We start from the raw sequence: 250,660 nt of genomic DNA, 5'->3' as shown, positions 1-250,660 counted from the left end.
AATGTATATTTCAACTTTTGAGTATATCATACATTGATATCAGCTCCTATAATAACCTATGGAGTGATACTTTGGGAAATCTAGTCAACATGAATTGATCATATCTTATACAAAGATCTCTCTGAAAGGTTTTTTTCATGGTATCAAAAACTGCAGTCTACCCAAACACTAGTCCTCTTTAGGAAGATTTATTTCAAATTCACCCCCAGTATTAATCCAGTATTTTTTTAAAAATCAGAGCATATTGTGTTTAATTTAACAAGATTGGAAGGGGTGCACTTTCTTGCTGGCTGGGGAATTATGAGCGTTGAAGTCCACACATTTTAATGTTGCCAAGTTTGAAAAACACTGACTTAAGACTATGTTTTGCCAAGTCTCATTGCAGTGACCAGGTGTCCAGGCAATTGGTTATATTGCATCCAGAGACATTTAGCACACCAGTGAATAAAGAAATTTTACCATTTGTTTTTAACTCAAGCAAAAATAAAACACATACACACGGTACCTAGCAAGATGACTCCCAAATCTCTGGCAAACTGTCAGGATTTCCTTAATAATAAACAACAGAGATACCTCAAGGTCTGCTAATTGCTAGGTTTCTACAGAAGTTCCCAACAAACAACAAGCATCCCACAATTTGTATCAGAACCTGGCACCATGACTTCATAGCCCTGCTTCTGTGATCCTGAGATTGCAAGACTTGGCCTTGATCCTGACCAGGTGGCCCATCACTCTGGGATGAGAACCGAAAGTTTGAGACTTTCCCAGATAAGAAATGCTTTGCAGTTATGTGAAGATTCCCCATCCACCACCCACCACCCCAGCCGCCCATCTCTTGTATTCAGCAAGCAAAAGTTAGCTCAGAATGAGCTCTAAATCTTTAGACTGTTCTTCATTATGAAGGAGAAGTCAAAATATATCACTAAACTTTTCAGAATACAGTGGTCTGATGCATTAATATCTAACTGGCTCTTTAGGAGGGTCAAATGTTACAGCCCTCTTTTTCATTATAGAAAAATAAAAGAACTTATAGTCGTAGCCCCCTGACAGGTGGCATGAAGTTTCTGGATTGGCTAGGTAAAGGTAAAGGTTCTCCTCGCAGATATGTGCTATTTGTGCCCAACTCTGGGAGGTGGTGCTTATCTCCATTTCAAAGCCAAAGAGGCAGCGCTGTCTGAAGATGTCTCCATAGTCATGTGGCCGGCATGACTAAATGCCAAAGGCATACGGAACGCTGTTACCTTCCCACCAAAGGTGGTCCCTATTTTTCTACTTGCATTTTTACATGCTTTCGGTCTGCTAGGTTTCTAGAAGCTGGAGAAGTAACGGGAGCTCACTCTGTTACACGGCGCAAGGGATTCGAACCGCCAAACTGCCGACCTTTCTGATCCACAAGCTCAGTGTCTTAGCCACCGTGTCCATGACATTAACCCTTCCTTAAAGTGAACAAAAGTAGTACTTTACGTCTGCTACACCACGAGGTCCAGAAACGTTGACTGCAGGAGCCAGTTATATGTCATATATTCTAGCTCTGGATATATCCACAATAGCCCCATATTAGTCTTAATGATCCCAAAACCATTTCTTCATATTACAGGTAGTCCTCAACTTACAATGGTCATTTAGTGACCATTCCAAGTTACAGCAATGAAAAGAGTGACTTATGACCATTTTTCACACTTACGATCTTTGTAGCAGCCCCACAATCATGTGATCAAAATTCAGATGCTTGGCAATTGGTTCAATTCTTATAACTGTTCCTGTGCCACAAGGTCATGCAATTTATTACCTTTTGCAACCTTTTGACAAGCAAAATAAATGGGGAATACAGATTCACTTAACAACCAGGTTACTAAATTATCAACTGCGGTGGTTCATTTAACAACTGTGGCAAGAAAGGGCATAACAAATGTCTCACTTAACAGCAGAAATTTTAGGCTCAATTGTGGGCCAAAGTCGAGGACTACCTGTATAACAACACATTGTGGTTTTTGCAGAAGCTCAGAACATTTTTTTAACAACAGTGGCCTGAAGTTAAAATAGTCCATACATTACATTAAGCTATACTGACTGGGTTCATGTATCTTGTTAAGCTAAATAAACAAATGTATCATGGCTTAGTTTTGGCCTTAAATCAGGCCATTTAAATAAGCAGGGCTACCCCATACAATACCATATCTACTTCACATTTTTCCCATACTGATCAAGAATTTCTATGCATTAAAATTGCCCGTAATCTTTCTTGCGGCTAGTATTAGAAGTCTGGAAAATATTGAAAAACATATTTTGCTCTGAAGATATTTGGTCCTTCCATTTTGTTTTCCAGTCACATATTTTGTGTTTCAAAAATACTTAAGTCAACTTTTAAAATTCAATAACTGACTGATAAAGAAATTACTGTTCCGGTGTATAGCAAATGATAATGGTCTAGAACACTGTTAAATTTAAGTCCTGAAAATGAACTTTAATAAAATGTGCTTCAATAATGGACAGTGACAGCTTTTAGAGAAATCAGCTTCAATTCTTTGATTCTCCCAGGAATGCAGTGAGATATACTCAAGCAGCCTTGAGCCACAGAATAAGCAAGCAGACAGCTTTATGATAAATGGTCCTAGAAACCTAAATTACAACTGCACCAAATGAACAATATGTCCAAATTATTTTGGTGGCTTTTTGTTGTTGTTGTAAAGACAGCTGGCAGGAATGATGTGTTGCTATTTTTCTCTATAAAGCGACAGTGACACCTAGTGGGCATAGCACCCCAAAGAAGGAATTAGATTTTAGCTTCAAGGTTGCTGCAGGCGAAATGTCTCTCACCTAAACAACAGAATGGATACATCAAAGAACAATAAAATATCATGAGGTTTCCTCTAAGAAATAGAACAGCAGGATTAAATCCATATATGAAGAGTAATGGTAATACTAAAGAGTCAACAGAAAGCAAAGGTCGATCCCTCCCTTCCTTATTCAATTCAAATTCTCCTGGAGCTAGAAAAATGCTATTATTACTATTATCATTTAAATTATGAGCATCATAAATTCACACAATGTTTTAAATGGTGGGCAACCTATTGCCCATAGACTAAAGTCCGTGCTGCCTTTGGTACAATGCTCAATTTAAGCATCAACTAAATAAACCAGAGTTTAGACCTCACAAAATTTGGCTTTTATAATGTTATGTGGGTTTTTTTATATGTACTGTAATCTATGACAGAGATTATAATCTGTTAAAAGAAACCAAGGCAGTCAAATGTTAAATAAGTAATCAGTAAATACATTACTTTGAAAATAATTTGTATCTTTCACTTTAAATGCCTTGCTATTAAATAATGAAAAAATGTTTTCAATTTTTTGTGGCCATCCAAGGCCCTGTTTTGATAAACACCTTAGTCCATCGTTTTTTTCAGACTTGGGGACTTTAAAATATGTGAACTTCAACTTCAAGAATGCTGGATGGAGAATGATCAAGGGAGGCCAACTAGAGTGACTGTCTCTAACCACTTTTGTCTCCATCTGCCAAGACCCCAGCAGATTATTCATCAAGAATTGTGGCCCTCAAAACTAAAACAAAAAGAGTAGTAGTTATTATTTATTACAGATACTACCCCAGCCTACAAGACTCTGGGCAGATGACAGTATTCTACAAAGGAATGTAAAAAGCAATTAAAAATTTGTCAAGGGGTGACCCAAACAAAAACAACCATACCAATTAAAAACAATAAAGGACCCAGTTCCAATAATAATAATAATAATAATAATAATAATAATAATAATAATAATAATAATAATAATAATAATAATAATAATAAAATTTATTTGTTAGCCGCACCCTCTCCCGAAGGACTCGGGGCGGCGTACAATAAAAAACATATAAAATACAAATATGGACAATACATACACAAAATAGACATATACATGGAGGAGGTAGACAGATGGATGGAAACAATTAAAATCACAGTTTAAAATCCCCTAAATAAAATCACAAAATTAAAAAACCCGTCAGGAGCGATATCATCAAACTATGGTTGAGCCAGGCCAGCTACTTGGAATAGGTGGGTCTTGAGCTTTACACGGAAGGCGCGGAGGTCAGAGGTAATCCTAATATCCGGGGGCAGGTCATTCCACAGGGCTGGGCCCGCCACAGAGAAGGCTCTGCTCCTAGGCGCCGCCCCCCGGCACTGTCTGGTGGACGGCACCTGGAGAAGTCCCTCTCTGTGTGAGCGAATTGGTCGCAGGGATGTATGGGGCAGAATACGATCCCGCAGGTATCTAGGTCCTGAGCCATGGAGCGCTTTAAAGATCGTTATCAAGACCTGGAAACGCAGAAGACTCCAGCCCCACAATAGACTCCTTAGGCCAGGGGTGTCCAAACTTGGGAACTTTAAGACTTGTGGACTTCAACTCCCAGAATTCCCCAGCCAGCCAGCTGGGGAATTCTGGGAGTTGAAGTCCACAAGTCTTAAAGTTCCCAAGTTTGGACACCACTGCCTTAGGCACACTAAGCCCAGGCCCGGGGAACAGAGCCTTCTGGAACTCCAGAGAGTGAGTACCGTACATATCTCTGGGAGGGTGCTGTTCCATTTTCTATCCCCCTGCTTACTCCATTTGTGCCCTCTTGAGAAGCCCCCTCCCCCTACAATTCAGGAAAAGAGGCCGCTTCTCTGCAGTCAATTTATTTCCTTGTTTGCACCTGATCTCAATCTTATTAAAAGGGATGGGGGGAGACATCCATGTTGACCAACTCTTTCCAGTGTAAAAATGCATCTTGTACATTTTGAATAGCCTTACAATAAATTGCAGCAATTGAATAACCGTGAAAATTATCAAAGACTCTGGCTTGGTGGACAGTAGATGTTTCCCATGAAGTGCTAGCTGTATGCTAGGAACATTTTACCCAGTTTTAGAGCTCTTTCCTATGCAGCCTGCAAAGGAATTGGTGTTTGTTTAATTTGTCTAAACCAGTGTTTTTCAAATTTGGCACCTTTAAGACGTGTGGATTTTTGGCTGATGAATTCTGGGAGTTGATATCTTTAAGTTGATGATACAACAAATTTTGAACAATTAGTAATTTCATCACCGTTTGTGGTGCTTCCTTGTGGTCAGTATGGAACAGAATGCAAGCTAAATCCCCCTGCTATAGGAAAGTGGTTTGAGGAAAACAATGGAAATATAGAAAATAATAAGAAACAGTCAACTGGTGTAGTAAAAAATTATTGATGTCAGCTTTTCATCCTACTGAAAATGATACTAGGAAGAGCAAAAAGAGGCAAACAAACAGACAGTGCAATTACTTTAAACTTATTTCTTAGAATTCATAGTAAATATAATTTGGATTCAGTTTCATAGACTACAAATAAGATGGAAAATGTCACATGGTCATAAAAACACCCATGATTTTTGGTAGAGGTAGGGATAAATATATTAATACAAGGTCTACGCCTTTGAGATGACTTTTGAAATGGACTTGTCAAGGGCCATGGATAATGGAAGTTGTAATTAAACAATATCTGGATTGCCAGGGCTTTGCAATCCTAAATATTCATCACTTTTTCTATGTCTTGGTACCTTTGATATAAGAAAAGAGACACCTGTGACATCACCAGCAGTTGCATGCACATAAATCCCACAAAGAAAAATAAGGACAATATACTTTACACTTCATATACTCAATTGTTTAAAATATGGAATGCAGCCCACAGCCAAATCTGAAACAGTATTGTTAAAAGCACCAATCATTTATCCAGAGTGTGTGTGTGTATACGTACGTAGATAGATAGATAGATAGATAGATAGATAGATAGATAGATAGATAGATAGATAGATAGATAGATAGATAGATTTTTTTTGTAGCTTTTCATGGGTGTAGGTATGCTGGTCTTGTTGTATTCGGGTCTTTTCCCGTGTAAGATTGAAATTGTCTTGGCAACGTTTCAGCGAGGTCTCACTCGCCATCCACCAACCTAAGGCAAATGCAACACAAATGTAACAAGGCAACATAAAAAATGGCTTTCTGCCTGGATGGCTCCTAGGATGGAGAAAAGACAGAAAAGGGAAGCAGTATGCTCCCTCCCATATTTGGGCATACCAGGGGTTGTGACATAATACATATCTATTTCCCTGGCTTAGTTAATAAAGGAGGAAAGTCTGTGGCTTAGTAGCTAATACAACTGCCTAATAATAATAATAATAATAATAATAAGTTTGAATTTATTAGCCGCTCCCTTTCCAAGTAGGACTCGGGGCGGCGTACAATGGGGCATGTAAAACACAGAAAATATATAAAACACATAGGCGTACATACAGAACATACATACAGATACACAAACTCGGACTCGGAGGAGGTAATAATAAGTTACACAGCCCAGGTTCAATTCCCAGTAAGGGTATGGCTAGCTGATGAGAGCTAAATATCTTGAAATAGATCTATACTAGTCTCCCTTTATTTATTTATCAGCATAAATGCAACATGTGTGTGTGTTGGTCTTGTTGTATTCGGGTCTTTTCCCGTGTAAGATTGAGACTGTCTTGGCAACGTCTCAGCGAGGTCCCACTTGCCATCTTCAGACTGGGTTTTGGGCTTAAAATGTGATGGGAGCTCCGATATATTGTGTCACAACCTCTGGTATGCCCAAATATTTATCAGCACAAATGCAACGTGTGTATGTGTGTGTGTGTGTTTTACTTATCAGCACAAATGCAACACACACACACACACACACACATATACACACACACATACACACACATATATAACTTTCTCAAACTTGATATATCCCAGATGATGAATAGATCCAGTACATCTAAAGAGCAGGAGTTGTAAAAACTGAAGTACAGTTGTGATCTGTAGCTTATCAGCAGATATAAACTCAAATCACGGTAGCATTTCAGATTCATTATCATCCCAGGATTGAAATTCAACTAATAAAATCAAGGTTTCCTTGCTTATCTACTGACCCTCAACTGATTATGGTGATGCTTGTGATCTTTAGTAAGCAAAACTTTTAATAGTCAAAATGCAGTTCTTCATACCTGGCATGCAATACACACACAGTTATCTGCTGCAGTAAAACATGACATTATTTTTAAGCAACCGATTTTTTTCTGATTCAGACACTGATAACATCTAGCACTGATGATGTTGCCTAGTTTAAATAACGAAACGTCTTCAAGGAAACCAGCAAGCTCAGAGAGCACCAAAGACCCCTTGAAACTAAGCAGCTGGAGCACAAGCTCCTCTCGCGCAGCCGCATTGCCAGAGTAACAGAGCAACCAATCCTTTCATCGTACGTCGTCACTAACGCCAGCGCTGACTACGCCAATGCTCCTGATTGGAGCGCACTGGGGGTTTGGCCAAGGACGGAGGCGGAACCCGGAAGTGAGTGCGCGGTCCCTCTCTAGATGGCTGCCGAGCGGTGCATTGGGAAGCCCCGGTAGCGAACGCTTCGTAGATGCTGCGCTCACTCCACTCGCTGGGCTGGTTCTTGTTGTGGGTGCTGCACTCGCCTGGGCAACCCTCCCTTGCCGCCGGGAAAGAGGTCGACGTCAACTACTACAGGTGAGCCGGACGGGGGTCCTGGGTTCAAGAGCTCTGCTTCCCCATCCGTCTCGGAGAAGGCGCAGCGGGCCTCCCTGAGTTACCCTTTCGGCTTTAAGGCAGGCGGGATTTGACCTCTAAAGCTCCTTGGCGCCTCTGTTGAAGGGCAAAGATGGACCTGCAGAACTTTCACGTGTGCAAATTCCCCGGCTGTTTCTCTGAAGTTGCAAAGAAAGGTGTGTGAGCGCCCTTACAGAGGGAATGAAATCAATATTGCAAAGAGGGGAGCGGGCCGTTGATTAATTCTGATAGAAAGGTGACGACGCAAAAGCCTTTTTTTAAAAAACTGGGGAAAAGCTCTTTTCAGAGAGTCAACCAGGTGGAGAGGACCAGAAAAAAAAATCCCAGGAGGCTTACAAGTGTAAATGAAAGCAAGCCTGTCATACTGCTGCAATTCAGTGAAAACCTTTTTTTTTTTTGGCCTAAAATCTAATTTTGTCTTCTGAAACTTTAATGTCTAGAATACATTGTCTTCTGGCAGGATACTGACGGAGACTTTAAGGTTTACAAATTTAAAATCCAAGTAAAAATTAAGAAAGGAAGAAAAAAAAAGAGGAGAAAAGATATAATACAGGTAGTCCTCGGCTTACAACAGTTCATTTGGTGACCATTCAAAGTTACAAGGACCCTGAAAAAAGTGACTTATGACCGTTTTTTCACACATGTCCATTGCAATATCCCCATGGTCGTGATCAAAATTCAGACGCTTGGCAACTGGTTCGTGTTTATGACAGTTGCAGTATCCTGGGGTCATGTGATCACCTTTTGCGACCTTCTGACAAGCAAAGTCAATGAGGAATCCAGATTCACTTCATTAACTTACCAAATGCAATGATTCACTTAACAACCGTGGCAAGAAAAGTTGTAAAATGGGGTAAAACTCACTCAACAAATATTCACTTAGCAACATTTTGGGCTCAATTTTGGTTGTAACTCGAGGACTACCTGTAATGCTAAGATTCTATTCTATCATAAAGTGTTTTCCTATCTGATGGGCAAAGCTTATTTTTCCTTGCTGGTTAAAAGCATGTTTTGCTTTAAAATGGGCAAGGAAATTACCCCACCAACATGAGTAATTCATAACAGGATTACTAGAGAGGAACTTCAAAAATTCATACAACTAACATATGGCAACAAAGAGATAACAGTAACTTTTGCTTCCATCCAGCAGACCATATCTGATATTTCATGATACAGGAAGACCAGATCTCTGTGATGAGGGAATCTTAACTGTGGGACTCAGTCCCAAGAGAAGCGTAGCTATTCCCCTTGTGGAATTTTAAATGACAAAAACATGTTTGTTCATGCAGGCCTTTGAGATATAATTTGCCACAGTATTTTTTTTTCCTGTTTAAAAATGTCCTTAGTATTTTTTCCAATTTAGTGATTTGATATTGAAATTATGTTATTAAGTTAAATGTTTCCTTTAATAAAATTGGTATTGGGGGGAGAAAAACTGGTATATAAAGTAATTATGTTTACTATGTAAACCTATATAACTATCCCATCTACCAATAGGCAGCAATATAAATTCAATAAATAAATAAATTAGGAACTCTTATAATATTAAGCTACTGTTTAGTTCAATGACAAATGCATTCCTTTTTGTTACCCCTATAATCCCAGCTTTTTCTACTGAACCAGAGTTGTTTTTGGTTAGGAAATAGATGTTGGTAACTTGCTTGATTTCTGGCTCATGAATGGAGTTAAGTTATTTTCATTTTTGCTATGAATGGAGTTGCCACATCCAAGTGACAACTGTTTTACATCTTGCAGCAAACACTATTTTAAGAGTTGAATTCATTCTAGGAGAAGCTTAATAGGGGGTACTTACTACATCAATGTTGTTTTATATCAAATAATTCCTACTGAGTCTCTGTTATAATTTGTTGAATAAACAATTAAGGTGCATTAAATGTAACAATGCTAAAAAGTTAATGAAATTGTGAATTTAAAAGACATGTCATATAGCAGAAATAATTCATCCTGTCCAATCCCTTGTATACATTCCAATACATGTATCAATTTGCATGGTGATTGTATTTTTATTGTAATATATCAAATGAAGGGATAACTTGCATAAATCTATAAAGAAGGCTTGTAACTCATCTTTAGGTGTCTTTCTCTTCCACTTTGAGTAGCTATCCTCTCAACAACCTCATTTGTGTGTCAATTGTGTCTGAATCTCTGATTTAAATGTAGTCCTGAAAAATACTTCATTACCCTTAGTTTTGTGATATGACATGAGATGATGAGGAATAGCAATGTTTGAAACACTGTTCACTACATACAATATTTATGTTATGCATTTAAGGTGGTAGACTTTTATATTTGAATTGGTCTTTAAGTATGAAGTCCTTAGAAACACTGAAAGTATGCTAGCATTTTGAGGGAAAACAATGTTTCATATTAGTCATGTTCAGTAAAGTTACAATTATATCTTTCTTTTCTTCCTTAGAGACCGAGTCAAGTCTATGTTTTATCATGCTTATGATAACTATCTGGTAAATGCCTTTCCCTACGATGAGCTGCGTCCTTTGACATGTGATGGGCAAGACACTTGGGGAAGGTACTGGGAAATCAATATCATTGATCACTTATGAAATTTTGAAGTAGCAGCTTGCTACAGAACATCTCAACTTACTAAGACAGGGGTCCATAATTTTGTCAAGCCAAAAGGCATATTTACTTTTAAATTGCATGCATGTTAAATTAAGTAATCTCATTGGTCTGTCTAATCATTTTCCTTTGTGGGGGCCATAGGTGGTTCTCAGGCTATATTCCTATACAAAAGAAATTGGAGCTTGTGGCAGAGAAAACAACATATTCACATCTTCTCAGAGAAAATTGACTAACCTGTCTCAATCTGGACACATTTATAGATTTCAGTTCCAAAGGTTTTTAGCAACAACTATGTTGCCTGCAGAATCCTGAAAGTCAAAGTTCCCACACTTAGAAAACATCTAGGTTAGGGGAAGCTGATATTTAGCCACAAACTGCCTAGAACTGCAATGAAAACAAGACAACATCTCATTAATAGTAGTTGTATAGCTTCAGCTATGAAAAGCTACTCCTGTGGAATGGATTAGAAACACCCAGGTTTTAAATCCACCCTCACGCATGGAAGCTTACTATTTGACCTTGCCATTCACTCTCTCAGGCTAACCTCCCTCACAGGATATTTGGGGGAAAATTGGAGACGCTATTACATATGCCCTTTCTATAGGATTATACAGGGTTCTGAAAGAAAGATGGGTATATAAATCCAATGAAGCAGAAGCAGCCTGGGTGGCTGAGATAATCTGTGAATATGACACAGAACAACATTCATTATGTAAAGGCCTTTTAATCCTGTCATGGACACCTAAGTGTCCAAGCCAGTTATTCCAGTTTTATGTGCAGTGAATCTATAGTATTTGTTTATAATATGAGTCCACCTGTATTAACAACAACTTCAAGTATGTACTTTGATACATGAACGTTATTTGTAAAAATATACTTGTATTGTGATGTAATCTCAGAGAAATGGCTCTATGATTTCTTATTTGGAAAGTTTTTTTTTGAAAAAAAAAGTTTTATTGGTTTTTTTAAAACATTTATAGGGAAAAGGGTAAATGGAATGGTTACAGATTTTGGCAGTAGCAAGTGTGACAGAGGCCCCCTCCCTCCAATCTCATAGGTTACATCCATATATCAAGCATTAATCCATAGTCATAAAAGATCAGCATATTAATTCTAGAAAAAAAAATTTTTTCAGTCAGCTTATATTGTTATAATATATAATCTAGATATAATTTCATTATTACTTTCGGTTTGTTTATAACATTGTGGCTTTCTTATTCATTTTTGTGATCTGAGCTTTCTTGGTATTGCCCCTTCTCCCCCTGCTGGCAGAGCTCCGGCCCCTCCCGTGTCCTGTGTGACCATTGTGGTATCTTCTGTTTTTTCTAGGTTCGCTTTGTTTTTTTCCATAAAGGCCTGTGCCTCTATGGGTGTGTTAATTCTAATTCTTTTCTCCTCCCAGAATATCAGCATACCTTCAGGCATCAACCATCTAAACCACACCCCCTTCTGGTATAATTTATTCGCCAATTGCGAATAATTTTTCCTTTTCTCCCTAATTTTTTTGGGAATCTGTTTTAGAATGGTTATCTCCCTATCATGGTATGTGAGTGTTTGCCCCCTTTGCACACCCAGAATTTCATCTCTTGTGCTTTTCCTAAGGAATCTAATATGAACCTCCCTGGGCACATTGTGTGTTCTGGCATATACTGAGTTCACTCTATAAGCCAGATCTATCTCCCATTCCATCTGTTGTTTATCTTTGTGTATGTATTCAGCTAAAATATTGGTCATTATGTCCCTTATATTTTCCCCATCTGTTTCTATTACATTTTGGAATCTAAGATAGAAGGACATTCTCTCAAAATCTGTTTTCATTTGTTGGGTATCAAGTTCTTTGTTTCCCCTCTGCAAGGCCTCAACCCCCCCTCTCGCCTCCGCCACCCCACCCTCCACAACGTCCAGTCTCTGTGAGTTCTTATAGATTTGCACTTGATTTTCTTTGATTTCATCTTTCATTTCCCTTAGCTGTTTCTTAATTTCCTCTTGGCCCTGTAAAATTTGTTGGAGCATTTGTTGAAAGTCTATCTCTGTAGTCTTGGGTTGCATCAATTCTGTTATCTTTGACTGTGTGGCTGGGCTAGATGTTGCAGATGTTGGAGCAGAAGTAGCAAAACCAGGTTTTCCAGGAGGTGGTCTTTTTGGAGACATGGTTTGGAAAGCAAAGGAATCAATCACTGTAGAGACTGGGCAGCTGGAGAAGAAGAGCAGGCAGACGAGTCCAGGAGACAGAGAATCCAGACAGATGGGAATTTCTTTAGTAACTCTAGCAATAGGTGAAAGTTTTTTTTCTCCAAAGGGTTCAAGGAATCACAATCCACAAGAGATTCCTCTGGGTGGCTCGGAGACAAAGACCGGAAGCCTGAATTTTGAAGGTGGAGTCAAATTTCACAGTTCACAAAGACAACGGAAGTGTGCCATCTTGCCCTGCCAGTTTTGGGCTCAGAGGCATAGCAAACTTTTAAAAGTTCAGAAAATTCTCAGTTCACCCATAAGTTCTGGATCTAAGTCCAAGGAAAGTCACTTTTATAGGGGTGAGGCATCATTAGTTGGCTCTCCCCCTCCCTCCTTCCCCTGGGGGCGAGAGCAAAATCTTTTCAAGCCGCTTGTCCAAGGGGGGGGGGAAATCCCCCTCCCTCTAGCCGCACCTCCAGCAAAAGTCCGAAAGAAACTTTGTTTAAAAAAAGGCTGAAAAGTCCATTAATTCAAAAGAGAGGGAATGGAGAAGGGAAGCCTCTCACCACACCGCCGCTGCTTCATTCAGAAGTGTATTCTCCGATCGGCATGGGGCGAGACGCGCGCACACGGGCGCCCTCCGATACTGCTCCCCGGTGCCTAGAACGAAGCGGAGAAGCCCCCGCCAGCCGCTGCCGACGCCAGGACCCTCCGCAAGCCGTTCCCTCGGCAGGACGCCTCTCCGGGGCGTCCTGTGCCCCCCCAGAAGCGGGGGAAGCCCACCGGGAGAGCGGGAGCAGGCAAAGGCTTGCCTGTCGCCGTAGCCGCCAGAACCGGAAGTCTCTTCTTATTTGGAAAGTTGAGCATATCAAAACGGTTTAAAATTTATTAATGCAACAACGTGGATTTTTTTCTGACATAGTTAAGATTAAAATGTGTGTGTAACATGTTACTTGGTTGACATGTCCCCTTCCCTCATACCATTGTTTTTTTTCCCCCTCATGGTTTCTTTTTCAGTTTTTCTCTCACATTGATTGATGCCCTGGATACACTGCTAGTAAGTATTGATAATAACTTCATTTTTCATTCATTCATTTTCTACACATATCCTTGGGTAGATAGCAAAGAACAGCTTTTGTTCTCCATGCTTGTTGTTTCTGTTTCTCCATTTGGGAGATTAAGAATGATGCATTTTCCATACATCTTGATGGTTTGTGTCTTGAAAGCATGAAAGAGTTAGATGTCACATTCAATCCCTGAGTATGAAAATGTGGATTATGGCTGTGCGTGTTTGTATCTTGTAATGTTTTCTTCTCATCCTTTAATAAGATTTATGTCTTACAAATCTTTTTTTTTCCAGATTTTGGGGAATGTCTCTGAATTCCAGAGAGTTGTTGGTGTGTTGCAGGAGGGCATAAATTTTGATATTGATGTAAATGCTTCGGTCTTTGAAACCAATATCAGAGGTGAGTTGGCAAAGAATCTTGCAAAATAATATGGATTATCTCTGATTTGCAATATAGATTCTAAAAGAAGATTCTAAAACTTCCCTAACTAACAAGAGCACAGTTTCATTGCCTACCATAAACATCCAGCAGCCTTCTCAAACTTGGTGGCTATCAGATATTTTAGATTCAATTTCCATAATCGTTAGCCAGCACAGCTATTGATTATGGGAGTAAAATTCCAGCACATATGGAAGATACCAAATTAGGGAAGGGGGCTTGATAGAAATGTTATAAAGTAGTAAATTGCTTTTAACTTTGTCTGATTTTTCAAAATGCTTGTTCTTCATTTATGGCTTTTGAATAAACATAATGAAATCTCAATTTTTTTCATTAAAAAAAATCCTCTGCAGTGATCAAATGAAAAATTGTTGCTGAGTTAAAAGTTATAGCATCACCTCAGAGAAGTAGAATTGAATGCCTTGCTCTTCTATCTTTATTGAAAAGCAAGGGACATTTGCAGGCCTCACTATTTCTTTGGTTCATTCGAATATGCCCTGACAAAACTAAAGGGCAGCTGTATGTATATCCTTTGTCCTTGGCACAATCCACTGCTTGTAAATAACCTTGATCTGTATTTTGCAGTGGTTGGTGGTCTCTTATCTGCTCATTTGCTGTCAAAGAAGGCAGGTGTTAAAGTAGAAGCAGGATGGCCGTGCTCTGGCCCCCTCTTAAGGATGGCAGAGGATGCTGCTCGAAAACTTTTGCCAGGTGAGCATTCTTGCTGAAGCTTATCGTTTCTTGTGCCCCCTATTATGTGCGGGGGGGGGGGGGGCATAGTAGGCTACATGCATAGAATATAGAGTTGTAAGTAACATACCAGAAACTCCTAAAGCTTCCCAGTGGTTCACTGTGTCAGGGGAAAAATTTCACCCTGAACTAGTGAGGCTTAGACCGCGGCTTTTCCAAACAGGCATATCTTCTATAAGCGAAAAATAAAATAAAATCCCGGAAACATATTCTAATTAAAAACAAGCTTTAATACAAAAATAATAAAATAAGAAAATAAAACAAATCTATCTAATTGTTACATTTTGGCAAAAGCAGTTTCCTGGCAGATGGACAAAGATCAAAAAGGGAAGAAGTCTCTGGAATGTGTGATGTATATAAACATGTTAAGCATGTGCAATAAATCATTGTCAGATAAGGCTTATGACCTGCGCAGTAACTCTTTCAGTAACTATTCAGTTCAGTTCGACTAGCAAACATTTAACGCAGTGACACACACTGGATGCCAAATGGAAAGAGATGGCCATCTCATTATTTGAAAATCAAGAATTGTGGCCCTCAATATACTGGAAAAAGTTACTAAAAGTTGGCACGTCTGTGAAAACATAGAGTGCATATTGCCTTGATTAATAGCAGCCTGTATATTTTGGGCCAATGTGTTGGCTTTATAAAACATACCATGGTGCATTTAATTATGTCATAGGGTAGAAAGTTGGTCTTGATAATACCTTTTCAAGCCCTGTAAATATTTAATAATATTCAAAACTTTGTTTTGAAGCCTTTCAGACTCCAACTGGAATGCCATATGGAACAGTGAATTTACTACATGGAGTAAATCCAGGAGAGACACCAGTTACTTGTACTGCTGGGATTGGTACATTTATAGTGGAATTTGCTACCTTAAGTTATCTTACAGGGGACACAGTATTTGAAGAAGTTGCCAGAAGGGCTCTTAAAACCCTCTGGAAAAATCGTTCTGATATTGGCTTGGTGAGTATCCCAAACTGAAGATTCTAAACCAAGATTTAATTCTTAAGAATTACAATGGCGCAATGAAAATGCTGTTTAAAGGGCTACAAGTGAATTATTTGTATTGCATATTAGATACTATTTTTTAAGCTTCCATTGATTAGCAAAATACAACTTTTGCTGAATGGAAAGGAAATGCAAGACCATGTTAATCTTACCCAAACCTTTAATAACTGAGTTTTTCCTTCAGGTAGGTAATCACATTGATGTTATTACTGCCAAATGGGTAGCCCAAGATGCTGGGATTGGAGCAGGAGTAGATTCCTACTTTGAATACCTTGTTAAAGGGGCCATTCTGCTGCAGGATGAGGAGCTGATGTCCATGTTTCTAGGTGAGTTCCTATGGTTATGCAATGTGTACTTCAAGTTATTTTTAGTGCAATATACTTAGTATGGAATAAGAAACCAAAGACAAAAATTCTAGGAAAAGAATACCTCCTTTATATGTTTCTCATTATTCCTTACCCAGTCATTATGTCTTCTCCTTCAGTCACTCAAAATCAGATGGCATTTTCTTCTTCTCCTATCTTCAATTATTGGCCATCTAAGCCTTTTAAATATTCAGTGTTTACATTGTGCCTTAGCCTCTTGCAAGATACCTTCGCTAAGATTTATGTACATAAACCTCAGTGAGATAAATAATTACATTCACTATGTAACTGTACTTAACCCAATCTTGCTTACATATATCAGCTTTAAAGATAGTTTATGTTTTGTCCTCTCCTTCCTGGAATAGCATCTGTCCTGAAAATGTCTGGTTAGTGAGCAGATTTTATACTAATTTTGGACCCTCTTTATGCTACTGTTCTTTTGTTTAAGCATAAGAGGAAGATTGCACATCAAATATTTAATGTAGATTCCATTTTATCATAAGATACATTGAAAAGATGTATAATAAAATATTTATTTATTAAATGTTCCTAGAAATTCAAATAGAAATTAGAAACTTAATTTCTTACTCAATACTTGTCATTGGTTTTTACCTTTCCTTTCACTCTAGATTATAATAAAGCTATAAAAAACTACACAAAATTTGATGATTGGTATCTGTGGGTCCAAATGTATAAAGGAACTGTCTCGATGCCAGTTTTTCAATCTTTGGAGGCTTTCTGGCCTGGCTTACAGGTAACAATTGCTCTAAACTTCATTAGCATAGCTAAAATATATATGTATAATTTTTATTAGAGTAAGTGTCTAATGCTGTAGATTGTGTTCTAAATATAAGTTGAGTAATCTCATTTTAAGAATAAATACTAAGTATAATTTTAATTTTACAATTATAATGCAGATGTCTGTTGTCTTTCTACCAAAGTGTGCCCTGCTTTTCTCATGAAGAATCCAGTGGAAGTATTGTTGGATAGAAGTAAATTATTTTTAAAAAGCTGTTAAACCCAAATGTCTAAGTATGTCTTTCGACAGTTTTTAAAAATCATAACTTGCTTTCCAATGCCATCATTCATCATCTAAGGAGATCGTAATGTGTAGCTTTATTTGCTAAAGGAAAAAATACATATTACATAATTGTTTTTTTCCAGAGCCTTATTGGAGACATAGATAGTGCAATGCGAACATTTCTCAATTATTACACTGTTTGGAAGCAGTTTGGTGGGCTGCCTGAGTTCTACAATATCCCTCAGGGCTACACAGTGGAAAAGCGTGAGGGATACCCCCTTCGACCTGGTAAATATGAACATATTAGAAATATATTCTCTTACAGTAAAAAGACAAGTCTTCCTCAAAACAGCCTCAACTTCTTGCTGACAATGTGGACATTTTTGGCAGCAATGTGGAAATCCTTTGTTACTACCTTCTTCCAGAATGTTTATTTTATTTTATCAATCTAGTCAATAGCTCTGGAATTCCTGGGGAAATCCCCATAGAGTATTAACCTGATTTGGCTTAGCCCATAGTATTGATGCTATACTTTGCTTTTAAGTGGCCCAAAGAATTTTTCTATCAAAGAAAAGGAAGAGAGCAGGAGAGGAGAAGCGAGGAAAGGAGAAGGAAGGAGAGAAGGGCTAGAAAGAGAAGGAGAGAGGGGAGGAAGAGGAAGAGAGGAGTAGGAGAGAGGCAAGGGAAGAATGAAAGAGAGAGGAGGAAGGAAGGAAGTAGAGAAGAGAGAGAGGGTGAAAAGAAAAAAAATAGGGTGGTGATAATACAAAATAGATGTATGGGATGGTAAGCAAAGCAACTCAAAATGTATATTTTAACCTTTTAGCTGGAAAAACAAATATGTAAAAGTGATAAAGATAAATAAGAACAATAACTATGTGAATGTATATTTGTAACTATATATAAGAGAATAAAAATAAAAAATCTTTTTTTTTAAAAAAAAAAATTTTCCTATCAAATGTATAGAATGCCAAGTGAGCAAAGCCCAAATGGCTCAAACAGATTTATTCTCATCTGGCTCAAGGTAGCTAAACAACAGCTTTTCACTTATACTGAATAACCGGTGAAATGGGCATAAATGAAAATGTGCTCCTTTGTATCAAGCTTTAGCTAGTAAGAAAGCACTATATTGAAGAATTTTGTTTGTTTGTTTGCTTATTTGGATTTATATGCCGCCCTTTTCCAAAAGGACTCAGGGCGGCGTACAACATTAAAAAAACACACATCTCAAAAGTTAAAAAAAAATTAAATACATATCCAAAAAAACAAACCGAATTTAAAGGTCAATACATTTAAAATAAGTTAAAATTAACAGGCCAGGCCGGCTTGCTGGAAAAGCCAACTTTTAGGGCGCGTCAGAAGGACCGGAGGTCGGGGATTATGTGAAGCTCCGGGGGCAGCTCATTCCAGAGGGAATGTGCTCCCACAGAGAAGGCTCTCCCCCTGGGGGTCACCAGCCGACACTGTCTGGCCGACGGCACCCTGAGGAGGCCAACTCTGTGGGATCGTACTGGACGGTGGGAGGCTACTGGTGGCGGTAGGTGGTCTCGCAGGTACCCTGGGCCTAAGCCATGGAGCACTTTAAAGGTCATAATTAATACCTTGAATCGCACCCGGAAAACAACCGGCAACCAGTGCAGGCCGCCTAAAGGGGTGTAACATGGGAGCACTTAGGTACCCCCATGACAACCCACGCGGCCGCATTCTGGACCAGCCGAAGCCTCCGGGTGCTCTTCAATTTTGTGTTGAACTGTGTTTATAAGACTGAGCAATTAGCATTTTGGACATTATATACTGTTGTTATTTAGAGTTTTTTTTTAATCCCGCTTTTACTACTTTACAAGTAACTCAAAGCAGCAAATGTGCATGGTACTGGTCCTCATCCTGTTTTCCCCACAAAAATAATTCTATGAGGTGAGTTGGGCTGAGAAAGACTAACTACCTCAAAGTCGCCATCCAACCAGCTTTCATGCCTCTAAGGCAGTACTAGAACTCACAATCTCCTGGTTTCTAGGCCAGCTCTTTAACCACTATACCAAACTGGCTATCATATTCATTATATTCAGTACATAGTCAGGAAAGTAACTTTCATTTCTTTTGTCTGTGGCTTTGCAGAACTAATAGAGAGTGCAATGTATCTGTATCGAGCTACACAAGATCCAACACTTTTGGAGCTGGGCAGAGATGTGGTGGAGTCAATAGAAAAAATCAGCAAAGTTGAATGTGGCTTTGCAACAGTTAAGTGTTTCTTCCAAACTTTTTTTGTTTGTGGGAATATTGGGGGTACAATACAATACAATAGTAGAGTTGGAAGGGACCTTGGAGGTCTTCTAGTCCAACCCCCTGCCTAGGCAGGAAACCCTATACCGTTTCAGACAGATGGCTATCCAACATCTTCTTAAAGACTTCCAGTGTTGGGGCATTCACAACTTCTGGAGGCAAGCTGTTCCACTGATTAATTGTTCTAACTGTCAGGAAATTTCTCCTCAGTTCTAAGTTGCTTCTCTCCTTGATTAGTTTCCACCCATTGCTTCTTGTTCTACCCTCAGGTGCCTTGGAGAATAGTTTGACTCCCTCTTCTTTGTGGCAACCCCTGAGATATTGGAACACTGCTATCATGTCTCCCCTAGTCCTTCTTTCTCTTAAGATAAACATACCCAGTTCCTGCAACCGTTCTTCATATGTTTTAGTCTCCAGTCCCCTAATCATCTTTGTTGCTGTTGGGTCAGTTTATTCCTTGCAAGTCTTCCTTGTTGCCAGCAAAAGCATCTTCTTGTTTCTTCTATAGTACATAAGCAATTGGAATTCTGATTCTACTGTAGAAATACCAGAATTGTCCCAGAAGTTTGCCATTAATCCAGCTTCAGTCAATTGGTAAGATGTTAGTGCCATATGGCACGTTTTCACATCTCAGCATAACCACTTCTTTGCTTTTATTTTTTTAAGATCAAAGACTTAAGAGATCACAGATTAGATAACCGTATGGAGTCCTTCTTCTTGGCTGAAACAGTGAAATATCTGTATCTACTGTTTGACCGTGACAACTTCATTCATAACAATGGATCATCCTTTGATGTCTTACCAACACCGTATGGAGAATGTATTCTTGATGCTGGGGGATATATTTTCAACACAGAAGCCCATCCTATAGATCCTGCTGCGCTGCACTGTTGCCGGAATCAAAAAGAAGAACAATGGGAGGTTGAAAATTTAATGAGGGAATTCTATTCTTTGAACAAGAGTAAGAAGTTTGCTTTTACAAGGACTTCAGGTAAAATGGGAAAAGGACAAAAAGATTATACTGATACTTCCTCTGAAGATTACGAGAGACAAGGAGGCTCAGGGCAGAAAGAAAAAAGGATGGTCCCATTACTGAGTTGCCCCAGTCAGTCATTCAACTCAAAACTAGCTGTTATGGGACAGGTTTTCTTTGACAATGCATGATTTCTTTGCTGAAATTCAGATGTCTTGAAATCAGTAAACTTGAATTTTATTTGCATTTTGGTCGCAGTTTCTCTGGGAATACACAGCATCATGCCGCATGAATCTGTAGTTTCTCAAAGCAGGATACATTTGGTTGACGTGGATCCACTTTGGAAAGCAAAAGTATTTGAAAATGAAAAATTAGTGACAGTGTTTTCTGATGTTACTAGGCCCTGATTCCTCCTGCATTCCTTGTTTTCCAATATTTTTCAAAACCAAGGGAAATAAAAGGCAAAGATGTCTGGGTGATTGGGAGTACTGCAAGATGTGACATTTATCCTGGGCTACTTCAATAACATTTGAGGAATATGATAGCAAGGATGTTCTTTCAGTGATGCGCAGACAATTATGGATCTGTAGAGATTCTCAGTCGTCCAGGTCATGGTTGTCCCAAAGGTGTTTTTTCAGAAGGCAACTGGACTTTGTTTTTTTTTTTTCTTTTGAAGACATTTCGCTTCTCATCCAAGAAGCTTCTTCAGCTCTGACAGGATAGTGGGGAATGGAAGGATTTATATTCCTTGCAGACAGCTGGTCATTTGCATCCTTTTAGAGCAGTGTTTCTCAACCTTGGCAACTTGAAGATGTCCGGACTTCAACTGGCTGGGGAATTCTGGGAGTTGAAGTCCGGACATCTTCAAGTTGCCAAGGTTGAGAAACACTGTTCTAGACGGTTGTTGAAACACTTGGAAGTTTATCTGTGTCTTCGGGGTCACCTGAGTAGTCGAAATGATTCCTGTGGTCTACACTTTTTTCCTCTGGAAATAGGAATGGATTTCCAGAGGAAAAACTGCAGATTACAGGAACCGGGAGCACTATTCAGGTTTTCTGAGGATACACATAAACCTCCCAAGTGCTTCAATGATCCTCTAAAAGGATGCTGATGACCAGCTGCCTGCAAGGAATATAAATCCTTCCATTCCCCACTATCCTGTCAGAGCTGAAGGAATTTCTTGGATGAGAAGCGAAACGTCTTCAAAAGAAAAAAAACAAAACAAAGTCCAGTGGCCTCCTGAAAAAGCACCTTTGGGTCAGTTATAGATCTAAATTGAACAGAAAGATTTCCTTTGCACAGAATGAACAGATGGCTTCAATGCAGTACAGGTATCCCACTGAAGGAAGGATAAGTAGACAAGCTTCATTAGGTTTTTTTTTTTCCCCTCTGCAAATCACCTCTTAAGCAAACAGGCAGCTGCCAGAGGTGAAAAAATTAAAGAGGCTGCAAGAAATTGCTAGGCTGTTACTTCATGCATATGCAGGAAGATATTTAAAAATCTTTTTTTTTCTTTTTTGCATTTTTACTTTTCTACTACTGACAATTAAAAATTTTAGACACGAGTGTGCTTATTCTGTATGAGGTAACACTGTCTTTTTAAATTCTCACATTTGTTACGTCACAATATTGGTAAGTTATTTTTATATTTTCGGCCAATGTCTCCTGCTTAAATTATAAATGAATGCTGAAAGTGCTACAAACACTGAAATATTCGAAATGTGATGTTTTATATTGGCAGTTCACCTAAGATGGTTTTTCTTTGGGAAAAAAATCATAAGAGCTCCTATGTTATGGGTGTTCTAATTACATAGAATTAACTTGTGTTTTCCTTTTCATTGTACTATTATTTTATATTTATATTAATATAAAGGACCAATTAAGACTAGTATAACTAAGAATCTACCTCTTGAAATTTTTGAACGAATATTTTGGCACAAATTGAGAGATTATCTGTGAGATTTAGGATCTCTTCCTTCATGAAATGCCATTAAAGGACTGTCAACAATGGGCCTCATCCATTTGTATAAATTTTAAGATGATCCCAAACTATGCTCAGTAGGGTTGAAAAGAGTTCCAGATCTGGAAGACAAAACAAGATGTTAAGTGTGCATGAATAAGCACATACTGTCAGTTGTTAAATGCTGTCAGTGAAATGTGCCCTTTCTGAAATCATGTAGTTGCAAAGACTACTGTGTGAGCTCAGGAAAAGATGCAGGTATTCTGACAATTTGCCCATCAAACTAGAAGAAATCTGCAGATACAGAGATGCTAAATTCCATTTTCCAAATTAAATGTTTATATACCATAATTAGTTTCTTAAGCAATGATTTCATTGTTAATTCATTCTTAAGTATAGTAAAACCATTAATATAATCTTGGTGAGTTTAAGAAGTTTATAAGTAATTTACAAGATCATTGAGCAAACAAACTCTAAGACTGGAGCAAAAAAGATGTAAGTGAAATGGGAGGTAGTTCAGAAGTAACTGATTTAAAAGCTGAGGGGGGGGGATATTGGTTTCATTTTGTGTTATATATAAAATGTTGGAGAGTATCCAAGAAAGAGGTTATTATTTCTACACTAAAAGATACCATCAAATGTTTCAGCAAAATTACTGTATGTGATTCATGTTTCTTCTTTAGTACTAGGAGTAACTCTGATTACCGTATTTTTGGAGTATAAGATGCACCTTTTTTCCTCAAAAAAAAGCATCAAATACAGCATTTTTTGCCTCCCGAAACCCCACCTCCTTCACCAAAATGGCTGTGCATACCCTTATGGAGGCTTTTAGAGAGCTCCTGGGGGCTGGGGAGGGCAGAAATGAGCAAAAACCAGGTTGTCCCCCCCCCCAGCCCCCAGTAGGCCTTCATAAGGCTATGCATGCAATTATTTTGACAAAAAAGAGCCCTTTTTTGCGAAAAACGGACCGTTTTTTGCTCGTTTTTGCCTCCCCTTCAGGAGCACTCTACAAGCCCCCACAAGGCTATTCATGCCTTTTAAAACAAAACGGGCTCATTTTTGTGAAAAACGGGCCGTTTTGGGGAGGTTTGCAGAGTGCAAAAACTTTTTTCCCCCTTTTTGGAAAGCTCTTTAACTGATTGGTGAGAATTACATTGATCAAGTGCTGTGCCAGCAGAAACAAAGTCTTAGGTGCTGCAGATTGTCAGCGATGTCCTTCTCCAGCACATGGATAAATACACCTGGAAACATCTACCTATCTACTTACTCTTTCTCCCTACCTACCTACTGTATTTCTCTCTCCCCCTCCCTCTCCCTACTTACCTACTTTCTCTCTCTCTCTCTCCCTACCTATCTACTGTATTTCTCTCTCCCTCTACTTACCAACCTACCTACTCTCTCTCCCTACCTACTGTATTTCTCTCTCTTTCTCTAACACTCTATCCCTCTATTTACCTACCTCCTTTTTAAAAAAATTTGCCTCTTCAAAATCTTGGTGCCTCTTATACTCCAGTGCATCTTATACTCCAAAAAATACAGTAATCATTACAAATGCTGTATAATGGAAGACATGAGCTTTACAGTACTGGAAATGGTATTGTAATGTGAAGGTGTGCAGTAGAAACACCATTTTCCAAATTATCACATTTAAACCCTGTTCATCTCACCCAAGGAGTGCTGTATAAAATGAGCATTAAGTAAAACCGTAGGAAAAGCACAAAAAAACAGGTTGGAGGAAGAAAAGCAACCTGCACAGGAAAGATTTAATTCAAGAACTCATCTTGAGAGTGCCCATTTATCTCTAAGTCTTGCTTTTAAGAGAAAGCTGAGTGTGATCAATTCCTTTTTCAATATCTCAAATTATGATTGCTAATCATATATATGTAGTCTTTGTGTTACAACCACGCATTCAACAACCGTTCAGTTAATGGCATGCCAAACAAGGACTCATGTCAGATCCTCAAAAGTTTCAGCCATTGAGATGCTTCTATGGTATTTGTCGGTTTAGAGCAAAGGTTTGGAAATGATGGCCTAAAGAATCTTTTAATACTATACATAGTTCTATATCTTGCCCGAAGTTGGCAAGCATCTGCTGAAAATCGGCACCCAGAATCTCCTGACCCAACAGCTCCTTGCTTTCACTGACTTAATTGCTTGGTCTCTGCTTGACTTTACTCAGCATATTTGGGGGATTTACTAGGGACTTTTCTTAAATCCTGCTATATTGTCCCATTGGGGTGAAAGTGAAATATTCCTGGGAAGGATGAGCAAAAGACAGCAAGACTCTATACCAAAAGAATATACTCGTAGCTAAGTTGCCCGAAGCCTGAAAGTCATCCCAGCAAGCAAGCAGCAGCAGTGATTACAGGAAGATGCTGGATGCAGACAATCAGTAATGATAAAAGCAAAGACTTCATTTCATACTGCACTACAGAAGGCAATAATAAACCGATTCTGTATTTTTTTATTTTAAAAAACCACATAGAAAATAAAATGATATCGTGTGTAATGATGAGCCTCTAAGGCAGGATGGCACTCAACATGCTACTGAGGAAGAGCTCAGGGTCATAAATTTTAAAACCCCATTCCAAATAGCCATGAATAGACTTAGACTTAGTAACTTTACTGTCATGAATGTACACTAATCATACATTAAAATGGAATTTCATTGCATACAGCTCTCAGGGTTATCGTCTCCAATATACACTACAGAAACATAGTTCATAATTCATTAAAAAAATAAATCAGCAATAATAAAAAGAGAAGAGCTTAAATAACAATAGTCTTGCAGAACTGGTCTTGGTTCCTCGTATATGAAGCTTCTTTGGGGGAACAGGACCGACACTCTCTAATGCAGGAGTCTTCAAACTTGGCAACTTTAAGACTTGTGGACTTCCACAAGGCCACAAGTCTTAAAGTTGCCAAGTTTGAAGATCTCTGCTCGAATGGATTTTAGATCTTTCAATCGGGGTGATAAAAATCAGGACGACCACTAATCAGCAACAGACAGGACAAAACCCAAGAAAGAATAGAGAATATCAAGTTTGATCTCCCCACCCCAGGCAGCTTGGATGACACGAAATCTGAAGTGCTGTCTTTCATTCCGGAAGAGGATATAACAGCCGCGTTTTTCTCTTTGCTGACGTTGCTCAGAGCGATTCCCTTCTCTTAGCATACGGCACAGCACAGTACAGTACAGTACAGTACAGTACTTAACCTAGTTATGGCCAAAGACCTCATTTCCCATCATCCCTTAGGAAAAAAAGAACACTTCCTGTCGCCGTCCCACCTCGACCGGAAGGCGTCCCCGAACAAAGCTCCGAGAGGAGAGAAGCTTCCTGTTTGCGTCTGGCCGGGGCAAGAGCGACTATGGCATCCACCATAGGGGGTGCGGGAGCTGCAGTGCCGGCGCTATCACCAGCAGCGGAACCCGTTTCCTGCACGCTCGGCCGGCGTGAAGCAAAGCGAGGGCCCATCAATATCTTGGCCCAGCTTCGGCATGCACAGCTCAGCGGCCGGGGCCTGACGCGCGGGTCACAGGTATTCCAGGCTCGGCTGGACTCCGCGGGGTGGCTGGCCCAAGCCGGGGAGGGAGCTTCGGGACGACCGGTGCCCTGGGAGGATTTGCGCTGTCCCTGGCTACGCCCTCCCTATTCCCTCCGTTTTCAGAGGATGGGTAGGGCGATAGTTTTTGTGCGGAGGTGGGAACCTGGTCGATTTAGAATAGACTAGAATAGAATTCTTTATTGGCCAAGTGTGATTGGACACACAAGGAATTTGTCTTTGGTGCATATGCTCTCACTGTACATAAAAAGACATGAAAAGATACATTTGTCAAGAATCATAAGGTACAACACTTAATGATAGTCATAGGGTACAAATAAGCAATCAGAAAACAATATCAACATAAGACGTAAGGATACAAGCAACAAAGGTACAGTCCTGCAGTCATAAGTGGGAGGAGATGGGTGATAGGAACGATGAGAAGACTAATAGTAATAGTAATGCAGCCTTAGTGAATGGTTTGACAGTGGTGAGGGAATTATTTGTTTAGCAAAGTGATGGCATTTTGGGGGGGGGGGACTGTTCTTGTGTCTAGTTTAGCTTATTTTAAAAAAAAATTAAATAAGGATACGGTAGATGGAGTTGGGGTTCTGAGAATTGCTAGCATCCTACTCTGTATGCAAGGTACACAATAGGTGCCTGTATGCTAATTCCCTCCCCTGTTGTTGTTGTTGTTGATGATGATGATGATGATATTTTTATCCCAATTTTCATATACCTAAAAAAAACTCAAGCAAGTGAACATACCTAATACAGGGATATTAAAATAGGACATGCCTCCTATTTTCCCCACAACAATAATCCTGTGAAGTGGGTTGGGCTGTGACTAGCCCAGAGTCACCCATCCAGCTTTCTGAGCTCCCGGGAATTGTTGCTGTGACTTGCTCCTGATTTGTGTTTGACGTTTATGCACCAGAGCAGAAGGTTGGCAGTGATTGATGTTCAGCATCTTATTACAGGTGTTCAGGTCAACTGAAATTGGTAGGTGACGTCTCTTGCTTAGTCTTGCTCTGATACATTCAGGTTATATATAATCCAAAACTGAGAATGATCCATGGATCAGTGAACAGTTCATATGAAAAGGTATATAATTCTGTCACTGAAATAATACATTCAAAATTCATTTTAAAAAAAAAATCCAAAATAATGGTGATATTCAATTAATTAAACAGAATTTGCTTTCATTGTGTGTTACATTGCAATGGCAATGAACAGTAAGTTCTTTAATATTATTTTCACATGTAAATTCTTATTGTTTGTTCATTTTATCTTCCTGGTTTTTGATTAACCCAAAAGGAAATTCTGAAATTTAGCAAATGATAGTAATAATAAAAGGTTTGTTTCCTTTCACTTTTAAATGATATGCAATCACTTCTGAGACATGATTTAAGTTACAACTGCCAAAAGTTCTCATGTTAAAACTGTATGGAAAAGCTGACATACTTCATATTAGTTCCTCCTAAGGTATTAGATTTTTTTTTTGAATAGTTTTTATACCTAAGGGTTATGATTCCTCACAGGTGTTCAGATTGTATTGTAGTTTACCTTTTGTTAAAGATATTGACAGGGTTTTTTGTATTTACTTTGCGGCCATAATCTTTTATAGTGCATATTTAAATTATTCTTTGCAAATGGTGATAGAGCAATAAACTCTACCACTTAGTTTTTTAGATTATATAAGTGACTGTAAATTACATTACTCTTATTTTAGATTTCCACTGCTATAATACCTGTATGCAGTTGCTCTTGATAGCTTTGTTTAAAAGATTGGAAAATTAAAGTGGGAAATGGGAGAAAATGAAGATTTAATTTTATTCCACCAGAACATAACTTTTAGTTTAAAGATATTTTCATATAGAAATTAGAAAAGTTAATATTAAAGATTGCGCTATAGTAAATCTGAAATCGCTGATATAGCTGAAATCCATATGTATTAGGTATTGTGTATCAATCAATCGTACAACTATTTTCTATTTTTATTCCTCGGTGAATACAGTACTGTAATTTTTAGAAAAAAGACATAAAACCCCCTTAAATCTTAAATATGTCTTCAGATTACAAGTTGAATTTTTTTAGCTGACTAAGTCATTTTAACCTTACTACACTGATATATCTGTTGCACATGTTTAGTTTCCATGCTTTTAGCTAGATTATTACAAGTGAGATTGTCTTAAATTTCTGTAAGAACGATATACTGGTATAACCAAATATTCTCATAATTTTTAGCCCTGGGTCTGCTTCTTTCAGAGTTCATCCTACATTAGAATTTTAGCAAATATTTTACCAACATCTGAGTGACATTAAAAGTGCCACATTTCAAAGTTAATTGTCAGTGTTTAATTCTCCAATAATTTTTTCTTAATTTTTTTCAGAGAAAGGGGGGAATTCTCAATTCATTGATAAATTATATATTAAATACTCAGTACATAAAATGCAGGCAATTAAAGCCCCTATGAATCCACTGAGAGAGGAGCTATAGATGTACAGTATCTCAAGCCTTATTGATGTGAAATGGTGGAAAGGGTCAACTTTGCAAGACTTTTTATTCTGTCCTCCAAAAATTATTTCCACTTCTTTGATTTCCTTTGGGAATATTATTACTGGTACTGTCTGCCCACCTGAGCAAAGTGTTTTTCTAGCTTAGGCTGACAAATGATTAGCAAAAAATAACTTTAACTCCCTATAGCCATCAACATTCTGTTGGGTGTGTTAGATTATTTTGTAAATAAATAAAAATTAAGAATTTTATTTTTGGCTCCTTTCCATTTCTTTCCATTTCCATCTTGCTTTATGATAGGTTACTTTAATGTTAATAACATTAGTAATATATCTTCCCTTTGATTGAGCCATTATTTTAGGTGTTTAGGAGTTTTTATTTGTTGTGTTAGATATCTTTTAAATTTGTTGTGTTAATATTTCTCATTGTCTAGAAATCATATTTTATGTCTTTATATTTCCAACAATTCTTATCTCTAAAATACTAGGATGCAAGGTCTTTCTGTCTCTTCTAAAATGGAAATAATTTATAAAATATTAAATCAGAAAACAAGTAAAAATTGATGACTTAATTGTGACTTAATTTTTAGTGTTGTATTGTTGTATATTTACAAAAATACATGAAGGAAAAGTGAGTAGTGGAAAGAAAGAAAAGTTATAGTTGGATGGGATTGAAACATTGGTTTTCTAGTTTAAGTATATGCTGCTTTAGATCAGGGGTGTCAAACTTGCATCGTCACGGCATTGTCACGTGACATATCGGGACTCCCCCCCCCCTTTGCTAAACTGGGTGGGGGCAGGGCCAACACGTGGGACATCCAGCCTGCAGGCCGGGAGTTTGATACCCCTGCTTTAGATGGGTGTATTGTTTTGAAAAACATAGGATTCTGTTTCTGTATATGTAAGGGACAGAAAAGGCAATACTCATATCACTGCTTAAAACTGATTTCTGTACCTGAAATCATGTTTAAACTGTATCTCACACTCTTCCACTGCAGTTGCTTTTTATGCAATGAGATCTATTTGTATTTAATTATGATATTTGTTGGGGTTTAGCATAGATGAAACATCACAATGTCTTAAGATCTGTCTGCTATCATTTATATCAACACATAACACGTAAATCATTTGTCACATTACATGTATATAGTTGCTGGCATTAAACATCAGTTTTTGCAAATAATAATAATAATAAGGGCAATGGTATTTATTTATTTTACAAATTTCTTGAATCATGCTGTCAACAAAACCCTGGGCAATGTACAACTTAGAAAAAAACTATCTTTCCAACACCCTTCCCCACATCAAAGCATAATAAGCAATGGTTGCTCATCATTGGATTCAAATAGCAAATGGCTTATTTTAAAAAGAGTTCAGTGCCTTCCTGGATGCTAAGAACAAAAGGGACCAAATGCATCTTTAAGGCAGTTTATTTCATGACATCAGGGCAGCCATCAAGAAAGCCTATCAATTGAGCTATATCTCTCTCAATTCGCCTTGGGATGGCATCACCAGCAGAGATTCCCTAGAGCAGGGGTCCTTGCTGGCTGGGGAATTCTGGGAGTCAAAGTCCTCCAGGCTTAAAGTTGCCAGGGTTGGAGACTCCTGCCCTAGAGGCTATCATAGAATGAGCAGAAATATTTTGGAGGAAGAACCCCAGGATGGCTGAAACCGCATAAAATAAAGAGCAAAGTAATCTAATATCAACAGTGACCTTACAGTGTACCTTAAATCTGTTTAATTCATTACTGATAACTAGATTACTAGATTTATAATTTTCAGCATTTCAGTAAAGGTATTTGTCATTTTAACCTTCCCTGAATAAATATCAATGGCTCTCTTCTGTAAATGATTCCCATCTGCTTGGTACTGAAGGCAGTTGTAATTAAGGTCACACGGTTTAGTCTATCTCAGTATACAGAACCTCTTTGTATTTGAAATAGCACTTGAATAACAACTGTATTTTCAAATCTTGCGTGTTATAGAAAACTTTACATTTATGTGGAAGCATAAGAGCGTAAGTATGCATAGTGATATTACATTGGAATAAACTTGAAATGTTACCCAGAATACTTTTTATTCCAATAGTGAATGCAGAATATTTGGCAGTAGGATTGCTTGCTGCATCTGTGTGCCACAGATTCTCTGATGGCTCTCACTTTGCAAATTATGGTATTAAGAAGATGCACAATTGCATACAGTATGTCTACATTTAGTCAATCTATAGATGGTGTTTTGTGGAAAGTGTTATTTGGGTCCTATTTTGATTGCTTAAGCAATTGAGTTCAAATTGGATAAAGTTAAAGTAAGGATCTCCATTTTTTCAAGCCACATTGAGTAAATATCCTGAACACCGACAAAACTTAACAACTACGTAGGATCTGGCTGTTCGCAGAATGTTTAAAGCACTTCTCTTTCCTGTGTATTTATTCATTCATTCAGTTGTTATAACTGCCCATATCACATACATGACTGTAGGCTTGTGTATTAAATCTGTTTATGTATTGCATTTAAAAAAACACCTGATTTAGCTCTGATATGATGCAATCTGAATATAGGACATCCACTTCTTTCTTTTCAGGGTCAGATCACTCTCTAATTGGCCTTGAGTTGATCAATGCTACTAACTCTGCAGGGAGGAGGACCATCTTTTAATACCGGCAATTATTTTCTTGAGCCACCTACAAGAGCTGGTAATTGCTGTTGTTCTCCTCCTCCATAATGGGGCAGTTCCTTTTGATAAAAAAGGGGGAAAAATGAATCTTAAGCCCCTTGTGTATGAGTTGTTATAGACAGTCAGCATTTTCTCCAGTCTTCTTTAGTTTCTATATGAAAGCACCAGGGGAGGTTATCCATTATCACAGATTTAGTGTCAACCATATACTGATGATACCCATCTTTGCACCTAGACTTCTGGACTAACAGGTGTATGTATCGTAATTGAAATTCTGTCCTGGTGCCAGCAGTCACTTAGAGTCTGATACCTCAAGACTACCTTCTCCCAATCATTTGTATCTATCTGATAAAATCAAATAAAAGGGACTCTCACTAGGAGATTGTAATAATTTGAAGGCCCTAAAGGTAGTCTTTTCAATCCCTACATTCCTTATTTGGAACAACATGCTCTTTGAATTTATATGGAGCCGGTTGGGTTTTAGAAAGGCCAATAAAACTTGGCTTTTTCTGCAGGCCCTTGGGGGGCAGAAATAATGTGAAATATACCCACTGATCACCTGGGGGCTGATCGAAGTTGAGCTATTTTATTTGTTAATTTATTTTTAGTAGTTTGTTTTGTTGATCTCTGGTGTTAAATTTTGATCTGATTTATAGTTAGTCCTTGACTTACGATTGGTCACTTCCAATTGTTTGAAAGTACGACAGATCATCCCAGGGGCTACTTTCAACCTGGATTTCCAATAGCTGGTTCCACTCCCAAAGTCATGTGATCACATATTGGCCACTTGGTAACTGGCTTGCATTTATGGATATTTGCAGCATCGCGTAGTTACGTAATTGCAGTTTATGGCCTTTTTTTGGCCAGAATTGGGTTTTACTTCCAGAAAATGCCCATTGAAGACTACTTGTTTATTAAATTTATATGCTGCCTACCTTATCATCCAAATTGACTCTAGGGATTTGTTTAACGGCTGCAGCATTTGCTTAACAACCATGATGATTTCCTTTGCAACTGCCACCAAAAAGGAGGTAAAATTGGGCTTGGACAAATGGTGATCCACTTAATGACTGGCATAACTTGCATCCATAATTCTGGGCTCAATTATGGTCGTAAGTCAAAGGTAACCTATATTGCATTAGAGTTGTATAATTATTATTGTATATTTTTAACCTTATTTACAAAAAAAATAGATACTTAAGGCATTCAAAGTTGGTATTAATTGCAGCAGAATATAAGCGCAATAAACAAATAAATAAATACCTTCCCCTACCCAAATATACCCCCTGCCAATCTCATATTACCTTTTTCATATATGCTCTTGGCATTTCCTTCCTGTTTACCAGATGGATGAAGTGCCTTTAAAAAAACAACAACTTGTGTGCACTGAATATTGTGGAATTTTCTTTGCCCCAAGAAAGTCAAGTACAGTTTGCAAAAGCCAGTGGGCTTTATGATGCCAGCCCAGGGATAAAGCTCCATTGTTGGGGAGTCACAATAGTTTTTAAAGTGAAGGATTGCATAGTGTTACAAAGTATTGCATAGATACATTTTGTATCAGCAAGGACCATGGTTTTGAGATACTGTAATCAAAAGTTCTTGCTGCTTTTCTGGGGAGGGGAGGAAGGTTCGTAAAGAAACATGTATTTACTATATTTTTTAAATTGTGTTTTGTCTATAAGTATTGTGTCCAAGATGTTTTGCAAATACAAGAAAGAGATTCTACCATTAGTGCAGCAAATTACAAAGAAAGAACATGCAAAGAAAGGGAGTTCAAAGGCAGACGAAAATATGAGTTCTTCCAGAATATGCCTCAAAAAAGTTGATAATGTTAAATGGGCATTTATTTTCTGTTTATGCGAGACTGAATTCTCCATTTATTCATTTTTATAAAACTGTAATAATAAAACTTCAGAAAATGAATCCTTGCATTAAATAGCAAATGGCTCCTGCCCTTTAGAAGGGGAAGAAAATGTTATTCTTGTTTCACTGCCACAGATGAATGGGGCTGTGTTCTTTGTGAAGAAAAATCTCTGCAATTATTCCTTCTCTGGGTAAATAGAAAAGTATACTGTACTTGTGATCAGAAACTTCTGAGACACATTGATATCAACAATATCATTTAGAATAGCAAATATAAGCTTACAAATATGAGACTGATATGATTGAAACAATCCTGAAGTTCAAAAAGGCTTCTGAAATAATGGTTGACTTTAAAGTCTAAATATTAACCCTATCCTAAGGGGGGAAGTGGTACATGCATATTTATACTATAAGTAGCAGGTGGATGGAAGAGTTCTGTTTGAAGTGTAGTCTGTGAGAATGTTAAATGCACTATACATCTTGCAAATAAGAAATTTGCTGTTTTATTATAGTAAACTACAAAAATACTTTCCAGTACTTTCTCTTGCCTTGTCTGTTATATTTATCTAGTCTTAGTTAGTTTACTTTGTTTTTCTTTACTTAGTTTTTTTTCTTCACTTAGTTTTTCTTTACTTGGTTTTTTTAACAAATAAAGAATAGATTTTATAGGGACTTAGTAACTAATGCAATAAACCAACATTTCAAAAATGGCTGAAATGATCACATCACGATAGGACAAGAAATGATAACTTCGTAATTTAACTCAGCAAAAATTAAGGGAAGGATTTCTTTCTCTTACTTTCTTTGCCAGCTCCCTACTCTTCCCTAAACACCAAATTGTAATATTGTCTTCTATAATTAATGAAAAAATTGTGGCGGGAGGGAAATTACTGATGATACATAAATAGAACCCAATAAATAGTATAAGAATCCTCTGCTATTGACATATTGATTTTGCTGTTTAAAATGTTTTCAGTAGTTGTCTACATTTCTTGATTTTAAAATGTGAAAAAGCAAAATAATTCTTCAAATTATCATTAATGAAAATTCTAATTCTATAGCTCAAAGGTGTTAAACTCGATCACATCATGTGATGTCACATAACATCGTGATGTGTTTTGCCTTTGCAGAGCTGGGGTGGGCGTGGCCTGTGCGTGAGGCATCCAGCTTGTAGGCCACCAGTTTGACACCCCTGCTATAGCTAATATTTCCATTGTCTGTTCAATGTAGAGTGGTTATAAGAGAAAATGTTTCTTATAATCATACATTTGAATTTATTTCCAAGAAAAAGAAAAAAAATCAATGATATTTTGAATTGTGATAAAATGATGATATGTGAAACAAAAGATCCAAATGCCAAAGAACTGAAAGAACGCTGTATGTGGCAATCATCTTCAGTGCAATAGTTTGTCTTTCAAATTTAGAACTCATTTGTAAACTCCCATGTTTCTGATAACACAAATAGAAACTTAAATATATGTGTGGCACCCCAAATTCTAATGAGGTGAGAAATTGGCATTAATTTCTGGTGCAGTGGAAAACTGGAAAAGTGATCAATTTATCCATAGTCTGGAAACATTATACTAAGTATTATTTAATGATAAAATAGTTGTAAACTGAAACTCTGTCTTGCAGATCACAGGAGCTTTGTTAAAAGAAAGAGACAAGCAAGCAAAATGGAATGGAATTCCTTTGCTCTTACAAAAGCTCTATGAGACTAGCCATGCTAATAGCGATTTTTCTCAATGCCAGAGCATCTTAAAGGTAAGTTTATTGCTCATTTTCAATCAAACATCACTGTGTTAAAACTATTCTTAATCACAAGCCAATCATCAACAGTATTAGTAACTTATTGTGTAAGTCATTCTACTACAAAGTCACAATTTTGAATAATATCTATATATTTAGAATACGTGGATTAAACATCAAAAGTTACTGTGTAATTTGTAATTTGTAGCATATTCTGTATGCATGATGTCAGCATAATGTCCCAACTCATACTGCTCTGTTCATACTACATGTTATTTTATTTAGTTGTTTTTCATGAACTAAGCATTCCCCATTGCTATTTAGCCTTTCTTCATGGTGAAAATGTTTCAAACTATTGCTGTAATAGAGATGATGCTGATTAGACGAGGCTATCACTGCTATAGAAACAATTTAAAATTTCTGTTCATTAGCATATCGAGAATGATTTTGTTATCATGCCTCTTTATATGTATATAGGGTATATCTATATATGGAATTTAATTTAATAAATCTCATTCTACATTATTAAAACTAAATCATGTCCATTTTCTTCAAAACATAATTATGTACAGTTGTAGCATTTCAATTCCAGCAATTTCCAAGCACCAGTCTTTTTTTAACAAGATACTAGAACATTTTGTCTGTCACTTTCTATGCCATTTTCAGCTCTGTTATAGACTTTTAATTTTTTTTTCTAACAATCTTGAAAAAAAATCAGTATTGGACTGTTTATCATAACTCCAAGGTCTATTTCTTGGTCACTCATTACTAGCTTAGATACTGGAGGGGAGGGATCTTTGCTTAATGTGAAACCATTACATTTGCTTTTATTGAACTGCACTTTTCATATGAATACTCATTATTTTGTGACATGCCATCCAAATTTTGTAGAGCAGTTAAAAACATTCAGTGTAAAGTATTGGCTTTTTGAAATTTAATATAGTAATATGCCATAACTACAAGACAATTTTTTTTGTTTCTGCCAGGAAATATCTCCCCTCCTTTCTATGGAAGCCATGGCATTTGTCACAGAAGAAAGAAAATCTGCACAAGAATCTACTTTTCCAAATACATATACATTTGACCTATTTGGAGGTGTTGATGTAAGTGATACTCTGAGTCAGTTTTGCCTTCAATACAGAAACAGGTTCTCAAATGCTGTGACATTCTAATCCATGGTGGTGAAAGGAAATATTAATTCAAGGCATTAAGTGAAGATTCATCACCTGAGAAATAGTAATTTGGGGAACACAGTCTATCATTTTTTACCTTAGAAGAGGGAAGATTAAAAAGAGACATAGTTGCATAAAGGTAAAGATAGTCATTCCTGACTCTAGGGGGTGGTGCTCATCTCCATTTCAAAGCCGAAGAGCCAGCCCTGTCCGAAGACGTCTCCATGGTCATGTGGCCAGCATGACTAAATGCCAAAGGCACATGGGAACACTGTTATCTTCCCACCAAAGTGGTCCCTATTTTTCTACTTGCATTTTTATGTGCTTTCGAACTGGTAGGTTGGCAGAAGCTGGGACAAGTAATGGGAGCTCACTCTGTTATGTGGCACTAGGGATTCGAACCACCGAACTGCTGACCTTTCTGATCAACAAGCTCAGTGTCTTAGCCACTGAGCCACTGTGTCCCTTATATAACATCAAATAAGAGTAGGAGGTCATAGGATAATAAAGATGAATGTTTTGTAATTTCACTATGCTCTGTCATCTTTTGAACTATCAGGAAGGATTTTGGCCTTCTGAAATCTCTCTTGGAAAGAAGAACATATGTTTAAAAGCCAGTGAGATTGTATAGTATAAAATCTGAGAAGAGTGAAAGCCATTAATAGAAATATACATGGATATTTAAAATTGCGCAAGATACTTGTAAGTTATGCTATCTAATGCAATGTGAAGATTATTCTCCAGGTACTTTGTCCTGTCCTAACAAATATAATTAAAAGTAGCATAGTACTTTTAGCAAAGTATCTCTGATGCAGTCATTCAAGTAACTGGAGTTCTTGAAAGTGTCTTAAAATGTCTTTTTACATCTTCTCCAAGTGGCCAATCATCTGGTGTCACCCAATCTCATTGCCTCTAATTCAAGCCAATAACGTCTGTTCAAACAGGAGTTCATTAATTTCTAATGTAGTTTGCCATCTGGGCTTGGTTGGCTTCTGGGGAAACCTTTTTCAGTGCTAGTAAAGTTAACGGGTGACCCAACTCAGAAACTGAAATTGTAGAAAAGTTGCAGAATAGACGAGTATCTGGAAGAACATGCAATTTGTCTCTAGACAATAGGATGCAACTGATTGGCTGTGAGATGTATCATTTTTATACCTATGATAATCATATGTTCAGTCTTAAATATAACTTCATCTTAATAGAAGATGACAAAATGTTTTATGATTATAATAGCCTTAGACAGACTCAATTAAAAATCATCCATAAATTTAGTACAAGGTCATGGCTAAGGAAACAGCATATTTATCTCATTAAATATAAATTTACAATGATGTTTTTAATTGGTTTGAACTAAAGAAGTAAAGCTGAATTTAAAGTTGATAGGGAAGAGGGGATAATTCTTGAAAAATACGGGAATGTGTTTTATAAAGACGGAAGTACCTATATTTCTCTCAATAGCTTTGATATAACAAGCAAAAAAATCTGCTGCTCACTAGCCCAGGCTCTTATGTAGTGTTACCCTAAAAAGTGATAATATAATAAAAGCAAATTCCATGTAATGCTTAATTTGGGGGCAATGAGATTTTTTCCTAGCTAACTAGCACATGTTTAGGATGTATATATTCAGCAATTATTTTGTATTATATGTAGTTTAAAAGTATTTAAAATAGGGCAGTACTTCTTGTTAAATGTACATGTGATCCTAATAGATCACATTAAGAAGCCACGGCTAACCAGTGTCACATGATTTAAAATTAGTTTCCCTGCACTAGCTGGTTTGGAAGCCAATAATTATAATTCCAAATTTGGATATGAAAAGAAGATTAGTAGTTTATTTACCTGTTCTGACAGAGGAAAGGGTAGAGCAGTGTAAACTATCTACATTTCTCCGATTATAATCTCAAGTGGTTGTCAAAATACTCTTTTTACCCCACACAAAATTGCAATACAGTTTACTGAAATGAATAAAGATTATTGACTAGACCTTGAAGTTGATTTGTTTTTCTAGTTTAATGAACCTTAAACTTAACTGGACCTAACCCAGGCATAATAGGAAACATTAATTACTTCACAACAGCTTCTATCATCTTCTTGTAACTTCTGTACTAGAAGAGAAAGCACAAAGCCAAAAGCTTGTGTATTAAGTATTCTGTCCCATGATTTCAATGAATATGCAGATCCAGGCTTGGCTGTCTGCCACGACTAATCACATAGATAAAGCCACCCCTTGGCTGGGAGCCTAGAAAGTTATCTTCACGAACCCAAGATAACACTTACAGAAGGCTTTCGCAAGGGCTCGAATATGGACTATTCCCCTCCCGTCGCTCCACTTATAAACTCTTTAGAAGGGGCCACACCCTTAACCAGCTGTCTTTACTTTCTTATATGATGTCTTCTTCACAGCTTTCCTTTCTCCTATCAATTCGACGTCTACGCACATCAGGCACAACCTCCCTCTGTTCCTCCTCACTGCTCCCTGACTCAGATGCCACCTAGTGGCCAACAGACTTCTCTAGTTCTTGCTCTGACTCCAAACACCCTCCAGAGTCTTCTTCATCCTCCAGAACAGTCCCATAATGGTCTGAGCTGTCAGAGTGATCGGGTTGGCGAAGAGAACAAGCCAGTCGTTCAGGAACAAGAAGAGATTGATGAAAGACCAGATGAACTTGCATCGAACGTGGCAAAGTCAGGTGATAGGCGACCAGATTGATGACTGCTTCAACAGGAAACGGCCCAAGGTAACGGTGGTCTAACTTCTTGACCGGCTGATTTGACGGAAGGTGTCTAGTGGACAGCCACACTTGGTCGCCCACAGTCAACGCTGGCATCGTGCGCCAAGACTTGTCCGCGACCTTCTTATAGTCCTTGGCTTTCTCCAGATATCGCCACACTACTTGATGGACTGCTTGTAGTTCCGACAGGAAGTCCTCAGCTGCGGGAACCAGTGAGTCGATGGGTGTGAGGGGAAAGAACCGAGGAGGATACCCCACATTGGCCAAGAAGGGCATCGTCTGCGTGGATGTGTGCTGTGAGTTGTTGAACACAAACTCCGCTATTGCCAGATAGTCCGCCCAATCATTTTGCTGCTGGTTCACAAAACAGCGCAGGTACTGCTCCAAGATACCAATCACTTTCTCCGTCCCTCCGTCGGTTTCGATGGTACACTGACAAGCAGATCTTGACATCCAAGGCCGTCATCAGCCCTTTCCAAAACTGGGCTGTGAATTGCGTTCCTCTGTCCAACACTACCCTGTCAGGTAGGCTGTGCAGCCTGAAAACATGTTGGATAAACATGCGGGTGGTGACACGGGCTGTTGGTAATCTCCAACACAGGATAAAATGCACCATCTTCGTCAGCATGTCTACCACCACTAACACCGTGGTAAATCTAGAAGACAGAAACAAGTCTGTCAGGAAGTCCATAGAAATGGCCCCCCAGGGTCTCTCCGGAGTCAGCAAAGGCTGAAGCAGCCCTGGAGGGGCTCCCATTGCTGACTTGGCCTGCCGACACCATACACAAGACGTGACGTAAGATAGTACATCATGTCGCAATCGGGGCCACCAGAAGGTGCGGGAGACCAGGTTCAAGGTCTTGAAGAGGCCAAAATGCCCCGCCGCAGGATTATCATGGCACTGGGATAGAATAAATCCCCGAAGGGGCCCCGCTGGCACATAGAGTCTATCCCGGTACCGTAAAAGTTCATCAGTGAATGTCCATGGGGAGGCAGGCCCCACCTCTGCCTTCCGTTGTTCCACCCAATCGTCATGCCGCTGTGCTTCCCGTATCTGGGGCCAGAAGTCCACAGGCTCGTGAACCGCGGAGAAGGACTCTACAGGCAAAACTGTCTGAAGTGAAATCGGGTCTTTGGTACATGAATACTTGGGTTTCCTTGATAGGGCATTCGCCCTTTGGTTGTGCGCACTGGGGATGTACATCACACGGAAGTTGAACCGTGCAAAGAAAAGAGACCACCGGATCTGGTGTTGGTTCAACTTCCGTGCGGTCTTCAGAAATTCCAAATTCCTATGGTCCGTCCGGACTTCAATCTGATGCCTGCCCCCCTCTAGATGATGCCTCAAACGCCTCCTTAATGGCTAGTAATGCCTTCTCCCAAATGGTATAATTGCGCTCGGAAGAATTGCGTTTCTGTGAGTAATAAGCGCAAGGGAAAAGGGTACCGCCGGAGGCGTGAGCCTGAAGTAACACCACTCCCACCGTGATATCGGAAGCATCCGCCTCCACTACAAATGCACGGTGGAGGTCAGGATGCTTCAAAATGGGTTCTTTCATGAAGGCCTGCTTCAAGGCATCGAACGCATAGGACTCAGGGCCCCCCCAGTGAAACGGAACTTTTTTCTGCAGGAGCCGAGTGAGGGGCGCCGTTAGGGAAGCAAAGCCGGGGATAAAGGTCCGATAGTAGTTGGCAAACCTGAGAAGTCGCTGGACATCCTTCACTCTCCGGGGAGGTTGCCAACTACGCAAAGACTCCACCTTGCCCGGCTCCATCGCAATTCCTTCTGGAGAGATACATTGTCCCAGGAACTCAATGGTGGACTGCCAAAACTGGCACTTCTCCAGAGCAGTCCCATAATGGTCTGAACTGTCAGAGTCCACCAACAGCTCAGCCGGCCACTGCTGGGCCACAACATTAAGTATGAGCCCAAACATTAGACAAATATCCTATTGAAACATGATAAATTTTATGAAGAGATTATTGTAGTTTGGGCATTGGATGTTTTGTAAAGCAAGGTAAAGTCCTGTTCAAATCAACCTGATGATTTTACAGACATATAACTAGTTTACTAGTAGTTGGCAAAAATACAGAAGTGGTTTGACATTGATTGGGGATGTTTTCAGTTCCCACACTGAACTAATTATAATCCCGGGATCTGCTCATGGCGTCCTATCCAAATATTAACCAAGTTTAGCCTTGCCTTTCTTATTAGGAGGGGATCAACCAGGTGCCTACCACGTAGTTGAATTAAAGTTTTGTGCGCGCAACAAAAAAGAGATTGCTTAAAATCATTTGAATTTGCTATTCAAATAATTGTTATATTATTTTGGTAAAGTAAATAAAGTAATTATCTAATTCACAGCTTCTGGTAGAAATTCTTATGAGGCCAACATTTATTACACAGAAGAAGAAACAAAAGAGTAAGTAAAAGTCATGTCTTTGTCATAAATTCTTTTTTATTCAATGTCAGTCACAAGTGCAGTTTTGGTAGTAGTTTGCCAATACTGTACATTTTCTGAATTTCTAAAATTTACAGCTTTTAAGCTAAAAAATCTTAAATATTTTTATTCATATATTAAAACATTAAATGAAGTCAGTATTTTAATACCAGTAATTTGGTATTTGTCATTATTTCCAAAAGATTGCAAGATAAATTATAGTTTAGTCACTGTGGAAACATTTACACAAATAATTTAAAACATGCCTTATATTTGCTATGTAAATTTAAATTAGTACCTCTAATTGTTGTCTGTCTACATTGAGCTTTCATTAAATTTGTTTTTACTTTTAGACAGGTTACTTCACCCATTAGGAATTAATAAACTAATATTTTTTTAAAAAATTACAAATATATGTGTAGAGCATCATTATGAAGGGATGAGCATGGATAACTCAATGTAGCTGTTGCTTTTTTAAAAAAAAAAGAGGATTCTGGTATCTGAAATGCATAAAAGTCGGCACCATAATAATAATAATCCTGGAATTACCATTGAAATGGGCAATTGATGGTGGCTTGTTAGCCATTTACTTATAATCCTCCCAACGCATACCATTAACCCTAAGTTTATTGGATTTTAACAACTGAAATACCTCTTTTCATTAGTATTATTGGTATTTATGGTATTATGCAGCATATATTGAAATGTAGACAGAATGAGTGATCTTAAGATACTGTATTTCAAAACAACACTAATAAGAATATTATGTTTTGCAGTAAGTGATGAGCTTATCAAGGACTGTTTAAGCATATTGTACAATTCCTGCATATGTGTAAGTCATATTCTGTGTACTAAATTTTTTTGTTTTATTATACCTAAAACATTTGCTTAATTTAAAAAAAATAAAGCATAAGATTTTACATAATACAGTAGACATAAACACATTGGCAGCTGCATTTTATCTCTGTCGTCTTTTAAAGCGGATTTGTTGGTATATGATTAACCGTAGGACTATTTAAGAGTTTAGTAATATGGAATTGGTTGGTATTTTGTATATTTTTATACCAGATTGAAAGTTATTTTCCACCAAATACGCTTAGAAAATGCATTACCATGATTATTTTGGGATTGCTTTTGATACTTTCCTACTGCGTTCCCAAGCTATGGAATCTACTCCCATCAATAGCAATAGCACTTAAGACTTATATACCGCTTCACAGTGCTTACAGCCTTCTCTAAGCAGTGTACTTTTAGGAAAGGAATCAAGATTTTCCTCTTCAATCAGATATTTGCAGTTGAAGTTAGTCTTTTAGGTATTTGTTTTATGTTTATGTTGCTGCCCTGAATGCCCCACATACAGAAATATGGGATAGTAGATAAAATAATAAGAATAACAATATCAATTAACTATTCCTAATATAAACATGATCAGCATTATCGGCAAAAATATTGGGCTATAAATAATATTGTCAATCTAATAAAATATACACACATAAAATAATATAGGCCTCAAAGATTTAGGGAATCCTCCAAAATGGATATGAGACAGATATTTAGTTTTATAACATTAATTCTTCTGAAAAGCACTTTATCAGTTTCAACCTAGTGCTGAAGAGATTAAACAATTAAATGTAGAGCATAAATCTATTAGTGATTCCCTTATTCCATTCATTCAGTCATCCAGAACAGTTTAATTAGAATTCAGAAGCATACATTCATTATTTGTTTTACTGTAGATTTATTTTCCTCCTTAATATGCTTGTAAGAATTATCAATTGAGGAATGCCATTGTGGATTCAGAGATGTTGCCAATAAATAATTGGGATAAATGCTTTCTTATTTTTGTAGACTGAAGGAGTCACTAAACGATTGGCAGAAAGAAATGATTTTGTGCTGTTCTTGTTTACCCTGATGACAAATAAAAAGACATTCCTGCAAACAGCCACCCTTATTGAAGACATTCTTGGAGTTAAAAAGGTTTGTCAATAATCCTTGGAAGCAATCAATGATTTATATAGGCTTGGGCTCATTAATTTTGGAAAGTTTTTGTACCCTTCACCCATGTACTAATTCATTAGTTAACTGAGAATACCATCCTTGGCAACCACATTCAAAATTTAAGGAGTTTTCTGATGGCCTTCCAAGGCAGCATCATATAGAATCCTTGACAATACTACAAGCAAATTATGCTAGGGATACAGGTGATCCTTGAGTTATAACCATTCATTCAGCATCTCTTTGAAGTTACAACAGCACTGAACAAAGGGACTTACGATCAACCCTCAGAGTTCCATCCAGTTAAGCACCGCACAATCACGTGAACAAAATTTGGATGCTTGGCAACCTACTTGCACTTACAACTGTTTGCAACATCCCCCAGTTACGTGATTACTTGTCTGCCAGCTTTGCTAAACAAAATCAATAAATAAACCAGCAGGGAAGATCGCAAGTCACTTGGTTAAGTGTCATCTCTCCCAGCATTAGTTCATTGCCTGCAGCGCACCCACCCATCGCTTAGTTGCACCTACCAATGCCCTCTTTTGCTGGGCCTTCCTGCTCTTGCACACAAACACACAACTGTGCCCTCTTTTCTCAGCTTCCCTGAGGTCATGCCACATTCCAGCACCACCCCACTTCTCTGGAGACCTCTTGCACTTCCCTGCAGCACCTTCATGCTCCTTACCTAGAACTCCCTCTGTTTTCTGCTTAAGAACTCACATGTCTTGGCGTTACAATGACAACCAGGACTGCCTGGATCACCATGGTTAAATGATGCGGTCATGTGACATTGCACTTTACAAACACATCGCTTGATGATGGCAGTCCCAATTGCTTTCATAACTCAAGGACCACCTGTATGAGTCCTCACACTCCAGGTGGGGTTGCGGTTAGCATGCTAGGTGGTCAAAGGACCTCCTGGCTATAGCCTTTAGTTTTCTTTCCATTAGTAGCTGTCATTTCAGGAGGGTCTCCAAATCACAGATTTGCTTCCTCAGGAGCTATGCTACCTCCTTGAGAGACACCATTGCGATGGTGGTCTGTGACAACCAAAAGTGGCTGTCTCGGGGGACAGCTACCCCATTTTCTCTCTTCCGGACTCTGTAAGACCTCTGGATACTAAGACAAGGTTTCTGTAGCACCTCCAGTTGGGCCTGGGCTGACAATTGAATCGTGATAGGAATCACATTTAGGCTTATATACCTCCCCATAGCGCTTTAGAGCACTCTCTAGGCAGTCTACAATGTAAAGCATTATTTTGCCTATTGCCCCCAACAATCTGGGTCCTTATTTTACCGACCTTGGAAGGATGGAAGGCTGAGTCAACCTTGAGCCCTGTCAGGATTGAACTCCAGGCTGTGAGCAGAGTTTGCCTGCAACCCTGCACTTTAACCACAGCACCACCAGGTAAATTTAGGATGAGGCATCCTTATCGAGGATGCCTCATCCTAAATTACTATCTGACTTCTCCCAGCAGACATTCATGCAGAAATTAAATAGGAGAGGAAACAAGACTATGAACTATGCCACATCCACACAGGATGAGAGTCTTGTCTGCAATCACCGAGTTGCCACGAGCATCTCTTTTACTTGGTAACACATAGAGACTCTACTCATGCTATGACAGATGTGGTAAAAGGGGATGGACAGTGCCAAATTTTCAAAGATTATAATAGCATGATCTGAACTATGCACACCTGATACCTTTTAAAGAATTTTTGTACTGTTTCTAATATGCTTCACCTAAAACTAAAATAGATTCCATGTGGTGAAAGCAACTTGTTTAGACGTTGTTAAATTATTCAGAATGGTTAAATAACAGAATGTAAGAAACGTTAGCAAATAACATGTGAATTTCCTCCTTTTAGGAAATGATCCAGTTAGAGGATATCCCAAATCTCGCCAATCTGGTCTCCAGTTTTGACCAACAACAGCTAGCAAACTTCTGTAGGATCCTTGCTGTTACAATTTCAGAGCTTGACACTGGCAGTGACGATAAGCATACACTACTTGCTAAAAATGCTCAACAGAAAAAAAATTTGGGTCCTTCTCGAGCAGAAATAAATCAAGGTAAAATGTTTCCTTTCATTCCAAACAAGAACACTCAGAAAAATAGAAAAGCTGAAAAAAATGTGCATTTTTTTTTCAAATTTACAAGTGTGCATATTGTACAGATAAGTAATCTGTAAGGAGTCAGCAGGAACAACTGAACCAACTGAACTTTTGGAGAATTGTAGGAGGTCATGTGTTACTCAGTTAAAGGGTGGGACTGCGTTTTATTTTTAAGAATGGGAGTGGGAGGGAGAAGCTTCTGGAAAGCAGCTGTTTCCATTTCTGTCTTAACTCTAGACTTTCATTCCCCTGGCTCAAAATATTGTAGAAATTCAGTGGCAGAATCATCAAATTTTGCTGGTGCTATTTTGGGGAGGGCCACAAATGGATGTGAAACATTTTGTCAATTAGGTGCCTCCTGCTATCACTCTTAACATTATTTCTAAATAGAAAATTAGGAGGGGGAGTACACTATTTTTCTACAAATTTCATTAGTATGATATCAGACGGCTAGGGGTCCACAAATGTGGGGGGGGGGTTGTTTATTTCAGGAACATTTGGGGGGAAGGGGGATGAAAATTATCTCTCGAGGGAAATTTAACAGCATAACTTCTCATTTAAATTCAACCTAAAGTTTTCACTTTTTTGCTTGCTTGCTAAAATAAATGTCCTGACTACTCAAATTCTGTACTGTTCTTTTATTTAAGATGGGAACATTAATATAGGTTAGCTAAAATAATTCATAGTTTTTTCAGCAATTTAATATTTAATATGGTTCTCTTCGCCCCAGCTACCCTTCTCAATATACCAGGCTTCATTGAACGACTGTGTAAACTAGCAACCCGAAAAGTATCAGAAACAACGGGAACGTCTAGTTTTCTTCAAGAGCTGGAGGAGTGGTACACCTGGCTAGACAATGCACTAGTTCTTGATGCACTAATGCGTGTGGCAGATGAAGAAACTGAGCAAAGCAGCACAGGTATTCAGCTCACACAAAAACAGCCATTTCTCAACATGCAGTTCTTTTGAAGGGTCTACCCCAAAATTAGTAGCTCTTGGCCACCACATTTAAACAGCTTAACTGGCAGTCTTCTAATCTTATAGTGAGATGGAATAGTTTTTAATAGCTTTTTCCTATTCAGACATTTCAATTAAGTCTGGACAAGATTTCTGTGTCTTCCATTGCCATTGTGTTCTCTTTCCTCCTTTACACCCAAAGCTACTCAGTAAGTACGACTAGTCCTCGACTTATGACCATAATTGAGCCCAGCATTTATATTGCTAAGTGAGAAATTTGTTGAGTGAGTTTTGCCCCATTTTACAACTTTTCTTGCCACATTTGAGATAGATACTAGGAATGAAGAGAAGTATAATATAGTCTTAGTAAATAATTTGACAGTGTTGTGGGAATTAGTTATTTAGCAGAGTATGGCATTCGGGGGGAAACTATCCTTGTGTCTAGTTGTTCTGGTGTGCAGTGCCCTATAGCATCGTTTTGAGGGTAGCAGTTGAAATAATTTATGTCCAGGATGTGAGGGATATTTTCACAGGCCTCTTTTTGACTCGTGCAGTATACAGGTCCTCAATGGAAGGCAGATTAGTAGCAATTGTTTTTTCTGCAGTTCTAATTATCCTCTGAAGTCTGTGTTTGTCTTGTTTGGTTGCAGAGCCAAACCAGACAGTTATAGAGGTGCAGATGACAGACTCAATAATTCCTCTGTAGGACTGAATCAGCAGCTTCTTTGGCAGTTTGAGCTTCCTGAGTTGGTGCAGAAAGAACAGGCTGAAAAAATAGGCTGAGAGGGACTAAGTTGCTCAAACTCACTCAGTGGGTTTCCATATCCAAGGGTGGCCTTGAACCTGGATCTCCCCAGTCCTAGCCCACCAATCATATCTAGTAAAGCACACAGCCACCCCTTAGAATAAGAGTCTGTCTCAAGCACTGCAGATGGCAGAGAGCAGAACTATCACCAGTAAGGAAGAACTTAAATCACACTCCAGAGAAAGAGACCCAAACACGTGATTGCAGTTGGAAAGTTAATGAGGATGGGATCCAGGGGACTTCATAAAAGGAAGTTCATGCAGGGTGATGCAATGTCTTATGAAGGCTTCTACATTGAACATTTTTCTGCTTTTAGAATCTTCAGATGAGAGTGGATTTGCCAACACCTCAACAAGGAATCAGCTTCCTCAGTCTATGAAAATTATGCATGAAATTATGTATAAGTTGGAGGTTTTATATGTGCTCTGTGTGCTTTTAATGGGAAGACAAAGAAATCAGGTAATGCTATTACTATTTTTTTAGATATTATCTCTAAATCTGTTCCTTGAAATCTTACAACCTTTTAAAAACTAAAGTTAGTTTAGTTCTCGGGACACTGTTGATCTTTTTTTAAGTACTTATTTTTAAACCTGCACATTTTATTCTCTGGGATAAAATAGAAATGCTCCGAGTCACTGTCAGTTCATATGTCTTACATAACCACTAGACAAAGGGCTTTTGGGTAAAGAAACAAAACATGACTTAGAATTTTCCTTCGCTATTAAGAATTTACTCATTGAGAAAAAAGTTTAGATAATGGTTTATATCTCCTAAATCAGGTACCAGTATCTTATTTTAATAGGAAAATGCCAAAAATATACCTTAGTATTACACCTTCCTTTTACTAAGATGATACCAGATGCACTTTAAGGACTTATAACTAATTTGTTTCAAATCAGTAATGTCTGAAAGGTATTTATTTATTTATTGTTCATTCATTCAATTTATATAGCCTCCCATTTTAAATCATGGTTCTGGTGACTTCTAATTCAAATACTGTATATATTACTACAAAAAAAATTTTTTTAAACAATAAAAAATATCCAAAATAAATATACATAGCAGTCGAGATACTTGACCAATAAAGCTAGGAAACAGGGCCCTTAGCACATTCAGCACCCCAGGCTTGGGATGATGAACAGATTTTTAAACCTCCACAAAAGGCTAACAAGGTTGGGAGATAAATATTATTTCCTTCCAATATTTGAATTGATAGATAAGGTGAATTAACCAAATGCTCTTCTTCTTTAGGTTCATAAAATGATTGCTGAATTTAGACTGATCCCTGGCCTTAATAATTTATTTGATAAATTAATATGGCGGAAACATTCAGCATCAGCCCTTGTTCTGCCTGGGCATAATCAAAACTGTGACTGTAGCCCGGTGAGTATTAGTTTTATCCTGGTGAGATATTTGCCATAAATAACATTAACATATGACTGTCCTAGATGTAAGGTAGGTCACAAAATATCAAGAAACCTGTAACTATAAAAATACCTTTTTATGTTGAATTCCATCATGGTGATAAATGACTACACCAGTATATTTTCTTGGTCACACTAAAATTGTTTGCTATTGCTTTCTAGAATTTTTTATTTGTTTCTTTTGTTTTATTTATCAATCTAGCTCACATTCCTAGCATTCCCTGGAGGCTTTTTTTTCTAAGTACTAAGCAGCCTCAGCCTTCTTCGATTTCCAAGTCATGGAAAACGTTAGAAGTGGAAAATAGAAGTGTTTTCATGATTTAGGTATGAGCACAGGTAATTGGTAATTTTCCTTATTACCACACCAAGACTTATCTAGCTAGCAACATTTCTTTAGGAGTGTTAACCTATTTTAAATCCACCGTAGGTAGTAATTCTAAAATTAGAATCCATTTTTATGTTTGGAAGAATCCTGACATATTTAAGATAAAAAGGCAAATTCCTTTAAAATCTTAGATGTGTAATGCCAAATGTAGCCTTGGGATACTTTTTATTAGTAAATTGTATTTTTTATTACTAATAGCAAAGTAATAATGAATGCAGTCTCTCAGCTCCTCTCCAAGTTGGTCTCTTACTAGGCAGGTATGGCATGTGTGGCCAAGATGTCCAAAGCTCAGTCTTGTGGTATGATTTGGCGACTCTTAAGGAAGTAGAGAGGGTTTTCTGAACCATACCTTCCATTACCTGTTTGTTGGACCAGGTCCAGCCTGGGTTATAAAAACAACCAGATAGATAACACCATGTTGTGGTATGGTAGGTGTCAGTCCTGCTCTACAAATTACACTGGCCACCAGTTTGTTTCCCGGTGCAACTGAAAGTGTAGGTTATTTCTTAGAGAGCCATATATAGTTTATCTGCTGGCCTGCCTTCTTCCATGATGTCTGCCCAGCTGATAGAAGCCAATAGAGTTGGCACACTCCTTTTGATTAAACCGTCTTTTAGGAAGTGCATCTTTTTGGTCCCCTGCTCTCTGGAACGAAGTTCGCCCTGAGAAACAGGTGGCTTCCCCACAATGACAGAAGGCTTTAAAGACTTGGTTGTTCTTCTTGGCCACTAGGTCAAACTCAATCGCGTCACATGTTGTATCATGACTATTTTTTGCCTTTGCGGAGCTGCGGTGGGCGTGGCCCGTGTGTGACCCATCTGGCCCCGCGGGCCGCCAGTTTGACAGGCCTGTTCTAGACTCTGGGCTAGAGCAGCTGGAACCTCTTGATGAATTCAGTTGTAGAATACACTTATGTATTTTCTGTATTTTTAGCTGGTTTCTCTTGTTCTCAGTTTTACTTGTTCTTTATTTAACTTGGTTTCCCCTACCTTATTCATATTGTATTTAATTCTGTCAGTGTTGGGCAGTGCCTAAATTGCTGGTGCTGATGATTGCAGTTCATTAATTTTATTTATAAAAGTAATTAACCTTCCTTCTGCAGGATATTACCTTGAAAATCCAGTTTTTGAGACTACTTCAGAGTTTTAGTGATCATCATGAGTGAGTATATGTTTGTCATCCTTGTTGCAAGTTCTCTGTACGTGTAGCTTAACAGTGAACATTTTAACTTCTAATGTAGTCAGAAGCTATGTAGTAATTGCCTTTGATCAATATTTATACGTGTCACATATTTAAAACTTACAAAGAATTTGGGAAAGGAGTTTGGTGGAAGAAGTCATGAAGAAAGTACTTTAGTTTTGCATAAGAACCCAGCCTAAGGGAGACAGTTGTTTTTCTGCTTAGGAAGACAAAATTATACCTACTGCATTTGCAATCTGGTGCCCTTCTCAGAAGAGACTTGAGGAGCTTCAGCATTGCAGTATTCATTGCTGAGATTCTGGGAAACTATTAAGAGTCCAGTAGGTGGTGTTATTCAAAATGTAAGATGTTTGTTCCACAACACATGAAGTATATAAGCACAAAATGGGAAGAACTAGAGATTGTAAATCTGGAAGGCAAGTGATTGAAACTTGGTGAGATAATTAGCATATAGAAAGTAGAAGATACCGTTCTAACCACTACGGTGGCGCAATGGTTAGAATGCAGTACTGCAGGCTACTGGCTGCCAGCAGTTTGGCAGATTGAATCTCACTGGCTCAAGGTTAACTCAGCCTTGCATCCTTCTGAGGTGGGTAAAATGAGGACCCAGATTGTTGGGGGCAATAGGCTGACTCTGTAAACCGCTTAGAGAGGGCTGTAAAAGCACTATGAAGCGGTATATAAGTCTAAGTGCTATTGCTATTTAAAAGAGAGGACCCTATAGGCAAGGAGGGATGCACAAAAAACCTTGCATAGAAATTCAGGAGCTGGAGCATGGAAATCCTATTGGAAGTGTTTTGGTAGCAATAAAAGAAGACGAAACCAAAAGTGATAATATGTAGAATTTATTAGAGGATACTTAGGCAGGAAGAATGTATGAGTAAAGTACATATATGGAAACACGGAATGTCAACAGGTTATGTGTGTTCTTGTCAGTTTTTTCATACATAGATACATAGAATGGGATTACTAATTCTATTCCCTGAACCTTCAATGTCCCAAATGGGCTATGAGGTTGCTTAATATATTTGCCAGTGTTTACCCCCTAATATTGCTTTTATAAACTGACCATGTTTTGGCATTATTGCAGCCAATGTCAATTTTGGAAATAGCAAATAAATAATGCATTACGTAATGGAGGTGTTCATTCATCTATTTAAATGTTCATATTAGGAACAAGTATCTACTTTTAAACAGCCAAGAACTTAATGAATTGAGCGCAATCTCTCTAAAAGCCAACATCCCTGAGGTCGAGGCTGTTGTCAACACAGACAGGTACAAAACTAGATTTTTCTGCATAATTTGTTTCCTGGAGTAACCTTTGTGTCTTTCCCGTGAATACTCAGCGGTCAGTCTTGTACTCACTGCAGCTTAAATATAAATCTGTGTCACTCTGATTGCAGAGAGAACTTGATTTTTTAAATACATCAATTTTTAAAATTCAGATAGAAAAGATGTAGATTGTATTATATTGCTGGAAATTTCTATACAGTCCAAATGCGAAAGCTATGAAATCTGCCATGGTGAAATCTGACATGGGGACCTTGACTTTCCGTATCAAAGTGGGCAATGTACTGTACAGTATTGAAGACAAGTATGCTGAATAGCAACTTTATGGCTTCACATGGCAGCCCACTGGTTTACTCACTGTCACATCTTCCGACACTTTAGAAATTTAATTTGCGATGGGAAAAGAGGCTTGCTAACCAGACTTCTTCAAGTAATGAAGAAAGAACCAGCAGAATCATCATTCAGGTGAGTTCTGCTCTTGTTGCATAAAACAACGCTTTGTCATAAGAGAATCTGATCTTTGGGGCTTGCAGAGAATGTATTTCATTATCCTCTGTTAAAAAGTTAAATTGAGAACATGGCAGTAAACTCATTGTTTTACCCTGCAATGCTTCACCCCTGCCATGACATTAAAAGTTGCTTAGTCTCCAGAGATGTTGGCTATCAAAGCCTTAGATCCAAAATAACATGTTCTTGTGAGAGAGATCCATGCATGTAGTCAGAGATACAGGAGCTATGAGATTTTTTTTTCCTAATGATTTCCCTTAGTAAGGAGATGCACAAATATCATTTTCATTCTGAGGTGTGCTTTTTTGTCTGGCAAACTTCCAGTTACATAATGAGCAAATTTATTCTCCACACAACGGCCCAAGATTGAAAAATTAAATATTTTTATTGGTCTTTTTCCTCTTCCTGTTTCCCTCCAAAGAAGAATTACACATTCTGTCTAAGCATGAATAAAAAAGTTATTTTTGTTTTGTGCTGGTTATGTGTTTAATGGAGGAAGAAGGAACATGTGCTTAATTTTCTTCTGTTTCACCAGATTTTGGCAAGCAAGAGCAGTTGAAAGTTTCTTACGAGGTGCTACTTCCTATGCAGATCAGATGTTCTTGCTAAAAAGGGGGCTTTTAGAGGTACAGTATTCAAGAAATTAATTTTTAAACTTTACCAGAAAACTGTTATGAATCTTTATGAATGTTTGTAATTTATTCTGGTTTTATATCTTTGGAAGTACAAGTGTACATTATTAATTTTAATAATTTCTCAAGTACCGTGTTTCCTCGAAAATAAGACAGGGTCTTTTTTTTTTTTTACCCACGAAATATGGCCTTGGGCTTATTATAGGGGAGGGCTTATCATTTTCTGGGGCAGGCGAGAAGCAAGGCGTGCCTTTTACCTTTCCAGCTCCATCGCGTTCCTCGCCATTGTGTCCAGGGAAGCTACTGGTAAAAAAAACAAACCCTTCTTGTGAGTTCTATCAAACTTCTTGAAGTCGCAAGAAGGGTTTCTTCTTCTTTTTTTTACCAGGGGCTTCCCTGGACACAATGATGAGGAACACGATGGCCTGGAAAGGTAAGAGGCGCGCCTCGCGGCCCAACACTGCCCATCTCGCCCCAATGGTAAAGGCAGCCTGGTTCCCTTCCCCACCGCCCCTTAACAAGGGGTGGCAGGTGTGGGGGGGGGAGAAGCGAGGCGTACCTCTTACCTGTTCAGCCCCACTGCGTTCCTCGCCCATTCATCCAGTGAAGCCCCTTGTAAAAAAAAAACTTGCAAGTTGAACTCACAAGGCTTTTTTTACAAGGACGAAAGGGCAAGGAACGCAGTGGAGCTGTCAGTCTCCTGTAACACTGGGACATGCGTCTCGCTTCTCCCCCCACTGCTGCCCCTCACTAAAGGGACGTCGGGGAAGGGAAGCAGCCAGGCTCGTCGTTATCATTGGGGGTTGGTGGGAGGTGTTCTTTTTGCGTGAGAGGGAATGGGGTGCGAGGTGCGTTGCGGGCCTGCCACCTCCCACTCCACCCCCAATGTAACAGCTGCCTGGCTTCTTCCCTTCCTCGACGTCCCTTTAGCGAGGGGGGGGGGAAGCAAGATGCGCGTCCTAGTGTGGAATGGGACTGTTCTCCTCCTGCCCTTCGCCCGCCTATTTCGCCCCCAGTGTTTCTCCCCCAGTCATCCACCTCTTATCACTTCACCTCCGCTGTGAGGCACCTGGCTGTTCGTCCTTCTCTTCAGTCCCCAGCCCTTCCTCATGGGCCTTTGGGAGAGGTACTCTTCACCCCGGCCTTTTGGGCTCAAGAGACAGTTATCCGCCAGCCAATTGGAGGAAGGGAAGGGAGAAAGAGAGAGGCATGGAGGGAGAAAGTGTTTTGTGTCGAGTTTCCAGTTGCCTCGGGTCCGAGCTACAAAATCTAATAAATCCTTTGCATTCACCCCCAAATGCTGGGGAATAGCTAATAAATCCTTTGCAATCCCTCCACCCCAAAATGCTAGGGAATAGCTAATAAATCCTAAAACAGTAGCCTTGTCTGATTCATTTCAAGAACTGATAGTCCCAGGGGCCTAATCAGAAAGAGTAACAAAATACTGAATAATTACCATCTTGTTAAAGCAATTATTAGGCACAGGAACTAGTCAGATTTCCCAAGTTCATTTCTTTTCAACAGAGATAAACCCTTTTCCCTTCCAAACAAGCTAAACTAAGAAAATTATTCCATCAATAGATATAGCATTTGAAGGGAATAATAATAAATAAAAAGTAATAATTTAATTGTTAAGCATCTGTAAAAACATATGCTAACAATCACTTGCATTCTTCCTGTGAAATCCTTTATATGCCATCCCTATCTCCTCCTGGAATCAGCACGTAATTATGCTTTATCTCAAATACCAGAGCAATCCTCACACTTTTTGTGCTGTTAATAAGGGGACCAAATGGGCAATTAAGCAAACAGAAAAGGGAAAGGATAACAAAACAAAACATAAAAACTGCCAGGAAGGATGTAAATCTAAGTTAGGATATATGCCTGACTTTTACAATGTAGTTAGATTACGACTAGAGTAATTTATAATAATTAGGATAGCAATTTGAGGGAGCCTGAATGTGTTTTCAAAATGTGAAGTATACCTATGGTTGACACGTGTTGGGGAATCTTACCACAGAACAATGGTGAATTCTTAATAATACACATTTAAGCCTGTGCAAAGATAAAAGAGAGGAAATAGGCCCTCTAACGAGAAAAAAAAATCTTCCCCAGCATTTTGGGGTGGTGGGGAATGCAAAGGATTTATTAGATTTTCTAGCTCGGACCTGAAGCAACTGGAAACTCGACACAAAACACTTTCTCCCTCCGTGCCTCTCTCTTTCTCCCTTCCCTTCCTCTAATTGGCTGGCGGCTAACTGTCTCTTGAGCCCAAAAGGCCGGGTTGAAGAGTATCTCTCCCAAAGGCCTGTGAGGAAGGCCTGGGGATGGAAGAGAAGGACGAATAGCCAGGTGTGAAGTGATAAGAGGTGGATGACTGGGGGAGAAACCCTCGCTAAAGGGACATCGAGGAAGGGAAGAAGCCAGGCAGCTGTTACATTGGGGATGGGGTGGGAGGTGGCAGGCCAGCAACGCACCTCGTACCCCATTTCCTCTCACGCAAAAAGAACACCTCCCACCAAGCCCTAATGATAACGGCGGGCCTGGCTGCTTCCCTTCCCCGACGTCCCTTTAGTGAGGGGTAGCAGTGGGGGAGAAGCGAGACGCATGTCCTAGTGCTACTGGAGACTGACAGCTCTGCTGTGTTCCTTGCCCTTTCATCCTTGTAAAAAAAAACCTTGTGAGTTCAACTTGCAAGGTTTTTTTTTTACAAGGGGCTTCACTGGACGAATAAAATTATAAATAATAAATTTATAAATTTGGATTTATTAGCCGCTCCCTTTCCGGGCAGGACTCGGGGCGGCGTACACTAAGACATATATAAACATACATATATACACAGACATACATGCACGGAGGAGGTAATAGATTAAAACATTTAGACAAATTAAAACCATTAACATGCCCCGTTTAATAAAAACCCAATATACAATAAAAATTTAAAATTTAAAAAAGACAGTCAGGAGGAATATGAAAAAATTACGGTTGAGCCAGGCCGGATAATTGAAAGAGGTGGGTCTTCAACTGTACACGGAAGGAGCGGAGATCGGAAATAATCCTGATGTCACGGGGGAGGTCATTCCACAGGGCTGGGCCCATCACAGAGAAGGCTCTGCTCCTGGATGTCGCCCCCCGACACTGTTTGGCGGACGGCACCCGGAGAAGTCCCTCTCTGTGTGAGCGAATTGGTCGTAGGGATGTGTGGGGCAGGATGCGATCCTGCATGTAACTAGGTCCTATGCCATGAAGCGCTTTAAAGATCATAATCAAAACCTTGAAACGCACTCGGTAGACCACAGGAAGCCAGTGCAGCTCGCGCAGGAGAGGTGTTACAGGGGAGTATCTAGACCTCCCCATAATCACCCGCGCGGCCGCGTTCTGGACCAACTGTAGTCTCCGAGTGCATCTCAAGGGAAGCCCCATGTAGAGAGCATTGCAGTAGTCCAGGCGAGACGTCACTAGCGCATGGGTGACTGTGCGTAGGGCATCCCGGTCCAATAAGGGGCACAATTGGCGCATCAGGCGGACCTGATGGAACGCCCCCCTTGCCACGGCTGTTACATGGTCATCCATGGACAGCCGGGCATCTAGGAGGACGCCCAAATTGCGCACCTGTTCCATGGGGGCTAGTTGCACGCCCCCAATGGCCAGAGATGGAAGCACCTGGTTGAACCGGGGGGCCGGAAGCCACAGCCACTCCGTCTTGGAAGGGTTGAGTTTTAGTCAGTTGCCATTCATCCAGACCCGTACGGCCTCCAAACACCGGGACATCATTTCGACGGCCTCATTGGGGTGGTTCGGGGTGGAAATGTATAGCTGAGTATCATCAGCATACAGATGATATCCCACCCCAAAGCCACGGATGATCTCGCCCAGTGGTTTCATGTATGTGTTGAACAGGAGAGGCGAGAGCACCAATCCCTGTGGCACTCCACATGTGAGTGACCTCCGGGTCGAACTCTGCTCCCCTGCCAACACACGTTGCGTCCGGTCAGAGAGGTAGGAGCCAAACCACCGTAAAACGGTGCCCCTGACTCCCAACCCCTCTAGCCGGTGCAACAGGATACCATGGTCGATGGTATCGAACGCCGCCGAGAGATCTAATAGGACCAGGATAGAGGAACAACCCCTATCTGTGGCCCTCCAGAGATCATCAACCAATGCGACCAAGGCCGTCTCCGTGCTGTGCCCGGGTCGGAAGCCGGACTGGCGCGGGTCTAGATAATCATTTTCCTCCAGGTGACGTGGGAACTGCTGTACCACCACATTCTCTACAACCTTCGCTAAAAAAGGAAGGTTGGAGACAGGACGATAATTGGCTAGGTCCGTTGGGTCCAGGGAAGGCTTCTTGAGCAGGGGCCTCACCACCGCCTCTTTCAAGGCAGCCGGTAGAGACCCCTCACCCAACGAGGCGTTCACTTGGCCCAGGAGCCAGTCGCGCGTAACCTCCCAGGATGCCAGTACAAGCCAGGAGGGACACGGGTCCAATAAACATGTGGTGGGTCGCAGGCGTCCACGCAACCTGTCCAAATCCTCGATGGCAACCGAGTCAAACTCCTCCCAAAGCGGTCCCTCAAGACTCGCCACGGGCGTCTCTACTGGACCACTGAAAGGGGCCCATCCCATCCGGATTTGAGCGACTTTGTCCTGTAGATATTTCCCAAACTCCTCTGCTCTGCCCTGTAAAGGGGCTTCCCGCGGTCTCTCAAACAAGAGGGAGCGAGTCACCCGAAACAGGGCGGCAGGGCGGTTATCTGCGGACGCAATAAGAGCGGCACAATATTGACGTTTGGCCGCTCTTAGTGCCACAAGGTACGTCCTCAAATAGGCTCGTGCCTGTGCTCGGTCAAATTCGGAACGGGAGGATCTCCAACGACTCTCTAGGCGTCTCTTGTGGCGTTTCATCACCCTTAGCTCCTCAGTAAACCAAGGGGCCAGGGTGGTTCGTCGCCGCAGGAGAGGCCGCAAAGGCGCCACCCGGTCTAGGGCCCCGGTAGTCGCACTATTCCATGCGTCCACCAGGTCCTCTACTCGAGGGCGGGTCAGATCCACAGGAGGTGGCCCAAGCTCCGTCTGGAACCTATCTGGTTCCATCAGGCGCTTGGGGCGGAACCATCTAATGCCTTCCGGTTCCGCCTCCTCGCGGTGGGGGGTAGCACCAGGGAAGTCAAGCCGGAGAAGTGAGTGATCCGACCATGACAGGGGAATAATGGCTAGATCCCCTATTCCCAGATCACTCGTCCACTGGCCAGAGACAAAGACAAGGTAAGGCAAGGAATGCAGCGGGGCTGAACAGTTAAGAGGCATGCCTCGCTTCTCCCCCCCCCCCCACCTGCCCCTCTAGCTAAAGGGGCGGCGTGGAAGGGAACCAGGCAGGCTGCCTTTACCATTGGGGCGAGGTGGGCGGTGTTGGGCTGTGAGGCGCGCCTCTTACCTTTCCAGGCCCGTTGTGTTCCTCGCCCTTTTATCCAGTGAATCCCCTTGTAAAAAACAACCTCATGAGTTCAACTCGCAAGTTTTTTTTTACAAGGGGCTTCAGTGGACAGAAGGGCGAGGAACGCAGCGGAGCTGTCAGTCTGGTAGCGCTAGGACGCGCACCTCGCTTCTCTCCCCACCTGCCACCCCTCGCTAAAGGGGCGGCGGGGAAGGAAACCAGGCAGGCTGCCTTTACCATTGGGGTGGGGTGGGTGGTGTTTTGTTGCGCAAGAGGGGACCAGCAGGAGGGGGTGATCGCATTGCTGGCCTGCCGCTCTTTTTGCGGCGGGCCCTCTTTTTGCCTTGGAAGCTGTACCAATAGGTGATGGCGGGGACCAGTTGTGCATGCGCTTAAATAGTTGGGGGCTGCCTTATTTTCGGGGGAGGGCTTATTATGGCGCATGCTCTGAAAAGCCCGATTGGGCTTATTTTCAGGGCGTGTCTTATTTTCGGGGGAAACACCATAATGAAACATATTTTTGTAGTATGTAACAAAAAAATCTTGTTGCCAAATTAATGTTTGATTTTAATATCATGCTACTATATTATTAATTGTATTTTAAGAGCCATGGTAGCATAGTCGTTAGAATGCGGTATTGCAAACTAATTCTGCTGACTATCAACTGCCAGCAATTCAGCAATTCAATTCTTACTGGCTCAGGATTGATTCAGCCTTCCATCCTTCTGAGGTTGGTAAAATGAGGACCTAGATTGTTGGGGGAAATATGCTGACTCTGTAAACTGCTTAGAGAGGGCTGTAAAGCACTGTGGAGCAGTATTTAAGTTTAAGTGCTGTTGCTGTTGTTATTGTAATAAAAAATATAATAGCTTGAACCTATAGTAATAGTCCGTTTAATCTTGCCAGCATATTCTGTACTGCATTGTTGATAGTGAATGCAAATCACGAGACGTGCTTCAAAGTTATTTTGATCTTCTGGGGGAACTGATGAAATTCAACATAGATGCTTTCAAGAGGTTTAATAAATACATCAATTCAGATGAAAAGGTAAAGCTAAAATCCTAGAATCCTTTTTATACCTTTTTAGTATTACATTTGTTTATTTATTTATACATAGTATTCACGATAGAGCCTAATGATTCCAATATTTTAGTTTCAGATATTTTTGAATCAAATCAACAGTTCACTGGTTGATTCCAACATGTTGGTTCGTTGTATTACTTTGTCTCTGGATCGATTTGAGAGCCAGTCAGATATTAAAGGTAAAATAATTTTTTTGAGGCCAAGGAACAACATTAAAAATCTGCGCAAATATGTCCTTTTGCAGCTTACCTGTACAACCTTTAGGCATTGCTAGAAATACCTTGAGATCATTAACACAGTTTATTCATAAATGTAGTTTAATCTGTTGAAATGCTGATGAACAACAATAGCTTCCTTGAAGCAAATACTCCAATATAGCCAACAATTTTGCTCGCCATTGTACGATCAAGATTTGTATAGGAAACAAATTCCCCTTGTCTAAATACCATCAGTTCCCATCATTGAAACCACATGGGCTAATGCCACATTTTCTTTGAAGAGACCAAAATTATCATTCTGAAAAGCACTTCTATTACAACCAATCTTTCCAGTTATGAATGGAAGTCATATTAACAGTGCTTCCCCCACCCCTTCTTTTCGGAATTACAACTCATTCAGGACTCATCATTTTAAATCTAACACACTTCCTTTTTTGTAGTTGCAGAAGTCTTGTCTGAGTGCCGCCTATTATCATACATGTCACAGATGTCCATGAGGATGTCCTTTCTTTTCCGACTCATTAATATTATTCATGTACAAACACTGACCCAGGTAATACATGGCAATTGGATTTCAGAAATCATATGTCTATATTGATTGATAAAATGATATTTTATATCTTGATTGTATTCTGTAGAATAATTAATAATATGTTCTCTCATCTTGATTCTTTTTTTCAACTTTAGGAAAATGTAAGTTGTCTGAACACAAGTCTAGTTATCTTAATGTTAGCGCGAAGAAAAGACAAGCTTCCATTCTATCTGCGTACCCTTCAAGAGATGGAATATACGAAGAAATATCCTGGATTCATACTGAACAATTTTCATAGTCTTCTTCGTTTCTGGCAGCAGCATTACCTCAATAAGGACAAGGACAGCACCTGTTTAGAAAATGTAAGCCTGCAAGCTAAGTTCCATGCAGATATTTGTGTTTCAAAATTGTGAATCAGAGGAGAGGAGAAAGCTTTTGATGGAATAAAACAGATGCTCAATCATAAGAATGTATTATAATGGTAATGCCTAGCATGGTGGGTTGTATTTCACTGACAGTGAAGTGAAAATAAATTAAGATGTCTTGTTTGAGATTTCAACAATGGAAAATACTCATTGTTTTTGTAGTGTTTCTTGCTTGTAAGCCTAAACAGGTATAGGAACATTCTGGTACTATCCAAGTGACTATTTACTGTGGACTTTTTCAAACCAGAATTGCTGCATTATATGTTTTTAATACAAATAGTTTTACTGTTTTAGCTGTAGGAAAATGCTGCCTGATTAGAAAATGTCTGTACAATCTATGTGTTTGCAAAGGGACCCTTTTCGGCCTTCAAGAACAAGGTCCTTTATGTTGTGCAGTGATCAGCATAAGCACATAGCAATCTTCCACAAAGATGGTTATTAATGACAGCCACATTTCAGAATGCATTGCAGTATGATATCAACAATTCCAAAATATTCAATAAAAAAATCCATGCATCCTAGACTAGTTAAAATGATTGTATTGAGAATTCAGGTAATTGAACTCTTGGACTAAATATTCCAATACATCCAGACAGATACATTTGTGTGTGATATTCTTACCAGGATGGACTTTTTGTGCTTCCATTTCAAACCAATACTGCATCGAGAATGTCAAACCTAAAAGCCTATTTCTTTCTGTGATAAAGGAAACTAGCTTTACAAGAATATAAAATATAGTACATGAAATGGATGACTCCAAAAAAGAATATAGAATTTCCATTGGCCAGAAAATTAAGCTTTCCTGATTATTTAATATAGCATGTATGTTCTGTAAAATGAGCAGATTTATTTAGCTTTGGATATTTAATTTATGTACTACCAAAATTACCTTTTCTTGGCCCAGAATGTTACATAAACTAACTAAAATATGACATTAGTCAAAATCTGCTAAAATAAGGGAAATAATTTCTTATTTAGTCACCTGCATACATAGGATAACCTAGCAAGCTTTCAGGGTTTCAATTCACTTTTGCTTCATTTTTCTTTTGTTGTCCTGTGTTTTCTCAACCAATTTTAGCTTATTTTGTTTATACTGGACCAAATTCTCTATAGCATCTAGTTTTCTTGGAGATCAGGTTGATGAATTGTTGATGACTTCCAGTAACACCTCAACCTAACAAGATTGAGTCTCCAACATTTGGTGGCAAATTGCTAAATTTTTGATGCAATTTTAATGGACTTTTGGAGGCCCAAGATCAGTTTGGTGGGTTATGTTTTAACAGTTCCCACATCCGTTGTACCTCAAAATAACCCTTCAACACTTCCCTTCAAAAAGGGGCTAAACATTTCTACAGAGCATTTTTCATTACTGTTGTGGGAGGGGTGGGGGCAATTGCGTACAGTATGTGTTAGACTATCAATTCAAAACATTTAGTGGTATCTTCAAATACTAGCAGTGAGATGTTGATGGCATGTTAAAGTATGTATTTATTTAGGAAATTTAGATGACTGCCCAATTCACTCATAATGACTCCAGACAGCTTACAGGAAAAAAACACCAAGTACAATATCTGAGATACCTGCACAAACCATTTGATGGGTTCCCAGGCCCGTTGGCAAATTAATGTTTTCAGGCCTTTTGTAAGAATATCAAGATGGAGGTCAGTCTTATCTCTTCAGAGATCATGTTCCACACAGAGAGAGCTATCACAGAAAAGACCCTTTTCTTGGCCCCACTAGGTAGACCTCCTTAACTGAGGGTGACCTGTAAAATATCCTGCTTCCCCACTATATTCTGATGTAAGTGGAAAAATATATCCCTTCAAATAATCTCGACCCCCCCCCCAAAGCCAAGTAGGGGTTTAAAAATGATAACCAGCCCCTTGAATGGAATCCAGAAGCAAATCCACAACCCATGCAGTTCCTGCAAGAGAGATGTCACATGTGCGAATCTAGATTGCATAAAACTAGGCGGGCTGCCATATTTTGAACTAACCGAAGCTTCCAGATCCTTTTCAAGAGCATATAGAATCCCATTTGTACTACTTGCAAGCCATATTCCAGAGACATTTGTTTTGTTGGTGCTTACTTTTCTTTCTTTTCCCTTTACAGAGTTCATGTATTAGTTTTTCCTATTGGAAAGAGACTGTGTCTGTTCTGCTTAGTACAGATCAGACATCACCTTGTGCCATAGTTAGCTACATTGATGAGCCGTACATGGAGATTGACAGAGACTTCACTGAAGAGTAACGCCACCGGTTCTCACTTCCAGTGGACAATACCTCAGAGGGAATCTTGCAGACGTTGGATTTTCAGGGATATGCTGTGTGCACAAACTTGGAACTATGGAATATTACTATCTTAATGTATTTTCTTCCCTTGCCCCACCGCCCTCTTTAAAGAGCAGGATTTCACAAACTTGAAACGCATCACATATTCAGGGAAATCTGCATACTGCTTGGAATTGTCTGCAAAAAAAAAAAAGTCCACTTTTCCATGCTCATTATGACTAGAAGCCTTTGAGCTTGGTAGGTGGAATCTTTCCAATATGCAAGGGTTAGCTGTGATTTTCCTTCTGGTAACCCAAATTAGAAGTTAAAAGGAGAGGTAATTTCCTAAGCTGGTTTTATGAGCACACCTAACGTACACCAGCCATTCTTAAGTCATCATAAAAATGTGACTCCTAATTTTTCTCATTTTTTCCCTTTGTTTTGCATTTCAAGAGGATCGTGTGTGCAATTCACTTTTAAATACGTAAAAATAATGGCGTGTCCTTTTTCTCTGCAAATGATTTTAGAAATGTTTCCTACTAAACTGTCCCATTCTCCTCTTTGGTTCACTGTATTATTGCATTCAGAAGTACCTCTCTCTGGTCTGTGGATTTGTCTTCAATGGACTTTTACAGTGCTGTCTAGAACAGGTATATATTACAGTGATGGAAGTAGTTGGCTTTTTTCCCTGGCTTTATTTGTTTGCTTGCTTGTTCATTAGGTTTACAGATACAATCAGTGGAAAAACAAGGAAGAATAAAAAGAACACAAAGGAAATTGAAAGAGTTTACTTACAAGCTTAGTAAAACTAACCAAATAAATTTCCAAATGATATTGATATAAATCTATGTATAGTTTTCAGATTATTAAAATTAGTGTTTCATAAAATAATTGACAACAGTTACCTATATGAATCAGATTGTAAATTAAAGAATACAAAAATTTCTCCCTGATCTAAAAAATGTGAATTTTACCAATCCTAAAAAGATTAAATATTAATCTAATATATAGGTTTATATCCAAATATTTTGGAAACATTTAATCAGTGCTTTCAAGTCTCCTTTTCATTTCCTTTTTCTTTTATTTTTATTGTTCCATTTCATTGTATCTGTAAATCTAATTGACAAAAAAGGGAATGAGAGCAAATAAATTAAACATTTATATAATTTTTTCTAAATTCTGCAGTCTGGCCATTTTGCTAATAAACAATGCAAATGGAGTTTTCTTCCACAGTATTGTATTGCTTTTGCTGAATATAAAATCTACTATTGAACAGAAAGGTGTACTAATTTGCATTCTGGAAACAGAGGCATCAGCTAAAATGACAGAATTAGCACCATCCGTTCTGATGTGTATGTGCCCGCACACCAGAACAATATATATAATACATATTGTTCCTAACGTGTAATAGTAACTGGAAGTTGTCTAGTCTACTACTGATACTTGTATTTCATATGGGGTGAATTATTCAGTAAATATGAAACTTGCTGTTGTAACTGCCGGTGTTTAAACAAGTTAGTTGGAAGACAGCTGGTGTTTGATTTCAGAAACCTTTTTTTTAAATAAAAGCTTCATTACAACATTGTGCTCAAGCACTTAATGGAATTTATGAAGCATTAGAACAGCCTTTTTTGTCCTTAAACATTCAACTATTCTTTCATGTGCATTTACAATTTTATAGCAATTTACAATTTTATTTTACCTTAAATAGAATAGATCCATGAAAAGCCTCTTGGTTGTATTCTGTTAAAAATTTATCCTTCAAAGGATGAAGTTTTTATTAGAATTGGCCATTAGAAATGTAATTAGAAGTGCAATAGCAAGAAATCTCCATGAAACCTACAATACTTGAAAGTAAGATATCATCTATTTCCCCATTCACATTTGCTGTGCATGCGCTATAGCACCTTATTTTTGGGCAAAAGTAATAGAAATAACAGGTCTCTTGTGGTTGATTTGCATACAAAATTATTAAGGTATTTACTGGGGACAAAGACGGTGTCCATTTGTTTTAATGATAAGAGCCGTGTCAAGAAAGCCCGACTGCTCCGTAATTGTCTAATTGTGAATCTATTACCTGAACAAAACAGCACTTTATTAAGGTTATCCCTATTGTTTTATTCTTTATGGCTTGTCAGAAATAAAATGGAAACTTTGGAGTAAATCATGTATCTTGCTTTAAAGGAATCTCTTAAGGGTATGTTTAAACTGGCTTCCCCAGTGGCCCTCTACTCCATTATACATCTGATGCCTTTGGAGAATGTCATTCAAGAATTTTAGTTTGGGACAAGTTTTGAGAGAGTCAGCTTCTACAACATCCTCACCCTCAATCCTAGGTCATTGTAGTGACTCAGTGATTGTAGTAAACTTTCAGGATTCAAATGCCTTTTGATTAGAATTGAAACATCAGCACAGTATGGCCATAGTCTACAAAAATGAATTCTAAGTACCTAATGCATACATATGTCTTGCCTTTGAATGACCATCCTTCTTTTTACTAATCAATTTGGCTTTCAGTGACACTGCTCTCACTAAAAAAAATAATAATACTTAGCTACTCTGAGGATGATTTACCTATCATGCTGTGTATTTATTTCTGGCTTTTCAGTGTAGTCGATTCCAAAGAGTTGGGTTGGATGTTTTGGCTCAGGGTGTATTATTGGCCTTTTGGTTCCTTACAGGGAAACCCGAGTGCCCATGTTCCTCTTCCACAGCTACTACTGCTGTAGATTTTCTTTGTGTATGATGAGAAAATACAGTAGCCTTGGATTACATATAAATTGCGTTGAGGAGCAATAGGTGGCAAATCACATTTAAATGTGGCTTTTTTTAAAAAAGGGAAATTGCTGAAGGAATGGAACTGTTTTGTGGCCAAAAGGCGACTTCCCTAGCCAGCAAATGTTTCTGGACATTTAATTATTTCACACAAATTAATGTTCATGCTGCCCAGATTAATACTGACTTACTAACACAACATAAATGTATTAAATGGAATAAAGAATTCTATTTTAAAACATGTCTCGAGAAATATCATTCAAAGAATTGCAGTTTGAGCTTGTTGTTAAAAGGTAGATCAATCAGGAATTCATAGCAGCAGGTCGCCAAGACTGTTGAATATTCCTCATGTTAGGCTGTGATAGCCAAATTCTGAAAGTCTGGTTACACCGGAGATTTTTTTTTTTTTAATGCAAGTCATAAAATGCTTTATTTTAGAAATACGTATTCCTTAAATAATAATGTTAATCTTGAAAGATGCTGCCAGACTCTTTCCACATTTGAGGTTTGGCCGTAAATAAGATATAAGACAAAGTTCCATTTTTTTAAAAAAAAAAGCCTCATAGGGAGACATTCTACAGTTGAATATTCTCAAAAGAAGTTACACACCTTCCATCATGAGAATTAGACTTTATTTATTCACTACGGAGACAGAAATGACTGTTGCAGCCTTTATACAGACATATTCATCGAAGAGATGTTATCCTGGAGTTTCTTATTCTTCGTGCTGTTAACAATAATTAAAAAAAAAAGTTACACTCATGTTTGATTGCTACAGATAGCTTCTCAGAGCCCACTCTCCCTCTTTCATGAAAAATGGTTTCAATTGTTTTGTGGCTTGGATCTTCCACATCAGAATACAATGATGTTTATCATTATTGTATTCGGATTACATATTACATTGTTGAAAGCTCAACTCAGCCTGTGATACATTGTTTTCATGCTTCAAGATTTTTGTCTGACTTAAGCAAGCAAAAACAGAGAACACATTAATCTTTCTCATGCCCTGTGTCTCAGCCATCCTTCCTGCTATCTATTCCCTGATTTATACATCGATTACGGCTGAGTAGCCTTTAGTGAAGCCAATGAAATCACATCACATCAAGAGTTAATGTGTGTTCCCCAACAGTTTATCCATTAAGGAATGAGACTGATGGGGAGATAATTACCATGCTTTACCTCAGGCAACATTGTTCTCACCTTCAGAGGAACTTCCCTAGTGCGAGTACGCAGCTTGTTCACTTGCGTCTCTGCAATATCTGCTCGTTCCTCAGCGTCATCAAGCTCATGTTGCACTTTGCGGTATTTGACCAGGTTGGAGTTGGCTTGTAGCTCCTATAAGAAAAAGATGGAATTTGATGTAGTGGAACCAGATATGGGAAAAATTCTTGGCTGCACTAAATGACTGAGGAATTATGGCAAACAATGTTCTAGGCACACGAAAGGTTTGGCACATTTTCGATAGTAGTAGGGACACTAATGCCTCTTTAATCCAGAGAGTTAAGATGTAGAGCCAAGGGAGTTGGTCTTCCTAAGTACTTTGGAGAAGTCTGAATTTCTAAAGTGTCATTTTGGAATTGTATTTTTAAATTAGATTTCTGGCACAGTAATACTGATACAAATAGACGATTAAGGAAACTGGAATTGACTAGAACTAGCATTTTATTGCCTTTTAAATTGCTGGAATCCCTACTTACTGCCTCCTCAAACTGACGCTTGTAGCTCTTGACTTTGCTCTGCAACTTGTCAATCAATTCCTGCATTCGTGCCAGGTTCTTCCGGTCCTCTTCAGTCTGAAATGTAATAATCAAATATCTGGTTCACCCCATATATGTTACCATATGACTGTATAAAAGTGTAAGTTTTCTGATAAAACTTGATATAGTGGACCTTGGTTTAGTGGATTTCCAAAATAATGAGCTTTTTTTTTTCATTTTAACTCCACCCCCTCTCATCCATCAAATTGAGGTTTTGTTTTATTGCAAGTGATGTCATTTTACATGAGCTATGTAATTACACAAATAAATTGATTCAAAGGATGTACATTTGGATTTAACATAACATATTTAACAGATAGTTGGATTTAATAGACAAACCCTCCCTCTAATTGGATAGCTAAACTGAGATTCTACTCATATTCCATAGAAGAAATTTCTGAAGCATTCTCACTTGTTGGAAATATGTCCTCCCTCTTCCTGATTTGTCTATAGGTTATTTATGACCCAGATTGTTGAAGGCAATATGCTGACTCTGTAAACTGCTTAGAGAGGGCTGTAAAGCACTATGAAGCGGTATATAAGTCTAAGTGCTATTGCTATTTTGAGCAAAGTATTCAAATTTGATTCCTATTACTGAGCTTTCCTTTCATTGATAGAAATGTACTAGAGAAGATGACATGGGAAAAATATAGTTTGATTTGGAAATACAATAAGAGAATTTTGTGAATGATCTCTAGCCTAAGTCTTGGTTTTTTGTACTATTTACTCAAACCTAGGTGTTTTGGTCAATAGCTTTAAAGGATAATTGATCTTGTTAGCTGTGCAAACTAATTGATAATCGTGTAGCCAAAGTGATGACATGATATGATGCCCATCAGTTTTGTCTGTGAAATAAAATCACAAATCCAAATTAGACTGAGGACAATACTTCTTGCTCTCATTCCAAATGAAACAACCTTGGAGTTTGCTGTCTCCTGAAGAACTTTGAATTATGCTAAAATGGTGGGATATCTGCAGGCAAAAGGAGAGGCTTCACTTTTGTATAATGCTCCCCCTATGTTTTTTGTTGGTTTCACCCTATGTGTTAATGAAAATGGATCTGAGGATTCAATGTGAAGATGATGACATTTGTACCTGATAAGTCAATTCTTTGACTCTTCGCTCATACTTGCGAATGCCCTTCTGAGACTCTGCATTCTTCTTCTGTTCTAAATCCAACTCACCTTCTAGTTCTCGTACCTGAATAAGATCAAACAGTACAGTTAAGTTCTTTTGCCTTCTTCCTTGGCTCAGAAAATGAAGAAATATATTGTTTGTCATGCTTCACAAAGCATTGGAAATGTCATAGGATATTAATGGACTACAACGTGACGAGGGATTATTGCCTCTTCAGCAGAGCCTTGCGAATATGATTGTATTTAACTTTAAATGATTTCAGACCTCACTGAATCCAAACTTTTAATAACCCATCTAGTTTTATTAGCCACATAATCCACAAGAAATTAGGATCTTGCCAGAAAAAGTAGGTGTTCTTTGAAATACTAACCCTGGCTTCCAGTTTTTGAATCTGCTTCTTGCCCCCTTTAAGGGCAATCTGCTCGGCTTCATCCAGCCTCATTTGTAGATCTTTGATGGTCTGTTCCATATTTTTTTTCATCCGTTCCAGATGGGCACTTGTATCTTGCTCTTTCTTCAGTTCCTCTGCCATCATGGCTGCCTGATAGGGACAACAGCCAAAACATTCATTTGGTATTAAAACTAGCTACTGTGACTGATTATGAAAATTACAGCTAACTGATCTGGAGGGCGCTAGTTTGAGATAAGCTGGCTTACAAGTTCAGTAATATCTGATCCTGCTGCCAGATATTAGATATTGCCAAACGTTGAGTTCCCCATCAATGAAAGTTGCTAGATGCTATCAGTGGTGGGTTGCCAATTTTTTTACTATCAGTTCGGGCGCATCCCCATGTGCGCCCCCATGTGCAGAAACGTCCGGACGGGTGGCTGGAGCCTCTCACCACCACTAATACTGGTTTGCCTGATCCAGGCCAAACTGGGAGCAACCCACCTCTGGATACTATTCAAATACTCCTTTTCATTGTATATTTGCTATTAAGCTCCATAGAAAAGAACTATGGGAAACACTGGGGAAGGAAACTGCCACACCAATAAAGGCCTATATGAAAAATCAGTGTAGCCCTCACCATATTCCCACCCCTGCTCTTTAAGGCCCCTTACATCAGTGATGGCTTTTTTAGCCTTCTCTTCAGCATTTCGACATTCTTGCACTGCGTCTTCCACTTCAGTGCTCAGCTGTGAAATATCTGTCTCCATCTTCTTCTTCTGATTAATCAGGCTTGTATTCTGGTTGGGAAGAAAACAGTTAACCATGAAAATGTTCCCACTTTTCCCATCTTGAACTGATTCCAATAGTGATTATCCCTGCTTGAAATGACTATTCTCCAGCTCACCTGGGTGTGTAATAGATTGACTCTTTCTGTTGCCTCTATAAGCTCCTGTTCAGCCAATTTCCTTCCACGTTCTGCCTGTTCCAAGGATGCCCGCAGCTCTTCCACTTCAGCCAGCAACAGGTTGTTACGCCTCTCCAAGGCACCTGCCTGCTCCTTCAGATCATCATTATAGCGTAGAGTGTCATCCAGTTCAATCTGCAAATCCTGGGGATCGTATCAAGGGAAGTCAGTTTTAACACAAGAAAAAATAAAAGTTGTTTTGCAAAACTCAACGAACCACTAAAGATGTAAAACAATGATTCCCAATAGTGAACATCAAGTAAGAGGGTGAGCTACCTGCAGCTTTGGGGCCACATAAAGATTTCCAGCCACCAGAGGGTCCCAAAATCGCACTACCTTGTTACATACTGACAGCCAGTATGGTAGGTTCCACCAAGGTCCTCCGATCTGGCGGGAAAACACTTAAAGCTGATTGGCCAAGCCATTTGACAGCTCCCTATAAAAGGGCTAGCTGTCAAACGGAGCGGTGCTGGCTTGTACATAGTTGTTCTAATAAAGAGCTGTTGTTTTGCCACTAAGCCTGAGTCTGTCTCATCCATTCACCCGATTCAACATACCTCATGACAAACTCCTGACTTTCTATTGCCTTTAGCTTCTTGGGACTGAAATAACATTCTTAACAGTGCATTAAGTTCCTAGCTAATAAATCCAGTCTGAGGGGAGAAACCAATTCCCCATGGGGGGAGGGGGGATGCGAACAGTTTTAGCTGTATCCCACAGTGGCTATGACTGCACAGTGCTTTGCATTCTCTGCAGCCCTTGAAGACAGAAAAATAATAGCACATGCCACTTCCAAATAAAACTGCCACCTTTTAATATAAGGTGATAATCACTGAGAAGATTGGAAAAGAGAGCCCCAGCTGGCTGATAGACTACATTTACTTGAGAAATGATTAAGACAGACCTTCAGTTGGGATTGGAGCTGCCGCACCAGTTTCTGAGACTCAGCAGCCTGACGATTGGCATGACTCAGCTGGATCTCCATCTCATTGAGATCTCCCTCCATTTTCTTTCGCAACCTGACAGCCTCATTTTTGGCTTTGGCTTCAGCATCCAATGAGGCCTGCATGGAATCCATGGTTCTCTGATGATTACGCCTGGAAGAAAAAAGAAAAGGGTTTTAGTGTGAGGCACTTAATTTGTTAGCCCGAGTGGTGTGGTGGCATAGAGGTGGAGCTCTCGCCTCACAATCTGGAGGGTGTGAGTTTGATCCTAGGTAGAGGCAGATATTTCTCTCTCTGGGCACAATGAGAATATATCTGCGGAACAAAACTCCGCACTGGCAATAGGAAAGGCATCTGGCCAGTAAATACTCAGCTCCATTCAGTTGCCCAAACTCCACCCCACAAGGGATTATGGGGTCATTAAAAGAAGATGATGACTTAATTCATTAGCCCAGTAACACTGAACCATCAATGCAGCCTTGCTTTTTTCAACGGTGCCTCTGAAGGTAGATTTCCTCATTTGTCATGAAAATCTTACAAGATAATATCACTACAATTCATCCCATAAAGTATATAACAGAATCTCCAATGTGTCATATTTCTACCTTAGATTTTCAAACTCTTCATCTTTCTCTGCGAGTTTCCTATCAACATCAGCTTTGATCTGGGACAACTCCAACTGGATGCGCAGGGTCTTGCTCTCCTCATGTTCCAAGGCTCCCTTAAGTCACAGAAATATAAATAGTGATAAATCTCAACAGAAGTTCACTTCCCTTCAATGTGCTATATTCTGATTGTGGATTACAATCAACATTTCTGATCGCTGTCTTCCTTTTTAATTTTTCCCTTTTTTTTAAGAGATCAATTTTCATAATTACATCTTTTGACAAAGCTATGGTTGTCACTGATGAAAATTAAATTAAAATTAAAGGCCAAACAACTGGACACCATTTTACTTATCTGTGGATTAGGCAAACATCTTTATAATATCTATTCATTCTCAGGCATTAGGAGATCTTTGCAGAAAATCTAGAAATACATTTTTCTGAGCTCTAGATGCCATGTCAGACCCAGATAATGGCCTCCTCCTACTGTAGTGTTATTTATTGGGTTTTAAATACTGGATCAAAGACACATGGAGAAAGTAGCAAAAGGCAACAGCCAGATTGGGACAAACAGGAAGAGGGTTTGTTATAGGTCCTGTTGGATAATTGCTCTACTTAAACCATAATCTTTTTTAATCATGATTTGCTGAACAAACTAGTTTATGTAAAAGAAAGCCACTTATTCTTCATTATATTTATACCAAGCCAATATACCCTCACAGTTCCGCCAATTCCTATTTCATTTTTACCTCATGTTACACTGTTCCCTTCACACCCAATTCTTTGCCGCCTCCATTGTATTTGGAAAGTGATTTGGATACTACTCATATTGCTTGGTATACAGGTCACATTTAAATATTTATTGACTATGGCACAACAAGATAGTTCACATACTATGTTAAACCATAAACCATGGTTTACAGATCACTGCTGTGAATGCATTCAATATGTTGAATCCAAACCAAGTAAAGCATAATACCTGCTGATATGTCAAGTTTTAATAATAGCAAGGCTTACCACAATTATTCAAGAGCTTACCTCAGCTTCCTCTAAGGCTGCTTGGATGTCATTCTTTTCAGTCTCCAAGCCTTTCTTCAGTTTCTCAAGTTCATGGATGGTTTTTCCACTCATGCTAATTTGATCGGTTAGGTCCATTATCTCCTCTGAAGAGACCAAGACAAATAGTATACACTTATTTGTAGTCTGGAAACTTGGGTAACCCCCACCTATTGTTTGCATTCTCTACTGTATTCAAAATCATATTTAATTTCTAGTCTATAAGGTTAAACTTGGTTATGCCATCAGAGCAATTTCATGTCACTAGGGGTAATAGAAGATTTTGATCACATTGTGCTCCATTCACTGGTTTATAGAATGCTACCCTTTATTCCTACCTGCGTTTATACATTTTGTATTAATAGAATCACTTAAACCATCACCAGACTAATCTATCTGTTTTTTCTTTCCTTAATAATTATTAATGTCTAGGAGAAAGCAGTCAAAACTCACATCAAAGGGAAATAAGAGTAAAATACTTATTACAATTGAATGTAAGATTTCCTTGCACACACAACTTGCTCCAAGGAGCACAAAGGATTTCTCCTTTTATTTAAAGTCCTATGAATTATACCCGTCTAGAGTTGGCAACTGTTCCAAGATGCCATGGTTATCTGGGAACAGAACATCAATCTAACATTATCCAACATGTTATGGAGCTACAATATTGATATCAGACTTACAAAAAATTAAAAATACTGGCCCATCAATTTTCTACTCATTTTTTGATTAACTGGTTGGGATAAATAGATTATTGATCTATATCTATTTAATGGACAACCCACCTGTAACCTCTCCCAATCCCATCTTTGCAGCATTCCCCTTGAAATTGTACCACAGAAATATGACTACAAACTTTCAAATTGCAAAAGGACAATTTTCCACTATTTTTCAGAAAATAAATCAGCCCCAAAATCACCTCAAAAAGAACCATCTTTTTCTTTTAAACTTTTCGCTGCCTTCTTGTATAGAAGCAAATTCATACAGTCAAGTAATAAACAACCTAAAATTGAATGTGTAACAATGAAAATTCTGAGCCATTATGAATTAGGTATGGATAAACATACTGGCTTATATTACAAAAAGTATGTTAGAAAGCTGGTTTATTTCTTCTACTGTTTCTATCTTCTTGTTCTATATTTCTGCTTCTGCCTTAAGGATTTTTTTTAAAAGTTATACTGTGCCATTTAGAAGTGATACAGCCTTGTCGATACCTTGCAGATTCTTGTTCTCACGCTTGAGAGTCTCTAGATTCTCCAGGGACTCTTCATAGGCATTCTTGAGCTTGAAGAGTTCTGTGCTCAGGCTACGGGACTCTTTCTGAGAAGATTCCAGCTCTGCTTGCGTTTCCTCATATTTCTGTTTCCACTCAGCAATGATCCTGTCAAAACCACGTTGTTTCTTGTCCAAAGCAGCAGCAGCTGAGTTAGCTCTCTCCAGGTCAATGGACAGATCCTCTATTTCAGTCTGAAGACGATGCTTGGTTTTCTCCAGAGAAGAACATTTGGCATGGGCTGCTTCCACAGCCTCCTCTGCCTCTTGTAGACGGATGGCCAGCTTCTTCCTGAAATTTGCCAATCATGCTGATTAGATAGGGAAAGTATTGGAGCACACACTGGAGATCAAACTTCAGAAACCCTACTACTTCCATTGCATGGTGTCCTTCAACAAGTCCTAATATGGAATTTCCCCCTGCTTTCATTGCAAAAATGTTAATAGGCATAGCTGTGATACCAAAGTGCTTCCCTGTATCATAGAATTTTGATTCTCAGAATATACTTAGTGTGGATGACTATTATAGGAACTCACTTGGCTTCCTCTAATTCCTCTGTTCTCTGGATGGCATCTGTTTCATATTTGGTCCTCCACTGGGCCACTTCAGCATTGGCCTTGGACAAAGAACGTTGGAGCTCCCCTTTGGCTTCCACCTCCTCTTCATACTGCTCCCGCAGAAGGTCACAGTCATGGCGGGATGCTTGCAAAGCATGAGCCAAAGCATTCTTGGACTGAAAAGTTGAAAATTGTTGGGATTAAAATAAAATCAATTCTTTATCAAGCAGTTAATATTTCCAACTCTCTCCATGTCAAATAAATTGGGATTTGATATGTTCCCATAGATGCATTTTGAGAAGCATTGAGGTCTGGCTTGCTGCTGCCTATTTATCAGATGTATATGCTGCCCACTCCAATAATGACTCTATGAAGGTAATTATTTGTTAGGATAGCCATGGTTTATGAGAAAAATATGGATGTGTATAGTACACAGATCTGGTTTCTGCTGAACACAGAAATCAAAGATTATGTATATACCTGGCTATTCACATATTTGTTTCACATTTATATAGTCACCCATCTCCCAAAACATGACTTTGGGAAGCATATAATTAAAAAAAACACTATAATTTTTTTAACTCTTGATTTTTTTTCCTTCCACATTTTCAGATCAATGAAAATTTGGCTATTCTTATCTTGGCTTTGAGATGAGAAGGCATCTACCCAATGTTTATAGAGCTATTTTGTCTCATCAAGAATTGCTGATTCTTGTTTACTCACCAACATCATTTGAATGATATCAGCAAAGGAGAAAAATAAGTGCATATCTGGTAAGCAATCAGAATCTATAGTGCAGAATCTATGCAAACGATTTCTAAAATGACAAAGGAAGATTGCAAATGTTCCTCAAGTTTTGCAATCTGTTCAGAAATCCCCACTCTTAAAAACCACGCCTGGTTTTTAACAACATCAGTCTGAATCCAGTAAAATCATCTGTTCATAACCACAGATCTAATCTCTATATGTTTAAATAATCACCTTGGTCTCTTCTTCTAGCTGCCTTTTGAGTTCCTCAATGGTTTGGGTAAATGATGTTTTGCCCCGACTCAGCTGGTTTATAAGAGATTCTTTCTCTTCAAGGAGCCGACTAAGTTCACCTTATTGTGTAAAAATATATATATACATATCACGGTCAAATTTGTTCATTATAGTACTCATAGTTTTCAATTGCTTTAGTATCAAAACTAGACACAGTAAATTTCAGGATTGGTCCTGAATTCCAATGGATATTCTGTGAGTTCAACAGAAAAATTGAAAACTGTATCTTTTCAAGAAAGTGAAACTAGTTGATAATGATTCAAAGCTGTTCTTATATTGTACATGGTTCTTAGTTACTCTGCCATGTTTGCTGTTATCATCCTGGGCTTTATGAGTATGCTGTCAAATCAGTTAATAATTCATCTTTTCTTAATGATTAAGAAATGTTAATGAAACAATTACAGCAAATGTAAGCAATGTATATGCCCTCCCAGAAGTTAATGAAATACAGTAGTTTTGATTATTAATCATGCTGGCCAAGATGGACGGCAGTTGTATTTTATACAATTTTCTCCCCTAAAAACCTTCATAAGTGAGCCATTCTATGGCTGAGAAATCACACATTATGCTCAAATCCAATACACAAAGATTTCTCTACAACTTCTGCTAATCACAGATTCAAGAGAGAACAACATTTGTATACCTCTGATAATTTCAAAAGGTAGCATTCCCATGACAGATCACAGTGGCTGAAATTCCTTCTTCTACCCACTTCTGGAATTGTACAAATTCCCTGTTTTGTTTGTCTGTTTGTTTTTTGTACCAAATCAGATTTCTTCAAAGTTCTGCAGCGGCTTTAGTTCTTCATATGCCATAAATATATATGTAAGTATTAACATCAATAATCAATGCTATATTACTAGATTGATTTAATCTTGAGGAGACCCATTACATCTGCTATTCAAAAGTAAAAACTGCTCTGATAGATTTGACAGCTTAGTCTTTTCCCAGGGTCTATAAAGTGTTTCTGTAACATACCACTTTCAGTCTGCAGTCTGCCACGCTGGGTGCTCACTTCGGCCAGCTGACGCTGGAGCTCATCCACTTTTGATTTGGCTTCACTTAGCTGATCCTCATATGTCCGGCAGAGTTTCTCAGCATTTGCCTGTAACAGGAAGAAAAAGTTTGGATACATTCTGGAATTGTCTAAGAATTAAATAATCAAGGAAAAGGTCAGGTCTAGATTAAGAATTCTACTCCATGGTTCAGACTTTGGTATGATATTCATATGGTAGGTTTCTTAGCTTCCCAATTGAACACAAAACTGGGATCTATGAGTCGTTCTAAGAAGAGACAGCTACTGTTTTTTCCATCAGTCATTCAGAGTCCTGATCAGTCAGTGAAGCTAAGTCATACAGAAAGTGGGAAGAACAGTTATTGAAACCTGATTTCTGCATTAGATACATCTGATCTGTACTTCCAAATTGAGGGAAGACTGTCATCTTTTTTATCATATCAATTCTTTATTAGGAAAAATTAAGTTTTGTAATTTCTATAATTAATGTCAATTGATGTTTTTTTTTAAAAAAACAAAGACTGATTTATTTCTAGCCTTGTAGCATTTATTCTGTTTATGTTAGCCTTAAGGTTGGCTAAAATTATGTTGAACCAAAATCTGTTTTCAGTCTGTATTCTGAGATTATTTAACTACTGTGACACTTTTTTTAACCAGGTCTGCTGGTTTTTTTCCTTTACAGTCATTGAGTCTAGAAACTTGATAAGAGGAGAAGACCATTTTTCTCAATATGTTGTCTTTTGCATCAAAGATATGCTTTTTTAACATTTCAAAAGTAACTATATATTAGAATTATATATGTCTACATGTAGACCAGTGTTTCTCAAACTTGGCGACTTTAAGTCCTGTGGACTTCAACTCCCAGAATCCCCCAGCCAGCATAGCTGGCTGGGGAATTCTGGGAGTTGAAGTCCACAGGACTTAAAGTCGCCAAGTTTGAGAAACACTGATGTAGACAGTTCCGAAGGGACTGTGTAAACCGTCATGGTTGGCTGAGGAATTTGGAGCGTTGAAATCCACACATTTTAAAGTTGCCAAGTTTGAGAAAGTCTGGTCTAAACAGAAAAGGAAACTAGCATAGATCAAAGGGTTGACACAAAGCCCAAAATAGCAACTGTGGAAGGAATAAACCCTTCATCATACTGATAGCTCTTATACGAGACATTTACCCCACAATAACGCTCCCCTGCCATCCATTAATACACAAACAATAAGTTTTAATAGAATTCCACATGACTCAACCATTCACCTTGTTCCTTGTGAGGTAGTCAATGTTGGAAGCTAGATCATCCACTTCCATCTTCAATTCACTCTTCTCCTTTTCTAGCTTTTGCTTGACACGCTGCAAGTTGTCAATCTGCTCTCCCAGTTCAGCCACTGAGTCCGCATGCTTCTTGCGCAGGGTGGCAGCAGTTGACTCATGCTGCAAGGTGGCTTCTTCCAGGTCCCTGCGTAACTTCAAGAACTCTGCTTCACGTTTCTTGTTCAGCTCTATTTGGCAGGCTGTGGCACCACCCGCCTCTTCAAGCCGCTCACTCAGCTCTTCCAGCTCATGAGCTACTTCAGCTCTTTGCTTCTCCACTTTGGCTCTGGCAGCTCGTTCTGCTTCAAGCTCCTCTTCCAGCTCCTCAATTCGAGCCTGTAAGGAGATAACAAATGACAGGAACTACCAGAAAAATCTGTCCTGTTTCTGCCAGCTTTGCTTATACCTTTTCTACCTGGACTTTCACCTACATATATGTTAATTGTGGGGCGAGTGAAGAGGCAAGACTTGCGGCTAGTGCAACAGCTCTTTATTAGATAGATTAATATATACAAGTGCCAGAGCTGTCCGGCAGTTCCCTCTTTAAAGGGAGCTGTGTGACAGCTCAGCCACTGAGATCCCTTGAATGTTCCCATCAATTGCGAGAACCAATCCCTTTAAACTACAGACTTCTCGTCTGACAGGCGGACCAGAGGGAAACCTATGCCCAAAATTTCCCTCTCCATTACCATATTCAACAATACGGATCACTTAACCCTAGATGACCAGAATATTTAGAGTATACTGCAGTGGGCTACTTAAAAATCCTCATTAGCTACATGGAATGTTTACCCATTTTGATTTTTGCGATAAATAATATGCTGGAGAGGGGGGAATACTTCAACTTTTCTTTCAATTGTATTTTTTTTGTTCCAATGAATGAATTTTGTTCCAATGAAAACCATGTTACCCTGTTACTGTTGCTACTGTAATCCTATTTTCATTGCCCCTTTCCAGTTAACGACTCTTTTTATTCATGACAATATTGCATGGGAAGGGAACCCTCCAGGTGTGCTGAACTGAAACTTTCTGAAACTCTCACCATTTGTTACAATGGCTGTGGCTCCTGCAAACTTAAACTAAACAAGATAAGAAGAGTCACTCATTCAATGAATTTTTGATGTCATTCGCACCATGAAAGGTTTCTGAAGTATTGCGCTCTAACCTGCAGTGGTTAGAGTGCAGTACTGCAGGCTACTTCTGCTGACTGCCAGCTGACTGCAATTTGGCAGTTTGAATCTCACCAGGCTCAAGGTTGACTCAGCCTTCCGTCCTTCCGAGGGGGGTAAAATGAGGACTGATTGTTGGGGGCAATATGCTGACTTTGTAAACCACTTAGAGAGGGCTGTAAAGGGCTGTAAAGTGATAGATAAGTCTAAGTGCTATTGCTATGTAGAGTCTGATTACCAACTGCATGTCCCAAATCTAGAGCAAATTTATATTTTATTTCCCTTCTTCATGACTCCAAATTCTGAAGTTCACCAGTGCTAGTAGGTACTGATAGAAAAGAATATTTTCAGTTCCAGGTTGAAAGAGAGTCAGAGAGTTCTTGGTGCTCTCTGAGCTTGTTGTTTTCTTGCAGATGTTTATTACCAAAGTAGGTGAAAGCATCAGTGCACAAGCACCCAGGACTCTTCCGTCCTAGTAAGTCTTTCACCAGGAAACGTAGCTTCAGGGTTTTGCAGCTCCTCTTATAATAATTGATCAGATTATTGGTATATAATCAGACAAATGGATTTAACATGAAATCATTAAATAGGGACAGAGGAAGGTTCTCATCATTTATTTCATTTCTCTTTTGCATGGAGTAGGGTGGAGGGATTGTTTCCCCCTTTAGGGCCAACAGCTGATTGAGGAAGATAAACAATCCTTTTCTCATTGTTTTCAGTGTTGAAACATCAGCAAAAGAAAAAAAAACCTATCTTCAGACTGCTTTTGAGGAACTAGGAATAGAAATTACGGCACTATGGACAACCCATGAAGTAACCCAACTAAGATGGTCCATCTGCGGCCTCCATTTAAACACACACACACACACACACACACACACACACACATCTCTATACCTGGAGTTCTTTAATTTTTTTCTGCAGCTGAATTCCAAGAAGCTGTTCGTCTTCAATTCTTGAATTTAACTGGTTCATTTCAAAGTCTTTCCTATGAAAAAAATAAATAAATGTAACGCATGCATCTTATACTCATGATGCTTGATTCTTTAACCAATGTGATAATTTGTGACGTTTGTATTGCTTTCTTGCAAACAACAAGCTCAGAAAGCAACAAGGACTCCACAGTTCAACCCTGAGCTATATATAGACATAAATAAATAATAAATAAATAAATAAATAAATAAATAATAAATAAATAAATAATAAATAAATAAATAAATAAATAAATAAATAAATAAATAAATAAATAAATAAATAATAAATAAATATTCACTTTACGTATGGGGTAAAGAGGAAGATTTTGCTTCTGTTTTTCTTGAAGGCAAAATAAGCATGCTAAATAGCTGTACTACAAAACTTTTCATATTATCTTTTCTCTAGCCTGTCTGAATGAAACTTTTAATGGGAAATGGGAAAATCACTAAAAGCAAGAGAGGCAAGTCTTAATTAACAATAAGCATTTATGTTTCTCTAAAATCAGAAATGCATAAAATTATCTTTTGGCTATTGTCCCAAATTGAATATTTCTCCTGCAAGCAAAAGTTTCAGTGCCTTTTGTTAACAACTGAATTATTACTTATACCAAGCTGAACACATTTCCTGAAATATCTAAGGATGGAAATGTATTCCAGTTCCTGTTAATGATCTTTCTAAAAAGTAATGATGAAGCAGGCACTTTGCAGATGTTTGTTTTCCAAATCATATGAATCGTTATGAACTGCATTCGAACAATGCCTCATATACAAGAGTTATCTTCTCAAGATGGCTTAGGCAATGCAGTAGAAGAATAATTCTTTCTAGTCTGTTAGTATTGCTTCAGAATTCTAAGGTGGAATAAGAGCGATTATGATTAAAATATTAACATTAGATAGCAGTACTTGATTCATAATATCTTCTGCCATTAGATTAAAGTAAAGAAAGCATTAAACTAAATGGTAAAGTAAAAATAAAGAGAATATGATGTAGAGAACATTATTTAGAGAGCCAGTCTGGTTTAGTGATTAAGGCACCAGGCTAGAAAGCGGGAGGCTGTGAGTTCAAGCCTTGGCTTAGCCATGAAAGCCAGCTGTTGATTTTGGGTCACTCTCTTTCAACCCAACCCCCCTCACAGAATTGTTGTGGGGAAAATACAAGGTGGAAGGTGTGTTGAATATGTTTGCCGCTATGGGATACAAATAAATCAATCAAAATAAAACAGGTAGCAGAGTATGCATAATGTGATTTGGTTCTCTAAATGTCTATTTACCATTTTGTGAAACATGCTTACTTTTTGAGTTTCTCCTCAAGTTGCTGCTTATCATTCTCCAGATCCATCACAGATTCTTGTGATAGTTTTAAATCGCCTTCTAGCTTGCGCTTTGCTCTTTCCAGGTCCATCCGTATCTTCTTTTCTTGCTCTAAAGCACTCTCCAGCTAGAAAGCACGAAAACCATAAAATAGTAGAAAAAATTGGCACATCATCGAAAAGTGGACATAGGTATGAAAAATGCTCCAGGGGTTCCTTTAAAAAAGATATGGAGTTGCATCTAGTTATAATACTACAGATTGTCCACCCATGATATACTACATAATAAGATTAGACATGAGTTCTTCCATTATGACAATCCATTCATTGTCATGTGTGTACTCACATCATCCACTTGCTGTTCCAGCTTGACTTTAGCCTTGGTTAGAGTATTGACTTTGTCCTCCTCAGCTTGAAGGTCATCCAAAGCTTGTTGGTGGGCCTCCTGTAGTGCCTTTTTCTCCTTGGTTAACTTAGCAATGACCTCATCCAAAGCAGCCATTTCTTCAATGAGGTTTTTCACCTAGGATATGATTAGATAGCTTAGGGAGATATATTCATAACATGGCAGAATGAAAATCTAAACAAAAGTGTAAAGCTAACCATATTAGTTCCATATTTTGTTCGATGGTGGTTTTTATGAATCAACAGAGAATGTGTGTAATTATGTCTCAACCTTCCCAATAATCTACACCAAAATGCATTATTTTTGCTATTTGAGATTGAAGAAAACAGAACTTTCTCCTGCTAGTAATATGCTTCTGAATCCTATGAGGAATTAAAATAGCTTAGTTCTCTTCAGGGATTTACCTGAGCTGTAAATTAATCTCTATAGTTAGATGCAGTAAAGGGTTTCAACTGCTACGGTTGAGTATACGTTTTTATGCAGTATGTGAGCAATCAAGACTGTTTATGCCTTTGTTGTTATTTTTTCCAGTTTTGCTCACCTTGTTTTCTGTGGCATGCTTCTCCTTCTCCACTTTGGCCAGGGTGATCTCCAGGTCATCAATGTCTTTCTTCAGTTCAGCACACTCATCCTCCAGTTTTCGTTTTTTAGCAGTCAGCTCAGCATTCATTTCCTCTTCATCCTCCAGACGCTCCACCAGTTCTTTGGCTTTGGCTTCTAGCTGAATTTTGGTCTTAATCAAGAGCTCACACCTGTCCTCTGAATCAGCCAAATTATCTTGCTCCTGTGAAGAACATCCAAAGCAGCACTTTACCACTCTAAGAGTGGTTAGTAAAATCTCAAAACTGTACATAGGTGTATGAAAATGAAGTTAAAAGCTACGATTATTTTATAGGTTGTTGTCATTTATGGACATTTAAAAAGTGACTCTCACTTCATTTGAGTGCCTTCACAAAAATCTGGCCCACACATTTGTGAAAGTTTAATCATAGGTACAGAGTTAGAAATGTTTGTAGACCTATACTCCTAGTTCTACCATTGAATATGAAGTGGTCTTATAGTTTTAGAACAGAGGTGTCAAACTGGTGGCCCACGGGCCGGATGTGTCACATACAGACTATGCCCACCTCAGCTCCATGAAGGGAAAAAACGTCACAATATATCATGTCACAGCAATGTGATGCCACGAGTTTGACATCCATGTTTTAGAACATCTATTAAGTATGTAAAGAAATATCTGTCTATAAATGTTTACTGCCTTATTCGATCCGGGCTTCGACATAGAACATGCATTCAAAGCCTAAACTCATTTGGAATGCTTAACTACATAAGTTACTCACTGCTTGAAGTTGTAGAGACAAGTCATTCTTTTCCTGGATTATGCTAACTTGTTTCTCTTCCAGTTCCTTCCGTTTAGTTTCTGACTTCTCCAGAGCTTCCTTCAATTTCTGCAATTCCTCTTTAAGGATAGCCAGGTCCTTCTCAGTCTGAGCTGACTTGAGGAGAGGCTTGATCTTAAAGAAGAGTTTCATCCAAGACCAGTTTTTCACAGCATTAAAAGCACGGATGTTCCACTGGATAGTGTAGAGTGCCTCTCTGTTAGGAATTAACAAAACATATTGAAAATGGAAAGCTATGGGATCAGAGGAAGTTCATATATGTCTCTGTCTAAACTTATGAAGAAACTGAAGATTCTGAGAGGAAAATAGAGAGAGAAGAAAATTGAAAATACTGTGCTGTAAATTATATACCAAATTTAAAAAAAAAGATCTTTAATGTTGCTTCTCCTACTGAAAAGCAAAATATTGTTGTTGAAATTTACAGGTACAGTAAAGAGACAGGTACCTCAGTCACGGAGTTGTCTCACTAATCAATAAAATTCATAATATCCCAAAGGATAACATGAAACAAACGTATCTGCTGAGGTAATTTTGTTGTTATACCTTCTGGTGATTATTAACTTGTATTCTATTCGCATGAGGCGCCCACGCATCCTCGCCTGCAGAAGGGTTATAATCTTAGCCAGCCGTTCATCTCGCATCTCTTCCAGTAGACCCAGCAAACCAGCTTTGAAAAATACCTGAAAGGTTTATTATATACTAAGGATGAAATTGATTTCATGTTGACTTTGAATAATATATTTCAACAATTCTGAAGAATAATTCCCTTGTGCTAATTGTTTGCAATTAATTTTTGAGTAATTAATGAATCATAGTTAGAAGATATACCAGGCTTAATTCGCCATACGCTACTTTGAGATTCTAAAATAGTCCTATTCAGAAACAAAATATCTCTAAATTTTATATTATATTTTGTTTCTTTATGAAGTGTTTTAATTTATGTTTTGCGTATATATTTTCATTTCAGCTTTCTTCTTTATAGCAGATACTGAATTTAAAGTGTATGAAGCTAACACTCAGGAAAGAAAACTGTAGTATATAAAAGGAAGAATATGAATCTTAGTTTAGACATAGATATTGTGTTCATCCTCAGCATTTTTCCGTCATAATAAAATCAACTCATTCATTCATAAATGTTACTTGCACAGCAAATACCTTGGTGTGTCCAAACTTATATTGGGTGTGGTCAATGTCCAAGGAAAACAGCAGTTTTTCTGTGGCCTTCCTGCTATCTACAAATTTGTCATCGGGTATTGCAGCTGGGTTCAAGATACGATAACTAGGAGGTAAGATTAACAGTTGAAGGAATCAACATTTAGAATCATGAGTATTTCTTCATGTAAGCTGCTTAGATTCTAAAACAGTGGTTCTCAACCTTTCCAATGCCCCGACCCTTTAATAGAGTTCCTCATGTGGTGACCCCCAACCATAAAATTGGTGTCTCGGTTCCTAAGACCATCGAAAATATGTGTTTTCCAATGGTCTTAGGAGACCCCTGTGAAAGGGTCATTCGACCCCCAAAGGGGTCCTGACCCACAGGTTGCGAACCACTGTTCTAAAACGACTTGGTAAAGAAAGATCTGGAAAACCATGATTTTATTAGAATGAAGAATTAAATAATATATTAAATCAGGGGTGGGTTTCTGCCGGTTCGCCCCGATTCTTGGCCCCCAATGTGAGATTGGTCCCAACACCTCCTATCTTTTTGTAAGGGCCTAAAGACGTGGCTCTGCCAGGCAGCTTGGGGCCCAGTGGGAGAACAGCGCAATGGAGGTGGTTGGTTGAGTCATAACAAATCCCACCTCCCCTCAACTCCGTTCCCGCCTTCCCTATGTGTCCTTGATTTTAATGTCTGATTTTAACTTTTTATATTTTAACTGAATATGTAACTGCAAGTCACCAAGAGTTGCCCCACAGTAAGATGAGCAGCCAATAAATTTTATAAATAAATAAATAGTAGGATACTTTCCAAAATCCAAGCATTCTTCCAATGGCTAGATTCCACAACTTTACCACCTACTTAATGTTCCTAGCAGGAGAGAAATGCTAGTATCTTTACAAAGGAAAGAAGATGGGCTGGTTACCGCTGCTTGAAGTCAGCATAGAGGATCCTATTTGGAAACCCTTTCCTGCAGATGCGAATGCCCTCAAGGACGCCATTACACCGCAGCTGATGCATCACCAGGAAAGGGTCCATGGCGCCTGCATAGCGGGGAAAAAAAGAGAAGGTGTCTTCAGCAATAACAACCTCTTCTCCAAACTAAAAAAGCTTAATCCTAAATAAGGTCATAAAATGGAGGGAACATACATGAAATACTGTCCAATTAAACAGTCCAAAAACAAGGAAATGGAAGATTTAAAAGGTGAGAAAAGAAATTAATACCTTTTCACCCTGACTGAAAGCACGGTTATCTAAATACCGGTGTTCAAAATGGTTAAGGTGCCAGCCTCACTCAATATTTTTTAAAAAACTTAATGCCACTTTTTGTGTTACCTACAACAAAGAAGTCAGTGCTAAAAAAAATTACAGTGTCTTATATATGGACCTTTCCCCAGGCGTTTCATCACATCTATGTTATGTAACCTTTTTGACATTCTGTACCTGGAGTCTTTGTTTCATTAGGGATAATGCAGCGGACAAAATGGGGCTGGGTAGCACGCAAATTGGTCATCAGTTTGTTCAGGTTTTCCTGTAAGGCAGACATAGAAAGTTAAATAGCTTCATTTGCTCTCATTCCATTTCTAAGTCAAATTTTAATATGCATTATTTTGGCCATGAACCAGCCGTATTTTCCTCAATGCAAAGTTGGCCCAATATTATAATCTTCACTGAGCCCTTTCTCTGTGAGTCCTCTGTTAGAAATAAGCCAGGTGTTTGGCCAGGAAAAAAGGACAAAAAAGTTTCTTCCTTCTGGAAATCACATCCAGATAGAATGGCATGTAAGTGTTGTTTGTAACCTATACATTATTTTAGAAGCTGCTTCTTCTTCTTCTTCTTCTTCTTCTTCTTCTTCTTCTTCTTCTTCTTCTTCTTCTTCTTCTTCTTCTTCTTCTTCTTCTTCTTCTTCTTCTTCTTTTCTCTTTCTCTCTCTCTCTCTCTCTTTCTCTTTCTCTGCTTCCTATTTTTGAAATTTCAGATAAACTTTGGGTTTAATTACGGTCGTAAGTTGAGGACTACCTGTACTTGTGCTAGATGTTGGGACACAAGTACGTAAAGTCAGCATTTGCATGATGACATCATCCTATCTATATTGTCATTCTAGCTTCATGACAGTTTTCTGTGGACATTGATGGACACAAAGATAATTGGTAATTATGGGAAGAATTTGGCTTCTTTTTTGTTTGTATTGTCTCCAGGATGGACATACACACAAAAAGGCACATAGATATAGCATGATTATTATGATCACGTCTGGATTATTACTTATGTTATCTACAGATGTCTTGGAAAATAACTTACTTATCCCACTCACTTTATGTATGCCAAAGTTGGCACTGAAGAGTCAATCAGATGAAAATGTTATTATGCAATGCTCCTGCCAAACTCACAGAGCTACATAAATGCTCAGAAAATTATGTCTCCCACAGCAAACTTACCCCTATTTGGATATCTAAACTAGAAACGTTTACTTTCCTGTAATTAGTTCCAGATAACATATGGTAGCTGTACTTTCTAAGCATCGCTCTTTTACAAGATGAGTAACATGACATATATACACACATACACAAACATATCATGCTATTCATTTTGTAAAAGAGAGATGTTTAGAAAGTACACACACACACACACACACACACACACACACATTAAAATGGAAGCAAACTTTATTTTAAAAATGTAACATAAACTTAAAATAAAATCAATCACCTGGAGGATAAATGATTAAAAAAACCAGAGCAAGAAATATATCTTAAGAGCTTGTCTACATGGAAAAAAAAGTGGGGGCCAAGTACAGATTCCAAGAATGAGCACCCAATAGCTGGAAGCAATGCAGGAGAAAGCCCTTTTCCACATCACAAATTAATGAGCTTTTGACAGCTAGGGCATTTGTGCAGGCTTACAATGAGATATGAGGTCTTTCACATAGTTAGGTCTTAAGATGTTTGAGACTTTAAAATTAAAACCAATTTATCAAAGTAATAAAGAACTTCTACAGATACATCAGTATAGTACAAGGCATCTTGTGATCCATGTACTTTGCACAGTATTATATTCTGCACCAACTAGTGTTTCCAGATACTTAGTCACATATATGTCATATTGGATGAGTTAACATAATAGGTACAAAAATATGGGTGACTATGGCCAAATCTGAGTGCTCAGAAAAAGTTGCTGTTAATCAGTGGTGGGTTCTGGATCCCGTTGCAACTGGTACAGTTGCAATGGGGCCCGGCGTCCACCACATGAATGTGTGCAGCACGCGTGCAGTACTCGTGCACATGCGCACATGAATCCTTACCTCTTGCGACACCTCCGCGAGCCTCCGCAACGCCCCAGTTGCTCGGCGGAGCGTCACACAGGTGCCGTGTGCTCCGTGTGCATAAGCGCCAAAGAGCTCAAATACAGGTAAGGACGGCGGGCGGGTGGGCCCTCCGGAGCACCGTACTGGAACGGTACCCAGTGCTCCAGGCAGGCACCGGTACGCCTGTAACGGGGTGTACCGCCTGCAACCCACCACTGCTGTTAATGCATTAGATGAAATTGTGCCAACTATTTTCTTTTTTATTTGGTTACCACCCACAAATCCAGGGACAGTTGAAGATGTAAAAGCCAAAACCATTCCCATAATGTGCAGCTGGGAGTCAGATTGCTGTAGTAGTGAAGGCTACAGCAGAAACAAAGAAGAGTATGAGTTCTACTCCTGCCTTAGGCACAAAGCCAGCAAGGTGACCTTGGCTTAGTTACTTTCTCTCAGTCCCAGGGAAGAGGCAAAACACTTTTGAAAAATCTTATTTAAAAAAAAACTGCAGAGACTTGTCCACGCAGTTTCTGAGAATTGGACATGATTGAATGGAATGCTCATTTCACCCCCAATCAGTTGAATCTCAGTCTCCGAGTTTCCCACTTAACTTTATCTCATTCTCTCTTATTGAATATAGACAACATTCAAGAATATCAGTTGTATCCTTGGAGTTGGATAGTAAAGAACAGTAATGTGTTATCAGCATGATTGTATTGTTTTAGTACTCATGCTTTAAACCCCATTATGTGAAGAACTTTCTCTTCTAAGTTCTGAAACCGTGGCTCTCAATCAAATGGACTTCACAGAAATGAATGCAATTTATTGGTTCAATTAGAATTAGTTCTAGCTAATTATTCTCCCTCAAGGCAGAAAAGTCGGGGTGGGGGAGTTGCTCCAAGCACTGTAAAATCCACATTTGTTTCCTTCTTCCCAAAGGTTTTCCTTCCTGCAGTCAATAGTGAGGAGAGAAATAGCACAGACTTAAAGTGATGTTTATGTAATAAATTATCTAAACATCACTGCAAGTCTTAACTGCCTCTCCCTCAGCAACGGAAAAACAGCCAGGAACCATGTAGAACAAAGACACCACCGCAGCAGAAATAAGCATTTCCCTATCATAGAGGGAATTCGTTTTCTTTCAAGTATTCTTCCAATTCAATTTGAATGTGAAATGAAGATATTCGCCAAGAATTGATAACACAGGGACAATCACTGATGTGAATTCCCTCGTATCCTTTTTGCTAAGAAAGGAGAATACTGGACCATTTGGGGAGAAGAACCAAGCTTTAAGGTGTCTGCCTGGGATTCAAATTTATAATTGGTGGCTTTTAGAATGTTACCTGGAGGAACTGTCCAACATACCTATTAACTGAATCAAGTACAATTCTGTAGAGTTTAACCAGTGATTTTTGTTCCAAAGTATCACTTACCTTGTGCATGGAAGACACAGTTTGGAATGAAGCTGCCTTCTTACGCTTTTCTTTGACACCTGCCTTGTGGGGCTCATCTATCAAATAAAATTTCAGTATATTACTTTAGTGGGATTAATTTAGTTTGGGTATTCATTTAGTTTTTAACAACTGGGAGACTAACTATAGTGCCTGAGTTTCTAAACAATTAATATTTTAAGTCTAATTAGTAATTCAGCTTAGCTGGATTCTTGATGAGAGACTGCCAAGAATAAATACTGTTTTCAAATCTGCTAGGTATATTAGAATACAAATAAAACGAAGACCTAAAGGAATGAATCAATTTACATAATTATATAATGAAATATTTAAAATGATCTATAGCAGGGGTATCAAACTCAAGGCCTGTGGGCCAAAAGTGGCATTTGATCAACATGAGTGACGTCAAGGTGGCCATGCCCACTGTGGCCACACACCCTCCCCCGAGGTGAAACACAACCCTGATGCATCCCTCAATGAAATCGAGTTTGACACCCCTAATGTATAGAATAAGCTATAACTTTAGCATGAGCACCCTTATATATAGCCTCATTCCTATATGCCTCTTGGCAATTCTGGTGAGTAAAGGAACAGCTTTCCTCAAATCTTTGCTTCTACAACTTAATCTCAAACTCTTGATTCATTTAAACCCAAAATAGAATATCCCCAAATGATATGCTCTTAGAACCTACTTAAGATGTACATTGTTTAAACTGAGATGTGCAATGCTTATTCCTCTTGCGATAATACAAAAAAAGACTGATGGGAAGATGGACTACATGTTTTAAGGCTAGACAAAAATTCAGCAGGCTTGACTGAACCGGTACTTCTGAACCATTTAAGTTGTGCACAATTCTCTTTCTGCTTATAGTCCCAATGTCTAATTATATTATTTTCAAGAGAGATTACCAACTATATCTTATTGATTTACAATTATTTAAGCTATTGCCTTTGAAATATTTTATGACAAAAATTATTGTATTATGTCTTTTGCACCCTGATCTAAGCAATGAGATGGTATATATACCTTGTCTTTCTTGATCACTTCAGTTGATCAAATTCCACAACATCAATCTGTTTGTATATTTTATTTATTAAATTCTACCTGTCATATCAATCAAAGATTTTGAATACTATATAAGGGATATCTACTTCTTATCTGTAACAGTGTTGCAGATCGGTTTGTGGTCTTTTAGGAGCCTATCAAATCAAAATTTAGATGTACTAGAGAAAATTGTGAGGGAAATATAGAGAAAAGAGATTGTTTCCTGGAAAGTCCTGACTCTTGGAAATTGAAAATTTGATCAACTAGATCTTTCATTAATGTAGCATAGCTGTTCCTATGTTCACACATAAACTATATTCAGTGCCATATAAAATGCAATGGCAAAACAACTCACCTGAAGAAGAGCTGACATAGCTTTCATATAAACTATTTAACAGCTTATTTTGGGATTTCTGGAAGACACCGACCACTGTCTCATTCAAGGGATCCTTATTCTTATCTAGCCAGCCAATTATACTATAAGGCACCTGTTGATAATTGGCCAAAAACAACAGAATCAGGACATTAATTTAACATTAATTTAAACTTTATAAGGTAGGAAGTTGGGAACTATTACATACCACTCCTGCATAATGCACCACCTCAAAGTGGGCCTCATATTTGCGCCTCTTATCTGGCCGAGGCTTCTGGAAGTTGGGTGATTTCCCAATGTGATTGTCATACAGCTTGGCCTTGAATGTCATATCAGAAGCCTTGGGAAACATACATTCTTCCTCCAGAATAGAGAGAATACCAAGTGGCTATAAGAAAAGGATATTCATCAACGTTTTAGTAGCAATCTTAATTGGCCTTATATAATCCAATAAAATGGTGGACCGCTCACAGTATAAATAATTAGTAATTCACACATTGTTAATTATTAATAATTAATTTTGCCTATTCTGAATTAGGGATTGTATGAAATTCAGAACAATGGACAGATTTGTGTATTTTGACAAGCAGAACTATTCTACACATTTGAAAACAGCTTCATGTGGCAGGATCACAATAGTTCTGATCTATATTTAAGGTGATTTGGATCACTAAAAATAACTTTCATAAGACTATTTTATCATATGGTAGGAAATTGATTTTGAAATTATTCTTTTCATCTCCAAGTATCTCTATTTGCTTTCTTTTAAAATTCTACTTTTAAAGTGTTTCAATTTTCCTGTCTGAATATGTAGTACTCTGGAGCAAAGCACCTCGGGTTTATTGGACTAATAAAATGTTCTTTATTTTCTCATTCAAAAGATATTGTAAAATTATATGCTATATTTTTCTTTGTAGATAGATCTAGAAATAAAGGAGAACCCTGAGAATTTAAAAAAATGTAAATAAGGAATTCACCAATGGGAATTAAATGCCTAAAATAGCTCTGTAGGAGCTCTGTAGGAGCATTGAAAAAGAAAATTCTTTTTCAGCAAAACGCAAAGAAGAGATCCTCAGCAGAGTGATTGGAATAAGTTAAGTTAGAATACAGTTAAGAATTTTTTAAAAAGACAGTGAGAAAGAGGGATGGCGGTAAAATTGAATTATTTTGCCCTATTTTAAAAAAGCTTAGCCAGATAAATTCTCTGTTGTTCATATAGAAAAATTTTCGAAAGTAAGAGAATAGCCATAGTCATATACTTCTTTACATAGCTGATTTATTTTATAATGCAACATTCATAAAGCTCTCGCTATTGTATCTCTCAACTTTACCTTTTCAATCAGATCAATGCAAGCCTGCAAGTCCAAGCCAAAGTCAATAAAGACCCATTCAATTCCTTCTTTCTTGTATTCTTCTTGTTCCAAAACAAACATGTGATGGTTGAAAAATTGTTGCAATTTCTCATTGGTGAAGTTGATGCATAACTGTTCAAAGCTGTTAAACTGCAGGCAAAAAATAAAACAAAAGGAACTTGAGACCCTACTGCCTACCTAAGATATAATCATTGTTAGCACCCTCAGAAAAGCATCAAAGCATTTTCTCCTTTTTGTATGTATAGTAGTAACTTTCTGATTTGTAACTATACAATTTCAGGCATGATTCTAGTCACACATATATTTATGGATGAGAAAACAGATACCAATGTGTTCAGTATTGTATGAGTAAATTAATGGAAGTGGCTATAATAGTAAGACTATTAACTACCCTCTGCTGATTTTCTTGGATGTGTTTCATCTGACTATATCAGAAAGCCATTGATAGATATAAAACAGAATGGCAAGAACTAAAAAATGTCAAAGAAATATTTAATATTTTTGTAAAAAGCACAGAGTTTTATCAATTGTACTGTCAAATTCTACGGCACAATTTTTGAAATTCGATGTTTTAAGACAATAAAACTACAGTATATGTCCTAAAATAAAGTTTTCACAAATTCAAAAACAAAAGAGAAACCAACCTATCCTACATTCTTTAAAAATGTTTTCAAGATTGCTTATACTTTACATAGCTCCTTGTATTGTTGCAGCCTTAACTTCTTTCCAATAACAACACAGTATTTCCTAGCTGTTGAAAGATTGCCCCTCTTGTTATATGCCATCTTATGAGATCTCAGTGTCTTTGCTGAGATCGCCCAAGATTTTGACATATTGAGTGAAATCTCCTGCAATCTATCAACATTTCAGTGATTCTTTAAAAATATTTTCAGGATATTAGGTTTTATCTACACCACATTCTGTTGACTCAGCCTTCCATCCTTCCAAAGTGGGTAAAATGAGGACCTAGGTTGTTGGGGATAATATGCTGACTCTGTAAAACCGCTTAGAGAGGGCTGTGAAAGCCCTATGAAGCAGTATATAAATCTAAGTGCTATTGCTATTAAAAAGATAGTCATATGAATCAGCCAATGCCAGATCCAATTCTAATATCACTTCCACATGGTTCTGATTTCTATTCCTAATTTCCCCAAAGAAATCTGAAGATCCCCTTTCATTATTTTCACTGTTATTTGGCAGAATCCACAAGACAGGATCAAAATCAGGCAAGGTGGTGAATATAGTGTAATGATCCAAGCCTTGCCCCTTTTGTAAATAGACGCGTACACAGGGACAATGCTTAGACTGTTCACCAAGTTGTCTGTTTTGAAATGCACACATGCCACTGGCATTGCTGCTGCCATGAATCTGCAATGCCACAAGTCAATTAAAAAATAAATAAACAAAATGTTTAATCAGTCATTTGTTACCTGTTAACATTTTTATTTCATGCTGCCAGCATCTGTGCATTGATTTTTGAAACACCTGCAGTAGTAGCTGTAGGAGGGCTAAAAAAAAAGACAACGTGCACTACCACATGTTGTCTTTTAATGAGCTCTAAAATTAGGCTCTTGATAAGAAGCTACATTTTCTCATCCTCCATCCCAGGAGTCAGAGTGACAGGAGAGTCTCTGCCAATAGAAAACCAGATCAGACAGAGTCTCTCTTTTGTACAACAAAGGATAAGCTGTTTAAAGTACTACAGCTCAACCTGAAATTAACAGATGCAGTTGATGAACAGAAACAACAGCACGAAATCTTACAGTGCTACACAACACAAACCATCTGCGGAAGTGCTCTAGAATTCAAGTGCAAGTGGATTTTCACCTTATACCTTGCAATTTGCCAGCCATAGGCTTCCCAGGAAAAAAAGAAAAAAGAAATCAAGTATACCATGCTGGTCTGTATGTTTCGTTGTTAACAATATTTAGTTATTGCTTTTTCCAATACAAAATTGTATAAAATTGCTTTCATATGAAAGGGTTTGCCTTGGTCAGTTTTCAAACCTACATCAAAGATCTCAAAGCCAGCAATATCCAGCACTCCAATGAAAAATTGCCTGGCTAGTTTGGTGTCCAAGGTTCTGTTGATACGCATAACTAGCCACTTGAACATTCGATCGTAAGTGGCTTTGGCCAAAGCTCCTACTGCATACACCACCTGTAATTGCAACATAGTAAAAATTCATCAGAACCACTGTTTTACCTCTAAAGTTCATATCTAATACATACGGTAGTTTTGTTTATAACAGAGCTATGAAAAATATTTCAAGAGAAACTTCACAAAGCATTTTAACATGAGTGAAGCATCTCTCCTCAAAGGGTTCAGATAGCTGTAAAATTTGGAAGACTTGGCATCAAGGATTTTTCAGGTTGCCTATAGACGTTGCCTTCACAAACAAAGCTTCTCCTGGGACTCCAAAGCATGCCCTGTGCCTTACAGAGGACGCAGTCGCCTCACACTTTGGAGAGGGCCTTTCATTCATACCGACATACTTTGCTGTTTGACTGCTTTGCAAATAAATCTCTTCTGAACAAATCTTTAAAACATATGCTTTGAGATAGCTAGCAAGATAATTATTTATTTCATTCTTACAATTGCAGAAAAGTTTTGTTTAAGAGCCACAACTAAAAGTTCATATAAGTATATGAGAGTCACATGTCCAAGTTGTACAATTCCCAAATGCTTACCTGATCTACGGTCTGACCTTTGGTGACATATTCATTTCCAACTTTCACTCTTGGATGAAGCAACCCCTTGATGAGGTCACCTGAGCTGATCCCCATGAGGTAAGAGGCTTTATCAGCACCTGCAGCACAAGAGCAAATGCCAAAATTTTAACATAATGAAATTAAAAAGAAACAAGAGTTTCCAAAATTTAAACGTTTCAAATGAGAATGATCATCTAGCTATTTAAAAGTAAGTGACAATTAGTCTTTATGGTCCAAAATTAATAGTGAAGTGCTTCCCACTGAATCCCCCATAGCATGGTGCTTGTCTGTTTATTTTGCTAACAATGTGATTTCTGTGAAACATCACAGCAAGGTGGAGGGGAGGAGAAGAAATGGCACTTTGGAAAACTGGCTGCCCCTTATTCTTCAGATGATAATCATTTTATATTTATTTATAAATTATTGAAGATCTTACAAAAACATGAAAAGTAATACAAAACTACCATTAAAAAGAAAAAAAAGCAATAAAGAAGGGGAGGAAGAAGGAGAAAAACAAAAGTGCAGAAAAAAGAATAAAAAGAAATAGAAATAGAAGCCTCCGATTTTCTTTGTAACAAATATAAGTTGAATTACAAAATTCTCTCTTAGTCTACGATTACAAAAAGAGCTCATTCTTTTTTTATTATCTAGTTTTTTCCCCCAATCATCAATATCACAAATCATAAATGCATTTTTTTCCTTTTCATGCAAAAAGTAACATGTCCAAGCATGTTAAAATAGCCCTTCATGTTGCTCACATGTCTAACAAAGATTCAAAGCTCCTTTATGCATTCAGACAAATCTGTAGTGATGAATACCAATGATACACCATGTTATAAAAATCCTCTCTAAGGCTGGGACACAAAGTAAATTTGTTCAGTTACATATTAGTCCATTTGTATATTATAATCAAATTTTTAGACCATTTTATCATACATTATTTTATTTGTTTTTCTTCTGCCTCGGATGGCAATTATTTTTATCTCCAAATGATTGAGATACAGAAGTCTTCCACTTATTTGGAATTATGGAACAACCTTGTAGGCATTCTCACAAAATGAGAACGTGGACAGATGGGATCTGTCTTTGGATAAAATGTGTGTTGTGGGGAACATACCTAGTACAAAGGACATATTTACTAGAATGCTATTTTCTATCCTTTCTAACCCCCATCCTGCTGAAAGGTGTTAAATGAAATAGATAAAATAAACATACATCAATGTTTGGCGATAAGCCTCCATAAGCCTGCACTTTAAACATCACGTATATGGTTGCTTGTAATGCAGCAGACTAACATGGTTACTGCTCCGGAATTAGCCACTAATAAGCAGCAGCACTAATGCTTACTTTCAGTGCCTTCAGCCTCTGCCTGTTCCTCCCGTTGCTTCTGCTTGAATTTCATGTTGCCAAAGTGCATGATGGAACCTACTATTTTATAGCAGCCATACTTCTCTTCGTTGCTGAACCCCAGGATGTCCATAGCATGCTATAAAAAGGAATCAGATAAGACAGACTTTTTTAAAAAAATCATTGTTAAGAAGTAAAAAATGAAGAATGAATTCACTGGGTATTAACTAGGACACCAGCAAAATATCTGAAGTGCTTAAGCCTACTTTAAGGTTACTACAATCAGTGGTGTGATTCAAAACATTTTTACTACAGGTTCTGTGGGAGTGGCTTTGTAGGCATGGCATGGCTTTGTGGGCGTGGCAGGAGAATACTGTAAAATCTCCATTCCCACCACACTCCAGGGGAAGGTTACTGAAAAATCCCCATTCCCTCCCAATCAGCTGGGAGGCAGAGAATAGATGGGGGCAGGGCCAGTCAGAGGTGGTATTTGACAGTTCAGTTCTCTGAACTACTCAAAATTTCCCCTACCGGTTCTCCAGAACTGATCAGAACCTGCTGAATACACATTATTTATAATTTAAAAGACATCCTTTTCAAATGTATTATAATTGCTATATTAGATTTTATATCAGTAATGTTGTTTGGATTACTTGGGAATTTGATGACTGATGCCAAATAGTTTTAACAAAGACTTTTCTGGAACAATCCTATTTCAATAGTATATTTCTTATTGTGTAATCAGTCTATCTCATTCAAGACACTGGCATTTGTAAATCTCTTCCATCACTCCACATTCCTCTTCCCCTATGACTGCAGAGATTGAAGGAATATAATAATAATAATAATAATAATAATAATAATAATAATAATAATAATAATAATAATAATAATAATAATAATAATACAATAGTAGAGTTGGAAGGGACCTTGGAGGTCTTCTAGTCCAACCCCCTGCCTAGGCAGGAAACCCTATACCGTTTCAGACAAATAGCTATCCAACATCTTCTTAAAGACTTCCAGTGTTGGGGCATTCACAACTTCTGGAGGCAATCTGTTCCACTGATTAATTGTTCTCACTGTCAGGAAATTTCTCCTCAGTTCTAAGTTGCTTGTCTCCTTGATTAGTTTCCACCCATTGCTTCTTGTTCTGTCCTCAGGTGCCTTGGAGAATAGCTTGATTCCCTCTTCTTTGCGACTCTTCGTCACCTGAAGTTGGGGGTTCTCTTCCAGAGGTTGGTTGGGCATTTCCCCCTCCGAGGCCTCCCCCTTAGTTGGACTCTTTGTCACCTTCAGTTGGGGATCCTCCTCCGGAGATTGTTTGCCCTTTTCCTCTTCCAAGGCCTCCCTCTTGGTAGGACACTTCGTCACTTTAAGTTGGGGATCCTCTTCCAGAGGTTGTTGGCCCAGATGACTTTTCTGTGCAGGCATCTGGGGCCCTCTCTTAACCACCGTGGCAATTGGTACACACGTTTGTTCTTCGGCAATTCCCTCCTCCGAGGCCTCCCCCTTGGTAGGACTCTTCGCCACCTGAAGTTGGGGATCCTCTTCCAGAGGTCGTTTAGGCTTTTCCCCCTCCGAGGCCTCCCCCTTAGTTGGACTCTTTGTCACCTTAAGTTGGGGATCCTCCTCCGGAGATTGTCTGCCCTTTTCCTCTTCCGAGGCCTCCCCCTTGGTAGGACACTTCCTCACCTTAAGTTGGGGATCCTCTTCCAGAGGTTGTTGGCCCAGATGACTCTTCTGTGGTGGCATCTGGGACCCTCTCTTTACCGCCGTGGTGGTTGGTGCGCACGTTTGTGGCATTGGGGCTGGAGCCAAACACTCTGACGCTCTGTGGCCAAGTTGACAACAATGGTGGCATTTAATTGGCCCCCACGAGGAATGGAACCTAGTTACATCTCTAAACTTAGGAACCGTTTCATCACACTGCCTTGCTCTCCAACTTGCAGCTGCCCCCTTGGTAAACCCTTCTTCCATGGTGGAGATTGCTTCTCTGTAGGAAGGTGGAGTAAGAACCTTTTGGGGCATTGCAGATGCACCTTGTCCCGCTTCCCATCTTGCAGGCCTGGCTTTGGTAATCCCTTCTTCCATGTTGGTGATTGCTACTCTGTAGGAAGGTGGGGTAAGAACCACTTGGGGCCTTACAGGCGCACAATTTCCCGCCATCCATCCCGCAGGCCTCCCTTTGATAATACCTTCTTCCATGGAGATTTCTTCTCTGTAGGAAGGTCTGGTAAGAACCTTTTGGGGCCTTGCAGGGGAGACTGGAACTGGTGGGGAGGTCAATCCCTCGGTTGGCCACTGCCCAGCTTTCTGCCATGGTGCCATCTGCTGAGGGAGGGCAGGTGCCCACTGGCATCCCTCCCATCCATGACCTGGGGTTAAGACCCATCCCGGGGTTGCCTGCTTCACAGGTTGCAGCTCAACCAATGATGGCTGGCTAGGGGGTTTTACGTGCCAAGGACCCTCCTGCTGGCTTGGAGGAGTTATGGGCCAAGTAGGTGCCCTTTGCTGGCTTGGATGAGTTATGGGCCAAGTAGGTGCCCTCTGCTGGCTTGGAGCATTTCCCCATGCTGATGGCAAAGGAGTTTGTAAGTAGCATCTTTTCCATCCAAGTCCTGGGAGGAAAGCCCAATTTACTGCCCAATTTGCTTCATTTACTGGTTGCAGCCCCATTTGTGGTGGCTTGCAAGTGACAGATGCTGGAAAAATTCCTTCTTCCTGCCTCCTTTGAAATTCCCATTTTGAAAGGGAATCTCTCTCCCATCTAGTTGCAGGGTGATATGCCATTTCATTTATTGCCGTCTGGAAGGAGCCCAAACCTCCGTTCTAAGGGTGTTTTTTTTTTCCAATCTTGCTTCTAAGCTGGGGGGGAAGGAGAGGGAGCATGCACTCACAATTTTGCTGAAGAAGTCCGTCTGAGATTTCCTTCGTCTTGTCGCGTCTCCTCCTGCATTCCTCCAGATGCAATTAAACTGGAAACAGCATTCCATTGCCTTTGAAGTTCCGTACTCCTCTTCTTATCACCAAAAGCTTCTCATTAATTCTTCGCTGATATTTACGCTGTCCCGGTCAGCATTGGGAATGCCGAGACCCACATCACCAGATCTTCCATCACCAGCCCTTCCCCCTTGATAGGGGGAGGGAGCTAGTGAAATATTTTTAAAGTAGAGAGTTGAAATAATGTTAGGGTTCTAAATACCATGCAGAAATAAATCATTGTCCAAGGCAAAACATCCTTTAAGGTGCAATTTATTCCGCAGGCATGTTAGTACTGCTATGGAAATTTCAACTCTGGAAGTACATGCTCTGGGTTCACCCAGTTAAAGTTCATGATCTCTCCCCACACCCACAAATCCATCACATGTTCCAATCATCATCTTCCACGCTGGCATGTACACCCATCTTCTTCCGGCCAGGTGTCGAGATGCGAAGACAAAAGATGACCTTGGCTTCTACAAAAGAATGTCAACAATCCATTCTACAATCCTACTCCTTTCTATTCCCCCCTCCCAACTACTACACTATTGAAACAGCATAGAAAATTATTAAAAAGTGTGGCAGGCCAAAGATCCTAAAAAGAATATAATTACAGGCCTGACACATGAAGTGTTAATACCACTTTATAATGCCTTGGTAAGGCCACACTTGGAATACTGCATTCAGTTCTGGTCGCCACGATGTAAAAAAGATGTGGAGACTCTAGAAGAGCAACAAAGATGATTAGGGGACTGGAGACTAAAACATATGAAGAACGGTTGCAGGAACTGGGTATGTTTAGCTTAAGAGAAAGAAGGACTAGGGGAGACATGATAGCAGTGTTCCAATATCTCAGGGGTTGCCACAAAGAAGAGGGAGTCAAACTATTCTCCAAGGCACCTGAGGGTAGAACAAGAAGCAATGGGTGGAAACTAATCAAGGAGAGAAGCAACTTAGAACTGAGGAGAAATTTCCTGACAGAACAATTAATCAGTGGAACAGCTTGCCTCCAGAAGTTGTGAATGCCCTAACACTGGAAGTCTTTAAGAAGATGTTGGATAGCCATCTTTCTGAAACGGTATAGGGTTTCCTGCCTAGGCAGGGGGTTGGACTAGAAGACCTCCAAGGTCCCTTCCAACTCTACTATTGTATTGTATTGTATTATTTTTTCCAGAGTCATTTTGTAATATAAATATATGTAATATAAATCTCTTTTGGTAGAGATTTGATTCAGATGATCTGCCTTTAGTCTTAAATTTATTCCATTAAGGATGACTAACTACCATGAAAACAGTGATATATGAAAATATGCAAGAGAATTTAGACAAAATTATTTTTTATTGATATGAAGCAACCACAATATTTACTTTTTACTAAAATAAAAGGTATTTATACTGTTTTACATAGCTAATGTAAATAGCACTGAAGCACTTTATAGAGAGACCTCCACAACCTTGCTTTATTGCTGAAAAAATACTTACATCTGTACCCATGAGCTCTTCTCCATCATCCAGGTTGTCCACAGTTGTTACTCCTTGTGAACAGAAGTGATAGTCGTAAGGGTTGGAAGACACCAAAAGCATATCTGGAATGGAATAATTTATAGATTAACATTTATAATTTGGGATGTATTATAGGAATTCATTCAATCTTACCTATAAAACTAAGGAAAAAAGAAGTAGGAACATACAGTGGATTCAACTTAAATTTAGTCTCCCTACAAAAATAAGACCAGCAACTTTTGAAACTTGTCTATTTAAAGTCTACTGTCATCATAAACATCTAATCTTCAAGTGATATTTGACAGTACTGTCTACCCTGAACTGATAAACCTGAACAGTCATCTGAAAATTGTTTAATTATTATATGATTGAGATGAATAATTGAACATATTCATTTTATTGATGAAATATTTGTTACACCAGCTTTCTATGGATTTATTATAAACAGAATTTCAGTGAATTTCTGAAATATTATAAGCATGCATCATCATTGGGAAAGTTCTGGGTTGAAAATTACTATTTAGCTACAAAGCCTATTAGAAGTCTTTGAACCAACAATGACCCAAAAGATGGATATAGATGTGAATGAACTATGTGTGCTCACAAGAAGAAAAGTGTGAAGTTATAGCTTTGTTGTAGATGCAGATTTGTTGATACTAATAGCAATTGTTGATATACAGCAGCCTATCTGACTGCTGAACATAGCTCTGAAGCTGTTCTGGTCTCTGTGTTTTCCATGCTGGCTAACAAATTCCTTTGCATACCATGCTAATGCTGATTACCTTGTAGTTCTGGCTTCTTTCCAGAAAGGATTTGGTAGTAAATGTGGTAACTCCTTTCTCCTGGCTGCTGGAAAATCACTCTTGATTTTTCCAACAAGTCTAAAAACAAAATGCAAAATATTCAATTGCAACAAGGCTACTTTACTTTATGGAACTGTAGTCAAAAGAAAGGGAACCTTGGATTTTATAGGAGCTCACTCTTGAAGAACAAAAGTAGAATTTTGTGAAAGCAAACTACATATTCAATCCAGCAGTTTGTTTCCACAGTAGAAATAGACGGTAGTTTATTCTGTAAAGCCCATAAATAGAAGTGCAACAACTGATATTCAGAGGCATCTGGAAATTGTCATTCTTTTTTACATTTATACACTATTATATACCAGTATTATAATTAAAAAATCTATTTTATTCAGTAATCTCATTTATAACTTCATCCTACATAAATTTATTCAATTTTCTTCTAGATTCACTACTCACATATGTCAATGTCAGCAGATGCCAATTTCCCTGATGGTCCAAAATGGATACGGATGAACTTGCCCTAAAATACGTAGAAAGAAAAGGGGCTCACATATTGTGCAAATAATAATAATAATAATAATAAATTTGGATTTATTAGCCGCTCCCTTTCCAAGTAGGACTCGGGGCGGCGTACAATGGAGCATAAACAACAACACCAAACGTACATACATATACAACACACATACATACACGGAGGAGGAAACAAATTACATCAATAGACAGTTAAAAATCAGCTTTAAAATACCCCAATTGTAAAAACCCAAAAAATTAATATTTACGGACAGTTTAAAAACAGTTTGGAGGAATGGGAAGATTACGATTGCGATTGAGCCAGGCCGGATAATTGAAAGAGGTGGGTCTTCAGCTGTACACGGAAGGAGCGGAGGTCGGAAGTAATCCTGATGTCGCGGGGGAGGTCATTCCACAGGGCTGGGCCCATCACAGAGAAGGCTCTGCTCCTGGGTGTCGCCCCCCGACACTGTTTGGCGGACGGCACCCGGAGAAGTCCCTCTCTGTGTGCGCGAATTGGTCGTAGGGATGTGTGGGGCAGGATGCGATCCTGCATATAACTAGGCCCTGTGCCATGGAGCGCTTTAAAGATCATAATCAAAACCTTGAAACGCACTCGGTAGACCACAGGCAGCCAGTGCAGCTCGCGCAGGAGAGGTGTTACAGGGGAGTATCTAGTCCTCCCCATAATCACCCGCGCGGCCGCGTTCTGGACCAACTGTAGTCTCCGAGTGCATCTCAAGGGAAGCCCCATGTAGAGAGCATTGCAGTAATCCAGGCGAGACGTCACTAGCGCATGGGTGACTGTGCGTAGGGCATCCCGGTCCAATAAGGGGCGCAATTGGCGCATCAGGCGGACCTGATGGAACGCCCCCCTTGCCACGGCTGTTACATGGTTGTCCATGGACAGCCGGGCATCCAGGAGGACGCCCAAATTGCGCACCTGTTCCATGGGGGCTAGTTGGACGCCCCCGATGGCCAGAGATGGAAGCACCTGGTTGAACCGGGAGGCCGGAAGCCACAGCCACTCCGTCTTGGAAGGGTTGAGTTTTAGTCGGTTGCCATCCATCCAGACCCGTACGGCCTCCAGACACCGGGACATCATTTCTAAAGGCCCTTAGTTATATCAATTAGAATTTAGGAGTAGTTATTCACCCAATTCTATTACATATTCTAAATGGCGAAAGCTCTAATCATAAATAATTACATGGTGCATGCCTGATCATCATCATGTCATCAGTGATGTCAAGGATTCTAACATGCAAAACTCATGTTATGTTATAGTTTTAAGCAAAAAGCTTATTTACTTTTTATTAATTATTTCTGAAATATTAATGTTGCTCATTTTGCAACTTTTGACTTGTTAGCTAGAGTTGATTCATGCATCTAGTTGGATCCTAAATCACTTAGAACATCAAAAAGTGGACTTGATATACAATGAATAGATATTGGGGGGGGGCAATGTATGTGGCATTCATAGGAAATTTTAAGCAATGTTAATTTTGTAAGAGATGGGAAATTGATTCTTTCAATTATTAGAAATCAAAGGCATCCCTAAAACAGCTATTTGCATTTCAGGAAGAGTTCTCATTAGAGGGTTTCCTTACATCCATTTAGCTGTTTTGTGGAGGTGATGTGTGCTGAAACTATGATAGAACTTCTAGCTATAGAAGATCTATAGACTATGATTGAACTCTCTTTTTCATAGCATTTTGTGTCCTGAGATTTACAATTATATTAAAAAATATATTAACACTTTAATCTTGTTTTCTGAAGAAACTGCTTTCTTTTCCAATGTATCACAGTAAGGCTTTAATGTCTATACTACAAAAAGTTAGCATTTTCTAAATCTTCATACTGCCATCTTTTGCAGCCTAGGTATTGTTGTTGTTTGCTGCTATTATTATTATTCCTGCCTTTCAGTTTAAAAGATATATAATCAGACTATGTTTAATAATAAAAAATAACCAGATATAGAAACAGTTTGTTACACATCATAATGGTACCATATAACAAACTAACAAAGCATACACATAACAACCATAAAGTGTTATATATTGCTGCTTTGATTTAAAATATACTTACAAACCGTGAAGAATTGTCATTTCTCAGAGTTTTGGCATTGCCAAAAGCTTCCATAGCAGGGTTAGCCTCAATGATTTGATCTTCGAGGGTACCCTGTGAAACAAATAGGGATAATATTTTTCCATACTCATAGATCAAAATTTTGCCTCATGGAAAACAAATTTATGCACACTGGCTGCTATATAGTATAACTACCTGGCCAAAGAGAGCCTTCACATATATTTAGAAGCTGTTCTAAATTTGATAATCACATTGCCTGCTCTTCAGACAAGTTTTTGATACTTATTTTTAAAATATTTTTAAAGTTTACAATCGTTCCCTATTTAAAAACTTACCCCGGTTTTAGTGGCAGGTGCTTGCTATAAAAAAGATTTCAAAAGACAGATTTAGAATTTCAAAAATACAAAATTAGAGTCACAGAAAATGCCAATCAAAAATGAAAACAATCCAATTTTGTTGATGAGAAAATTCAAAATGATTAAATTTCCATAAAAACTAACATATTTAATACATCAAAAATGTTAAATATATTAGATAAATAAAAGAATAGCACCAAGAAGCAAGAAGGTTAAAAAACAAACCCAAAGAAGGAAAACACTATCAGTGATTTTTTTTTTAAAAAAAAGTAATCAAAGTCCAAAAAAAAAAAATACTGAGAAGAAAATAAGCAGTTGCAGAGATATTTCAAAAAGGAAAAAGGAAAAGAAAAAAGAAATGCAAAATGAAGAAGAAACAGAATAAAGAAGGATACAAGATGAAAAAGAATAAAAAGGAACAAGAGAGATAATCGGGAGAGGGAACTCACAAAAAGCAAGGCTTAAAAGAAAGAGTTACAAGACTGCTTTGGGGAACTTGCCCCCCTTTTTTGAAAATAATAGTAATGGAGGGAAGGGAAACACGTTGGTCATTTTTTTAAAAAAATCCTTGAAGCAACCACTGCCTCATCCACCTTTTCATGAAAATTTCCCCAAAAGCAATTTTTTCAAGCCTTGCTCGTTTCAAAACAAATGAAAAGGCCATGTCCAACACACTGCCAAACATAAAAGAAGTCCAAAATGAAACAAAAGAAAAATGAACAAAAGAAAAGAGAAAAACATTTTTTGCAAATGAAGGCCTTACTCCTTTCTTGCCCGGAGAGTCACCCAGGGCTGCGACAATGGCAAAGTATTGAATGACTCGCTTGGTGTTTACAGTCTTACCAGCACCAGATTCTCCGCTTAGAGTAATAGAAATACACAGATGAACAGCATGAAGCAATTATCCAAAAAAAATTCCCATACTTCCACAATCAGCCAATCAACTCCCAACCACCCAGAAATATACCATAGAGTTCAAAGTGAAGAAAGACATGCTAGCATATTAGCCATCCCGCTAAATCTTAAATACTATTTATTAATGAATGGATTTTGTGGTACCCAGGACACAGGATGCATTTATGAGATATTTCAAAAAGTGCCTGGATGAACAAGAACAATGTCACACAGGGAACAGTCTATCTTTTTCTTGCTCCTGAAAATAATAGGATTGGACAGTTTGATGCCTCTGTTGCCTTGACCTTTGCCTTTTTCTGCAATAAGGATGTGCTGCTTTGAAAAATATGGTTTTAAGTCCAACGGTTGCATCTGACCTTTGTATGGCATGAGAGACACAGGGAAATCTGTTAAAATATAATTTCCTCTCTGCAGATTCCTAAGCAGCACGCTCCTCAACTGATTGGATTATTTTTTTCTATCAGTATTAATTACAATTTAGGGTATCAATATGCTAAGCATAATATCATTTGACTTTTTTTTCATACAAATTGAACATAACATTAGAAACCGAAGAAACTGCTACTGATTGCATCCAAATATTTGTTGTACAACAAAGATTTTCAACTTGAGTTGATTGGTATTTCTGAGAGATGCCATTTCAATATAGCTGGCAAGTTGGGAAAGATCCAGTTAAATGCATTTATAAGCTTTTACATGTATGTATGCATTCTAGATGCATCTGGAACATCTGAAGAGACTACAGCCTTGAAGATTACATGCTCTTAACATTCTGCACTAAGAGATTCTGGAAAAACTGCATCTTCAGAACTTCTGTAGTACGTAGTTCTAGATTAGGGGTGTCAAACTGGTGGTCTGTTGGCCGGATGTGTCACACACTGGCCACATCCACCTCCGTTTTAGTGATGGGGGGAAAGTGGCAGTATGTAACATGACGAAAACATGATGCTGTGAGTTTGACACCCCTGTTCTAGATAAACTCTGCACTGGAACCTATTTATTAGCAAGAGGAAACAAGGCGGCATCATTTATATGAGTCTTCCCTTTCTCATCCCCATCCTTTCCCAGGAACTGTTGACTAAATGGGCAAGATTTACTCAGCCTGTATTTTAGCATTCTTCCAGAAAGTAAAAGTTAGGATACAAGCTGTTTAATCATCCATTGGTGTTAAATAGAAGGAAGTGCAGATGTTCATAAGATTCCACTGCCTTTGCTGTTCTACACAAAACAGCTTCACACTTTTCACATATAGAAAATTATTTTAATTGCTTTCAGGAATGAAAAGTAAAACTGTAAGAGTTTCTTTATATTTCAAGAGGTAACTATGAAACGTTAGTTCAGCCACACGTAAAACTAAATTCTCCAAAGAAAGGAATTCAAGCTCAGCAGGATATTGAATCTTTTGTTCATTTAGGCTGGGATCGTCTTCCATGCTATCAATAAAGTTCAATGGCACTGGCCTGGCATTGATTTCATGCCTAAAGTTAGCTGCCCTTCCATTGTAATCCCAGCACACAAAGAGCTATACTGAGGTGGGGGTAGGAGTGAGGTCTCTGCAGGCCTAGAGCCAAACATCTCGTGCTTTCAGCCCCTGCTTTACCTAATTAGGCCATGGCCAAGGCTAGAAGCTTGGGGAGGGGGAGGAGCAGATTAAGCTTTTTATAGCATCATCATGGCTGCTTCAGTTAATACGTCTTCCCTTTCTTTCTTTTTACAAATAGAGCTTAGCCTAATTTCTCCCAGGATCCCCTTGTCTCATAATTTATTGTATTTCTTTATTTATTTGGTTTGTCAAACATGTACAAGATAACAGGTATAAGTATAAACATGGACATGAACACAGGAAATGGGTACGAATAAATGGGGACAATAGGACAGGGACGGTAGACATGCTGGTGTGCTTATGCACGCCCCCTTACAGACCTCTTAGGAAAGGGGGGAGGTCCACGCTAGACAGTTTAAGCTTAAAGTTATGGGGGCTTGAGGATGTAACAATAGTTGGATAGTGCAGTCCAGGCATTGACCACTCTGTTTCTGAAGTCATATTTTCTGCAATCGAGTTTGGAGCGGTTTACCTTGAGTTTGTTATCTATTATTTGCCCATGTATTATTGCGGTTGATGCTGAAGTAGTCATTGACAGATAGGATGTTGTAGCAGATAATTTTGTGTACTATGCTTAGGACAGAACACTGCCCACTTTTCTTTCTCCAGCTTTGATTACTTATTCTTTCCCTTTTATGTTACTAGTCTCATCGACTTTCTGTACCCATACTCCGATCTCTTAAAATGGCATTCTCCTATCTACAAATCATGGTCATTCATAGTCTACTTGTAGCTTATTATACAATTCTTTTTATTAATCCATTTCATAAATGTCCACTGATACTTAATCTCTTCAGCTATTTCCTCTGTAAGTTTGATCTGGTATCTAACATTAGTTTTGATTTTTAACTTCTTGTTCATGTATGAAAGGCAAATGTGCACACATCCAAGGTAAATCTAGTAGTCCATTATTGCAAGGGATTTTATCACAGTTGATGAAAGCAACAGGTGAGATATGGCCATTGAACTAGGTCTGTTTAATGGGAAAAAAAAGTTGTGTGGACTTGCTCTAGTTCAGATTCCCCAATAGTGTACTTTCTAATCGACCACCACAATGCTTCTGGCAGTGTGTCCAAATGGAATATGAAAAATGAAATAATATAAATGTAATTTTATTGGCTTAATTGGGGTTTTTCACAGAAAATGCTTCCCCAGAATATCTAAATGACCTGGTGCCCTCAAAACAAATGACGCACACAGGAAGGATGATCAACCATACAGACTGAGTTATTTGCTGTCCCACTTTTGGTTGGCTGTGTACCCCCTGAGACAATAATAGCAGCTGTTCACTGACATATAATAGCCAGAAAATCTGAGATAACAAACTGAAAGAGGATAGGGAGTTGCAGGAAGAGGTCATTATGTTCCTCAAAGATTGTGCAGTCTGCCCAAACAATTCAGCTTTCCTTTTCAACAGGATGATATGGTAAACTTGATCTACCTAGAATTGATTCATATAGAAACCACAGGACAAAAAGAACTTGACTCAAAAGCACATACAAAGGAGATATCGATTGCACAGATAACAGGCAGCACTTACGTGATAAGCATAGACTGATTCTCTCGATCTGTAAGATTAAAAAAAAAGTAAGGTTCAAGTCATTCTTTTTAGAGTTTGTATCACTAACAACAGCCCATTCATAGTCAAACTGATGTCCTTCTTTTTTAACTTTCTGATTCCAGCTATGAATCTGAGGTTAGACTCATTGTCCTGTCTAATATGCTTATTTGTATGGTCATATTTTAATAGCTATTCAGATGGAGTCATAAAAAACTGTCCTTATGCAGACATTTTGTGTTCACCATAGAAATTAAGATGAAGATTTCAACACACACACACGAGAAAAAGAAAGAGAGACAGAGATAGAAGAGAGAGAAAGAGACAGAGAGATAGACAGAGAGGCAGAGAGGCAGAGAGGCAGAGACAGAGAGATACACAGAGAGAGACACACACACAGAGAGAGATGCACTGAACATTTGTATCAGGTGCTGTACCTAACATACTGTATGACCACAATTCAGCCCAAAATTTATATTGTTAAGTGAGTCATTTGTTACATGAATTTGGCCACATTTTACGACCTTTTTTACCACACTTGTTAAGTGAATCATTGCAGTTCCTAAGTTAGTAAGACGGTTGTTAAGTGAATCTGGTTTCCCCATTAACTTTGCTTGTTCAGAAGGTCACAAAAGGTGATCACATGACCATGGGACACTGCAACCATCAAAAATATGAGTCAGTTGCCAATCATCTGAATATTGATCACATGACCATGGGGATGCTGCAATGATCGTAAGTGTGAAAAATGGCCATAAGTCATTTTTTACAGTGCCATTGTAACTTTCAATGGTCACTAAATGAACTGTTGTAAGTCGAAGACTACCTGTACTAAACGTGTCAATAGTATAGGTTGTGATACAGGGAGCCCCAAAATTCAACAGCTAGTTTCATATTGGCAAATAATGCAGATTTTCTAAAATCACAGAAGTAATTGCTGAACTCTACTGCATGCCTTTGCTTTAGATCAGGGGTGTCCAAACTTGGGAACGTTTAAGACTTGTGGACTTCAACTCCCAGAATTCCCCAGCCAGCATGGCTGGCTGGGGAATTCTGGGAGTTGCAGTCCACAAGTCTTAAACGTTCCCAAGTTTGGACACCCCTGCTTTAGATAAAATTATTATGCAAGTCTGTGCTGCCTCTAAAAGCCATTTTCTCTTCCTTCTGAATTTTTCATTTTCAGATAACTAGATCTGCTAGGTACATATGAAGAGACGAACAACTCTTTAACAGCAATGTTAAAAAGCATTCAAAGTTGAAAAACAATTGTGTAAAATTCCCAGGTCTCTCTATGTGTTGTTGGTATGCAATCCCTTTCATATTGACTCCAACTGGGAAGTGTGAAGAATAGGACTAAAATCAGGTGTTCAGTTTTATTCCCACAATTTTTTTGTAAAAATTGGATTAGACACTTACTGCGCAGCATGTCATTATAGGCATTGTCTGCAATGGCATAGATGTGGGGCGGGACCTCAGACCTCCGCTTGCCTTTATAAGCTGCTACGACAGGAGCTGAATAGACTGGAAGCCATTTATATGGATTTATGGTGACACAGAACAAACCTGAATAGGTCTGAGAAGAAAGAAACAGCATAGCTATGAGAAACGTAAACCAGGCTGACACAAATACCGTAGTACAGTTCATTAACCAAATGCAAGGCACACACTCCAGTAGAGGGCACATTGCCAACTCTTAAAGAGATTTTTATTCTCTCTGTTCCACCTCCTAGTTCAGTTCATCTGTTTCTTCAAATAAACAATAGTGAGAAAATACTATCTATTCCAGGGGTAGTCAACCTTTTTATCCCTACCGCCCACTTTTGTACCTCTGTTAGAAGTAAAGTTTTCTAACCGTCCTCCGGGTCCACAGTAATGGTGATTTATAAAGTAGGGAAGTAACTTTACTTTATAAAATTTATAAAGCAGAGTTACAGCAAACCCCTACCGCCCACCATGAAAGCTGGAACTCCCACTAGTGGGCGGTAGAGACCAGGTTGACTACCACTGATCTATTCTTTTTATTACTTCCTTTGCTTAAAGAGGGTGCAAAAAGGAGGGGGTAGCAATGACAGCAACAAGGAAAAGGTTGGTACTTTCTGGGAAAATGTCCAAAGACAGAAGGTTGCTCAAGACACCCCCACCCAAAAGAAAACCTCAGAATCAGCATTAAATCATTTTTTGGCCCTACTGATAAGGATTTACCATATTTTTCCAAGTATAAGACGCACCGGAGTATAAGACACACTAAGGTTTTGAAGAGGCAAATTTTAAAAAAGTAGGTAGGTAGATAGAGGGATAGAGAGGGAGAGAAAGAGAGAGAAATACAGTAGGTAGGTAGGGAGAGAGAGAGTAGGTAGGTAGGTAGGTAGATAAAGGGAGAGAGAGAGAGAGAGAGAGAGAGAGAGAGAGAGAGAGAGAGAGAGAGAGAGAGAGAGAGAGAGAGAAATAGATATATATAGAGAGAAATACAGTAGGTAGGTAGGGAGAGAGAACGTAGGTGGGTAGGTAGATGTTTTCAGATGTATTTATCCATGTGCTGGAGAAGGAAATTCCTGACAATCTGCAGCACCCAAGACTTTGTTTCTGCTGGCACAGCAATTGATCAATGTAATTCTCATCAATCAGTTAAAGAACTTTCCAAAAAGGAGAAAAAAAGTTTTTGCACTCTGCAAACCTCCCAAAAATGGCCCCTTTTTTTTTTTGCAAAAACGGGCCCGGTTTTTATCAAAAAAATTGCATGCATAGCCTTATGGAGGCTTATAGAGTGCTGAGGGCTGGGGGGGGGCAAAATTGAGCAAAAACCGGCCCATTTTTTGCTCATTTTTCCCCTCTCCAGCCCCCAGGAGTTCTCTGAAAGCCTCCATAAGGGTATGCACGGCCATTTTGGTGAAGGAGCAGGGCTTCAGGAGGCAAAAAATGCTTTATTCAGTGTATAAGACGCATCCAGATTTTCAGCCTCTTTTCTGAGGAAAAAAGATGCATCTTATACTCTGAAAAATACGGTAATTTAAAGAAGAAGTATTAATGGAAAATATTTCAATTCTAGTACCATATTTCAAATTCATCTAGGATTTAAATATGTAATATTTTGTTAAAAATGATTATTTCTAATGAAATTAAAGTTAGCAGTTGGGAGTTTTATAACACACAATCTTACTATTTGGTATAATGAATAAATCTAAAACTTGTTTCACACACAGAATGCAATACAGTATAATCAACAGTGTTTATCCTTCTAACTTACATAGATCATCCACTTGGTGTAACGCCTTTTCAGGTTATGCAGCACTGAAGCCTCATTGAGATGAGTTAACATAGCCATATCTTCAATCATGTCAAATTTTGGAGGATTCATAGGTTGAACATCATCTTCTTTAACCACAAGAGTCTAGAGGAATTAAACAAACTGATGAAAATACAAGAACCTATCTTGTTTATGTATGATCCATAAGCTCAAAGAAAATCCTTAAAGATCTAGCATGCAGCTGTTAAATCACATAACTTACATGACAATGAGGCTATTAATTGATGATGTAGGCTCTAATCCACAAACCTATTTATTAAAATATTATAACATTTTGACATTTATTTCTTATTATGATAAATTTCAGCATTGTCTTTATTATTTCTATTGGGGTTTTTATTGGGTCCATAGACTAACTACTTTGGAAACTTTCAACTAAAGAATAATTCATCGATGATTCTTAATCCTTACATAGTACTAACAACCTAAATTTTAATAACTAACAAAACTTATGGATCTCAGAAATTCAGCTGAACTTTGTACATGGAGCAGATTAAAGCAGACTCTACACCATAATGTAGTGGTTTAACTCTAGCCCTTATCACAATCCATCTAGAAAAAGAGGAGGACTTGTGATAATGCTTGCATCATTCTAAGTTTCCTTGGCTCCAGCTGTGGATAGCATTGGATACCAGATTCATATCTGCTGCTGCTGGGTACTGTCCAAGATTCCTAGATGTCCAGATAAAGTGAGATTGAAGTAAAATATTCATAAACTAACAAAAATGTTTCCAGGATTCATATATGTTGAAGACTGTATTACGTTAATTTATAATTACACAAAATAATGTATAAATAGGCTATGCATTTAAAAATATATACATTGTAAGATTTTTTTGATTTTAGAAAGAAATTCAGATAGACTATTATATGTGCAAAAAAACCAAAGATTCTGAAATACCCAGAAGAGCAGAATGGTTGGTGAAGATGATAGAACTAGCAAAGATGGCAAAATTAACGTTTGATTAGAGAAAAATCACTAACTACACTATCAAAAAGATCACAAGCTTAATAATCTGTTATAATAATATAATAATCTTAACATTTTTTCTGTTTCTTTTTATTACTTATTCACTATTGTTTATTTTCTTTTTTCTAATATTTGTATTGCTTTTATCTTGTTAAAACTTTCTATCAAATACATAGGCATAACTTTTCAAAATATATTTGCCCAACAGGACAGTTTTTCCACTTGCTTGGAACTTCCAACCACAGTATTTTTTTTTCTAGGCCAGACTATAGAAGTGAGGGCAATGCATTGTTTTGTTGTGAGGTGGTGGCTTAAATCTTTCCCCGGGTTAAGGCTTGCTTTGGAAATGGATATGCTTTTGATCCAATGGATTAAATATTGTCTCATTCTGCCCAGGCTACTTTGAGATCTTCTCGTTTTCTGTTTCCACTATAACACTGAATTTGGGTATCAGAGAAAGAAAAGTTCTGCATATTTCTGCAGGTTCTAACAAGGGGGATGTCAGGCTGGGTTTCTGCATCTAAAAATGGAATTCAGTCCCTATATTGTTCACTTGAAATGCTCATTGCCTGGAAGGCTCTCGGAGGGAGTAGCCTCAGGGCAGTGGTAAAATTCTTTTTTTTTTACTACCGGTTCTGTGGGCGTGGCTTGGTGGGCATGGCAGGGGAAGGATACTGCAAAATCCCCATTCCCAGAAGTGGGGAACTACTGGGGCCAGGCAGAGGTGGTATTTGCCGGTTCTCCGAACTACTCAAACTTTCCGCTACCTGTTCTCCAGAATTTGTCAGAACCTGCTGAATTTCACCCCTGCCACTATATATGTATAAAGTGCAATGCCTAAAGGGGCATTGCACTTCATTCATATATAATTTTGTTTGAAGCTTGGTTCTTAAGATTCCTTTTTCAGTGTCATGGGCTTTAATAAAGGTAGGTCCTAAATATTCCTGTGCTTCATTTAATAAATGCTTGACAAAAAGTTAACAAAAATATGTGTTAATTTAATTATTTGGTCACAAAACATCATCTTGGGAAAATTGGGGTTTCCTTCTTTAAATTTTTCAAGAAAATATTTGTTATTTATCATCATTAATCCAATGTGAATTACAATACTACTGAGAGCTGTATTTCATGAAAGAAAAGAAGCTTTATCCATTGAATCTTTTCCAAGTCAATATTTCACCCTCTTATAGGAAGCTTGCCTCCTTATAAAGTTAGTTCAAAGAATTGTTTTATATTAATTTTATATCCCTCAATGCTAGACTGGAAATATTTGAAGGCAGAGTAGTAATTGATGAGGAATCCACTAGCAACCCAATCCTATATCAGTTTACATGGGAGTAACTCCCATTGACTTTCAGGATCAGATTCTTAAAGAACTGAGTAGTCAAATCTTGCCATGGCTCCTGAATTACAATGCAGTCACTCCCATGATATAATGTGGCTGCTGCCATTGTGGGTTTGTGTGGATAAATATAACCCAAACAAAATAATATTCTGCAGAGTTTCAAACAGGAGGGTTTGGTGATATTTAGCTAAACAGCTGAAGTATATAATTCTATAAATCCAAGAACTAGAATAACTATCATATTACACATCTGTGCCTGATTAGAATGAACTGTATTTAAGAAATGTTGCTACTCTTATGAAAAGAAAACAGTTCTTGTCAGTAGTAGCTTAACGAGACAGCAATGTCTAGTAGTTAAAAACATAGTTAGGAACTCAGATGCATATAGCTAGAGAGAGAGGTTTATACATCTTATATTTATTTACTTGCTTTTAAATGAATAATCTACTGTTCTTTGATCTGGGTGACTTATTAAGATACTTGAAACTAACACATTAGAAGAACATTTTATTGTTCCTGGGCAGCTTATCAGCTTTGCATGTAGGTCTCCAGTTAAAACCCTGGCATCTCCAGAAAGGCTATGAAAACACTTTCTGAAATCCTAGAAAGCTTCCGCCACCAAACAGCTTTGTAAGTTTATCTTAAAACTAAAAGAGGATCCAACTTTTACTTTTGACATTTAAATCCCAAAGACCCCTGCTAGATGACCTTCCCTCTTATAGACCTGGGCAACCATTAAGATCAGCAAAGACACTGCTGCATGTGCCTCATATTTCAGAGTAGAAAATACCTTACGCAGGTAGTTATTTCAGAGTATCGTTTGTTCATATAAAATACATAAGGCAGATAAGAATCAAAACTAACATATCAAAAGTTCTAAAAGAGCATTCCTCCATTTAGTCTTATAATGAAGAACATTTGTATGTGGTCCACATCACCTCTCATCTAAAAGACACGTTTTACTTCATAACTCTTTTTTCTCTTATATCCATTCTGAATCTGCAAAGGTAAGTAGAACAGCAAGGGGGGGATCCACTGTGCCACGCAATTTAGATTAGTTAGAAAGTAGGAAATCTGACGATTCTAGCTAATATAAATCATGCATCACAGCTGATCGTTGCCCAGCTGATCATCAGAAATATCAGTTCACCCGAACTGGTAGCATTTTTTACTACCGGTTTGGGCAAACTGGTCCAAACAGTAGCATTTCACCCCTGAGAAATTGTCATACATTATCATTATTTCCTGACAGTTAGAACAATTAATCAGTGGAACAGCTTGCCTCCAGAAGTTGTGAATGCCCCAACACTGGAAGTCTTTAAGAAGATGTTGGATAGCCATTTGTCTGAAACTCTATAGAGTTTCCTGCCTAGGTAGGGGGTTGGACTAGAAGACCTCCAAGGTCCCTTCCAACTCTGCTATTTTATTGTATTGTATTGTTGTATTGTATTAGCTTGCTTGCTTATCCATTTGAGAAGCTCTTTTATTAGACAAAGTTAAAAATAATGAAAGTTGAATAACGTTGCTTTAAAAAGAAAAAATGGGAAAAAAATAATTAATAATATTCTTATTCTAAGTAAGAGCAGCACTTATACAGAACAAAATGTAACATAATTTTATACAAGCATTTTGATGCTAAAAATGCAAATTTAGTAAACATAATTGCTTGTTCTAATATATCATTTATCTGGAATATCTTGCCCCCACCAATGTAAGGTTTGCCCCATCCCTCCTACCTATCTGTAAGGGCCTAATGATGTGACTTTGCCAATTGTCTTGGGGCTCCAGTTGGGGAACAGTGCAATGGAGGTCGTTGAGTAAAAACAAACAGATCACAATTCTCCCCCAACTCCGCCCCCACCCTCCCCATGTATCTTTGGTTTTAATGTTTGTTTTTAACTTTTTTATGTTTTAGCTTATATGTAACTGTCAGCTGCCCAGAGTTACCTTATGGCAAGATGGGTGGTCAATAAATTTGATAAATAAATAAATTTAACATCCCAAATAAATGCAACTTAGGTGATAGCTTTTTCCATATAATTAGATAAACCTAACAGAATTGAGAAGAAAGCATGGCATATTGTTTTTCTAGCCTTTCTTGACATTAGAAAAATCAAGTTCATTGTAGCAGATGTATGAAAAATACAACATAGTATGCCTGTATAATCTTGCTATAGTTGTTAAAAAGAGGGAGTTTTGGTTTTATCCTTTTAACACCTTGCCTTATAGGACTTCTTTTCAAATGTATACATGTGTAGAGGGGATGTGATGGGGGAGGGCTTATTTTCAGGGGAGGGCTTATTTTAGTGCATGCGCTCAAAAACCCGATTGGGCTTATTATCCGGGGAGGTCTTATTTTTGGGAAAACAGGGTAGTTGGCTCCCTGGGCGAAATAGAGATCAGCATCGTGCCTTAGAGTCGGACATGACTAAACTGGGAAAGCTTTACCTTACTTTTAATATTTTGAACAATAGTGCTAAACAGGTAAAACATTCTCAAACGCCCCTTATCTATTCAATTGCAACTCTACATTCCCGATGTAATGACATCAAATAACAAAGGATACTTTTCCTGCTGAATCCTTTTTACACAAATTCATAATCAGCAAAATCATAATTTTAGACTGTATGCCATATTTAGATGCATTCTCCTTTTTTCATCTCCTCTGCACAATGTTGAGCAAATGTAACTTTCCTTTTCAGTTTCCTATTTGGCTATTATTTGGTATGTTGGATTTTTTTTTTACCTTTTTATCTTTGGTTTCCACTGTGACTTTGCCACCAGAGGATTCTTTAATTTCAATTTCAATAAAAGCCTCCTTTTCATCTGGAATCCAGGCTCTTTTCTTTCCTTTATGAACAAAGAGACAAAAAGAACATAAACAATTTTTTTTAAGTTGTACAAATAGATATTAGATGATACAGGTACCATACATAATTATTTTACGATCTAGAAATATTTTGCATAACGTTATTCTTGTTCCTTTAATTCTTCAGTTACTGAATGGAGGAAATGCTGTGATTTGAATATTTATTTATGTTTAATTTATTCCTATTAATTTTGGAATTGATATTTCTGTTATTAATATTATAATTCAAGGTCTAGAATTAAAATTAATAGATTTTAAAATTTTGCAAATTAAAATTCTCTGCAAATTTTTGAATTACAATATTTTGATTAATCATTGTCTGCTCAAAAATATAGATAATATTAGATCTTTTAAAAATAATTGCAAAAAATGAAGATTTGGCTATATAATGAAGATTGGGTAAAATATTCAATAATCTTAGGGTCTAATTTTGTAGTAACAAATGTTTAGCATTCTTTCATCTCTATCAGAAAGAAGTGTGTGGCTTTCTATATATAAAATTCTGTATAATACCAGCAAATGAAGTCAATGGTGAGCAATATTAGAATCTAGTCAAGGGGAAAATGTCTTTTAAGGCAACTAAAAGCATGTTCTTTCTGCATTTCTCATCCATCAGCAACATCTGAAAGGTCATTTTCCATATTTGACAAAAAGCAAACATGCATTTGCTTGTATAAAAAATGGATGGGCACTGATTGCAATCCTGAATATATTTAGATTGCATTAATCCTATTTACTTCAATGGGACTTAAATAGGCTGCATGTATGATTGCAGAGAATTTTGCAAAATAGAAATTTCTAAATAGCCCATTCATGCAATTTCTAATCACAGCTTCAAGAGATGCCCAAAGATTGCAAGCTTTCCTAAAATTTATCCAGGAATATTTATCCATTTCTTTTGTAAATTTGTATATGATATGTTTCCCTTTAAGAACCAGTCAAATGGAAAAGTTGGGAATGAACAATATCATGATTTTCCTCCTTTTCTTATGTATAACTCTTTCTATTTATTGTAATATAAGCCAGATCACTTCTTTAAGTGGCAATGGCAATAAGGTAACTGCTGTTTCATATGATAAGGTCAGGGTAGAAAGGCATATGTAAAGAATCTAGTATTCATCCCTACTATAAATCGTTATCTGTTGGATGTTTGACAACTTCCTTAGCAATATATTTTGCGCCTAAACAACTATCTTAAGGGATGCTTTATTTGGATTCCTGTATCATGCATACAAATTGAACTTGAAGGATCCAATTCTTTGATTATATGTTTCTCAATTTCATGAAATATTTTCAATATTTTAGGAAGCAAGAAATTCCATTTCATACTTCGTGCACTTGCTTAATATATACATTTGAGTTGTCCCGCAGTTGCTGTGATAAATGCAAATCACAGGTACCTATTTCGGAACGGTTGATTATCAATTTGAACTCATGCGTGGCAATTATAAGCCTGTTTATAAACCATCCTAAATTAATGTTTTCCTAAATATAAATCAAAAGCAAGTAAATGCTAAACCAGACACTTCACAATTCAGATAATTATAGCATAGTAACAGACAGAACATCAACATAACATAAAGATGGAGCTACAATCATTTTACTGCACTCTCCATTACAACCAAAATAACTAAAGAAAATAGCTGTTTAAGCAGAATTGTTTAACTCTTAATCTAGTTGCCTCAGTCTCTATGGCTCAACATTTTAAATGGATTTTTAAAAAGGTGCAGAATTCTTATACCCAAGAAGCAATATTAGAAATGGATCGTGGCGTTGAAGTCCTTTCGATGCTAAAAAAAAAGTGGTCTTACCATCAAATGCCATAGTCTGATATTTCATCAACTCCTCATAACTTTTCCGGAGGTACTCGGCAGCCTCCCCAAATTCTTCCCTGTCCATCCTACTCATATTGACTATTGGAAGGATAAAGCCTAGTCAGCAGCAAACAGATCAGCCAACTACCCTAGAGTATAAAAAGACAAAAAAGAAAGAAAGAAAGAAAAATATATTTTACTCAAAAAGACAGCCAAACCGTATGTATATGTCCTGTAATGGTTCACCAACCTTTTAATTGCTGGATGATATGAAAGCTGGATGATATGAAAGCATGCAAATTTATGTATTCCATAAATTAAAAAATAGTGTTCTAATATTTATACACTGCATCATATTTATTCCAAATTATAAAACTAGCCACATATATGTGCTAATTTTAATTATATAATACATTTTTTTTATTCCTATCACTCCTCCGCGTGCTTTTTAAAACTATATACAATCAGAAAGCATAGCGAGATTATATTAAATAATGAAGAATGTATGCCCATTGTATAATATCAAAAATCAGACCAAGATGCAAGTTCTTTAGGTTTATTTGAACGGCATCAGCATCCCAGGAAAAAAATTACTAGTTGGTCCATATGTATTTAATGAACACCCCAGCAATAGGCTGTAAGTTATCTTAGTTTCATGTCTTTGCTGGCTTACACCTCAAAGGAATTTGGCAGAGTTAGCATCCTGTGTGATAGGTTACCACAGTGGCAAGTAACACTACAAGATATCATGAAAGCCTATGCATCTGTTCTATCACACACACCCCAGAACTATTAAGATAAATTTATGGTAACTGCAGCAAGATTATTAACATCACTCATTTTAAAAGTCCCAACTACTGCTATTGTTACTAAGCCTTGCTATAGCAACAGATAATATCTTCACATCCACACATTCATACTGAAATGATCACAATTTTAGTTACACCTGCTGCCACCCATGACTTTCCACACATCATAAGTGTACATTCTTTTCATAGTCCCTTTAGCCATATTATGACTCCCAAGTTTGTCTTCCAGACAATAGTTCATGTTTCTCTACCTCCCTTTTTGTAAAAAAGAAGCAGGGCTTCAGGACAAGACAGGACAGGACAGACGTGCAACACAAACATGCTTTTTATTACCAACCTGGGCTATGGGGCTGAGTGACTCTGTGTGTGTGTGTGCCGTGAGGCCCCTTTTTATTGTGCCTGTCAAGGTCAGGATAGGGAGAGATATGTCAGAAATTCCCATGTGTCATATCCACACAGCTCCATTGGTGCTGCTATCCTACTGCCCATAGAGACACAAAAGGCAAACTTTTATCTCTCTGCCGATGCAGGCTGGTTATTTTTACCCCATATTGTCAGGCAATCACAAAGGCAGGGAGAGAGACGCTCTTGGGGCAGCATAAGACTTTGAGTTCCAAGCCATTCTAAAAAATAAATGGGTTAGATGAGAAGCTTCTGTTGATCCACCTTTGTCATTCTTTCAACTTCTGGCAGGCCTTCGATACCTACCGAGAAGGTAGTTTTTTGAAAAGGATGCCAGAGTGATATTTTTCTTTAGCCAATGACTCTGGCAATCTCAGGGTCCTGATACAAACCCAATCATACTGTAGTTGTGGTTCTGATCTTGCTTGGTATTATTTCAGACATTGTGATTAAAATATGTAAGAAATCTGATTTGGAGTGAAAGGAAAATCTGAGAGGAACTGGATTCTCCGCTTACAGAATTGCCAGTCTGTTTTAACCATCAGAGAGAGAAAGATGGAGAGAGAGAGAGAGATGGAGAGAGAGGGAGAGAGAGGGAGAGGGAGAGAGGGGGGGAGAGGGAGGGAGGGAGGGAGGGAGGGAGGGAGGGAGGGAGGGAGAGGGAGGGAGGGAGGGAGGGAGGGAGGGAGAGAGAGAGAGAGAGAGAGAGAGAGAGAGAGAGAGAGAGAGAGAGAGAGAGAGAGAGAGAGAGAGAGAGAGAGAGAGAGAGAGAGAGAGAGAGAGAGAGAGAGAGATTTCCCAGTCCATATACTGGTGAATTAGCACCTCAGGCTGTTTTAGTTTTGCAGCCCTTCAGTTACAAACTATAAGCCCAACTCTAAAATGTAGGTGTTCCTCAAAGCATAATGAATTTGTGATAAACTAAATATTAGGATAAAGTTGCTGATTTACAAAGCAGTGTTCATTACAATGGAAAATATTTGCTGTTCTTTCTACTCCAGCAAACATATATTATGAATTTTCAGGTTATCTAAATGCCAAAAGAAAGGCAAAGAGATAAGCAGATCTAGAGCATAGGATAAAATAATGGCAATGCCGTGATGCAGTTTAAACAGGAATTGTATTTTGCTGAAGGGTGGTTTTGCACAGTGGTTTGGGAGTTGCTAAAAACTTACTAGCTGCAGCTGAGAAAGTTCTGTATCAAAGGAAAAGGGATGTGCAGATGGAAAAAATAAAGTGCTTTTTGGCATTCACCCAATGGTACTAATTCCGCCTTCTAATTTGTAGGTAAATTAACAAATTTATACATGGGGGGTACACACTCTGGATAATTCCTTAATATGCTTGGATAGCATTAGTGAGTATGTATAAATTAATACACATGGGACTACTGAAAAAACTATTTTCCCTTGAAAGCTTTTATAGACTCTAAACTTAAACATCTTCTAGAGAACCATTATGGTGTAGTAGTGAAGACATCAGACTAGAAACCAGGAAATTGTGAGTTCTAGTCCTTCCTTGGGCATGAAGCCAGATGGGTGATCTTGGGTTAGTCATTTTGTCTTGGCCCTAGGAAGGAGGCAATGGCAAACCACTTCTGAAAAACCTTGCCAAGAAAACTATAGGGACTTGTCCAGGCTGTCTCCAAGCATCAGACACAATTGAATGAGAGGTGGAAAAACATACTCTAGCAACATTCCCAGTTGGGTGAATATAAACATGTATTATTATTTAGAGTAGATCTTTGTCTAGCAGGGATCCCAGTAAATTTGATTTCTGATAGGTGACCTGCAAACAATCTTGAGATTGCATTTTGTTCTCCCTTTTAGGGAGTTGAACAAAAGAAAATATTTCCCCAAAAGTGGATTTGACACTACTGCTGCTATATTTTAAATGACAAAATGAATTAGTGGCAGTCAACACCATTCAGATAAACACAGTGGCTTAATACTCCTCATGGCTCCTTGTTTGACATTGGACAATGTTGACAAGACTTGAAACAGTGAATGGCTTTTTGCTTCTGTTGTGTATCCAGGGTCATAAGGATTGACTGGCTCTACATTTAATAAAATAAAATATATGGCCTTTGTTGAATTGTTAAGGTATTATGGTAGCAGATAGGGTTGTTCAAAAATCAAATAAAACCATAATTAATGTTCCAGTTGGGGTGAAAGTTGAATAGGAATAGGAGAGTTATATAGACTTTTAATTTCATTAAGTTAAATAATTGTGGAGATGGGCCTTCAAACTCTCCTAAAGGTTTTATTTTTATAAACTTGTGAATAGGCCAGGAATTTTTGGTACCAAAATGTACCTAACAAATCAGGTTCAACTTATTTGCATATGGGTTTATATACTGTATGAGTATATATGTAAATTAATAATGGGTTTAAAATAATACAAGGATAGCCAAGCAAATAAATGAATGCATTTAGCATATACAGGATCCATAATTAACTTTAAATATTTCATCTCAGATAATGCCAATTTGATATCCTTTCTGAGGATAATCTGTTGGGAATAAATCTGTTGATATTTTTGCTCTATGCTATATTTTACATCGGTCTCTATAGGAGCAGTGGCATAAACATCAGCAGAGTTAATCTGAGAAATCCAGAAACCTTACATAAGTATAATTTTTATTATCATTGTACTTAAATACAATGAAATACATAAGGTAATTGGATATATAGAGAGAGAATGACACATGTATAGTACACCTATATATACTAAATGTGCAGTGCTAGTTAAGGTATTCCATTTAAAACATGGAGACTGGTTCTAGTCCCCACTTTATTATGGACCTCATAATCACTCAGTGAGTCATTATTTCCCAACATAGCTCACAAGGTTATTGTAATGAGGATCAGATTAGAGAAAAATCCATATAACTGACCTTGAGCTCTCAAGAAGAAGGCTGGACATAAATGCAATGCACATAATAAATAATACACAAATTAAATATAGCACCTTAAAACCACAGCAGTTAAATCTTCTTTAAAGAAGGCAGCATACCAGGTGGGAAACAAAGGTTTGCAAGGCTTTTATGGATGGAGAATTCCATCACAGGTTACATGGGTTTGTATAAAATCCCAAGGTAGACTGTTAGGCTATTGCTAATTACCAGACACCCCTCTGAAGAAATATTTCTCTGCTAAGAAGCTCTGATTAGATGCAGGAAGTGAGACAACTGCAAGCTGTTGGGTCATTTGCTGAAAGGTTCTGCACTCAACAGATCTTGCCTATCAGCTGCTGTGAGAAGTGACTGGAGCAAGGAGGCTAACTCAGAGATTAGATAGAGGCAATCTATGGAGAAGCTATTTCAAGCATGTTTCCATTTTGTAAGACTGGACACTTATCCAGCAGTGTTCAGAGATCTCACATCCTTTCATCCTTTCCTCACCCCTCAATCCTGGGGCCATATTAATGGTACCAAGAACAACTATGACTCCTCTAACTTTGTAGTATTTTATGCTCAGGCGGAAGATTCTGGGGGATGAGAAGGGAAAATTAACTGCAATATTTATATTTATTTATATTTTGGCATTTCTGGACCACCCATTTTCTTCAAAGAGGGACTGTGGGTGATATACAGCACAGTATCAAAATATATAAAACCGTATATGAGAATTAAAATAATTTTAAAATTATTTTTAAAGATTATACAATTATAAATTTTTTTGAAGAGGCAAGAAAATATTTGAGGAGGCAATTTTAATCCTGTTAAAAATTGGTTTATGAAAGCCAACGGAGGGCTCCATGACTAAGGTGACCAACTTTTTTACAATGAAAAGGAGGACAAAACACGTTCTATTGTCCAAAATGGCCATGACGGCATACTCCTTTAGGTTCCCCACACAAGGCTGCAGAGCCATGTTTTGACCTCTTTTCAGAAGGTCAAGAATCCTACACACCATTCCTCCTGAACCCCCTCAACAATCCTTCTCCATTGGAGGAAATGTCCCTATAGACTACATGAATTTCTTTTGCACTTCCTAAACTACTCTTTGGTTGTATGGAGGATGCTGTCCTAACACAAGCAAGATTCAACTTCCATGGATGTGGAGACATGCCAATTTGCCTGTGGCTTCAGGTAGCAAAATGACTTGGCTTGACCTGATAATTTGCTAAATGTTTTCCTGATGAAGATAATGTTGAAGAAAAATGGAAAGAAACAGAAGATTTCTTAACCATGGTTATAAGAAAAGGATAAATTGAAAAATGTTTAGTTATAAAATTATCCTAATTTGGATTGAAAGGAGAATATTTTGGAATGTATGAGGCAACTATGGTATATGGATAATTCAAATGACCTAATCTAATTCAAATGACCTAAACATTATTTAAATAGTGCCATTTATGTAGATTGTATATTCTTCATTAATCACCTTTTTAACTTGTCCATGCTTGAATTTATCCAATTGTAAAATACTCAGATACTTGTAGGCTTCGTCTTGATGGCTCCTACTGTTTTGACCATTTGGCATTTCAATTACATTGCTGTTAGTGATTTTACCTCAATTTATTTCTACCAGAGCACATTTCTCTAGTTGAAATTCCATTGCTGTATCTGTGGCAAACATTCTTATAGTATTTGTCAATGACTGGATTTTGATTTCTGATGGCAGCAGATAAGTATTACTTGGTATTATACATTGTACCAGACCCAGCTGTGCTTCCTGTTACAGCAAGGTTTCGCATATTGAAAGCTGTTTCTGGTGATAACCTTAAGTGTTTTAAAATTCCTCGGGCACAGCCCAGGAAAATAATCACACTGAGGTCTCGTTGATTTAAAATAGATACTTTAACATTCTCAAGGCAGGATAGGTGAAATTAGAATAAGAACTTGCTATATCAATTCAGAATAGATCATTCTGACTTTTGACAGATAATTAGCATATATACTGTACTTTTATGTTTTCTAGAGCTGTGCAGCTCTACATATTTGATTCCAAAATATTTTTCCGAGCATGAATGAAGCACTTGTCAGAAACTTTTCCAAGTGGCTACCCTACACTGTTATCACAAGTTCTGAGAAAAGTCACAGCTAGTTTAAAAAGTTGTCTATATATCCACCACTGTATTCCAAAGCATCTTTATGAAATTAAACACAAAACAATACCCAGCCCTAGTAATTATTTATTACTTATTATTAGAAAAAAATTAAATGAAGATGATCATGCACTCATAGATTCCATTATCTTATCTATTCTATGCCTTAATTTGGCTACATTCTACATCCATTTTGAAGAAAAGAAAAGACAAGCTTGCCCTTGTTTAAATGCATAGTCCCAAAAGAAAGGGACTAAGATGATTTAGATAAGCTAATCGTTTATTTGTTATGGCCAGCTTTTCTGTTACATATTCCAAAGGTGGGATAATTCAGATGAACTTTCTGACATCCTGTCAATATTATTGGCACAACAAAACTATTGTATGCGACAATAAAACAAATAAATTATTGTATTGAAGGCAGATGAGTGTTAGCTATAACTAGCATCTCTCCAGCATATATTTTGAGAGATGAGCTGCATTTGCTGAATGTATTATCCTTTTCCAAAGGAATGTACAGTAAACCAGAAAGAGACACAGAAGAAAGCCTTGTCTTAGCTACATTGCAGGGGATCATTGGGATTCTGTTTAGTGGGGACAAGGGGACAATTGACTTTAAGCAGGGGCTTCTCTGTGAAAGTTAGCTGCTAAAGTTCTTCATTCATTTGCAAAGAAGATGGCAGCTAAGAATATTTAAAATCCTTTCTGGACAATGTAATTAAGGTCTTTGTTGTATACTAGACACTTGTAGCTAGCACTACTGGTTGTTCTAAAGAACCGCAGTTATTCTAAGGTCTTTTTTCTTAAGTGCTATTTTGAATAGCAGCACGTGTCAAATTCCAGGCGTGCAGCTGGGTGTCACCCGTATAAAACATACAGTTGTTGTAGATTATCATGCATGCAATGCCAGAGCATGACTTATTGAGCTCTGAACAGTTTAACCTCTGGGCAAACACGAGGCACAATGAACCATGGTTCTTCTTGCTATTTGCTCTGAACTTACACCTCCCCTCCCCCGAACAATTCTCTCAGACTGGCTTTTTTCTAAGCTGACTTTACTTGTTTTTAGAAAGACATACAGTATGAAACTATTATCCCGACTGAGATATGCAAACACAATGAAAGACTCCTAAATTTCCAGATCTTTTAACAAATTGTGATTAAGTCCAATAATCAACATGGTACAATGTTAAACCAAGGAGAAACTATATTTCTACACAGATTTAACTAGGGATAGGGATTTTTTTTCTTTTGAATTTATATTGGAAGGCTATGACCTTAACCCTAACCCTATCCAACAAGATGCAGTTCAGTGGTGAGAAAAGACCTTACATGTAGGCAAGAAAAACTAAATGCATAGGTGCAGAATATGTGGGACTACTGTATTTTATAGAGTATAAGACGCACCGGAGTATAAGAAGCACCCAGGTTTTGAAGAGGCAATTTTTTTAAAAAAGTAGGTAGGTAGATAGAGGGATAGAGAGGGAGAGAAAGAGAGAGAAATACAGTAGGTAGGTAGGGAGAGAGAGAGAGTAGTTATGTAGGTAGGTAGGTAGGTAGATAAAGGGAGAGAGAAAGAGAGAAAGAGAAAGAGAGAGGAATACATTAGATAGGTAGGGGGAGAGAGAGAGAGAGTAGGTAGTAGGTATATCGGTAGATAGAGGGGGAGAGATAGAGAAATACAGTAGGTAGGGAGAGAGAGAGAGAGAGAGAGAGAGAGAGAGAGAGAGAGAGAGAGAGAGAGAGAGAGAGAGAGAGAGAATAGGTAGGTAGGTAGATGTTTCCTGGTGTATTTATCCATGTGCTGGATAAGAAAATCGTTGACAAGCTGTAGCATCTAAAACTTTGTTTTTGCTGGCACAGCACTTGACCAATGTAATTCTCATCAATCCCTCTAACTAAACAGCTTTCTGAAAGGGAAAAAAAGTTTTTGCACTCTGTAAACCTGCCCAAAATGGCTTGTTTTTTTGCAAAAACGCACCCGTTTTTTTTCCCAAAAGAGGCATGAATAGCCTTGGGGGGTTCTGCAGAGTGCTGGGGGGGGGGCAAAAACGAGCAAAAAACGGCCTGTTTTCCACTCATTTCTGCTCTCCCCAGCCCCCAGGAGCTCTCTGAAAGCTTCCATAAGGCTATGCACAGCCATTTTGGTGAAGGGGCAGGACTTTGGGAGGCAAAAATGCTGTATTCGGTGTATAACATGTGCCCATATTTTCAGCTTCTTTTAAGAGGAAAAAAAGGTGTGTCTTATACTCCGAAAAATACGGGTAACTCTTCATAAAAATCTAGGTAGACCATCACTTATGTATGAGCCAGCAATGTGCTGCAGCTACCAAAAAAGCCAGTGCAGTCTTGGGCTGCATCAACAGAGGATAACATCAAGATACTTAGGACTCAGATCTGGGTTGTCAGCTTTCCAGCCAACAAGCACAGCATCCTAACCATTGAGCCACCATGCCACCTCGAAAGTAATGTGTACCATACATGAATAATCCACCTCATTTTAACTATTCGGACGATTTGAACTATTGAATTTTTGTGCTTGATATTATTTATCTGATTTTTTCAGACTTTGTTCCTAAAGTAATTTATTTGGGATTCTCCGGGGATGTGACAATACACATGTGACAATGTGAGGACTACCTGTAGTCCTCGACTTATGACCACAATTGAGCCAAAAATCTATTAATAAGTAATATTTGTTCAATGAATTTTGCCCCGTTTTACGACCTTTCTTTCCACAGTGAAGTGAATCCCTGCATTTGTTACATTAATAACATAATTGTTAAGTGCATCTGACTTCCCCATTGACTTTGCCTGTTAGAAGATTGTAAAAGGTGATCACATGACACTAGGACACAGCAACAGTCATAAATATGAGTCAGATGCCAAGCACCTGAATTTTGGATCATGTGACCATGGGGATGCCACAACGGTCGTAAGTGTGGTTAAGAAGGTCATAAGTTACATTTTTCAGTACTGGTGTAACTTTGAATGGTCACTAAATGAACTGTTGTAGGTTGAGGAGTATCTCTATTTCAGAAGGCAGAAAGGGACTGGCTTTAAAAAAGATTAGCAGAGTTAGATCTGTTTAATATTTGCTTGATTAGAGAGACTACTAGGAAAGCCCAGAGTGGCAGGTTAGTCTAGGAAATTGAACATAGTTTCTGGAAGAAGGCAAAGGCATAACCACTTTTGTACTGTTCTCGTAAACTACTGCACATAAACGTGTGCTTGACTTCCCCACAAGACAAAAAATGTCTTGAGAGTTCTCTTAAATCTACTAGTTTATTCCTAATTTGAAATGGTTGCCTTTTTAATTTCACCTCATTCATTATATATTTGGCCATCACAACCACCACCAAATCTTTTGGAAAATAATTGATTTTAAAAAAAACCTTGATGAAGAATTCTAAGGAAGTGGAATGACTTTGGGGGAAAAAATGACATCCACTTATAAATAACTTGCTGATCCATCCCTTGGGTCCTTTGGAAGTGATTCCAATGTCACTACTCCAGTAATGTAGACAATACTTGAGCATTGTTTTATTCTCAGTTACTCAGAAACCGACAACAGCAGCTGCCTTTCTATTTTTAGCCTGCCAGAACACCCTCCAATTGTTGTTCTGTACTTTGAACAATAGATGGATGCATTAGGAGGGTTAGCTTTGCTGGCTTTAACTGCAGCATTTCTTACTGAAAATAAGCTAGAGATAATGGAGTTTATTTGTCTTTTATGTTTTCCTTGAAGCTGGTAACCACAGGGAAATTTTGAATTCAAGGGCTGCTAGGTGTTATTTTCTTCTGTGATTCAATCTAAATAATCATCTCATATTATATGGCCATTCAATGCATTTGAAACAAATCCTCACTTGTTACAGTCAACATTAATGGGTTGCAAAGCCCTAGAATGAATTTGTCTCAGCCTATAGTTAACATGTAACATATATAACTTGAACATAATTGGAAAACAATACATTATTTGAAATTTTATTCCAATTTTAGTTGGTTGGTTTTCAATTATACATCCTATAATAATAAAAAGCTACCTCATTAAAACATCAAAGGTTGTAACACTATGTGACACCTGGCACATCAGTGCAATTTCATATATTCATGACGTAGCTCACATAGCAATTCCAAATTTGGTAGCTTGCAATGCACAAATGAACACATTTGAGAACAAAGACAATGTGAAATTCTGCAGTGTTTTACCTACAAAGGCTGATTTTCCCATATACGTTTCATTTTAATTCTGCTAGTCATCAAATGCTCTACATGTTGCTCTCCCTTTCCAGGAATTGTATATTTTGTTCTAGGGACAAACAATAACAGCTCCAAAGGGTTAATCAGATTTGGAAAATAATAAGAGGGAACTAGCTAAATCAGATGCTATGATCCCAATAGTCCATTTGTGGATTACCCTATAGGTTATTTTGTTCCTTTCATTTATACTAATTTTATCAATGCCTTGTTAACTACTGTATATCAGGGGAAGTGGATGTCCATATCACTGAAGTGTCTAAAGTTAAAAAAAATGTTATTAACCTATAAAGAAGTGCCAAGGCAAGATAATCTATAACAATAATAGGCAAACCTGCAAGCCAGCTTTACTATGTAGGTTAGTTCTCTTCTGCTATTGCAGTTCCATTGTTATGGACTGGAAATAAGGAACATTTCTAAAGAAAAATGTATAGCTTTAAAATCATGTTGACACCAGAAAGCTGTATGGCTTGAAATATTTTTTCCTTGAATTTATTCTGATTCTTCCCCTAAGCAACAAAGAAAATAAGACTGGGATACTAGAATCCTACAGTAGCATAGGGGACTATACTAGTTCAGAATATGGGAGAATAACACACACAGCTTTAAAAAAGATGATCCTTCACATAAAAAAGCTGTTTGCAGTAGCTTTTAAATATGAGTGAGCATTTAAAAACAAAGTCTGAATATTAGCAATCTTATTAAAATATATTTCATTTTTTTTAAAAAGTAATGCTCTTGACAGTTTACTAAATAAAATACAAATAAATGTCCACAATAAAAACAATTACAAAAAGAGATGCTGTGTAATAAAATGCAATAAAATGAACTTGCAACCCTAATACTATCAAAAGTTTAGAATCAAACCCCCCAAAACAGCAAAATATTGAAAGTATAATTAACTATTCCATAGCGTAAGCACCTCAGTCACCTTCATTCACAATAATGGGCATGACTGCTATGAAGACCCCGCCTTGTGAACATTGCTTGGATGTATGTAATATGTAATTCTAGAAGAAGCTTGGTTTGAAGTCACATTGTTCATCAGAACTAGTACTTTAAATTGCACTCAGAAGGCTATTGGACCTGAGTTGCAGGATCTGAGAGATACATGTAATGGATTATAGCAACTAGTGCAGTCACCAAGCAGGCTTTTGTGTTTTATACCAACTATATGTGCAGTGCAGGAGTCTAACCATACAGTGATATGGACATGAGTCACTGCGGCCAAATCCTTTTACTCGAGGAGCTGCAATTGGTGGGCAAATGTTTCCTGGTCACAGAATCCACCTGCCCATCTAGCAACAGCCAGGAGTCCAAGAGAACCCCCATAGTATGGGTCTGCTCCCTCAGGGGCAGTGCTGAAGCTCATAAACTGAGCAATTTGGTCTTGCTTGGCTTCAACTTTAGCCCTTAGCCTATTTCATTCCAACTACCAGACCCAAAAGCCTCCAAGCGCTGGGACTAAGATCTGGAAGCATTTTCTGCTGAGCCCAGAGTGGCAATATGAAGCTAATGGATTCACACCTTGATTTTCTTAAGCTATATTCAGACAACATACCGAATCAGATGTTTACATATTTAAGATTGCATTCACACAATATGCTAAGTTTGCTAAAACTTAACTTTAGTTTTTTGGGTCTTAGTATGCTGCACAAACCCAGTCTATTAGTTTATGGTCCAATGTATTGTGTAAATACAAAAAATGGGTTAGTTCAATAGTCATTGGTGGTATTGTATAGCCTCCACCTAGTGCTTTAGTATGTCCTCCTTACTCTGCCATATATGAAAAACAAGAGAGTGGGGAGGCTGCTTATGAAAGTAGTTTAGTTTTGCTGAGTACTTTGTTTTTTGTAGGGCAAGTACATATGCATAGGACCAGGTTTCAATACCACCTCAGTCAGGGCCATGTCAAAGCTATTTATTCCTTCCCTTTTGTTGCTGACTGTGTATTGGGTTTCAATTGTCTGAGCTTTAGGCAGACCTTGAAAGGGGAAGCTGCATCCTAATGCCACAGAATCTTTCTTTGATGGTTCTGCAGCAGACACAGGAGAGGTTAACAAGCATAATAAGCTTTTCTTTAGACTTTCCAGGATGCTATTTTTGGCAAACAAAGATAATGTCACAGTTGGTCTTGTTCATCTCATAGCATATATGTGCCAAATGCTTACCATGACTGCCATTTTTAAAGACCATCTAACCTTCACTAAGCTGTGTGGCAAGCCTCTCAGAGTGTAATAGAGATGGGAATAGTCTTCATTGACGAACCCTTCTCACAGGATTATAATAATAAAAAGAGTTCCAGGTTAAGCAACATTACTATACAGGTGAAACTCAAAAAATTAGAATATCGTGCAAATATTTATTTCAATAATGCAACTTAAAAGGTGAAACTAATATATGAGATAAGATGCATTACATGCAAAGCAAGATAGTTCAAGCCATGATTTGTCATAATTGTGATGATTATGGCGTACAGCTCATGAAAACCCCAAATCCACCATCTCAGAAAATTAGAATATTACATGCAATCAATAAAACAAGGATTGTACATAGAACAATATCGGACCTCTGAAAAGTATAAGCCTGCATATGTACTCAGTATTTGGTTTGGGCCCCTTTTGCAGCAATTACTGCCTCATTGTGGCGTAGCATGGAAGCTATCAGCTTGTGGCACTGCTGAGGTATTATGGAAGACCAGGATGCTTCAATAGCGGCCTTCAGTTCTTCTGCATTGTCTCATGTCTCTCATCTTTCTCTTGGCAATGTCCCATAGATTCTCTATGGGGTTCAGGTCAGGCGAGTTTGCTGGCCAATCAAGCACAGTAATCCCACAGTCATTGAACCAGGTTTTGGTGCTTTTGGCAGTATGGGCAGCTGGAAAATGAAGTCAGCATCCCCATAAAGCTCGTCTGCGGAAAGAAGCATGAAATGCTCCAAAATCTCCTGGTAGACAGCTGCATTGACCCTGGTCTTAATGAAGCACAGTGGTCCAAAGTCCTGTTGCTCAGTGGTCCAAAGTCCTCTTTTCTGATGAAGCAACTTTTGCATCTCATTTGGAAACCAAGGACCCAGAGTATGGAGGAAGAATGGAGAGGCCAATCAAGCACAGTAATCCCACGGTCATTGAACCAGTTTTTGGTGCTTTTGGCAAAAGTTGCTCTCATCAGAAAAGAGGACTTTGGACCAAAGAGCAACAGGACTTTGGGCCACTGTGTGGAGTTCCACCACAGATCATCTACAATTAGCTATAGAAAGCATGCTGTGCACTTTAACCTAAAATCATTGGTTACATGGTTACTGATCTTATTATTCATATAGCATGACTGATCAAAAGTCTGTCTTATTTTCAAATTTCCTGGATTTTGAAACAGATGTAGAAATTAGAAATAAGCTACCAAATGTCAATTTGTTTTTTAAAAAAATAGGCTACCTCCATATATTTGATATCTTTTTTGTTTACTCCTAGGTAACATATCAGAGGACATCATATCAACTTGTGAAAATACAGTCAGGCTTATATATACCCTTCTATTAAAATTATACTTATTAGGAATATCTATTTCTACAAAGGAACACTACAGTTCCAGTATTAACCAAAAATAAAAATTGTATTTACAAATTAATAGGATTCATAAATTCAACATTTGAGCTGATAAACAATGAGATAATTCATTTTTTCCAGAATTACTTATAGTAAAGGTCATATTCCATCAATGAAGCTTTTTACTTGAAACTAAAATCTAATTTACATTTCTATTATTCAAATAAATTCAGTTATTAACTACACTACCTGCTATAATCAAAGTTTAAAGTTATAGATGCAGACTGTTTCCTACACACATTTTTTTATTACTCATGATTCCATTATTAATCCTGTTTACAATGGACCAGATCCAAAACATTGCATACCAAAAGCATATAAATCAATGGGCTTATTAGCAATGGCAAGTTAATTCCCATTGATTTCAACAGGATTACACTAATCAGGCATTACTACGTCTGGATCTGAGCTAATTTTTTAGGCTTCAAAACTTGGCACATGTTTAATGAACTGAAGCAACAGTGAAACAAAATAAAAGTGAATGTTATCCCCTGGAAATCCTGTTATATCACATACTTTTTTTCTAAAAGGCTTTGCTATCGGGGATTGGGTTTTCTACTAAATCAAAATGAATGCAGTTTTATCACTAGGTCCAGAAATGTTTATGAACATAGAACACTTCAATATGTTCTGTGATGTTTATAATGTTTTCAGGAATCTCAAACTCCAAAGGCTTATGTGATATAATTATAAGCACAGAATAATGATTTAAAAAGACACTTTAGTACTTTACAAAAGGAGGGGGGAAACTGTACCATTTAACAGGAATTATCGGTATAAAGTGATCTCGCTCCAAGAAAAAGGTTTCAAACGGAAATTGCTGCTGCTTCTGAAAAATTTCAACTGAATAATCATATTTAATTAGTAAAATCTGCAAAAATGTGCATTTAAAGATTTCATACTCCACAGCACATACTATCTTATATAAAACAGGAAATGCCTTTCCCATTATTTTTCTTGCCATCCATGAATTTATAATTTCAGGGTTAATTAAAAAATAATTCGTATTTTCTTTTAAACATATGGTACTAATTAGTTGGCGACATCAGTGCACAAATTTTATGATTTAGGATCTAAGCAACTGATTAAATATAGCAGATCATCAAATCTCATTTACTTATTTCTACAAATGTCAAACCCTCCCCCTTTATATAAATGCTTTTAATATAGACTGTCCTCTTGTTATGGTTGAAAAACCATCAATAGTTTTTTTAAAATTAATAAACTGCAAGTTGCAGATTGTTTCTAGATGGGCAGTTCCTTGTGCTATGAACAAAAGTGCCTATGCAGAATTCCTGTACATTAATATGCTGGAACATGCTTGTGCTTATACATTTTTCCCATTCTCAAAACTTTGGCCATGTTTCCCCAACAAGTGGAAGCGAAAAATTAAATAGATAGAATTTTTATTCTCAAATTAGTGAACTAGAATATTACATCCCAACTTCTGCCACAATTTCTGCCAACATTAAATCCCAAGTTTTGCCATAATTAACATGCTTTTTAGTTTTGATTTGAACTTCTGTACATTTGCTCTTCCAAAGATTATAAACTTATTTATTCTGTTATGACATATTAATCTTATTACTATGTCCATAAAATATGTCTCTAACAGCTTTCTTTATAAATACATCTAAATATTAAAATCTGATCAGTCAGCCTCTGCTGTATAGACAACTCTAGATTTAAGTTTTTATTTTGAGACACAGAGCCAACAGGCAATTTTCAGAGAAATGACACTTTGCTCAGTTGCTTATCAGTAAAGGTTCATCAAGTGATACATTTTAACAGCCGGATGAGAAAGAAATGTAACTATCCAGAGGTTTTAAAGTGCCAGTCACAGACTATTTTATAATTTGACAGAAAACTAATTTATAAATTGTCAAGTGTATTTAAACAAGATTATTTTGTGTATATGAATCCAAGCTTTAAAAATTCAGTCTAACATAGAAATGCATTAAGATGTAGGATATAACATTTAATGTGAATAAAGAAAATGGTCAAGGCTGACCACTGTAAAAGCGGCATCTTTCTGAAAGAAAATGTGACCTTCAAAGCATAAGAGAACAGTCACTTTTTCCCAGTCTTGTATTGTTAAACTTTCATATATATTCCAGCAAATCTGAATGGTTTCCTGAACTTCTAAGTAACAAATAATATAGTTTTCTGCAAACTACATTCTGCAGTAAAAAATGTCTTGCCATAAAATACTGCCATCGTGTGGCTGTTTAAATAGAAAACACATTTATTTCACAGAGTTTACAAAAAAAAATCACATTTAGTGATTGATGAATTAATGAAAGAATGTTAATCTTACAAACATGTTGACTCTTTTGTTGGAGACACTGAGTTTTTCACTCACTAGTCCTTTAAGGAATATATAGCCAAGCTAAAAATTTACTTTGGAATTATCTGGAGATTTTATATTGGTTTGAGATTTTAAGATAGCAGGATTCCTATAAACAGTACATCTTTATGTACTGCTCACATTTGTGAACCAGTAGGGAAGGTAAGTGAATCCCACCACTGATGTGGATATAATCCTGTCTGGAGGAACAACCAATAGGAAAATCCTATTTAATTGAGTAACTGAGTTCAAAATTTCCACTGCTAACCAAGGTAGTAGTTAAATGAGTTTTGCCCCACTTAAGACCTTTTTTTGCCAGTTATTAATTGAATTACAGAGTTGTTAAATGAATCCAGCTCCCCACCCCACCCCACACGTGCCGCCCCAATGAATTTGCTTGTTAGAAGCTGACTGGGAAGGTTACAAATGATGATCACATGATCCTGGGACAATGCAATGGTCATAAGTACATGCCAGGTGTCAAGCACTTTTGGTCATATGACCATGGAATGCTGCAAGTCATGTGTGAAAAACAGTCAGAAATCCCTTTATTTACTGCCATTCCAACTTCAGTTATTAAAGAAATGGTTGTAACCAGAGGTGGGTTGCTCCTGGTCCGACCGAACCGATAGTGACAGCGGTGGGAGGCTCCACCCACTCGCCCGGATGCGCAGCATTGCGTGTGCACATGAGCACACACGAGCGAGCACAAGTGAACCGGTAGTAAACCGGTTAGCAACCCACTACTGGTTGTAACTAGAGGATAACCTCTATTTCTTTTTCTTTATGTCTTTTATCCCCAGTAAACTGTTAACCCCGATACAAAGGCTCAACTTTCTTTACCAAATCAGCACTTTCATCGTGAAATATATTCTTTGGCATGCCCCCCTGCTTGGCTAAGTTACAGGAAAAAGTCAGAGGAAGCCTTGGTAATTCCCCTCTCCTGTAAAAATCCAAGATTTCTCCCCCCCCCCCCCCATGGAATAAAATCTTGACAGTGTATATAATAAGCTGTCTACAGGAGTATTGATAATTGTAATGGGGATCGTAGGAGAAAAGCTTGAGAAAGAGGGGAGGATGCATCACATCTCAGGTGTCTGTATGTCCAACATTACATGTTGTATATTTGGCTTTAAAAAACCCCAATTTTACTGTCTTTTTCTTCACCATGTGGGTTGAGATCTATCTCTCTTTTTCAACTAAATCTGCTGAAATAAATTCTAGCAGAAGACCAAGACATAAATAGTAGGACAGCAACAAATATTGTGGTGTAAATGGTGTACTTCATTTTTTTTTACTTTCCTATATAAAATGGCCTTTTTTGTGTGTTTGTAAGGCTAGTTCAAGTTCTTTACTAAGTACATCCACCTGCCTGGGAAAACAGGATGGATGAGCTGGTGTTCTTAGTTTTGATAACAATCAAACAAAATATAAACATATGAAATTAAGAGGATAAGTAATTATATATACTTTGAAAACGTAGCTGGGAAAGATGCTATATGCTTGCCAGAATAATCTGTAGCTGGTGAAGATAAGGGGCTCCCAACTATTGAAAATAAAGACAAAAAGTAAATTTTTGTCTTGTATTTACTGTCATCTGAATGCTACTATATCTTGTTTTATTTCCATGTCCATGGTTACTTCCTATCTATATTATGCTTTGCAGTTACGATTTTGCTATATTTTGCACTCTGCAGTTTGCAAGCTATCACTCCTTGTGCTGGCAGCACAAGACAGGGTTCTCTTTGTCTATGCTGCCATCTTCCTTGCTCCACAAGCATCACTCTGTTGCCTCCTTCCTGGCCTGGCTGTGAATACAGGAGTGTTGCAACAGTTAGAACTTTGACTACCATTCCTTCAGCATTCGGTGTGGAATCACTGGCTGAAAGAGAGGGATCATTTAGAAGGAATAAGGAGACATTCCAACTTGGGAGTTGGTGGAAGACACCTCTAAGGTCAAACCCCTTAGACTTATGTCTGCTGTTTCTCAAGGGCATCTGGTGAGATTCTTGTTCTTTATTGATGAGCAATAAACTATTTATTTAGACCCAGTCACAGAGTAGTTTTGGTTGCTTGAACCTGACAGCAGTTATAACTTGTATGAATGGTCATTAAGTGAGGACTATTTGTATATGTAATGATGATGACCAAATCTGCTTTAAAGTGAATTGCCATTGCTTGATTTACAGCACAAAATACCTGATTTTGAGATATCTAGTCTATGAAAAGGTAAGCTCTTATTAATATGCTAGTTTGGGATACTTTTTACTATTTTTGGTGTAAGAGGCCAATGTTATCTACCCCTCTGAAATTTATCATAGACATTTTGTATTTAGTATACATTATTAAGATGCATAATTTATTTAGAAATAAGTTCAATTGAGTGTAATGGGTCATATCTCTGTAGGAAGCTTTTATCTTCTCACCCTTTATACTTTGCAGAGGAATGTATATTATTCATCGGTGAAATTATATCTGTTTACGCCTCTATTTTTTATGGTACTTCAACGGGTTTTCTCTGAAGTTCATATCAAGATCTACCAATATTTCATTTGTCAGCCCTGGTGTGCATGGAGGCCCAGGGCTGCCATTCCAGCGGAGAACAGAGAAGTTGGGATTGCCTTTTATATGGGGACCCGAGAACAACATGGCCACCATGAAGCTAAACCAATCAGACCGCCGAGTCCACACCAGACCTGTGCCACCTCTGACATCAACATCTAACAGCTGTTGGGTGGCTAAGCAGTTGAAATAAAAGTGGCCGCTTGCATGTATGCTCACTGAGTGTGGCTGACAATGGAACTCTGCTGGCCTCCTGCTTAATGTCTGACTTGGCTTAGGGAAGAATGGCAGGTGGGACGTGCATGTGGATGGCTGGGCGGAGCTAAGGAACAGTTTAAAACAGTGGGACAGTTACTGGACGGTTAGTCCCAACTTTGAATTTCCTGTTGATAGATGTCAGTTCATGCCAGTGTTTGTGAGGGAAATAAAATTCACACTTCAGAACTGTTTTTGAAATTTTTCCTCATGTTTACATCAGAACCTGACATCATTTTTAAATCATCTTTTTCTTACTGCATATGACTGTATTGATTTTTTTCTTGGCAGCATTTACATTGTTCAGGTCTCTTCCAACCATGATTAAACTTTGAAGACTCCTAAGAAAAATTAAAACATGTCAATAATGAAAGACCTTAAAATACAGATTACTTGCTTCATTTTGAACTGCACAGTTACTTTATGATTTTGCAAAGTGTATCAAAAACTAGAGCTTAGTTTATTCAGTAATCTCTAAAAATACTATATTTGCTATTTTAAAATATGGTATTTAAAAATACTATACTTCATATTTTAAAAATACTGTATTTTTAGTGTGACTTTTAGACACAACATGACTACAATGCACTTTATTATACAAATATAATCTACATTATCCAGATATTTAATATAAAAGCAATGGAAATATATATTACATTATTATCAATTTAATTAAAAACTTTTCTTTTATAGCTTTTCTGGCTATACAAAAAATATAGTATATCTTCTGTATGAAAAGCTTTAAGATAACAAATAACATTTTACCATTTACATCTGGTCCAGGGGTGAAATCAACTTACCTTCACTACTGGTTCGCAAATATGAGCGCAAGTGTTTATGTATTAACTTAAAAAAGGGGGGGGGCGAATTCCTAAGTAAACCCACTGTACTGCACCATTATTATTCCAAATTAAGTCAAATTAAACGTGTGTACACACGTGTGTTTACTTGACTAATTACAAACCTGGGTAAGTTTGGGATCCTTCCTCTTTGAAATCTCAGGTCTGTTTCTTGAATATACATCAGTTTGCTCGGGCTTGAAGAGAGAGATTTCATGGGAACATCTACACTGGCTTTTAATTTGCCGATTAGGATCCACTAGAAATATACTCTCTCTGTTGAGGTAGTTCTTTGACACATGGTTTTCTGAACCAGGACAATTTGACACTTTTGATGTGCTGAGGTGTTCTCTAACAGCAGTCTGGCAGCATGAACATTCTGGTTGATAAACAATTTTTTGGGGTACTTGATGACATTCATTAGTTGGTGATGAAATGTGTGTGGTTAAAAGGTCAGTCTCTTGTAAAGCATCTGAACCTAGATGAAATTTGACTTTTCTTTCACCTATTTTCATGGTTTCACTTTTTTCTACATCCTCTTTCAAATTCCTTATGGGAAATCCATTTTCAAATAAAGATGCTACTTCAGTAACCTGGTTTCTTGGAACTTCGTGCTTGCATAGCTTGTGCGAAGAACATGTTGGAGAGACACAGTGACAACCACAGCACACTTTCTCTGTGTTGAAGTTTCCTGCAGTTGAATTCCATCTGTTTGAGGCAGTCTTATTGGCTTTCCAATTACTATCTGGGGTTGGTCTAGTTTTCCTTCTACTTGACTCTGAAATATCATTGTTAGGAAACAAACCACTTTGCGACATAGTTCCACAGGAGCACGCTGAAAACCTCTTCAGGACCAAGCCTCCATCTGCTATATGACTAGTTCCAAAATTCAGTTTTTCCATACTTCTATTATTACACATATTTATTTTATTTGGTAGCTGTTGTGTTTTATAATTTGCACAACATGGGGAACAGCAGGTGTTGCATTTACCATAAGATTCCACAGGACTCCAAGGATTCCTCTCCGTTTCCACACAGGGAGATGAATGCTTACATTCATTTGGAAAAATATGCAATGCTCTAGGACTCCTCTCTCTTTGCAAAGAAGGAATTTGTGAGTGTCTCATCTCATCTACAAAAGGCAATGTTGTAGGAAATGGAACAGAATAACTATTTGAATGTGGATGAAGTGGAACACTTGAGCTCCTTCTGTCAATTGGCATATGTGAAATAAAAGTCTCATTTGCCCGTATATTTGAAGTGGGAGAAATATCCTCTTCATATTTTTCAACTTTGTTTTGTCTGCCTGTCCAGCCTAAAAAATAATTCAGTATGTTTTGCATCTTCAAATGATTTTTTTTTCTAATTGGAGAAATATAATGAAGCCTTTCAAAACTGTTTTTAGGACTTCGTAAATAACAGGAGGAAAATCTATGAGTGACTTTGCCAAGTCGAGTTTGTTTGTGAGAACTTCTGTGAAGAGTTAGAAACTTTTCAGAATTTTTGTCTTCAGAATGCAGATCAACAGTTAAGTCAAGCAATGGGCTGCAATGGCATTTAGATGTCTGATTTAAAGACAAATATTGTTCTTTTACTCTTTTATTTTTGTCTATAGGTTCAAAGTCTAATGTTTTAAATGAATGAAATTTGGAGAAGTTAGGTGGCTTACTTTTATATTTTTGGTCTCTTTGCAATGTTTTCTGTTTGGTAAACACAACAGATTTTACAGGTTTGGACACTTTTGGTTTTCTTTGTTGAAAAGCAGATTTAACTGGATTTTGGGGTGATGACCGAAGAAAAAAGGGAGGTAACTGATTCACCTGTGAATATTTGAAGGGTGGGAAACATGAATATGAGGACCAAAGATTTGATGTAGGTAAGGCTTGATCAGAATATTCATTGGAAGAACTAGATTCTGATGGATCTGAGTGAGTTCCTAGAAGGTAATCGGCTTCATCAATTAGAATTTGAGAAAGTTCTCCCTGCTTTTTAAAATGTGTGGCTTGTTTTCGTGGCACTATTATAAAATGCAAATTCTTAAACAGTTGGTTATGTTCAGGGTCTTTAAACTGAAAAGCTAAAGCATGCCTCTGGGAATCTTTATCCTCACTCACATCTGAAAGTTCAGAATTGCTTGCTAATGAACCAACTGGATATACATGGGTTGCTTCCAATGTCAAAAAAATAGGCTCTTCTGAGCTGGAATGTGAGCAGATCTGCTCAGTAACTTGGTTGTTAAATTGATAGGAATATTCTGAGGAGTATTCTGAATGGCTACTTACTAAATGATTTTCAAAACTGTGGAAATTTTTAGATTTCTTCAGGTCTTTATTTTTCGCAGTAGATAATGGTGATTGCTTGAAACTTTTATAGCAAATATTGTCCTCTATTTTTATTTCTGACGAAGGAACTTGTACTGCTTTGTCTTGCTTTGAAGGTAGAGGGTTACCATCTGATGACTGCTTCTGATGGAGTTTATCATAAGCGCATGCTTCTTTCACTGTATAAATGATTTGTTCTTCAATGGAATTTTCAGTAAAGATCAGTTGAGGGATTGCTTCATTTAAACATAAATGGTCTCCATAAGAGCTACTGTATATGAATGGAACTATTTTGTTTGAAAAAGATTTCAGTGACTGGCCATTTGTATTGTAGTTCTTACACTTGTAAAACAATATAGATTCCAGTGATAATTCTTCTTGCAATTTACTAGTGCACTCTACTTTTTCTCCTTGCAACAAAGGATTGTCTTTGCAGAAACTTGTACTATCCACCTGGCTATTTTCCAATATAAGCACTATGCCATGGAATTTCTTTCCCCCTTTTTCTTTTTCAAACAAGCTGCATGAATCAAAACAGAAGTAATTTTCAGTGCTAGAGTCAGTCAAATCTAGGAAAAATAAAGGAAAAATACAGAAACGTTTGCTTTCCAATTGTTAACGTTTGTCAGCATTACAACAAAAATGTAAACAGCCTGGCTAAAAACAATAGATGTAGTAACTTAGAAAAAGCAGTGAAAATGCCAAAGTGTTTCCTTGTTGTCTGGCATCTTTACCTTTGTTATATGTAACACTTTGTTCCAAACAGTCAGAATAAAAATCACATTCACTTTCTGTGTCACAATCTGCCAGGTATTTGCTGGACATAGCATCTGAAACAGAAATATAGTATGATATACATTTTATGAGAAATCAAAATGAAATTTAAAATGTATTTGACAGTATTTCTATACTAAAATCATATCTCAATATTGCAAATAATTAATTTTAGTATCTGTTGTCCCATTTATATTTTTATTCATTTATTCACATAAATCAATAGATTGGATGTAATGAACTCATATAATTAATTTACTTGCCATAGGTATCACAATATATAAATTTAATTATAATGTTCCTAATATGTAAACAGAATCAGCAATTAATAATAAAAATATTTTAAGAGATAGAAATATCCTATTTATGTTAATACCGTATATAGGTTTATAATATATATGGCACTATGTTGTTTATGTTTATTTATGTTTATACCATATAGAAGGATTTTGATATATTATCTATATAAGCTAATCTCTCTAAGAAGCAATAAATTAGAATACAATCCTATATTTTCTAAAGCATTCTTTCTTGTTTAACTGATTTTCTGATGCTCCATATGTAAGTTTATCCTCTGAAAAAGAAACCACTTTGAATATCAGACTATTTTTAAATATTTCCAATTTGATCTTTGAGATTTTCATGTCTTCCACAATTATTATTTTGCATAAGGACTACTTCAGTGTCTTTAGAGTAGGTATCAACATGAGTGTCACTCCTTATGATTTAAAGTCCTATCTGTAAAACTCTTGCTTTTTCTATTCAATTGTTATCCTTATATCTTTATGCAATTATTTACATCTCCTTTTCTCGTCTTGCTGTTCTCTCAAATTCAGTGTTTAATTCAAAAAAATTTCTTCTGCCTGTTGTCTTTTGCTTTTTGTCTTTCTTTAGTCGTTTTCAGGATATCAGTGAGCATCCCTTTTCCCTCTTTTGCTTTTCACATTTTGGAAACATTGGGAACTTTAATGTCGCGAAATTCAGTCTGGTGCTTTTTAGGTATTCTATTTATCAAATCTAATCTAATCCAATCTATTTAATCTGTAATTTTCACTGCACAACTATATAAAACCTGCTGTTGTATCTTATTGCTTTCATGACTTTGTTTTCTTTAGTTAAGCCATAATTTTGCAAGATGTTTGCGATCCAAGCTGCAGTCAGTGCCAAAGCTTCTCCATCTTTAAATCTTTTTTATGTTGCTGAGATTAACTATTATATACTATAATCATTTTTATTTAGCTTTCAACTGTCTAGTTTCAGATACCTAGGCCAAACTTATTAATTATTCAAAATGCTATTCTATATTTGCATTCAGGCCATAATAAATGTGACATAGTTGGTGTTGTGTCAACACTGTATCAGAAGTCATCATAGAACATTCAGTTTCACTCTGAATCTGTGGTTGAAGTATAGACTCACATAACTGTAATATTGTAATGGATTTGAACGGAGATCAATCTATCCATTTTGGGGGATGTATCCAAGCACACACTTTGGCATTCTTTTGTTAGTAATAATGGATATACTATTTCCTTGGTCTGCAGAAAAACTGATGCATCTCTGATGTGACATGATTCATTCCATTCCATTTTAGTTGCTGATATCCAGAATGTTAATGTTCCTCTTGACATTTCTGCTTTGATCACATCAGGTTTGTCTTATTTCCTGGATTTGACATTCCACATACCAATGGTATACATATATATTAACAGTAGAGTATTTAAGTTCCCTTTTGTCTCTGGCTAGAACAGCGGCTGGATGTTCTTTCAGCTTTAATCCTGCTACATTAAAAGCACTAGTGCTTTTCATACTTGCTCTGTCTTCTCCCCCAATAGCTTTTTGGATATCTTCCAAACTGGAGGTGGGGAGTATCGAATTTCAGCATCATGTCAACTTTATCCTGGCTGAGAGTATCTTTTTGGTTTTCTTGGCAGAATACTGGAGTGGGTTGCTATTTGTTTCTTAATAATTTCTCTCTTGGAACCTGGTGTGTTTTGGAGTGTTTACTTAATAACTACAGATTGGTATTGTGAACCTAAAATTATGTTGTAAATATATATACACACACATACACACATACACACACACACACTCTTCCCTAAGACTAAAGTTAATAGAAGAAATAATGCTTACTTTTGAATAGATATGTATAGGATCACACTATTAGCTAAATTATTTAAATAATTACATATTTAAAATAAGTAGGCAAATATATATTTTATTGGACCAATTTAAATCAATAAACTAATATGCAAGATTTCATCAGCCTAAAGTGATCTAACAAAAATTGTTACTTTTTGATAGCACTTACTACATCAATTTAAACATTAAAGTCCAAAACAAACTGCATTTGAAATACTGCTATCTGCAGGTTATTCTCAATTTTCCAGGAATCTACTTCTTTACATGCCTATTGGCAAATAATAAGCAAAATGTTTTTTTTAATGATAAGATTGCACTGATCTTAACACATTCCACAAGCTTTGCTTGATAATTACATTAAATGAATGCCCTATCTTGTTAAACTGTATTTATTAATGACTCATTCTTCAACTGACAGAAACACAAACATGAAATGTTCTATTATTGATCCGTATCCTGCTTATATAGTCTGAAATTATAGTCTTCTCTTCTACAAATAAAGGATTACAAAGGTACTGTAATACACATTACTGTCTGTAGACTTTAATTTGGGTCAATTAAAAATAATTTAAGACTGCAGTGTTGATTGGCTAGTCATAAGACAAGCCACTGTTATGAGGATATAGAGGTAACAGAAGAAAAAAAGATGCTGCTGTGCCATGGTTCAATACAAATTGAGAAATACTGAGTCTCTCAATTCCGTTATTACTACCAATTGTAAGTTAGCAACTCTTTGCAGGATGCCTTTCTGCTTACAAAACGTTCTTGCCCATAGACTGTATAATTCGAATTTTACACCAAAGAAACAAGAAGTAGGCATCAATTTCAGGCTGAACTTCTCTTAGCTAGGTAGGGTCATGCCTACTCCGACCTGGATAAGACCCTGCCAGGGAAACCCAACAGGTGGGAAACTATGGAATTAAAGTATTAAAAAGAGGACAAGAAGGAGGGAGGAGAGAAGGAGAAACAAGGATCTTTTAAGTGAAGGCTATTTTCACACATAAGGTACGTTTGTGATATGGATAAATAAGAGAGTTGTAGGAATGAATGCTTCCTTGGATAGTAAAAAAGAAAGAGCGTGGGGGCATATATAATGTTCCAGAAAAGCGGCTCTCCGTCCCGATGTTTGAACTTCACCTCAACCGCTTGGAGGACCCATGAACGCCTCCTTGGAAGGTTACTCCTGTTCGCCCTCCCTCCTTTCCTCAGCGGCCATCTCCTTCCACGACGGACGCCTGTCCTCTCACCCGCAGGGCGTCCCCTTCGCAGGTCTTACGGCAGTTCGTCCCTGCAGGGTTGTTGTTGTTGTTTCATCCCAAGGGCAGCAGACGTGATGTCAAAGACGCTCCCGAGTCCGACGCGTGGTCTGCTCTGCACCCCTCTGTGACCGGACCCCTACATGGTGAGGTCACCTTTCCCGACATACAGCCGTCCTTGCAAGGAAGGCAGCAGCTCCCACAGACGGCTTCCCGGTTGTAAAAATGGCCTGCAATACCACTTTCCCATCCCGTTATCCTGACTTCAGCCCCAGATTCCAGTCCCTCCCTCCTTTGCTCCGGACTGGCCATCATATACATTCAATATTCAAATATGGCGCCCGCTCCCGCAAACGTGAAGAAAAAAAAGCAACCCTCTACTGGAGAAACATGCATCAAGTAAAAGGCAGGAGGGGAAGGCGCCGGGACCCGCCTCCGAGCTTGCAGAGGCTCCGCCTTTCTCCTCGGCATTCGCCTTTTGTGTGTGTGCGTACTTTTCCGATATGATTACACTCCTGTCAATCAGTGCAAAGGGCACTGGTGTTCGTGGATAGGCTGAAAGAGTAGCCAATCTGCGAGGGCCTGTCTGAGCGGACATAGTTGTGGATTCCGGTCAGAGTGGTCTCAGGTACCGGGTGGGCGGATGGGGCGCCTGGGCGGCGGGATAGATGTCTTCTGTGTTTCAATGGTTGCGTAGACATTTAAATCCTCGGAAAGGGCGCTGTGTGTTAGTGAGTATCAGTGCTCTGAGTCGAGGATGTAGCGGCCGGCGCCTTTCCTCACCCACTGGAAGGGAGAAATGGGAAGACCCAGTGGTGCCCATTAACCCACAGCCCTTCTCAGGTGACAGAACGAGGGGTGCGGGACTATTGAGGGCAGAAGGACGCAGAGCAGCGCTTGTCCTTTCTGACAGTGGGTGGGTGTCTGAAGAGTTAAGCCGCTGCCGAGGGGGCTTCAGGAAACAGAAGTGGACCGGGACCAAAGCTAGCCAGTATCGGGGGTGCAGAGGTCGATCATGTGAGACAAACATGGCTTTAGAGTTTTTAAAAACTACCATAACGGAACTGTCAATTCATCTTATGATGGGAAGGAAGGCACTTCACGTCCACAGGTTCCCGACTGAGAAGGGGGGAGCTCTATTCTAAAAGATGCGGAAAAGAGTGATTAAAAACACTTATTAACTAGAGACAGGCCATAGATGATTCAGCATTTGAAGAGATTTTTCCCCCTCCTTTTTTTGCTTTCATTTATTTTAATTGATGTTAAAACAATACTAGTGTGTTTCAGAAACAATTGCATTTTTTCTTCCATGGTATCAGTCGTAGATATTTGATATTATCTTAATAAATGGAATTGGTCTTGTATTTTTTTTCCACACTTCCTTTGTAACAGAATGAAAATGAATTATTGCAATGTGTGTTGTTGGAAGAAATGTCCTTCTGGGTTCGGCTCCAAGTGGGGAAAAAGACACTGGAAACATGGAGGCTGCTTAGAAAAATGGTTTAATGATGGGCAGGACCACATGGCTTGAGGTCCTGGGGAAAAAGTTGATCACATGCTTCCAGGTGTTGGGTGAAGAAGAGAGCGAGAGGAGGAGCTTGCTAGGTTTTTAATACTCTGTTCGGCCCCACCTCTCTGTTTCCTGTTCCTGTGTAAGAAATGTATTCTGATTGGTTGTCAGACTCTCATGGGGCCATGCAGGGGCAACTCTCTAGGCTGAGTCCAGTTGAGTTCTCAGATGCCATGTGGTGAGTTGGGTACAGGGCTAATACTAGCATGCCTTGATTCCATCACCCTGGAGCTGAAAGGGAGAACTCTTTATTATGTAAAGCAGTGGGTCTCAACCTTCCTAATGCCATGACTCTTCAATACAGTTCCTCATGTTATGGTGACCCCCAACGCTAAAATTATTTAATGTTTTCCATATTTTTTTGAAAATATGTGTTTTCCGATGATCTTAGGCGACCCCTATGAAAGGGTCGTTCGACCCCCAAAGGGGTCCTGACCCACAGGTTGAGAACCGCAGATGTAAAGGGACTGGCTTGGCCTTCTTAATGGCCCATTGACAAAGGGGGATGGGCAGGAAGCTGCAGGGAGCTACTTTGTCTTTAAAACATGTTTCTTCCTTTTCACATCCAGGGAAATGTAATATTCTGCCTTTTCAGTATTTCTTAGGATATTTCATTTTTCTAGGGGAGGGATGGGTTTTAACTTCCTACAGTGTAGCTATCCAGATTTCTTCCAATAAGGCATAAGGTTGCAAGTTACAATAGGTACTTTACTGAACCTGATAAGGTTGTTTATACTTGTTCAAGTAAATAATTTAAATTCTTTCTAAAGTAACTCAATATTATCGAGTTTGGTTACATTACTTAGCATAAAATTCCCTTTTAACAAACTACTTCCATTAGCCTGGGTTTCTGTATAATGTTTAAAAGATTTAATTGCTGTTTTGTCATAAGCTGTCAAGATCCATACCCATAGGGATTCATTATTGTACTTCTTGGCTCATGGAGATGCATCATAATTATTGTTAATAGATTAAATATTGTTAATAGATTACTGCTTTGCCCAGAGATATAACTGCCAGATGAACTTTGTTATTACACTAAAAATAATCAGAAATTGGGGAATTCCCTTAAAAAAGATATTCAGTTGGTGCATTACTTCTAGCATGATTGTTAATAGGATGTTTCTGTATCTCACAAATAGAGATACATGAAAAAAATGTACTGTTGGAGCTCAGACGCAGGTTACATAGACACAGACATTGTTACAAAAGGCAGCATAAATTGATGACTATGTGAAATCTATACTAACAAAGAGGAAAGTTCTGGGGATGGAGAGAATATAATGATACTTCAATAGTGTATTCCACTCATTCTGTTGTCTAGTTGTCATGAAAATCTGATTTTTATCTACAATACTATTTCATTTTGAAGTGCTTCATAACTATGTATTTAGGAAACATTTAGTATATTTCTGTAAAACAATGTTTCTCCTCTATGTGTATGTGCCTGTGTGTAATTGGAAGGAAAATTGCTATCTATGCCACCCATGAATTTTGTAATTCATTTGTTTTTACATTTACTTCAGTAAAAATAATCAGATTTAAAGATCAGTCTCTTAACTCTTTGTGAACTTATATCTTGGATCTAAGAGTTAGATATGTACTCTCATGTCTTTAGTCAAGTGTGAAGTTCACTAAAAGAGTTTAGATTCTACTGTATAAAGTGCCACTATATTTTGGGGAGATGTATTCCCAGGTAATATATTAGATAGATGGTGTGTTTTTAGGACTAAGTTACATAACTATATCTATGAATCAGATCAACTTCTTAGTTGATCTGATTCATAGATATAGGTTTAGCTCAAACCTATAGAAATTCATTCCAACACATTGTGCAAATTTTAAACCAATCTTTAAAGTTCGATCATGTTCCCATCTGCCTTTTGCTATTTGGATTGTTAAATATTGAGCTTCTGAACTTTTTAAATGTGTTATATAGTTTAATAATGCATGATTTCACCCTGGATTTTTTAATTAATTACAGTGTGTTTTTAATGGATATTGAATCTTATTTTTCTTCTGCACATCATCTTGGTGGGGGTGGGGGTGTATAAAATAATATTTTTAGAATTTTATTGTATCTTTTTCAGTCTTTGCAATGACTACGCTTTGGAAAGATATTTTGCAAAATGTGCAGCTCATTCAATATGTGGCTCCCATTGCAATAGACGTAGCATTACTTGAAGGTGTTCTAATGAGGACTAAAGATGACCCCAATGCTTCTGATGTAAGTTCAAAACTACAATTCATGTTGCAAAATCTTTGTAACACCATATACCTACTTGACAGATCTTAAAACATGTATTTATGTTATTGTATAGCAATATTGTCGTATTACTCAGCAGTTATTTAACTATATCTATACCCCCTCCAACTTTATTAATTATATGTCCTTTATTGCTGGATTGATTTTTACATGTTTGTTCTGTAGAAAACATATCTATTTTACATTTGTTATATGTACTGCTCATTTTCCGCTATTATTTTATATACTTTCAAACCTTAATGGGTAGATAAATTCAGTCATATACTGGTCAGTGAAGATAGCTGACAATTATCTACATGTAAAGCAAAGTTCTCAGTAATTTGTCTACATGTGATAATTTTTTTCATGTATGGTACCATTAACGAATCTGGCCGCATGTAGTGATCCAATGCGTGCAAGCAGGCCATAGTGACACAACATACATGGAAAGCTTTGTTTCTTTTATTTGCTTCCATTTGCCTTTCCTTTGTAGCTACATTATTTAGGGAACACTTGTTTCCATTAAAGCTCAGCTTCGGGAAAGTATTGTACATAATGCTGTCAATATAATTCTGCTATCATGATATTAAGTTTCCTCCCCTACATATTTCTAGTATGTTTTCAAGATTTGAAAGAGCTCAATTTCATTACTTGTTCAAAGTATTCGAAGGCAGCATATTCATTGCTTTTCCTTGTTTTAACAGGTTGTGAATTTTGCACCTTTTACACTGTTCCCATCTCCAGTACCAGCAAGTCTGCTTGAACAAGCCTATTCCATTCAACAAGATTTTAACCTCCTAGTGGATAAAGTTAGCCAGGATACAGAATTTCTAGAGTGTACTCTTGCCAGGTATGTCTGCCTATTGCATATTAAGAAAAAATAGTATTTCAGTTGCAATTTTCATAGTTGCTGGATAAGTAATCCTCAGTTAACAACTTCCCGGTATAGTGACCTTTCAAATTTACGAGTGTTGGAAAAGAAGCTTTACATACGGTCCTTGAGCTTACAACTGTTCCAGTGCCCCGTAGTCAGGTGATTGTGATTCGGGTGCTTTTAAACTGGCACGTGTTTACCATTTGCGAGCTTCACAGCCAACTTCTGACAAGCAAAATCAGTGGAGAGAAGCCAGCAGTTGCAAATCATGATCACATGATATTATTTTTAATGATTGCAGGTGAATTACAACTGCAGTGGAACTGATCTCATAAGTCAGCCACAGTCACGTGATGCTTCATTTAATGACTATATGTTGCTTAGCAACTCAGTGGTGGGTTCCAATTAATTATGGCCACTAAGTGAGGACAACTTATATTAAAATTGATTTAGTGGAATGTGGAAGGAATATTCATATATTCTTCCTTATTGTTCACCATCAGGCTACTCTCTCTGCCTATTTTATTCCCGTGATATTTGTCTAATTGTTTGCAAAACTAAGGAAACATGTTATGAATGTATTTCTAAGTAAATAATATCAACCAGCATGTCATTTCATTTCATCTTATGTTATGTTTAAGCATTATATGTATTATAGATTCCAAGATCACTATACTTTGTCACCTGAATGGTCTTGTAGTTCTTGTGGTTACATGACAGTTGGAAATACATAATGTGAATTCCCAGGCATTATGTTTTTGCTGAAAATTCATGTGTACATTTTGAGGGGATTTTTTTTTACACATAAATTTTCTGCACATAAGTTGCTGTAGGTCCAAATAGCATCAGAAATATGAAAAACTGGATTTTTAAGATAAATAACAGCTGTATTATGCAGTAAACTGAGGAAAAACTGAGGGAAAAAATCTTCCTAGTAATAAATCTTATTTTCCTAATATGGTATAAATTCTTTTCCTGATAAGCTATTTTATATAATGAGCAACTTTGCTCCACAAATATATTAGAAAAAGGTATGGAGGAAAAAACATCACTCTAAATTATTTGGTCTAATATTTGGATTTCTCTGTCCCTTGTATTTTTATAATTCCTTAACTTGTGAAGAATTCTAGAGAACTGAAAATTTCAATGTTACTTTGTGTCTTTTTTACACATTCTACATATGATCTCTGTTTTCTACTTCTTCCTAGTATCCTTAAAGTGGATGACTTTACAGCTCAACTGTTTAAAATTTACAAGCAGGTTTTGGATGAAGGAATTGCTCAGGTATTACATAAAAACTATTAAAGCTGCTGATTTATTTCTAATACGTCATCCTTATAGCATTAAACTTAAAAGTATCAATAATAATGATGACTCATCCCAACGCCACCCACAGTTTATTGTGAAATGAGCAGCTACATAAATAAGAGGAATAAATGAATGTTTCAGCCACTTATTAAATACAATCTTGGACCTCAAGGAAATCTTACCCTAGATTACTGCCCTACTGGCATTTTTTCCCCCTACCAAGTACCTTGACAGATAGTCCTCATGTAACATAAACCTAACATTTCCATTTCGCATAAATCAGCCTGGAGTGTGGTGGCTCGCGTGGTTAGTATTTTGGGTTGGAGGTTAGTAAACCTCCTTCCTTCATGCCAGCTCCTGCTGGGGACATGAAAGGAGCCCTCAACTGGGCACTGCACAGGCAATGGTAATATCACTGGCTAATCCTTTCCATGTGGAAGTGCCTCAGAGTTCTGACACAAGTTCAGTAAATCAACCTAAAGCTTATCCTCACATGAAAATAAAACCAAGTTGTCAAAAATCCCTAACTGTGACCTTAATTTCTCTTACCCCTGCCAATATGGAATTTTAATCTACAAATTTTACTAGTAAGCAGTTCCTAAACATAACTGTAATACTTCTACTAATGGTAAACATTCATTCAAAAAGAAACATTCACATTGAATGTAAATGTAAAGCAAAAAAGAAACCTAACCCTAATTCTAGGGGAAAGTACCCTAAACTTTATCTTGTCAGGCAATCCCTATTGTAACAGAGGACATGTAGTCCTCGCTTAACAATAGTAATTCCTGCTGCAAAGTTATGCAGTCATAAAGCATGACCTTACATGACTATGCCACGTAGTGATTGCAGTTCTGACTGTTTCCAATTAGCATTAAGTGAATCGCAGACAATTAAATGAGGACCTCATAAGATTGCAACTTCTGATTTCCTACCGATTCCCCAATGACTTTGCTTGTGAGAAGCCAGCAGGGAAGGTTCCAAAATTACAGTCAAATGACCACAGGAGTACTGCAATGGCTAGAACTTTCAAGGACCAATCATAAGTAACATTCGTTCAGCACTGTCATAAGTTTGCTCACTGATCAAGTGGTTGCTAACTGAGGATCGTCTGAACCACTAAGTTATTGAAACAAGTTATCCTATATAATTCTAAGACTACCCTAAATACAATAAAACTAGCATACATGCTGAATCAGAGACTAATTTAAAACTTCAGAAAATGATAAATGGTTGCTTATCCTGGTGATTTCAGTCTGCATTTCCTGGGAGGGGATCTGATGTGGCTCAGAAATTCCGGGCATCCATGCCACCTTGGATTATCCCAGGTGATCCAGAACCTGATACAAGATAGTGGTCACATGCCCAATCTGGTTTTCCTATCAAAGCAGTGGCAAAGTGATCTAAAATTGGAGACTCTCACAGTTGCTCATGCACTAGTCAACTCCCATACGGATTATTACAATGTGCTGTACAAAGCAATGTAACCATTTATATCAGCCAATCCCATGAACATCTAACCCTAAACCTTCATCCTAACCCCATTAGAAAAGCTCTCCTTTAAAACTTCCCTTGCCAGTCAGTCCCAATGGAAACATGAACCTAGTACCAAAACTGCTATCATGTGGATTATATTATGGTTAAGTGCTCAATGCAGTTAATAAACTTATGAATAAATTGATGTTCTCTGAATAATAATGCAGTGTAAATGTCCTTTTGGAATACTTGGAATACTTGTCACTATAGCTTCTGCTATAGTGGCAACTTTCTGTCTTACTTCTGTTTCTATCTTACTTAGTCATTGGTTTTAGGAATCAATCGCTCTGATTACATGTTTGACTATGGCGCAGATGGTTCTCCAGCTCTAAAACAAGTAGAGATAAACACCATTGCTGCAAGCTTTGGAGGCCTCACATCTCGAACCACTACAGTACACCGGTAAGGCTGCCATGCAAACTTGCGTTCTTTCACTGTATGATTTTAGCACAGCAAAGTTGACTGGAATTCTGCTTTGCTTTGCTTGCTTGTTAATATTTATTCAAGGCTATTTCTATTCTGTAATAGGGATGGCTTAAAGCTATGTAAAATGCTGAAGATTTGCCCTTCACCTTGTGTATTTCATCCAGCAAGTTTTCAATTCTTATTTTAGGGCTACTTAAAAATATCATGTATCACTAAGTTTTTGGCTGGCTCAGATAGAGCAGAAGTGCATGGGAAAAGCATAGTTGAAATGCCTTAGTCAAGGTCCATCTGAGAATGTAAGTTACCTGTATCCACCCTCTCAATCATCATGCCCCTCAAGATGAGATCCACTCCCATCTTCTTGGCTTGAAAAAGCCTCAAAATCTGGCTCTGCCATTTGGCCTGGGGCTCTGAAGAGGTTGTTAATTTTTTGTACTTGTTTTTGATATCGTGAGCTACCCAGAATCACTTGACAGAGAGATGGGTGGTATATAAATGGAATAAATAAATAAATAAAAACTTGAATTCAAAGCTGCCACCTTCTCATCTACACAATAACCTGTTTGTGAGCTCATTGCTCATCCAATATATTAAGCACCATGGCAGAGGTCCTTTCATCTTGGTATATTCCCACTGCAAGTGCAAAGGCATCAGCAAAAATTCCTAATCCTTCTAATGATCAATATCATAAGTGATTCTCTATGCTTACTTCTTTTTATTAAAAATAAAAAAACAGAGATTCTTCATCTGAATTTTGCCTTGAATTATTGTTGCTGTGCTTGTAAGGTGCAGTTATAAAAGACAGACAGTTTCAATACAATGGAGTATAAGTAGCTCAGGCTTAAACTATGGAGTCATTGGTGCTCTCTGAAGTTGGTTTTGTGCTTGGAGATGTTTCATTGTCCAACTAGATAAAATCAGTGTGAGTGAGTGAGTTTGTTTTCTGTTTATATACTGTAGCTTGCCCTGCCATTTTGGTGGGTTGTGGTTTTCTCCTTAATAAAACCTGTTGCCAAGTTCAGAATGCATTTTATAATGACATTTATTAATGGCATCCTTGAATAAATTGATGCTTTGACTATAAAATATATGGCAATGATAATCTTTCCATGCTTCCTTTAATTTTGCTAGTGAAAATGTTTTGTATATATGTGCATTACTCATGAAGGACTTTTACAGTGTGTGTTTCAAAAAGTGTTTATGTCTTTAATCTCTCTAACACCTTTGTCCTGGCAGTTGTGTATTCTCAATCTTTATGAATTCTGTATCTATGTATCCCAATCATAGGCATGTGCTGAATGTTTTGGGGAAATCAAAGGAAGCCTCAAAATTGCTTTCCAATAATCCATCAAAAGGAATTGCCATGGGCATTGCAAGAGCTTGGGAACTCTATGGCTCAGATAAGTAAGATAAACAGCTTATAAAATATCTGCATAGCTGTGCATGCTATTTTTATGAATACCATATTTTTTGGGGTATAAGGTGCACTGAGTATAAGGCGCACCAAGGTTTTGAAGAGGCACGTTTTTTAAAAAAGTTTTTGCACTGTGCAGACTTCCCAAAAACAGCCCGTTTTTCATGAAAATGGACCTGTTTTTTTTTTAAAGGGCATGAATAGCCTTTAGGAGGCTTGTAGAATGCTCTTGGGAGGGGGGCAAAAACGAGCAAAAGGCCCATTTTCCATGAAAACAGGACCAGTTTTTGTCCAAAAAAAAGGGCATGCATAGCCATAGAGAGGCTTATAGAGTGCTCCTGGGGACTCAGGGGGCAAAATTGAGCAAAAAACCTGCCCATTTTTCGCTCAATTTCTGCCCTCCCCAGGCCCCAGGAGCACTCTGAAAGCCTCCTAAAGGCTATGCACAGCCATTTTGGTGAAGGGGGCAAGGTTTCAGGAGACAAAAAATGCAGTATTCAGTGTATAACACACACCCAGATTTTCAGCCTCTTTTTTGAGAGAAAAAGGTGCATCTCATACTCCGGAAAATACAGCAAGTGATGCCCTGTGAGAGAGAAGGCATGCTTCCTTGGTTTAATTGAAGGAACATAAAGCACACCCATTCTGCCTAATCTCACCAGACGGTCAGAAACAATTGGAGGAATTGGCAACTCCTCAAATAACCTGGCCCTATGTCATGAAAGGCTTTATAACTGTACCTGGACGCCATCTAGTAACAGTGTAGTTTGCAAAGCAGTAAATGTCAACTGCTTTGGGCATATCCTAGCCTACTAATTACTGCCAACTTTGCCATATTTTGGACCAGCTGCAGCCTCCACATGACCTTCAAAGGTAGCCCCATTTCAATAATCCAGGAATAGTAGTAGTAGTGATCTCTGAAACCATGATTGAAGGCAATAAGAGGCAGCAAGTGGAATATTAGTAGAACAGTAACAGAAGACTATGCCTGGAGCTTCAAAAATCAGTGGAAATAAGCAGGAAGTGGAGCGAGGCCATGCAGTATTTATTGTATTGTATGTAAAGGATGGACAACCATATTGTAAGCAAAGAGACAAATAGGGGACCATCCCAAACACCCCAGAGGATTGCATAAAGCAGGGGTGTCCAAACTTGGCAACTTTAAGACTTGTGGACTTCAACTCCCAGAATTCCCCAGCCTTGAAGTCCACAAGTCTTAAAGTTGCCAAGTTTGGACACCCCTGGCATAAAGACTGAGATTATGAATACGTAAGTGTACAAAGGGGAGATTATTTTTGTAGATGGCTTTTTATGGGTGGCAAAAACAATTTTAAAAGATTGAGGACTAGAAGAAATACGAGACTGATAATACTGGGAGGATGAGATGCATTATTTTAAAGGAAAATTAATGTATTACACGTAGCTTAGCTTTAATGCATCTGTTTTCTTATATTTACTTTTTTTTTAAGAGCATAAAAATTGCACTGCTTCTAGGAACATAGCACTGGATTTGTAGAAGCACATTTGGCCTTTGTATTCTTGCAGATTGCCAATCCCTGTTTCTGGGTGTGGCACAACATATAATAAACACTGAAAATGTATTTCAAAATTAGAATACTTTAATTACTGCAATTACTACATAATATATTTTTATTTCAGAGCAGTGGTGATGTTTCTGGTTGAAGAGGCTCAGAGAAATATTTTTGACCAACGTTGTATAGAAAATGAACTATGGATAAGGTATCAGTCTCATATAGTTGGAATTATCATGCTATTCAGTAGTGCTGGGCAAAATATCTTAAGCTGAATGCTTCAAATTTGAAATAAGTACTTTGAGTTTGAAACAGAATTCCTTTTTCTGATCTAGAAACACTTTTTAAAATTCCCCAAACATTCCTGCTTTGTACTTGAAATAGCTGGTTTACACTTAAGGTGGAGATGCTTTTTGCAATTGAAATGGTGTTTTTCAAATCTGAATACTTTATATATCTCTGCTATTAAATTCATTCTGTGAGAGCTTACACCATTTATATTTGGTTCCTTAAAATATATTTTGGAGATAAATGTTCAAATTTTAAAATTATTAAAACAAGGCTTAGAAACTCATAGCTTCATGCAACTTCTCAACCTTTTTTTTTTTTGTAGCTCCAGGAATTATCCTATGAAATGAGGGAAATAAGCCACTAAGTAACAAACTTTAAAAAATAAAATAAAAACCGCAACAACCGATATCCATCTCTTCCAAAATCTCAGGCACATTCATTTTAATAATTTCACTGTGTTATACGTAGCAGTTCTCTGCTGTCCAAAGTAATAATAATAAAAGTATGGTCTATGACCAAAGCCATTCAGTTTCTTGTGAAAAAAACAAACATGGTTTGCTCTCATAATCTTCCTTGATTTTGGAATGTTGAGTTGATATGCAGTCCAAGAATTTTAACTGTTTTCTGTCCTGGGAGATTCTCATTTCATTGCAAAGAGCGGTTTCATTTTCCAGCTTGAATTCTGCTAGCTATTTGTTTTTTGTCTGCAAAGATTTTTAATTTTTTTTTCCTGTTTCAAAAGTACAAAAAAAAGTATGCTTTGTGATGCTAATCCATATAGATTTTATTAATAAAGAAAGGGAGATGACAATGTATGATATTTCTCAGCTACCAGGACCTCCAAAATCAAATATAGTAGCTGAACATAGCCATTGGGACATCAGTGCTGCCACATGGCCACGTAACTTCCTCCTCAGCAGCTGTGGCTCAGGGCTTAACCAGAACATTGTTTTATATTAGTCCAGTTTACATTGGATGCCTACTACAGAAAATAATAGTCATCTGAAGTTTAAAGGAAAAGCATATCAGTGTTCTACATCTTAAGATAACATTGTCAACTAATGTTATGATCAACATGTCAGAGTCAACCCTCACTGCTAGAGTTGCCTGGCCAAACTCATCCTAATCCTATGTGAAATCTTTCCAAGTAAGTAAAAAGATTGTGAACTCTGGCCAAGGAAAAGCTATTTCATTAATGCAGGCCAAATGAAACTTAACCCAATAATAGGCATATCTGTATGTTATCAAATGAAACATATTAGTAATCAATAGATTATTAGATTAGCTAATAGATTTGTGTTATGAAGAGGCACTCTGTCCCTCCTCGTAACACAAATGTCTTCTCTTTGATGTTCCCACTATGTCCCATTAATTCTAAAAGATAAATGGGGTCAGATTTACCTTTACAGAAGCTGTTCTGATTCTTCATCAGCAATCTTGTCTTTTGGTATAGGTACGTAGGTGAGGAAAACATGTTATTTTTTCCACATAAAATGGAAGCCCTTGATTTCTATTTAAAATTCCAATTCTTCTTGTCTTTCTTGCACCCTAAGGAATATCAAGGTGATCCGAAAAGGTTTTAAAGATGTGTTTGAAAAAGCATCTTTGGACAGTGAAAAGAAACTGTATATGTAAGTAGCGTCCATAGGTCTGCTGCTGAATTTTGCTAAACCCTAGTGGTAATACAATATATTAATTATCTTAGGTGGAAAATTATCTTGCCTACATCCAGCCTCTAATGTCATTTTAGAAAAGCTTTGTTGAATCAAGGCCACAACATATTAGCCTGTTTTTAACTAACATATTCCATAGCTTGAGAAGGCCAGTTTCTTTGCAGTGTCTCACCTTCCAAAGATCTTTCCTCAACATGGAAAGCAGTTTTTGCGGTTGGCACAGAGCAGTAACTATCAGCCAGATAAAATTAATAGTATCCCTCAGAGGAACAGATGGTAATTTCACAATTCTTTCTCCTAGTTAGAAATCTTGTAGAATAGAAAGTATTAAACAAAATATTTTGTTAAACAAGGATTAAACTAAAATTTTAGATTATTAGGGCATGGATAGCTCATATGTGAGCTTAATTTTCATGTATCTGTAGTGTTTGAGCGCTACAAAATATTTATGTTGCATTTGTTAAAAAAATGTCAGGTATTTGAAAATGTTCACATCACATTCACCAGAATATAAATCAAAAATTATTTTTAACTGGATGTGTGAAATAAATTTTTAAATAAGTAGCTAATGAATGGCTAAATTAGTACTGATGGAAATAGAGTTCATTCAGGGATTTAAGTGAATGATATCCTGGTTACTATTAAAGCAGTTTCAGTTACTTCATATATCTAGTTGTATCCTAATTCCCTGAAAGGTTGGAAATCAGTTATATTTATCAATAGAACTATAAAAGAATGATCTGTTTGATAGCGCTGATTTTACAATATTTCAGTAATTGAATGTAATGTTTTTGAAAATCTAATCAAAGCATTCAAAATGAATAGAAATCTACTTTGTAGTAATGGAATGTATTGCACAATTTTTGTGTGTGTGAGAGAGGGTGGGGTGGGGGAGAGGCAGCTTGAGAAATGGAGGGCTTAAAAATGGAGAAAAGTACTTACATATTTTGTTCTCTGTTTCAGAGATGGGGAGGAAGTTGCAGTGGTATATTACAGGGAAGGCTATATGCCAGAAAGTTATAATGAACAGGTTAGTACCGTAATGATCTTTGGCAGCTAGGCATAAGGTATATAATTTATTTTAAGGACCCTTTAGACAATTATCACATATTTCAGGATGAACTGCAACAATACCAATCATATAATAATTAAATAGAAGTAATGCAGAAGTTTTGTATACATTAAAATGAAATTATTCTAAACAGAGTTGGGACCATGAGCTATGAAATAAACTCACTGAAAATTATTCAGTTCTTCCTGTGATAGTTGGCTGTCTTTCTCTAAATTAATTTCAATAGTTCATTGCCATTTCAAAAAACATTGCTAGAATGCTCGTATGACTTTCTTTCTAAATTTTTTAGAAAACAATGACAAAGTGATTTCAATTGGAAGAGTGGGGGGAGGAATTACTTTTTAAGTTTAATAGCAGGGTACTTGCCTGACATGTCAAATGCAGGCTGACTATTTCAGTGGATAGATATTTTTTATGAGGATGAAGGTTCATTCTCACGAGCTTGGAGAATGAACCTCCACTCTTATCACTTATCACTTCACCCGTAGATGGGTGAAGACCCATCTACAGATATTTGTGACTATTGCAAATATATATATTATGTATATCTTTTGCTAATATTCAGGTAGCCATAGGGTTTTCTTTTCACCTGATTAAACAGTAGTAATATATACATAATTTTATCAGTTTTTATACTAAAAGATTCTGTAGAGATGTGCTAATTTTTCTTACTTAGTTTATTGCAGGAGATGCAGACGCAAGGGGGAGAAGGAACATATACGTTTCCTCAGCTGCATGATATAACAACCATTGTACTATGTCTTAAATACTATATGTTACAAAAGCATCTGCAGTGAGATACCTTGTTTGTTTTAAGAACTGGGAGGCACGGTTATTGCTGGAAAAGTCCAGAGCAGTTAAGTGTCCTGATATAGCTACACAGCTGGTTGGAACCAAAAAAGTTCAGCAGGAGCTCAGCAGACCAGGAATCCTGGAAAGATTCTTGCCAAATGAACCAGAAGCAGTGGCTCGATTGAGAGCAACATTCACAGGTCTCTACTCCTTGGAAATGGTAAGTAGCAATGTGTTGTGGGACATGGACATTTAATATATGCAATGCTATAATGCAGTACAAAATTGCAGAGCACAGTAGCAATAATACATACTATATAAAGCAGGGGTGGCGAACATGCGGCTCGCGAGCCGCATGCGGCTCGCGGCCAAAATAAATGAGGCTCTTTGCCTCTTACCATTATTTAGTATGCTGTGGCTCGGATCGTGCGCTAAACCCGGAAGTACGGTCGACGCGACGACGCTTGCCTGCTGGAGCGTCATCGCGTCGACCGTACTTCCGGGTTTAGCGTGCGATCTGAGCCACAGCATACTAAATAATGGTAAGAGGCAAAGAGCCTCATTTATTTTGGCCGCGAGCCTCGTGTTAAGTTAAGATGAAGTCTTAAGTTAAGATGAAGTGGAAGATGGGTAATAATTAGGGGAATGGAGACTTTGGGTTGTGGAGTCCACTTTTTTAAAAAAATACAAAAAAACCAGCCCTTAGAACTTGAACTTTGCTAATCAGAATAAAATGCTAAGACTAAGTAGTCAGAGGAAGGTTGTAGCAGTACTGTCAGTCACCTATTGCACCTCATCATGAATCAAGTATTCTATATTTTAAAAAATACAAACTTATATCTTAGTTACTAGAGATCAAAGTGTCCAAGGAAATAGATTAATTCAAATGCAATGAATTAATCATTATACTGAAGTTAAAAGACAAGCAATTATCAGAATGGTGGCTATGGCAGAGATCTTTCTAAATTTTTAACATTTCATTTAACTTAAAATACTGGAAGTTGGAAAAGATTGGTGATCTGCCAATCATTTGTAGATATACCAAACCCATAGAATCACAGGGTTGGAAGGGACCACAGAGGTGATTGTTCAATTTTATCTTTAAATAAGATTAAGACAATTTGCTTTGTAATCCAGTCTAAGATTAAGAAATGCTGCTCCTCTATATCTTTCTTTTGAGTCTTGTATGATTTTGAATCTTGCTCCCCCACCCCACCACCCAGCTTCCAGTTGGTGCCATTTGGAATAAAACATTTATCTTAGATAATATCTAAGTTTCAAGGAATTGTTCATTTCATTCAATAATTTGTTATAATTGTTTTCAAATGTATTATTATTATATCCTATTAAATAAGAGTTCTAGATATTTCACTATATTTTTCTCATATCCCAATCCCCCTTTTCATGTTTTTTTTTCATTGGAAATTGAATGCCTTATTATCTTACTTTTCATTTAATTTTTTTATCTCTAAAAGGTAGCCAAAAATCTTTGGATTCTGCCATTAGTATCTTATGGAGCTTTGTGTTTGCATAATCGTTACTACTATATCATTTGCATAGCATTTCATCTTGTATCTCTTTCTACCTGAATCTTTAGCTGAAATATTTGTTTAGCTTTTCAGTTCTGGCCCGCCAAGACCTCCTAACCCAGGGGTGTCCAAACTTGGGAACTTTAAGACTTGTGGACTTCAACTCCCAGAATTCCCCAGCCAAGTTTGGACACCCCTGTGCTAACCAATTATAAATAATAAAAGAGAAAATGCCCATCCTTGCCTTTGACTTTCCATATTAAAAGATTGTAGAGATTATTCCATTTACTGTGAATTTTAACTTGTCAAAAGCTTTGTGTCTAAAAATATTTCCGTTGCCTTCCGTTGCAGCTCTAATGGGTTTATAAAAATTTATAACAAAAAACACCTGACTGAGCATGTTATATTATGTGTTTAATATATTATTGTTAAAATTATATGCTTTTTGTGTGAGTGTTTGTCTGTTTTGGCAGGTCACTGCGTGGTGTGGCTCTCTGACTCTCACAGTTTAAAATTTTGGCTCTTTTTGTCGAACTTGTTCGCCACCCCTGGTATATACCATTAATAAAATATTTTGGTAAATTGGGAATCTTATTTTTTGCCTAGGGCTATTATGTATGTTTAAAATGTACTAGAATTTTGTTGTTAAAAACCAAAGTTAAGCATTTGCTATGGCTACTTTGCAACAGTCTTCTTTTTCTCAAGGATGAAGAAGGTGATAAGATGGTTGCCACTGCTATTGCTGACCCGGATCGATTTGTGTTAAAACCACAAAGAGAAGGAGGAGGTAATTGTTTGCTGGGCTTGTATAATGAAAGTTCTAATAATTTATTTTTTAATCATAATGTTTTGGTTCTAAAACCACTCAGCCACTTAAATCATCAGATATCTAAGTTAAGAGTTATACAGTAGTGGTTTAAATATGTTCAGAATCAGAATTTCCGCTCCAAAATCTAATAATTAATTTTAAAAATCTATAATATCTTCATTGCAAATAACAAAAGTCTGAAACAGAATCACTTTCAGATACATAAATTCTACAATAGCAGAACAGTAGAGCTATTTAGGCATTCAGCTTAAAAGTCACATAAACTTATAAACTTCATTTATGCCATGTTTACGATAGAAACTGTTCTGTAATCAATGTGCATATAATGCAAATATCTGCAGAGAAGAGAGCCTTCACATACACAACTACACATACACAATGCAGAAAGGTTCATTATATGCACATCTTTTTCAGCAAACCAATAGCAGGGGTATGGATGTTAGTTTTCATTGTCTGTTATCTGTTAATACAGTTTATTTGTATAGTTTGTTTTAAAGTTATAGTTTATTTGTACAATTTCAATTAATTAAACCCCTGAATAGGGCTAATATTAAGAAGAAAATCTTGAGTAATTTTATCAATTTTTAATATTTTGTAATACTTAGTCACAATTATCTGACTGGTGATTCTAAAAACTTCTAAAGAATGAGAATGTTGCTTGCTGATAGTTTAAGTAAAAGATAATTCTGCTATAATTCTGCTGGAAGAATTTAGTTATTCCATAATCACTGCTTATCTGCAGTCTTGTCTAAAATACTTAATATCATTTATTAAACTGCAAAAAATCTAGCATTAACTAAGCAATAAAAAGGCATTCCACTATGAAGTTATCTTCCACAAATACAAAAAAAATGCTCCATCAGATCACACATACACATGCTGTACTGTACAGTTTTGGGGAGAAATGCAAATCTGCCCATGTAAAATGTTGCTAATAGTTTCTCTTTATCCTTTCCACTTGTGCTTCATTATTTGATATTGCTGGATGGGACAAGAACCTAACATACAAATTAGCACCTTTGTTTTGTCTAATATTGAGTTCTATTGCATTGCCAGGGAATAATCTCTATGGGGATGAGCTCAAGCAAGTTCTGGAGAAAATTAAGGACAGTTCTGAGAGGACTTCTTATATTCTCATGGATAAGATAAAGGCTCCCCCAACACGAAATTATTTATTGAGGGCTCATTGTCCACTGAAAATATCAGAATGCGTGTCTGAATTGGGAATCTTTGGAGTCTATATCAGGTGAGAAACTGGCTGTAATTCCTAGAGATATTAAAATTTTACATTCCTATTTATCTATTTGTAAAAATTATATATATATTTTGCTAATACTTTGGATAAAATTGCACATTGAGTTCATAAGGAATAATGATTATCTGGGAAGTGTTCGTTCCTGTTGACCCTGAAGAAATGGACAGGTCCTGGGTGTTTGTGAGTTCATGCACCTGTATGTTAGATCCATGCCCCCTCCTGTTTCATGTAAGACCTTCCAGGAGGTAGCATGAGATTGGGTCCAAGCAATGGAGAATTCTTCCTTGAGAGGGGCTGGGTCTACCTGCACTTCAGAATAAGTCAGGTCTGTCACTTTCTCATAAGTCTCATTGCTGGATTCAACTCTGGCTGTCTCCTTGTTGAGAACATGGTCAGGCTACAGTTTCAAAGGGCTCTAGCTGAGGCATAATTATGTAGATCCCTTTCAGTTGGTTTTCCTATCTGAACATGATATGAAGACAACATTGATCACATTGGATGATGATTTGTGGGAAAACCAGAATGAGATTGGGGCATCCAATCTATTAATCTGGTGGTTTGATAAAATATCCTTCTGAACCACCTCAGGGATTTGGGAATGGGAGGCATGGTATTGAGATAGTATTCCTCCTTCCTCTTGAGGTCAGTTAGCATTAATGAATTCTGTTTCCGGACTGCTGGGTAAGGTCATACATCAGCACAGTTGTTGATGACAGTTGTAAGAAGTTGACAGAAGCTCCACTGTGTATCTTGTGATACTATTGTGTGAAAGCTATAAGGACTTGGGGGAAAACAGACTCTACCCTCATAACAGCTAGCGACTGTAGTACTCCCTGGATCCAGAGATTTCCTGGACAGGATCACCCCTCTTCAAGTAGAACTAGTAGTGCACAATATATGGGTCCTTCTAACTTATAGCTCCTGCTTGGAGAGCAGCTGTGACTCAGAGGCTCTACGCACAGTTCCACCTTATGTGCCAGTTGCATCTGCTTCTGGATCAAGAGGCCCTGCTATGACCACTCATGCATTGGGCATCTCAGAGAGATTACTACCATGTGCATTACATGGGGCTACCCTTGATTATCATTATCATTGCTGTGAGCTTCCAGTTGCAATTGAAGGTACTGATTCTTACCTGTAAAACCCTTCACGGCAATGGGCCAGGTTATTTTGAATGATTTCTGCTCAGCTATAAGATCCTACAGGGTTGGTGTATTTAGTTCCTATTTAGACCATATCCTCTGGGGAGGATGGAACAGCTGTCCCCTGAGGTTCATTGGCCCAGACTGCCTATCTTTGAAAGGTATTAAACATCTGTCCTTTTGCCAGTCATGGGTCAAGGAGTAGCATGATTCTATTAGTTGAATTTTTCCTGATACTTTACATCCTTCTGTTTTTGTTCTTTTTGTAAATTATTTGTTCATTATATTGTTCTTACATAGATAGTGGATTGTTTATTGATAATGTATGACACTCTGAATCATGTGCCAAGTACAGAACTATATACGTATACATTGAACTGAAATTTAATTTAGCACTTTAATAAAATATTTGGTGGTAGAGCGTACCTTGTATGCAAATAGTCATATTTCAGTTCTTGGCATCTGAAGCTGTGGCTTAAAGTATTATACTAGAGTCTCTAGAATTATTCACAATAGACAACACCAAGCTAAATAAACTAGTGATCCAAATCAACCTCCCGACTATAAAGATGAACTAGGTGCTAGAAGTCACCAGATGTTGCATTAAATTTATCATGTACATATAGGAATATCTTCCCAATCCTCAGCACAACTAGTCGATTTAATATGCCACCTTGCTGTGTTTAATGAAACCACTTAATAAGGGAATGTAAAATAAATCAATTTTAAAAGAAAGTAATCCTATCTGCTACCTCCTGACACTCTTCTTGCTACTTCCAATAGAAATGTAATAGAAAGAAAACAAGCATGTTCTGGATACTCTGTGCTTGAGTATTACTGTTAAGCTATACTGATTCTTAGATTTCTGATGGATTACAACAGTCTTATGCTCTAAAACTCCAGAACTGCCTTTCCCCACAGGTGTTGGGATAATAAAGTTGGATCCAAAAGGCTGCATAGATCAATGATGTAGAGGATGATGTGGATAACTGCTTTTTTTGATTTTTTAAAAATGATTTTGTTTTTAATCATTTGTCAGCTGTCCACAGTTGTGTGCCATAATATGGGCAGCCATATACTTTAAATAAATAAATTCTTCCACTGCTTACAACTGAAATACTTTCAGTGATATTATAAGAACACTAAAGTGTTTTGGCTTGCCATTGCAGAATTGTTGAGCAAGTATACATACACAAATGATCTGCTTAGAATCAAGCGGCTTTGCTTAATGGAACTCTAACAAGATTACAGATAAAAGGTTGAACAATGTTACATATACTTTTTTTCCCCTTGCAGACAGGGTCAAAAGTTTGTGATGAACAAGCATGTGGGTCATCTCTTGAGAACAAAGGCTATGGAACATGCAGATGGTGGAGTAGCAGCTGGTGTTGCTGTCTTGGATACTCCCTATGTGATATAAAAAAGGACACATTTTTAAAGGCATGATTGCCAAATAGCAGACTTTGTAATCAAACTTATAACAATTCTCTTTAATAATTTGCGGTCCTGCTCAAAAAATAGAGGATTCTAAATTACCTACATTGAAATTTTCTACAATATCCGGTCAAAGATACACCTCATGGACCTAATATGCTTTTAACAATCATGGTCAACTGGCTGATAAGCATCTCCTGAAAAAGCATGTGGATTTCTGATAGCAAAAAATATTCTTGATAACTTTCTACATATTCAAGATGTAATTCTATTTTTTTCAAAGTAGCACCAAGGAATGAAATACTTCCAGAATTACATTTTTTGGGTGGGAAACTTCCTGTTTCACTCTGTTTCTGCCTGAAAATGACCTGAGAACAAATAAGAATCGTGTATTCATGTTGGTTTTTATGGTGCTTTTGATGAGCTCCTTTGAAAGATGCGCAATCACTAGCATTCGGTAAAGGGACATAATAAAAAGCATAAAGTCATTTCAGTTTCAGTGATTCCCTGCACCCATCCGTGTTTTATAAAGCAACAAACCTAAGAAAAAGGTGAAAGAAGTGTTTAGTAGGAAATCATTTCAAAACCAGCTCTTAACATGCAAAACGTCTATAGCAGCCAGCTTTGCTAGAACTAATTTGAGCTAAAAATAGTAGTGAAAGACTCATCAGTTCTGACTATCTCATGTCTGAGTAACTGATAGGTTACAAAAAAAAATGTGTCAATACTTCTTGAAAAAGATAGCAAATGTGTAATAAGTTTAGAAAACAGATCATCCGATGTGAGGAACATATGTGTTAATGTGTGTTTTTTTAACAGATTCTTAAATCTCCAAATGCTGTGAAACAATGGAATTTGTCTTGTGGCAGAATGCAGAATATTCTTCTGGTAATAGCATTGATGGTATTCTATCTTTTCAGCCTTTCACACCTTATCACTCTGCTTTAGAAAGATGACATCTCTATATATGTCTCTTTTGTTCAAGAACACTATCTCACTTTGCACGTGGATATCTTGACTACAGCCTTACTCAGTGCATTTTAGAGGACAGCCCTGGAGAATTAATGGAGCTATACGAGGACAAGCATTAAGAATCAGTAGAATAATTTTCTAAATAATATACTTGATATCGATTGGAAAATATTCTGAAAAATAATTGGTGACAATTATGTGTCTGCCACCCCCGCTTTTCCTCCTAAGGTTCTAGCATAGGACCAGTTCGGGTTTTATTGGGGGTGGGTGGGGGGAGCTCATGACATTCTGACGTGTTACCAGTATTATATTTGTAAAGTTGGAAATATTTTATAGTGTGATATTTGATATGCAATGATGCTAAATCCTACATTTTAACAAACCAGCAAGTCCAGTTACTTTCATCAGCATATATGAAAGACAGCAATTTGGTAGGACTACATAGCCATGTATGGCCTTACTAAGTATAAACTAGATTTATATAGTCACAATTTGAAAAAAGATAAGCAGACCTCAAATCTGAAGCTTTGAGTAGAGAAATTCATAATCCACCAGTACAATCCTTCCATAATGCAGAAGAAATGTTACTGGTTTTTGTCTGCATTTTCCTTTAGCTTTATTATGTAATTTAGAATCAACTACGAGTTAGTAGACCATTTTCACTAGATTTGAAGCAAATGAAATCAATAGATCACATTTTATATGTACTTTTATCTGCCCTTGTTGATAAAAGTTTACTGCAACCAATTAATAATCGATACCATAACAAAGCAAAAACATGCTCTGGTGCACAGTGACATTTACACAACACAGCTTTGCAATTATTTAAAGCAGCCATCTCTTCTTGGGATTGCATGTTTGATGTCTGCAACTGCAACACACGCCTAGAAAAAGATGTACTTGGTTTAAGAAGATGCAGCCAGATGATGGTACATGCTCCAAATCACCTGTTTGCCTCTGAATCCAAAGCAATGCACAACCCTTAGAATGAGTCCCAATTTGAAAACAGGTAGTCTTCAACTTTCAACAGTTTAGTAATTGTTCAAAGTTACAACAGCACTGAAAAAAAGGCTTATAACCATTTTTCACAGTTACAACCATTCCAGCATCTCCATGGTCACATGATCAAAATTCAGCCACTTGGCATTTTAGTCATATTTCACTATCTTCTGAAAAGCAAAATCAATGGGGAAGCAAGATTTACATAACTGTTACTAAATTAACAACTGCAGGGATTCACTTAACAACTGTGGCAAGAAAGAGCATAAAATGGAGCAAAACTCACTTAACTGTCTCAGCAACAAACATTTTGGGCTCAATTGTGGTGGTACGTTGAGGACTATTTGTAAAGAGTTTAATAGAAGTCTTACTTTATGGAACCAGTTATGCTGGGGCCTCTTTAGTAGACTCTTTACAAATGCAGACAGAAGAAACAATACCAGAAATGTTAAGCAGAACAGGCGAGAATCCTAGTTTATCATTCAAAACAAGGAACATAAAACACCAACTATTATTGTATTATAGGCTTTATCTTTTTAATTTATTCCAATTAAAACATTTTTCCCATTTCCCAACCATATTTATATCATTCTGTGTCCAAAAATAAGGAATTTGTATCAACAGCTCTTTAGTAAGCCACTGGCCTACTATCGGTGCTGTAGAACATAGTTATATGCATATCAATGTTGCAGATCACACACAATACATTTAGACTACCACCGGCAGATTAAAAAATGAGAAATATATCCATGAGCAAAGATAAAGCAATGGTCACAGTAGTCAAATACACAGTATGAGGGGCATACAGTTTTAAGCTGTTCTATGGATAATGCAGACATCTTCAGGGATGCAACAACATGGTTATCACAGGCAAAAAAAACGTTTCAGATAGTAAATAGCAGTTTCTAACATAAAGACATTCCAAGGTAAATAGCACTAATTGCTGTAATGCCTTGGCAATTTTGAAACAAACCTTTCCCATCTTATACATTTATTAATCTGCAAGGATTAAAGAGTTTGTGTTTTCCTCACTTAAGTACCCATGTCGAATCTAAAACTAAATTTGATTTTGCCTTTGCTCTTTCAATGAGAACCATCCTAATTTCAAGAAGAAGCAAGATTAATGAACTATGAGTAAAGTCATCTAACTGAAGAAAATGTGTCTCTGCTGTTTGGTGGCCATTTTGTTTTGTTTCCTAAGAGCAGCAGCTTGACTTTGGTCATACACATGATCTACACAATCATCACATGGAGAAAACAGGATCAATTTGAGTAAATTTAAGTATCTCTGGAAGACTTTTCCTCAGCGTAACCAGGCACATTCCAACAGTCCAGAATCTCTGAATATATTTAATTATTCATTTCCTTTACGTGCTTGTGGAACACAAGCTGGTCACACAATGGCTTCCTTTAATATTTATAGCATCTGCTGCTCATCCGTTAATGAAAATAATAGATATATCTCCCCCAGATTCAACTGGCATTGACATTGCACCAAATATTTCTAGCAAAAAAAAAAAAAGAACACCTCCCTCTACAGAATATCCAGGCATACAAGCACAGCTTTAATGACTAGGACAGCTGAAGTTGCATCCATCATGGAACAATATACTGCAAAAATTCAAATGTGTGCATTCAAGCACACAAGCATTATTGAAAATGAGAATCTGTAGATAGTGTTATTCCTTTGGGTGGGGGAACAAAAAAGTATAATAATCCTTTCCAGTCTACATTTCAAGAGAGATAACACTGGAAAAATAATTTTACACAGCTTCATATTTGACAGTTTTCTTTAAAATGTCTCATTTCCTATGCTGTGCAGCTGGGGTACTCAGGATATTTTTTGTTAAAACAAATGCTTAATTGTTAAAATATGTATTTCAGTAATACTGCCTCAACATGAGGATTACTGCTTAAATCTATTAGTTCTCAAGCCTTTTAAAGGCTCATAACTACAGCTCAGGAGGAAAGCCTCTTCATACCAGCATCTGCATGTTCTAAGCTCCACCAATTGTAGCATGTTAAGTGTAAAAATAAAAATAATTGAACTATTGGGTGAATGAGGCTGAAATTTCATGTGTGGAGTATTGGACTATAAAATAACACACACAGAGCTAGAGGCACAAAGCTAGATTTACAACACGAAAGGACTGGATGTTGGAGCACCAGTTTGTCTTCTCTTCAAGATCTTCTATTCAGAGCAGCACACAGCAATTTCCCATCTCAAGTCATTGTCTCTCAGGGGCCATACTCTCATCAAATTCTTGCATTTCTGATATTTTAGTAGGGTAGCCCAGCTACATTATTGTCTCACATCTGTTACTGAAAAGATGGTTTATAACTGCTGGATCTGCCACTGTTGAGGTATCGCCCAGTTCCCGGTCATTTTTGGCAATCTTCCTTAATACCCGCCGCATAATTTTACCTACAAAAAAAAGTACCGTTTTTAAGTTGACTTTGATTATGAGAAAGAAATGAGGGAATTGATTAATTATTAATCCTGTAGAGATAATAATTTGTGGCCCTCTAAATCTGTCATGCAAAGAAGCTGGAGTCAAATGATTTGCAAACAGTAAGATTTATGCAGCTGTGATTCTAGACAATCAGAATACATTCACAAATCCAATCTGACACATAATGGATACACCCAGGGACCCTGGATCTTAAAATAATGAGATTCCAAACTGAGATATCAATGTTTGAATTTTTTTGGGCCTTGTTGTACAAATATGTTTTGCCAAAAGAATAATCACTGTTGTAAAAGGATATACTCTGGCCAAAGCAACTTCGGCCTCCTCCTGTAATGGATATACACACCTACACATAGCTTGTAGCACATGTGCCTTTAGTTCAGTAAGTGTGTATATGTGCAAATAAAATTTATAAGCCTAATTTACAAGCTGTAAATTTACAGATTAGTTGCCCGTGAATTTCTAAAGATTTAAATTCTTACACTGATTCCTGAAGCACAACAACAAATATAGCATTTAGTAGCTAGCAAGAGCCTGCAATATACAGTAACAGGTATCAAAATCAAACATACCTGAGCGGGTTTTGGGCAGGCCAGGAGCATTCTGGATATAATCTGGAGTTGCAATAGGACCAATCTTTTCTCTTACTGCAAATAAGAAAATGACTGTTTTAGTTCCTATGAACAAAAAAAACCGGAGTATTTTTTTTAAAATCATCTTTAGAAAAGTAATTTGACCTCTTCTTTGAGATGGTTGATAATGGGGGTCTTGTCTCTATTTAGATATGTTCAGTCTCAGAATTGCAATCTGCCACTAGAGGATGATACATATTCTTCTATACAACACACAGGGATTCCATAACATACGTTATTGTAGTTGTCATGGGAGCAAATATGTGTACCTCAGAGGTGGCACGTTGCCTGGCTTCTTGTGGCAGTCCCTTAAATATTAGAATTACATGTCTATAACCCAAAAACCAAGTTCAAAAAACTCAAGCAAGGCAACGTGCCATCTGAGTTACACATATTTGCTCCCATTACAACTGTAATAATGTATGTTATAGAATCCCTATCGGTGGTGGGTTTCAATTTATTTTACTACCGGTTCACTCGTGCGCTCACTCGCACACTCACGTGATGCTTCCGTGCATGCACGGAAGTTTTTGCGCATGCGCAGAAGCATCCGAGTGGGTGGGCGGAGCCTCCTGCCACCGCCAGTACCAGTTCGCCTGATCCGGGGCGCACTGGCAGAAACCCATCTCTGATCCCTATGTGTTGTATAAAATTTGGGAGGCGGAATCTTAGAAATCCAAATGCATTTCCTAGGAAAATCTTCCCCATTAAAATGCTTTCAAATGGCACAAGGATTTTTCAGAAATTATTTTTAACTGGAAAGGGACTACTCGGTAGTTACTTATCCCCAAAAGACTATTGCAGGAAAAAGAAATGCTAGCAATTCTTTCTCTCTGCATATTAAGAAATAGCCGAATTATGTAAAAGGCCTGGGCCAGATAAACACCCAAGTATGCCAATGCATTCTTTACTTGTTGACAGTTGGAGAGTCACTACGTACACATTTTTGCAGAATTCCCACCGTGCTCATGGGTGTACAGTGTGCTCTTAAGTACTGAAAGTGGATGCCAGCTGGCAGCAAGGGCATATCTTGAAAGGCAAGGACTAAATTTAGTTTTGACAGAACCAAAAGGTGTCCTTTTGATTTGAAAAGTACTCTTTCAACCAGACTGAGGAACAAGGCATTCTGATAGGCATGGGTTTTCCCCACAAAAGCCACAACAAAGCTCATGTGTAATCATGGGATAGAGACCACTACATCCATTACAGGACTTCCCTTTTTGCTATACAGGTTGATGCTATAACAGCTCCACTAATGGGGGAGATATTTGATTCCATAAAATATCAGACTGAGATTGCATCATTTACATATCAAAGGTCCCATGTGATATTTAATTGATTCTTTTAATAGATTGATACAGGTTTTTTTTCCAAGGCTGGGATCCAGAATTCTGGCAAAAGCCCAAATTTGGCCATGCTGGCTAGGAAGCTGCAGCCTTGAAAAATCTGGATTTGTTATGTTTAACCAGGAGAAACTCTAGTAATCTAACTAGATTACGCTCAGACTTGAATTCAGAGATGGCATACCATAGCCTTCCCTTAAAATAGAAATCCCAACCTTCCCCATTACTGGGGCTGCTGCAAATTAATTTCTGCAAAATCTAGAGGACCACAAATTGCTCATTCCTGCTTCCTACATTCTATATTCAGGATCCTTCTGTCCTATTTCCCACAATCTAATAGTTTTTTTATAAGTCTATCTGGGTCGATGTACAACTTTCAGCGTGCTTCTCTCATGTCAGCCAATACAATTACCTTGTTTCTTCAGCTCATCAATCAGTTTCTTTGTGAAATCATGTCCATCCTTCAGAGTCACAAAACAGTAGAGGCATTCTCCCTTTACAGGGTGTGGGTGGCTAACTACGGCCGCCTCCGAGATAGAGACATGCTCTACAAGTGCCGATTCAACCTCCGCTGTGCTCAGTAAATGCCCTGCAAAAAAAACCAAGAAACAGGTTTCTTCTAAAATTGGTCTTGCCCCACCATTTTTTTCTTTTTGTATAAAACCAGTATATTATTGAATCAAGCTATAGATCAGAATGTAAAGCATAAAGCTTGTCACATTTCTTAAGTAATTCCTTTGTTTTCATTTCTTTATTCTTAGGAAATTATCATACTGTAAAAGTTGGAAAATAAAATTTGAGATTATAAAATGTTGACACTAAAGAAAAGCCGATTTTATAGAGAATGAGAATTTATAGTTGTACATATTTAATATTTAGTTAGCAATATTAGTAGGCACTTCCATTTCTCCCAACAGTGTTTAATACTCTGCCATTAAGATAATCCAAAACTTCTTGATGCATGGCACGGCTTGCTAGGATTTTATTTTTAAATAGGTAATATTAATTGTATAATTATAATTTTAATATATAACAGCTTTCTTCATATTTGTATTTGTGAGGTACAAATAAAGGATAACCTTTAAGCTTCTTGGAGGAAATTAAAAATATCTCAAATAATATTAGGATATATAAATATAAATATATAAATTATGTACAAATAATGCTACACACAATGTATAGTTGTGTGCTCTAGACATGTAGGTAAAAAAACCTCTTTATTGGTTCACTTTTCCTTTGATAAAAGCACAGAAACAATTTTAAGGACATAAGCATTTATTTCTTGCCATTTTTATTTTGTAAAGACTGGCTGATGTCCCAGTAAAACTAGCAACATCAAATTACTTAAACTTGTTCATGTCCTGATTTAGTTTTTCTGGTAGGACAAAGGGTGAATACTGGATATTTTTCTCCCTTATCATGGGTTGTATTCTCCAGCAATGACCAAGCACAGTTCCAAACACATTTCTTCTTTCTTATTTGAAAAAAAAAAATCAACTTTGGGGTGAAGACCAAGACCAAGGTCTAAAGATGTTAAAAATCTTATAATGTCAACAAGATAATTGTGCAAGCAACTTTTATCCTTCCACAAGAATTTGGCTCTTACCAGAAACATTCAGCATGTCATCAATTCGACCTGTGATCCAGTAATAACCATCTTTATCTCTCTTGCAGCCTGCAAGAGAGACAAAATTAAAGGCCTGTAGACTTCCTCTCAATCTTTGCCCCTCAATTTTTCAGCCCTTGTATCTGAGTCTGTAATGAATGTGAAGAAATCCCAGCCCAAGAGGTTCAGACCCAGAAGAATTTATAATCAAACCTAAATCATTCATACTATTTAATCCAACAGTTTGGGAAAATCAAATTCTAAAAAAAAATTCTGAGATTTAAACTCCTTTGGTTATTTCATGGGGTGAGCTGAATTGTGTCTTTGAAACAAAAGTTCTAATTGGCACTAGTGTGTGTGTGTGTGTGTGTGTTTGTGTGTGTGTGTAAAATATTGATTGTAGGTGTACCTCTACTCAAAATAGTAGCCACTGCATGATTCATGATATTTTTCTTTTTCCTTTTCCTCATTTACTATTCAATTAATTTATTAACTTTTATGTACACCATGTATTATCTTCTGGAATTAGTATTCACATTCAGTATTTCTTGGCTGATCTAATAAGCTTGAGAAAGGATAAGGAAGTTGAAACCAGAGATTTACACACTTCCTTCTGAGTAAAAATGGACAAAGAATTGACTTTATCAAGGAGTGGCTTATGGAAGCCTACCCAAGAGGATTTCACCAGGAGTGTAAGAGGTGAGACAGTAAAGATTATGAGGGGAAAGGCTGGGAACTCTGCTTGAAGAAACTTGAAAAGCTAGTCAAGTGATTGCATGTATGAGAAAATGTGCTTCATTTCAGGTCTGTGAATAGCATCTTTAAAAAGCTGAGCTCTATAAAAGTTCTGCTTTAGAAGAATTCAGTTGTAGCTGCTGAGGAGGTCATAGTAGAAAAGTACATTTATGGGAACTTCTAACATGCTTAAATATTTCTAAATTAAACAGGAAGTAAGTTTCATAAGGTAATATTTTTGAGTCAAAGTTCCTTTGTGAAGACTTACCATCTCCAGTCACATAATAACCAGGAAACTTTTGGAAGTAGGTTGTCTCAAACCGCTGCTGGTTTTTGTACACTGTGCGCATTATTCCAGGCCAGGGTTGCTTAAACACCTAAAAATGAGAAAGGTGAGGACAGTAGAAAACTTCACTGGCTAAGTTCAAGCAAAATACAAAGTATAATGTGATTTATATGATTCAGATGTAGTACTATGTATGAACCCAAACAATTGGGTTGTAAATCATGGTTAATGTTTTAGCACTGTCTGATCCACACAACTGTAGTTTGTTCCACATACCATATTTTTGGTATGATAAAAAGAATAGCCCAAGTTCCCAACTACGTGTCACCATATTAAGAAAGCACATGGACAGAGGTCTGCTTGATGTCAAAGCACAGAATTAAAACGAACAAAACAATACAGTATACTGACAAATATTTCACTGTTCAGGAATGCAGCAGTGATAGGAATATGAATGTTTCATATTGTCCCCACCTGATTTTTAGAAACGTATTATTTTATCATTTTAGGTGATAGCATAATGAATAAATATTAACACAAACAATAAGAACTAGTCTGCTCTGAAGTCAAACTAATAATTAAGTTCAGAAACAAGAATGTTATCATATCAGATAAACAGAAATGTGGTAATCAGACCCAGAGGCTGGATAGCTCCCAAGCAACTTTGTCCTCCAACCTCACCCTGTTATTTTTCAGCTACTAGGCACCAGTCTATTCTGCAGGCATATCCATGATCTCCTACTCCTGATTAAAAGTGTGGGTAAAAAGCCATGCAAATTAACCCAAGATAAGTAGACAAAGTGTACTGTGCCCACTTTTAAAAAAGCAACCTGAACTTCCTAAGCCCTCCCTCAAAACTATACGTAGTGCTGAACAGAGCCAAAATATCCGTGGTATAGAATCCCATAACTGGATGTATTATTATTGATTGGTATGTTTAAATAAATACTGTGCTCAAACACTGGAGAAGAAAGAGGTGATGTCTTCTATACTTATTTCCTCCCCGAAATCTTCCTGTAGTTTATCCTACAATTAAACAGTTACTAATCCTGATAAATGGGAAAATGCAGAAGTTTATGAGGGACAATTTGAAGCAAAACAGTCTTCATTGCACGACTACTTGTAACGTGTATTTAAAAAAAAAAAAAACAGAACCAAACGTAGAGTTCTCTCATCAGCATCCATTCGGGATCTCAAAATGCAGTAAGGAAACTGAGTTAAGCACAAACAGTCCAGGCAAAACTTGCAATGAACTTGGAATTTGAGCCATGAAACTCCATATAGTGAATACATCGTGCTATCCATTATCATCATCATCATGTTCTCTTACCAGATAACCTTCAGCTTCTCCTTCTAACTCTTCCCCGGATTCATCCAACACTGCAGGGACCACTCCAAAGAAAGGAAAAGTCTGTCCAGAAATATTTTTTAGAAAGATTTTAAAGATCAAATCTAAGTATACAGACAGATGGCAGCTAGACTTGAAAGGAACTTCAACCCAGAACTGAAGACATCCCCTTTATATCTCTCTATACAATAGGAATGGCAACCTTGTTCAATCTGGAGGCTGCAAAGGAGATTCCTGGAATGTGTAGCCGAAAAAGGTGAATTAAAGATATTCAATTTTTTTTAAAAATGTGGCTGAAGGGAATTTAAAGAGAAAACTTGGTGCCTGAGTCTTGACACAGAGGCTTGACAGAGAAAAGAGAGCTGGAAACACCAAGTAAGCTATAGGTGGCTTACAGCCTACCTGTGCAGTTATATCAACAGATTTCCAAGGATTTCTTTTTTAAAAACTTCTGTAGCTTTAGCGTTCAGTTCAGATTTTAGGGTGGATTTCAGGAATTAAGCCTTTTTTTCTTTAAAGACTACTCATTCACTTAATTCAGGGGTGTCCAAACTTGGCAACTTTAAGACTTGTGGACTTCAACTCCCAGCAGAGCTGGGGAATTCTGAGAGTTGAAGTCCACAAGTCTTAAAGTTGCCAAGTTTGGACACCCCTGACTTAATTGATTTATATGACTGCCCATTTTGCAAATGTGGCCACAGGTGGCCAACAAAATTTAAAAACCATACAACCAAAGGACCAGGAAACAAATAAAACATGAGACAAACATGCTATGGCAAATGAAAAAACCAGCAACCAATCCACTTGTGGTCAAGTAACTGACCACATGGGTAAAGACAACTGGAAAAAGATGGTCCCTAAAATAACCCATATGTTGTGTTCCTCGACGTACGACCGGGGAATCCCTGTCTGACAGCTAGCAACAGCCAAGCCGCGTCTGATTGGCCAAGACGCGGCTTGGCTGAAGAGCGGGCTGTTTCTCTTCCCCTATTGGTTCTCCTGCTTGACAGCTATTTATACGGAGCTGTCAAGCAGGAGAACCAATAAGGGAAGAGAAACAGCCCGCTCGACAACACCATGAAATACTTTATAGGTAGCCCTCAACTCATGATTGCAATTAGGACTGGAATTTCCAACACTAAGCAATATGTTATGACTGTTAAAGCACAGTTGCGTTGTCTAAGAATGCATCCCAATTGCATGATTAACTGAATCCCATGTTGTGAGGCAGCTTTCTGGCTGCTTCCCACAGCCAAGTCAATGGAGAAGCCAGCAGGAAATTGCAAGTCCCTGGCGGCTCACAAGCAGGCTGGCAAATAGAGGTGTCTGCTTTCAAGTTGGAAGAGCACAAGGGGGTGTGCAAGGGGAGCAGAACAAGGCTCAGTGGGAGTGTGCAGGGGGTGATGAAGGTTTGGCGAGGGTCAGGGAGGGTGCAAGAGAAGTAGGCACATGGGGGCACAGGAGTGCATGGTGAGGTCTGGAACCGCATCTGAGGGTACATGGAGGTGTGTGAGGCTGCAATGGAGATGTAGTAAAATTCAGATAGGCGACACAAGGGTGCAGAGAGATAACGTTAAGGAGGGTGCACGGCCGTTTGCATTGTGGGGAGTATCGTGACTTATCGGGATGTTTTTTGCCTTTGCTGAGCTGGGGTGGGCGTGGCCTGCACGGGCCATATCCAGCCCGTGATCCGCTAGTTTCACAGGCCTGGACTAGGGCAAAACAAGCGCAGAGTGCTTGGGGAGGGTCCATAGGTGGGGGAGACTTGTCCCAGCAGCTTGCAACTTTCCTTGCCAGCTACTCTATTGACTTATATAGATGAATGACTGTGTATATCATCCCTCCTGGTCCAGATAGGGGCACAATTAGTACACAAGATAAAGCTGTGCAATAACCTTCCTGCATACAAAGCGAATATGCCAGAGCTATACTTACAGCTGAGCCTGGCTTCATAGGTGTAGCATAAGGGAGAGGAGTCAACACGTGACCACCCTGCAGGAAGAAACCAAAACAGCAATGAAACAGTTAAACCAGTGAAAAAATACCTCACACGATGTTTTCAGAGCCTGAACTGAATGATCACAGAGGTTTATTCCAGACATTACCGCCATCATCATCATCATTTCAATTTTTTTTAATTTTTAAAACATGCATGTCTCTTTTATTGTATTTAAACCGAGAAAGCACAAAAAGCGCCATGAAGGCTCTACGAGGAATAGTTCTTGCCCAGCACAGCAGAGGGAGAGCTTGGGTAGTGAAAGAAAAAGAAAAAAACAAATTCTAATAGGATCTGGGATCTTGAGGGATTCGAATAGGATTTTGGAAACCTTGATGGGAAGGAGAAGTTGTCATTGCTTCGGGAAGAGGCTACATGACACAAATAAGCAGCAAAGGAACAGCGTCTACATCAGGGGTATCCAAACTTGGGAACTTTAAGACTTGTGGACTTCAACTCCCAGAATTCCCCAGCCAGCATGGCTGGCTGGGGAATTCTGGGAGTTGAAGTCCACAAGTCTTAAAGTTCCCAAGTTTGGACACCCCTGGTCTACATTATGACATGCTGCAATGAGCTGGTAGGCAAGTTTGAAATCCAGGCCTTGGAGAACAAGGAATCATAAGGATAATAAGAAAGCTGAATAGAAAGAACTCACAGTTTCTGTTTGCCAGAAGGTATCCACTATAGGGCATCGTTCTTCACCAACTACCCTATAAAACCACAACCAAGCTTCTGGATTTATGGGTTCTCCAACTGTTCCCAGCACTTTCAGGGATTTCCTGCTGTATCTGAAGAAACGGTGAATAGATTTTAAAAAGAAAACTGTTCCAGAAGGAACACTTGTTTTACAATTTGATTTCAAAGCTAGCCATTTACCATTACTGAATAAACAAGAACATTTTCAGAAATCCACAATGCCTTTACCTAGTCAAAAGTGGATTTAAGTAAAGCAGAAACACATTAATTATCCTTTACATAAGCAATTACCATATTCTTTGGAGTATAAGACACACCGGAGTATAAGACGCACCCAGGTTTTGAAGAGGCAATTTTTTTTAAAAAAGTAGGCAGGTAGATAGAGGGATAGAGGGAGAGAAAGAGAGAGAAATACAGTAGGTATGTAGGGAGAGAGAGGGAGAGAGTAGGTATGTAGATAGATAGGTAGATAGATAGATAGATGATAGATAGATAGATAGATAGATAGATGATAGATAGATAGAGAAATAGAGAGAGAACTACAGTAGGTAGGTAGGGGGAGAGTGTGTGTGTGTGTAGATAGGTAGGTAGGTAGGTAGGTAGGTAGGTAGGTAGGTAGGTAGGTAGGTAGGTAGGTAGAGGGATAGAGAGAGAGAAATAGAGAGAGAGAGAGAGAGAGAGAGAAATACAGGAGAGAGAGAGAGAGAGAGAGAGTAAGTAGGTTGGTAGGTAGAGGGATAGAGAGAGAAAAATAGAGAGAAATACAGTAGATAGGTAGGTTGGAGAGAGAGTAGGTAGGTAGGTAGGTAGATAGAGGGGGAGCGAGAGAGAGAGAGAAATGCAGTAGGTAGGGAGAGAGTGAGAGAGCGTAGGTAGGTAGGTAGGTAGGTAGATGTTTCCAGGTGTATTTATCCATGTGCTGGAGAAGGAAATAGCTGACAACCTGTAGCACCTAAAACTTTGTTTCTGCTAGCACAGCACTTGACCAATATAATTCTCATCAATCCCTCTAACTAAACAGCTTTCTGAAAGGAGGAAAAAAAAGTTTTTGCACTCTGCAAGCCTGCCCAAAATGGCCCGTTTTTCGTGAAAACGGGCCCGTGTTTTTTTTTAAGGCATGAATAATAATAATAACTTTTATTTTTTTGAATAGCCTTGGGGGGGCTTGCAGAGTGCTCCTGAGTGGTTGGGGGGGGGGGGCAAAAACAAGCAAAAAACCCAGCCCGTTTTTTGTGAAAACAGGCCCTTTTTTGTCAAACAAATTGCATGCATAGCCTTATGGAGGCTTATAGAGTGCTCCTGGGGGTTGGGGGGACAAAACTGAGCAAAAAATGGCCTGTTTTTCACTCACTTCTGCCCTCCCCAGCCCCCAGGAACTCTCTAAAAGCTTCCATAAGGCTATGCACGGCCATTTTGGTGAAGGGGCGGGGCTTCGGGAGGCAAAAAATGCTGTATTCGGTGTATAAGACCCACCCAAAATTTCAGCCTCTTTTTAGAGGAAAAATTGTGCGTCTTATATTATGAAAAATACGGTAATTCCAATATCTTGTAATTTCCTATAATCCTGTGCTAATGGCATGCTGCCTGAGATTGAGAAAAACTGAAATCCCAAACATTTAGACAGTTTCAATGATCTGATCAGTATCTATCTTGAATATTATATCAGATGATTGAACAATAAAAGCTGGCAGAGTTCACAAATTGCACTAATACATGATGTAAAACCTGCTTAGTTTTGGTTTAATGCAGTGTTTCTCAAACTTGGCGACTTTAAGTCCTGTGGACTTCAACTCCCAGAATCCCCCAGCCAGGATAGCTGGCTGGGGGATTCTGGGAGTTGAAGTCCACAGGACTTAAAGTCGCCAAGTTTGAGAAACACTGGTTTAATGTGTTACATGGACCCAGCCATTGTGGTTTTTTAAAATCATGAATTAGTTTATGTACGAAGCAGCTACCACAACATTCAACAAAGCTTATTAAAAATGAAGATGCTTAAGCACATTTAATCTAGTCCTGATGCAGTATGTACAATTTGAGGTCTCAGATTACATTTAGTCCCTACAGTCTTACAAGCAATCCCCAGGTTCTCTTAAAACTGAACCATAATTTTATTGCAACAATAGTGAAATACATTATTTAAATTTAGCTTTTTTGTTGATCATACCTAGTCCTTTGTCCTGCCATGAAATATCCCTTGGAGTTCAGCCCTGATATGAATGTAGGCATCGCAACTGGCCTGAAAAAATATCATGTGGCTCTAATCTGGATATTTTCTAGTCCTATTTCCAGAGAGGCTGGGATCTAACCTGCAGTGCCATGTGCCTATTTTCTTCCATGTTTCCAAGATATTTCAATTTACCTTTTTTTTTTAATTTGAAGGAGGTTCAGGCAGGCATTCTCTAGCAGTCACCAGATCTCCAACTAAAAGCAAGCCTACCCACATGTATTCCCCTTTCCCCTGGCTTTAACATTCAGGACAAAAGTTAAGTATAAACATGTACACAAAACACAGATGCCTAGGGATTTGACTGGAGCAGTCTACTTTGCTCTAGTGCTCTAAATCAGTGCTACATATGTATTTCCAAAGGACATTCCTGGAAATCCCAGGCAATCAGCCTTACTGTTTTCCTTAAAGTCATACTTACTTCTTGACAGGTTCATCTCCATATTTCATAAGGAGGCGAATGGCAGTGGGTGCTGTGTAGAACTTGGTCACTTTGTACTTGTCAATGATGTTCCACATACGGCTAACATCTGGGTAAATAGGGAGCCCTTCAAACTGAAAAGAGATAGCAATTAACACTACACCATGTTGACTGCTAATTTCAGCACTTGGACCTACATTTTACAGCCTATTATGCTCCCAAAGTTCAGGATATATTGCTTAGCAGAGGAGAACCTCCACAACACTAAAGCACAGAGTGTCAACTTACAAAGCATCCCTGGCCTGCTCTCGAGTTGCCATAAGCAAGAGGGAAGGGAAACTGCTGCAGCAGCATGGCAGCCAAACACAGAAGTACATTCCATCCTTATCTCCTTCAAGGCTGTCTCCCAGGGCTACCCACAGCAGTGGGAGGGGAGTGATCTCTACAACCAGCAAAACTTCTCTGTTGGCTAATGTGATTTATGACACACCGTGGGGGGAGGCAGGAAACAAGGCCATGATTGGGGTGTAAATTACATAGGGTCAGAGTTGGCTTCACTTGGGTAGTGCTGACATGGAGCTCCTAATAAACAATTGGATTTCTTTTGAAGCTTGGCTCGAAACTCATGATTTAATTAGGGCATCTGTCAGAACCCTGACACAGAGTGAAGAAGAAATTCCATGAAACTTTCTTTTAAGCCTGTCGAAACAAGGAAAAACTCTTTCTTTTTTAAAAATCAGCATCAGATCAGAATATAGGTCAAACTATGATTTAGGGAGCTATATTTTTCAATTAGCTTAATCGCATCCTCTGCTCACTGCTGTTAAGAAAGTTGTAAGATAGATTGATGCCATTCACTCTACAAAGGAATTAAGACTAGATATTTCCATACAGTCAGACTTTATCATAGAACTTACTAAGACACTGGTTGCCCCATTTGCCAAGGGTCCATACGTGAGATAGGAATGGCCAGTTATCCACCCAATGTCAGCTGTGCACCAATAAATATCCTCAGGATGGTGATCAAACACATATTTAAAAGTAGCAGTCGTGAAAAGCATATATCCAGCAATTGTGTGTACAACACCCTGAAATATAGAACACAGAATATCCATGCAAAGGAACATTTTAAATATAAATTAGTTCTCATTGGCCTGGAATTGCAGCATTGCCAAAAGCCAGCAGGAAATTAGTTTTAATTTGCTGAATTTATCATATTCCAGTGCACGTCTACAAGGTATGATATTTTTCAGAAAAATATGAAGCCATGAAAACTTGGTATTTCTTTCAGATGTTCGAGCTGTATTGTTAGCAATACTGCATACACATTCATTTGGAATACTGAGTTTTATATTAGACACCTTGTCTTTTGTACTTATTTATTTTTAACTGCATATGTGTATTTTATTTCAGTTTAGTATTGTTTTTGCCCAGGGTTATTTGCTTATGATAAGGTAGTCTATAAAGTTTCCAAATAAATAAATAATTCTTCTGAAATGTTCCCTTTAGTTTTGTCAATCACTCCACAATTAATTCTTGGTGAAAAAGTGGATGTGTCTATAACTTGTGGTCCACACAAAGCCTCTTATTTGTACTCTGCCACCTTCCACAGAATTCCACAGTAGACAAATCACTCTACTGATTTTCCTCCCCAATTCAGTACATTTAGAATTATAGCATCCTATGCAGGTTTTATAATTTAAAAAAAAACCAAGAGAAAACCAGCCCCAATATTCAATATACCATTCTTGAGCAATGTAGAAGGTGGAGTCCTTGTGCTCTCTCAGCTTGGTGGTTTTCTTGCAGATATTTCATTACCAAACTTGGTAACAACATCAGTGCTATAAGAGAGTGAAGTCTGCGAAATCCCCACTCCCTTTTAAGGATTAAGCACTAAAGATCCCACAGTTCAACCTAGAGCAGTGATGGCGAACCTTTTTTGGCTCGCGTGCCACAAGTGGGGGGAGCGCAGGAGGGGCGTGTGCGGGCGTGCCGCACCCATAATGCAACGTGCGACCCCTGCCCCAGTGCGCATGCGCGCACAACGTGCAACCTCCCCATTTTTACATGCTTTTTTCGCCCTCCCCAGGCTCCAGAGGCTTTATAGGAGCCTGGGGAGGGCGAAAAGAGCCTCCCCCGCCCCCCGGAGGCCCTCTGGAGGCTTCAGGGACCGTCCAGAGGCTTCCCTGAAACCTTCGGAACGCTTAAAACCACCCTCCGAGCAAACCGGAAGTGACTTCCAGATTGCTCAGAGGGTCGTTTTAAGCGTTCCGAAGGCATCAGGGAAGCCTCCGGACGGTCCCTGAAGCCTTCGGAACGCTTAAAACGACCCTCCGAGCAACCCGGAAGTCACTTTCGGTTTGCTCGGAGGGTGGTTTTAAGCGTTCTGAAGGCTTCAGGGAAGCCTCTGGACGGTCCCTGAAGCCTCCGGGGGGGGGGGAGGCTCTTTTCACCCTCTCCAGGCTCCTATAAAGCCTCTGGAGCCTGGGGAAGGCGAAAAATAGCTTTTAAAAAGGTGAATTCAGCTGGCCAGCGCACGCATGCGCGCTGGCCAACTAACAGGGCAGCGCCTCGCGAGCCCTGACAAATGGCTCCGTGTGCCGCTTGTGGCACGCGTGCCATTGGTTCGCCATCACTGACCTAGAGATAGATTCTCTTCTATTGTGTTAGAAGGTGTCAGCTCCAGAGTTTTTGGAGCTCTGCAAATTAACTGAACAGAACGGGCAGAAAACATGGCATTCTTTGATTTCGTTATTATAATTATCCTTTATTTGGTGCTCTATCTCTAATAGAACAATGAACTATCTATCTCAAGTAGAACTATAAACAAATGAAGTTTAAAAACAAAGTGTAGACATAGCACTTTTTTTTACAAGAGCAGTAAAAGAGTACAATTTGACAAAAGCAGTAGTACTATAACTTTCTACTTAACACCAGTCCAGGAAAATGTTAACATACCTTCGGTTTCCCTGTTGATCCACTGGTGTAGAGAATAAACAATTCATCTTCTGCATCACACCAGACAGGCTCACACTCCTTGCTGGCATTTTTCATGGTGTCATGCCACCAAAGATCAACTTCTGGATTCCAAGGAGTCTGAAGGAAACCACACACCATAATACTTAAATGCAGTCTAAGCAGGAAAAAAATGCACTCTTGCGTTTTCGAATGCAAAAATTATTCCACAGTAGCTGAGAAGTCCTGTTTTACTATTTCTAACCCTTGTTATTTGCTACAAACCTTCATAACACAATAACACTTGCTTAAACCTGTGGACAATTTTATTTCCTACTTGAATTCAACGTATTTCCTATAGCTACTGAGAGACTCTTCAATACATTTGTTTTTCTCGAAAATAATGAGGTTTTTTCCCAAAATGTAAGGGAAGCTACTAGCTTTATTATTAAAATTAATGTATTACTGGAATCAGAACGTAAGATATTGATAAAAGAGAAAGACATATACTACTCTATAGCCACTATTTCTAAAAACATGCTTTGCAAGCTCTGTACCCATCACATTAATCCAGTAAGGTGAGGCAGTATTTTTTAAATGTGGGTGTATAAATGTAGAATGGGGCTGATTTACAAATCTCTTTAAGATTAAAGAGTTAGCATTGGAAGTGAAAATTTAAGATTATATTAATGATATTCCTCATTGGACTTGTCATTTGTCTTTAGTGAACATAATGGAATTAAGATATACTAGAAAAATCAGATAGCCAGGGATTACCATACTGTACCAAAAATCCAGACATCCACTAGGTGGCATCTTTCTTGTCATCTTGTGGGCATCCAAACATTTTGATGCACACTACTCACAAGTGGCTTCACTACAATCATTCTAACATTATAACAATCATGCTTTTGTTCTTTCTTTTCGGCCACTTGAATCATGTTTAAGTTTGTATCCAATTCCATATTAAATGTAGAATTGGTTTTTAGTTTTTTTTTAAGGGCAGAATTAATTTTAATTTTAATATTGGTCCTTTGAATGATTCTTCAGATCTTGATCAAATCCTTTCCATCACTTTACAGTAGTACTCTTTTTCTACTTTATTCATATAAGCCTCCAATTGTGCATGTGTGTCTTTGTATATATGTATGTTTATGTGTTTGTACACATGTTTTATGTTCTATATGCTCCATTGTACGCCGCCCCGAGTCCTGCCTGGAAAGGGAGCGGCTAATAAATTCAAATTATTATTATTATTATTATTATGCCAGTCAAGAAAAGCTTAAAAAACCTCTTTGAAAACATGCAAATCTGACACAACATGCATTTTAACTCCTTTTTCTAGCAATGTGCACGTTTAAGTAGAAAAATCTTCACCTGCGAAACACAGCAGGTATCAGAAGACAACGCAATTTTAAAAAGAGTCGGAAGAACTCTGCATGCAGAATATTTTTGTCAGTGTTACACATAATGAAAGATTGTCTATTAGTTCTGCTTTGTTTCAAGGAGCCACCTGTGGCATAAAAGTGATATAAATATTTGAAACAAACAGAACAACCCAAGCAGCATGTCACAGTGTCCCATCTTTCTACTGAGAGAAGAGCATGCTGAGCAGTGGCGGGATTCACATTTTTTTTACTACCGGTTCTGTGGGTGTGGCTTGGTGGGCGTGGCCTGGCTTGGTGGGCGTGGCAGGGGGAGGTTACTGCAAAATCCCTATTTCTTCCCGATCAGCTGGGACTCAGGAGGCAGAGAATAGATAGGGGCGGGGCCAGTCAGAGGTGGTATTTACCAGTTCTCTGAACTACACAAAACTTCCACTACCAGTTCTCCAGAACTGGCCAGAACCTGCTGAATACCCACCTCTGATGCTGAGGCTAAAAGACAGCATTTTGCATGGATATGAGCAGCCCTTTGGAAGTCAGCTCCCTCCAAATATGTTGAAATACAACTTTCAGAATGCCCACACACCCTGAGAAAAGTCTGCAATCCAACATTTCTGATAAAACCAGGGGCTAGGGATTTGCAACATAATCCTGGTCCAACATTCAAGGGACAGCCATTCCAAGAACAGCCAACAAAAGTTGAGCCGCAAAAAATTGACAATCCATGCAGTAGGTTCATTAGTAGTTCTAGCAAATTACACTAATCAACAAATGCTTTGGGTTTTTTCTATGCAATTCAGACATGAAAATTAAATCTCTCTATTACCGTATATTTCCACTGTAATTCCCCAGAGTCAGATAAGTTATTTAACTCTGATACATCGATTCCCCCTTATGACAATGGCTGGCAGCATCTCAAAAGGTAACGTCTTTGAAGAAAGCATTTACTTTATCAACAAAACTCCTCCATGTTGTTAGTTTTTTTAAATGTATATATAATAAGAAAAAAAAAACCCACCATCCTTAATTACACAAGAAATGCCCAAGATAGTTCTGTGTGAAGTTCTTGTATTAAAAAGTGTAAAACTGTTTTTTAATAACATTAGCTTTTTTGATCCTAAACATAGTGTTTTGAATGAAGAACCATTGAATGAAGTGTTTTGAATGAAGAACCACTGAAGAACCATAATATCAATTAGCATAAGTTTTGGATGGAGATGCTCAGGCAAGAAGGCCGTATAGAGCTAAGCAAATTGTCACTGCTTGGCAACGATTCATGATCAAGACATTCATTATCATTTCACACAAGAATCAAACCAGTATTTTCCAGAGCTAAAAAATTTCAAAAATGGAAGCACTGTCTTTCAACTGATTCAAAATGGAAATTTGAAGGTATAAAAGAAAAAAAAAAACTTCCAAAAGAATTGTTCTGTTTTTGCATGGCTGTCAGATATGGCTTTGCCCTTCACCAGAATGAGTTACGTCTAGGCAGTGACCTCTGCAGAGATTCAACGTGCAGCCCAAACTGGATAACATTGAATAATCCAATCCTCAAACCCCCCTGCAAAAAATTAGCAGAAACAAACATTCGTAGTAGAAGCTGATAGAGCAGTAAGTCAAATGAGACTCAGCTGGATATTCAAAGTTTTAGGATGCATAGGCTTGTCTGAAATACTTTACTGTAATAATTGTACTACATAACGGATTATATATTAGTCCAACAGATAATAAGGCAACCAATACAGCCAGACAAACAAACTGAACATATGAGGATGTATTTAAGTTGAAAGTATTCTAATTACATCTGAATTAATTAAAAATTCTAAAGATTTTTTAAGTGAAAACAAACTTGATCTGTTTGGCTTATTCTTGCCAGCTTTATTTTTGAAGCTGGGTTTTATTTAAAGCAGCCATGTTCATTTAAAAGATTAAAGTAAATTGTAGTCTTGTCAAAAGGAAACAAATGCAGGATTATATAACCAATTCCAACTGAACTTCAAAATTGGTCTTTGAACATTGTAATTCAGGTAGCTGAAAAAAATTTAAAAAATACAAAATTGGCTATTCACAAAGGCTGGTATGGAAAACTTATATAAGCAACAATACCAGAAACTGAATATCCTTATGCAATATTATTTCACCTTCTTTACACAGCCTAAGATTAACTGAAAGAAGGTATAAATAAAACTACTATAATAGAAAGGAAGCAATTTCATAGATATAATGTAGCTTTTTCACTCTATGTACAATTTCTTTATGAATTATCCATTCCACCACATAATCCTAATATCCAATATCAGGTTTAATAAAAAACAGTTTGCACAAGCACCTTCAAATTGGGATCAGAAAGCTATTTCAGAGATACTGAATTCCTGAAAAAATAGTTTGCCAATACCAAAGCAAATCCTTGTATAACAATATCATGATGCTAATTAATACCAAAGAATGAGAAAACTTTGTATTTTCCCTTCCTCATATATATTCCCACCCTCTCCTATAAATTTGCAACCCCTAACTGGCAATGCTTTTTCTTACTTGAGAATATAATCATAGCCTGAGTCTACCCATTTCATCAATCCATTTTATTTTCTAACCATGGCTTGTTATGCAAGCCACAATGACACATCACATTGCTAAAATCACCCTTTGCAAACTGTAATGGTTGATTTCCCCAAATATGCTCTGCCGAAACCATGTCAGTCTAACCATGGCTTAGTGGAACACGAGAATCTAATCACCATTGGAAAATACTTCAGAAATAATCTCACTCATCTAAACTCCTAATGCAGGAAATCTATTAGTAGAATAACCCATCAGGTAAACAATCAATCTTTTTAAAAATTGTTTGATATGTTTGCATTATTAGAAAGCTTCCCTATGTTTTCCAAATGATAGATTCCCTCTCTTCCCCACCTCCCCACTATCTATATGGCAACTCTTCAAATCAATGAAGATGACTTTCATGTTGCCTCTTACTCATCTCTTCTGAATACCATAATCAACTTCTGCAAAAATGCTGAATTTCTTCAAAGCTTTCATCTCTCGTTTTTATCACCCTCTCAGTCTCATTGCACTTTATAACTACCCTGATGATTTGTTGAAAATAATTGCATAGAATATGAAAATCTTCTAAAAATATTTTAGAGGCCACATACCTAAAAATAGAAGATTTCAAGGAATTTGGTTAAAGGCTGTTTCGGATCAATTATCTTCAGATGTATAATCAATGCAAATTGACTGTAATCTATAAACCCTAGGCTGTAATACAGTAGTAAATTATGCCTCTTATTGGTTTGTAATCAACAAGTTGCTTCACTTACTAGCACTGATATCACAGAGCTCTGTAATTATAAATTCCACTAGCAATATTATTTCCATTATTCAGACCCAGAGCTAGTTTTCCAGAATTGTTCTTTAGAAAACAATACTTTTTCACAGCTGATGTGAGTTTGTGTTTGATCAGAAATGTGAAATGATCTTTCACACAATTAAGTTTTGCTAGTCAGTGACAAAAAATAATGCAATCAAAAATTTCAGGGTCAATTTTCAACCACTTTCAAACAGGAATGTACAGTTTGTATGTTGTTTGTGAAAGCGAAACTGAGTGATGGAGGTAATCTGAATGTAATCATTCTGCACAATCTCAGTATAATTGAATCTAGGAAATGAGTTGGCAGTTGCAACTGAACTTATTTCCAAGGAAGCATTCAACCTTTAAGGATACAGATTCCCTCATGGTCTCAATACAAAAATAAATCCCATCTACAATAGCAATAGATGTACAATAACAATAGGACTACAAAGTGGTTATTTTCCCTACCCCCCCTAATCCTAGGTTGTTGAAATGTGGTTCCAAGTTCCCTTCAACCTGTTGTGACAGTGACACCCCCAATAACCATGCAGGTGCTGGAATGAGGTTAAAAGGCCACACATTGCAGTGAGAGAGCAAAAGAGCAGACAAGAGAAGAGGTGCGCCGGAACGTGGTAAGCAGAGCAGAAGGATGCTGTGGAAAAAAAACTTCTGCTACACATAGTAAATACCTTTGGCTGGACTTTCTTTGAGCTCTCAGTCCTTTTTTCCTGCCAAAAATTCACAAAGAAGATATAATGTTTGAGAACCAGTCAAACTGAACTTGGGCACTTATCATCTGTAAATGCCATGATAGCAAAGATGGGTTGTATAATTAGAAAGCTGAATACCATGATATAAAGTGCTTTAAAAAAAAGGAACATAAAGGAAAAATTGCACACAAGGGATCTGATAACCTATCAATATCTGCTTAGCCAATTCCATTTCAAAAAGCATTTTTCCCACCAGTCTCTTGTATGTGACTGGTTGGCCCTCTAATCCAGAGTCTGTGTTTTGTGTAAAGCCCATCCATTCCTAAATGGCAATTCCTACACTAGAGCAAAACTGCTAGTTGGCAAGGAATGTAAAGATCCATGAAGCGTTATTCCTATTTATTTAAGGTGTATATTACAGGCTCCATCAATTAAGCTGTTAAACTTCCCACTATTCCTTTCTCCAAAAAAAGCCCAACAGCCAACTAATGTGTTGTCATGCCAAGGCAATCACTTTGCCATACGTAGTTTGGTGGCTCTTGATTAAATCCAAGCCACATAAATTATCTTATTGTAGAGAAGGATCAAGTTATGAGATTGATAGATTCCTGAGGATCCTGAAATGGATCTGCAAGGATTTCTGATTTTCCAATTGTTTGACAGCAACAATAAAGCTTTTTGTCCCCTTCCCCTCTTTTTTTTTAGTTGTATATGAAATAAAATAAAAAAGTTAGAAAATTGAAATGTATGATTTTGACATGCATACTTCCTGGCTAGCAGTGGTGGGGTGTGTGTGTCTTGTTTCCCCCCTGTATTCTTGGTTTTGTTAACAACTTCTTGAAGAATGTTGGAGGAGTTGATGTTTTTTGCCATTTTGGCTGATACTACTAATCTTGAAAGACTTGACAAGAATGTAAGCTGGTTAGCACTTGGATAGAAAACCACCAAGAAATTTCAGAGCTGTGGGCCTGGACAAGAAAGTAAAATAAATCCTGGAATAAGATTAATGGCAAACCACTACTACATTTTTTTTGCTAAGAAAACTACATAGTTAGTCAGCATGAGTTAAACTTGAAGGAAACTTTTCTTCTTTAAAATAAAAACATTATCCAGTGGTTGGTGTTATTTTTTTCATAGACTAGTGCAGCAGGGATTACTTTTTATGAATCGCCATGTATAAAGGATAGTGAGATTAGTCTGAGAAGTGAAAACAAATGTCTCTGCTAGGCAAACACATACCCATTTTTCACTATTTTTTTCCTAATCAATTTGATGAACCTCAATGTTCTAATAAATACAATAAGGAAGGTTTGCCATTCTAAGGGAAAGATTGGTGCTAATAACAGAGTAACAGAATTGGAAGGGACCTTGGAGGTCTTCAAGTCCAACCCCCTCCTCAAGCAGAAGATCGTATACCATTTCAGACAAGTGATTGTCCAATCTCTTCTTAAAAACCACCAATGATGGAGCACCCACAACTTCTGAATACACGCCATTCCACTGAGTAATTGTTCTAACTATCAGGAAATTTCTCCTTATATTTGTCATCTCCTTGATAAGTTTCCATCAATTGTTTCTTGTCTTGCTTCAGATGCTTTGGCAAATAGGTTGACCCCCTCTTTTTGTGGTAGTCCCTTAGATATTGAAACACTGCTATCCTATCACCCCTAGTCCTTCTTTTCACTAGGCTAGGCATAACAAATTTCTGCAACCGTTCTTCGTATGTTTTACCCTCCAGTCCCTAATCATCTTTGTTGCTCTTCTCTGCACTCTTTCTAGAGTCTCACCATCTTTTTTATCATGGTGACCCAAACTGGTAGCAGTATTCCAAATGTGGTCTTACCATAAAGTGATACTAACCAGTATCTAGATTTAGTATCAGATTTAGATTGTAAAATCCTTTCTAGTACACAAAACTAGAAAGTGATTCTGCAATTATAATTTAGCTACCTTCTTACCAGAACCACCTGAAGAAATAGGTAGCAAACATCTGAATCTTGTTTATATTTCTTCATTTGCTTTATCATTGGAACTGATGCAACAATCTATTCTACAAGAGTTAAAATGGCTATAGAATGGCAAAAGCTTTATCTATTGGATATACACCCCTTACCAGCCGTCTCCTGTATTCTCCTGATGCACCGGACAATGTTTCTTATAACTTTTGAAAAATTATGGGAAATTTATCTAATTAATCTGGAAGACATCCAATTAGGCTATATACCAATTCAATAGCTACAACCAAAGTTAAGCATCACCATATTGGAATATGCATGTAATTTCACAGTCTGGAATAAAGTGTACCTACAATGAATCTATAAAATTAAAAAGAGGGGCACTAAGGGTTTCATTAAAGACTGTGTGATGTGTTGATGGCTCAATTTTAAAAATCAAGCATTATGTGAAAAATGGATATTTTAGGAATTCTTAGGGACAGCAGATGGTCAGTCACTTAATTTTCCTGTTAACAACAGATACATTAATATAAGAAATATGCAATCTTTAAAGAGTTCAGGGAAACATCTTATTTATTTGTCACAGATAGATATACTCTCTCTGCCCAATAAAGAAGAGGATATTGGCAAAGGGTTGTGACCAACAGCTTATCTGAAGAACCTAATATAGCAGACGTACATTTCTATCAACGGTGTCTGTCAGAATGTACAGTCAAAGCTTAGGAATGCTTCTTAGGTTTCTACTGTTCTGACCTTTAAAAATTGGTACTACTTTGGCATGGTCAATAAATGCATACTTCCCACCTGGCTGCCAATCCTGATCTCTTCTGGTTACAAGTCCATGGTAAAAAGACATGGAAGTTTGTGGTGATAAAGCCAATGACAAGCACTTGCTATAGCGTTGCTATTAATGGATACGAGACTTGTAATGTGCTAAAAATAGGATCTATATTTGATGAGCAGCAAAAACTCAGTGAGATGGTACATCCATATCTACCCAATACACTTCAGTCTGAAAGTTGGGCCTCGCATAATAGAAGGCATCTTCCATTCCTGCATTTATGAAACCAATGCATTAAGGAGAAAATTACACAGTCCTCTTTACTACTTCAACATTTAGGTTTGAGGAATATTCAGTTATGTGATCTCCTCCACCACTAATGAATTGTGAAACACTACGACCCAAATACTTATTAGCTTAGTGAGAACTAAATAAAAGTCAACAACAAAACTTCTCATTAAACTGTGACTGAAATATAAAGGTACATAATTGCATGTTTAAAATAAGACACTGATTGCAAGACTAAGGTTGTTTGGCTTGCATGAATATTGTAAAAGATTGTGGTTATTTAATTGGTTAAGAAATGTCTGCAACAGAGAAAGTAGCTTTTAACTCATAGAAACTTTCCAGGAAAGAGAAAACTCTTTTACTACTTTGGAGATGTAACGGGAGCAACTAGTTACTATTTATTAATAAAGCAGCACAAGATCAGGAACGGTAGTAAACAGATAAATTGATTAGTCTATAGGAAGACATAGAATATATTTCTATGATATATGTTTGAGAGCAAGCAGAAAGATATGAAAAAGGCAAGTAAAGAATTACTGTGTCAATGGTTATACTAATATATTTGACAGATATGGTGGAATTTTAACCCCAGGGTTCCCAGCCAGCATGGCAATTTTGGGAGTTGTAGGACTAGATTGGGGGAATGCTTGGTTTAATGGATTTTTTGATGCTGATTTTGATGCTGATGCCATCTGCAAGCGTAAGTGTGTTGATGAAAATAGCTCATCTCCCAGTCTAGATCTTGGAGAAAATTCAGACTTAATTTTATTGTACAAATTAGTTAGGTGAATTCTTGCTGTTTTCAAAAAACAGGAAATAAATGTAACATATTTTTTAGATCTTTAGTAAACATGGTTTTCTATATATGCTATGATGATAAATGAATTTTAAAGAGTTTCAGAATTTTAAAGAATTCCAGAACTTGACAGAGAAAAGAGGAGAGGAGAGAGAGGAAAAACAAAATGTAACTTTAATTTATGTTAACCATTTTTGTTGTATGTTACAGACCATGTACTTACCTTGAAAAGATTATATAAAAATGAAAAGACAAATATCGTCTTCTGTGATCAATAACACAAAAGTATCCTACTGACAACAGAAAGATTATCTCCCCAACCCAGCTACCCGCAATACTGAATTACTCCTTAATTGCCCAGTATAATGAAGCACAACCCTGATGGCAAAAATCTAAACTCCCTCCAGCATGATAGTTAGGATATGCAATCACTTTTTTTCCTTTTTTCTTTACAACAAAAATGCCTGCTCAATCCCCACAGATCCACCACGTTTACACAATAACTCACTTGCACACTCTGACAGATCCTTTTCAGGGGTGGAGACTTGCTGCTCGACCCATCTTGAACTAGTTCTTCTCTTCCTAGATGCTTAACCACGATACATCTTTCCAGAGGGTTACCCCTAAAACAGAAGAAAGATGAATCCATGAACATGAATCACTTGAAGAAAATCTTGAATATCCCTGATATTTTAGTTCAGTAAACAAGCTAAATTAAACAGGTTGGATAGTTTATATGGATAACAACAATAAATAGTAATATTTAAAGGAACACCAAATACTTGAATCATGGTTAAAATTGTATCCAGTCTCATATTAACGGGCAGAATAAATGAATTTTAATAAAAAGTCTTAGTCCCCTTGAGTGACCTTTCACAGATTCCAAATCGTCTTTGAGGTGACTACCTGATGAAGCAGGGATGAAATGCTACCGGTTTGAGCCGCTTCACCTGAACCGGTAGTAAAAAATGCTTTAAAAAGGTTAAAAAAAGTTTCAACGATCAGCTGTGGGACAATCAGCTGTGCCACGCAATTTATATTCACTAGAAAGCAAGAAATCCTGCTTTCTAACAAATCTAAATCATGCGGCACAATTATTCTCTCCCCTCGCTGTTCTACTTAGCTTTGCAGACTCTGCAGAAAAGGCTTCTTAGCGCCTGCAGTGCGCATGCACGTGAAGCCAACCGGTAGCAGACTTCAGAGCATTTCACCCCTGCTATGAAGTCAACCCATAACATGACAAGAACATGACTGACTTTTATTGTCATTTGAAACTATTACTTTGGGAATATATTTTTACATACACACATACACTAAATTGCCAAAAGTATTCTCTCACCTGCCTTTACTCGCATATGAACGTACTGTAAGTGACATCCCATTCCTAATCCATAGGGTTCAATATGACGTTGGTCCTCCCTTTGCAGCTATAACAGCTTCAACTTTTCTGGGAAGGCTGTCCACAAGGTTTAGGAGTGTGTTTATGGGAATTTTTGGGCATTCTTCCAGAAGCGCATTTGTGAGGTCACACACTGATGTTGGACGAGTTTACGTGGCCTACCGCTTCGTGGCTGAGTTGCTGTCATTCCCAAACACTTCCACGTTCTTATAATACAGCTGACAGTTGACTGTGGAATATTTAGGAGCGAGGAAATTTCACGACTGGATTTGTTGCACAGGTGGCATCCTATCACAATTCCACGCTGGAATTCACTGAGCTCCTGAGAGCGACCCATTCTTTCACAAATGTTTGTAAAAACAGTCTGCATGCCTAGTACTTGATTTTATACACATGTGGCCATGGAAGTGATTGGAACACCTGATTCTGATTATTTGGATGGGTGAGCGAATACTTTTGGCAATATAGGGTATATCTATATATTTCCTCATACATGATGTAAGAAATTATGGAGAGGCTGAGAAGGTAATTGAAAGGAAAGTAGGGCAGCTTCTTATAAATGCCATTTCAACTCAGATTCCAAGAAACCTGGAAGAAGCATTCAAATCATTCCACAAGACTCTCCCTTAATGAACTCACAATAAATGAGGTTGGAAATTCTTTTACAAGTTTTCAAGATTCTGCATCTACCCAAGGCTAACATTAAAACTGTCCTGCTGAAATCTGTGCAGTTCTTGCTTCCTTCATCTTCTGTCTGGAATGCTAGGGTATTTTTAAAGCTACAGTACATGCTTTTCTTATTCCTAAGGAAACAAATATATCACAAATTCCTCTCATTGAAAAGAATCATTGAACTTACTTACTTAGCTTTACACTTCTGTAAGGCTTCATCAGCTATCTGCTTCAAGTTAATCAGCTTATCACCTCTATAAAAGGCATCTAAAACAACAAGTAAATCATTAAAGTGGCTTATCAGAATAGGCCAGGCCCTTGAAGGTTATCCATCATAAAGGAGGGACAGAATAATTAAAAGAAAGAGAGAACAATGGATTTAAGGGAAAAGCCAATGCAGTAACAGCAGCAGTTTCTTCAAAATTCAGGGAATTTGAAAGGATATAGGTTAGGGTTAGATTAGGGAACAATCAGAAGAAACTAGATGGCCTTTGTCATATCTTACTTCTGGTATTGGCATCCTCGTTATTTCATGACAGAATTAACAGAATTTAGCAGAATAACAAAGTTGGAAGTCTTCCAGTCCAATTCCCTGCTCCAGCAGGAGAACCTGTCTATACCATTCCAGATAATTGGCTGTCCAAACTCGTCTTATAAGCTTGAACGACTTGAACAACTTGAATAGTTGAATTTTTTTTGCTGTTGTTGCACATTAAAACACAATGTTGCAGGATCCATTTTGAGTTGGACATTGGGACCAGAGGTTTAGTCTTCTAAGCTTTCAGACTTGTGCTGGAGCTCATCCTCAGGGAAGGTTTCTCTCTCCAAAATGCGTGCACTGGGGTGTCCTATAGGTAGTATTTATGTGGTGTCTGGTTATGTGTGGTTTTTCAATTGTTAATTGGGATGTTATGCTGTAGCACAAAGAAACAACCAATGACTTAATAGCTGGCCACCAACCCCTCAAATAGCAACTAAAAGCCACACACAACCGGGCAACACATAAATAGTACAAATACTACGCACAGAACAGCCCAGTGCACACAAGTTTCCTCAGGATGGGCTCCAGCACAAGTCCAAAGCTTGAAAGACTAAATCTCTGATCCCGATGACCAACTCAGATTGGATCCTGCAACATTATCCTGGGAGATGTATATTTACCTTCATTTGTAAAACATAATGAGTCTAACAGTTAAATGAATGTAGGTCTTACAAATCTGAAATCAATGTATTTTATTAGAGAAGGATCATCTAATAAAAAGCATTAATTGAGCAAGCCATGGCTTTTCAAATGTAAGGCCTGCTTTTTTTTTACTAGAGCATGTTTCTGCTTTATGACAGCTAAGAAAATTAAATTATTTTTTAAAAAATACTTTGGACATTAGATCATAGCAATGAAAAGTTATGAATTAAAATGTTTATAATTCCATATTACCAGAACACTGTTATATTGACAATAGATTGATCAAACATATTCCTGCATGTTTTAACCTGGAAATAGCTCCTTCCTTTATCAATGGCAATAGCACTTAGACTTATATACCGCTTCATAGTGCTTTTACAGCACTGTCTAAGCGGTTTATAGAGTCAGCATATTTCCCTCAACAATCTGGATCCTCATTTTACCGACCTTGGAAGGATGGAAGGCTGAGTCAACCATGAGCCTTGTGAGATTTGAACTGCTGAACTGCAGCTAGTCTTTATTTCAAAGATGAAGAGTATAAAGTTATCATTAATTATAAACCCAGTTAGATTATGCTAATTATATACTAAAGAACCTACAGGTTATCAAAAAGATATTTACCTGCAGTTATGAGAAGCGAGCAGTTGGAATCTAGAATCCTCTCACAAAGAGATTCTGCTGAAAAGCCTGCAAACTGAAATCATAATCACAAATATAACTACCGAACAGCAGTAGCCACAACAATGCCAACGGGAACTATTTTGAATAGGATTCCTGACTGTGAGTAGGAATAATGCAGATATAAATGTTTTTAGCTAATTAGTTAAAAGGCAGTTGAAAACTCTGTTTCACAATACAGCAGAACTCCTTAGAAGAAAAGCTTTGTTACAATCAGTGAGAAATACATTACAGATAATTATAATCACTAATTATAGACATGTTTCATTGAAACCTAGCTTGATCAAAATTGCTGCCTTTTTCCTAATGTATAAACATACTGTTGAGTTAAGAAGGTTTAAGGATATGTGCTTCCAAAGTCCCTCTTGAATTAAGGAAAGTAGGTCCCTGTCTGGCTACTGAATGAGTCAGGAAAAAGGCATGGCTCCTTTCAGAAGAAGCCAACAAATACAGCAACAGCAGCCATTCTGGATTAGAAGTCCTTTGCCTAATTCAGGTTCAAATACTGCAAACCTTTAACGCAAAGCATCACAGCAAATAAACATGCTTTGCATAAGTCCACATCTGTCATATTCTGTTGAAGTATTTAATGCAATGTTTTGGGTTAAACGCCTTAAAAATGTAGGGAGATTTTTTTTTAAAAAAATAAATTATTTAAGCCTGAGGTCATCTTTGTAAAACAAAGTGATAAAGCAGCATCTGCTTAGTCAAAAAGGGCATAGTGGCATACTCACCTACTCGAAAGTGACTCAAAATCACAGGGGCAAAAAAGCTAGCTTAGTTTAAATTGCTACCTATGTCATGGTTCATTTCAATTAGGTTTTATTGTACAGTACCTGATCTGCAAAATACAGACAACCATTAGTTGGCAGCAATAACTTGTATCATTTGTTGTACATTTGGATTTGCAGACCACACACAATAGCCCTAATTTCAGTTAGTAACTCATAACCTTCAAGGCTACAATCCAATAAATGTTTTTGTTGAATAAATATTCCTACCACAATAGAATGAAGGGCTCCAATTCTGGCACAAGCTAGCATAGCAACCACCAGCTCAATTATCATTGGCATGTAGATGGAAACTCTGTCTCCTTTCTTCACGCCTGTGAAGAAAAAATATATATCTCAGATCAGCCAACTAAAACAATTTTTTCAGTCAACCGCACAAAACATCATAATAATACCTGAAAAATCAAATGAACTTATTGAGCATGTAGACATTGGTTAAATTAAGGATCCCAGAGCTAGAGAAGGCATCTTCACTGATTTGATCTAAGCCAGCATCAAGATGAAATAAAGAAATGTTCAAAACACACACACACACACACATACACACTTGAAAAAGAAATTAAAATACATAACTGATTTCACGGTTTTATTTATTTCTTGCTTTTATTGTTTTCATAAATAACTCAAGGTTATTTCCCCACAACAAATTTGTGAGGTGAATTGGAGTGAGAGGGGGTGACTGATTCAAAATTATCCAGTTGGTTTTCATGGCTAACACGGGACTAAAACTGACAGTCTCCCAGTTTCTAGACTGGTATCTTCACCACTAGCCCAAATTGGCTCTATAAATAACTGGTATCAAAGAAAAGGAAGTGGAAGAAGCATATACACTGCAGGAAGCTAAAATATAAGTCTTGAATGAATTTGAAGGTAGATTAATTTTCCAAGAGAATGACTGGAAAGTAGAAGTAAATAAAGAGGGTAATTAAAGCAGCTTTCAACAGAATCAAAAGAATTATATGTATGAGGAATTTTATCAATAAAATAATGAAAAAAGAGACTTGGTGAAGTGAAAGCAGCTGCAGATGAGGGGAAACCGCACATAAGACAATGGGTGTAGCAAAAATGACAAGAAAGACAAAAATTGCATATAGTGAATGTAGGCTGAGCGAACATAAAACAGTTGCAAGAGTATAGGATTATGATTATGATTGAAAGTTTGAAAACTGGAAACAGATGAAAAGGGCCAAAGAAAGAGACACCGAGACATGTTAAAATATGAGTGTGTTTTGCTTATGGAGTGGCTCTGTGACTTCTTTAACATGTGTGAAGACTAAATCTATACCTGAAAATTGAAAGAATTCTGTTATTACTGCTTTATAAAAAGAGAAATGTAGCAACAATTAATGTAAATGCACAGGAGGATTTGTTTGTTAAACATGCCTGAGAATGTTGGCAGAATTCTGCCTGAAAGGTGATAATGAGTGAAACTCAGGAAGAGATTGTGGCTTTATACTAAGCATGGAATTTGTAGATTAGCTTTTCAACTTTGCTTTTCAACTTGTCATTGAGAAATAAATGAGGCAGTTTATTGTACATATATTGATTTAAAGGAAGTGCATGATAAAGAAAATAAATTTGATTTATGGAATGTCTTGTACAGGTATGGTAGGACAAGGATCAGATTTATGGATAAATGTGTAAGACGTGTTTATGGTAATATGAGAGATGTGTTGCTTGGAGAAATGAATGTATTTGTATTTTTGTTTGCAATGAATGTTAGGTTGTATGATGCAGTAAGAAGTATGGCTCTAAAATGAATGTGTCCAAACCAAGTTAATTGTGTTTGAAAAGGAAAATGGAGTTTATGGTAATATGAGAGATGTGTTGCTTGGAGAAATGAATGTATTTGTATTTTTGTTTCCAATGAATGTTAGGTTGTATGATGCAGTAAGAAGTATGGCTCTAAAATGAATGTGTCCAAACCAAGTTAATTGTGTTTGAAAAGGAAAATGGAGTAAACCATTGTAGGAAACGACTAGCTCATATGTGCAAGGAGAACCTTTACCTTTGCCTTTATTGTATATTTTACATAAATGAAAAAAAACAGAGCACGTAGATGAAAGTGTCTGCCTTCACAACCAATTTATTGAAGATATGCAAATGCTGGCAGTAATGGATAGTAAAAGGATCTTCTGTGAGGAATTAATGCTGAAAAAAGTAAAACTGTAATGAGTGTGTTTCTGCCTACTATGTTATATGAAAATGAGGGCTGAGTAACTCAAGGAGAAACCAGAAGTTTATGGGATAAAACAAAAATAGGCAGCATCAAGAATCAATGAATGTTGAAAGAATGTGGACTGAATATAACAATGAGTGACCAACATGAAAGAGGAATTATCAGTCTGATCATACTGAGAGAATAAATGAGGATCAAATCTTAAATTTTTAAATTTTATGCTACATAATTTTATTTTATAATGGCTACATGCATCAGTACAGCTACTAATACTCCTATAATCACTTGCAGTTTGAAAAATAATTGTTTGGGCTACAAACATTTTCATATATTTGCTAGCTCTGTGCCAGATATCAAGCAGACAACAGGTGACAGTAATAATTTCAAACGCAGTTACTGCCTTCATGCATACTGCCTTACTCATCAGTATATTTCTATTCTATTACTAAGGAGAACTTCGGTATAACTGGTTAGGAACATACTGCTTGAGAAATTTTAGGCTTCATTTAAGGGGGAAAGTTATCAATGTGTATAATGTTTTCATAGTAAGCTGTGATATTTAGCATTCTTCGGAAGGGGGAGACACTCTGGTTTATAAAATGTGTACAAAATATACAAGTGTACAAAATCAGAAGAGATGGGTGACAAGACGCTCTATTCGGGTATTTCCTCTTCAAACACTGCTGTCAAAATTATACTCCTGGTTCTTAAATGTTTCAAGCTAAATACCAGGAATGGAACGTCTCAGCAAATACAGAAAATAGTTCATGGCATAAATTTATTAAGAGCATGCAGCTGATCTCAGGAGTGGAACTTCTATAAAGATCCACAGGCATGCTATTATATATATATCACCAAATAGTTCCCATTGATTGACCCAGTTGCCATGTCTATACATTGGCTGACCTTGTTACCATGTCTCTGCCAGTTCATGAATAATCTGACATGTATAGAATATGATGAGTTCTTCAAATGAGCTAGAAAAATGTACTAGAGAATCCATAACCATTGATCCAATCAAAACTCCCCTATGAAAAGAAGCTAAACTGGCCACTGACATGATTATACTTAAGTCTCCTAATCACCATTGTGAAATCAGGTTTCTTCATGGCTTTATGGAGAGTTCTGGATGATGAAACTAGTCAAGGGATTAAATGAGTGCAAATGGTGTAAGGTTCAGCACATGCTGATACAATACACATTAGTTCACAAATTGCTGACTCTGCAAAAGTTAGGAGGTGAGCTGCTATTTTTTAATGCCCATTGTATCTTCAAGTAGCATAGTTTTTAAGAACTACTACCATTTGCTCTGGAAACTTTTACTTTAAAGCGCTTGGAGGCATGCTGTGACAAATTTATCGGGCATTTTGAGGACACAATTCAAGGGGTAATTCTCAGTTTTCCAGGTCTGAAACTATGGACAAGAACATGGGTTCAAGTTACCTAAGAGACTGTCTTCACTTCTTCGTTCACTAAGTTTACCACGAAAGGATTTGTGCCAAAGCTGACAGTGTGTCATCATTCATGTTTTTCACAGGCAACCATTTTCTCTGATAGTACCGGTACTCTGAAATCTTCCTAACCCACCAAAACCAGAGAAGTGTCTATACCAGTGATGGTGAACCTATAGCACGCGTGCCACATGTGGCACGCGGAGCCATTTGTCAGGGCACGCGAGACGCTGCCCTGTCAGCTGGCCAGCGCGCATGTGCGTGCTGGCCAGCTGAATTCACCCTTTTTAAAGCCATTTTTTGCCCTCCCCAGGCTCCTGAGTCTTTATAGGAGTCTGGGGAGGGCAAAAAAGAGCCTCCCCTGCCCCCCCGGAGGCCCTCCGGAGGCTTCATGAGCTTCCGTGAAGCCTCCGGAGCGTAAAAAACCGGCCCTACGGGCAAACCGGAAGTTCAGAAACGGACTTCCGGTTTGCTCGGAGGGTCGCTTTGACTGCTCCGAAGGCTTCAGGGAAGCCTCCTGAAGGTCCCTGAAGCCTCCGGAGGGCATCCAGAGGGGCGGGGGAGGCTGTTTTCACCCTCCCCAGGCTCCTATAAAGACTCTGGAGACTGGGGAGGGCAAAAAAGCATGTAAAAATGGGGGGAGCGCCTGTAGTGTGTGCATGCGCACTGGGGAGGTTGCGCATTGGATTATGGGTGCGGCACACCCGCACACGACCCCCCTGTGCTCCCCCCACTTATGGCACGCGAGCCAAAAAAGGTTCACCATCGCTGGTCTATACCTTTGGTTGCACTGAGGATTTATCACTTCTCTCAAGTCATCTCTATAAGAATGTTGGATTCATAGACTTGGTTTATTTTCCATCGCCCTGGTGCTTTTCTTTAATGATATTGCTTTAATTTATGGTTACATTTTAACAATTTTCTGATTTATGGGGAACATATAAATATAAACAAAAAATCATGATAGCTATTTAAAGCTTGGGAGGAAAACCATCAATTCATAGTTGGGGACAAGTGACTATCACTCTGGTCAAGATCCGGAGCAACTTTCAACAAAAAGCATGTGAATTCCTACAACATCAGATACCTTGATCCTGAAGAACATTGGCAAATTGGCAGACTTTGCTCAGCAATTCACTGTATGTAATTTTCATGGAATCTCCTGGTTCATTTCCTTCCCTATAAGAAAAGAAAACAAGATATATAAATGCAAAAAAAAAATGCATTTCAAATGTAAACTTCCCATCAGAGGTGGTATTCTACCGGTTCGGATAGGTTCGCCCAAACCGGTAGCGGAAATCATGGGTGGCCCCACCCACCCACCCCAGTTCTATGGCATCCCATTTAGGCACTTTTTTTTAGCCAAAGTGCATTCGCGGAAGGCTGAGTACATGCACAGATGTGGCACATGTGAGCGAAGCAAGCATGCACATGCACACTCACATTTGCAAACCGGTAGGAAAGATAAGTGAATACCACCTCTGCTTCACATGTTTTACTATAACCAAAAACTAATAAAATAGCTTAAAGCAGCTTGGTGTTCTTTACATGAAAAGACCTCAAAACAATAGACAATTAGGGAACCATATGTTCCAATTTCCAAAGTATGCATTTGCACTGACGTAGTAAGATTTGCTACTGCTTTCTGACTGGTTGCAATTTATCAAAATGTTAATTCACCGATTTCAAATGGCAAATTCCTAAATATGAGAAGTCAAATGTTTAGGAAAAATGTCTTTGTCTTTTTTTCCCTTTCTTTTCATGTTAAAAGTTTGTGCAAAGAATGTGTTGGTACTGATGAAATATATGCCTGGATAAAGGACTAGGAATATTTTAACATTACGCCAATTTGAATGTGAAATAACGTTGGTCCTTACCTGAACGTTTCTTTTCGGTAGATGAGAGGGAGGGGCGACTCATGGGATATTCTCACAGCCTGATTGGTCCAAAGACTGAGGGAAATCCTTTTAACATCCTCCTTTCCCTGTTGGCTCCCACTTCCTCAAAGTTGCATGGCCAAAAACGCTGCCGAAACACAAACAGACACAGCAAGGGCAAAACCACCCCCCGCACCTCACCCCAACTGACTAACTTTCACCTATAAGGGGGTGGGATGTCGCCCCTCCCTCTCGTCTACCGAAAAGAAACGTTCAGATAAGGACCAACGTTCCTTTTCCGGTAGACTCGAGGGAGGGGCAACTCCTGGGACGTACCCAAGCTCCAGTCCCTGGGAAGGAAACCCACTAGCATTCAGGGGGAGGTGCAGTCGCTACCTGTTGTAGAACCCTACGCCCAAAGGAGGCCTCAGCCGATGCAAAGGCATCCAGCCGGTAGTGGTAGATAAACAGTGTCGGGGAAGTCCAAGCAGCCGCCCGACAAATGTCTTCCAATGGGACCCTCGTGGCCCATGCTGCAGTAGTGGCCGCACTTCTAGGTGGAGTGGGCTGTGATCTCCGAAGGAGGGGGATGGCCCGAGGCTTCGTAGGCCGAAGATATAGCCTGTCGTAACCACCTGCCAATGGTGGCAGAGGAAACCCTGGCCCCGAGGAAGCCTGGTTGAAAAGAAACAAACAGGGCCTCAGACCTAGGGCAGACGTGCGTCTTAGATAGATGCGTAAGGCGCAACGCACGTCCAGTCGGTGCCATAGGCGCTCCCTCTCATGGGATGGAGCCGGACAAAAATTGGGAAGGATAACCTCCTATGCCCAGTGGAAGGGCGAATTGACCTTAGGGAGAAAGGTGGAGTCCAATCGTAGAACCACCCTATCATGGTGGAACTGACAGAGGTCATCCTTGGAGGACAGAGCACCCAGCTTGGAAATGCACCTGGCCGAAGTTATGGCAACAAGGAACACCACTTTAAGAGGCAAGAACCTAAGGTGGACGGTGCATAAAGGTTCAAAGGGGGCTCCCGTCAAAGCCCTAAGAACTAGGGGAAGGTCCCACGTTGGAAACCTATGGACTGGAGGGGGCTGTAAATTAGCAGCTCCCCTCAAAAACCACTTGATCAGGGGATGGTGGGTGAGGGGCGAATGACCCTCCCCTGGGAGAACCAAAGCTAGGGCGGCCACGTGGCACCACGGGGTGTTATGGTGTTATGGGAGAGACCCCTGTCCAAACCTTTCTGAAAGAATTCCAGAACGTGGGCCACCGAAGCCTCGGTGGGGAAAATCCGAAGTGGGCTGCACTATTTGACAAACGCCGCCACATGGAATTATATATTCGCATGGTGGAGGAGCGTGTGGAAGCCTCAATGGTTGCTATGACTCTGGCGGACAGGTTGGCACTCCTCAGGAGGCTCCGCTCAAGCGCCAGGTGGTCAGGTGGAGCCAGTGGGACTCCGGATGGACTAAGACCCCCTGGCGCAGGGAGAGCTCCTCCCCGGGAATCCTCCATGGGGGGTAGATGGAGAGCTGGACGAGGTCCACAAACCAAGGCCTCCTGGGCCAATGGGGCGCTATCAGAATGATGTCTGCCCTTTCTATTACAACCTTCCTCAGGGTCCCCGGAATCAGAGGGAGCGGAGGAAAGGGGTACAAGAGACCGGGAGGTCATCTGCTCCAGAGGGCGTCTGTCCCTTCTGCGGCCCGGGACGGGAATCAAAAGAAGAATCTTGGGAGCTGAGCATTCATCGGGGTCGCGAACAGGTCCACCAATGGGTTGCTGAACCTCAGACAGATCTTCTGGAAGAGTTCGGGGAGAATCTGCCACTCCCCGTGGTCCACAGTCACGCAGCTCAACCAATTGGCCTGATGATTGGCCGCGCCCGAGATGTGCTCTGACACCACTGATGCCAGGTGTCTCTCCCCCCAGGAACCAAACTTCAGCGCCTCCAGCCACAGGGCTCTGGAATGAATCCCCCCCTTGGAGGTTTATGTGAGCCTTTGCAGCCACATTGTCCGTCATCAGCAGGACGTGTCAACCCTCTATCAAACCCTTGAACAGCTGCAATGCCAGTCAGGAGGCCTTCAGCTCCAGCCAGTTTATATTGTGGCGAAGGTCCGACCGGTCCAGTGACCCTGAGCTATCCTGGAGTCCATGAGCGCTCCCCAACTGAATAGGCTCATGTTGGTAGTGATGGTCACCCGCTCCGGCTCCCAAATCTCCGAGCCGCGTTGCAGAGCTGGGGATAGCCACCATTGCAGGGAAAGACACACATCTGCTGGCAGATGGATGAGTCGCGGAGAGTTGCTCATGCGCTGTCGCTGAAATGGGATGAGAGCCCACTGTAGAGTTCGGGTATGAAGTCGTGCCCAAGGGACAATTCCTATGCATGACTCCATCTTGCCCAGTAGGCGGGACAAGGCCAGGGCCCGCAGATTGACTAGCTGCTCTGAGGATAGTCGGACCCTGCCCTCTAAGGAGTCTATCATCATCCTCAGGTGGAGTATCTTTGTAGAGGGCGAGAGATGACTCTTGGGGAAGTTGACCAAAACCCCCAGGGTCTGTAGGGTCCGAATGGTGAGTTCAAGGTCATGAACAGCTTGGGACCATGATTGTGCTAGCACAAGCACATTGTCTAGGTAGCATTGAAGTTTCACCGGGACCGAGCGGAGGTGAGCTGCCAGTGCCACCAGGACCTTCGTGAATGTGTGTGGGGCCGAAGCTAATCCAAAGGGAAGAGCCCTGTACTGGAAGTGGAGCCCGTTGTGGGAAAAATGGAGGAACCTGCGATGGGCGGGAAGGATGGGGATGTGGAGGTAGGCTTCTGTCAGATCCACAAACGCTAGATAGTCCCCCCCGCCTGATGCCCTGCACAATGGACTTGAGGGATGACATTTTGAATCACCTGTACACCAGGTACCGATTGAGGCATTTGAGGTCCAGTATGGCTCTCCAGTCCCCCGAGTTCTTCAGAACGACAAACAGGTTGGAGTAGGGACCAATCCGTGTTCCATCTCCGGGACCGGTTCTACCGCCTTGATGTCTAGCAAATGTTGTATGGCTAGAGTCATCAGCCGACAACACTCTGGGTCCCGAGATGGTGGAAAGGTTCTGAAGAAGGTCATGGGTCTGGAGAGGAACTCCAGCCGGAGTCCATTCCTGACCGTGGCCCTCAGCCAGGCATCTGACGTGACGCGGTCCCACTGATTCGCAAAGAGTTCCAGGCGGCCGCCTATGGGAAACTCCGGATTGGAGTCATTTCCACGAAAAGGCCGCCTGGATTGGCTCTGATACCTTCCCTTGTCCTGATAGTAGGGCTTCTGGAACTGCCTATCAGACCGATAGGGGGCGTATTTCTGCTGATTATAATGCTGCTCCGGGGATTTGAAGGACTGTCTATGGTAAGAGGGTGGACGGTTGTCCGTCTTCTTGGAGTTGGTGAGCAGAATCTTCTTATCCTTATTCTCTACGAGAATCGGGTCTAAACAGTCACCGAATAGGTTGGGCCCAGTAAATGGGGCAGCCGCCAGGCTTCATGTGGATTTATTGTCCATTTGCCAGTTACGTAACCAGAGCAACCACCTGGAAGTCACCAAGGTAGCCAGAGCCCAGGACGAGTATTTGACTGCATCCAAGACTGCATCTGCTGAAAACTGGGTGGCAGCAATTATTTTATTGATGTCCTGATGGATGTCCTGAACAGGGATGCGATCCTGCAACTGACGGAGGCACATGACTGCTGATCTGTTGAAATAAGAAGCAACTGCAGCATACTTAACTGCCCACGCGGAGGCGTTGAAGTTCTTACGCAGCGTAAGCTCCGCCCGCTTGTCCTCCGGTTTCAACTTATCAGCCGCGTCCCCTGATACAACTGAAGAGGCAATGGCTATTGGAGGGTGGCTATTGGAGTGTCTATAATAGGCAATTGAAGAGCCTGAGAAAAGGCCTGCTCCATGTTGTAAAAATGGCAGTCGTTACTGCCCGGGTTGGGAAAGGTGGAAGGGCGAGTCCACTGAACTTTGACCACCTCCAAAAAAGGGGGAGGAGTTGGGACTTCCTCCTTGTTGGTCGCCGTATTAGAAAACATAACCAAATTAGGGTCTCTAGGTGGAGGAATGGCAGGTTTTCCTGTCCCGACCTTAGTGGTCTTTCTCGCCTTGTGTAACAGTGGTTTAAACATTGGAGGTGCAAAGAGATTGGGAAAGGCCGGAGGGTCCGGGAGGACAGTCTCTTCGTCCTCTGAAAACTCCATGTCCTGACGGGGGTCGTCCCCTAACACTGAACCCTCACTTACAACAGAGGGAGAGGTAGGCCTAGAATGGAGTCCCTGAGCTGAGGGATCCCTGGCCTGATGGGAAACCTGGGACCTATATGTTCCAGGTGATGGACGCTCCCTCAAGGACACTGCAGAAACCACACCTTTTGAAATGGCTGAGGAGATCAGTCTCTTAATGCTCTCAGGGAGCAATTTGAAAGCCTCAAATTCATCCTCCGACTGGGCTGGAGCAGAACCCTGTGGAGCTAAAGAAGAGTGGGGAAGGAAATCCCGGGATGAACCCTCTAAAGGATCCCTGACCACCTCCCTGGGCCCTTGAGGCGAGATAGGAGGGGAAGGAGAAATTTCTAGGCCAATTTGTCTGCATACCCCGGTGAGGGAGATAGAGGGGGAGGAAGGGCTAAACCCCCTGGGGGGAAAGTCCAGTTGATGAGATTCAGGCCTTAGGGGCAATCTGGATCTGCCAGGAGAAGAGGGCTTATTGGTCTGGGCTTGCTGTTCCTCCCTAGCAATCCTCTTCTCCAGGGCCCTCTGACACCGACTTTCATCTTTCTGGGTTGCCCTGGAAGGGTGTTGGGCTGCTGAGGGCCTCGCAGCTGCTGCCCTCGTTCTAGGCCCAACTATCTCTCCTTCCTCGGCCACCAGCTGACTCTCCCCTGTGGAGTGGTCTGCCTGCTTTCCACCATCAGTGCCACTGACGTGTCTCAGAAGTTTATCGCCCAGGTTCACCAGCAGGTGTAAGGGCCTTGCGGGAATACTAGCGGGCTGCCCGGGTCGGACCTTGCCGGCCCAAATCTGGCCATGATGCAAGTCCAGGAAACAGACCCAGAAAATGGCTGCCTCCAAGTGTACGGTCTTAAATGGCAGCCCCCATTCACACACTTCCAAAATGGCCACCGGAGGCTTCCGCATGCTCAAACAGACCTTTTTTTATTCAGCCGCGGCTTGAAATCGCTTGCTGCGGCTGGTTTGCTCAGGCACGGCTTCTGAAGTTAATTAAATCGTCCACTGCCCGATCGGCGTCTCCCGCTGACAGCCCTTCCTGCGGAGCTGCAGAAACAGAGCCCGACACCCCTGCTGTACCAGGGATCGGTCCGAGCTCCTAACTACATGGGGAAAAAGGGGGAAAGCCAATTAGCCTGTCCCCGGCTTGCTGCAAGACGGACGACCCCTATCCCTGCAAGTAGCAGCTCAGAAAGGTTGGAATTTAGAATAGCCAATGGTCAGATCAATCTCAATTTAAATATTTTACTCACTCTCTCTGGGAACCAAAAACACAATGCTTGCACCAAAAGACTGAAAGAAACTGGGGGCCAACAGGGAAAGGAGGATGTTAAAAGGATTCCTCTCAGTCTTTGGACCAATCAGGCTGTGAGAATATCCCATGAGTTGCCCCTCCCTCGAGTCTACCGGAAAATAAATGCAATCCTATACATATTTACCTGGAATCCTGTATAAACCAAAGAGGGAACTTCCAAATAGCCATGCACAGAATTGCAAGCACATTTCTTAAGGAAACAAACAGTCCTATAGGAACGTGTGAAAAGATGATTTTGCTATTTTGTGTAAAGGTATCTGCCCTTAATTTGGGAGTAGGAAGCAGGCACCTTAAAACATATGGGAAAGGAATAATTCTTCCCTATATAGTAGCAGATGTTATCTTAGCCTTCCAAGCAATTTCTGCTATTGTTCTGTGGAAAAATAGCACTGCTTTCTAAATGAATGGCAGAAAATATTTTATCAGCCCAGCACAATTCCTTTGTTCAGGTTGTCCACATGCAGTATGAACCTTTGTGATTTTTATAAATTTATATGAAAGATGACATTTCGCTTTCTACCCATGCTCAGTCTAAATAGCAAGTGCTCCTAAAATAACAAATATAGCCATAGTTACTTGGGCAAAGAATGCAGACTCTTATGAAGTGCTGAAGAGAGGAATCAGCAATCAATCAGTAATTAAAACTGGCATATATCTCTGCTTTGCAGATACAGCTAAGATCATGCCAATTGGCAAAACGTAGGAATGTAGCCAGATTGTTAATGCATAAATTTAAGGCTTTTAGACTATTCCATTAATATTACTAGTAATCATAGGTATCACTCATTAACTCTTGACCAAGTCATCAACTGCTAATGTCCTGTCTGCATTAGGTCTTTATGTTCCTATAATTCTTAACAGAAATAAGAAACAGCTGGAGGAGGCAGACCAGTCATAGAGCTTTGGTCAGACAAATGTATTTTTCAATATCATACAGTAAAATTTCCTTTCACAGGTTACCCATCTCCAAATTTATTACTAAATATATATATGTGCGTGTAGAGAATGACACTATCATCCTAATTGCAACTGATAAAAAAAATTTACATAATAGCAACATATGTCCATGGTTTCAATGCTTAAATGTCTCTCCACAATTACTTAAAATCGACACAAATTCCATCCTAACTGAGAACTTGCTCAAAATGATCGTCCACAGCATTTTTTTTTCTCAAGAGATTTATAACTGCATAACTTCTAAATAGTTTACCTTCATTTGAAAGCACTAAAATCATTTGCCATAATATGGGCAGTGTAGAATATAATTGAAAAAGGTATTCATTCTTTCTTGCCTACGGATAAAGACTTGGCACATGATATAAATTATTAAGGATACTGAAGGGTATGTAAAAATTACAATGATACAAACTGTTCTCTTGAGCTGAGCACAAATTAAAGTTATAGTCTTTCAAATACGGAATTCACAAAATAAATCTGAACAAGAAAAAACAAAACTCTGAATAAAGCCCAAATCTAAATGATTCATTTTATTCACTTAAACAGAATCATTGATTTAGTTTTATAAGGTGACCAAAACTAGTCACCTTGTAAAATGTAAAATTAGCTTAACTATCATTTATTAGAAGCCAACAACCTTTCATCTGTTGTGAAAGATGATGGCACAATAATTAGAACATGATGTCACAAATCTGACTCTTTACTACATAGTAATTGGAGGTTACTACATTCTCTGTTGGCAAGATGGACAAAGGATAACGACTGCAATATCATATTAGCAAGTTCATGTTCATTTATTTACTTAAAACTAAGGTGACAGATAGTAAAATACAAGACAAGCTCATAAATGAAGACAGACCATGAAAAATTGATCCCATCATTTTTCAACAAATAGCAAAAGTAATCCGAAGACCAAAAAAAAAAAAAATTCAAATAAAAGCAGTTCTGGAACTAGCAGCCACTGCAAGCTCAATTAAGGAAGAAGCAATTATGCCTTTCACAAATATAGTCACTATAAATGTTCTTTCCCACAAAACTATTTAACAGGATATAGATAGCACATTATATTATCAATATATATGGAGTATGAATATATAGAGAGGAGGGGGAGGAGGTTGCTTATAAATATAATAGGATGGGTTTACAAAAACATATACTATTTCTGATGTTTGGATCTATAAATAGAAAAACACATTAATCAACCATTCAGAGTCCACTGCTCTACAGCTGGGTGGCTAATAAATCTAAATAATAATTTGAAATTCTAGACATGATTAAATGTGAATGGCAGCATCTTTGCTTTTAAAAAGTTACAACAATAATGCTAGAGATGTTGAAAGGGCATTTGACTCAAAAATCTTTTGCAAGAAGTTTTCAACATATCCCATGAACAAGACTGGTTACTTTCTGTACTAAAGTAATCTTTAGAACTGCAATCAGGTATTCTCAGAACTGGAACTTGTACACCTGTTCTTATTTATTCACAATAGTTACAAACTAAAGGATGAATTGGAAAAACCAAGGTTCAAGGCAGCATATTATGTGTGCATTACATAATAATCACAAGGACTATGTAGAATTCAAAAATGAGTTGACTCATTAAACTTAATGTGGTTGTTAAAGCAGCTGAGTATTTTTCTCAGTCTTGTGCCAAACTCGGGGGGGGGGGGGGAGTCTGGCTTCTTTAATAAACAACAAAGAGGTGCTACATTTATCTATCGCCCAAAGCACTTCTTCCAGATTATTTTGAAGCATACACATGCCTTTAGTAAATAGTCCTGGAAAGAAAAGTTTCAAAAAATTCTGCAATGATCTCCATGTCCCTCACCTTAAAAACTTCATATTTTCTTCAATGCGAAGCCAACATTATTTTTTAATTAAGTAGGGGTCGTATTGTAGATTTTTATTAAAAAGAAATACAAAACCTGCAGGCTTATATAGGCTCCACCTTTTGAATGAAAAAATGTAATGGAGTTTAGAAACAATGGAAAGAGGAGGCAAAGAAGGAAGTAGAAAAACAAGGACCCAAGAAAAACCAGTTTTAATTGAACAAGGAAATAAAGAAGAAATTGTTTGGATTTAGGTTTTAGTGTCAGTTGCTTTCATTTTTTTTTCAATTGCTTTCATTTTTTTTTTCATCTGCAAGCTAAAATTAAATATTGAAGGCAAATTAATGCAGGTTCTTGATACAGTAGTTATTTGAACAAGTTAATTAGAGGAAAGATAACCTGAAACCTATCCCAGGGCTACAAGCAATCACAAATCTTTTTATGGGACCTTAAGGACCCATTTATTCTAATAGTTGAAAACAATATTTTAAGAAAAACACAAAGAAATGGGAGATTGATCAAAGGAGATTGATCATAATATCCCTCTAAAAATTCCTCCTCAAACTAATTTTTACAAATTGTAGAGCTGCCAACAAATATATTCAGCAGCACCTAATTTGCATCACTGCAATATCCATTCTGACCTTCAGCCTCCCACATCGAAGTAAGTGCAACACAACTCCTGGTATAAACCACAACAAACAAATGAGAAACAGGAAACATCTCTAGTCAATTTTAAGCTCAAATCTATAAACCATGTTAAAGTATGAAACTTCAATGAAAACTGATGATACTTTTCAACTGAAAGCTGAACCTACCCTGGGAAAAAGGGCATCACACTGCCAAATGAGAATTAGAACTGAGATTATAATCTTAGGATACTGTTATATGATACATTAAATTAAATCTGTAGCACTTCCACATGAGGTCTTTGTGTCAACCTCTTCCAATCTCACAACAGCTCACTTGCAAGCACTGGCTGGTATTCAACCAGCTCTACAATAAGTCATTGAAGGTTTACTTGTTGCTCTGAGGGCCCAGTGATGGAACAACATCTAGCCAACTTTGGCTGCACCTTAGAAACTAGACGGGATCAAATGTGGTCAATACTGTAATCATAAACCTGGTCAGAGGCTGTAATAAGACAGCAGAGACTAAATACAAATAACAGCACAACAAGTAGCAAACAATGGTGCATTGGAAGATCTGCAAGAAATACCATTTGTTTGCAAACAAGAACTGGTGGGACCATAAAATAGAAAAAGTCATAAAAAATGAAGAAATCAAACTACTCTGGAACTTTAGAATTCAGACAGACAAGAATTGCCACATAACACCCCCAGACTTTGTTAATATCACTTTACAATGCCTTGGTAAGGCCACACTTGGAATACTGCATTCAGTTTTGGTTGCCACAATGTAACTCTAGACTCTAGAAAGAGTGTAGAGAAGTAGAGAAGTAGAGTGTAGAGAAGAGCAACAAAGAGCAACAAAGATGATTAGGGGACTGGAGACTAAAACATATGAAGAACGGTTGCAGGAACTGGGTATGTCTAGTTTAATGAAAAGAATGACTAGGGGAGACATGATAGCAGTGTTCCAATATCTCAAGGGTTGCTACAAAGAAGAAGGAGTCAAACTATTCTCCAAATCACATGAAGGCAGAAACAAGAAACAATGGGTGGAAACTAATCAAGGAGAGAAGCAACTTAGAACTAAGGAGAAATTTCCTGATAGTTAGAACAATTAATCAGTGGAACAGCTTGCCACCAGAAGTTGTGAATACCCAAACACTGGAAGTCTTTAAGAAGATGTTGGATAGCCATTTGTCTGAAATGGTATAGGGTTTCCTGCCTAGGCAGGGGGTTGGATTAGAAGACCTCCAAGGTCCCTTCCAACTCTGCTATTATATTGTATTACTTAAATGTCACTAAGAAAGACAAAAAGTATGGATTGTGGAGGTAGCAATCCCTAGAAACAGCAGAACATAAGAAAAAGAACTGGAGGATATCACAAAGTACACCTGGAGCATCAATCAAACATCAGCAGCATTGAAAAATTCACATTAGTCAATTGCAAAAGGCAGCTTTACTCTGCCTATCCCAGGTCCATGGGTAGGACTCGATAGGTGGATAAAAATACAAAATCCAGTCTGAACATCTAGCTGACTTGCAATCAATCATAATAATGTTTACAAAAAAATATTTTAAAAAGGAAAAAGACAAAAACCCAAAAATAACATAAATAAAAGAACACAAAGGGTGGAAAAAACAGATTCAGATAGAAACACAGAAAAAGAAGAAAACAGGCTTCAATCACTCTTGCCAAAGGTCCGAGTTTACTATAGCCACATCTTCAGGGTACCTTTCTCTATACAGGTATAGAGAATCTCAGGTAGAATCTCATTCCAGGGAGCAGGTGCTACTACAGCGAAGACATATTTCCAGTGTCCTGATAGATGGCATTGTTTAATGGATGGATCTGCCTGCAGCACTTGGATAGAATTAGTATTTAGATAGGAGACCATCAAGAAATCCTAAATTCTCATGTAGGCTGGAAAGCTGATTAAATATCCCAAAAGAAGGGAATAATGTGTGTATATTCCATGGAGTCATCAAAAAAATCAAACTTCAAGCAGGTTTGACTTTTACCGAGGGAACATATTTTCTCATTGACAGAAATTCCCATCTTCCCCAAGAGTTAAGAACATACTGTAAATGCCTACAAGCTGCTGCCCATTTGTTTCCTCTAGTATAGAGATCCACTAAAAATATTAAGTATGAAATTCTTCTTGGATGCACCCATTTTCTGATGGTATGCAGAAAACTATTTTGCTCAATGTTAAACTAAGGTTCAGAATCCAGTTCAATTTCCATAATGAAAAAAAAAATGTAATATTAAGTTTCAGTTTCCAGAGTTACATGCTTTCATAGAATGAACCCAATAATATTTAGTAGAAATTTAACTCAGTTTAAAAGGCAACACCATGCCATAGATAATCATTTTTCATTAGACAAAAGAGAATTTTGCAATGTGTCTTTAGAATAAGGTTCTTCCCAGTTGTAGAAGAAAGACCTGTTTTTGATCTCCAGGTAGCTATAAACTTTATGGCTGTTAAATCTGCAGGTCATTAGAAGGCTATTTCAGTATATCCAGCTGGTATATGGACTCTCATGTAGACGTATTAAGCAAATATATCAACATACCTATTTACCTAACCTAAATAATGTTCATGTATTTACTTTTTAAAGTCATCTAGTGTTGTAAACACATGACTATTGAATCTAGAATTGTTTAATTTCAACAGACTGGAAACATGTTGAAAAGTCCATTTCTTTACAATTCCTCATTGATCAGAAAGCATCACACAAGATTGCACACAATTTTTCATACAGCCTTTATTGGTATTCTCAATGACGTTGCCATTTCTCAACAACACTTTACCATGTTCTACAACACTGGTTCCCAAAGTGGGCGGTAACGCCCTCTAGGGGGCGGTGGAATGGCTTAGGGGGGCGGTAAGAGGCAAGGGGGGCGGCAGGGGAGCAGTAAGAGGCAAGGGGGGTGGCAGAGGAGTGCTGGAGGTGGCCTCCTCTAGTGAGCCATTCAGAACCAGTTCGCTCACTCACCCCCGCCCATCCAGAACCTGCTCGATCGCTTGCTCCCCCCGCCCATCCGCACTATGCTAGCCCTGCCCACCACTCACTGATTGGCTGGCTCACCAATCGCCCCGCCCGCCTCTAAGAGCCCTATCTAAACCCAGTTACCTTTTTTTCTGCTTGGCTTTCTATAGATAGGGCTCTTAGAGGCGGGCGGGATGATTGGTGAGCCAGCCAATCAGTGAGTGGTGGGCAGGGCTAGCATAGTGTGGATGGGCAGGGGGAGCGAGTGATCAAAGGGAGACCACTTCGCCTCCCTTCGTTCACACTTTGTCTTGATGAGGTTGCTGCAGCTGCCGGGCGTGGACGGACGGAGGTAGACAGAGCGGCGGGGAAAGCCGGGCGGGTGGGCGAGCAAGTGAGAGAGCTGCCTGATCCTCCATCGCTCGCCCGCCCAGGCCGCTCTGGCTACCTCCGTCCGTCCACGCCTGGCAGCTGCAGCAACCTCATCAAGACAAAGTGGGAGGCGAAGGGGCCTCGGTGCCCTGCCTGATCCTCCTTCGCTCGCTCGCTATTTTGCCTGCACGGGGTGCCTCTGCGGAAGCCCTTTGCTGGCGGCCAGACCTCCCCTCCCCGGGGTGACGGCCCGTCCATGCTCACCGACCCAGTAGCGCTGCAGCCGCCCGGACTACGAAGAGAGGGAGTGAGTGAGAGTGAAGGGTGGGGGAGAGCAGCAGAAGGGGTGGGGGCTCCGTATTCCCCCCCACCGGAGCCTTCCCAGAGGAGGTGGGGCTTGGGAATGTGGGGCGGGGGGGCGCTGTCTGGGGTGGGACTAGATGACTTCTGGGGGTCCCAACCGGCCCCTCTGACTCTGGAGACCAGAAGCAAGCAAACGCATGTGCGCACGCACACACACACACACACATACACACACACACACAGAGAGAGAGAGAGAGAAAAGTGTCTGATTTTGAATATAATCCTCCCTAGTGCTTGGGGAAAAAATAAGAGGAACATTTGGATATACATTTTGAATTAACTTGGGAAGAAAATTGCTAAAATCACTTTTAGCTGTGCTCTGCATTAAGGATTCATGCAGTAGCATTTCTTGTTGAATTAGCAGAGTAATATTTACAACAGCCAGCTAAGATAGTTTTATCTGTCTTATAATGTTCGTGGGTAGGGGACTTAGGCATAAGTGCAATGTTTGCCTGTGTATTATATAATAAATTCACAGCTTATACATTTGAATTGTCACCGCCCCGAGTCCCTTTGGGGAGAGGGGGCGGTATAAAAATCGAAATAAAAGGTAAAAGGTAAAGGAATTAGATATTTTTCAATTTATGTTTAATCTATACTTGATATACTTGTATTCAATACATAAGGTGTTAATTACGTCAATGGAAGAGATGGGAAACTGCATTAGTGATATATATGTCAATGCGTTGATTTATACTAAAAAAGTTATAAGGAATCACAAATATGAGTGTGGAAAATGTAATGTAGTTGTGGATGACCCTTTGCATGAGTTGTATTGGGAAAAATAATAATAATAATAATAATAATAATAATAATAATAATAATAATAATAATAATAATAATAATAATAATAATAATAATAATAATAATAATTTAAAAAAATAATGATTTCCCAAAGAAGTAAAAGGCTACATTTGCTAGAGTTATTCTTTGCTTCCAAACTGTTGAGGAAGGGGATTGGACTCCATTGTCTATATTTCCCTTTCCATCCTCATGGTTCTTTAGTGAAAATTATAACCCAAGAACATATAGATCTGTTAAAATGTTCCCATTCTCACTTTCCATATTGGGAATCCCTAGGTACATGCAATAATCTCATCAAATAATTCAAACAAATGTTGGTGACATTGAGCTGAAGCCAAAGTTCAAGAAATCGTACCAAGAGTTTTGGTTACAGAAAGAAATTTCTGATCGCTATCCTGCACTATGGACAGTGGTTAAGAAGCTCCTTGTTGCATTTCCAACATCATATTTGGTGGAACATGGCTTCAGTGTGGTCATCCAACTTCTCTCCAAGCAAAGAAAATGACTCCAGATTACTGAATGTGGTGATTTAAGACTCCTGCTAAGTGACTTAAAACCAGACATTGGGAAACTGGTATCACTTTATCAAGCCCATCCGTCACATTAAGAATTTACTGAACAGTGAAGTAGTTACTAAATTTTACTAAGTTTACTAAGTTACCAGTTACTAAGGTTCTTGATAAATGACTATCAGACTTTGAAAACCTGGTATCACTGGATCATGTTCAACAATTTTGCTGAATTAACTAACTACAAAGGTTTTTAAATTGGATTTTGAATAAATGTGCAATTATTTGTTACAGTTTTGAATTTTACTGTTACTATCTTTATTCCATCATGCAAACCGCCCAGTGACATGACTCCCCCAGCCATGCCCATCAAGCCACGCCCACAGAACCGGTCGTAAAATTTTTGAATCCCACCACTGGTTGGGGGGCACTGAGGATCAGTTTGTAGCACCAAGGGGGTGGTGGACTGAAAAAGTTTGGGAACCACTGTTCTACAATATCATCAAAATGGAATTTAAAGTAGCCACTGCTTCTCTATGTGCATGAATATCCATTTTGTGCATCAAGATTTAGGACATCACCATTAGTCCCGCACAGTTAGCTTAATTAAAAACAATTCTGGATTAATGTAACAGTTTACAGGCAGGAAAGCTTTTAAGCAAATTACAGTGTGTCCCCCCCCCTTTCATTAATTTGCAATTCACGTATTATCTGCAACATAAATTTGATTTTATCACTGAAAGAGAACTAAAAGCTTTTGCTATAGTTTCTCTTCAAAAATGCACACAAGGTCATAAAGAGAGTTGGGAATACTAACAGGCCCCATTTGTGCATTATAAAATCTCATTAACTGCAGCATGGCACAGGTATAAATTTATATATCACCATAATGCTGCCTTAAACATCAGTAACCATGTTCATGTGATATTTTCTGAAATTAAACTAGGATACAAGCATAGGCATGAGCTCCTTCCACCAAATCCTATTATTCAATTTCCCCATGTAACCTACACGTTGATTTTGAAATATCGTTTATCGTATGGAATTCTGAATGCACTTTTCAGGGTTGACAAACAATTCACAAAAAAAGCGTGCTCTAATCTAAGTGTCTAAATCTGAGGTGGAAAAACTATGATTATTCAGCTACTGTCAGGGTTACAGTTCAGCAACTATGATTAATAGCAAAGAATGTGGGAGTTGCAATCCACCAGCATTTGAAAAGCCCCACTCCACAATCGTAACCATACAGTGAAAAGTAATATTTTATCTTTAATTTTTTATAATAATTGACATATTATTGATTTTTACTGTATAGTTCTGGAAGAATTCCTCTATTTTATCTGCAATTAATGGTTCTGTCTTTGTTAATAATACCTACCTAGTAACTATCATACTAAGAATCTTTCCTATGCAGATTTAGAAATGAGTAATGTTAGTTATCTAAGGGTTAAATTCATTCTTATGCAATTCCAAATTTTATTTCAAAATAGCTTAAACAAGCAATATACACTGTCAATTAAGTTCCCTGAAAATAAGATTTTCCTGATGATGTCTCTTGTTAACTACAGCAGATATGACACCATACCGGTAGAATTGCTAATAGTCAATACATGGACAAGGAAATTCTTCCTAGGAGTTCCTTCCTCTACCATGCGATAAAACCATTTCTGATACTCCAGATAAGTAGAGAGTAAAGAAGATGATCTTAGCACAAATCAGCAGAATTTCTTATCAAAACAACAAAGTGAAAAACATGGCCTAAGCCAGTGATGGCGAACCTATGGCACGCGGAGCCATTTGTCAGGGCACGCGAGGTACTGCCCTGTCAGCTGGCCAGCGCGCATGCGCGCGCTGGCCACCTGAGTTCACCTTTTTTAAAGCCATTTTTCGCCCTCCCCAGGCTCCAGAGGCTTTACAGGAGCCTGGGGAGGGCGAAAAGAGCTTCCCCCGCCCTCCCAGAGGGCCTCTGGAGGCTTCAGGGACCGTCCGGAGGCTTCCCTGAAGCCTTCGGAACGCTTAAAACAACCTTCCGAGCAAACCGGAAGTGACTTCCGGTTTGCTCGGAGGATCATTTTAAGCGTTCTGAAGGCTTCAGGGACCGTCCGGAGGCTTCCCTGACGCCTTCGAAACGCTTAAAACGACCCTCCGAGCAAACCGGAAGTCACTTCCAGTTTGCTCGGAGGCTGGTTTTAAGCGTTCCGAAGGCTTCAGGGTCCATCCGGAGGCTTCCCTGATGCCTTCGGAGCGGTTAAAACGACCCTCCGAGTAACCCGGAAGTCACTTCCGGTTTGCTCAGAGGATCCTTTTGAGCGCTCCGAAGTCTTCAGGGAAGCCTCCGGACGGACCCTGAAGCCTCCGGAGGGCCTCCGGGGGGAGGGGGAGGCTCTTTTCGCCCTCCCCAGGCTCCTATAAAGCCTCTGGAGCCTGGAGAGGGCGAAAAAAGCATGTAAAAATGGGGGGCGCATTGTGCACGCATGCGCACTGGGGGGTCGCGCATTGCATTATGGGTGCGGCACGCCCGCACACGACCCCCCCTGCGCTCCCCCCACTTGTGGCACGCGAGCCAAAAAAGGTTCGCCATCGCTGGCCTAAGCTCAAGCCATGCAGAAGGTATGTAAAAATCTCTCAAAAAGCCACCTCCCTAATTCTCAGGAGGGTAGGAAGGTGTGGAGATAAATCAGTCAGATTGAAAAGATTCTATATTATAGCCAATTTTAATTTTAAAAAAATAGTTTAAGTCTTCTGGTGGAATTGATTTCTTGGCCTGGTATATATTCTGGGGTTGATATGATCTTTCTGAGTAGCAATGTTCACAATTGAGTTCATTTATTGGCAATTGTGAACAGCGCCCATCACTTTCTCACATCCAATATAGAACAACTCAAACTTAAATCCTAGAGGTTATGTGTTTTGACTTTTAAGAAATAGCAATAGCACTTAAGAGTTACATACCGCTTCACAGCCCTCTCTAAGAGGTTTACAGAGTCAACATACTGTATTGCCCACAACAATCTGGGTCCTCATTTTACCCATCTCGGAAAGCTGAGTCAACCTTGAGCCTGGTGAGATTCGATCTGCCAAACTGCTGGCAGCCGGTGTAGCAGAAGTAGCCTGCAGTACTGCCCTCTAACCACTGCGCCACCACATATGAACTGCTGAATGTACTGATTAATGCAAAAACAACTGTGACAAAAAGCAGCAGTGACAGTGATAGTTTTATAGCCCTCTACCTCCTCTCAAAAGTGTTTCTTTAAAGTAGACTTATGAGTCTGCTTCTAAATTCTAAAATTTAAAAATAAGGTGGGATTTGCATAATCTTTGAAAAACCTACTATGTGTTCCTACTTTTAATACTTTTAGTTTAGGTAAGATTCAGATTCTTTAATCATAGCTTGAAGAGACAATCCCAAGAACATGCAAAAAATAGATTAACATTGTTAAGCACTACCACTTTCAGTTTTGAATATACACCATACAAATCAGAATGCATGCAGTAATTGTGCCATCTTTTTTGCATCTCCTTGAAAGTTTTGTTTAGAGTTTAAAGCAGTTTTGCTTTAAGGAGTTCCAAGAATCAGATGCTAAAGCATCTTTTCTGACTTTGAATCTGAAGCAAACTACAGCCCGAGCAGGCAGCAGATACCGTTTTAATAGAATTAACAGAATTATCAAAAAATCCGGTCACTGTTATTTTAAATGATTGTCATGTATATTTAAGGGAAATTATTCAATAGCATGTCTTTATACAAACAGCAGTACTTATTTCTAGTCATTAAGCAAGCTCTTGTGTAATTATAGAGTATGAGCAATCATCTTTCAGAGATTATATTATCTGTCCATCCGTTTTTCTTACTCAACTACCATTCTGGCAACATACCAGCATTGGTGAAATGCAATTTCTGAAATGAAGTCTTGCAAAACTACAACCACAGCCAAGTAGAAAGAGAAAATTCTCAATGGCACATATATTAGAAATGTTATTTTAAGGCAGAAATCTTGTAATTTGTACCTGTGTGCGCACACATACGCTTATTTCTTAATAGAGAAAAAAAATGGTTCATTAAAAATTCTTATATGAAAAGCAGTTGAAGAATGTTAGCGAAACCTTTTGAGACTTTTGGCAGAGTGATGTTTTCCAATGAACTTCTGCAATGTCCCCATGGCAAGAAAAGGAGCACAACTACTATTTACCCCGTAGACCTGGTGACTGAGGCCTCAGCGTAGCCCTTAACATTTGAACATGACACAATCTGCAATTCATCATTCTTTGTGATCTTTGGTAGTAGCCCACTATCAACACTATTTCATCTCTTTAAAAAGCATAAGAAGAATCTGCTTTACCTATCACGTTAAATTGCTATATAGTATTAGACAAAAATTACTATAAAGCCCCAATTGGTGAGGTTCATAAATTATGCCAAGCCACAAACTATGGTATACAAATCACAAAGCTAAATTTATCCCCTACACTAAATCCAAACCATCAAATCACTGAGCTATAGGTAAAGCTATCTGCAAAGCAGAAAAGCAGTCTAAATGAATATACAGGTGGTCCTCAACTTACGATCACAATTGAGCCCAAAATGTCTGTTGCCAAGCGAGACAATTGTTAGGTGATTTTTGCCCCATTTTATAACCCTTTAAGACCTTTCCTGTTACAGCTGTTGCGTGAATTACTGCAGTTGTTAAGTTAGTAACATGGCTTCCCCATTGACTTTGTTTTTCAGAAGGTTACAAAAGGTGATCACCTAACTCTGGGTCACTGAAACTGTCATAAATATGAGTCAGTTGCCAAGAATTTAATTTTGATCATGTGACTATGGAGATGCTGCTACGGTTGTGTAAAAAAAATGGTCATAAGTCATTTTTTTCAGTACCATTGTAACTTCAGTTACTAATTGAACAGTTGTAAATTGATGTCCTACCTTAGACATGAAAGTAATTGGGTGACCTTTAGCCATTCACTCTCTCTCTCTCAAGCCCAACTCACCTCACAGGGTTGTTGTTGTGGGGAAAATAGCACACACACACACACACACACACACACACAGGTTCAAATCCCAGTAAGGGTATGGCTAGCTGATGAGAGCTAAATAGCTTGAAATAGATCTATACTAGTCTCCCTTTATTTATTTATCAGCACAAATACAACACACACACACACACACACATATATATATGAGAATATTTGTAGCTCAGGGTTGAAAGGATGCACTGATAACGCACTGATGATGTTACCTAGTTAGGGTACTGAAACATATGCAAGAAAACAAGGAAGCTCAGAGAGCACCTAGGTATATGTATGTGTATATGTATATGATAGACAGATAGTTTTCACAAAGTGATAATCTGATGCCTGGATTTTACCTCTGATCAATCCCAGCTATCTAGCCAATGGTAAAAGATTATTGGAGATGCAATCCAAAGCAGCTGGAACATATCCATATTGCCAATTTCTGGTTTAACAGCTTGGATCAACACTGTATTGTCCGTTTTGTACCTCACAAAAATGCAACATTCATTCATTCATTCATTCATTTATTAACAAACATGTAGATCAAAATGCAATAGTCCTATGTGTATGTCAGTGGTGGGATTCAAATTTTTTTACTACCGGTTCTGTGGGCATGGCTTGGTGGGTGTGGCATGGCTTGGTGGGCGTGGCAGGGGAAGGATACTGCAAAATCTCCATTCCCTCCCCACTCCAGGGGAAGGTTATTGCAAAATTCCCATTTCCTCCCGATCAGCTGGGACTCGGGAGACAGAGAATAGATGGGGGCGGGGCCAGTCAGAAGTGATATTTACTGGTTCTTTGAACTACTCAAAATTTCCGCTACCGGTTCTCCAGAACTGGTCAGAACCTGCTGAATACCACCTCTGGTGTATGTGTAGCCTATGGAGGAACACCAACAAACTTAAGAAAAAAACCCTACGTAAAAGAATCCTACACACCCATCATTTTACATAGAATCCATATGTATTTTAGAGAATAGAGTTTCAAATATGCATACTTCAACAAAGAACAGAAAGATTACAGGAGGAAGGAGGAGAATTATAAAAAGACTGACTACATCAGACATGCTCAATAAAATAGTCTTTCTCTTTCCTCTACCCTTTATTAAATTACCACTAATGCTAGCTCCAAAAGCATACTAAAAGATCCATGGGGACAGGAGTCCAGACAAAAGAGCGGGTTCTACTTTTCCCAGAGGAAAAACATAAGAAAAAAATACCATAGATTACTTCCTTCTCACTCTTTATCAAATGGCCTGTCTCAATTTGCTTTTCTTTAACCAGAAAGACTGCTTCATGGACACCGTATCTTTTCTCCCATCTGCAGGGAAGCAATTTAGGGAGGATAGCTCTGAATTTCTAAGGTACAGAAAGGGAGAGGTTGGGCCATACCACAACAGCACATACTCTTTTCTAACTTTGGCATAAGGAAACTCTACTTTAAAGGTATGCAATATCTTTTCATGTTTGCAGAGCAAACATCAAGCCCTAAAACCACATCAGAGAAAATAGATAAAGTCACTTTACTGAGCTAGAATACCCAATGACTTTCTAAATCACTAGCTGTGAGCAGAGTAACTTTCCATTTCATAGATTCATTTTACTGAATTTTTATGCCATCCATCGCCCCTATGACTCTGGATGGCTTTGTTCATTAGATGAACCAAAAATTTTTTTTACATTCCAATAGCATCCCTTTTCAGGGACAATTTCCCTCAAGCTAAAATAAAATGCACCATAATCTTCAGAGTATAAAAGCTTCTACCTATACAATCATGATGGCAGATTCTAATCCTTTGCTGCACATAATTTCTATATCTCTATAAGCAATAAACATAGTAAAATCAAGATTTCCAATTCACATATTTGCAGCACTAGCAGAAAAAAGCATCATAAAAAACTAATTTGAATACTTCTAAATAGCAAATTCATTCCATGCCTGCTTAGTTACCAATAGCTGAAAGTATTTGATGACATTTATTGTTTATCATTGCCCTAATGACATTTATTGTTTTTTACTAACTCTGGTGCCTCTTGCAATGGTAGGCAAAAATGTAAGACAAAAATGATTCCAAAAATAAATTATTAGAATAGGAAGCAAGAAAAAAGATGGTTTAGTAAGAAACAAAAGAATACGGAAGGAGGAGCTGATGTCACAACAACACGACGCAACAACAGTCGATACTTTTGCCACTGAACGGTCCTTTTGGACCTAAACTGTCCCGAAGAGACGGTGATAGGGAAGAGTACGTCCTACTGATCTCAGGGACACCGCAAAGTCCCTGATTGATCCAGGAGAATCTTTTTGCTGGTGACAGAAGCACAGCCATTGAAGCTGCTAAAGTTGGGACAGCTCCGGAACAGGAGGAAAACGGAAAGAGAAAGTGTGTCCATCTGGTGAGGAAATATTATTATTATGAAAAAGACTACCCCCTCCCAAAAAAAAAAGCTAAATTAAATTTGAAAACAGAAGAGAACAAGGAGCGAAATTAAGCTACATTAGACAGTGTGTTATCCTTTTTTTTAAATTTTCGTTTACGGCTGGAAGTTTTGCAAATATTTCCTAGTCTTTAAATTGAACGGATTAGTTATTCTTCTACTAATTTTTATATTCTTTTTTTTATACCTATGGATTAAAATCATTTTCCTTATTTTTATAATGCTGGATTGGATGGGGTTTTTTTGCTCCATTTAAGAATTTTGTTTTCTTTAAGCCTGGAATATAAAGAAGATATAAAAGGAATACAAAGAGAGCTGTAATAACAGAGGGAAATGAAGTAACACTGCCACTTGGAGGCTGGAAGCTTGGAAGGCTTGGAAATATTGTCTTTTCTTTTTTCTCTTTGATCATTTGACTTTGCATTTCAAGGTTCCCCAGCTTGTTTACAGAGAGTGATAGTGAGAAGAGCATGGGTTGTTTATACAGGTGCTCTTTGGGAGCTTTATTGGCAGCTGGAGTGGAGTGATAACAAAGCCTTGTCTTGAAAGATTATAAATGAACTTGCTTTAAATTTAATAAAAAGTTTTGAATGCCAGAGTGGCAGTGTTTACATGTTGGAAGAATGGCGCAACATGAAAAAGAAACCTTAACATTGCAAAAGATTATGTTTGAAATTCAAAAATTATTAGAAATAACAGAGAAAATTGAGAAGAGATTGGAGAACATAGATAGCAGAACAGTAAAATTTGATGGAAAAATTGAGGATGTTCATCAAATGAAGAAAGTGGAGATCAGAGTTCTAAAAACTGAAGGAAAAAATAAACAAAGAGACAAGAAAATTGTTGATACTGACAGTGAACTGAGCGTGGTTGGAAATGGAAAGAGTGGAATATGGAAAGGGGAGATAGATGGACTGGAGCGCTACCCCAGATTTCAAAGTATAGAAGAAGAAAAGAGAGAAGAATTGATGGAACTAAGGAGAGAAATTTTGTCAGAAGCACTAGTGATAACCAAAGATAAGCTGATTGAAGAAGCAGATGGAGGTTTTCGAGCGTATATAAGATATGCAATAAGCAATAAGTTGCGAAGAGAAGTCCATACAAAACTTACTAAGGAAATAACTAGAATGCTAATGCCACAAATGGCAAGAGACATAAGATTGCACTATTACTGGAAAGACACAGGTTGATATAATGAAAGCTTATAATAAAAAATTAAGTCAAGTTTAGTTAAATTTAGATCATTATGTATAAAATGAAGTGATAATGGATACAGTTAAATAATTGATTGATAAATGATAATAATGCATATATATGTATTGGTTTGATAAGAGGAAATTTGATATAAATTGCAAATGGTGACTACGAAAGGAGGTTTAGAAACTCTATTAAAAATATAACCAATTTTTATTTAGAACATGTTATAAAGTTGTAATGTTACTGGATGATATTGGGAAGAGCTAATGGAATGCCATTATGTGGTTTTGCTTTAAATCTGGAATATTTTATATAAAAGGATGTAAAAACAATTATAGTCAAATGAAGGTTGAGGTATGATGATAGTAATATATATAAATATATTTGATTTAAAATATATGATTTGATATGAATTGTAGGTGGTGACTGTGGAAGGGATACACGGAAGTTTTTGTAACCAATCGACACACTTTCTACAATTTGTAATGGAAGATGATTTTGTGGTTTTTTGTGTGTTTTGTCTGTTTGTGTTTATTCAAAAATTTAAAAAAAATCTTTATAAAAAAAGAAACAAAATAATACAAAGTTAAGAAAATAAAAAGCAGGGAAACGTTCACATCCTCACTAGGTTCCCTGAAAGTTCCTTAAAACAATGGATGATACTTGATGATACGTCCAATTCCTAGATGGAAATTTTATACAAACCTTTGGATATCTCTCTGACCTTATATTTATATATTTATACGCAAACCCAATTCTAAGGAATATCCAGGATAGTGGATACTTTACATGGGACATGGACAACTTTTTGTTCTCCAAATGTTGCTGGGCCTTTTTTGTTCTCCAGGTTCTGCTTTTTCAAATTTTCATCACTATTCTTGGAGACAATCATTCTTTCTCATGATTACCCTTATGCTATGAATTTTTTTTCATTACATTATGTCATTTTTTCTCTTAAATCTCATTACATCATTTTTTCTCTTTAAAAGTCCCTAATGTTTTAGTCTGGAAGAAGATAATCCTCCAGATGTTTATCAAACACCAATTCCTAGCAACCTTGGCAAGAATAGCCACTGATGAGAGATCAATGCAGCTGATGTTTAGCAGTACCAGTTATGACACATTTTTTATATCTAGCTAAAACCCTGGGACTTGTTATAAAAATTATAAGATTTACACATAGAACAGAGCAAGCGAGGAAAGTTTGCACAAAGAAGCAACCTCATAATAAGACCAACAATAATTCAAATATATTTACCAACAGATTTTACACAAGCAAAAGTACTTAATCACACAAACCTAATTCAATGTATTATTATTTAACCATCTGATTATTTTTATGCTTTTATGATGATGCAGTTTTAATTTCTATTTGCATGTCTATAAAGTAAATCATTAAGTCATTTGGAAGTTCAGTGGTATACAATTCATATAACAAATAAACAAATTAAATGTACTGTCATTGCTACAGTGATTGCCACTAACTTAGACAGGTTGTGGATCTTACCATTAAGCATTAACTATAATAATTAAATTTACCATATAAAGACAAAGGATATCTGTGCATGAGTTGCAAAAGAGCAAACTTGAAGGGAGAGATGTCTCCTTTGTGAGGAGATGTCTCCTTCTAAATGCCACTTAAAAAGATTACAATATACCATTATATTGTATCATGCATAGATATTGAGGCAAACTAGAATGTTCTAGCATGTTCCAGAAAAACTAAAGGAAATGTATCGCCTCAAAATGATGCATAGGCATATCACTTCCAGCTTACATTAAGTGAACCTGTTTTTTCACACCCTTGTAGTTTTGCCCGAAAAATCTGTTTCCTTCAGTATATCCAATATAAATTGAAACAGGAGGCATTCAAGGCAAAAAGGATTATATCGAAATTTTTCCCATAGTTTGCTTTCATATCTAGCACCAAAGGATTCAATTGTACCTCACAAAGAAATGACTGGCTACCAGACCATCTTTAATCAATATTGGAACAGCTGTAGAATTCAGATTCTGAAATGTGAGCTATTGCTTTAATATTTAAAAAAAATGCAACTTATTTATATCTCCTGTACTTTTTCCTCAGATAGGCTGATAAATCTGACTTAGAAAATATTTTGAACTCTGAAGTCTGCTTAGAAAATATTTCAATATGCATAGTATGGATTTGCCTCTGATGGAGTAATAATTACAACTACGGGTAGTACAAAATGCTGCAATTAGGGTACTGAAAGGGACCACCTCTTAGGATAAAGTTAAATCATCTGAAAAAAATGTGATAGCTGCCATCATGCTAAAAAGTTAAGGCTAAGTACTTGTGCTGACATACAAAGCATTATATGGTTTAGGATTTGGATAGCTGGGCAGTTTTCTCTAGCAAAGGATCAAGAAGGGATACCTTCTCGATTATCATATTTTCTACATTTTCTCTATATGGCCACCCAAAAGAAAGAGCTTCCAGGTGGAAGAATTGTGGAATTCTTTTTACAATCCTTTATGGTTGTCATAGCTTACGTTTATTATCACCTGAAGGCCCTGTTATTTTTATAACCTTTAAGTTACTTTGCATTGGTGTGCCAATTACTATATTGTAACAACAGCATTGCCATAATTTATTTGCTGTTGTTTTATGGTTTTAATTTTTGCAGCTTTATATGGTTTTGTTGATTTGCATTGCTGTAAGAATTATTTTTAACTATAACAATTGGCTAAATAAATGTTAATAATAAGATTTATAAACACCAATACTATCATAGCTGCATAAAATGGAAACATTCAGGAGTATAACCTGAGTGAAATCAGTTGGACTTACGTCCTACTAAATGTTGACAGGATTGGTGTCACATTTCCTGATTCTTCGTTTGCTCAGTAAAGCAAAAGGGAACTAGAAAGTAGAACTATCAGAAAGAGGAAATAAGGGATATTAATATCCTTGAAAACAAGAAACAATGAAGCTATTACATGGCAGTTACTTTTTTAAAATGTTAGGTTTTCAGTGTTATAGTTTTAATTTATTGATTGTCACTCAGGGTTATAGAAGCAAGGGGATGGGCAAATGTTTAAATAGATACATATGCAAAAAAATAAAATGTAGATCGTTGTGAAAAAGGAATATATGCTAATGAATAACCAATAACAAACCTTGTTTTTTCAGCAAGCATCTGTTATGCAAAATATTTGCTTTTATGACTACTGCACAGCCAAACTATAATTTACTGTTCTTCTCAAGCTCTATCATTTGACTAAGATATTAGCCTACAGCTGGAAGAAATGTGACATTTTGAAAGTACTATAACACAGGGGTATCTAACTCAGGGCATCATAGCGGTGTCACGTGACGTATTGCGACTCCCCCCCCTTTGCTAAACTGGGCATGGGCGTTGCCAGCACATAATGTGTCTGGCCCGCGGGCCGTGAGTTTGACAGTCCTGCAATAAAGCATTGCTTTAACAAACGGAAGCCTGCTAAACAGAAATAATAAGATAAATAAGAGCAGCACCACAAAGATTTTAAAAAAATACTTTAGAGCAGTGGTTCTCAGCCTTCCCAATGCCGCGACCCTTTAATACAGTTCCTCATGTTATGGTGACCCCTAGCCATAAAATTGGTGTTTCAGTTCCTAAGACCATCGAAAATATGTGTTTTCCGATGGTCTTAGGTGACCACTGTGAAAGGGTCGTTCGACCCACAGGTTGAGAACCACTGCTTTAGAGAGTATACCCATTTGTTGTTTAGTAAAATATGGTTGCAAATGCATGCATACATCAGAAAATGAATTTTGCATTACTGTTGTATTAGTGAATGGTTGCCAGGTAATCACTAAATGAAGAGTGGTTTTTTTGCAATTTGCTTTATAGACAGAATATGAAAACTGAGAAATCTACAATATCTGAGGATAATTCCCTCTCCTTTCTCATGCACCTTGCAAGAGAGTTTCTAATGACACAATACTTATTCATCATTTACCATCATCTCCAATATTTCATCCCACAACCACAATTTAATGTTCAATTTATATCGGAACTCTCTAGAACAAAGTAAGAAGCAGAACATTACCAATAAAATGCTATCTTGTCTCCAAGTTTATTCTCGTAAACATTTCTGTCCAAAACATTGTAGCAAATGTTGGTTGTAGCTCCTTTCATCCATTCAATAAAGATTTTCCCTTTGGTAATGTCAAAATTGTACTGCAGGAATGGTCCAGTGTGTTGGTTCCTCCAGTAAAATTCTTTGGCTATATCACCCCAAAATTCTGCAAAAAAGTTTAAAAAAATGTTTCAAACATAAGGTATTCGTAAATACTATCAGATATCAGTATCTAAAGACCAACCTTCCAATCTTATGAAGGAATAAGCAGGCAGGTCTAAATTTTGCTAAATATTGGCTGCATTCTGAAGCTTATATTAACAGTCATTCTTGGCAAAAAAAAAAAAAGATCCACAAGCAAGATTTTTTTTCATGATGATAGAATTTTGTTCACGTGCCATTTATTCAGAGGCAAGATAAGAGAATTTGGCAAATTAAAATCCTTCTAGCTAACCTCCTGTTTTCCATAGCAACTAATCTGATGTTTCTGGGTACATTCACAAGCAGGACAAAGCAGAACGTTAATATTTTGAATTCAATCATAATTTCCGACTTAACTACATACTATCATTATAACTGAAAATATATACTGCCAATATATTGAGTAGAACCTACATTATATGTTCATAAATGCACCAATTATATAATCACAGCCAATTATCTTTTCTCCCAATTTGAAATATTACAAAAACTGTTTAAATAATTTCCTTTTATCTATCACAATATTAAATGTTACTCAGTTTTATAAATAAAAACATTGTGGTCATAAGTTGAGGACTAGCTATACTTTATATACTTAGTTCTGGAATTTGTATTGGCTCTGCCGTGTTTTGGATTCAAACTGTAGGGGAGCCAACCTAGTACTTGTTGGCAACTCTTTAAAGTAGCCATGCCTTTCCCCACAACTGTCAATAATCCTGCATTCTGTGATTCTATGTCTGGATCTTTAAACAGTCCAATGCAACTTTTTACTTTCAAACCCAAACCAATGGGCAAGTTGACTGTTTAATATCAATAAACATGTTGGCAAAATCATGTTCATTTAATTCTTAATTGCATGCTTTGTTTTCAGTTCTGCCAATTCTAGTGTTAACATCAATATATTTTGGAGCCTTAATACATTTTTTTCCTTGAAGCTCATCAAACTCCCTGCCCCTTCCTGACTATAAAAATATATTACTATAATCAAATCAACTGAAAGGCTGACATGCTGAAAATGAAGAATGGTGGTCTCTGAAGTCATCTTGATTTCCAAGCATGCCACTGGGCTTCAAATGAATCCCAAAGACATTTTTGGAAATTAAAAAGCAGGGCCAGAGAAGGGGAAAAGGTTCAGGGAACCATGGTAGAATGGGAGGTTGAAAGGGGAGAAATAGAGTAGTTTCTACCAAATGTGTTTATCTACTGCTTTTTTTTTGTCCTTCGTTGAAAAGTGTGTGTTAGTAGTTTTGCATATTTCTTTTGGTACAATGAGTTATGTGATGTGAATGAGTGTTTCACTTGTATCTCTCTCTGGATGCTACTTATTTTCTTCTGCATAATGAGTGTTGAATTCAGTAAACCTATATTCTACCACTTCTCATGGTAGCAGAAAAGTCTAATATAATCTCTTCCTTATGTACCAATGAGGTATAGAACAGCATATTATGAGTGTATATTTTGTAATAAAATAATAAAGAACGTGTTATCTTCTTCAAATATCTGTCATACTTAGAAACATAACTTTACAGACATACAGCTCTTGCAAATCTCAATGAGCTTCATTTGTGTTCATCCCTTTATGTTTGTCTAAAACCATACAAACTGTGAGTGGTGCTACATGAAGCAGCCGCTAAACAAGGACTACCTGTTGCAAACACTGCCCTCATAGACAACATGGTAGAAACATTGTAACAAAATATATTGGGGGAGAGGGCTTCCATAGATCAGGGGAACTCCTCCAGTTAAAACAAATCTTAAAAGTTGCCAAGGTTGAGAAACACTGGTCTAGATATTAAAATCTGACTGCTTCGTTTCTCTGCTTGCCTATTGCTAAAAGGTTGGCACCCAATTGTAGTCAGTATCTTGCTACAAGAGCTACTTTAGTATAGTGGTTAAGGCTTCAGGCAGAAACTGGAGATTGTCAGTTCTAGTCCCATCTTAGGCACAAAGCCTTTTGGGTGACCTTGAGCATTCTTTCTCTCAGACATAGGAAGCAGCAATGGCAAACCACTTCCAAAAAAAACCTTGCCAAGAAAACTGAAATAACTTCTCCAAACAGCAACCAGGAATCAAAAACTTACTCAAAGACACCCCCACAAAAATGTTACTAACCTCAGCCAAATCTTTGACAGCCTAGAACTGACAACATATAACCTAGGCACAGTTTTGAGCCAAATACTGGAGGACTAATGTGAATAAGTCTTTATTCTGGCAATAGTTATTGCGGGATTCAAGATCCACATAAACATGAACTCAGGGTATACTGTAGATTGACTGAAGTCCTTCCCCCATGTCTGCTGCTCAGCTGGAAGTATATTGTCATCTTTCATTTGGATATTACTTCAACATGCAACATCATCTAACTACATTATCCCCCTCCTAACCAGTTTTGTGATTTTAGCACATAAATACACTCATGCTCATTTAGATAAACAATTGTACAAGGAAGCAAATGACCTATAATTACATACTGTTATAAATTAGGGGTGGGGGGGGGGAGAAGTCTGATGAGATTAGTATGAAGTATTGTGCATGGAAAACCTATGTGCAAATATAGAAGCTGCTGGTCCCATTCATAATATGATACAACTAATTTCCAGAAGAAAACATATTTGTGGATTACAGTCCGCCCACATTTATACACGTCTAACTTTGAACTGCTCAACTGCTCTTTGTTTTAGCATTACAAGTTAAACAATAGGGAGGGGTTTTTTATGGTCCAGGTTGGTGAGGCAGTGTTTACTTTATAATCAACAAGAGATTATTTTTCTTCCATTGGGAGAAATAACTAACATGTCGCTGGTTGTAACTTCAGAAACTTGGAGCCAGACAAGGGAAGCCCCGTCCCCTCCTTACACACCCCTCCTTGAAACAACTCAGCAAAGTAATTCCAGCAGAGATGCTAGGAGACACTTGTTGCTCGCACACAGGAGAGCAGAGAAACCCGCTTCGCAGCCCGGACAGCCCACCTCAGACTAACGGATGGGTTCCGGGGCAGCGGCTGGTTCGCCTTCGGGACCCTGATGCATCCGATCAAAAGGATCGGCAACTACCAGTATTATAGGAGGAGCAGGAAGAGGGCAGCTATGCGAGCACATGGTAGCAGAGGAGAGGAGAGGAGCTGGATCGCGGCGCCCTGGGACGGGGGCTTCTTGCTTGCCAGCGTCCTCCTCTCGCCCTCCGGCCCCAGCCACGGGGCGCCTTCCATCCCGCCTGCCACGGTCAGGAAGTCAGGCAACCGCGAGCGGCCTGGAAGCTTGCCCCGAAGCTGACAGGGAAAGGCGCGCCAACCTCGCCCGCCACGGCCTGGCACTCACCCTGCGGCTCCTCCACCGAGCGGCGGTAAAGCTCGCGGTATTTTTCCAAGGAAGCGACATGCGCCTCCCGCGCCAGCTCCGGCGGCGCCCGGTAAAGCCTGGCGGCGTGCTCTGCTTTGGGCAGCACCATCCTCCGGGCTCCAAGCAAGAGAAGGAGCGGAACACCCAAGCCGCGGCTGGCAGTCAGCGAGCGAGTGGCGAGCGCTGAACTAGGAAACACCCCGGCGGAGCTGTCTTTACCAGGCTCCGGCTTCTGGGAGGAGCCGGGGCGGGAGGAAACCCGGGCAAGCTCCGCCCAGGCCTAAAGCTGCTGCTGGGGGAATTGGCCCGAGATACGAGGAAGGGCGACTGCTTGAGCTGGGCTGACCCGACCGCCTCTTCTCGCTTGCGGCTGCTCTCGAGCACATCGCCGCCTATTCTTTTCCCCCAATGGGTGGTTCAATTGGGTAATTTTAGACTCTGGACTTAATGGGGTGGTAGTGGCTCCGTCCCCTTTAGGCGGCAACGCGTGTTTCTTCACACTTGCTTCACTGAACTGATGGCATTTGGCGTCCCTCTTGGTCTTTCTGCTCCACGGAGCCCTGGATTGATGCCCAGGAAGCCCTTGGCCTCAAATCGGGAAAAAAAAGTCACACTTGAGCTTATCTCGATCTAGTTTGGTTACTCAGCCCGATCCTGCTCATTTGCCTTAGAGGCGGATTTGATTTTTCCCTGACTCACGGGTCATGCTCTGCGAAATGGATGCAAAATTAGTAGATCCTTCTTTCTGAGCTGGAATCTTGTCTGGTTTTTTAATTTATTTTAATTTATGTATTTATTTTAGTTTGTCAAACCTACCAGATAACAGGTATAAGTATAAACGTGGACATGGACACAGGAAATGGGGACGAATAAGTGGGGACAGTAGGACAGGAATAGTAGGCACGCTTATGCACGCCCCCTTACAGACCTCTTAGGAAAGGGGTGAGGTCCATGCTAGACAGTTTAAGGTTAAAGTTATGGGGGTTTGTAGACGTAACAACAGAGTCAGGTAATGCATTCCAAGCGTTGACCGTTCTGTTGCTGAAGTAGTATTTTCTGCAATCAAGTTTGGAGCGGTTTACCTTGATTTTGTATCTATTTTTTGCCTGTGTATTATTGCGATTGAAGCTGAAGTAGCCATTGACAGGTAGTAAGTTGCAGCAGACAATTTTGTGTACTACGCTTAGTTTTTCTCAGTGTTTCTTCTCAACCTTGGCAACTTTAAAACCTGTGATCTTCAATTCCCAGAATCTCCTGGTCATTGTCCTGGCTGGGGAATTCTGGGACTTGAAGGCCACAAGTTAAAGTTGCTGACGTTGAGAAATATTAATTTGATAGTGTCCGTTGTTTCAGTCCATTGTTCATGATAGGAAACAATTAAAACATCCGTAATCAGTTGAATCTACTTTTTCAAGTTAAAATAGAAAAGTTGGGAATCTGAAAGTCTGATTAGTTTGGAAGTGCCATGTATTATCCGCACTTGGTTCTCACTGAAATAAATTGGATTTAAGTTATTATTGATTTTTTGTTTCAATAGGATCTAAGAACAAGAAATCTAATCTAACATAGTACAGTTTTGAAGTAATAAGTTCATACATTGTGCTAAGCCATAATTTGTTTAACCACGAGGTAGAGAATAAACTATAGTTGCTGCTATAAATATGGTTTGCATACTACAAAGCTAAGGTTCACATAACAGTCTATAAACTATGGCTTATATGCTACAATGTCAGGCTTCACACAACATGCTAAATCAAAACCAAACAAACCATGTTATAGTGAGGTGTTTCATATATCCAATGCATATCATATTCTTGTAGCTGCCATAAGGACTTGGCTTATATAAGCAATGTGCCACCTAGTCCTACAATCAGTCTTCCTTGACTACGTGATTCAGCAGCTGCATGGGTCATTTGTTTTCACAAATGATGTGAGAAATGTAAATCATGTCACTTAGGATAAGGATTGAAATTTAATACCAGAATGAACAGTCTCTACTTCCTCCTAAATAGATCTAAATGTTGCATAATTTTAACAGGGTTGGGCAGAGAAAAATGGTTCTTCATGATGCTAAACTATGTAAAAAATTTCCATCACCAAACTATTACATTGATTATTTCTTCATTGCAGTTATATCCTGCCTTTCTCTGCATGCACAATGGGGCTTTAATGGGGTCTCCTCCAGAATCCTTGGGCTATGAGGAAGTGACTGGCACAAAGTCACTCAGTGAGATAGAAACAGACTTTAGGTCTTCCTGGTTCAAGTATAAGATATTAATCACCATAACACATTTACAAATCACGGCCAATAAAAAAAGCACAGCTCATAAATGCCAAGCTGGAAAATACATTGATAACAATAGTTTAAAAAAACATTACTTTAAACTCCGTATTATTCTGCTGAGGAAACAACCTATTTCTCCCCCAGGAAAATAAATCAAGCTACAATGAAAAAAATCAACCTGAAAAATTATGATGGGGAAGGAATGCAACAACTAAAAACTTCCTTGTCCTATTTGTGCATAACCATCTCTTCTTGTCTAAAGTTCCAGATAGAAATACAAATAGGGATTTGTTAATGGTAGCTCAAAAAATACTGGAATAGCATAAAAGGAGTTACAAAATATTTGTACAGTTGAGTTTCACTAGTACAGGCATAATTACATCAGGCATATATGCAAACATGGTAGACTACATGATGTTCCCAAGTCTCATAGCTCTGCAGTTGCTATCTGAAAACTGAACATGTGAACAGAGTTAATTAGCAAGCATTACATCTCACAGTATCAGGTGATCAGAAAATGATTTAATCAGCCATGGTCCATTAATACATATGAGTCATCATTTGAAGTTGCTGTAATCAAATGCTATAATGAACTTTCTCCCATGAAGCTTACATCAGCCCATAAATATGTCTGAATTTATTATCTTATTTAGCAGATTTATTCCTTAAATTTAAAACCACTGGATTGGATACAGGCCAAATGGAAGGTTTTGCTGTTGACACTGTGACTGTCATCCCTCCTGTTCAACATATATATGAAACCGCTGGGCGAGATCATCCGTGGTTTTGGGGTACGGTATCATCAATATGCTGATGATACCCAACTTTTCATCTCTACCCCAAACCACCCAAACGATGCCCTCGACGTGATGTCCCGATGCCTGGAGGCTGTGCGGATCTGGATGGGGAGGAACAGGCTCAGGCTCAATCCCTCCAAGACTGAGTGGCTGTGGTTTCCGTCATCCCGATGTGTGCATCTTGTTCCATCTTTGATGATAGGGGGAGAAATTTTAGCCCCCTCAGAGAAGGCTCGCAATCTGGGAGTCCTCCTGGATACGCGGCTTAGCTTAGAAGAACATCTGACGGCCGTGACCAGGGAGGCCTTTTACCAGGTTCGCCTGGTACGTCAGTTGCGCCCCTTCCTGGATCGGGATGTTCTGTGCACAGTCACTCATGCCCTCGTCCTTTCTCGCCTGGACTACTGCAATGCTCTCTACATGGGGCTGCCCTTGAAGAGCACCCGGAGGCTTCAGCTGGTCCAGAATGCGGCCGCACGGGTTATCATGGGGGTACCTAGGTGCTCCCATGTTACACCCCTTTTAGGTGGCCTGCACTGGTTACCGGTTGTCTTCCGGGTGCGATTCAAGGTACTAATTATGACCTTTAAAGCGCTCCATGGCTTAGGCCTAGGGTACCTGCGAGACCACCTACTGCCACCAATAGCCTCCCACCGTCCAGTACGATCCCACAGAGTTGGCCTCCTCAGGGTGCCGTCGGCCAGACAGTGTCGGCTGGTGACCCCCAAGGGGAGAGCCTTCTCTGTGGGAGCGCCTTCCCTCTGGAATGAGCTGCCCCCGGAGCTTCGCATAATTCCTGACTTCCGGTCCTTCCGACGCACCCTAAAAAGTTGGCTTTTCCAGCAAGCCGGCCTGGCCTGTTAATTTTATTTAATTTTTAAAATGTGAGTGTTATATAAATTGGGTTTGTTTTTTGGACTGTTTCTAATTTCCTTTTAACTTTTGTACTATGTGTTTTTTAATGCTGTATGCTGCCCTGAGTCCTTAGGAGAAGGGCGGCATATAAATCTAATAAATCCAATCCAATCCATATTAATTGCAAAATCTGGTCACAGGATAGAGGGGACATTCTAGAGGATGGGAGATCAGCAACATGGTGTTGAACTCTTATTTTCAGACTGGTGGCGGCAATACTGGTGACAGACCTAGAGTCCAAAAGAAAAAATGGCATCCTCGGACTCTGGTTTATTTCTGGATGCTATTTGGAACCCTGACAACTGGATCTCTTCCTAATGATCTGTATCAACTATTACCAAGATCTAGTTGGGTGAAAGTAGTGATGTTACCTTCTGGAGATCTTTCTTTCCAGGGTTTTGGATCTTGGACCAATCATAGACTTAAAGCCAGAGAGGCAAGTGGTACTTATCAGGGGCACTACTTCTAAAGGAGCAGGATATGAATATTTCTTTTGTTAAGTTGGGCTTTAGGGACAAGTAGAGTATCTTTCTAGTGTAGTAACAGCCCTGCTACACATTTGTATGCTTCTTCAGGCCTTCTGAACTTGTGTGGGGCTCTTTATTATTTATTCAATTTTTATGGCCACCTACTCCCCAGCTAGTTTCCAGCTGGTGATAGAGTCCATGGAGGTCAGTCAGAGAAAGCTAAAGTGTCCATAGCCTTTTTAGCAACCTCTCTGGCTTAGTACATCCTGCTAATCATATGTTAGACCAGAGTGTCAAACTCACGGCCTGTGGGCCGGATGCGTCATGTGCTGGCAACGCCCACCCCCAGTTTAGCTAAGGGGGGGAGGGAGTCCCGATACATCATGTGACAATGACGTGACGACGTGAGCTTGACATCCCTGTGTAAGACCCTGTGTTTGTCTTAGATAAATACTGTGGTGATCTTAACATAGAGGTATTATATCTAGCTGTAGCCTGATCCAGTTAAGAACGGCTGTCCAAGGCCTTTATAAGACAAACCTATTAAAGTTTTGCTTGGGCAGGGTATGAATGTAGCATTCGGTGCTGCAAGGAATGACTTGTATTGGGAACTAAATGAGGTTAGTCTATCTCTCTTGGTCCTATCAGCTATCTTAGTAGCTTTAGATACAATGGACTGTGTTATCTTTCTAGGTTGCCCATGTGCGTTGAAGATTCAGAGATGGGGTGGGCCACTGGGAGTTCGCAGGGGTTTGGGAGAACCTCTAGCTAAGATTCTGTGCAGTTCGGAGAACCCCCAAATCCCACTCCTGGCTGGCCCCACCCACCTGCCCTGCCCCTCCCAGGAGTCTCCACGTGGCCCATTTTGGATGCAGGTAAATGCAGGGCACGCACGGAGGCTTGGAGAGGTCGAAAAATGGGTCTAGTGGAAGTTTGGGAAGGCTGGAAACGGGGCTATTTCTGGTCCCCAGAAGGCCTTCAGAGCCTGAGGAGGCTGTTTTCGCCGTCCCAGAGACTCGAGAAAAGCCTCCGGAGCCCAGGGAGGGCAAAAAGCCCCTCCCCCTGCCATGGCTCAGGAGGCTGACTAGGCCACGCCCAGCATGGCCACGCCCACCCAACAAGAGGTTGGAGAACTCCTTGCTAAAATTTTAGCCAACCCCTGATTCAGAGGTATTGCTCTATAATTGTTCCATTCTTACTGTTCTGTATTCTAATGGGAGAGAAAAGGTTTCCCCGTCAGCTATTCCTTTTTGGGGTGCCATGGTGGTCAGTCATTTTCCCTTTACTGTTTCAAAAGTATACCTAGGAGACATTACCCAATCGTTAAAGGTGCGATACCACCAACAGGCTGATACTGAGCTTTATATTGCCGTCACAGGCTCAACTGGAGATGCTACCAATCTTGTCCTGCCCTCTAGTGGCTGTTAGAAGGGGGGACGAAACATGCAGAGACAGAAGAAAGAAAGAATGCTGTGTGGACACCATGGTTCTCTATTAGTGTCACTGTTGCTCTCAGAAAGGTGGCATAATTGCTCTTGAGGGAGCAGGTCTGCGATCTGAAATCCTGTGCGCTGATCTTTGATAAACGCTGTCATCTCAATTGCTTTATAATATTCCAAATTTTTGGCAAGCTATTTCATCAACATTGCTTACAGGGAATATAAACTAAATAATTATGTTTTTTTTTTAATTTCAAATGAAAATACCTTGGTTTTCTGTAATAGGTAGTCTTCAGAGCAGGGGTGAAATCCAGCAGGTTGTGACAGGTTCTGGAACCGGTAGCAGAAATTTTGAGTAGTTCGGAGTATCGGCAAATGCCACCTCTGGCTGGCCCCCAGTGGGAATGGAGATTTTGCAGTATCCTTCCCCTGGAGTGGGGAGGGGATAGGGATTTTGTAATATCCTTCCCCCAGGAGTGGGGTGGGAATGGGGATTTTGCAGTATCCTTCCCCCAGGAGTGGGGAGGGAATGGGGATTTTGCAGTATCCTTCCCCTGGAGTGGGGAGGGAATGGGATTTTGCAGCACCCTTCCCCTGGAGTGGGGAGGGAATGGGGATTTGTAATATCCTTCCCCCAGGAGTGGGGAGGGAATGGGGATTTTGCAGTATCCTTCCCCTGGAGTGGGAGGGAATGGGGATTTTGCAGTATCCTTCCCCTGGAGTGGGAGGGAATGGGGATTTTGTAATATCCTTCCCCCAGGAGTGGAGAGGGAATGGGGATTTTGCAGTATCCTTCCCCTGGAGTGGGGAGGGAATGGGGATTTTGTAATATCCTTCCCCCAGGAGTGGAGAGGGAATGGGGATTTTGCAGTATCCTTCCTCCTGGAGTGGGGAGGGAATGGGGATTTTGCAGTATCCTTCCCCTGGAGTGGGAGGGAATGGGGATTTTGCAGTATCCTTCCCCTGGAGTGGGAGGGAATGGGGATTTTGTAATATCCTTCCCCCAGGAGTGGAGAGGGAATGGGGATTTTGCAGTATCCTTCCCCTGGAATAGGAGGGAATGGGGATTTTGTAATATCCTTCGCCCAGGAGTGGAGAGGGAATGGGGATTTTGCAGTATCCTTCCCCTGGAGTAGGAGGGAATGGGGATTTTGTAATATCCTTCGCCCAGGAGTACGGTAGGAATGGAGATTTTGCAGTATCCTTCCCCTGCCACACCCACCAAGCCATACCGCGCCTACCAAGCCACAGAACCGATAGTAAAAAAAGCATTGAATTTCACCACTGCTTCAGAGTCTTCAGTCTCTGTGGATGTGAAAGCTTCTGCTTGTGATTTCACTGATATTTTTTCTTCTGCAAAACCTGCACTAATAACTGTCAATATGTTGGATAGTAGCAAACACTACTTAAATATGACTATTTAATAGAGGCAGAACATCTGCTGTAGACCTCTAACTGCCTATGAGATGCTTACAAAAACCTCTACAAACTGCAGCATGTTATGAAGAAATACACTACTTTGAACCCAAATAACACAGGGAATGCAGCACGCATGAGTAAATGAAAAATATCCAAGGAAGAGGAAGGAATTCAGGCTGACATTAGCAATGCTTGGCACACTGGGCAATTATGAGCTACTGAAAGGCCAAGCTCGGCCTCTCTGAGATGATATCAACTTACCATTGGGATAGTGAAGATAAAAGGACACTGCCAAGGTTAGTTAAATGTAACTCTTGCGTTCTCTCCCTTCTAGTCAATTTCCATTCTTTCTCTTTCACAGAAAAGCATTTGAGAAAACATCTTGTGATCTTAATTTGGTAGAGGTCTCTAGAATGAAATCCTGAACATTGGGGCCCTAAAATACTTTAAAGAGGGGGCATAGTCATAGAATGGCTATCCTGGAAGCAGAGTGACTCACAAAAGAGCGTGTGTGCAAAGATAACATTTCTGTGAGAAGAGTCAGGCTGATTCAGTTGATTCAAAAATATGTTCTACTGCTCTCTGATGATGATTAATTAGCAATTAGATTAATATGAGCCCTGGACCCTCTCCAGAATGAAGCCTACATTAGTTCAGATTTATTCTGTGCTATTTAGATGTGGCTGAAATTTAAAGAAGAGCAAAAGAAAGTAATTGTGCTTGGTGCCTGCTGTGCATCCATAATATAAACCTGAATTAGCCATTAAATCTCAAGTTGGCAACCGTCCCAGCTTGCCTTCCTCAGCTGCTTCCAGATATACTAGGTGACTGGTCCCAGAACTTATATTTAATATGGCCTCTCCCAATGAATAACAGAATAAAAGGGTTGGAAGGGACCTCGGAGGTCTTCTAGTCCAACCCACTGCTCAAAGGGGAAACCCTATACAATTTCAGACAAATGCATCCAGAGACCACCAGTTTGAAATAAGCCGGAATAAAATTACTTCACTTCTCCTGCAGTGACACTCTTCCTTACCTACATTGTCTCTCCAAAGCAATAATTGTGACATCTCTGCATGTCCACTGTATATTCTCTGACAAATCAGGTATGATTGTTCAAACATATTTTGCTGAAGCAACAATAATAGTGGTTTGGGTCAAACCTGAACAAAGGAAAGAATGTTCTCAGCATAGATGGGAGGTCTTTATTGTCTTCCATTTCTTTAATAATTTTGTCTCCATGTAGTCTAAAAATGGTCAAATATTTAAAAAGACATTTTAAAAGCAAAATGATAAATATCTATTCCTCTGGATAGCTTTTTTACTTTTAAGAAAATAGAAATTAGATGCAGAAAAATGTTGCCTGAAGTAAACGTGTTGTCTTTGGTAATGGTAAAGTAATGGTATGTCTGTGCCTGCTCACTGCAAGAGTGGATATTAATATAAACAAGGTGTTTTCCATGAGGTCACATTACAATATCTTCACAATTCTCCACAGTATTTAGCCAAACCTTCAGAAAACTAAAACACAAAATAATTTTGGGCACCAGGGGGCAGTATAGAGCTAGAGATGAGGTTTGTATGTAGCTCTTTTCAAATGGATGTCTTAAAAAGAAAATAAGGTGAAAATACAATTAGCCTTTTTATCTGTCAGTATTTACTTCACGGGTGTCAAGCTCGATTTCATTGAGTTTGGGGGGTGGGGGCCTTAGCCAGCTCTGCCAAAGAAAGCTCCGTTTCTGGCTGTGACGGCCTCCTGCAACCCTTTGCCACAGAAAAAAGAGCCTGGGAGGGCCATATGTGGGGCTTGTGAGCTCTGTTTTCCCTGGCAGAGGCACCGTGGGCCTGTCCTTCACTGTTTCCAGGGTGGCTCCATGGGCCAGATCTAAGCACCCTGTGGGCCAGATCAGGCCCCCGGGCCTTGAGTTTGACACCCCTGATTTACATGTATATTTTCCATTTCCACCCAAGCCTTATCTCAAGTCAAACCTCTAATATCTCTCTTTAATATTCCTTTCAAGATCTATTAAACTGGTGAATTAGTTAAAAACAACTTCTGTTAAGATAATAGTGTGGAGTGTGGTTTCTTAGGATACTGCCGCAGATGTGCACAAGGCTGCACGTTGCAGCTGCTCAATTCTTTGTCAGACAGTGTCCTTACTAGGAAGAATAAACATAGTGGCTGCAAGTCAAAATACCCACTTTTCAATGCAGACAGATTTTTAGTTGGCTGCAAAATTATACCCTAACAATTCAAGCAACCGAAATGCCCATCAACCTAATAGGAAGATCAAAAAGACAGCTGCCCAATGAAATAGCTATCGGCCTTGTCATCAAGCCATAGCATCTGGATTGGATTACCCCTTTCTGCCCTTTTATGAATTACACATTGGCAGAATCTGTCCTCCTCCTTCTGTCTGTAGTCTTATCTTTTTTGTGGCCGTTGGTTTTATGTCAAGGGCACATTTCAAGCTTTATTCTGTTTCTGTATTTTATTTTATTTTTTGCAGTTGAAACCCCCAGAGGTCAGTAGCCAGAATTATAAAACAAGGAAGGAAGGAAGGAAGGAAGGAAGGAAGGAAGGAAGGAAGGAAGGAAGGAAGGAAGGAAATAAAAGAGATGCCTCCAAGATCCACATTGGGTTGATTTGCCCCCTCTATTGCCAAATCATATTTCTCTACAAGGTTTGTGGCTATTTTGTCCTTGTGGATTCTCAGTGCGTATTCTTTGTCTAAGTGGGACCATTTTTTTTCCCTTTTACCCAATTGCCAGGAAGTTTATTTTGTTTTTCAGATTAAAATCGTGCTGCAAAGAAGTCGTAACAAATGCGCAATTTACAGTTCAGTTTGTAACCCTTAGGCATGATGGAAGAGAGATCAAGGAACAGGATATTGGCCCTGCTCCTTTGGCTTTCTTTGCACCTCTCCAGTGTGGCACTATTATCTCAGGCTGGCCTGGGTTCTTCCAACCTTTTGCCTCTGCTACATGCTTCCCATTCACAAGGCTTTTCAATTCGGTTCCTTTCCTCATTTGTTTTCACTACAGTTGAACTCAAAACAATCATCACAATCTCCATGGAAACAGATGTAGTGGCTCCTATGGAAACAGACGTGAAGGAAGAACCCCTGCAGAGTTGCAGCTTTTGGAAGAACTCCCACCCACAGTGAAGACAACAACTCCGAACGAATTGATGAACTGCTGCCTACCAGATACCACTAATAAGCAATATAAGATGACCTGTTTATCTAAGGGCATTACAGTCCAACAACAGTTGCAAGTGGATATCCTGGCTGTACATTTTGCATGGCTGTATCTGAAAAGGGCCAATAAGTGCTAGAAATGTTGGCTTACTGTCATTATCCAAATGTCCATTACATTATACCTCCTTATACTGCATCCTGGTTTTCTACTTTGGCGTGAATGCTCTGAGCATTCTGCATTCTGAGCATCCTTTCATCATTATCCATGCCTTGCCTCCCTCTTAAAAGGCAGAGAAGGCAACTCAGACAGACTTCTGCCTGTGCCAATCTATATTCTTTTTTCAGTACATGGTTATAAGTGAAACTGTGCATTTAATCAGCTCTGGATAGCAGTTAGTATAAATTAACGAATGAATAGCACGTTGATAAGACCCTTCACATTAAATGAAAATAAATATTTTTAATTTTGGAACTCTTTCAGTCTAACAATGTTCATTACACACTGAGAAGAGTGTGGATGACAGAATTATGATTTTAACACTTTTTTTTAGAGGGCAAGGAACGAAATTGCCATGATGGTGACATAATTATGTATACTGAGAGACAAGGCAATATGTTCCTAGTTCTGGGTGATTGTATTTCTGCTCGCATACATCTGCTCTATTTGTCTTAAGCTGATCACACCGATTCGTTTTATTTCCTGTTGGGACTCAATGAAAAACGACATTGCCCATACTAAATCATTGCTACCAAAGATTAGTATTACAGCCTTGGGGAACCAGAAAAAGGGGGAGCAGCATGTTGCCCATAAGGTAAGAGTAGCCCTTGCAATCCTTGCATAATACAGAATATAACTTAGCCCTGCCCTGCCCTGCCCTGCAGATCCATTTGCATTGTGTTCCATCAGTGGTCATGTTCTTTTTCAACTTTTGGGCTCTTGAAGAAAAAAAGGATAGTATGGGAGGTTATCAGTTCAGAAAGGTCACTACTGTATTGTCAGCTGGGCAATTGTGGCTTACTCTTCTGTTGATCCATGGACCTTAGCAGAGACCAGGCTGTTGACTAAAAGCCAACACATACAGTAAGCATCTACCCAACAACTTGTAGATGATCCTCCTCCCAGTATGATGTAGTCTAGCATGGCTTCTGGATTCCTGTTCCAACAATGTGATGACATTTTGAATTGTTGTAGTCAACAGGTTTAGAGGACACGAGCCCATGAAAGATTATGGGTATGTCTAGTTGCAGGGACTGGGTATGTCTAGTTTAATAGAAAAAGGACTAGGGGAGACATGATAGCAGTGTTCCAATATCTCAGGGGTTGCCACAAAGAAGGAGTCAAACTATTTTCCAAGGCACCTGAGGGTAGAACAAGAAGCAATGGGTGGAAACTAATCAAGGAGAAAAGCAACTTAGAACTGAGGAGAAACTTCCTGACAGAACAATTAATCAGTGGAACAGCTTGCCTCCAGAAGTTGTGAATGCCCCAACACTGGAAGTCTTTTAAGAAGATGTTGGATAGCCATTTGTCTGAAACGGTATAGGGTTTCCTGCCTAGGCAGGGGGTTGGACTAGAAGACCTCCAAGGTCCCTTCCAACTCTGCTATTGTATTATCAGCATGTCATTTTTTACATAAAGATTTTATAGCTGTGTGTTATGACTATTAAAGAAATGAATCATATTTCAGGCAAGATCTGGAACTGGAAGGTTTTTTTTAGGACTACACCATGTTAAATAGAAAGGGTGATTTGGAGGCAACAATGATTCCAAGGAGGAGCAAGTGCTCTTCTGAAATATTTACTGTTAATGCCATTTGTTCTGTTATGCATAAACTAAAGCTCTTGCAATGCTAATGGTGAAATGCACCCCCAAATTAAACTATCATTGGCGTGACTGTTGGGATAGAGTTTGGGGATTTGAAAATTAGTCAATGGGAGAGGTGACCTGCACAAGCAGTTAGCCAAATGAGATTGTGTTTAGGAAAAACACAAGAGCTGGGAGAAGAATTCATTTTCTGGGGAGAATGCATTTAGAAAGTTTCTTTGGAAGCCTCTTAAAACTGAACCCTGCACTAGAGGGAGAATAGTGACATGCCAGAGACTGGTACACAGAGACTGGTTTCAAAAATATCTAGTCAGTTTAGAAAGTAAGCAAGAATAAACAAGGTGGATTTTAAGAGAGAGAAGCATAAAGTCCTGTAGTCTGACAAGCAAAGACTCATGTAGAAGGAGGTAACCTGGGCTGCAAAACACAATCTATTCTGGTTATTATAATTAAAAAAACACAGTGATAAACTAGAGAGAGTTTAGAAGAGGGGTACCAAAACGGTGTGAGGTTCTGAAAACCAAGCCTTATGATAAACACGAGATGTGGCGGCAGCCAGAAAAGCTAATACAATCCTTGGTTGTATAAACAGAGGCATAGAATCAAAATCACGTGAAGTATTAGTACCACTTTATAAAGCCTTACTGAGACCACACCTAGAATACTGTATCCAGTTTTGGTCACCCCATTACAAAAATATGTTGAGACTTTGGAAAAAGTGCAAAAAAGAGCAACTAAGATGATTAAAGGCCTGGACACAAAAAACATATGAAGAACCGTTGCAGAAACTGGGTATAGTCAGCCTAGACAAAAAAAAAAAAAGGACTAAGGGTGACATGACAGCAGTGTTCCAATATTTAAGGGGCTGCTACTAAGAAGAGGGGGACAGCTATCAGAAGGCAAGGCGAGAAACAATGGATGGAAACTAATCAAGGAGAGAAGCAACTGGAATTAAGGAGAAACTTCCTATCAGTGAGGACAATTAACCAGTGGAACAGAGGTTGCCTTCAGAAATTGTGGGTACTTCATCACTGCAGGTTTTTAAGAAAAGAGTGGACAACTACCTATCTGAAATGATATAGAGTCTTCTGCTTGTGCAGGGGGCTGGACTAGAAGACCTCCAAGGTCCCTTCCAGCTCTATTCTGATTGATTTTGTTGTTTAGGTTTGCTCTTAGTTGTTGGTTATTTTATATTGTATTTTTAATTTGATGTTAGCCACCTAGAGTCACTACAGTGAAATGGGCAGCCATATAAATCAAATTAATAAATACATTAACAACATTAAAGAGTCTGAATATATTTAACCTACAGAAAGTGTATTTGAGATGACAAAGCAGTGTACAAATAATGGAATGACTGTCACTTAGAAGAGCGAATAGATTAGGCTTCGGTTATCTTAGAGGGTAGAACTAGAACCATTGGGTTGAAAAGTGCAGGGAAGTCGTTTCAAGAAGAATTTCCTGATGGCAAGAACTGTCATCCAGTAGAAGAAGTTGCTATGTTGCCCTACATTGGAGGTCTTCAAAGCGAAGTTGGATAGCATCTGTCGAAAGTACTTCAACAAATCCTGCACCGAGCAGGATGTTGCACTAGATTCTTTTTTAAAAGTTATAAGATTATTTTTAACTAAACAATCCTAAAGGAAAAAGATTTAGATTTTTTAAAAAGTTATAACATTATTTTTAACTAAACAATCTTTAATCTTAAGGGGAAAAAGTAGAAACTGAAAATACAAAGAGAAACAGTTTAATGTAGTGGTTAAGTTATCAGGCTAGAAAACAGGAGAATAAGGCTTCTAGTTTTGCCTTAGGCATATGAAGCCAAGTGGGTGAAGGTTGGATTCTCCTTCTTAGGAAGGAGACAATAGCAAACTACTTCCAAAAAGCTTTGTCAAGAAAACTTCAGGGATGAGCCCAGACAATCACCAGGAGTTAAAAGCTGCCCCAAACACCCCCCCCCCAAACCTATTAAGAAAAAAAGGGGGTGGAATCTATTTATTAATAGTCACCAACTTACAATAAATTCACTACTATTTTTTTTTTTGCAAGAAGAACTATAAGTCTTCATGCAGGAGAGCATGCTATATATGATTTAGCAGCATTACCGAAATCTAATGAAGCAAAATTTCTGAAAGGAATGAAACTGCTGAAGGGCACAAGTGATTGCAAAAGAATAGATCAGACAAAAGGAAGGGACAAAAATGGTCTCAGAGATGTAGAAGTCGAGAAAATGGAGGACAGAAATTCAGCCCAAGAGCATACGGCTAGGAATAAGTGAAGAGGAAACAGCAATGAAATTAGAGGGTGGGGGATGGGATGGAGGAGAGACTGCCAAGATTTAAAACCAGGTGACCACATTTCTAGGAATGTGAAACGGTAATAATGGAATACAAAGCAGATAGTATATGTAGATTTTAGCAAACCCTCTTACAAAACCCCAGTAGAAGAAATGGCAAAATACCAGGGGTGAAATCAACTTACCTTTGCTACCGGTTCGCAAATGTGAGCGTGTGTTTGCGTGCGCTCACTTCGCTCACACAAGCCACCTCCATGTACGCACAGGATCTTCCGTGCATGTGCAGAGCTTCAAAAATGGGATGTGATGACGTCCGAGTGGGTGGACGGATCCTCCCGCCGCTGAATAGAACTATCTGAATAGCACCATTGCAAAATATGGATTGGGCTATGCACTAAAGGCAAGTTGTATTCAGACAATACAAAATGCCACACAAATACAGAATTCGTTTGTAAGAAATTTCTCTAGTGCGTTTTTGTGTATTGGGTTACTAACATAGAGCCTGAAACCGAACAACTGAGTTGAAGTCAATGGATCCGAGAACCTAGCTTTTTAGCATGGCTACCGTTTATGCACATGTACTATGTACACAGAAACTTTGATAACATTTGCAAATCTAGCTTTAGGGTTGAATAAATGGAGACGGATTAATACTCAAAAGTTATTATCCGCAAATCCTTTTAATCCTTAAGAATTCATATAGTGATTCCAATTTTAAGTTGCCTTTGTAAACATCATTGCCACAGAAATAGGTCTATATGAAAAATGAATTACTGAAGTGTTACATGAATCATACATCTCTTTCTCTTGAGAAACTCTCAAAGACTTAGCTGAACAAAGGACTGCTTAGGATGGTTCATTGAACTAATATTCCCATTTTTAAAAATTATTTGCTCTGGGCATCTTACTCATTTGTGTAGCTGTGTATCTTCATTAACTTATTGGAATTATTTTTTTTCTAATGATAGACTAGGATACCCAACTATATAATGGGAGGTATTCTAATGGCCAGGAAGGAAGTGTTAACAGTGTGTGTTGTGACACCCAACTCTAGTCTCTAGAACCTGAAGAAGAAACTGGTAGACTGAAAAAATACAGATGTAGTGTCTCTAGTCATAGAAATGAATGACCTTGTGCATGAGCCCTCAAAGCAATGTCTCACACTCAGAAGAAATCCAGCAGGTGAATACATTTCCCTCTGTACTCTGAGATTTTACCTTTTCCCTCTGAATAGTTGGGTGCTGTATTCAGTCTCTTTGCTTCTGTCCCTGAGAGTAACATAGAAAAAAGACCATTTCTTCCCAAAATATTTTCTGATATTGTATTTAGATGATGGAAGTTCAACTAACAATTTAACTGGATTCAAACTTCATATATTTTGTCCACTTCAGGAGAATCGGTTGTTAACTTTCTGAGCAGCTGGCTGTTGGAAGAAATCATTAGGGCAGAGAACCAGTTGTTAAATTATTTGAATCCCGCCACTGAGTACATTGTATGATTCCAAGCATTGTAGTTTGTAAATCCTTATTTAAGGCTTAGGATGTTACTTATACCCATCACCTATTGTGATTTAATTGAATAAATGTTGATCAAACAATAAGAACCAGTTTGGTGCAGTAATTAAAATCGTCAGACTGGAAACTAGGAAACTGAGTTGTGGTCCTGCCATAGGCACAAAGCCAACTGGGTGACTTTGGGTCAGTCACTTTCTCTCAGTTGGAAGCAATGGAAAGTCACTTCTGAAAAGGTTGCCAGGAGAAGTCCATAGATTTGTGCATGGAGTCATCAGGAGTCAAGATTGAATCAAAGCCATTCTCCCTCCCCTACAAAATAGCCTGATGTGCAAACCCAGTCATTCTACATACTCTTTAATAACCACATAGGCAAGTCTCTGGCAGGACTAAAACAGTTTTCACCAAATATTGAATATTCACTTATGATCAGTCAGCATCCAGAAACTGGTTAAGGGCATGAACAGGATTGGTGACTATTTGTGAAAAATATATATTTTTCAGATATAATAAACTATGATAGCCTCCTATGATGTGTAATTCTGTTTTCCCAACCATGGTACTCTCCGCATGTTTTCAGTTATGTGTCCCATAATTCCCAATTTACAGATTCTATTCCTATATATCCAAAGATCAACAAGCTTGGAAAGGTTAATTAAAGGAATAGATCAATTCTCTACAGGACAAGTTGAGAAGAACCGGACTTGTTTGTATGAGCATACTTTAGCTAGTAGCAATAGCACTTAGACTTATATACTGCTTCACAGTGCTTTTACAT

At 38.5% G+C, this 250,660-nt stretch overlaps 6 protein-coding genes across 11 annotated transcripts; 3 read left to right on the top strand and 3 right to left on the bottom strand.

Annotated features, from left to right (window-relative positions):
• The first annotated feature begins 7,352 nt into the window (after nucleotides 1-7,352).
• Nucleotides 7,353-20,545, top strand: LOC309389547 (ER degradation-enhancing alpha-mannosidase-like protein 2). Of its 2 annotated transcripts, none has more exons than XM_081948063.1 (11): nucleotides 7,353-7,555; nucleotides 10,053-10,163; nucleotides 13,409-13,448; nucleotides 13,752-13,857; nucleotides 14,482-14,607; nucleotides 15,404-15,615; nucleotides 15,845-15,986; nucleotides 16,655-16,779; nucleotides 17,190-17,334; nucleotides 19,162-19,283; nucleotides 19,993-20,545. In XM_081948063.1, exons 1-11 carry the CDS (start codon nucleotides 7,449-7,451, stop codon nucleotides 20,488-20,490), a joined length of 1,734 nt encoding a protein of 577 aa, XP_081804189.1. In that variant the 5' UTR covers nucleotides 7,353-7,448; the 3' UTR covers nucleotides 20,491-20,545. The 2 variants fall into 2 exon arrangements, with proteins under 2 accessions (XP_081804189.1, XP_081804190.1); XM_081948064.1 differs by lacking the exon at nucleotides 7,353-7,555 and adding an exon at nucleotides 7,628-7,770.
• A 5,005-nt stretch (nucleotides 20,546-25,550) lies between these two features.
• TRPC4AP (transient receptor potential cation channel subfamily C member 4 associated protein) lies at nucleotides 25,551-63,780 on the top strand. The gene is made up of 19 exons (XM_081948062.1): nucleotides 25,551-25,799; nucleotides 34,492-34,620; nucleotides 35,592-35,708; nucleotides 40,875-40,932; nucleotides 41,727-41,782; nucleotides 42,799-42,927; nucleotides 44,817-45,018; nucleotides 45,791-45,979; nucleotides 47,139-47,281; nucleotides 48,074-48,205; nucleotides 49,734-49,792; nucleotides 51,005-51,106; nucleotides 51,503-51,586; nucleotides 52,164-52,254; nucleotides 58,601-58,741; nucleotides 58,848-58,956; nucleotides 59,436-59,548; nucleotides 59,683-59,889; nucleotides 62,065-63,780. Exons 1-19 carry the CDS (start codon nucleotides 25,629-25,631, stop codon nucleotides 62,200-62,202), a joined length of 2,370 nt encoding a protein of 789 aa, XP_081804188.1. The 5' UTR covers nucleotides 25,551-25,628; the 3' UTR covers nucleotides 62,203-63,780.
• A 1,832-nt stretch (nucleotides 63,781-65,612) lies between these two features.
• On the bottom strand, nucleotides 65,613-117,821 carry MYH7B (myosin heavy chain 7B). Its single transcript, XM_081948061.1, has 42 exons — nucleotides 117,670-117,821; nucleotides 115,736-115,839; nucleotides 110,615-110,758; nucleotides 108,787-108,943; nucleotides 107,353-107,380; nucleotides 104,058-104,154; nucleotides 103,274-103,297; nucleotides 102,939-103,031; nucleotides 100,800-100,863; nucleotides 100,323-100,421; nucleotides 99,520-99,623; nucleotides 95,060-95,198; nucleotides 93,692-93,810; nucleotides 93,012-93,161; nucleotides 90,960-91,130; nucleotides 89,837-90,016; nucleotides 89,611-89,743; nucleotides 88,193-88,269; nucleotides 84,902-84,989; nucleotides 84,384-84,501; nucleotides 83,455-83,578; nucleotides 82,843-82,979; nucleotides 82,240-82,495; nucleotides 81,441-81,683; nucleotides 80,840-81,016; nucleotides 80,476-80,621; nucleotides 79,107-79,197; nucleotides 76,987-77,376; nucleotides 75,701-75,827; nucleotides 74,663-74,781; nucleotides 73,661-73,857; nucleotides 73,066-73,415; nucleotides 71,834-71,958; nucleotides 70,796-70,911; nucleotides 70,151-70,343; nucleotides 69,187-69,390; nucleotides 68,954-69,079; nucleotides 68,262-68,432; nucleotides 67,850-67,954; nucleotides 66,695-66,790; nucleotides 66,198-66,332; nucleotides 65,613-65,724 (listed from the first exon to the last, which is right to left on the bottom strand). The coding sequence occupies exons 1-42, from the start codon at nucleotides 117,764-117,766 to the stop codon at nucleotides 65,713-65,715; spliced, it is 5,826 nt and encodes a 1,941-aa protein (XP_081804187.1). The 5' UTR covers nucleotides 117,767-117,821; the 3' UTR covers nucleotides 65,613-65,712.
• A 17,513-nt stretch (nucleotides 117,822-135,334) lies between these two features.
• On the bottom strand, nucleotides 135,335-144,716 carry LOC309390028 (uncharacterized protein). Of its 2 annotated transcripts, none has more exons than XM_081949091.1 (4): nucleotides 144,560-144,716; nucleotides 140,858-140,953; nucleotides 137,928-140,692; nucleotides 135,335-137,304 (listed from the first exon to the last, which is right to left on the bottom strand). In XM_081949091.1, exons 2-4 carry the CDS (start codon nucleotides 140,946-140,948, stop codon nucleotides 137,218-137,220), a joined length of 2,943 nt encoding a protein of 980 aa, XP_081805217.1. In that variant the 5' UTR covers nucleotides 140,949-140,953; nucleotides 144,560-144,716; the 3' UTR covers nucleotides 135,335-137,217. The 2 variants fall into 2 exon arrangements, with proteins under 2 accessions (XP_081805217.1, XP_081805218.1); XM_081949092.1 differs by lacking the exon at nucleotides 144,560-144,716 and adding an exon at nucleotides 144,287-144,549.
• Nucleotides 144,717-144,785: 69 nt separating this feature from the next.
• Nucleotides 144,786-169,276, top strand: GSS (glutathione synthetase). 3 transcript variants are annotated; one of them, XM_081949097.1, is made up of 13 exons: nucleotides 144,786-144,923; nucleotides 147,956-148,092; nucleotides 148,815-148,960; nucleotides 150,193-150,268; nucleotides 152,091-152,230; nucleotides 153,542-153,658; nucleotides 155,328-155,408; nucleotides 157,045-157,122; nucleotides 158,128-158,194; nucleotides 159,054-159,248; nucleotides 161,263-161,344; nucleotides 162,443-162,632; nucleotides 165,080-165,705. In XM_081949097.1, exons 2-13 carry the CDS (start codon nucleotides 147,964-147,966, stop codon nucleotides 165,201-165,203), a joined length of 1,425 nt encoding a protein of 474 aa, XP_081805223.1. In that variant the 5' UTR covers nucleotides 144,786-144,923; nucleotides 147,956-147,963; the 3' UTR covers nucleotides 165,204-165,705. The 3 variants fall into 3 exon arrangements, with proteins under 3 accessions (XP_081805223.1, XP_081805222.1, XP_081805221.1); XM_081949096.1 differs by lacking the exons at nucleotides 144,786-144,923; nucleotides 165,080-165,705 and adding exons at nucleotides 144,930-145,138; nucleotides 166,037-169,276; XM_081949095.1 differs by lacking the exon at nucleotides 144,786-144,923 and adding an exon at nucleotides 144,930-145,138.
• On the bottom strand, nucleotides 167,700-233,972 carry ACSS2 (acyl-CoA synthetase short chain family member 2). Of its 2 annotated transcripts, XM_081949093.1 has the most exons (19): nucleotides 233,709-233,972; nucleotides 230,161-230,356; nucleotides 202,609-202,700; nucleotides 198,102-198,205; nucleotides 197,044-197,116; nucleotides 195,431-195,506; nucleotides 193,677-193,791; nucleotides 189,328-189,366; nucleotides 183,905-184,042; nucleotides 181,864-182,034; nucleotides 180,947-181,080; nucleotides 178,261-178,393; nucleotides 177,545-177,601; nucleotides 175,592-175,672; nucleotides 174,244-174,352; nucleotides 173,241-173,309; nucleotides 172,047-172,223; nucleotides 170,232-170,306; nucleotides 168,928-169,613 (listed from the first exon to the last, which is right to left on the bottom strand). In XM_081949093.1, the coding sequence occupies exons 1-19, from the start codon at nucleotides 233,836-233,838 to the stop codon at nucleotides 169,486-169,488; spliced, it is 2,097 nt and encodes a 698-aa protein (XP_081805219.1). In that variant the 5' UTR covers nucleotides 233,839-233,972; the 3' UTR covers nucleotides 168,928-169,485. The 2 variants fall into 2 exon arrangements, with proteins under 2 accessions (XP_081805220.1, XP_081805219.1); XM_081949094.1 differs by lacking the exon at nucleotides 189,328-189,366 and having other exon boundaries at nucleotides 167,700-169,613; nucleotides 233,709-233,971.
• Between the last annotated feature and the right edge of the window lie 16,688 nt (nucleotides 233,973-250,660).

The sequence above is a fragment of the Natrix helvetica genome (genome assembly GCF_964273705.1).
Source record: "Natrix helvetica genome assembly, chromosome: 3".
In the NCBI taxonomy this organism is placed as follows: domain Eukaryota; kingdom Metazoa; phylum Chordata; class Lepidosauria; order Squamata; family Natricidae; genus Natrix; species Natrix helvetica.
This window is presented reverse-complemented; position numbering and strand designations above follow the sequence as displayed.

What these genes read in the sequence shown, in the direction of transcription:
- LOC309389547 (XM_081948063.1), top strand. Translation starts at nt 7,449, where the DNA reads ATGCTGCGCTCACTCCACTCGCTGGGCTGGTTCTTGTTGTGGGTGCTG. An exon ending in CTTTCTGGCCTGGCTTACAG is followed by an intron (nt 16,780 to 17,189) that starts GTAACAATTGCT and finishes GTTTTTTTCCAG; the next exon opens with AGCCTTATTGGAGACATAGA. An exon ending in GGGATACCCCCTTCGACCTG is followed by an intron (nt 17,335 to 19,161) that starts GTAAATATGAAC and finishes GTGGCTTTGCAG; the next exon opens with AACTAATAGAGAGTGCAATG.
- MYH7B (XM_081948061.1), bottom strand. Translation starts at nt 117,766, where the DNA reads ATGAGTAGGATGGACAGGGAAGAATTTGGGGAGGCTGCCGAGTACCTC. An exon ending in ATCTGCTGACATTGACATAT is followed by an intron (nt 100,422 to 100,799) that starts GTGAGTAGTGAA and finishes TTTTGTTTTTAG; the next exon opens with ACTTGTTGGAAAAATCAAGA. An exon ending in CTATGTCAGCTCTTCTTCAG is followed by an intron (nt 88,270 to 89,610) that starts GTGAGTTGTTTT and finishes TTTATTTGATAG; the next exon opens with ATGAGCCCCACAAGGCAGGT.
- GSS (XM_081949095.1), top strand. Translation starts at nt 144,964, where the DNA reads ATGTCTTCTGTGTTTCAATGGTTGCGTAGACATTTAAATCCTCGGAAA. An exon ending in TGGATGAAGGAATTGCTCAG is followed by an intron (nt 150,269 to 152,090) that starts GTATTACATAAA and finishes TATCTTACTTAG; the next exon opens with TCATTGGTTTTAGGAATCAA. An exon ending in AGTGAAAAGAAACTGTATAT is followed by an intron (nt 157,123 to 158,127) that starts GTAAGTAGCGTC and finishes TCTCTGTTTCAG; the next exon opens with AGATGGGGAGGAAGTTGCAG.
- ACSS2 (XM_081949093.1), bottom strand. Translation starts at nt 233,838, where the DNA reads ATGGTGCTGCCCAAAGCAGAGCACGCCGCCAGGCTTTACCGGGCGCCG. An exon ending in GATCAACAGGGAAACCGAAG is followed by an intron (nt 182,035 to 183,904) that starts GTATGTTAACAT and finishes TCTATATTTCAG; the next exon opens with GGTGTTGTACACACAATTGC. An exon ending in GAGAAGCTGAAGGTTATCTG is followed by an intron (nt 174,353 to 175,591) that starts GTAAGAGAACAT and finishes TCTCATTTTTAG; the next exon opens with GTGTTTAAGCAACCCTGGCC.
- TRPC4AP (XM_081948062.1), top strand. Translation starts at nt 25,629, where the DNA reads ATGGCATCCACCATAGGGGGTGCGGGAGCTGCAGTGCCGGCGCTATCA. An exon ending in ACAGAAGAAGAAACAAAAGA is followed by an intron (nt 40,933 to 41,726) that starts GTAAGTAAAAGT and finishes TATGTTTTGCAG; the next exon opens with TAAGTGATGAGCTTATCAAG. An exon ending in AGTTTTAGTGATCATCATGA is followed by an intron (nt 49,793 to 51,004) that starts GTGAGTATATGT and finishes TGTTCATATTAG; the next exon opens with GAACAAGTATCTACTTTTAA.
- LOC309390028 (XM_081949091.1), bottom strand. Translation starts at nt 140,948, where the DNA reads ATGTCCAGCAAATACCTGGCAGATTGTGACACAGAAAGTGAATGTGAT. An exon ending in AAGTGTTACATATAACAAAG is followed by an intron (nt 140,693 to 140,857) that starts GTAAAGATGCCA and finishes TATTTTTCCTAG; the next exon opens with ATTTGACTGACTCTAGCACT. An exon ending in AGGATCCCAAACTTACCCAG is followed by an intron (nt 137,305 to 137,927) that starts GTTTGTAATTAG and finishes AATTTTTCTTAG; the next exon opens with GAGTCTTCAAAGTTTAATCA.